Source organism: Capra hircus, chromosome 13, assembly GCF_001704415.2.
Source record: "Capra hircus breed San Clemente chromosome 13, ASM170441v1, whole genome shotgun sequence".
In the NCBI taxonomy this organism is placed as follows: domain Eukaryota; kingdom Metazoa; phylum Chordata; class Mammalia; order Artiodactyla; family Bovidae; genus Capra; species Capra hircus.
In genome coordinates this window covers 78688880-78945126 of record NC_030820.1, presented here as the reverse complement: position 1 = coordinate 78945126, position 256247 = coordinate 78688880, and the positions used below count along the sequence as shown (strand labels likewise).

At 51.5% G+C, this 256247-nt stretch overlaps 1 long non-coding RNA gene across 4 annotated transcripts; it reads left to right on the top strand.

Moving 5' to 3' along the window:
- NFATC2 lies at positions 26490-182780 on the top strand. Of its 4 annotated transcripts, none has more exons than XR_001919090.1 (11): positions 26490-26774; positions 62319-62816; positions 66969-67140; positions 108119-108321; positions 109244-109416; positions 123389-123529; positions 137131-137186; positions 137836-137962; positions 139242-139931; positions 170936-171023; positions 178423-182780. It is a non-coding gene; the product is annotated as a nuclear factor of activated T-cells 2 (long non-coding RNA). The 4 variants fall into 4 exon arrangements; XR_001919088.1 differs by lacking the exon at positions 26490-26774 and adding an exon at positions 43052-43328 and having other exon boundaries at positions 61808-62816; XR_001919089.1 differs by lacking the exon at positions 170936-171023.

Sequence of the window (256247 nt, the reverse complement as noted above, 5' to 3'; positions counted from 1 at the left end):
ACCTGACGGTTCTGCTTAAAGATGCTGCTTTCATAGCTTCAGAATTTTGTTTCACGGCCAACGGCTCCGTTAAAAACAGACATTTCTTTTTATGTTGTTGACCGGACTGTTTTGCTGGACTTAGCTTGAAAAAAAAAAAAAAAGGCAGCAAGATGGGAGCAGGGTGAGATGAATATTTATTTGATCTTGGATATTTGCATTTTTGAATAATTGGCAACTGAGAAGCCTTGCCCTCCTCGCTGCTCTTCGGGCTAATAAGGTTTAGAGACGAAATGTTCCATCACCCCAAGTACTTTAGCTGTTTTTGTTATGAAACTTTTCAGGGTGACATGAAACCCTGCGGTATTTGTGAGCTGATCTGTAAATGATGGATTTGCTCACCTCAAAATAGAACTGTAGTCGCTCCAGACTTTCCACAAGTCGGAGCACAGTAACAGAATTCATTCAGGACTTGCTAATTTCCTACTTTAAATGGGTTACATAACAGAACGGTCCCGCCTTCTCGCCTCTCAAAACTACCCATGAAGTGATGGTGAGATATATCGTTAAAAGCTAGAAATAGCTTTGCTAAACTCTGGGAAAAAGATGAGGTGTTTTTTTTTTCTTCTTCTTCTAATAGTCCCCCCTTCCCTTTTTTCATCCAAACATTGCATAATGTTAAAAAAAAAAAGTCAAATCTTTCCGTGGGATTTAATTTCATTCTCCATGTGGCTGTGGTCGGACGGGTAACTTAAGTACTTTGGGGGCTGGCAGATTTTTGGAGGGTCACACACACCCGGATCGGTTTTCATCTGAAGCTTTAGCAGAGAAAGACACCCGATCCTGGGGTTTTTCCCCTTCCCTCCCTCCCTCCCCGCACCGCCATCCCCCCCACCCCCCACCCCCCCCTTTTGTGGATGAGTTATCTACAACGTAGCATCTTTTCAGAAAGCCTGCCTTCTCGTAGGAATGCCAGAGTAAGGCCACACTCCACTTTCCTTATTGAGGTTTTGATTTTGAAATGGATTTGCCTTAAAATTTGGGGTAACTGAATCATATGTAAGGTCCCAGCCCCACAACCTACGCTCAGTGACCAGCCAGGTCTCATATCTTAGAGCTCAACCTGCAAGTTCTTTTGCTTACATTGGGAGTTTGATGTTTCCAAGAGATTTAAGAACTTTTTTTTTCCCTTTTATTGGGTCTAGATAAACCCACGAATATATATTATTTTACTTCCTTCCAGAAAGATTGCCGAATCCAAAAAACAAGGGATCAGAGTTCTGTGGAATATGCTGATATTTTCATTTATTCTTTTGCTAAATATTTACTGAGCACCTACTATGTGCCGGGTACTGTTCTTTGGGCTGGAGGCACAGGGGAGAGCAAGATGGATAATCCCTGCCCTCATAATGATTATCGTCTTCTGTGTGGGAGAGACAGGGGACATGCAGATAGAGACTCCAATGTCCTCCAAAGAAAGCAGGGTGAAGGGGAGACAGAGGGATGATCTGGTATAAGTAAGGAGAGAGGAAGTGATGGGGGTCGGAGAAGAGCCCTTCGGGGTACAATGCTGGCACAGAAGCCTGAAGGATGGGAGGAAAGGAACCGGGGGAAGTGGTGTTCAAGTAGCAGGGTGTGCAAAGGCCCTGGGGTTGAAAAGGCTGGGTGTGTTGGAGGAGCAGAAAGGAGGGTGCATGGCCAGAATGCTGGGATGAGGGCGGGGAGGCAGGTATGCCAGCCCCTCCCCCGTCCGTGGCATCCAGACTGAGTGCTATGAGACCCAAGCAAGCATGTTAAAGTTGGCTCGTGACTGTGGCAGGAGCTGAACTGTGTCCAAGGGGCCCATCATATTCTCTCTCTACTGCCCACTGACCCATCCCTGCCTGTCTCTGTCTCCACCTCTGTGTTCCAAGAGGGTTCCGGCAAGACCATTCCCACCAGAGTCAGCCCTCTCCCATGCCCAGTCTTTCTGCACGACTTTATTGGCACAAGCGACACTGTTATATAAGGGGAGAAGAAGCTGGTCCTTGGCTAAAGTTTCCTCTTGCTTTTCCAGCAGATACTACAAAGGGTCTCTGTTCAGCCCCACCTGGGGTGCTGTGGGCAGAGCTGATTGTTCTCAGGCAAGCCCTGGAAAGCCAGGCTCCCCTGATGGAGAAGGTGAGTCTGAAGGAAGAACCAATAGAAGGTACTTAACTGGGTCACATCTCTCTGAAGCTGCCGCACTTCTTGAGTGTGCCCATTTGGGCTGGATTTCGAAGAGGAAGCCCTTTGCAGTCATGAACTGCGTGCGGGAACCCAGGCTGTGTTCAAATTCCTCCTGAAGAAAGAAAGAATAACGAGAAACAGGCTGTGGAAAAGAATGTAGTTAGTGTCTTAAAGATGGGCAAATATTCATTCTCATTTGTCCTTTTATGTGAAACAGATTTTTTAAAAGGCAATTGGAGTAGCGAACAACATCCAGAGCCCTGCTGATTCGAGTGGGGCTGAGGGTGGGGGCTCCCCCTGGCCCACACAACTAATCAGACCCAAGAAAAGAGGTGAGTTGATTAGCCTGGAAGTCGCACAGGAATTCTTCAAAGACGCGGCCAGTAATTAGAGTGTAAGATGCTGCTCGCTATGCGCATAACTTAGCATGATTTTATTAGGCAGCTCATCACCACCAGAATTAAAGAAAATCAAGCCAGAAAAAAAAAAAAAAATCCGCTAGCCAGGCAGCCTGATGCAGACGTGGAGACTCTCGCTCCAAAACAGCTTCATGCTTGAGAGAGACACCAGGGGAAACGCCACCTTTCTTCTGGGCCTGATGGTGGGCGGGAGGAGAAATGAGTGCAATAGCCTTTTAGGGGATGGGCTGGAATTTGGTCGGGGGGGCGGGCAGCAAAGAGCACCATGCCCTGGACCCAGCTGGGATGAGACAAACCTGAATACCCATCCCCACACCTACTGAGTGAACCGGGGCTGAAGCCTTAAGTTCTCTGAGCTTCAGTTCCTTGCCTGCTGTTAGGAATGGGAGCCCCACCTGGGAGGCCAGCCGCGAGGCTCAGGACACAGCTGTGGTCTTCATTCCAAGTGGAGGGCGGGCTTCAGATAGGAGGTCGGGAGTCTCTTCCAAGCTCCAAGTCTTTCATAGAAATGGGTTAATGTGCATGCTGTTTTCCCAACCTTGAGGTCACCTGTGTGGATAGAGTTTTTGAAAGATTTCAGACTGGGGACAGAGGTCCTATCCCACCTTGACTCTCGCCACGCCTTCCTTGACTTCACAGGTGCTTTCCCTTTGGAAGGCCCTGGTCTGAGCGGCCCCTCTTCCCCTACCCGCTCCTTCCAAGACGCCAGTACTCGGCGTAGGATGCCCACCTGCCCGCCTTGCACGGGGCTAACCTGGGCATCCCTGCCCGGGGCTCACACCCCTGCAGGACTAGGGGTAGATGGAGCCAAAGGGGCCATCACCCAGGCTCTACAGACTCAGCAACTTGGGGTGGAGAATGAGAGTGGGTCAGTCACTGGGTTGGCAAGTCATTTAACACGTTTTGTTTTGTTTTGTTTTAGCATGAAAGCAGATTAATAGAGCAGAGGGCAAAATCTGCTTGAGTCTGAAAATATAAACCAGGAGACTTGACAGAAGTGAAGGGGGCGTGGGTGACGGGAGCCCTGCTGGGGGTGCTTCCTCCTGGGCGGGGCTCTTGGGGGTCGTGGGGGGCGGCTCGGGAGGGACTGACTTCCGGTTTCGTCCTCAGCCAGCCCGGGACCTGGCCCGTGGCGAGGGTTCCGTAAACCTTTGTGACTCTGAGTTTGCTTTTTTATGGTGGTAAAACATACCCAAAGTGTACCATTTTAAACCTTTTAAAGTGTACGGTTCAGTGGCATTAAGTCATTGAGTTGTTTTTTATTTTTATTGGGATGTAGTTGATTTACAGTGTTGTGGTCCCTGAGTTTTAAGAGTGGGCTTTGGAAGATTCAGGCACCGGACGTGCAAAAAGTGGGCCTTGCTGTGTTGTGGCGTTTTACGCTTGCAAAGTGCTTTCCCACCTGTCCCTGCTTCTGTGATTAAGAGGTGGTGGTATCCTCGTTTTGCAGATGAGAAAAGCGTCATTGAGAGAGACTAGGGTTGAAGCAGGGCCAGCGAACCACATAAGTATTCACAGCACTGTTCACAGTTGCCACAAAGGGGAAGCGCTCCAGCCGTCCGTCAGCTGATGAGCGGGTGAACAAATGTAGTGTGTCCATCGCTAGGGAATGCTGTCCACCCTTAAAAAGGAGCGAGGCTCTGACACATGGCACGACGTGGATGGACCCTGAAAACAATGCCGACTGAAATAAACCAGTCGCTATAGGCCACACAGGGCTTCCCTGGAAGCTCAGCTGGTAAAGAATCCGCCTGCAATGCAGGAGACCCTGGTTCGATTCCTGGGTCGGGAAGATCCGCTGGAGAAAGGATAGGCTACCCACTCCAGTATTCTTGGGCTTCCCTGGTGGCTCAACTGGTTAAGAATGTGCCTGCAATGCGGGAGACCCGGGTTCAATCCCTGAGTTGGGAAGATGCCCTGGAGAAGGGAAAGGCTGCCCACGGCAGTATTCTGGCCTGGAGAATTCCATGGACTTTATAGGACACAACTGAGTGACTTTCACTTTTAAAGGCCACATATTGTGTGATTCCATAGTTATAGGAAAAGTCCAGAAGAGGCGAATCTATAAAGACAGGAGGTAGACTGTTGGGAGGTGGGGGTGACTTCTAATGGGCATCTTTGGGGGGTGATGAAGATGTTCTAAAATTCGATTGTGATGATGGTTGTACATACACTGAAACACATGTAATTATACACCATATAGGGGTATTTAACTTCTATTATATTTTCTACTATATAACGTGTGTCAATTCTGCAAAAAGACAAAAGCCAAGCCCTGCCAGACTGCGTCCAGAGTGGCTGCGCCGGTTTCCCATTCCACAGCAGCAACGTGAGGGTTCTGCTTGCTCCGTACCTTCGGCAGCGCTTGCTGTTGTCCTTTCATTTTGTCGTTCTGAGAGACGAGTGGTGGTCTCTCTTCCTGCTTTTTGACTGTATGTTCCTAACGTTTGATGACATCGAACATCTCATCATCTCTTTGGTTGCCACCCACGTCTTCTTTGGTGAAACGTTCCCGTTTTCTTCTTGTTGAATTCTGAGAATCCTTCGTGCGTTCCATATGGACGTATATTGTTGATGATGTGATTTGCAAAAAAAAGTTTCCCCCACCTGTAGCTTGTCAATTCATTGTCCTGGTCATCAATAGTTCTCATCCTAGCCACTCCTGGGGGGGTGCATGGTGGTATCTCATTGTGGTTCTCGTTTGCATCAGATCATTTCTTAGCCTGTTGTGTGGGGTCTTGGTTCAACAGCAGCTCTGGTTTTGTGCAAAGTGCTTTATAAACAGAACCTTTCTGAAGAGGGAGAGACTGTCATTATCTTTTCTACCAGCAAGGTTTGAAGAGATTCAGTGACCGGCTCAAGGTCACACAGGTCCTAGTTAAGAGATGGGGAAGGATAGGAGCTCAGGTCTGTCGTCTTAAAGACAGCTGCCTGTTTGGAGCTATAATCCCCTTCAACCCTCAGCAGCCTGACTTCTGTCCAACAAGCTGCACTCTGTAATGCTTTGTCATGAGAGGCTGAGAAACGCCAGCGAAGATGACGCACGCCCAGTTTATCTGACTCCCGTCATTCCCGGGGCCCTTCTCACCTCCACCCCTGACATGGCAGCTCCCAGGAAGTTGCCACATTCTCTGGCTGCTGTCATTGTGGCTGTTCCCACCTTCTAATTATGAGCAGAGTCAGCCCTGAGATGGGGTAGAGGCCTCAAGTCATGAGTCATCTCAGGGATGTTGTCATAAGGAAGAGCTCCCCTAGGGTGAATAGGGGTACCATTCAACATTCACAAGCACCTGCTGGATGCCAGGCAGCTTCTGGGCCCTGGAGATGTGGCATTCATGGCCCCCGCTTTGAGGGAGCTTTTGTCTTATTTGGAGGAGAAACAAGCATCATTAAATCTTTGATCAGAGATCCCTTCTCAGAGAGGCCTTTCCTGACCACCATATCTGACTTGCCCTGTAGCTCCCTAACACTTGGCCATGCTCAATAGCTCAGGCATGTGACCCCATGGACTGTAGCCCACCAGGCTCCTCTGTCCATGGGATTCTCCAGGCAAGAATACTGGAGTGGGTTGCCATGCCCTCCTCCAGGGGATCTTCCCGACCCAGGGATCGAACCTGTGTCTCCTGCCTTGGCAGATGGATTCTTTACCCATTTAGCCACCTGGGAAGCCCCTCCTTACCCCTTACCCTGCTGTATTTGTCCTCAGGCACTTAAGACTATTAGAGCCTTTTTTGTTTGTTTGTTTTTCTTTTTTTTCCAGTATTGCCCACTAAAATATATGCTCTTGACTTATTTGCTATTCTGAGTACCTACAAAAAGGTCGCACACAGTGAGTGTTCAATAAATGTGGAGTGAATAAGTGAAGTAAGCAAATAAGGTAGTTGCATTTTGCAATGATGACTGTGATGAAATCCAAGCAGGTATCATTAGGGAGACTGACTGGAGTGGGGTAGGGGTGAGGGATAAGGACTGTATACAGCTGTCTCAGACTTGGTGGCCAGGGGTGGTGTTCTGGGAAAGACGAATTTTGAGCTTGAATCTGAAAGTCGAAAGGAACCAGGATTCGTAGGTATGAGAAATAAGAGTATTGGAGGCAGAGGAATAGCATGTGCAAATGCCCTGTGGCAGGAAGTTCTCAGGGTATTGAGGAAGAGAGAGAAGAGCCACGGCCCCCAGCGCTGATGAGTGGCAGGAAGTGAGCATTGTTATCTGGTAGGAAGGCATCCGTTTACCGCCCTGGGGCTGTCTCCACCAGGCCGGAGCTCCCGGCCTTCTGACCTTTCCTGGCCAGCTTAGACAATGGACCTGCTGAAATTTCCATAGATAGAAATGTCAAGGATGTGACTCTTGCCCCAGACCGCACTGCTCGCCCCAGGTATGACCGATCATTTCTTCTCCAGGTCCAGGGTGTGGCTTTTGGTAGCTGGATCAAACCATGAGGAAGCTCTTGATTCTTGAGAGAATATCCACTGGGCTCAGGAGACGCCTCTCACAAAAGAAACTTCCGTGAACCACGCGGCTTTCAAATAGGGCTGTGTGTGCTGTGTCTTCCACCTGTATTGTCTCACTGAGTCCTCACAGTAACTGTGTGGTTTAAGTGGAATTAAACTCCTCTGAGAGATAAGGAGAGCAAGATACACTTATATTCCAGACCTGGCTTATTAACTCCCTGTGAAATGTTGGGCAAATAATGTACTCTGAGCCTGAAGTTTTTCATCTGTGTGTGTAGGTGCTGTTTGTTTAATCTCTAAGTAGTGTCCGACTCTTTTGCAACCCCATGGACAATAGCCCGCCAGGCTCCTTTGTCCATAGGCTTTCCCAGACGAGTACTGGAGTGGGTTGCCATTTCCTTCTCCAAGTGATCTTCCCGACCCAGGGATCAAACCCTCATTTCCTGCACTGGTGAGTGGATTTTTTTTTTTTTTTAACCACTGAGCTACCTTGGAAACCTGAGTGTATGCATGCCTAGCCCCTAATTGATAACACTTGTTGGGAGAAATAAATGTGTTGATATATGGGAGATGGCCAGCATGGCGCATGAGCACATAAAGCCATCCTGTATCAGTTACAGCCCCATGATTGCATACAACCAAAATCAGCAGTGGCAAAGCTTAGCCAAGAACTAGGGGAGGGAGGATTTATTGTCAGACTGGAGCTTGGGCTTGGAACAGACAGAACCAGGATACGCTGGGGATACAGCTAGCAGGAGCTAATCCACCTACAGTCAGGTTACTGCAGCTTGCTTTATCACCTCTGGCTTTATTTAATCCATCAATGGACATGAGTTTGAGCAGGTTCTGGGAGTTAGTGATGGACAAGGAAGCCTGGCGTGCTGCAGTCCATGGGGTTGCAGAGTCGGACACGACTGAGTGACTGAACTGAACTGAACCTCACATCACTCCAGAGTCAAAGTCCTGGTGGGAGAATCTGATGAATCCAGTTTGGGTTGCATGGCCAGGTATTTTGACTCACAGTTCCTCCAGATGGTCTACCATGGGGAAGAGGTAAATTTTAAAAGGGATTGTTTCTGTTTCACCAAGAAGAAAAGGCAAATGGATCTTGGTGTTCAAGGAATAACCGTGTTCCTTACAGTAATGATGCTGGCTTTGCCCCTGAACTCCCTGATCAAAATGTTCCCTCTACTGGGTATCAGTTCCCACTCTGAAATGAAGGCACTAAGTTCCACACCAGGGTGACCTTCAGGATCTCTGGTAGAATTTTAGAAAAGTGAAGACACGTTCTTTTGATCAGCTTTGAAAACGTGTCCCGGAAGTCCCTCTTACATCTCATTGGCCAGTACCAAGATACACACCCCCTGCTAAACCAATCACTGTTGAGAGAGGAAAGCAGAATGACCAATCAGATTTGACCCCTGCTTTCCATTGTTCATGTGGCTCAGAAGGTTAAGAACCTGCCTGCAATGCAGGAGACACAGGTTTGATCCATGGGTAGGGAAGATCCCCTGGAGAAGGAAATGGCAGCCCACTCCAGAATTCTTGCCTGGAGAATCCCATGGACAGAGGAGCCTGGTGGGCTGCAGTCCATGGGGTCACAGTCAGACACGACTGAATGACTAACACTTTTTCACTTTCTCCGAAGCCACAGTGGGGGCAGTTGACTGACCCCAGCATGGCCTGCAATGCATTCTCTCTTGTTAGACAGACTTTTTGAACCAGTGAAGCTTGGGTGGTGGTCCTGGGGTCCTTCTCAGTCCGGAAATAGCCATAAAAGTTGTCTCCTTGCTGCTCCATGGAACAGCCCAGAGGGGCGCCATGTGTCACCTGCCAGGTAGCTTAGCCGCCCCAGATATCAAACCTAGCTAAAATGTGCCAGAGCCAGCGGCGAACCTAGAGAAGAAAGAAACACCAGATGGTAGCATCCAATAAATAAGGATTTGGGCTGAACTGAAAAACAAATCCACCTTGCCAAGCACCATGGCTGCACTGGTGTTGACTTAAGGCAGGTTTTAATTATGGTGCCAAGTAAGCTTGGCTGGGCAGGTTGGGGGCTGTCCCCAGCTCAGCTGTCAACTCCGCTTACCTTTCGGAGAGCTGACAGTTACATGGTGGCACTTTCCCACTCGTGTGTGACCTAACACAGCCACTCTTCTCAAAGGTTGGTAACTAAATTTGAGGTGCTGAAAGAAATATTGCAGTTGAAATAATGCTTTAGGGAACATTTATGCACCTTGGAGTGAATTAATGTCTCGGGGAAAAAAGGCCCTTCTCTAAGCACAAATATATACTTTTCGCATTCCTTTTTAGGCACCATGGATTTTAACAGCAGTGTAAATCAGATTTTACAGGCCACATATTTCAAGTATGGAGTTCATTAAATGTGTGAAATTTGACATTTGCTTCAGGGCGTGGCTAGGGTCCCTAGTAATGAATCACAAATTGTGTCGGGCTTTCTGATCAAGTTCAAGATGCTAAAACCCCTGTGGAATTGCACAAAGAGGCAATTTCTTTCCAAGCCTTCCCCAGCCTGATTCTCCCTCGAACCTCCCTCCATTGGATCAGGTCTTAATAGGCGATGTGGTTCTGCCATCCTTATTCAAATTGAGAATCATGAGTCCCAGGTTCTTTTAATTGATTTTGGGGTGGTGTCAAGGCATTTATTAATTCACTGACCATTTACTGGACACCTACTCTGTGCCAGGCTCCACGTTGGCTCTGGAGATGTGGAGGTAAAATAAACAATGTCTTACGTGGTGGAGTTTGCAGTTTGAAGGGGAAATGAACATAGGATAATTAACTACTTTCACCAATAATTAGGAAGCACCAACTGCAAGAAGTGTTATGAAGGAAAAGACTGGGGTGTTACAGGGCCCAGAAGAGATTCACGTCTTCCCCTAATAGGGAGACTTTTTTTTTCTGGGATTATTAGGAAAAGCCTTTCTTATAATGTTATTTATTTACTTAGTTGGTTTTGGCCGGGCTAGGTCTCTGTTGCTGTGTGCAGGCTTTCTCTGGCTGTGGCGAGCAGGGGCCGTTCTCTGCTGCATGGGTTTCTTACTGCGGGGGCTTCTCGTTGCCGAGCGCAGGCTCCAGGACACGTGGCCTCCAGGGCACAGGGGCTCCAGGGCGCGCAGCCTCGGTAGTTGATGTGCCCGTGCCTAGTTGCTCTGCAGTGTGTGGGCTCTTCCCGGACCAGGGATAGAACTGGTGTCCCCTGCATCGTAAGGTGGAAGCCCGGAAAAGGCCTACCTAAGAATCATAGTTCACCTGAGACTTAAAGGATGGGTGGATCTTAGGAGATTAAGAGTAGGGGAGGCGGAATGGAGGGAGAGGAGGTGGTGACCGGGCAGGCAGTGTGTCCTGCCCTCATTTAATCCATGACTAAATATTTGTGGACCACTTGTGCTCTGGGTTAGTCGTTATGATGGAGAGAAAGATGTGGAACTTGTATCAGCTGAGACTTAACGGTTGTAAGTGACAGAAGCCTGGGAATTTCTTGACTCACATATCAAAAAAGTAGAGTAGTATCAGCTTCAGGCATGGCTGGATCTAGGGTGAAATTGCTATCAAGTATCTGCCTCTGTCTCCCACTTTTATTTGATTGGATGTTTGCTTCTCTCTCGGGCAGAACCTCTCCTCCTGGTGGCCTTCACTGGGCCCCCTGCAACTTCTGGCCTGCGTGTTTTTAGCCCAGCAACACCAACAGAGAGAAAGAGACAGAGAAAGCCCTTCTTTCTCAGTAGTTCCGGCCAGAAACCTAGTTCACATGGCCACCCCTGAACCAACTCCTGTGTTCAGGGGAGTGTAGCTCATGCATCAGCCCAGCCTGGGTCACACAATCCCCTCCTGGATGTGGGGCTGGGGGCAGCCCCCAGACCACGTGGACTCAGAGTGGGCAATGTGTGACTCCTCTCTCTTCCCCCAAGAAAACTGAGAGTTGAGTTGCCCAGAGAAAAGAAGAGGAATGATGGAAAACCAGAACAACGGACATCCGCCACTGGAAGGTTTAACACCACAGTGAGGAAATCCGGGGTTTATCTCAGGAGGCAGTGGGGAGCCATAGAGGGTTGTTGAGCAGGGGAGTGATATTATCACCTGAGCTCTCTTGGGAAGACACCCTTGGCAGGGATGGTGGGAGAGGGGTGGGTTGGAGTGAAGGAGAAGAGATGAGATGGTGGGAGAAGAGGCTTTGGTGATGGGTCAGGAGTGCGATGGAAATCCAGGGTGTGGCAGCGACTGCCTGAGTGGGAAAGGAGCCCGGGTGGGAGGAGGCGGCCGGGTGGGATGGGGACGTGTGGGGAGTAGGCCAGGAGGCCCGGGAGCCTGAGGGGCACTTGTGCAGGGCAGGGAGTTGGGAACCACCACTTGGGGATGGTGGCATGCTTGGAAGGACGTGACCCCAGGCGAAGACAGGGCTTTGGTAGGAGAACAGAGGGGCCTGGGCTCTCCTCTGCGAGCATTTGGGGGCCACTTGTGAGTCCCGCGGGCATTTGCGTTCTGACTCCAGGGAGGGGTGGCTGTCAGAGGGAGATGCCATTTTCCACAAAACTTTCCAGATGTTTGCTTTGTTGGTTTGCTTTATTTATTTATTTTCAAAGTGGTAACAACAGAGAGAAGGAAAGAAAGGGAAAAAAAAAGAAGCAATACCGGCGTTGACATGGAAGAGCCCTTGAGGAGAGGGGCCTGGCGAACGCTGGGGAGGCTGGGCGGGGGGTGGGAACCCTGCCCCGCCAGGACCCTCTGGGGGGTCCTCCCTGACCTTCTGTCTGGGGTCGGCTTGCTTGCTGACCCTTCTCTCCAGACCCTTGCAATCTGTCAGGGAAGGAAGCCACTGGGTTTTCCAGCCACAGTGACTCAGACACCCCAGGCCTCTCGCCTCTGTCCAGAGAGCAGCCATGAGGCTTCTTCCAAAAGGTCCTCGGGGAGCCACTACCTCCCGCTGAGACGTGTCCCCCGCCCCGGAACCGGGGCCTGGTGGGAAACACGGCTGACCCAGTGGGACGCACAAGCTTGTGCGCCTCAGTGTCGCCGTGTTGTCACTAAGTTGCGTCCAACTGTGACCCCGTGGGCGCTGAGCTACCAGGGAAGCCCAAGCCTCCGTCTGCTCTGTTATAAAATGAGGGCTGTGGCTTGACTACCTCCTAGAATAACGTCCTAAGGAGGAAGCAAGAGAATGCCCAGCAAGCTCTGACCTCTAGGAGGCATTTCTAAACAGGAGGTTGGCAGTGGGTCTTTACTTCCAGGCGTGGCGTCCTTGCCAGCAGGAGAAGTCACTGTCTGAAGGAGGACAGTGGAGGCTCCATGCAAATTCCTCTCGGGCCGCGGGGCTGGTCTGTGCAAGGAGGCAGGGCTGGTGGGTACCTCTGAGCCCTTGTGGGGCGGGACGTCAGTTGAGACATGCTTGGATTCAAGTAACCTGAATTGAAACCTGGCCCAAGCTGGTAAGTTTGCCAGATAAAAGATAAGATACCCAGTTAAACTGTAATTTCAGATAAACCTTAGGTTTCTTACCTAAGGTTTTCCAAAATATTGCATAGGGCATACCTATACTAAAAAAATTATCTGAAATTCAAATTCAACCCATGACCTCTGCAAACGTGCAAACTGATCTAAGTAAAAAGGAGTTTATTATGGAAAATGCAATGCGCCGATGTTGCTGACAGCAGGTCCGGGCTTATATCCTTCTATTTCAGGAGGAAAGAGAGAGAATGTATGTGTGGGTGGGAGTCTATTCTCTAATGGTTCAACTAAAGTCCCAGAGCCGGTTCTTATTGGCCTGAGCCAATCATTCTAGATGCTGGTAAGCTGGACCCAGGTCACATGCCCATCCTCAAAGCTGGGGTGGACGCAGCCCTTCTGAACAGCATGAACTGAGAGAAAGGTTTGATCTCCAAATAGGAATCAGAGCACTATTTCCAGAAGAAGAAGGCAGGGGTGTTGGGTTTGAGGGCAAAGCCCAGGAGTGTCTAGGATGCTCCCAGCAGGCTGTGGGGTAACGCCCCTCTCACCCAAAGGACCCTGTGGCCCAGTCAGGGTTTAAGGTTGGTCAGGATTGGGACCTGGAGATGGTTGGCTATGTCCTGGGCTGTGAATTCTCAGGTCTGGGAAGAAAAGCTGGTGGCCCTTCTTGTAGCCTTCCTTCCATCATTGCTCCCATTTTGGTTTTTAATGAGTTTTGCTTTTCAAGCTGATTATAATGTGTGATTTTAGCTGCCTATCTACTGCAAACTGAATTAGCACCATGCAGAAGAGTTGCTCTGAGGGAACCTGGCCCAGGACTGATCCAGTGGACTGGCACGTCTTCGCAGAAGGAAGAGAGGAAGGAAGGAGCGAGGGAGGCGGGAAGGGAAGGCAGGGAAGGCAGGGAAGGCGGGAAGGCGGGAAGGCGGGGAAGCGAGGGAGGCGGGAAGGAAGGGAAGGTGGGAAGGCGGGGAGGCGGGGAAGGCAGGGAAGGCGGGAAGGAAGGGAAGGCGGGAAGGCGGGGAGGCGGGAAGGCGGGAAGGTGGGAAGGCGGGCTGAACATCAGTTAGCACGAAAGAAAGCAAGTGTGATTGCTCAGTCATGTCCGACTCTTGGCGACCCCATGGCCTGTAGCCTGCCAGGCTCAGGATTCTTGCCTTGGGCTCAAATTCTTGCCATGGAATTTTCCAGGCAAGAATGCTGGAGTGGGTTGCCATTCCCTTCTCCAAGGGATCTTCCTGACCCAGGGGTTGAACCCAGGTGTCCCATTGGAGACAGATTCTTTACCGTCTGAGCCACCAGGTCAATAAAGCATAGTTCATGGAGTATAAACACTCCCCCAGGAGTGATGCCATTGGCTCCTGCTCTGTGAGGCCAGGTTCTATTTGATGACCCTCTTCTTGACTCTCCAGCTGAGGCAGAGCTGCTAGACAAGAGTGGGCTGTAGAAGGCGCTTCCAAGGCAGCATCAGATGGTTCCCAAATGGGACAAATGGAGGGATCTTCTGGAGGGCGTGGATCTTCCCACATCTGCCTGCCTCTGGGAGAAGTTGCCACACACACATGGGAGCCGGGCAGTTTTGGGGTAAAAAGATTGGGACATTGAAAATGAGTGCATCTAAAGTAGTATTAAGTCTCTAGTTTGCCTCTAGAGCTGAGCTCAGTAAACTGAGTTTGTAAAAGGCCAGATAGTCGGTATCTTCAGCTTTATAGGCCGTGTGGTCTCTGTTGTAACCCAGTTGCACCACTTTACCATTTTGTCAGGGAAGAAGCCAGAGACAGTTGATATATAAACATACATGGCTATGTTTCAATAAAACTTTATTTATAAAAACAGGCAATGAGCCAGATTTTGTAAGTTTGTCAACCCCTGGGCTAGACCAAAGCAACTGTTGCAACAGTTAGTTGTCCAAGTCCGGGAGCTGGTATTTTTTTTTCAAGTCAATTTTGCTAAGTCCTAATTTACATATAGTGAAATGCACATTTTAAATATACAGCTCAGTGTCCTTTCACCTCCTGCCCCTGCCCCCTACCCCATCAAGACACAGACCACCTCTGCTGCTCTTGCTGGTGACCCCACCCCCTGTGCCACCAACCGTTTTCTGAGCGCCCTGCTATAGACCAGTCGGGGCCGCTTTCAGCGTTTCATACAGCGTCTCATTCCGTCTGCAAAAGCTGGTATTCAGAGCCCTTCCGGTCTGTTTCAGGCGTCTTTTTGGTCATTGTTGTGATTTTCAAGCGTATCTGAGTTCTCTGACACACTGCCCTTCAAAAGGCGAAAGTGGGCCCTGTCCCTTGGCCCTGGAACGTGGGCTGGACTCGCCGGGTACATCGAGGAGCAGGTGTGGTGGGGTGACAGGAGTGACTTCTGCGATCGGGTCTTTGGACTTCTGGTTCTCCGGCCTCTCTGAGGAGGCCAGCTGCCATGCCCTGAGGATGCTCAAGCGGCCTGAGAAGAGGCCCACATGGGGGAACTGAGGCCGCCCGCCGGCGCCTACGACCCGTGTGCCAGCCACGGGAAGACACTTTCTTGAGCCAGATCCCCCAGCCCCAGCCAGGCCTCCGGATGACTGCAGCCCTGGCCGGCCTGACTTCAGGGCAATCAAGGACCCTGACCCCAAACAAGCTGCTCTCAAATTTCTCACTCACTCTATATAAGAGAAGGATATTTATTGTTATTTGAAGGTGCTAAATTTTGGGGTGATTTCTTATGCCTTCCTAGATTACTAACACAGTCACCGACACTTTGCGTTGTCCATCTGTCCACATCTATTCATTCAACAAACATTGACCTTTAATAAATTTTAAACAGTGTATAAAGTTTAATGAAATTTAGAAAGATTTCTATAAAACTTGCTGAAATATTTTTGAGGGCAAACGCTCACCTTACAGAGTATGCTTCAGTCATCTAACAACGATGATTTCTTTGGATTTTTTATTGACGTATAGTTGATTGGCAGTGTTGTGTTAGATTCTGGTGTAGAGCGAAGTGGTTCAGTTATACGTTTATATGCGTGCTCTTTTCCATTATGGTTTACTACAAGATATCGACTATAGCTCCCCGTGTTCATAGCAGGACTATGTCGTCTTCAGTTCTACAGGTAGTACTTTGTATCTGCTGATCCCAAACTCCTGATTTATCCCCCCTCCCCACCTTTTCTCTGGTAGCTGTGAGTTTATTTTGTCTGTGAGTCTGTTTCTGTTCATAGGTAAGTAAGTTGATTTGTGTCATGTCTTAGATTCCACATAAAAGTGACATCATATAGTCCTTGTCTTTCTCTGACCTCTGATAGTCTCCAGGCCCGTCCATGTTGCTGCAACTGGTATTGCTCCATTCTTTTCCTGTATTCCAGCGTGCATGGACACCGCACCTTCTTTATCCACTTATCTGTCGATGGACATGTAGATTGCTCTATCAACAACGGTTTAATAGCTAGCCCTGCAGTGTGAACAGTTCTCGTTTGAGCGTATCTTTAGTACTAACTTTCGCTGCTTTCCCGTTTTGCAGATGAGGAAACTGGCTCCCTGCAAGGGTGAGCCGCTCTCCCAGGCCCCATGCTCAGTCCGCGGTGGAGCTGGATCAGAGCCCAGGCCCACCATCCTTATCACTGTGCTGAATGCGCCCCTGCCCCGCTTTGCTTGTCTCCAGGGAGACACTCACCACACACCTGGGGGTCCACCTGCTTCCACGTCTGTCGCTCTGCAAGGCTTGTGCTCTTCCAGGCCGGTTGTTGTGGTTCAGTTGCTAAGTCGTGTCCGACTGTGACCCCATGGACTGCAGCACTCCAGGGTCTCCTGTCCTTCACCATCCCCCTGAGCTTCCTCAAACTCATGTCCATCGAGTCAGTGATGCCATCCAACCATCTCATCCTCTGTCTCCTCCTCCTCCTCCTCCTCTTGCCCTCTATCTTTCCCAGCATCAGAGTCTTTTCCAGTGAGCTGACGCTTTGCATCAGGTGGTCGAAGTATTGGAGCTTCAGAGTCAGCACCAGTCCTTCCAATGAATATTCAGGACTGATTTCCTTTAGGATGGACTGGTTGGATCTCCTTGCAGTCCAAGGGACTCTCGAGAGTCCTCTCCAACACCACAGTTCCGTGCCTTTTCTGTTTGTGTGGTGCTGGACCCAAAGCAGGACCTCAGCAAGCGTGCTTTGCCCGCCTGGCTGATGAGCTGCAGCGGGGATGGATGGATGTGGCCCGTGTTGCCCTGGGAAAGCCTAGGGGTCCTGAACAGCAGTGGCAGTGCCCTTCTGCTTGGGCGTGACTCTGTCCTCCCCGTGGAGGCAGACAGCCCAGAGCCCACTCTCCTGGGCCAGATCACGGTGCGGAACACAGAGAGCCCTGGAGTAAGAACTCTGCTCCCCACACTTGGCAGCCCAGAGCCGGCCAACTGGGGTCTGGGATGAGCAGTGTTTATCCTGGAAGGCCCGACCTCTTTTGTAACATTCACTCATTGTTGCCAAGAGCCCAAAAATACCTTTATTAATGGAAAAACAGGGATGGCTCCGCAAAGAAATATTTTGACAAGCCCAGAGGAGCCAGCGGGAAGGTTCAGAGCACATCCTCAGGAAGCCGGGGCTCCTTATCTTCTCAGGAGCCCGCTGGGGGAGGGCAGCACGCTTCTCCAGCCGAGTTTCTGCGCTGGGCCCTCAGGCTCGGCTCCCTGGGCTGGATTGTGCTGAGGTGGCTCCTGCAAGACGGCCGGGTCCACCCCCGGCAGAGATGCAGCTCCCCAGGGCTCAGTGGCGTCATCCTGGGTAACTGCCCCATCCAGGCATTGCCCTTTGTGGCCCGTTCCCTCTGACTGCACCAGGGGACTGGAGCTGCTTCTAGACAGCTTTCTGGACTCCCTGGTACGGAGCAGAGCCTCCTTGGGGAGAGAGATTCGTGGAGACCCAAGGGCTCAGGTAAGAGGTGTCTTCCTACAGTTGCCCTTGCAGAGCCTGAGGCTCCCAAACGTGTGCCACGTGCCCGCTCCTCACCACAGCTCTCCAGTTGGCTAATATTACTCCCATTTTGCAGATGAGGAAACCAAGGTACAGAGAAATGAAGTAGTGTGGTCACAGAGTTGAGCAGAGGGGGAGCTGGGATTTGCAAGGAGCCCAGCTGGCTCTGAAGCCTGACTCTTAACTCCACCCATGGCGATGTTTCTGAAGTGCATATCTGATCATGTTACTCAGTAGCTCTGTACTCGGTATCTTTATTCGTTTAAAGTAAAATCCACATTGACTAGGGAGCAAGTGTAACTGTTGTACAGAAGACCCACAAACAGTAGGAGATCCAACAAGTTAGACATTTGTTTTTCCCTTACAGAAGAACCTGGGTGGGAGGGCCAGGGCTGATGTGGAGGGGCCATGATCCTCAGGGCCCTGAGCTGCTTCCATCTGGCAGCTTTGTCTTCTTTAACGCAGTCTCTTCCTCATGGCCTAAAATGGATGCGTGAGCTCCTACCATCAAGTCCCTGTTTTAGCAGCAAGAAAAGGGAAAGTGGACTGTATGTCCTGTCTCTTTAAGGGTTTGATTCTAGGCTCTTCCGCCTAGTGACCTATGGCAAGTCATTTAACCTCTTTCATCATCTTTGAAAAAAATTTGAATTTCTTTCAAAGGTTATGATGGTTGGATGAGTTAATTTATGTCAAACTTGGAAAAGGGCAAAGTATAAACATTCAATAAATGTTAGTGACTATTATTATTGATGCCATTTAGACAACACTGTTCCTGATGGTCCCCACCCCCCCCCCCCCCCGCCGACTCCCCATGACTGGGCTCTGTTGCTCTCACATGTGGTTCGTGGCTCCACAAGCCTCTCCCACTGTAGCCCTAGAACCTCACTCTGTAACGTTGTTGAGGTTTCTTGCCGCTCTGGGTGGAGAGTTTCCAGAAGACACGCACCCTCTCTCTGGTTTTCCCACTGCATCTCCAGCAGCGAGTTCAGGGCCACACGGCAGGTGTCCAGAAAACTTGTGCAGTGTGTGAAAGCATGGATATTTCCAGTGACAGTAGGTTCTCTACCATAAAGGAGACTTCCCCAGGGCCTTTGAACGTGCCGTTCCCTCTGTTCTCAAGGCCTTTCCCCAGCTAGCTGTGTAGCTGGTTCTCATACTTCAGTTCTGCTCATGTCACCTCTTCCATGAGGCCCGCCCTGACCACCTGTTTAAACCGGCCCATTTCCTCATCCTTTTCTGCCTTCTTGCTGCACTTTGTCTCCCCCCCGTCCCCCGCATGTGTCGCCGCCCAGCCCTATCATCTTTGTGTGCCCTCTCCCTTAGCTCCCCCCGGACTGTAAGCCCCGGTAGGATGGTGCTCTGCGCCTGTTTTTCTCATAGCTGTAGCCCCGTGTCCAGAATTTTGCAGGTATGTGACAATCTGGTGGAATCAATCAATAAAGCAACAAGACAGGCCGATTGATTTTTTTGTTTTTTTAATTAAAAAAATTTTTTGGTAAAAATTAAAAAAAAAAATTTTTTTTATCTGCACTGTGGGGCAGGTAGGATCTTGGTTCCCCAACCAGGTATGGAACCACGGCCCCCTGTGGTGGAAGATGTGGACCCTTTCTGGGACCGCTGGACCCCCAGGGAGGTCCCTTGCTGATTTTTTTTAAATATGAGGAGAGGGGCTTCCCTGGTGGCTCAGTGGTAAAGAATCTTGCCTTCCAGTGCAGAAGACGCAGGTTCTATCCCTGATGCAGGAGGATCCCACACGCCACGGAGCAACTAAGCCCGTGCGTCACAAGTACCGAGCCTGCGCTCTGGAGCCGGGGAGCCACAACTGCTGAGCTCAAGCACCCTGGAGCTGGGCCTCGGGAGAAGCCACGGCGATGAGAAGCCCCCGCGCGCCACAACGAGAGAAGGGCGCACGCGCGGCCACGGAGACCCAGCACGGCCAGAGATAAATAAATGAGAAAACAATTTCAAAAATGAAAGATGAAGAAAACTCTGGGTGTAGGCACCTCGGCCCCTTTATTTTTTTAAACCAAAGAAAAGCCAGAATGTTTCAGCCTGAGCACTCAGAAGAATGCAAAGCAGATAAAGCTTCCTTTTCCCCCGCCTTTCCTTTCCTTCTGCCGGCAGGGCAGCGGGAGGAAAGCAGGCCGAGCCCGTTCCCTCTCTCTCCACGTCAGCTCTCCAGCTTCTAGGAAAATCTTCCCCATGCCCACGGGCCCGGGGCATCCCGAGGGCTGCCGCCGGCCTCTGCTCCATCCCCGGTGCAGCGGCGGAGGGCGCCCCGCCGCGGGGGCAGGCTCTCCCTGGAAACTCGCCGTCAGCAGCCCGATGAGCTGGCAGGGAGCGTCCGGGGTTCTCTCCAAATGCCTCGGAAATCTCCCTGTTGGGTCACATTCCGGCTTGGGGGACCCTGGGATTACCAGGGTTCTGGGAGGCAGCCAGCGGCTGATTGGGAGGTAGCAAGATTCAGCACTTCTGAGTTGGAAAAAGCGGCGCCGGGTATTATTTTGGGAACAGTCCGTCATGAGAACCTCCAAGAGCAGATCAGGCAGGCTATGAGAAGCAAGACAATGTATTTTGAAATGAACCAGGCCGGGGAGACACCTCGCTCCTCACCACAGCCACGGAACGGGGCGTTCTTTCCGCATGAGGTGAACCTTTCCATCGCCTGGAAACGGGGAAAGCCTCTCCAGCTGCCCGGCCGCCTCCCCCGTTCCTGCTTCCCTGCCAACCCCAGCCGAGCATCCCAGCCACCCCCTCGGCCATGTGATCAAGCGAGGGTCCTCCGCAGCCGGCTGAGAAGGTGGCCAGATGCTCAAGCCGGCCTGCTAGTCATTCGACAAGCCTCGACAGGACCTTGGAGTGTGGTTCCAGAGCCAGGCTGCCACTGTCCAAGTTCACGCTCTGTCTGCTCCTTACTGTCTGAGGACCTTGGGTTTCTGCGACTCAGTTTCCTCACCTGCAAAATGGGGAGAATAGTAGTCTTCCTCCTACAGGATTGTGAGGACCAAATGAATTAGTATGTAAGGAGGCCTGGGAGGGCCTGGTGCATAGACATCATTCGGGAGACATACGATGGGATTATTTACTGAGTACCCACCAATTCCAGACATCATTCCAAACCCCAAGTAAGACGGGCATGGTCCTCTTCTACTAATCTAGTGGGGAAATGAGTCATAACCAACTAAACGAACCGATGAGACAATTTTTACATTCTGTTATTCACTCAACAAAACTTTTGGAGGTCCCACCGTATGCCAGGCATCATTCCTGGGGCTGAGAATAAAGCAAAGTCCCGCGCTTGTAGCATTTATATTTTGTTGGGAAGCAGGGGAGACCTCGGGTAGAATAGTGAATATGTCATTTATTTGTGGCAAGTGGTAAATGTCCTACTGAAAGACAACAGGCACTGTGATGGAGATTTGTTTGGAGGGGTTGGGCTCCAGGGCAGAGGAGCCAATTTTGAAGATGAGGGTCATAGAAGAATGTGTTCATAGGGTGACGTTTGAACTGAGACTGAGAGGATCAAAGAAACCAGCCTTGAGAGGTCATGGGACAAAGGGTTCCAGGTGAGGGGCAAGGAAGCACAAAAGTCACCAGGTGGGGCCAGGTAGGGCAGGACAGTGAGGCTGCAGCCGGTGAGAGAGTGGGGGAGGGAGGGAGATGAGAGAGAATGCGGGGTCAGGGAGGGTCTTGGAGGCCGCGTGTTAGTTTGCTGACATTCTCTGCCGTCTTGGTTCCTTAGGCTTAAAGGAACACGCGTGTGATGTCTCTGTGGGCCTGGAGCAGCTTCTGTGGTTGGCGTGGCTGCCTCACCTGCAGTCTTGGCTGATGGCAGGAGGCCTCTCTCCTCCACCACGCGATCCCATCCAAGCACTGCTTGAGGGTCGTCACAGCGTGGTGGCCGGCTGCCCCCTGAGGGAGCGAGCCAAGATCTCAAAGCAGAAGCCGCACTTCTCCTATAACCTAGCTCGGTGGGCACATACTGCCGTTTGGGGATGTCCTTGTGTTCCGCAGGGTGGGAGGAGGCGGGCACCACCGGGACCTTCTCGGGGACTGGCTATGATAGCCACGGCGAGGTACCTGGATTATATTCTAGGAGGGATGAGAGAGCTCTGAAATGGTATCTTTGGTGGATGCGGGTATTTGTGTAACTGCTGCGTGTGGTGGCAGGATGAGAGCAATTTTAATACCTATATGTTTATCGAATGCTTCCTGCATACCAGGCACTGTCCTTAGTGCGTCATTAGATACAACCTCTCAGGTCCTCACGTCTCCCTAAGAGGTTGATGTAGCTCCATTTTACAGGGGAGGAAGCTGTTTAGTTGCTCAGTCGTGTCTGACTCTATTGCGACTCCATGGACAGTAACCCACCAGGCTCCGCTGTCCGTGGGATTCCCCAGGCAAGAGTACTGGAGTGGGCTGCCATTTCCTTCTCCAGGGGATCTTCCCGACCCAGGGATCAGACCTGCCCCTCCTGCATTGAGGGTGGATTCTTTACTGCTGAGCCCCCAGGGAAGCCAGAGGAAGCTGAGACCTCCTCAAAGAAACAGTATCCAGGGCAAGCCCTGGAGGCCAATGGAATTACCCAAGAGAGGAGAGCAGAGACGGGAGGGAGAGGAAGTTAAGCTCAGATGGTTCGGGGGCTCTGAGCACTTCTGGAGGCAGAAGCATGGAGTTCAGAGGTGTCAGAGGTGAGAGATGAGGCTGGAAGGGATGGGAGTAAATTTGATAGACCTTTGTAGGCTGCCTATGGGATTCTGGACTTTCTGCTGAAGGTAATTTTATATATATATATATATAATCATATATATTCAGTGGAGCAACTGAGTTGCCACTTGAGAGGCAGCACCACTTGGTGGGTCAGAACCCGGTCTCTAGAACCGGGTAGCTGGGGCTCCAGCCTTATCTCAGCCACGTCCTTGCTGTGCAGCCTAGAGCAAGTTGCATAACCTCTCTGTGCTATAGTTTCCTCCCCTGCAAAATGATAATCCTAGGGTTGCTGAGAGGAGGCAGTGAGTTTCCACCTGCCCCACAGCAAGTACTCAGGCAGCGGTCATGTGATAAGAGATTTGTGAGCCTCGTCATTCTGGCTTCCGTATGTCGGGGTCTCTCCCACCTTCTGTGTTTGAGACACACGGGAACCCAGACCCGTTCTAACTGCTGTCTGCCTTCCAGCCAGGAAGGGGTTGGCGGTCAAGGTGACCGACGGGTGAGGAGGACCCAGGCTATAAACGCAGCGAGAGGACCCGTGGGTGCTCGCCTCGAAGCTGCCCAAGCCCTCTTAAATATTCCTGGTGTTGAATCAGTTGTCTGGGCAGCATCAGTAAGTGATGTCTCAGCAGAAATACCTGTGTTTCTTATTTAGGAGGCTGTCGGAGGGGAGAGATTCTAATAAAAGGCTTCCCCGGTGATTCAAGGTCTCCTCCAGCCCGTATGCCTGACAGTCTCCCTGGGCCTTTCTCCCCACGGCCACCTGGACGCCTTCTATTTGCTTTGATTCAGCTTCTCTCTTGCTTTTTCCCCATCTGCTGGCTCGTTCCCACCCCAGCTGAGAGCTTCTATTTTTGGGAGTTTTCGTGGATAATTTAGTGGGCGGAAGCTCCCCACCCACCCCCCTTGGAGCATCCCTTAAAAAAAAAAAAGGGAGAGTGCTCGAGAGAAGTGAAAAACAGTGGGTGGTTCAGTTCAAAAGGACAAAATATTTCTTGCCCTGGCACTGGGAGAGGAAAGAAATTGTCTGAGGAACCCAAGAGCAGCTAAACTAAGAAGCTGAAAGCTGCAGCCCATAAGGGCAAATTAGGTGACTCAGCTGTGACTCCCCCGGCTCCACTCCTTGTAGTATTAATGTGCTTTAAAAGGGAAAAATGCTTAACTGTGACAAAGAGTGGGCTCTATAAAACTGTGCTGAGTGCCAGTTCTGTCGAGTTCCAAAAGGCGTCCCCCCTCAGCAGCGCAGGGCACCTGCGGAGACCGGGCCCGCCTCCGAGGCCTGAGCCTGGGTGGGACGGAGTCTAAAATTATCCCCGATAATGAGTCTGGCAGAGGAGGGCCCAGCGTGCCCGTTTCCTGCCTCCCTGATGGCCTCTGAGACCTCAGCTTCCAGGGAGGCCTCTGGGAGGTAGGGGCCGTGGTGCCAAGAACACAGGCGTTCTGGCCAAACAGAGTCGGGTTCTGATCTGGACTGGCTGTGTGGACATCAGTGGGTTCCGATCTGGACTGGCTGTGTGGACATCATCAGTGCACAGAGCCTTGGTTTGCTCATCTGTAAACAGGGCTTCCAGCATCAAGCTCAGTGGGAGTGTGAAACAGGCTGGATGTTGCACAGAGGATGCGTTAGGCCCTGGATGCAGCTGTGTTTAATAAAGGGAAGTCTGGAGGTAAGGGGCTTCCCTGAGAGCTCAGTTGCTAGACAATCAGCCTGCAATGCTGGAGACCTGGGTTCGATCCCTGGGTTGGGAAGATCCCCTGGAGAAGGGAAAGGCTACCCACTCCAGTACTCTGGCCTGGAGAATTCCATGGACTGTATATAGTCCATGGGGTAGCAAAGAGTCCGACAGGACTGTGTGACTTTCACTTCACTTTCAGTGGAGGCAAAGGCCATGGACGGCAGAGTCAGTCATCCTGCCTTAAAGACCACTCAGGCCTTGAGTGTAGGAAGGCGTAAAGAAAACTTATACACACATACACATATATCCACATATATAAACAGTATATGTATACAGACATACTTATACACATTTTAAGCATTTATTATATACTTTAGTGTTCTCAGCATCACATCCTGACATCAACCCCAAGGAAGGTGCTCATAGTGTTCCCATTTTACAGACTGGCTAAGTGATCCTGTGGCAGAGCCAAGCCTCTGATTCTAGAGCCCGTACTTTATGCTGCCTCTCAGGTTGCCTAAGCGCCCACCGCCCTATAGGACTTTCTGCAGGACGGAGCTCTTCTCTTCTGCTCTGTTCAACCCAATAGCCACCAGCCACAGGTGGCTTTCTGAGTACTGGAGATGTGACTTCTGCATCAAAGAACTTTTAGCTCTCTATTTCATTGTTAATTAAATTTTAAGAGCCATATGTGGCTAGTGGCAACGCTAGCAGAGGGCACTGGGCTCACCCCTCCCAGTGTCTGCGTTCCTCTGCAGGGGACCCAGGCGCAGGTATTTACTGAGGACCCCAGCAGAGCTGGGTTGGTCTTCAGAGGCTGCAGGCGGAGGCTGTCCGCAGTGACCACGGCTTGCAGCCTTACCCCAGAGGCCTGGGCCCATGAAAGGAAGCTGAGGCGGAGGTTCATTCACAGCCAGGGTGATCCACTTGTCTCAGCATGCCCCAAACTTTCCCGGCTTAAAAACTCAAAGTCCTGCATCCCAGGAACCACCTTGACTCCAGGCAAACTGGGAAGGGTGGTCACCCTGTTGTTGCCCCCAGAGAATGGGGTGCCGGGACCTCAGAGGATGGGTCTTCCTCAGTCGGGTTCCCTGAAAAGAATCTCTTCCCTGATCTCCCTGGCTGCCCTGTGGTGTCTGCCGGGGAAAAGCAGCAGGCAAGTCATCTGCCTTCTCTGGGCCTCGGTTTCCCTTGTAGAAAGTGGGGGAGAAGGCTCCCCTACTGGGAGGCTGGCTGCAAGGAGTTCGAGGCAAGGTTGCATGGTAGGTGGGCAGATACAGCTGCTTTTTTTGGGGGGGGGGAACAGTGTTACTCAAGCTGGAGGCCACCCTGCCTGAAGCAGGCTTTGCAGTGAGCTGGGTGGGCACGGGGGTCTTTGTGGGACCCTGTGTCCAGCAGGGGTGGTCACGTCCGAGAGCCCAGTGCGGCTCCAGTGGGTCAAGGCGTGGAACACAGTGGAGCCAGCCCCTCTCAACGTGCAGTCAAGGTCTGTAAGAGAGTGTGGAGGCGCTGATGAGTCAGCAGCTTTGGTGCTCCCCGAAGTTTTATCAGTGCCCACGACAGGGTCTGAAATGGCCGTTTGCAGAGTTGGCTTCATCTGGAGGGGCCCCCAATTTCCCACCCTACGCACAGGTGGAGGAAACCCAGGCTGAGTTCAGAAAGAGCACTCTGACAGCAGCACCTCCTTCCCCCGCTCCGCCCCCCGGGGGTCCCCGGCCTGTTGATGGGGGCCACGCGTGGCATCCCACGGACCATCCTCTGGAGGCTGTGCAGAGTTCATGACATCCCTTCCCTTTATCTTCCTGTTTATTCAGAGCATGTGTAAACACACGCGTTGCCTGGTTTCGGCGTCTCTTTGGCCATTTCATTATTGCTGGAGCCTCTGAGCATCACTGGAAACCTTGGGTTTTCTAAATGAATCTAAAAATAGACCTCTTTGAAAAAAAAAAATCTTGGAGAGTTGACACAAGGCACCGTTATTTATTTCTTTTCCCTCCTCCCCTCCCCCTCTCTCTTCCCACACCTCCCTCTTCTTCCGCATCAGTCCTGAGCACAAAAATTCTGGGCAGCCGGGGGTCCCCAGGGACAGGGAAGGGCCCCCCCCGCCCAGGTCAATGTTCAGGAGCCCTGGACCCCCTGAGATGTCCGTGTGAGCCCTGGGCGACTTGCTCTGAGAGACGCCCGCTTGAAAGAAGGGGGTCGCGGGTCTGGGGGGCGCTTGGGAGCCTTGGGCAGGGTTTATGCAAAGCTGCAGCGGGTGAGGGAGGCGGTGGCCAGGGCGATCCTTGCGAACGGCCGCCTGGAGCTCGGGCAAGACCGACTTGGACACTCCCACGCCCCCACCCCCTTCCCCTCGCCGTCGCCCGCATCGCTCCGTCTCCCTGACTTTTCTCCGCGAACAATCAGGGACTTGTGCTGGCGGCCGAGGGAGCCACGGAGCTGGCTGGCCGCGGAGCGGGCGACGTCATGGATTCCTGAGTGTGGAGTTTGCAGGAAAGCCCTCAGTTTTGGAGATGGACGGGATCCAGCGGTTTCCATGGCGCTGGGTAAACAGGAGGAAACAGTGAGGGAATCCCGTTATTTTACTGCATTGAAAGCCTATAAACACGGAGCGCGGGGAAGGAAGTCGCGCTCCCTCTCGAGTAAGCCCGAGCGCCGAGCCGCGCCGACTCCGCCGCGCCGGGAGCCGGGAGCCGGGAGGCGGGAGGCGCGCAGCTCCCGGGCCGCTCGCAGGCGCCTCGGCCAGGGCAGCCCCTCGAGCATGCTTTAGAGAGGACGGCGCCCCTCTGGCTCCGGGTCTGCCCCCGCAGAGCCCTCTCAGCCCGCGCGCCGAGCCCCCGTCCCCTCCAGATGCAGAGAGAGGCTGCGCTGAGACGGGGGCACTGCGAGCCCCTCCGCGCCATGGGGTCTGTGGACCAAGGTAACTGCCCCCCGCCCCCTATTCCGGCCGCTTCCTCCTCCCGCTTCTCGGCCCTTCCCCTTCTGCTTCTCCCCGGCCAGCGCTTTCGGCTCCCGGCGGAGGTCGCGGGCAGGCCCGGGGACGCCGCTTTCCCAGGGCGCACAGGTAGCGTGGCCGGGAGGACGGGCGCCCCCGCCCTGGCCAAGGAGGGGGGTCGGGGGCGCCGACTTGGGACCACCTCGCGCGGGGGCAGCGAAGCGTCCCCAGGCGGGATTCCTTCCCCGGGCCAGCCTGTCAGCAGGATGGTCCGTTCCGTGGGACACCCGGAGGGATTCTCGCTACTAACCGCGGGCTGCTTAACCATTTCCGCGCTGGGCTTTGGAGAGCAGATGTCAGCGGTGTTATTATTATCACCATCATCATTATTTAGCTTTTTTTTTTTCCTTTAGGAGAACAGGCTTGGTACTTTACTATCTAGTAATGAAGGCTTTACTTTTTAACAGAGCCGCAGATGCTCTGGGACATTTAAGCAATTTTCTTTCCCGTTGTTTTTTTTTCCCTGATGTGCCTGGTGGATCCAGTTCTCCAGTTTCCCCTTTAAAGTGCGATGTACCATCAGTTTGCTTCGCGATCTGATTACACTCTCCTTTCCGTGTTTCTGTCTCTTTTCTCCCTCCTCTTGGAGTTCGCCCTGGAATCATACTACTTAGATCTTACTGGAGGGGCTTAACCTATACGAATATGATATGAAAATGTCCCATCTGGTTTGGGATTGTGGAGGAGTTTTGGCTGTCCACTAACCAAGCGGACTTGAAAAGTAGAAACTAGGCGATGGGATGTGTTTTTCGGAGGCCAGTCCTGAGAAGAGTGGGGGGCATGGCGGAGAGGGCAGGGCCGCAAGAGTTAAATGAAATAAATATGCGTAGGAGGAGTTAGCCTCGTGTCATAAAATCAGAGTTGAATGTAGGTTTTGTGCTCTGCGTGGCTGATTAAAGTTCTGGGGGGGAAGAAATGACAATTTCGGTAAATAAACCTGAGGGGCTATTTTTTTTTTTTTTTGAAAACGGGAGTGGGGCCAAATGCCTTAGGTTAGGTAAATGGTGTGCTTTGCCACAGCGGACCTCAATGACATATTTTTAGCTGAGTTGCACTTTTGAAAGCAAGACCCTGCCAACACTCTGGACGTTTTAACTGGTACCAGTTTATCCTGTCCTCGGCTGGTGGTCAAGCCTATGACGTAATGACCAGGATCTTTACTAATATCGCATCACCCGTAAAAGGAGTGCTTTGAGACAGGCGACAGATGTACTAAGGACGGGAATGGGCTTTGCTGCCATGCCGTGTATGCTGAAACACAGTGTTTGATGCTATGATGTGGGGGTAGGGGACAGACAAATGCAAAATTAAGTCTATCTGGAAGAAGAGTGTTGGGAAGAGACTTCTGTTTTACAGTGCGATGTCACCCGAGCCTCACCTTCTGTTGAGGCTGTCGCACCTCTGCTCCAGGTTTGTGAACTTGGTCCTCTCTCAGGTTTGGAAGTGTGTGTGTGTGTTTTGTGTGTGCACATGCATTGCCTAACCTCCTCAGCCCACGCTCGTGTGTCCAGGGGCTGTAGAACGTGCATGCTAGTGTGTGTCCACATGTGGGAGACAGGGCACCGCGTTGTTCCCGGCAAACGACTCTTGGCATGCCAAAGCAGCTGGGCACACAGGCTGCAATTCCAGGCTTCAGAAACAGTTGGCATGAGAGGCGCTTCGACTGTGCCCGCATCGGGGTCTCCTGAGGGAAACCCAAATGGCCTTTCACACTGAAACGCCACCAGGAGCAGAGGGGCAGACCTCAGGGTGCATGTAGATGGGCGGGGTCATTAAATAGCAAATAGAACTATTTGCATGGTAAGAAAATACTGACCTTGCTGTGCAGTTTTGGGCCGAGGCTCTGGGAAAAACTGAAGATCTGAAAGAGGTGTGTTCAGTTTTATCTGCAGTGGGATGATGGAAACTATTTCAGGAATAAACAAACACAGGGTGAGCTCTGCTCACTCCCAGACCCAAATTCCCTGCCTTCTGCCTGGCTTAGAATTTCTGCTTCACTGCATTGCGGCTATGTGATCTTGCTTGGGTGAGTGACTTCAACTCTCTGGGCCTCAGTCTCCACAACTGTAAAATGGAGCCAGTAATAATGTCTCCCTTAAAGAAGGTTGTGAGAGTCAATGAGGTGACATGTGTAAGGCATCTGAAATGCTGCCATGCTTATAGTCAACACTGGATAAATACCCTGTGATTCCTATTAAAATACAAAACTAACATATTGGTACAGAAACTAGATTTCGTGGCAAAAATTCTTTGAAGAGTCACAGTACCCTAAACCTCTCAAGAGACTTTGTAACTTCTTGGAGCTTCACAGTGACACAGGTTGGGCTAGGATTATGGCTTGCCAAGCCTCCATTTCCTCGTCTGTAAAAGGGAATAATGACAGTGATGACCTCACAGGGGAGTCATGAGCATCGTATGAAATCATGCGTATAAAACACTTACCTCTGTGTTTAACATGCACTGGCTGTTATTATTTTCTGACAGTTGAGAACTATGAGGACCAGCTTTGCCCAGGATCACAGAGCAGGTTTGTAGCAGGAAGCCCGGCACACGGCAAGGTCTCTGTTGCCTTCCGCAGGGGTGAGAGAGTGTTTTGAGCGCTGAGTAGGGGCGGCAGGGCTGAGGGTTTGAAGTCTCTCGTTGTCAGGCCTGGAGGAGGGAGTGAAGCACAGAGAGGGGCAGGAGTCAGTCACGCGCTACCCAGCAGGGATGTGGCAGAGGCTGGGACTCAGACCCAGGCTCTCGACCGCGTGCTCTGCTGACTCTGGAGCTTACTACTATTATCATTTGGTATCGCACCGTTTGGCAGATGAGGACACTGAGGAAGGCCAGACCCTTGTCCTGGCCTCTTTTGCCAACATTACATTGGTCCTTGCCATATCCTGGAAGAGAGAGAAGTCTGTGTGAGGGGGGTAGTGTGGAGGGGACAAGCATCCATGTTGGAGACGGGGAAACTGAGGCAGCCTCTAAGTTGTCCCAAGTGGAGGGTGAGTCAGGAAGAGTGCCTTGCTTTGCCTCCGGAGCACCGTCTTTCCACTTCCACTAGAGGACTTAAAGTCCCCAGATGGCCAGGGGGCTGTAAAGCCGGTATTGCTTTCTTCCCAAGCAGAACCCAGACCCGCTCCAAGAGCCCCCCTCCTGGCTGAGCCCCTCCCTGGCTACCCAGGCTGCGCCTCCTCCACAAAGACCTCTGGGCTTTTCCTTTTCTTCCCAGAAGTTCAGAGAGAAGCACTCATTTCCCCAGATGCTCCTGCCTTTATTAAGAACTTTTCTTAAGTCAGCTGAGGACAGGGCCAGGTCGTCCGGTTCTGTGACTCTCTCGTGGATCCCAGGTTTTTATATCCAAGTCATCAGCAGCTTAGGATGTGAGCTGAGAGGTTCAAACCTTGGCTCTGCCGCTTGCTGGCTACGTGACCTCGTGCAAGTGATTCACTCTCCTGTGCCTCAGTTTCCCTACATTTAGAAAAGTGTTAGTGATATTGTCTGGAGTGTTGGTTACTATATGTAGCAACTGAGTATCAACCAATCGGAATGGCAGGAGCAGTGTCCCAGGAGACTGCCCTGCTGGGCCAGACTTTAACCCTTCATTTGCCGAATTGTAGAGAGGGTCTAAGATAGTGAAGGACAGGGGAGGCTGGCGTGCTGCAGTTCATGAGGTTGCAAAGAGTCAGACATGACTTAAGACTGACCAACAACAATAAGGGACGGTCTCGGGCTTCCCCAGCGGCTCAGCAGTAAAGAATCCGCCTGCCAATGCAGGAGATGCGGGTTCAGTTCTGGGTCGGGAAGATCTCTTGGAGGAGGAAATAGTGACCTATTCCAGTATGCTTGCCTAGAATATCCTATGGACAGAGGAGCCTGGCCGGCTACCGTCCACGGGGTTGCAACAAGAGTCAGACACGACTTAGTGACTAAACATCAAAAACAACAATAACAGGGAGGGTCTCAAGGCCGCAGAGTCCCTTGGAGGGAATGACAACCATCATTTACCAATCTAAGGAGAGTTCCAGTCTTTCAGTAAGCAGCATGAACCTCAAGTAACTCAATTAATGAGTGCTGCTATTACTGTTGTATGCGTCATTAACTCAATACTTATACACCCCCAATCCAACCTAAACAAGGACAGTTGCCGAGTGCTTGCCACACATATTCTCATTGGCTGGCTCTCACTACACACCCGTGTGATTGAACATTTTGGCTCTTGCCTCGGAGAAGCGCGGCAGGTCACTCTTTTTTTCCCTTTGCTAGATGAGGAATCCGAGACTCTGACCGCCCAGACTTGGGGGGGCCCTCCTGTGCCCCCCAGGCTCCCCCCTGCCCTCTCCTATCCTATGTGCCTCACACTGAAGGTCGTTGTCCACGCCATGTCTGCATCCTCCTCCAGAACTGAATGCCAGGAACCAGGAACCTCAGCTGTCTTATTCACTCCGGGGGCCCTGGTGCCTGGAACATGACTGATACTCAGCAGGTTTTCAGTACTTTCTGTTCTGCGGATGGTGCGCAGTAGGGTTGCTCGACCTGTTGAGGCCACAGAATTAAGACTTAAACGCCGAAGCACCGCGCCGTCCTCTGGCTCACTCATTCCGCCTCTTTTTGACCATGACGGTGGTTTTGACTTGCGCGTTTTCCCACCAAACGCTGGTGACCTAAGCAGGCTTCCTTGTGGGTCATCCAACAGGCCCACGCTTTCATGCTGTTGTCTGGAATGAGTCAGTTCCCAACAACAACGGCAACGACGACCGTGACAGCTGCCACCGCTTCCCGAGGGCCCCTTGTCTGCCAGGCACCGTCCCAGGGCTTCTCCGTGGGCCACCTCATTGGGCCCCCAACCAGCCCCGTCTTGCACAGGGAGGGGTGCCCGCTGCGCCCGGGTCACTTCGCTGGTGGCAAAGCTCGGAAGTAATCCCCTTGCACCATGTTGCTCCCCGTTAGGCTGAACAGTTGTCGCAAGGAGGGCCTCTGTTTTCCCTACCAGACTGTATATATTGTAGGGCCGAGCAGGAACAGATATTGTCTTAGTGGATCCTCCCAAAATAACCTGACTGGTTGGGATTGAGTATGATCTTCCCATTTCGAGAAGAGGAAACCAAGACGGGCCCGGTCAAGGCGTTCGGAGGGCAGCGCCGGTGCGGAAAGCTCTGCTCTGAAGGGTTGCCCGGTCCTGCCTCCGCTGCTTCCTGCAGCAGGGTCTCCCAGCCAGTCGGTGAGCTGGGCGGGCTCGCAGTGGGGCTCTCGCCTGCCTTCCACCTGCCTCTCTGGGCCGCTGAGGAGCCTCTGGCCGCCGCACCCCTTCCCTCTCCAGCTGGGACCTGCCAGTAGGGACCCATTTCCTCAGAGCCTCTCGCTGGCCAAATCTCCGCCTTGCACTTCTTCGGCCTGAGCCGCCAGCTCCCAGGCTGCTGTGGGAGCAGGTCTGGGCTGCCCACCCACCCCTTGGCACCCCCCAGTCCTTCCCTCAGCCTTGGCTAAGCCAGTCTTTCCACCCCGGGGTCCTTGCTCCCTTTTTTTTTTTCCCACATTTTTCTTCAATGCCCAACTCAGCCTTACCTCCTCTTAGAAGCAGCCTTGACCATTTAATTCATTTTCACCATTTCAAGCATCTCCAATGTACCGGTTGCCCTTCAACAGGCTGTGGATAAAGTGAACAAGACTAAGGGTGTCTGTCCTCACAGGGCAAACCTTAGGGCAGCCACCCAGGAACGTCCAAGAGAAACGTGGAATGGTGCTAAGGGCTAGAGACCATAACAGGAGCTCAGAGCTGCGAAGGTCTCTGTTTATACCTGTGTGTGGTGCGTGGGTGTTTGAGTTTCCTGTGGCTCCATCACAAATTACCGCAAACCGGGTGGCTTGAAACAACAGAGATCTATTCTCACACAGTTTCAGAAACTGAACGTGTGAAATCAAGGTGTCAAGGCCGTGTTCTCGCCAGAGGCGCGGGGCACGACCCCTCCCTGGCTCTTTCGGCCCCCAGCGGTCCCCGCAGGTCCCCGGCGGTCCCTGGTCCCTAGCTGTGTTTGTCCACTCTCCGTCTCTGCCTTGACATGGCCTTCTTCCTGTGTGTGTGTGTTCTCTCCTCTTCTTACAAGGATGCCAGTCGTTGGATTTGAACCCTTAGCTCTAAAGACCTCATCCGGACTTAATCACATCTGCAAAGACCCTCTTGCCAAATAAGATCACAGCCCCCAGTTCTTGAGGTTAGGACTTGAGCGTATTTGGGGAGAGGATGTAATTCAACACACACTCACGGGGTAAATCACACTTGTGGGTCCCTTCCTCGTATCCACTGACTTCTGAACAGTGAGGGATCTGTCTCTACAGTATCTCAGGCGGAAGGAACAGTGAGCCCCAAGGCCCAGAGGAGAGAGCTGTGCTTGGGATAGTCAAGGAGCAGCCAGCCCCGTGTGGCTGAAACAGAAAGGGAGGGAGGGGAAGTGTGATATGAATGGAAAGGTGGGGGAAGCAGGCCAAGGCGGGACCCTGCAGGATTTTGCGAGCAGTTTGAAGTTCATTCTCCTGGTAATAGGGAGGCCCTGGGGAAGTCAGAAGTCACTGAGGGTGTGAGTTGCTGAGTCTTTTCAGAGAATCACACTGACCTTTGTGGGAAACCTCTCCCAGGTAACAGGGGATGCTTAGAATACAGGTGGGAGGCGGCTGCAGTGGCCTGGGTGGGGATGACAGGGGTTGGGGCCAGTGTGGGGAGCAGGGAGCGGGGAGGAGTTGGTGTTTCCCTGTCTGCAGAGACTTGTCCTTTTTGGTTTCCAAACTGTGCTCCCTTGAGTCCTGGGGCTGCGCAGCGGTGGTCCCTATCTTTGGCCCTCAAGGGCACTTGCCATTAATTTTGTGAATAATATGGGCCTCTTCCAGCGGGTCTCCTCTCGGCCCAGCCTGGACTCCCCTGGCATCTCCTCCTTCCCTCTGCTATCACCGGGAGTCAGAAGGCTTCTCTCGGCATTTCATCTTGGTCCAAAAACGTCCCTCAGCGCATCCACCCTGAGCTAATAACCCAGGAACACTGTGACTCAGTAATGAGTATCAGACTGCTGTGGGACGAAACCACTTCCGTGGGGGCATGTGTGACTTCGAAAGTAACATCACAGCCTGCTCCATGCCTTTGTTTCTTTAGCTGAGCAGCGGGGGTGACGGTAATCGTTACACACGGCGGAAGCTTGGAGGTTTGCAGATCAGGTCAGTGTATAGACAGTGATCAGTGCCTGTTAGCTGCCATTTCACTCTTATTTTAGTGTTTCAGAGTCAAGTTGTTCATTTTCTTCAGCCTACTAACCTACAAGGGCTTCCCTGGTGGGTCAGTGGGAAAGAATTTGCTTGCCAATGCTGGAGACTCAGGTTGGATCCTTGGATCGGGAAGATCCCCTGGAGAAGGAAATGGCAACCCACTCCAGTATTCTTGCCTGGGGAATCCTATGGGCAGAGGAGCCTGGTGGCAAAAGAACTAAAAGTTTCAATGCAGTCTACTGATTGTGTTGATAGAGGAATTTAAGAGAGAGAGAGAGGGCAAGAGCGGAGGCCATGTGGTCTTTTGGGAGGGGGCGGGTGGGAGATGCTCTGGGGTGTGGTTGTGCTGGAGGGAGGCTGGTGGCTTCGAGATCCCTGAGGTCAGCTTGCTTGTCCGCATCCCTCTCTGACTTCATAGATTATGAACTCGACACAGATGCTCGAGTCTGCAAGACTAGGCAGGAGAGAGGATGGATGTGGGAGCCCCGATCCTGGGGGTGCGGTCATCTGGGGAGACGGCCGGGTGACAGAAGGGTGACGGTGGACAAAGGGAGACGGCAGACGGTTAAGAAATAGTTCTGGGGTTGGGCAAAGACTAACCCATGCTCCATCCCCTGGCTAACCAGCGCTCTGCTGCTGCCATTAAGGCCATTAAGGCTCTGATTCAGTGGAGGGCGAAGCTCCCCTGGCAGAGGGATGGTGACACCTCCTGCTTAATTAAAGGCAAGAACCGCAGTTTAAGGGCTAGGCCAGTGTGCTGACCGCGCTCGCCTGTGAAATGTCAGTTCCATAAGGCGGAAGGGACTGTGCTGCAGAAGCAAGGGATGGAGAGGACAGACAAAGCCAGGACAAAGTAGGTGAGCAGGGACCAGGGCGAAGGAGTCGAGGGCCTGGAGACCAGGGTCTGGTGCCCACATGCCCACGGGGTGGACGGGGGCAGCGGGTGGGGCGGTGATGTCCTGACAGCAGGAGAATCACCTGGAAGCGGCGGCTTCTACTCAGCCCCAGGTGCCGGGGCCACCGGGGAGCACAGGTCCGATGTGGCCTGGTCTTCCCATTTTGGGGAGCCATTGGATACTTGAAGTTTTAAATGAAACCGCTCAATTAAAAAAGAAAAAGTTCAGATTTAAAAAAAGTTACGGGGCAGGCCAAACATAATATGCCTGCAGGATGGGTTTGGCTAAGCTACTGCAGGCCTGTGACCACCACTGCTGTGCGGTGGGGTGTCTCCTTACAGTCCACACTTCCATTTGGGTTCCGGCTTTTGGTAGATCCCTGTTTTCCTGGAGCTTTAACCCTCTCTGCCTGCCTGGTGGTAATGAGGTGGGGTCGGGGGGTGGCACCAGTTTCAACAAACTGCCTTCAGCTGCAATCTTCTGGAAATTATCTTTCTTACAGTAGAGAAGTTCTGTCCAGGCTTTAAAAGATGACGTTGATTGTAGATTGGAGTGAAAGTCAAGTTTGAAACTGTCTTGTGGTTCCCCCAAATCATGAGGAGGTCATCCCTGAAAACTGGCTTTGAGGCAAGGCAATGTGGAAGGGGACGCCAGGATACTCAGTGGTCGAAATATTTTAGAAATCGAAACTGATGCAAAGGGACTCTGTGGTTACAAATCTGCCTTCAACTGCAGGGGGTGTGGATTTGATCCCTGGTCGGGGAACTAAGCTTCCCACATGCTACAGGGCAAAATAGTAAATAAATAAGTACAAAAAAATTGATGCAAAAATCTACAATGAACCAAAAATAGAAAAAAAGATTTAAAGACAAGATCTTTATTATTCATTTTTCCTTTCACCTCAGGGTTAGGGTTAGGGTTAGGGGTTAGGGTTAGGGGTTAGGGTTAAGGTTAGGGAGGGTGGGTCCACACAGCACTGTTACTGACCCTGTCTTTATTCCAAGTGTAATGGTTTGCTTAACATAGATTTTCTTTGTACTTATTATTTTTAAAAAATGTTTTATGAAAGCATAGTGTATTTGATTATTGAGGTTTTTGGTACCCTCTTGAATTTTGCCTCACTTGCCTCACTCTGGTTCCAGTCCTGGAGGAGTCAAATGCATCCGTATGTAAATTAAAATATTGGCTTCTAGGGTGATAATCCCCGCATGTACTTAAATTGAGGGGTGGTCCTTTCTGGGATCTGGGAGAGTTCCTACTTTTCTGATTAAGCACATTGCAGGGCCTACATTTTCTAGTTGAGCTTTTCTTACGATGGGGCCGTCAGGCCAGTGGGGTTTGGGCTGAGAACAGGTGACTTAGTTATTACATGGCTGCCATCAGGGCTGGCTATGTAGTCCTCAGGGCCCAGCATAAAAGAAAATTCTCAGCCCCTGGTTCAAATATTGCTAAGAACTTTAAGATGGTGATGGCAGGGTGTTAGACCTTGTGGTCCTCTGGGTGCAGGACCCTCTGCGATGGCACAGGTGGAACCCATGAAATTGACCTTGGCTGCAGCTCAGGTTAGCACTGAAGCCTCCTGGACCCTCAGCTGGAACGGGGCCTCAGGTATGAACTAATTTACTGCCCCCATTTTACAGATAGAAGAACTGAGGCCCAGAAAGGCCAATTGGCTTGCTTAAAAGTCACAGAGTGATTCAGAGGAAGCGCTCGGATTGGATCCTGGGCCCCCATTCTGTGATCTTCCTGATGGTACCACAGGGTCACCCCAACCTTGGCCAAACAGTGATGTCTTCATGCCTGTGGGTGCCGTTGACCTCCAGGAAGTTCAGCTTGGAGGAGGAGGCAGCGACTGGATTCAAACCCATCAGTTTTGTTATAATGACCCCAGGAATCTATTTCCTATACCAGAGTATATTTTTTTACAAGTCTTTTTTTTTTTTTTTCTTTTCCTTTTCAAAAAGAAAAAAAGCATGTACAGGCAGAATTTCCCTGAAGCCACTGAGTCAGATGAAATGTTATTTACATAAAAATAATTACAGGTGTCATAACCATGCTAGAGGCTGGGCCACCGGTTGTGCAAAACACCAGATTTCCAGACATCCCTGACAAGTCCCATTAAACTGAGGCAACCAGGGACTCAGGGTTGCCTCTTGATGCCACTCCGTGTTCTGAGAGATCTCTCAGTGTGAGCTCTGTTGGGCGCTGTTCTTTCATCCAGTCCTTCAGCTCCTTCTTAGTGAGTGCCCACCGTGCCCTGGGAACTCTTCCAGGATCTGGGGCTACAGCTGGACTTGCCAGATTAAAATATAGAATGTCCGGTGAACTTTGAATTTCAGGCAAACGACGAATGCTTTTTTAGTTTCAGTGTGTCCCATACAATGTTGGGGGGACATACTTGAGCGAAAAAACGTAAGCATTCATTGTTTGTCCAAAATTCAGATTTAACTGGCTGTCCTTTGTGTACTGCACCTGACAGCCCTAGAGACAGCAGTCAATTAAACAAGCATTCTTGGTCTTGTGGGGCTTACGGTCAATTGAGAAGAGGCAGAAAAAGATGAGCAAATGTACTTATGAATAAACATGCTGCCAAGATAAGGGCTTCGAGGAACACAAAGCAGGGTCAGGGGGCGGAGGAGGCCAGGGGGTGCTGTTTTTATTGGGATGATCGTGGAAGTTTCTCTCTGAGGAGCTGACATTTGACCTGAGGAATGAACAAAGCAAGGAAGTGAATAGTAGGTGCAAAGTCCCCGGGATAGGGCCATGCTTGGTATTTTCAAGGAACAGCTGGACGATTGAGCAGCGGGTGGCAGAAGGAAGTCAGAGAAGGGACCGTGGCTGGAGATGATGCCTAAAGGGAGCTGGCGTGGGGCAGCTTATCTAGGACTTTGTAGGTCAAAGTGCTTGTGTTTAACTCCCTGATCCCTGTGGGAGCCTCCACCCTCATCTTGTTCCTTCCATGTTGGCCCTTACAGGGATCCCTTTCAAAATTTCCCTTTGGCTGCTCCATATCAGGGCCGGCGCGGAAGTAACAAGGCCAGGGAGGACAGTCATCAGGGTGAGAGATGATGTGCGCTAGGCTTGCTGGGCTCGGAGGCGGAACGGTCAAGCTGGTGAAACGCGATGGGGTTTGGGGTTTTTCGGTTTGCTGAGGGTTTGCCTGTGGGTGTGAGCAGAGAGAAATAAAGGGCTTGCTCGTTGATTTTCGGTGGGAGAACATGACGAATGGGAGGGTGATCTGGCTGGGAACTGTGGGAGAGGAGCAGTTTCAGATGATAAGAAGGTTGGTTTGGACAGGTGCGCTCCACGGCGCCTGCTGGGTGCCCAGACGCAGCTGTCGAGTGGACGGTGGGCCCGGCCCGCTGCTTAGTTGCTCTGTCCTGTCTGCCTCTGTGACCCTTTGGGCTGTGGCCCACCAGGTTCCTTTCTCCATGGGATTTCTCAGGCAAGAATACTGGAGCAGGTTGCCATTCCCTTCTCCAGGGGATCTTCCCAAACCGGGGATCAAACCTGTATCTCCTGTGTCTCTTGCATCACAGGTGGATTTTTTACCGGCTGAGCAATTGGGGAAGCTCTGGGAGAAGCAGAGACTGAGGCTAAAAATGAGCCTCATACCAGAAGCGGGGCAGGAGCGCAGGGCTACGTGCTGGCAGAGGGGAGGGCGGTCCTTCCAGGGCCGGCGTGCAGGGGCCTCAGCACTCAGAGTCACCTGGGGTGGGATGGGGTGGGATGGGGTGGGGCGGGTGGGAGGGTCGGTATACTCCGAGTGTTTGTGTTCACGTGCAATCAGATTTTGCTGCCTTTCTAAAGAGGCAGCCGGCAAGAGAAAAAGAGAGAACTCAAGGGTGGACTAGAGGGTGAGAGTGCGCTCGCCTCTGTCTGCTTCCGCTGCTTCCTGTCCTCAGCACGGCCCGCACTCCCATTGTCTCTCACCTGGATGGCTGCATGGACCTGATTGGTCTTCTTGCTGTAAACTTCATCACCTGCAGTTTCTTCTCCACCCAGAACCCAGAGCAACCACTTAAAACCCCAAGTGTGATCTTGTCACGTACCTGCCTAAATGCACTTTAGTCCTTCCTCATTGGTCTTAGGTCCAAAATTCTCCACGAAGGCCCCACCGATCCCCCAGCCTTCCGCCACACCATCTTCTGGTCCGTCCCCAAGCACCTGCCCCTCCAGTCTTTTCTCGATTCTTCAATACTTCCTGCCTCTTCCTGCCTCAGGGCCTTTGCACATACTTTCCCAGCTGGCTGTTAGTTCTTCCCCTCACTCTTCGCTGGCTACCTTCTGCTCAGCCTTCTGTTCTCAGCTCAAGTATCACCTGCCTAAGGAAGCCTTTCTTGACTTCTGTGTTGACGTTACTGTTGTGGCCTCTGTCTCATCGTCTACTTCCCTTTCATGGCCCGTGTCTCAGTTTGTAATTATACGCTAGAGTCAATGCTTTTGAGTGGAGCTGAAATCCTGGGCCAGGATCAGACGTGTGCTAGGATTTGCACTAACCTCCCATTGCACTTTTGCTGGGGAGCCTGGAGGAAAGCTCAAAGGCCAGGGCCTCCACAAGGTCAGCAGTGGGGCAGAGGGCAGGTTGACAGAGCTGCACCGTCGAGGCCTGCATCCCACCCCACACTCCTGGAGTGGCCTCTGAATGCATAAATGTCGTGCATTATGCTCCTTGCTTCTAACAGCACACATTATTTATTTTGGAATTGAAAATATGCCATCCCCCAACCCAAGCCCCAACCTTCAAAGTGGCCTTTAGAGAAGAAAACTCTCTCACTCCCCTGTGCCCTAACAGAAACTCTGTTCTGGGTCGGGACCTAGTCTGAACCCCTTCCCTTTAAGAGCTCTGATTTGGTGCAGATTCCAGATTCTAGAAACTTAAAAAATATTTCTACTGTTCAGAGGAACAACTGAGGCAATGAGAGTATTAGTTGCCATGTCCTGAACCATTCTCACAAGGCAGTTTATCAAATGGAAGGTGATTTTACGTTTACTATGTCATCTTATTATTGGCTATCTCAAGAGGATGTCAGTTGGGGGTAAGAATTTAGATTCTTGCCCAAACAATGGGGTGGCCAGATTAAGTCTTAGAGAGGAGGGTCCTTAAAGACAAATATAAGGATCTTATATACACAAGGACAATCAGATTCTTTTATCCATCCATCCATCCACTCTTCCACCCACCCACCCATTCATCCATCATCCATCCATCCACTCTTTCATCATCCACCCACCCATCCATCACCCATCCATCCATCCACTCTTCCATTTCATCCATCCATCTATCTGTCATCCAAACATCCACTCATCCACCCATTCATTTATCTATCTGCATATCCACACACCCATTGTACATAAAACTGTGAATGAATCAATCATGACCCCTGCCCGAGTGGATCTCACAGGCTAATGGAGATAAAATGCTCTGATTGGCCAAGCCTGGGTCATTTGTACACTTCTTCACCAGGGTAGTTATGGGACAACTGGGTTGATAATTTTACCAAAATTGCATCATCAAGAGTAGTTTCCCAAAGGAACACACTGGGGTGTTGTTATCAGAAGAAGTGGGGAATGACGGCAGGTAGGCAGAATCAACAGATGTCCTCTAGATTAGAGGCATTTAGTCATCATGGCTGGAGGGATGAAAAGGGACCAGTGAGGATGACTCTAGCCACTCCTGGTCTGTAGCACAAGGACGGGTTGGTTCCTTCGATTGTCCCTGGCTAAATCTCAGGGTTTGGACTCTGAGTCCTGTCACAGGGACCCAAGAGCATCCATCTCTTTCTGGATCGCTGTCTTGTTTAGTTGCTTGGTCGTGTTTGACTCTTTTACAACCCCATGGGCTGTAGCCCACCGGGCTCCTCTGTCCATGAGATTCTCCAGGCAAGAATACTAGAGTGGGCTCTATTTCCTTCTCCAGGGGATCTTCCCCACCCAGGGTTCAAACCCATGTCTCCTGCATTGGCAGGTAAATTCTTTTGCCACCTGGAAGGCCCCTCCTTCTGGATGCTTGGGCTATCAGTAGTCCTAGCCTGGGTCATCTCCCCTCCTCCACCTAAATTGATCAGCCACCCCTAGGGTACTTGCTGGATACACCTGGTGTGTGTATGTTTATGCCTAAGAAACAAACAAGAGGATTTTTTTTTTTTTTAATGTTCTGACAACCAGAAAGAGCTTCCCAAGACTGGAAATGCATGAGTCTTGGATCCAGGCCCAGGACCCTGGAATGGAGTTTGTGTCTAAACCAGTGATTCTTACCCCAGGCCACACACTGGAAGCATCTGGGGAGCTTTTACAAAATACTGATGCCTGAGTCTCAAACATTCTGATTGTAACTGGCCCCTTCTAGGACCCAGCTTCTTGAATTGTTTTTAACAGCTCTCCAGGTGAGGCTAATGTGTAAGTTGGGTTAGGAGTCACTGGTCTAAGTGCAGTTTGGAAACCCTGTTCATTGCCGTATCTCTTTACCAACAGGACGTAAACAGGATGAGGATGGCAGAGACCCGGTCCTGCCGACAGCTGCACCCCGGAGTCTGTAGTTGTGCCTGGCACCTAGCAGGTGCCCAGTAAAGGTCTGGGGAATGCATAGTGATTGACAGCTTCACACGAATCCCTTAATGGAACCAGGACGGCTCCCCTGCAAGAGGGCATCCTCTCCATCCCTCTGGCACGTGGGGAAGGATCTGAGTCAGTCCCCATTTCAGGTCAAGCTGTGGCTCTCAGGGAACCCCTGAACCTCTCCCACTTCCTTTTCTGATCCAGTAATTCTCAACCCTGGCCGCCCTTTAGAATTATCTGAGGTCATTAAAAAAAAAAAATACCTTCAATGGGTTTGGATTGGAACCTGGGAACAGGCATTTTTAAAGCGTCTCAGGTGGTGCCAATGTGCTGTAAAGGTGGAGGCCGCTGGCCGCGTCTCCTTTACCTCTGTGAGTCTGCTTTCTGACTTGAGCTAACTTGGTGCAAGACCTCTGGAAGTGTTTTATGGGGGGGGGGGCGTTGTTGGGAGTCGGTTCTTATGTGCTGTTCCCTAAGTGTACCTGTTCCCAGCTTTCACCTTGGATGCTGGCCCAAAAATGCACATCTCCGAGCCTCTACTCCAGACTTACGTACTCAAGCTCCAGCGCGGGGCCTGGGGATCTGCGTTTTGACCAAGCATCCAGGTGTACTGGGCCCCAGCTGCCCTTCCCACCTGCACTGCCCTCTGACCTGCTCTGCCACACCGAGCTTCTTCTGCCTCTCTTGGTTTTGGTTCTCGCCTCCCAAGCTCTGTTCCTCCGGGTCTGCACAGCAGTCAGGTTCCTCCGAATGCCATCTTGCCAGAGCCCCTCCGTGCCCCCTGACCGCTGAGGGGACCAAAGCCGCCCCAGCCCCCAGCCTTTCCCCTACATCTCTGGTGAGCGCTCTCGGGGCAGCCCAGGGGGACGCTCTTTGTTCTGGAGTTTATCTGGGTCCTGACTCTTCCCCCACCAGGACCTAAACGTCCCCGGGCGAGAGTGCCTGGTGCCTGCTGGTCCGTGGGGTGGCCAAGAGGCGTAGATGGAAAGGCAGGCAGGACTCGCGCCGTGCCGGCACCTGGGGTTCTTCGCCAAGTCCTGGATGTGGCTGATGGAGGTGGCAGGCGAGCCGCAGCTGCGGGCTCACAGAGGCTCCCGGCCGCAAGAGCAGGCAGTGGGTGCACCGCGCCCCCCGCCCCGGGCCCACCTTGTTGGTGTCAGCCGGTCACCCAGGGCAGAAAGACAAGCGGCTTCCTCATCCGGATCCTGGGTCCTGCAGGGGTCCGGCAGGGGCGCAGCGCTCTGGCCGGGAGGGTGGGAGCGGCGGCCGCGCCCGAGCGCCTGGCGGGTGGCTACGCGCGGCGCCGGGCGGTGCGGCCGGGACCAGGGCGGCCTGCTTCCTCCCGGCCGTCCCCGCCCTCCCGGTCCCGGGGTGTCGCCCCGCCCCGCCGGCCGGGCCGCGCTGTCCCCGCCTCCCCTCCCCCGGGCTGCAACAGGTGCCTCCGGAGCAGGAAGCGCGCGCCGCCGCCGCTCAGCTCCCCCGGGCGCGCCATCCCCGGACCCCGCGTGTGTCCCCACGAGGACAGTGACCCCGCCGCTCCGCCCGCCTCTCCGCCCCGCTTCCTGCTCCCTTCGCCCTCGCCGGCGAGGGGCCCGAGAGTCCACCGAGCCCGCCTCCGCCCCCGGCCCGCCGCCCGCCCGCCCGCCCGCCCCTCCGCGCGCCATGGACGCCCCGGAGCCGCAGCCCGACCCCGACGGCGGGGACGCCCCGGGCCACGAGCCTGGGGGCAGCCCCCAAGACGAGTTCGACTTCTCCATCCTCTTCGATTATGACTATTTGAATCCTATCGAAGGTCGGTGGAGGCTCGCCCCGGCCTGGCCCCCGAGCCTGGGCTGGGGCTGGGGCCTGGGCAGTGGCCACGGGTGGGGCCCCTTTGCCCCACGCGTCACATTTCCTGGGGGGCCTGAACTTGGGGGGGGGTGCCTCTCCCCAGGTGAGAGGGAGGGCGGGAGCCGTCGGAGAGTGCAGCCGCCTTTAGAGGGCACTAGGCTCACTCTGCCTGGTGGGGCCCCAGTTTCTAGTTACTTCTCCCCGAGGGTCCCTGGTAGTGAAGCAAAAGGGAGCGGGGGTCTCCGCTGGTCTCTTGCCCGCTGCTGGTCATCAGTGTGCGGTGGAAGCTATGAGTTTTGCTTTTGGAGGGAGGAGGTGAGGAAGCCGAAGGATGGAGTTTTTCGGCCGGGACTGGTGCAAAAAGAGGGCTGGTGAAGCGGATCCGCCCACCTCCGAGCCCCACGGTGCTCTAGCGTTGTTGGGGACTTTGCGCTGACTCTAAGGAAGAGGTTGTCTGTATCTAATGCTAGGGGGTGGTTTGCCCTCATCTTAGGCGGCTGGCCCATTTCCTCCCTGAGTTCTGCCGCTGCCGTGTGCACATCACCTCACATGCTTCAGGCTGAGCTTTATTAAGTGGGTCCCCCCCACCCCCCGCCCCGCGCCGCCCCACAGGCATCCAGACTGTGGGGACTTGGAGGGTGCCCACCTGTGGTTTCAGGAAGGTGCAGGCTTATTCCTGCCTCGGCGACCTGTCAGTCCCTACTGCAACTGCGCTCTGCGCTGGGGGCTGGGGATTTCCCCGTGCTGGGCCGTCATTTCACGTGTTTAACAGGAGCCTTGGTCAGAGGAGGCCGTCGCACACCCAGCCTCACTGTATTTTTCTGGTTAGCAGGTTGTCTTGGAAGAAAAACAGAAGAACCCAACCAGGCTTCCTGATTTTGACAGCCTAGCCCAGCCAGTGCTTGTTGAAGCCTTGGGGGCAGGCCTGTTGGTGACTTCCAGATGCACTTGGGCTTGGCTGCTTCGGGGGAGCAGGAAGGGGTTGTGCTGGCTGGTGTGTGTAGGAGGCCCTTTCCAGACTCTCCTGAGTTTGCTGTTTCCCAGAGATGCTGTGTGAGGCAAAGAAATTTCAACTTTCCCTCCGCAGCGTCTTCAGGTGAAACTCCTTAGGTGAGGGGCTTGCTTTGACTTCAGAGATGCCCTTTGATCGGATACCAAGTGAAGATGGTAGTTAGTAACTATTCTCTATTTTGGCTGGAGATGGAAATAATTAGCCAGCCAAAGAAACCAGTCTTCTTGAGTTGCAATCTGGAGGCCATCCTTTGCTTTGAAAAGATACAATTAAGAATCTGCAAACGATCCCTCTAGCATCCGTGGTCTTGCTCTTCGTTAAGATTAAAGTCATGTTTGGAGGGAGTACTTACACCCCTCCAAGATTCACAATCAACGGATTTTTTTTTTTTTTCCTGCAGCAGGGAGATTTCCGGGGAAATAGTTTCCAAGCCAAATCTGATGGGAGGTGCTTTTTATAGTTTTTCTTGGCAAAGGGGTGCTTGGTGGCCGCCAGATGGGTGTCTAAATGACCATGGTGAAGGCCCCAGAATCTATCTTTTAAAAAATAAACTGTATTTTTGGAAACAGTCTTAAATTTACAGAAACATTGTAAACAGAGTACATACAGCAAGCTCTTGTATACCCAGCACCCAGCTCCCCATAGGAGGAACATCTTTCATTAGCAGGATGCATTTGTTATAATTAGTGAGCCAATATTATGATACAGTTTATGAAGCTAAGTCCATACTTCGTTCAGATTGTCCCTTTTCTTTTTAAATGAGCTTGACAGCTTTGAGGAATACTGGCTAGGTACATTGTAGAATGTCCTCTCAGTGGGGTCTTATGTGTTTCTCATGGTTGGACAGGGCCATGGGTTTTGGGGGAGGAAGACCGCAGAGATAAAGTGACTGTTTCCATCACGTCACATCATGGATACCTACCATCAACATGAGTTACGTTACTGATGATAGCCTAGATCACCAGGCCGAGGTAGCCTTTGGCAGGTTCCTCCACCATAAAGTTACTCTGTGCCAAACGTGCAGCCCAACTTAAGGATGAGGAATTGTGCTCTGGAATCTGGAATCACGCCTTGCTGGGAAGGCACCAGGGCAGAAACGTCATGGCTCAGGAAGAGAAGGGATGTCGTGAGCCTTGAGAGGCTGAAGCGAGCTGTTCCAGATGTGGGTCGGGCTCGGGCTCACCCAGATGTTAATAGCAGGCACTTTTCTTTGCTTCCGCATGATGGAACTCCCCAAGGGTCAACACTAGCCCGTGTCTTACTAATGGGCTTTGTCTCACATGACACTATGTTGGTGATACACGTGAGGTATTCTCTTTAACTCTGGGCAACTGGCTTGGCAAAAGACCAAGGAAGGAAGAGGGTTGCTCCTGGGACAGACATGTCAGGAGCTGGCGACGGCACGTAGGGAGTTGGGGGAAGCCCGATGCTTGGTTTGTGGAACCTGAGCGTGTGGCAGCTGTGAGTAGCCCGTGTAGTACCCTCCAGCCGTAGAAGGTACGCACTTCATAGAAGGTTGTCACCTTCGTTTTGTAGAGGGGTTGATGAGGTACAGAGAGGTGAGGGAGCTTTCCCCAGAAAGCAGAGCTGGTACACGGCAGAGCTGAAACGTGAACCTGGCCGTCCTGCTCCCGAGCCTGTTTCTGATCTACTGTGTGAGTTTCTCGGCCCCTCACTTGATGAGAGACACGCACAAAGCAGTTAGGGGCCTGGCACCATGCAAGACTGGAGTTTAAAACATTACTGACAAGATGATCTTGGGCGAGTCATTTACTCTCTCTGGACCTCTGTTTGCTCAGCTGTCACATAACTGACTGATAGTCCTTACCTCATAGGACTGTCTGCCTCGAATGGCTTAACCCATTCAAATCAGTTAACACAGTGTGATTTGTCCCTCGCTTTTTATTAAACCTTTGATTTTGTTAATAGAGCTGCTCGGTTCATGTGAGTCATTATTCACTTACTCATCCATCTAGCTGTTGAGCTCCTATGGTGTTAGATCCTGGGGATGTGATAGAAAACGAGAGCCAGTCCCTGCCCTCCACCAGTTAGTGTTTTTCTTGTCTAATTGCATCAACTGATGCCTCCAGTAGGATCTACGTGGTGGTGGAAAGTAGGCGTCCTTGCCTTGTTTCTGACCCAGGCAGGAAAATCTTCAGTGTTAGCTTTAGAATTGAGGCATATGTATTTATGTTAGGGAAGTATCCATCCATTTCTATTTTCATGAGAGTTTTGATTAGGAATGGGAGTTGAGTTAGGAGAAGGGAACGACAGAGGATGAGATGGCTGGATGGCATCACTGACCTGATGGATGTGAGTTTGAGTGAACTCTGGGAGTTGGTGATGGACAGGGAGGCCTGGCGTGCTGCAATTCATGGGGTCACAAAGAGTCAGACACGACTGAGCAACTGAACTGAACTGAACAGACTTTTTAGCATCTATGGATAAATATTTTATTCTAAGATCATTTATATTAATAGATTTCCTAATATTGAAACGTTCCTGGTATTAACCCCACTTGGTCACTGTGTATTATTTTCATATGGTGGTGGGCCTGGCATCTACTGGATAATATTTTTTGAAGATTTCTTTTAGCAGTGTTCACCTGGTGGCCGGTAAAGAATCTGCCTGCAATGCAGGAGACCTGGGTTTGATCTGTGGATCCGGGAAGATCCCCTGGAGAAGGAAACGGCAACTGACTCCAATATTCTTGTCTGGAAAATCTCATGGATGGAGAAGCCTGTCAGGCTATAGTCCATGGCATTGCAAGAGTCGGACACGGCTTAGCAATTAAGCCATGGGTGATGTTTGTTATGTCCTTTTTGGTGTGCGGGCAAGTGTAAATGTCTTTCCTTCTCTATGTTCAGGAACAATGTGTGTATTATTGGGACTATCCAGTTTCTCACGCTGTGATAGGATTCTCCTGTGAAGCCGCCCGGACCGGGTGCCTTCTTATGGTCTTGTTCTGTGATAACTTTCTCGATTGTGTCTATGGGAACTGGGCTGTATCCATTCTCTATTTTGACTAGAGCCAGTTTGGTAAACTTTATCTTCCCAGGAAATCATCCACTTCACCTTTCTGAGTTTTCAGATTTATTTTCTTAGAGGCATGCAAAGTAAACTCTTATTTTCTTTTGAGCGAAAGAGCTAAATACATAGTAATAGAAAGAACACAGACAGGGCTATGGTAGTCCTGGCGAGGGCTGTGAGCCCACCTTGGAGGGGAGAGGCATGGTGGCTGTTGGTAGGCAGATCAGAAGTTTAATTTCTTTGTATGTGCCTGTGAATTCAATGCATTCTTACTTCTTCCAGCTTGTAATACACTGGGAAAGACGGATGGACTCTGGAGATCCCCAGTCACCTCCAGAGGTGCCAGATCTTCTCTGGGCCGTGCTGGGAGGGCTTGCTTCTAGTCTGCCTCAGTGAGTCTGGTGTGTCCCTCCTCTGGTGAGCGGATGCATCTGGCATTAACTTTGACCTTTCAGAAAGGAAAATGGACTCCTGACCGTTGCTTAGAGTTTGTTCTGCTGATCCTCAAACTCCTTTGGGTCACAGACCTCTGAAAGGCTGATGAAAGCCTCAGGCCCCATGTGCTGCAGGAGCACATTTGCACGTGTGCGTCCCTTCTGCACCTGAAAACCCTGGGGTGCAAGGCGCTCAGTCGTGTCCGACTCTTCGGGACCCCAGGGACTATACAGTCCGTGGGATTCTCCAGGACAGAATACTGGAGCTGGTAGCCTTTCCCTTCTCCGGGGATCTTCCCAACCCAGGGATTGAACTCAGGTCTCCCACTTTGCAGGCGGATTCTTTACCAGCTGAGCCACAAGGGAAGCCCAAGAATACTGGAGTGGGTAGCCTGTCCCTTCTCCGGCGGATCTTCCTGACCTAGGAATCGAACCCGGGTCTCCTGCATTGCAGGTGCCTCACCTTTATACCATTTTCAGGTAGAGTCACAGACCCTGCTGTAGCCCATTCTCTAATGTCACCTGCACTTCAACTCAGGGCCACCTGCTCTCCGCCCATTCACAGGGCACAATTAAAGCCTCATTCTTTCAGCAAACACTCATTGAATGCTGGTTTTGTGCCAGGCCCAGTGGGAGTACAGAGATGAATGAAATGTGGTCTTACCCTTGTCTGGCCCCCAGGCCAACGTGGGACACAGCCTGGTAAACAAATAGGGACAGGTGAGGTGCTGATATATAGTATCATGGGCTTTTTTTTTTTTTTTTTGGTGCTTACTAAAAATAGAGCTCTGCTCTAAGCCAGCAAGTTCGCTAAACACATGTGACATTCAGAGACGTTGCCGTCTGTGTCGAGTTAAGGACAAGCCTTAATAAGCCTGCTTTGTACAAATAGTGTCTCCAGGTGCAGCTGGAGAGGTGAAATGAGGGCTGAGTTGAGCGGGGGCCTTGTCAAGGGAGGAGAAAGAACTAGGGAGAAGGTTGTCTGAATCATTCTTTACTATTGAACACATGTCATCCCAGCTTCCAAATTAAAGGCTGTCTGTTCTTAAGGTGCCCTCAGCTTTTGATCAGAAGTTGTTGTTTTAGTTGCTCAATCATGTCCGACTCTTTGTGACCCCAGGGACTGTAGCCCGCCAGGCTCCTCTGTCCCTGGGATTTCCCAGGCAAGAATACTGGAGCGGATTGCCATTTCCTTCTCCAGGGGATCTTCCCGACCCAGGGATAGAATCCCTGTCTCCTGTGGTTGGCAGGCGGATTCTTTACCACTGACCTCCCAAGGAAGCCCTTGATCAGAAGTAGAGGCTCTTAAAATCTTAATGCTGTGTTATTTGAGTTGGCTCCCAAGGCTTTTTAGTCCTGTGAGAGGATGGGATTGAATACATTTGAGAAATGTAGCATTGGTGGCCAGTGGTCCTTAATCCTGGCTACAGACTAGAATCTTTCAGGCATACCCAGGACCCATGAAGCCAGAATTCTTGGGGGTCAGTTCACTCTTGCTAAGAGTCACGAGAAGTACATGGCAGGACAGGCTTCGAGCCCAGGCAGCTGGGGCCCTAAGTCCCTGTCCTCAGCACTACAGCTCAGCCTGGATCTCACTGACCCCAGCTTTCCTGGGTACCCTTAATGCCAACATGGGGTGCATTCACCCATGATGTTTTGATATCTATATAATTATCAGTGGAATGTTCATTGCTCTCCTAATGGGATTATACTCATAAAATATGCAGCAGAAACCCAGGTGGGGAAGGACAGAGTATAAACGGGAGTTCTGCTGTTTCTGTATTTCTTTCTGCAGCCCAGTGAACTGTTGGGCATGCCTTCCGGGGCACGTGTCCCCCCAGCTCCACGGCCATAGGTTTAATGAGCCAGAGCAACAGGACTGAAGTCAGGAAGTCCTGGCTTGAAATTCTGCCTTAGTTGTCTCTTACTTGCTTGACGTTGGCCAAGTTGAAGTACCTGGCATTAGCAAGCACGCAATAAATCATTGCCTTATAAATGGAAGAAAAGTTGCATAATTCCTTCTTAGTGGTTTGCCTCCAGGCAGGTGATTTTGGTCCTCTCCGCTTGCGTTTTCTCATCTGTGAAATGGGGTGGTGATGGCAGGTTCCCGCAAGGCAGTGTGATTGAGCTCGGGCACTGGGGCTGCATGACGGTCGGATGGCAGGCTGGGAGCAGGGTGGTAAGCTCTGAGAAACCGTCTGGCTCACCCAACTTCTTGAGAGCATTGGGTCCTTGGAGGGGAGAGTCTCTGCCTTGGCCTTTGAGGAATCCTAAGCCTTAAGAGAAAATGCTTTGTGGAGATGAGTCACTGGCCGCGGGGCTTCAGTCGGCATCATAGCATGATATCCAACTTACGTGCGATCCGCCTGCACGCTCAGTTGTGTCCAGCGCTCTGCGATCCCATGGACTGGAACCCACCAGGCTCCTCTGTCCATGGGATTTCTCAGGTGAGAATCCTGGAGTGAGTTGCCATGCTCTCCTCTAGGGGATTTTCCCGACTCAGGGATCGAACCCTCGCCTCCTGCATTGGCAGGTGGATTCTTCACCACTGAGCCACCGGGGCAGCCCTCTGTAGGGATCAGTTCTGATGAAAAGCTTGCCCGGGGCACGGGCCCCTGCCTCAGCCACAGAACTAGGCCTGCGGCAAAAGCTTTCTCAGTTGTCCAGACCCTCAGGCTGCAAGGTTCCCTGAGGCGGCTCCTCAGAGAAGCGGGGCCTTCTCAGGTGTCCTGCCCTGGCGCTGCGGGACCCCTGAGCCTGCCAGGAAGCGGCAGCCTTGGGAAGTGCAGCGTGGTGGATGTCTTGTGGCTTCCCCCCACGAAGGGATTTCCTCTCTCCCTCCCTCCCCAGCACACGAAACAGCCACAGGCGCCCCAGAGCTCCGGCCAGACCCGGCTTCCCTGGGCTGGTGCGAGGTTGGGTTTTACTGATTGTTCCCAAACCGAGCTCAGGGAAGAAGGCAAGACTCGCCCTGGGGCTCTTCCTGGGCTGCATCAACTTTCCTGCCTAGAGGAAAGCCCGCGGCGGGTTCCCCCAAAGCAAGAGGAAAGGCCTATGACATTTTCCGAAACTTTGTCCAAAATGTGGAAAAGTAGAGACAATGGTAGCATTAGCTGTGCGTTCCCAGCACCCAGTTTCAACGGTTACCCACTGAAGGCCAGTCTCCCCCACCCCCGTGTGTGCTCCGTGTCTCCACTTCTGCTTGCTTTAAATCACACTGCAGATGATAGAATATTTTATTGATAGATAGATTAGCATGTAGCTCTCAAATATAAGGGCTCCTGAGAAAAATCCAATACCATCACCAAACCTAAAAAGCTGTATTGCGTGCTAAGTTGACTCAGTCGTGGCCTACTCTTTGCGACCCCATGGACTGTAGCCCGCCAGGCTCCTCTGTCCATGGGGTTGTCCAGGCAAGAGTACTGGAGTGGGTTGCCATGACTTTCTCCAGGGGATCTTCCTGACCCAGGGATTGAACCCACATCTCTTAAGTCTCCTGCATTGGCAGGCGGGTTCTTTACCCGTCGTGCCACCTGGGAAGCCTCCAAAGCCATAATACTTAATTTCAAATGTCCAGTGTTTAAACTTACTGAGTGTCTCACACGTGTCTTTTCTTGGTTAATTTGTTTGAACCAAGATCCAGAGGAGATCCTAACACTGTAAATCATTGACATGGCCATCAGATCTCTCTTATTTTGTAGAAATCCCCACCAGTCTGTCTTCTTGCCTTTGTTGAAGCAGCAGGCCGTTTTTCTTGCACTGGCCTCTGTGTGACGAGCTTTGCCAGCAGTGTCCCTGTGGTGGTGTTTAGTCTTCTGTCCCTTGCATCTCTTACAAACTGGCATTTAGATCTGAAGTTCTGTGCCGTAGACTTTGAGTGCTGTTTTCTTCTGCAGAGAAATATACCCAAGGTAAGGAGGACACTACAGGAAGAGCAGAGAGATTGCTTTTCCTGAGCTGGCGTTTGGGATCGTCTGTGTGTCCTGACCTGAGATTTTGAGGGAAAAAGAGAATTTTCTCACTTGGGCCTGTTTCAGTTACTAAGATACGTTTCTAAAAGGCAGTGCTTCTACGTGAATTTTAATTGAGCCACGCCTGAGTGAGCTTTCTGAAGGTAAGAAAGTTGCCTGCAAAAGCTCAGGATTTATAAAGGTCCTTATCAAAACAAACCTGCTTGGGCATGCTGAGAAAGGCGGACTGTTAAATGAGTGCGGGGCGGGGTAGGGGAGCCCTTGACGTCTGCAGTGCTTGCGAAAGGTATTGTAAAGACCACAAAAAGGGGCTGTTTACCTGCGTGATCCTGAGAAGGTGGGCTCCGGGTGTGAAATCCACAACCCGTGACCTCATCTCTGTTGCCATGGAGAAAGGAGGAGGTCATTAATGCCCGGAGTTGGCAGGAGCCTCTGATCAACTGTACCCGCCCCCGGGGACAAGGCACTGAAGTGAAAGCTCCTGGCGATGAGTGTAAATAAAGAAGCCATCTGTCAATCAGGCATTAATGTTAAGTCTCTGCCCCTGGCCAGGGGTTCCAGGGGCCCCCCTGTCTTCAAGGGGAAGTTTGCACTTGGATTTCAAGTTGGCTGAAAGAAAGGTGGAAACCAGGTTTGCATGCTGTGTCAGGGGTTGCGGGGCTCAGTGAGGGGCACAGCTCTTTGAGGCACTGGCGTAAAGGTGAAGGGGGTCTTTGCTGAGTGAGTTGGAGGAATCAAAGCAGAGAGGGCGGCCGGGCCCCTGCCAGTGTCTCCTTGGGCAGGGCCTTGGCAGAGAGGCGGGTTAGCCACACGTACCCTGTTTCAGAGGGAGGATTATCTGAGGTCTGTTTCTGGTTGATTCTTCTGGCCAGACCTTTTCTTCTCCTTTTGGCGAGGAAGTCGCTGGAGCCCTGCTCTCTGCTGTATGCCACGTGACAAGTGGGGAGAGACTGTCTTCTCTTAGAGAAGGGCCTCTGAGGCACAAATTCCTCCTCAGACGGCTGTCTTCCTGAAAAATGGAGGCAGTGTGGCACAGTGACCGGATAAGCCGAGTCTGATGGTGGCATCTGAGGGACCATTACACAGCCATGAAAAAGAAACCATAACTGCACGCAGCGTGGTTAAATCTCAGACATAAGGCTGAGGTTTACAGCATGTCCATGTACATTTCCTATGGTTTCATTTATGTCGTGATCACAGCCGGCAAACCCAGGCCGCAGTGAGGGAAGGCAGGTGAGGGGGTCCCCCTGAAGGAGGGCTAGTGGCTGGGTGGGGCCACTAGGGAACCATCTAGCAGGACTGAAGCGTTCTGTGTCTTGAACGGTGGATGCACATTTGTAAAAAGGCACCGAGGTGTACTTCTAATATCTTACGGCATGTAGATGCTGTCTCCATTAGAACCCCAGCCCTGCCCCTGGTTTCTTTCAAAAGACTCTTTTTTTGATGTGGATCATTTCTTAAAAGCCTTTATTGAATCTGTTACAATCTTGCTTCTGTTTTATGTTTTGGTTTTTTGGCTGAGAGGCACGTGGGATCTCAGCTCCCCAACCAGGGATGGAAGCCCCACCCCTGCCCTGGGAGGCAGAGCCTTCTAGACCGCCTGAAGAGTGTCTGGCCTGATTGCCCTCGTCACTGGGGCTGAATCCCCACCCACCTCAGCTTCCCTGGCCCCCTCGGTGACACAGAGGAGTAGATGGTACCTGCCTCGAAGGTGCTTGTCAGCCACGTGGTACACAGGAGAGCTTGAGGCGCTGTGAATGAAGGGAGATGGGAAGGCCTTTGAAGTTCTTGAAAGCATGAGGGCCCCATGGAATGGTTCCACCCGGTTCTTTCCATCCCAGTTTGAAGACGAGGTGGGGTTTTGTGTCTATCAGATGCCTGGGCCCTGCCCTCCATCCGGAAGCTGAACTTGAGGCTTGCAGATTCCAGACATCTCTCCACTTCTCTCCAGAAGGAAGACACGCGGGTGCGTGTGTATTTGCAGACCGCCATGCCAGTAGCCGGTCTGTAAGACTTGGAGCTTGCACACTGTCCTGGGTCCTGGGTCTCGGGCGCCTGGCCTCATGGCAGGCTGCCTGGGAGGCAGGACCCAGCGCTCCTTTCTGTCCTGTCTGGTGCAGGGAGACAGCTATCTTAGCCGGGGCAGGGTCAGCAAAGAGCACAGCCGTCATGGTGGCTTTTTCCAGTGGTTCCACGTCGAACGAGACAGGATGGTAAACTGCCTTCTTTCCCTTGCTGGCATCTCTGGACCTGACTTAGCTGGATGGAATTTCTCACCTCTCACGCCCTGCGTCTGTGTGTGTCATCTCTGAATGAAGGGTGTGACCACCTGATTCTCCCCGTCATCATTTACACACACGATTCATTGATCGGGCATCCAATTACCGCCTGCATGTGTGTCTGCTGGGGGCTGCAGGGGCATGGGGGGCCCGCTGGAAAGTTTGCTAAGCGCTGAATGTGTTACTCAAAGTACAATCTGTAACTTTTCAAAGAAGGTCTTTCCTATAGGTGGTGCAAGCCGCCAGATGCGAAGTCCATCCAGCTTCAGCTTCCTCTTGGCGTTTCCTGCAGCCCCGAACACACAGGGGCTTATGAGAGCGGAGGGATGGAGGGGAGGGGCGGGACCCCCAGAACCCCCTCCCTCCAGCTTCTCCCCACCTTCTTGCTGCACGTGCAGCCGCCAGGTTGTGGCAGCTTCACACTGTTGCCATGGCAACAGACTGTGATGTCTCAAACCCAGGGCCCGGGCCTCTCACCACCTCAGGGTGTGAGCGGTGGGTCTGTCGCTTCAGACAGGGGTGGACCGCGGCTCCGGGGCCCAGCCGCCGGCCCAAGGGGCGTCAGGCCTGCGGGCCGGATCCTGGCTCCTCCGAGTGCCCCGGCTTGCGCGGCCCCTCCCCCGCCTGAGGACAGATGCCTCCCGGAGCTTCCTGAGCTGGCTTTCTATTTTGGTCATTCTATTCTGCTTCCTGAAAATTCCACCAGCTTGTCGTCCTCGGCGGAGAGATGTTCTCTCGCTGTTCCTTTTTTCAAAAGCGATCTGTTGGCCGGTGGGTTGGTGCTGGCGGCGGTCTCAGACTTGGCCGTGTGTCCTTGAGGGTGAGCAGCGGGAGGGCAGGAGCTGGCAGAGAGCGCCTTGTGGCCTGAGTGAGGTTTTTAAATAATCGTTGACTCAATCCTGGGGCAAACGGAGGGATTATGAGTATTCCAGAAGAAAGGAATCTGTGTCTTCCGTTGTCTAGGCAGCCTACCTCCTCATGGGACTCCGGAGCAGTTCCTGTCCTGGGGACACCTCAGTTTTCTGTGTTGGGGTGAAGGCGTCACGATCCAGGAAATATTCCCTTTTGTGAGTTATGGGGCTGGAGGAGCTGGGCTGCCTGAGACCGAATCCGGTTTTGCTACTTAGCAGCTGTGTGATCTTGGGCAAATTAATCACCCTCTCTGAGCCCCACTTTCCTCATTTAGAAAATGAGGACACTATATCTTGCTTCGAAGGGTTCTTGTAAGACAAATGCTAGTTCTCTTGCCTGGAGAATCCCAGGGACGGGGGAGCCTGGTGGGCTGCCGTCTATGGGGTTGCACAAAGTCGGACACGACTCAAGTGACTTAGCAGTGTGTGTTAAATACATACAGAGTGCTTCTTGGTATAAAGGGTAGAGCTGCATTACAGAGAATCATTTTTGTTGTTGCAGTTGCCTTTGCTGTTCAGTCACTCAGTTATGTCCGACTCTTTGCAACCCCATGGACTGTAGCACACCAGGCCTTTCTGTCCTTCACCCTCTGGAGCTTGCTCAGACTCGTGTCCATGGAACTTGGTGTGTCACCAACACTTTAGTAAGAGTTAGTCGATTAGCTCCCAGGTAGCCCAGAAGAAGGACAAAGCGTGGAGCGGAAGGAGTGTCGGAGGCATTCTTTACCTACTCTACATAGTTTCTGAAGGCTAGCAGAAAAAGAGAATTCAAAGTGCTGACCGATCCATTTTATTTTTATAAAGGTTTCTTCCCTTTTTCTTTTTTAAAAGAAGTCCCGGGGCGGGGGGGCGGTGTGTGTCACACTTTAAGTTGTAAAATAAGGGAATGAAAACAAAGTGTTAGTCACTCAGTCCTGTCTTACTCGTTGTGACCCCAGGGACTATAGCTCAGGAGGCTCCTCTGTCCACGGAATTCGCCAAGATACAGGAGTGGGTTGCAGTTCCCTTCTCCAGAGGATCTTCCTGACCCCGGGATCAAACCAGGGCTCCTGCACTGCGGGCAGATCCTTTACCATCTAAGCCACCAGGGAAGCCAGACGAAAGCAGAGAAAGGGTAGAATTTTCAACTTAAATGATAGTTCCTTCCACAATAATAATACTAATTACCCAAAGGCCTCATTTGTTGAGCGTTTATTTTGTGCTTTGGGTTTCATGTGCGTGAGATGAAGTGTCAGGTGGGTATTGTCACCACCCTCCGCCCCTATTATACACGAGGACTCAGGACCCCAGGTCACACAGCCAGGGTGCAAGGCTGTGGAACGGGGGGCCTCTAACACCGTGTACTGACCGAGACCCGGCTCCCCATGCAGACGCCCTGCTGCGGTGGGGCTGGAGTGGCTGCCCCAGCCTTCTTGTCTTCTGGTTCCAGAGAGTGGCCAGAGGTCTCCCCAGATGTTCTTGGGGCCTGGATGTGGGGTGAGCCCCTGAGAGCCTGATGGGAAAGGGAGGGCGGTGGTGATGTGGCCTCTCGGATGTCTGTTGCAGAAGCGGTTTACCTGCCAGGGCTCACAGGGAGCCGACGTCTCATTTCTGAGTCAGTTCAGGTGTGACTCATGGGCTGATGTTCCCAGCAGTGTTTGGGGCCTTGGCCGTGTGCAGGCCCCGGGGGGAGGCCCCGGAGCAGTCGGGCCTGGAGCAGGGGTTCCCAGCTGGAGGCGATTCTGCCTGGCAGGAGAAGTTTGGCAAGCCTCGGGTGCTTCTGCTTGTTCAAACTGGGCAAGGACTGGGGATGCTACAGACGTCTAGTGGGAGGAGGCCAGCATGCTGCTAAACATCCTGGAGCCTCCACAGCAAGGAATTTTCTAGCCCCAAATGTCAGTATCCTGGCCTGGAGAAGTCCATGGACTGTACAGTCCATGGGGTTGCAAAGAGTCAGACTCGACTGAGCGACTTTCACTTCACTTAAATGTCAGTAGTCCTGAGGTTGAGAATCCCTGGTCTCGGGTCTGCGGGGTTCAAGTTGCAAGACCTCAGGCAAGTTAATTCACCTGTTTGAACCCAGTTATCTTGTCTGTAAAAGGGGAGTAAACAGCGTCCATCTCACAGGTTGTGAGAATTAAGGAATGGACTACTTGTAAGGTACTTATATCAGAGCCTGCCATATTATTCTCAATAAATGTTAGCTGCTGCTGCTGTTGTTATTACTGTTATTATTATCATTGACCTTAACCTGTCTTCAGAGAGCTCACAGTCTAGTAGGGAGACAGAGAAGTAAATCTGTACTTGATAGACTTCCCTACATGACTCTATAAGTTCTGGCAACACTGCAGAGTCTGTAGTGTCTGAGCCAGCCTAGGGAAAATCAGGGAGGGCTTTCAGGAGGAGGTGGCCCAAGTGAAATCTTAATGAACAGAGTGGCTTCCTAGAAGTGAGGACAGGAGGTATGGAAGGGTGTTCTGAGCTACGGGAATAGCACGTGCAAAGGCATGGAGGCACAGAGGACCTAGAGCAACAACCTCTGAATCCCCCATCTCTGCTGCATCCTCTTTCTGAACACTGACGCATGGAGTGTGGGCCAGGTGCCTCCCACGGCATGTGGGGTGGTTTTATGCTCTCCTATGGGCACTACATAAGAGGGCCATCCTCTTGGCAAAGCTGCTTCCCTCTAATCTCCTTAGAAGGAGTGAGGCCTCCATCAGGTGTCATTGTATCTTTAACGCCTTTCTTTCCTGACGTTTTGCCATTTCCTCCTCCCACTTCCGGCTTTGAAAAAATGTAGACTTTCTGGGGTCATGGAAATGTCCTACATCTTGATTGTGGTGATGGCTACCAGAGCATGGAACATTGGGCAAAATTCATGGAACTCTACACTCAAAATCTGTACGTAGAAATGATGCCTTACTTATAAAAAATGAGCATCGAGGAGGGAAAAAAAAGTGGGCCTGAGGCTGGGAGCCTTGGGCTAGCAACGGTGTCTTGCTTGAATTTAGTAACTTTTATTTTGATTGTATTTTTACCCTCCCTTCTATTTATGGAGGTGACACTGATTTTCCATTTGTGGCAGCAGTGTAAAGTTTCCTTAAAAAAAAAAAAAGTCATATGCGAATGAATTTAAATAGAAATATTAAGTAAATAATATTCACTGGTGGTACATGAATATAGCAAAGATCATGCAAGTGGTAAGAAAAGCAAGCTCTTTGGAAACCCTTCTGAGAGAATCGGGTGCTTCTGACATGAAACAAACTTGGCCCAGGGGTGCGTGGGCATGGCGCGGGCTGCGAGGGAGCTGTCTGCAAGGGTGGCAGCTGTTTACAGAGACACAGCGAAGAACCCTAGCTACCTAAAGAAACAGCTGAACGATGAGCCTTTTGTCTGTGAGAACTACTGTCAAATGCCCAGGAGACTGGGAATTAAATAATTATAAATTACCTCCATATTCCTTGCTTGTGGGTAAACTTTCAAAATCCTGGGGAGAGAAAAGAAAAAGACACTCTACTTCTTGGATTAATTAAAACCAATGTAAATGCTTTAAATGCTTTTGCTCAGCAGAAACTGGCCTTTCTGTTTTTCATTGCTGCCCAAGAGTGTGAGTGATGTGTGTTTTTAAGTTTTCTGTGACTTTCACATCAGCCTGAGGAGTGTGTTTCTGCTAAGAGGTAGCTCGGTTTTTCTGATAAGGCTGGAATTTTTGCTAAGAGGCTTTCTGTGTTTTTCTTTTGCAGACTGTTGTCAAATGTGGATTTGACCTGGATCTCTTCCTAGATTAAAAATCTATGCTCTCTTACCCTTCAGGAAGGGGAGTGTGTGTGTGTGTGTGTGTGTGTGTGTTTGCAGGCCCAATTGCAAGTTGATGATGAATTGCAGCTTTGTAAGAATCTTAGACCCTACAGACTCTAGCTAGAAAAATGAAAAGATTTCAGAGCCAGAAGCAGCCAAGGAGACAGGCTGGGTTTAATATTGTCCTGTTCCAAATGAGGAGGCTGAAACCTATAGCGGGTGGGGGACTTTTCCAAGGTCACGTGGCTAGTTAGTGGCAGAGAAGGACTGGAACTCAATTCCCTGCTTTTTCCAAACCAGGTGTCACTACTCGAGATCATCTCACATCACCCTGCTCCCCTTGGAATGAAATAAAACATGTCTTTTGAAAACTGTATTTCTACTCTCAACATAATACAGAAATAAGAGTCTCCTTTCTGCCTCTGCCCCTCATTATTAATACTTAGTTCTTCTCCTTGGAGGAGGAGGTCCCTGTTGCCTGAGACTTTGAGAGAAGAGCCTCTGCAGCCATCGGCTTTGTGTGCGTACACACACTCCACCTCCGTTTCTATCTTACGCGTACTATCTGGTGGTCATTATATATCAATGCAAAAAGAACCTTTTCCACCCTTTTATAGCTGCATTATATCTCACTGTATGGATGACAGAATTTAACCCATCCCCAGCCAATGGACAGGTTACTTCCAGTTCGGGGGGATTAAGAACAGGGCTGGACTAATTGGACTTATGAGTGCGTCACATTGCACACAGGAGCGTACCTGCAGGAGAGATTTCTGCAAGTGCCGTCGTGTGGTTTCAAGTGTGCATGTGTTTGGAATTTTGGTACTACCAAATCACCCCCCTTGAGGTTCTGTCTGTCTGCCTTTTGGTTGGCATGTTAGCATCTTTGAGTAGCAGTTTAAATATTTCACGCTTTATTCATTTATTCAGCCGACTGACAGTATTTTTGGAGGGCCTGCTTTGTGGGCGATCCCAGGCATTAGGGGTCCAGTGGGGGCTGGGAGCTGGGGGATAGGCTGACATTATAAACAAGTACCTGGAGAATTACTGAATTAGAATTGTGAGGAGTGCAGTGGAGCAGAGCAGGGAAGTGTGCGCGGGGTCTGATCTCGTCAAGAAGGTCGGAAAGACTTTCCAGAGTGTGTGACACTTTAGCAAAACTCCAGTGAAGGAGCGGCCTTAGTTACCGAGAGAAAGAGGGCTGGATGGAGTTGGGCAAGGAGCTGCTGAGCCAAGGGAACAGCAAGTGCAAAGGTCCCGAGGCAGAAAAGAGCTTGGCACTTTTTGAGAAGAACAGCCAGCTTGGCCAGAGTCCAGAGAGAGAGGAGAGGCTGGAGAGGCAGGCAGAGGCTCCGCCTGGCCGGCTAGTTGAGGTTATCCTTACCCCGGGAGCTGTGGAAAGTCATTTCTGGGCTCCCACCTGAGGAGGGGCAGCACCCGAATCCTGTAAGATGAGCTCAGCTAAACCAGACAGCACTTCCTCCAGGGTGGCCGGCCCAGAAGGGCACAGAGGAGGAGGGGCATCCCCGTCATAGCCACCAATCCTGCTGTGACAGCGCAAAAGCCAGCCACGGGCTCCGCGGGAACAAATGGGTGGCTTTGTTCCAATAAAGCTTTATGGACACACGCAACCAGCTTCAGTCCATGGGCTGGAGTTCGCCTGCCCCTTAGCAGGATGCGATTCTCTAAACAGATAAGATCAGATGTGACATGAGCTACTAACAGGGGTTAGTGGAGAAAAGGTGGCTGGGAAACGGGGTTGGGAATGATCTTTTTGATGGGCTGGTCACAGGAGCTGCGGACTGAGCAGGCGGGTGAAGGGCAGCAGCCAGGTGGAGGTCGGGGAGAGTTTCCAGGGAGAGGGAACTCCACAGCAAGAGCTGCCTGAAGAATGGGGGACGAAGTCAGCAGGGCTGGTGCTGGGTCAGCCTGGAGAGTGGGGAGAGCGGGGTGGGGAGACAGGCTGGGGCCAGCCCCTGCTGAGGGCTGGCCTGGGGACATCTCGGGGACAGCCTTTAAGCTGGATTTCACTTAACAGTGGACATTTCAATAGACGGCTGCATGGAGAGCAGACCAGAGAGGGCGAGTGTAGAAACGGGGAGACCAGGGAGGGGCAACTGGCTCAGTGGGAGAGGGTGGCAGAAAAATTGGGCAGCCAGGATTAAAGAAAAAATCTGATCACTTGGTATCCACTGATTTACTAGTTTGGGAGCTCTGTAGTTATGGCTGTCTTTTGGGGGTGGAGTAGCTCATCTGTGGAATTTCCAGTCCTGTTCCTTCTGTATTTGGGTGACTCCTTTCCCCTCCCTGGACCTCAGTTTCCTCATCTGTAAAATGGCATGAGATGAGACACGGCTCGGGAGTCTGGGCTGGAAATGAAGCCGCTTTTTACTCGTGGGCACAAACATCTAGGATTTGAGCCCGGAGAGGGCTCCACAGCCTCCAGAGCTGGTGTGGCCACCCCCTTGCATTCCCGTCACTGTATCACAAGGGTAGGATGATCAGACAGGCCTCGGTCAGTGTTTTTCGAACTGTGGGTCACGACCCACCTATGGGCCAGGAAATCTGTTTAATGAGTTATGACCAGCATTTAAACAAAGTAACCCCAGACAGGAGGATAGATAAGAGTGCATCGGGTAAGTATTGTTTGGGGAAGCTTCTGTTTCAGTTGCCAGCGAGTATGATGGTGTGAGGCAAATCGTGAAATAGAAGGGCACCTCCTCTAAGGGACAGGAGTTTGGAAGCCCTCGGGCGGCCAGCCTTCCAGGTCTCTGGCTGAGGCTGCACGGCTGGGGCCAGCTGTGCTGCTGTGCTAAACCCTCCCGGCTTCAGTCTCTGTTCAGGGAATCTGGGATCAAGTTGCCTCAATTTCCTTCTGTGAGAGAAGGCTCTAGCTTTGGGGTTTGGCGCGATGGGGATTTAAAAAAAAAGAAAACAGGAGGCAAAACCCACCCTGTGATTGCTGTGCATTGGGAGTTGTGTTTTAGAGGCTTAAAAAGACCCCTCCTTCCCTCCTTCTCTTTCCAGAAGAACCGAGTGCGCATAAGGTGGCCAGCCCACCCTCCGGACTCTACCCCGATGATGTCCTGGACTATGGCCTCAAGCCATACAGCCCCCTGGCCAGTCTCTCTGGCGAGCCCCCCGGCCGGCTGCGAGAGCCCGATAGGGTGGGGCCCCAGAACTTTCTGAGCCCCGCCAAGCCACCGGGGGCCTCGGGCCTGAGCCCTCGGATCGAGATCACTCCATCCCACGAACTGATACAGGCAGGGGGGCCCTTCCGCGTGAGAGACATTGGCTTCCTGGGCGAGCAGCCGCCCCCGCCGGGGGTGGCGGCCAGCCCGAGGTTCACGCTGCCCGTGCCCGGCTTCGAGGGGTACCGCGAGCCGCTTTGCTTGAGCCCCGCTAGCAGCGGCTCCTCTGCCAGCTTCATTTCCGACACCTTCTCCCCCTACACCTCGCCCTGCGTCTCGCCCAACAACGGCGGGCCCGAGGACCTGTGTCCCCAGTTTCAAAACATCCCTGCTCATTATTCCCCCAGAACCTCGCCAATAATGTCACCTCGAACCGGCCTCGCTGAGGACAGCTGCCTGGGCCGCCACTCGCCCGTGCCCCGTCCGGCCTCCCGCTCCTCGTCGCCTGGTACCAAGCGGCGGCATTCGTGCGCCGGGGCCTCGGTTGCCCCGCTGCCCGGAGCCTCACCCCAGCGCTCGCGGAGCCCCTCGCCGCAGCCCCGGGACGACGGCGCCCCCGCCGGGTACCCCCCCTCGGCCGGCCCTGCCGCCCTCATGGATGCCTTGAACAGCCTCGCCGGCGACTCGCCCTGTGGGATCCCCCCCAAGATGTGGAAGACCAGCCCCGACCCGTCGCCGGTGTCCGCCGCCCCGCCCAAGGCCGGCCTGCCGCGGCACCTCTTCCCCGCCGTGGAATTCCTGGGTCCCTGCGAGCAGGAGGAGAGGCGGAACTCGGCCCCCGAGTCCATCTTGCTGGTGCCACCCACCTGGCCCAAGCAGCTGGTGCCCGCCATTCCTGTCTGCAGGTGAGTCCGGCTTTGGAAGGGATTTACTCCACGGTCTGGTTTTAAGAGGAGGTTTTCTGGTGATGAGCGTGGGACTGGGGCTGGGCTGGGCTGGGCTGATTTTCAATCCTAGATCTCGAAATTGACTGCCAGATCTCGAAATTCTCTGGGGAAAAGAATCTCTGAACGGCAGTTTTCCCGTCTGTAAAGTGGGTATAAGGGTACCTGACTTCCTGGATGGCTGTTAGGAGGGTGCAGTCCTAGGGTGCCTGTGATTGCTCCTGAGGCGCCTGGCATGTTCATTCATTCACTTTTTTAACAAGTGTTTATCAAACACCCGCTGTGTGCCAGGCACTATCAACAGGTGTTGGGGAGAAAAGGGTGAACAGAATGGGTAAGATATTCTGCCTTCCTGGAGCTGACATGCTAGTAAGCACAAAGGTAGCCTCAGCACACGAAATTTACTATCTTTTTATAAGAAGAATTGAAGTTGGTAGGCATCTGCTGTGTGTTTCGATATTGCAGTCAGTGATATAGAGGCCCTCTGGAAACGTGGGAGCCAGAATCTTCAAAGAGCTTCAAATCTTGGCAAACTGAAGTGTGCAGACTTGGGGTCTCCCAGTCTGGATCTGAGTCCTGGCTTTGCCCCTCACAGGCTGTGTGATCCTGGGCACAGGTATCGCTGCCATTCTGCTATGCCCAGATCAGGCATCACTAGTCACGCAGGGCTCTCTCTCCTTGACCACCTTTTTGATGCTGTGCCCAAGGAAGACATTGCTAATCAATCAGAATCTTCATTCTCATTGAGCACCTCTCTGGGGCTGGGTTCATTACCTGTGAGGTGAGGATAATAACAGTACTGACCTCATTTATTTTTGTTAAGGATTAGGTGAGAGAATATATATCAAAGTCAACATAGAACCTACATAAGTAGGAGCTCATGAAAGAGACAGCTGTTATTGTTATCAGGGGGATCTTATCATCGTAGAGGAAGCACTTTGTTTCTTCCTTGTTGATGAGCTGGCTGCTAGGAGACAGCTCCCAATAGCTGTTAGAGTGATGATACTGGCGATCACAGTCACCAGCATGCCAGGATGCCTGCTGTGTGCCAGGCATGCTTCTGATACGCGCTCTCTCTGGATTATGTCAGGTAATTCTCCCCCAAACCTGGTTTGTATATATATTTGTCTTCATTTCAATGATAAGGAAAACGAGGGGCACAGCATTTGGGAGCAGATACTATTTTATCAGGTGAAGAATCGAAGCCTTATCCTGTTACCATTACTCCAGTGGTTTTTAAAGTGTTATTTGCTTTTAGCAAATGCAAGTCTTTATTTTTTTTTTTTTTTCAAATAAAATGTTGAATGTCAAAATCCCCCTACTCCCCTGCACCCCAGACCGAAATGGACTGAACTGAGCTTCTGGTCTGACGTGTCCTCCAGGGCCGGTTTTGAGAACCCTAGTGCCATCGTAGGTCAGTGTCCCGTGAGAAAAGGACTTTCTGGGTTTCATAGGGTTCAATGACTGCCTCTGTGGAGGGGCTACTCCCAGCTGTGGGCAGAACGTGAGGTCATTTCAAAGGCCATCTGGCCACAGAGGTCTGAGGCTCAAGTTTCCTGGAGCCAATCAAGAACAACAGCTGGTGCAGGTTGAGAAACCGGGGCTCAGAGGGGTGAAGCGACACGCCCGTCAGTACCCAGCTATATCATGACCAAGCTGGACACCAGAATTTGAGATTCCTGACCCCTTGTTCTTTCTAATCAATTCCTGGACTGATCTCCAAAACATGACTTGTGTCATGATTGGGAGTGAGGAGGAACATTAATGTAAGACACGATAGTGAGGCATTTATCTGAGACTTTGTTGTATATGAAACCCTTTACTCTCTATTATATGGTTTGATCTGAGAGGTTCTGATGGGTTAGAGTCCTTCCGCCCCTACCAAATGCCCAATCTGTGCCAGCCCGTGAGATATTTCCAAGAGTTTTCTGTTAGATTGAGAGGATGGGTAATTCAAAGAAGTCTCATGATGGTATTTATCTCAGGGAGTGTGGGTAACTGCACAGGGGCTGAAGTTCAAGTGCAGAATGTCAGATTCGCTCCAGGGGTCTGAGTCTTAAGATTGTATCTCAGTTGTTCCAGAAGCAAAAATTTAGAAGTTGGTACTTAGGGATATTGCATTGAATCTTCTACTCACTATATTTTTTGATTAATACAGAGGTGGAGTGATTTTTCAATAAGCCTTATTTTGCTAACTTTAAATAATTTTAGATTGAGAATGTGAGACTAAGAATGTATAACACAAAGGGCACCCTGGTTGTAGGCAAAAGCTTGAAGGCATCTGGAACTGTAGCCAAGGTAGAAATGAAGGCACTTTGGACACCTTGAGATTTCAGGGTTAGAGGGACTTCAGGGGGCAGTGTCATTATAAAGAACGGCTGGAGATGTGCTTGCATGGTGAGGATGTGAGTATAAGCTGAGTTGTATGTTCAGGTGAAGCTGTAGCACTGATGGAATTTGTGAGGTTTCCCCCCTTGCCCCTTGGAATTGCTCTAATAGAGAAGGAATAGAATTGCCCTTATTGCAAATGCTTAATTAAGTCCAGTTGATAGTGTTAGCTTCTTGCAGTTCTGGACTTAGCAGGAAAGACTGTCCTGATTAGATTAATGTTTCCTCCTGCATGTGAAAAATCAGGACACAGTGACCCAGATTCACGCCTTTGCAGCTTCAAAGCTACTTTGAACACGCGAGGGTTCCATGAAATAAAACTGTTTGTTCAGTCTTTCATTTATCCTTCGATTGTCCCACCCGCTGAATATTCATGGAAGACCAGACATTGCTCTAGACTCGTTCCATGAATTAAATATTTTCTTGGACCTATTTTAAATAAATTAGTACGATAAGACATAAGGTAGAGGTGTGGAAGGCGCAAGAGACTTAAATTGGCGCTTTGACCGTGTCTTCCTCTGATCTTGGGAAAATGCTTTTAGATTCTCTGGGGCTCTGAGAGCATGCTCTAGATATAGATTGTCAAGCCTTCAGTCATCTCTTCAATAACATAATTCCAAGCTCATGTCAAGTACCTGTTGTGTGTACTGGGTAGGGTTGAGATTTTATAGTAAAATTAAACTTAATGGCTTGACCTCAAAGATCTTACAACTTTCAATATCATTAATAATATGGTCAGATTGTCTGACACTGCCAATACCATTAATACAGATTGTCAACAGGAAGTAACATTTATTTGAAATATACATTACATGAAAAATAATTATAGCTGATATTTATTGAGCATTTATTGGGCTTAAGCTTCTTCTGTGATCTCAATGTCCCTAGTTCATAGTTGAGGAAGCTAAGGCTTAGGGAGATGGAGGTATTTGCTCAAAGTCACACAGGTATTTGGAGATGGAGCTGGGACCTGAGCTTGGGTGTGTAACTCCAGCCATGCTCTTGACCTTCATTCCTCATTTAACTGTAGGGAATCTGAGTGGTTTGGCTCATCCATGCCAAAGCCGGACACCTCCCTGTGGTTAGATGTTCTACACTTGACCCGAGAAGTAATGACTATGACTGGGAAAGGCCTCTTCCTAAATATATTTTTAATTGAGATAATCAGACATAGAAATAAGAGCTGGAAAAACACTTGGAATGCCACTTAGTCCCTTTGTGGTTTAGGAGACTGAGAGTGAAGGAGTTGAAGCTGCTTACTTAAAGTCACATGGCAGGTTAGTGACCCAGTGGGGCCCCTGATTTCGGTAATAGAGTTCCTTGGGCCACACTTACTCCTTTGGGGGGGAAAAAAAACCATCCTGTAAGGGCTATCCGTTAGAGGTGGGAGGGGATATTTTTCAAAATTCCCAGAGGAAAAGAAGTTGCAGCCGTTAGAAACATGCTAGAACTAACATGTCATGAAATAAGCTTCAGAAATTGAGATGTCAGTCATACTGTCTTCACCAAGATGGAAGAGAAAACAGAGGAGGGGAAAGATCTCTACCTGGTGAAGAGCCCCGCCGGTCATGTCTCAGGAACGTGTGCCTCCCAGCCGCCGGCATCTTACCGGCCGCGGGCGGGTGGTTTTCAGGGAAGGGGCCATTTACGTTTATTGTTTATTGTACGGGGGCACCGGCCGGGGCTCACTGCGCACGTGACCGCTCTGTCTGCTCTTCCTTCCAGCATCCCAGTGACCGCCTCCCTCCCTCCCCTCGAGTGGCCGCTCTCCCACCAGTCAGGCGCCTACGAGCTGCGGATCGAGGTGCAGCCCAAGCCACACCACCGAGCGCACTACGAGACGGAGGGCAGCCGCGGGGCTGTCAAGGCCCCGACGGGCGGCCACCCTGTCGTTCAGGTATGGACTCGCGCTCCCGTCCTCCCGCGTCCTCGGGGGCCACTGGGCCGCTCGCTGCCGCGGAGCTGTTGTTTGGTGCTTATTCGACTGCGCTGCGTGCCTCCGCTTCCTATTCCTCCAAGGGGTGGGAAGTCTCAGATTGAGTGTCAGCAGCTAATAAAGCCACTCAGAAGCCAGGAAAAAAGTCTTCCTGAGCTGGATAGGGGTCGAAGTGATATTCACGCTCCCTCTTCTTCCTTCTCTTTCTGATTGAGAAACTACTGTAGTTTAGTGGAGGTGTTTGGATTGAAGGTTTCTGAAGCCATCATTTTGTGTTTACATTTTAGGTGAGAGTCTATTAAGGAAAATCAGCATATTGAAAAGTGGGAAAAAGTTAAAACTATACACAGCCCAACTACCTAGAATAATTTTTTTTTTTTTACCGTTTTGATATGTTTCCTGTTGCTTGTTTTCTATTCACAAACATGGCAATGTCTATCAGTGTACATTTATATACTTGATGTCACAGTAGCTTGTACTTTTTTTTTTTCTTTACATTATACCCAGAGTATTTCCTACTGTTTTTTCCTTAATCATTATCTTTTATGTCTGTGGCTTTTGATTTAACCTCAGATATTTATTTCAAAATAAGTAGAGAATTTTTTTTTTAAATTTCCCTCCAAAATGATCAGAGTTAAAGTGTTCTTAATTATATAGTCTGGTTAACCAGGAACTGATGACTGGTGCCTACCTGCCAACTCAATTAACCAGCCCTTTAATACATTTAAATTAATTTAACTCTTTTAAAAGAAATTTGGCTTAAAGTGAAGGCAAAGTATTTAAAAGTATTAAGTGAGGGAAAGTATAAAGTGAGGGTGAAATACTTACCAGCGTATTCTATGAAAAGAATCTGATGGTGCATCAGAACCTTTGAGAGTAGTGTTAAAAATGCAGATTCTTGGGCATCTCCTGAAGCTGTATGAAACGAGTACAGTTCAGACAGAAAACAAACAAACCAACCCTAAACCCTAAAATTTCCACAGGTAGCTTCGAGTGTGTACACCTGGTTAAGGACTTTAGTGATACTAGTTGGAACTTCTAAATCCTGGTAATTGTTTTTTCTAAATCTAACATCACGTTTTGGGTGGACTTGTTTCTGTTCATTGCTTTTCATTTACCGCATGGTACGTTTTGCTCTCTGCACGTCTAGTGATTGCTGGCTGTGTGGTGATCCTGGGGCGGTGAAGTGTGCTGGGCGTTGTAGAGACTCTCGATTTTGCTGTCTCCCTCTGCAGGTAGTTCAGTTGCTGGCTAGTCACTGTGAACTTTCACAGGTTTGATTTTACTCTTTGTTACGGGGGACCTGTGCAAAGCCCGAGGTGTTCCCCATGCCCTTCAACTTCGTAGGGTTAGCCAGTAAAGTCCTTCTTTTGTGGATCTGGTCGAGGCTTGGTTTTAAGTTGTTACTCACAGTTTCTGTTTGCTTATCTGTTTTGGCTACGCTGGGCCTTCGTTGCTGCCGGCGGGCTTTCTTCTCCAGTTGCAGAGAGCGGGGCTGCTCTCGAACTGCGGTGCTTGGGGGTTTCCTTGCTGTGGCTTCCCTTGTGGCGGAGCGTGGGTTCCCTGGCATATGGGTTGCATTAGGTGAGGCGTGAGGGCCCAGTAGTTGGGGCTCCAGGGTTCTTGAGTGGGGGCTCAGCAGCTGTGGGATGGGCTAGTTGCCCCAAGGCGTGTGGGGTCTGCCCAGACCAGGGGTCGAGCCTGTGTCCTCTTGAAAGGCAGATTCTCCACCTCTGGATAGCCAGGGAAGTCTCAGACTTGGTTTTAGACTGTGTGGGTGGGTCCAAAGTAGGCTTTACTCAAAGGCATGACCTCATTCTTAAGGCCTAGTCTTTTCGGATGCTTTTTGGGGAGGTCAGTCCTCTCTGATGGGCTAGAATTCTGATATTCCAGCTCTGCTGAACCTCCAGCTTCTCTGTTTCCCTTTTTACCCTATAGCTGCCTCTTTCTGATAAACCCTGCACATTTCCCCTGTGATTACCCAGCCCAGCCCTTGGTCACAGACTTGGGGAATCCCCTCCCCAGCCCCTTCCCCCTCTCTAATGCTTTACCCACAGATTCTAGATGCTTCCACAGCCTGGGACTCTGAACTCTGCCGCCGCCCCTTGCTCAGCAGGACCACTGTGTTCTGTTTGAACTCCACGCTCTGCATGTGGGAGGGAAAGTGTCCCCAGGCAGAGAGCTGCAGGGAACCTGTGTTCACCCGACGCGTCTCCTTTCAGTCCTGGACTACGGTCGTATGCCGCCTGCTGTCTAATGCCTGAAAGCAGTTAGCTTATTTTTTCCTGGGTTGAAATGGCACATCCATCTTTATCCTTTCATGACCTTCGATCTCAAATATATTCAGCATTGTTTTAACTTTTTATTTTATATTGGAATGTGGCCGATTAACAATGTTGTGATAGTTTCAGGTGGACAGCGAAGGGACTCAGCCACGCATATCCATGTGCCCTTTCTCCTCCAACCAACCCCCCCGCCCGCACCGAAAGCAGTTGACTTATAAACTTTTGTCATATTTTATAGTTGTTTTTGATGGTAGGGCTGGTCTCATATTATTTGCTCCATCATGTTTGAAAATTGATTTTTGGAAAAGAAAATCCTCATATCATTATCAAGTGAGGCTTATCTACTCTAGGATGAGAACCTCCTGGCCTGGAGGTGGTGGCAGGGTATGTTGGAGTCAAAGCCTTTGGTTGTAACGGAGAGAGAAACTCATTGAAAGGCAGTGAGCAAAGGGGGAGTATGAGGAGCCTACTGGAATTACATATAATCCGGTCAGGACATTCAGCTCGGGAAGAACCTGGGCTGGTGGTCACGAGTCCAAGATTTCTTTCTCTGCTCAGTCAATCCAGTCAACAGGTGGACACGTCCTGCAGGAATCTGCTGAGCACCTGCCCTTTGCCATCTGCTTAATGCTGAGGTTCAGTAAAGACTGAGAGAGAAGCTATGGTCTTCTTCTCTATGGAGCTCACGATCTGGGGGTATAAAGTTGCTGACTTAAATAATCACGCAAACAATAACGTTGCAAACTGTGGCAAGTGGCAGGAAGGAAGCGTGCACGAGGCTCTGGGCGCATAAGTCAGTGTAGACGGGGGAAGGTTTCCCTGGTAAGATTTCCTCAAAGACGAGACCAGGGCTGAGGATGCGTGGTGGGAACAGTAGGTGCAAATGCCCAGGGGCAGAAGGAAGCAAACTGTGGCAGAGGAACTAGAGGAAGCCAACGTAACTGGACTGTGAAGGGCCAGGGGGCGGGAGCGTGGGTGGCCTGGTCAACCAGTGGGGAGGATTTGGCTTTCATCCTGGCGCAAGCAAAGCAGGGGAGAAGCAAGAAGAAGAGTTGGGGGGCTGTGTCCCCGGTGTCTGTCCTCGAGGGGCTACGTGGTGCCTTTGCTCTCTGATTCTTCAGCAAGCCTGTGTGGAGCACTGCTCTGTCCCAGGAACGGTTCCAGATTCTGGGGTATGGTATGAACGAAACAGCCAGAAACCCTCACCCCCATGAACTCACAGTTTAGCAAGATGATGCAAATAATAGTTAACACTTAGCGAGCACTTATCTCATGTCACACCCTTTCCAAGTGAGGATCTGTGTTAAGTTAAATTTATTTAATCCTCACAAAAGCCCTAGGAAGTAGTTACAGTTAGGTCAAGGAGATGTCAAGGACCTTATTCAAGGTCATAGCTCTCGAATGGTGGACTTAGAATTTGGACTCTGGTGTCTGGCTTTGCCTGCTAGACAGCTTTTCTCATCTTCCACATCTCTCTGCAAACCAACTTTCCCTGCCTCCTTGTTCTCACCAGACAGAGAAGACCTGGTAGAAAGATGCCCGCACCTCCTGCCTGTCAGATTTTCTATGCTGTGTTAATTCTAGTCCCTCACCAGCTCACTGGAGTCCGAATCCTGACCTTTAGGGAGATCCTAATTGGCTCTGATTAGGAAGGGTGCTGCCCACTGTCCAGTTAGCTTGGCCAGAGAGGTCAGACCATGTGCAGTGCAAGGCTCTGCTCACCCATTCATCAAGGGCTGGGGCCATGGAAAGTTCCAGAAAAGAAAGTAGATTGTAGACGCAGTTCTGAAGATGTCCTCTACACTGTGCCTGGCATTCCCGCTTCTTTTTTTTTTGGCTGCACGTGCAACACGAAGGATTGTAAGTTCCCCGACCGGGAGTCACACCTGTGCGCCCCCCCCCCCGCCCCCCGCCCCACAGCGGGCCACTGCACCTCCAGGGAAGGCCAGCTGCCCCTCTATGTATGACTTAAAAGTTTATAGCCACATCCTCAAAAGACACAAAGTGAAGCCTTTTTTTTTTTTTTTTAATCATTTGAATAGATCGGGTTTTCTTCAAAATGAAATGTGCTAACCCCTGATTTGTTTTAGCTTAGGAAGTCATTAAAAAAAAAAAACAACCCTCTTTGAAAAATGACAAGAAGAGGGGGCTTTAAGAAGACAAGGACTCTCAACCTTTAAGGAGGTGTGAAAACCTCTGTTAAAGCCTGGAGGATTGCCCTTCCAATCCTGGAAGAGCCCTGCTTCCTATCCTGCCTAGGAGCTCCTGCCGGTTTCTCTCCTGATCTCTGCCTCTCTCTCCATCTGTGTCTATTTCTGTACTGTGCCCTGGCTCTCTCTTCTCCCTCTCAGTGACTGGCTCCCACCCTTCTCTTTATTTACCACACTATAAACCTTCACTTTTTCTGTACGCCTAGTGGTTTTATGCGCTTCTTTATATGAAATAAAATGAGTACACGACCATTTCTTTCGCTTTGTTTAAATATAAAATTGCAAATCTTAAGCATATGCCATGTTCAGCCTTTTTTTTTTTGTTTTTCTTTTGTCTTTTCTTTCTCTTGAATGTCAGTTGGTCTGGGAAGAAAGTCTGCTCCAAACTTTAAATGCTTTTCAGATCTCATGACTCATTCGCTCGGTGAATATTTTGTCGAGGACCTGCTGTGTGCCTGGCAGCGCGCCAGGCGCTGGTAAAGTACTGATGGGTGTGAGATGGATGAGGTCTGGGCCCTGGTGGCACTTGAGGGGCTGGGCAGGGCATGCCAAGCAGACCAGGATGGTTTGGTGTGACTGTCGCTGAGATGTGGGTGGGTCAGGCAGGCCAGATGAGGCCATCTGGGATTATACCTGGACTCCAAGGTAGACTGACAGCCAATTGGGAGTTCATCTGCTGGATGTGCAGTTGGGGGTGACTGCTGAGACAGAACGAGCTGTGCCAAGCAGCTGCGACTCGGGTGACCTGCGTTAGACGGGGGATCTCTCTGTGGAGCTGACTTGTCACCTGGGGCCTGGAGCAGGTGATTGAGCCAGCAAGAAGAGGAGTATTGCCCATCCTCTCTCTCTTTTGGTGTGGTGGGCGGGGGGAGTGTTCCGTGTACAGGACACTGCTCCTGAGGCAGGGAAGAACTTCTGAGGACCCGAAGGAAGGCCGGTATCACTTGACTAGCCTGGAGGATGATGGTTGGCGGGACTCATAAGCCAAGATGAGGAACTAGGGCTTTATTTCAGGGCAAGGGGAAGGGAGTGGTGAGTTTTGAGTAGGGAAGGAAGGCGATTCTGATTGAATACTTGGGGATCGCTCGGGCTTCCCTCTTAGGAGTGGGTTCCTCTAAGGGAGGAAGCAGGGAGGCGAATTTGACAGGCTGTGGCAGTGCCAGGTGGAAGGCCAAGGTGATGAGGATGGGGAGGTGGCATTGGGAGGGGAGAGAATGGGTTCCATGGTGTGAGGTTCAGGACTCAGTGCTGGCTTAGCCGTGGGTAGAGGGGAAGTATCATCTGCCACTCCGGAAGACTTGGGGTGAAAGTCATTTTCTTAGGGGAAGATTACAAGTTCATTGTGGGATGAGGGAATTAGAAAGAGCTTGCGAGGCATCCAGGCAATGATGGCAAGTCTGTGGTTGGGTGTATGAACCTGGAAGTTTCACCTGTTGTTGCTGCTGCTGCTAAGTCGCTTCAGTTGTGTCTGACTCTGTGCGACCCCATAGATGGCAGCCCACCAGGCTCCTCCATCCCTGGGCTTCTCCAGGCAAGAACACTGGAGTGGGTTGCCATTTCCTTCTCCAATGCATGAAAGTGAAAAGTGAAAGTGAAGTCGCTCAGTTGTGTCCAACTCTTCACAACCCCATGGACTGCAGCCCACCAGGCTCCTCCATTCATGGGATTTTCCAGGCAAGAGTACTGGAGTGGGGTGCCATTGCCTTCTCTGGGAAGTTTCACCTAGAAGGCTCTAAATCTCATGAAGCTAGAGCCAGTTTATGGTTCTTTCTGAGGAGTCTGGGTATTTTAGCTCTTTGACCTGACTTTGACCTGTAGGGATCAGAGAAAGGGAACCACTCAATTCACCTCGAAAGAGCCACATGCCTTTTGGTGGAACCTGGCCATCGTTTCCTCCTTCTATTTCAGGGCAGGAAGCAGTGGTCCTTGGGTGGACAAAGCTGGCATTCAAAGGCGGCTTTGTAAGGTTGGGCTTTAAGTGTTTCCCTGGCTCTCTAGCTGATAGGAGCTCATAATACCCTAGTTGAGAGCTGCCATTGTCACTTAACCCTTTCCCTGCCTGCTTCCAGACCCTTTCACCGTAATCCTACATTAGAAATTCCCCGTAGAGGACACTCGGTTAGTTTCTTCATCCATCCTTGTGTGGGGGCTTTCGATAAATGTTATTTTCGCCACTCTGTGGGACATGTTTTCAACTAAAAGAAGGATTGGAAAGCCATCCTTTTTGTTAGAAAATAATCAAAATCTGAGGCTGTTTAAGCACACTACACACCTCCAAAGACAATACTCCTGATTCTTTCCAACAGATGTTCAGACATATGGAAGCAACATGGGCAGTTCTTTTAGGAGAGATTCCTTGCAGATGCAGAAACCTGATCTCAGTTTCGTCCTGGGTAGCAGGACCCAGCTTCGCAGGGAGAAAACCAGGAGGCCGGGCCGCACCTGTCCCAGTTGCCGCCTTCCCAGCCCGGAGGAGGCCAGTCAAGTCTCGGAGCTTTCCTCCCGTAAAACAGATTACAGGACAGTGATTTTCATCCTGTTGGATTTAGGCTTTTGTCCTTGCTTTGACTCACTTTAAATTACATCTGAGACAGGGGAGAAAGAAGCCAGATGGGGTTTCCTCCTTACCAGGCGAAACTGGAGTCGTGACAGGGAGCCTCGCTTCTCTGGCAGTCGGCTGAGCCTGTTGGCTTCTGTCGACTCATAAAGCTCTGCTCGGTGAGGCTGGCTGGGGAAACGGAAGCAGGACTTGCTGAGGCTAATTTGTCTCGATCAGGGCTGCTGCGTCTGCTTGACAGAGGTTCCATCAGACCTTCTGGGGAAGGAACGGAGAGGGAAAGGACGCCCCAGCTTCAGGGGAGGGGCGTGTGCGCTGATCACCCCAGGCTCGCCTTGCTCCTCCTTGGCTCAGAATTCATCGCTACACACCTTCCAGGTGACCGCCCCGTTCCAGGCGCTGGGAATGCCGCCGTGACTGAAACAGAGGCAAATTCCTGCCCCCCAGGGCGTTGACTTTCTGGCTGCCGAGAGATAAACAATACATCTAATAAATAGGAAAATTCAATAGTGTGTTGGAAGGTGATAAGTGCTGTGGGAAAACCTGCCGGGGTGGGGGAGGGGAAGTGGGCATGGTCGGATAGGCCTTCCTGAGAAGCTAGCATCTGAGCCCGGAGACCGAGACCGGAAGGTGCAGTTTTCTGGGGATGAGCGCTCCGGGGGGCCAGGGCCACGCTGGGTGCGGCCCGGGGGCAGAGAGGAGGCCTGCGTGGGGAGGGCAGGCTGAGTCAGGACCCGGGAGGAGAAGGCGGGGCCCAGAGGATGCGCAGACTCGGCCTTGGGCTCTGCAGACTCACAGGAAGGTGGGGGCCGGGAAGAGCGGGTCTGGCGGGGTCCCTCCGCCTGCCTGCCTTCGGGGGGCTGGGAGAGGAGCAGCAGGAGGCTCGTGGTCCAGACAACACAGGCGGCGGCCAGTGGCACTGAGGGGTGGGACACCTGAGAGGTGGTTGGGTTTTCGATGTGTTCAGGCTAATCAGATTTTTTTTTTTTTTTTTTTTTGAGACACGGGTCACAGGCAGGAGTCACGGTATGGCCGCAGTCTTGGGGAAGGCTGGAGTTCCGAGGGTTGAGCAGGCCTGCCCCCGCCACTGTGATGCTCCTGTTTTCAGAGGGGAGCGACCGTCCGGGGCTGGCTTGACCCAGCCTTTTCCTTTAAAGGTGAAAGTGGGGTGGGGTGGGGATGCCAAAGCCAGCTTTAGGAGGAGCCGTCCTCACTGCCCTGCCTTTGTCTACATACCACTCTCTTGATTGTAACACTGGCCACTAATTAAAATTTTTTCTTTTTTAATAAAAGAGTACAGACCAAACCAAGTGTATCTGTGGGCCAGATGTAGCCCTCCTGGGTGACCTTGGCTGGGGCTGGAGTGCTCACGTAGGCCTTGTAAAAGCAGGGAGACAGGTGCTGGCCTTCAAGGTGAGCCGTGGGGGGTTGGGGGCGGGGAACAGAGGGTCCTGGGGGCGGGGCGGCACGGGGTTGGATGGTGCAGTGCGCTCCTGACTGCACGCCGGAAACACTGTGGGAAGCAGGAGGTGCTCACGGGACAATAGAAATGACAGTGGGTGAGCCCCAGACCTCGCCCACCCCTCGCCCCCAGTGTAAGCAGAGAACGGAGGCTTCTGGGACCTTGAGGGAATAGCTGTTCCAGAAAGCGAACAGTGTTTGCAGTGCGTCAGGCAACCAGTGGGAACAGAGAGGAAGCTTCACTTGTGCATAAACAAATCTGTGGGTCCTTGTTAAGGGCCACGCGGGGGGGTAGAACAATAGCAGCTACATGTGCTGAGCATCTTCTGGGGACTGTCCTTCGAGTGAGCTGCTTAAATCTTTGTAGCCATGCCATGGAGTGTGGGTGGTAGGATGACTCGTTTTACAGACAAGGACATTGGGACACAGAGAGGGTAGGCAACTTGGCTGATGTCACCCAGCCGGTGAGTGGTGGCTCTGATTTGGACATAGGAGGTGTTCAGGCAGAACCTGCGCTGAACCACTGGTCTGTGCTGCCTTTTGGAAGAAGAACCATCTTCTGAATCCTGGTAGACACTGGAGGTTAGGGCTGCCTGTTCTGAGCCTCGAAGCACCATGGGCTGGTTCTGCCCATAATTGTGTCTGTTTATTGAGCACTTACTATGTGACAGGCGCGTTGCATGGAGGGGCTCAGGCAGGCATGATGTCCCTGCCTGGTAAGCAAAGCTTGGGGGCGCTGAGTGCCTTCCCCAGGGAACAGACGGTCACTAGTGACTCTGACCAAGCTTCCCCTGTGTGCCACCTGCAGGAGGCACTATTAACCCCATTTACAGATGAGGAAACTGAGGCTCAAGGTCACACCACTGAACAGAGAGGGCGATACCAATGCCTACTTCCTAGGGTTTTGGCAAAGATAAATGACTCAAGATGGGAAATGTGTAGCACGGCGCCTGGCAGGCACCAGGCACTCCCGTGTGCACAGCATCCCGCTTTCCTGTGGAGGTTTGTCTTCCTCTGGACCATCCTGTGAGGATAAAGAAGGAGCCTTGTTTTCTTGCATGGACATTTGGTTTCACGCGCCTGTCACCCTGGCGCTGGGATGGACACGAACGCAATGCTGATGATAGATGACACACGTGCCTGTCATCTGCTGGCAGGTGCCCTGGGTGAGGTCAGAGGACTCACTCAGGGTTGCGTAGCTGAGACGTGGTGGGGCTGAATTTATATTAAAGTTTAGCTGTGGCTGTGCTGGGTCTCCGCTGCGGCGTGTGGGCTTTCTCCAGCTGCAGTGAGCGGGGGCTCCTGTCTAGTTGCGTAGCTGAGACGTGGCGGCGCTGAGCTTACGTTAAAGTTTCTCTGTGGCTGTGCTGGGTCTCCGCTGCGGCGTGTGGGCTTTCTCCAGCTGCAGAGAGCGGGGGCTCCTGTCTAGTTGTGGGCCGTGGGCTTCTCACTAAAGGGGCTTCTCTCGTTGCCGAGCACAGGTTCTAGGGCACGCAGGCTCAGTAGTTGTGGCACAGGCTTGGCTGCCCCGCAGCAGGTGGCATCTGACTAGACCAGGGATCGAACCTGTGTCCCTTGCACTGGCAGGTGGGTTCTTAACCACTGGGCCACCAGGGACGTCCTGGAGCTGAATTTAAAAGCGCACCTCTAGGGCTCCTTGGCCAAACTGTCTCCCCTGTTGTGTATGGTCCTCAGGCTCACTGCTTTTGGCTGATTCTGAACATTCTGACTCAGGTTTGGAAAAGTTTGTGTAGGGCTATGTGTGTGTGTGTGTGTGTACATATATGTAATATTTTAATATAAATGTATAAACACATATACTATACATATACTATATGTATATGTGTATTTATGTACATCAGGTATATGTAATGTGTGATCATATATGTCACTTTTGTTCTCTTATTTTTATCTTAGTATTATTCAGCATTTGAAAAATGTATAAAACAGGAAGCAGACAGCCCCCTTGTCACCTGGAGAGAACTAATCTCCTTGCTTTGGTGTTTTCCCCATGCTTGCACACTTAAGCTCATGGCACCTAGCTCCTGCCCTGCCCCCTTCCTTTACTGAGGCTGTGTTTATTTTCATGCTATCTGGGGATAATAGCTAACATCCAAGGTAGTTGGGAGCTGCTTTGCGTGCCTCCCGTGTGTGAGAGGATGCAATGCTGCCATGATTTCCAGGAACACGAAGGCACGGAGAGATTAAGGAAGTGGGTCAGCCTCGACCTGAGCCTAGAGGCTCCAGCTCCAAAGCCTGCACCCTTAGGAGGCGTCGATGATCCTGAGATAATTTTCCAGCTTGCTCCTAGGGGCTTCTGTTGTTACCTAGGTATTTGGGGACAAAAGAATCAGGAAATAATTCCAGTCTGTTTGAACATCAGGACAGACTTCCCCCCTGCTAGGGTGCTTGCTCTCCTGCTGCCCATCACCTTTCCCCGCACCTGGGTTCCTGCCCACCCTGACTTGTTCTCATCACGCTAGTTGGCGTGACTGAACAAGGATCAGCTGACCCCTGGGGCCTCCGGGTCCCTCACAGCGGACAGCATGTTACTTCTCTCTTAGGATCTAGAGGGGGTGGGACAGTGCTGAGTACAGCCAGCTCTGGTTTCCTGTACCACTTACTTTTGGGGAAGGAAGTGTATTCACATGATGCAGAATTCGAGACATACAGGAGATGCTCGGGACGAGACTTCCCTCCCTCCTCAGACCCTCAGGCGGGGGCGCCTCATCTCCCTGAAGCGGCAGTGTCACCAGTTTCTCGAGTCCCTCGAGAGGCGGTGTGTGTCTGTCCTTGTGGCTGGATGCACTCTTGTCCTCGCCTTCATCACTGGTGGGGTAGTTTATAAAGGCTTGGCAGGATGCCCTGCATATTTAAAATTGCCAATAAACGATCAAGGCCATTATTACTGTGGAGCTTAAAAAGGCATCACATTTTGATTTTCCCAGTAGTAAGTAAAGCTGAGTAGATCTTCTTGGCATCATTTACTTAACCAAATAGAACTTTCATTCAAACTGAGGTTGCTGTTAAGGGAATTCCATCTCCCTAATTTGACATTTATTGTAAAACTCTAACTACTGCCCTAATGAATAGTTTTGGAAGCTGCCTCAAGTAAATGTTTGTTAAGCCTTGGCTGTACCTGTCCCTAGGAGAATCCCAGGGACAGGGGAGCCTGGTGGGCTGCCATCTATGGGGTCGCACAGAGTCGGACACGGCTGAAGCGACTTAGAAGCAGCAGGTATAGTGACGTAAAAGAACCCATCAGCCTACACTGGCTGTATCCCACATCCGTGCCTGTATCCTTTCTCACTCCATCCAAAAATGATAACATTGGCAGTAAAAGCCACAGATGGTATCAGTGTGGGCAGGATGGTGTGGTTAAAAAGTAGCAGGAAAAGCCTGGAGTAGGATTGAGGGGTTTTCCTGCTTCTCTCTTATTTATTCAACAAACGTTGATGCCAAGGCTCCATGCTGGATTCTCACTCAGTTCAGTCCATTTGCCGAGACAGCACATTCAGAAGCAGAGACGTTACTTTGCCAACAAAGGTCCGTCTAGTCAAGGCTGTGGTTTTTCCAGTAGTCATGTATGAATGTGAGCGTTGGACTGTGAAGAAAGCCGAGCACCAAAGAATTGATGCTTTTGAACTGTGGTGTTGGAGAAGACTCTTGAGAGTCCCTTGGACTGCAAGGAGATCCAACCAGTCCAACCTAAAGGAAGTCAGTCCTGGGATTTCTTTGGAGGGAATGATGCTGAAGCTGAAGCTCCAGTACTTTGGCCACCTCATGCGAAGAGTTGACTCATTGGAAAAGACTCTGATGCTGGGAGGGATTGGGGGCAGGAGGAGAAGGGGAAAACAGAGGATGAGATGGCTGGATGGCATCACCAACTTGATGGACATGAGTCTGAGTAAACTCTGAGAATTGGTGATGGACAAGGAGGCCTGGCGTGCTGTGATTCATGGGGTCGCAAAGAGTCAGACATGACTGAGTCACTGAACTGAACTGAACCTGGGGGCTTGTTCAAAATGCAGAGTCCCAGGTTTCTCCACAGTCTGCCGAGTTGGAACCTCCCTTGTATAAGATCCCCTGGTGATTCATGTCCTTTCAGGAAAAGTTTGCTGGCTGGAGATGGGGATAGATTAGTGAGCAGAACAGATGAATCCCGTATTCTTACAGGGTCGGTGTTCTGATGAAGCGAGACACACAGCAAAACAATAAATCTAGTGATGAAAACAAAAAGCAATAAGAAGAGAAATAAGGCAGGATGGGGGATGGAAGATGATTGTGAGTTGGTGAGGATGCTATCTAGGGAAGAACTTTCTGAAGAGGTGAGATTTAACCAGATTTTCGAGTCAGTGAGAGAATAAGTTGTGTCACTGTCTTGAGGGAAAGTGCTGTAGGAAGGGGATGGTGAGTGCAGAGGCCCTGAGGCAGGAGCCTTCTCGGTGTCCACTTTGGACATTAGCTCAGAGGTGAGTTCTGATTAGGCTGCTGCTGAGTCGCTTCAGTCGTGTCCGACTCTGTGCGACCCCACAGACGGCAGCCTACTAGGCTCCCCCGTCCCTGGGATTCTGCAGGCAAGAACACTGGAGTGGGTTGCCATTTCCTTCTGCAATGCATGAAAGTGAAAAGCGAAAGTGAAGTCGCTCAGTCATGCCCGACTCTTCGCGACCCCATGGACTGCAGCCTACCAGGCTCCTCCGTCCATGGGATTTTCCAGGCAGGAGTACTGGAGTGGGGTGCCGTTGCCTTCTCCGTCTGATGAGGGATTAAGTATTAATAGTGAACATGTTCCCCCCGCCATGTGACCTTTGCTGTGGCATTTGAGTGCCTTTCATGTGACCACGGAATGTAGACAGAGGTCCCCCAGTCGCAGCCCAGGGAGTCTTATGTGTGTCGTTGAGTGCAGTGCGCATGCTGTGCGCTGCCCAAGGGCCTGCATATCACGAGGGCACCTGTTCATGTTCGCATATTCATCAAGACGGTGTCCTGACACGTGCCTTCCAAGGGTGCAGAAGGAGAGACGTCTTTTCCTAATTTGCACAAAAATGCCAGGCAACTTAGCCATGGCCCTGGTGATATAATTCTTAAAAAGAGGAAAAATCTGAGTGTGAGCAGCTTTAGGGGCAGTCATCAGCCTTTGCACCGGCTGCTTAGCTCACTGATATATGACCTGGTCCTTTAAGACGTCTATTTGACTTCACCTCTTGGTGGCAAGAAGGGCATTTCTGCTCGTCTGAAAGGCCTCCCTTCTCCAGGCCTTTCTTTCTCGCCGTGGGGTTTCTGCTGCTTTCTCCTTCCTGCTCTCTCACCAGCGGGCGCGGAGCCTCGTCAGCTTCCACCTCTGCCCAAGCCTGACTGTGCAGCCCCGGTCTCACACTTCTCCTCTCTGAGCAGTGGGGCCTTGGCTGTGAAACAGGGGGTGCTGCTCTGTAAGCACCCTCCCACCCCTACACTTACGTGAGGCTGTGACTCAGATCACTAGGTGTCACCTGAGTAGAAGCGCCTGCATTTAGCTCTGCTCACTTCGAGGTGGGAGTTCCAGCTTCTCACCACCTTGGCCTGTATCACTTGCATCATTTCCCCCGTCCAGAGTTGACTCATTCATGGACTTGAAGCTGACTGGTTTAGAGTTTGGGGATCCTTGAGCTGGAAGGAGACTTAGAAATCATCTAGCCGAATGACTGGTGTGTTGGCTTCATGCCATTTTACCGAGAGGTTTAGTTACTATCTCACTGAGGGCCTCAGGTACCATTTTACTGAGGGCCTCAGCTACCATTTTACTGAGGGCCTCAGTTGCTGTTTTACCAAGGGCCAGACTCTTTGCTCAGCTAATGTCTCATTCCATCTCACACCAAGTACTTGAGGAGGGTACAGTCATCATTGGTTTACATTTATCAGATGGAGGCTCAGAGAGATGATAGGAATTATAAAGTTTATTCAGTGACTAAATTGGCAGAGCCACCACTCGGAGTGTTAAAAGCAGAAGTTGGGAATGTATTTTTTATCAAGCGTGTACAACACGCCAGACACTAAGTATCACCTTGCCTTACCCATAGTTCCCCTATGAATTGGGTACTATAATGAGAAAGCTGAGCCCCCAAGAAATGTGTGGCTTGCCCAGGGTAAGCCTTATGCTGAGAGCACGTGGAACTGTTTCAGATTTCCGATCTTTCTCTCCTTCTTGTGTGCTTCTCTCAGCACCCTGCTTGCCTGTCGGCATCTGTCACAGGCCTGTGTATCTGTGCCAGGGAGGGTGACGCTGATACTTCAGTGCCCCTGGCCCCGCCACACTCACTACCTCCCCTCTGCCCATTGGGGCTCTCATCCCCCGCCTTGTCTGGGTGGCACTACGGTTTCCTAACTGGTGTCCCTCCCCCTGCGAGGGTCTGAGACGTGGCTGGGTCCGCAGCCCTCCCTGGTTCTGAATCCTGCTGTGTCGCCTCCTGCCCCCATCACACGGACTCCTTACCTTGGACTGCGGGGCCCTGTGTCCGCCGATCCCTGCCTGCCTCTCTGCTTGTCCTGATGCCTGCCACGCGCACCGTCCTGGCGGCCCTCTGCATCCTGCCTCAGGGCCTCTGCACTTGCTCTTCACGTTCCCAGATGTCCACACAGCCCTTGTCTCTGCTTCACTCAAGTCTCACTTTAACGGGCACCACAAAGAAGCTCTCCCTGATTTCTCTGTCAAAATAGCTACCCTCGTCCTCTGCCACCCCTGGTGGCTCAGAGGGTAAAGCCTCTGCCTTCAAGGCGGGAGACCTCAGTTCAGTCTCTGGGTAGAGAAGATCCCCTGGAGAGAGCAATGGCAACCCACTCCAGTAATCTTGCCTGGAGAATCCCATGGATGGAGGTGCCTGGTAGGCTACAGTCCATGGGATGGCAAAGAGTCGGACACGACTGAGTGACTTCACTTTCTTTTTTTTCCTCTGCTGTCTTCTCCCTTTCTCTTTGGGTGTTTTTTTTCGTAGCCCGAGATAGTCTCCCTTCCTTCTCTCCTTCCACCCCTCCCTCCAGCTTACCCACCCGCCCACCCTCCACCCCAGCTCCATCCTAGGCCTGGGCACCGTGCCTGTCACTCAGAGGCACCTAAAGTGCACGGGTGTCAGTTGAGGTACCGTCCTGCTGGCCCTCGGAAGCCTTGAGGAGCCCCAGTTCGCCTTGGCCCCGTGGACAGACGGGGGTGCTGGCCCAGGCAGCCCCTCGGTGGCTCTGCTGTGCTGAAGGAAGCGGAGGAAGGAAGTGACAACAATGAAGAAGGGCCAATTCGGAGCCCTGGGACGTGCCCAGGCTTCCGCCGCCCCGGTCTCTCTGCCCAGCGTGACTCTGGCTCCCCGGAGGCTAACAGAAGTGCGGACTTGGTGGAATGGGCACAAGTTAGTTTTATAATGAAGAAGAAGAAGAACCTTATTTTTCACTTTCCTTTTTTAATCGAGAAGTACGCGTGGGTGTTTCCTGGTGGTTTTTAGTCAAAGGGAGGATTGTTGTGGAGCCCAAGTTCCCCTAGGGGCTGCAGCTTTGCGTGAGTCTAACTTTAACTTTGAACGGTGCTTTCAGGGCTGTGCTAGGCTCGGGCCTCCTGGGCTTCAGCTGGGAACAAGGCAGCAGGCTTGTTTACTGTGCCTTGAGGGCCCTGTCCATGCAGGCCGCCTCCCAGCTCTCAGCCCATCATCTTCCTGTTCCGATGACCCCTCCTCAGCCCGCCCTGCAGGGGGAGGGGTCCAGGCGGCTGGAAGGAAACTCGGTGTGGATGCCCAGGGCGGGCGGTGTCGGGCTCCTGGGCTCGCGGTAGCGGCGGTTTCGGGCTCAGCCGGGTGTCTCTACCAAGGACTGGTTGTACAGAAAGGGGATCAGACAGGGAGCTGCCGGGGTGTGTCGAGAGAATCCATGTACCCTTCCCGTTGGGCCCGCACCCCCGTGTCCTGCTCCCACGCATTTTCCTGGTGTGTGTTTAATTTTTGGTGGACTTGTTTCTGTTGTCCGGGAAGCAAATCGCTCCTTGACTTTTGATCCGCAGTGGGGGATGAGGTTGGGGGCGGGTGTGTCGTCCTCTCCTCAGGCAGAGGCACAACCTTGGAAGATGTGTCGCCAGGTGCCAAGTGGACTTGGGGAGGCTGTGACTCGCTGGGGACCGGGGTGCGGGTCTTGTCCTGTGGTCAGACCTGAGTCCCCTCTCAGGGCTGGGACAGGAGTAACATTCTTCAATCGGGGAGTGGGGGGGTTTCCTTACCTCTTGGGCCCATCTGCCCACCCCCAGCTAGCTGCTGAGAACAACGTACGTCTAGGGGACGACACCCTTATGCCCGCCCCCAGAACCTTCCAGGGGTTTCTAGGTCAGGTTGGGCTGCATCCCTCATCCAGTCGGCAAATATTGACCACGTGTCAGCTCTGCAACCGAGGTGGAGAGAGAAATCGGTCAGCCTCTGCCTTCAGGGAGCGCTCGCTCTGCTGGGGGACCTGGACTTGGGAATACAGGAGGTCTGAGGGAGGCGGTTGAAGGCAGAGTTAATGGCAGGGGGAGGGACAGAGCCCGGTGCCCTGGGTTCGCAGCCTGACTCTGCCAGTTACTGGCTGGGTGACTCTGGGCAAGTGACTTAACCTCTCTGTGGCTAAGGTGGAATGGTGACGGTACTTGGAAAAAAGATGCTGGCGGTGAATCACTAAGCAGAGCGCCTGGCAGAACGAGTCCCGTGGAGGTTAGGTATTGTTATTACTGTTCTTTTTACGGAGATAAGGATAAAGCAGATATGCCTGTACTAGAGGGAGGAGGTGGTGAGGGTCTGGGTTGAGCGACTCACTCTGCTCAGAAAACCTGGGGCAGCTTCTGGGAGGAGGTGACATTTGAGCGGGGTGTTGAGAGATGTGAGGGAAGAATGTTCCAGGCTTCAGAACAGCCTAGAAAGCCTGCAGAACTGACGGCACGCTGTCTCGGAGCTCGGGGCCCGAGTCTGTCTGCGGATGGTTTCAGCAGCTCAGGATATCAAGTTGACACCAGTTAACTGGTGAGAAATTCAGAGATTTCTCTTGAAAGATTGGATCTCTGGCTGGTGTTGATAATCAGAAGATCTGGCAACATTGGGCCCATGTTCTCTGTGTTAAGAGTGCTTGGGGGTTGGGAGGCTGCCCTCCACTGAGGTCAGAGCTGGGCTCCCGGGGCCCCTAGTTGTAACCAGGCCCAGTGTGCTTGTTCAGGTCCTTCCCTGGCTCGTCTGGGTGCCTTGTTGGTGACCCTGGATGGGGATTTGTTACTGGTTGTGGGAAATGCTTGGAAAGAACTTCCCAGGTCTCACTGACTTTCACGTCTAAGCATTTTTGTTGTTGTTCGATCCCTCGGTTGTGTCCGACTCTTTGCAACTCCACGGACTGCAGGACGCTAGGCTCCCCTGTCCTTCACCATCTCCTGGAGCTTGCTCAACCCATGTCCATTGAGTCGGTGATGCCATCCAATCATCTCATCCCCTGTCGTCCCCTTCTCCTCCTGCCCTCAATCTTTCCCAGCATCAGGGTCTTCTCCAATGAGTCAGCTCCAAGCATAGGTGGCCAAATTTTTGGAGCTTCAGCATCAGTCCTTCCATGAATATTCAGGGAAAAAGGACTTTGGATTTACCCAAAGTCTTTTTAAAAAAATATATAGCTAGAAGTGAGACTTTGAATTATAAAGTTGAACTCCCCCTCAATAAAAATGACAGTGTTGTCCTTCATTTCAGTAGCGAGGGGTTGGGGGTCTGTTCTTTTGCACAGATTTTTCATGGAGATCAAGGAAGAAGGATAATTGAGATGTGAATTAAATTCTTCATCAGGTGACACACTGGGGTGTCAGCCGGGCCAGCGTGGTTGATATGAGCTCCTGCACGTGGGAGCGGGGACGAGTGTGTTTATCATGGGTTTTAAGCTCAGAAAGTAACAGAAAGAAACATAGTTGAACCCCATGGATTGAGGACAGGGAGCCAGTTTGCTTCCCTCGGCCCCTCCAAATTCCATGCTTGCTAAAAACAAGGGCTGCAGGCTTTATCTGCACTCTGCCAGTGAGCAAAGGAAATCCCAGCTCAGAACCGGATGAAGCTGAACCCCACAGGACCCATACGCCCTAGGTACTCACCCAGCCCCCAGCTTCATCTTGGGCGTTGAAGGTGGGATTTGGCTCTGCTCGCCCCTGAAATGATGGAGAAGCTGCATTTGCTTTGAGCGGTGTATGAGAGGCACACTCAAACCCCCATCAGAAAGGAGGCTTTGGGGTGGCTGGGGTTCTGGCCCCGCACACTTGCGCGGGGGCTCATTCTGCCTGCGGGGGGATCAGCTCCAAGACCCCAGTGCCTGGGCAGGAGGCTGGGGAAGCCTCTGAACTTGCTGTTGGGCCCCAGTTGTGACCCTCCCACAGGGTGCATTCGCGTCCCTGTGCAGCCTCCTGTCCCCGTGTGGCTCGCGTGCGGGCAGTGGGCACCCCCATTTGGAGTCGCCTTCAGTCCAGCGAGTGGACATCTCTTTGCTCATCGTCTCTCTCTGCGAACAGAGGACTTGGGCGTCCAGGCGGCCTCCCGGGCCTCGCTAGTCCTTGAGGAGGGAGAGTGAGTGTTTCCTTTTACAACAGACTTCATTTCCCTTTCCTTCCAGAAGCCCTTCTTGGCAAACTCTGGCTTCTCGGCCTCTCGCCTCCCTGTCTCGGGAGGTGAGAATCTCGCCCTTGCTGTGAGGGGACGGGGGGTGGGGGGCCTGGAGGGCCTCTCCGCTGGCAGCCAAGTTCCAGCCCCTCACCCCCTCACGGTCCCCAGGCTCTGAACGCAGACGAAGCGGTGTTCAGCTCTTGGCTAGGGCGGGCTGCCACCGGAACGAGCAGAGGTCTGAAAATGGTAGCAAAGGAAAGGGCTCTGGGGCCTGAAATAACAAATCTCTTCAGGGTGAAGTGGAAGGGAATCACTGGTGTGTGCTGCGTTTCCACTTGAAAGTAAAAGGACGATTTTTCAACAAAGAGGAAATGGGAGGAGCCGCCGTAGCAGCAGAGCAGCTGGCTGGGGAAGCCTCTGGACTGGCCTTTGGTTCCCAGCTGTAACCCTTCTGAGCTGGTGCCTTGGGCGGCTTCCTTCACCTCTCTGAGCTACCGTCTGGGGGCGTCACAGTGCCTGGTGCCAGGCTTGGCCTGGGTGGCAGCGTGGGCCCCACCCCTTCCTCTCTGTTCTAAGGACTCGTGAGCCGAATGAATGAATGATGACCCTGAGCTGCCTTTCAAGCCTGAAAGGCTTGAAATGGGTGATGGCACCTCAGACGTTTATGGAGCACTCACTGTGTGCCGGGTGCTGTTCCAAAGCTCTTTGCGTGTATTCTTTAATCCCCGAGGCAGTGAGCACCTTCGAGGTGGGTGTCTGTTTCTACCCTTGTACAGACGGGGCGGTGCTCTGTGGCCCCAGTGAATCTCAGACCTGAGACACAGATGGGGCCTGAGAAAGCTGACGGTCAGAGCTGCCGGGTTCCGGGCCAAGCTCTTTGCTGGGTCTTTCTGCCCATGCCGGTAGGAGAGCAGCCTGGTGCCAACGTCAGCACGGAGGAAGGGGCTGTGCGGGGGCTGAGCTGGACTCAGTGCTGCCTTCACACACTGACCTCTCAGGGGTGTTGGCTCGGCTGGGTCTTCTCGGGGTGTTGGACCAGGCAGCTCTTTCTGCAGAGCTCCCTGGGACGGAGGAGCTGGCTTGTGTCCAGAGCCATAATGGGAGGCTCTCTCCTCCTGCGAGAGAGGGGTCACCGTGTCCCTCTGGGGCGTCACCCCTGAGTGGGAAGGTGAGCGGAATGGTCTGCGAGACTGAAGCGATTTCTCTGGTACGTCATTAATTTCCCATTATTCAGGCGTGGCATGATGCCACTAAACCTCATCCCATGTCCACAACAGCCCCGTGAAAACACAGTGAAGAGGATGGCTCATGTGCACTGAGCACTTAGTGTGTGCCGACACAGTTGTAAGTTGCCCGTGTGTAACAACTCATTTCCTCCTCGTGAGTCTGTGGAATAGGCAGGCGCTGTTTCCATTTTACACACGCAGACGCGTTTGTAGAGGGTCTGAGTGGCTTGTCCCAGGTTACCAGCCAGCGAGTTCAGCAGCCAAGACTCGAGCTTGGGTCTGCCAGCTCCCAGCCCCGCCCCTGGTCTACACCGCTGGCTTCCACTGCTTTTTAATCCCTTCTTCTGGTTTCCTGGTGACAAATCCAGGGCCCAGAGGCTTTGGGTGACTTTGCAAATGCCACACGGTCCACCAGATGGCCAGGCTTGCAGGCTCAGCACCTCGGCCTCTTGGAGATGCTGGCCCCAAGCTGAGGATGCCAGCACACGATGCTCCGACTCTGTGGGCCCACGGACACGGTGGTGACCGGAGGACACGGGGCGACATGAAAGGAAGGCGCTCGGCCTTGACAGGGGCCCAGCCCCGGCGCTGGCTGGATGCAGTTAAAAGGAAAGTTCCCGATATGGAGATGCTTTATCACGCCTCTTGACAGGCCACGCTTCCTCCCTTTTGCAGCGCAAGCCTTAAACCGCTTCCAAGCCCCTGGCGTGAGGCCTCGGCCGCCTCCCCCGCCACCCCCCCGGGGCTCCGGCGGGTGGGGGAGGCCATTAGCCATGGGAGTGGGCCTGGGAGTGGGTGGGTGCCAACCCTTTGAAACCATCCAGGGGGCGGCCACAACGCCCTTATCTTGGCCTGTTGGTGTTTCTGGGCCGGAAAAGGGAAGCGCAAAGAGGAAAGCCTTTCTCCTGTGGCTTTTGTATTTGGTTCACATTAAATGAGGCGGGGTCGGGGTTTTGTTGTTTGTTTTCCCACTTTTCAGCGCGAGGATGACGGATGGCTCTTGGCAGTACCAGCGCCCGGTTCTCCGGGGGTGGCACGCCACCCGACCGGCCGCGCTCACGCGATCCCACCCCTGGCTGCAGCTGGAGTCTCCGCTGTGATTCCTGGACGAGCCCGGGGGGCTGTGCCGGGTCCGAGCAGGGGTCCTTGGGCTCCCGGGGTTAGCCCTGTGGAGCTCCGCCAGGGCCCGGCGGTGCCAGGGTGCGGAGGGCTGTGAATTCATTCACTCCGGGCCCTGGCAGCCAGCGGCCTTGTCTAGACAGGAAGATGTGTGATCGGATTGAAAGACCAGGCTCCTGCTGGGTGAGAAGGAGCCTGGAGCATTGGGGGCCAGGATCCGGCCAACGGGAGCCCAGGCTGGTGTAGCCGGATGTTTGCGGAGCTGCGTATGGAGGGCGGGCCACAGGGAGATGGGGCCAGACCTAGAGAGATCCTTAGGTCTTTCCTGGAGAGAGGGGCGGGGCCTGCGTGCATGCTCCCCATCGGTGGGACAAGAGTAAGAAGTAGATAGATGGATGTACGAGCAGGTGTGCGTTGTGCACAGATGTGTGTAGAGACCCGCGTCTACCCAGGGGACGCCCCTGCTGGTTTGTACTGGTTTATGGGAGTCTACTGTGAAGTTTTCAGGATTCTGCTATGTTTTCCTATAATCTATGCCTCTGAGGTTATTTACATCCAGTGTCTTCCTACCGTGGAAATCATCTGTAGGGTCCACCACTGAACATCCCTTCCCAAACCCGGTAACTTTCCATAAGTGAAAGTCATTCAGTCGCGTCAGACTCTGTGATTCCATGGAATTCTCCAGGTCAGAATACTGGAGTGGGTAGCCTTTCCCTTCTCCAGGGCATCTTCCTAACCCAGGGATCGAACCCAGGTCTCTCACATTGCAGGTGGATTCTTTACCAGCTGAACCACAAGGGAAGCCCCAGAATACTGGAGTGGGTAGCCTATCCCTTCTCCAGGGGATCTTCCCGACCCAGGAATTGAAGTGGGGTCTCCTGTATTGCAGGCGGATTCTTTGCCAACTGAAATCAACCACGGTGGGAACATTTACAACATGAAAATCGGCAAACCCTACAAACTGAGCTTTTTCCCATGGAGAACGGGTTGTGAAACACTTAGCCCACCCCTGGGGACCCCACAGCGGCACACACAGAATGAGGAAGATGGGCAGGCTGGCACAGGTGCACACACAGAATGAGGAGGACGGGCAGGCTGGCACATGGCTTCCAGGGAAATGGCCACTTTTGGTCATAGGAACATGCCTCAGCTTTACACCTCGGCGGGTTTTCTTTATCCACTTCCTTCTGTGCACGCAGGACCCCTCTGCTGGCACACAGGCAGGGCAGTGGTACCGCTTCTCCTTGCAGAGCTTCTCAGCTCCTTGAGCAAAAGGTTTGCTGAGCCTCTCCTGTGTCCGGCGCTGATCGAGGTAGATCTCTAGCCAGTCCCTGATGATCGCCTGGCTCCCAAGTGTGCCTGTGCTTTCCCCAGCACTGCCTCTGACGGACTTCTAGTCAGTTAGTGATCCCTGGGGCTTCCTAGGCAACGAATGCTGTGGTACTTATTCAGCATTTCAAAAAAATGCTTATAATTGTTTTCTTGGCACCTTTATTTTTCTGTGCATTTATGTGTACCTTTGATTGCTGACTGATGATCCTGACTGATTAATTAAATAAAAATTTAATTAATTTTTATTCTTTAAAAATTTTAATTATGGAAAATTTTAAACATATTAAATTAGAATGGTACAATGAACCCCCTATATACTCATCACTTGACAACCATCAACATTTTGTCAGCATTTTCTACTGAAGAGTTTTGAAGAGCGTTATTGTATATCCGAATATTTCTAGTAGCTTTAACTTGAGTTTACTAATTCTTTTTTAACATTTTAAAATTGAGATATATTTGAGGTACAACATTATATACTTTATAGGTATACAGCATAGTGATTCATAATTTTTAAAGGTTATATTCCACTTATAGTTATTATAAAATATTGGCTCTATTCTCTGTATTGTACAATATAACCTTTTGGTTTATTTATTCTTATACATACTAATTTGTATAACTATTTATGGTGTACATGTAGTATGAGCAAACTCTAGGAGGTAGTGAAGGACAGGGCAGCCTGGCGTGCTGCAGTCCATGGGGTGGCAAAGAGTTGGACACAGCTTAGGGGCTGAGCAACAGCAGGCTTCTATAAATATTTGTGTAGCTACATATTATGCAAAAAATGTAAGATGTATTTTTAAATGTTTCTACAAGTAAAAATACAAGTTACATTGTAAAAGAGAAAGATTAGGTAACTAGAGGCCCAGTGACAGCTTAGGAACGCTGCCAGAGTGTGAGTGAGCTCTGGGGACACTGTGTGGCCCCTTGTGGGTCTCCCCCACTCTGAGGCAGCAGGAGCAGAGTATCATACTAGGGTCAGGAGGATGGACCTTGGACACAGACCTGTCTGCTTGGAACCCTGGCTTCTCCCTTACTGACTGTGTGACTTTGAACAAATTGCTTAACCTCTTTGCGCCTCAGTTCCCTCATAAAATAGTAGTGTCTGCCCTACAGGGTTGCCATGAGGACTGGATGGGTTGATAGCTGTTGAACAATGCCCAGTATTTAACAAGCCCTCAGGACATCATTAGGTGGTTCTGTTGTTATGAAGATGATGATTAATTATAGCATCCCCCGTTACACAAATTTTCCCCAGCGTGGCTTTTTGTGTGTGTGTGAATAGAGTGCTCAACAAATATTTGTTGACTTGAGTTTTAAATATTTAGAAAACTGCCAGGCCTGGCACCTTTCAACCAGGAAAAGGCAATTCGGAAACCAGACAGAAAGTAAGCAGCGATTTTATTTCTAGCGCACACCATCGTCACCCCCGTGTGTGTCAGACAGACAGCCTCTCTAGACACTCATTCCGATTGTGCCTAGGAGGGCAAGCAGACTGGAGTGTCTCTGCCTGAAATGTTTCTGAGCAGTTGGATCTTCTGACTCTCTGTCTGTGGCACCTTCTTCCCGATTGACTTCAGCACTGGCTCGTAAGAGAAATCAATTTTTATGAAGCCTTGTGCACCAAAATGTCTAGTCTTTGAACCTTGAGTATTTTTTAAATTGAGGTTCACGTAAGCATGGTCATCTTATTCCCATTGAAGGGCAGTCGAGGGGACGTGAAGGTGTAGAGGAAACGGTAGGGTGGTGGGATGATGGGCCTTTCAGTTAGGCTTAGATCACATCTGCCGGAAACCCCAAATAGCTGCTTCCAACACTCAGAAGCTTATTTTCTTATGGGGACAGTCTAGAGGTGGGTCCTCCAAAATACTGCGAAGTTATCAGCCGTCCAGGCTCCTCCTCTCTTCCTGTTCCGCTCAGGGTTGCCTCACAGTCCAAAATGATTATCGGAGCTGCTGCTATTGCATCCATATCCCAAGCAGTGTAATTCCAAGAAGAAAGAAAGCAGGACAAAAGCTTCCTCTCAGGAGCCTTTGTGCAAGCCCTCTCCGCACTTTTGTTTACATCTCGTTGACTCAACACCTAGTAATGTGGCTGCACTCACCTGCAGAGGGGCTGGGAGGTGTGGGTCTCAGATGGGCTTGTTGCTGCCTGAGGTAGCAGAGATTCTGTTACTGAGGAAGGGGAAAGGGATAATGGGTGGAGAGCAAGTGGTCTCTGTCCCAACAGATGACCTTGAAGAAAGACATTATAGCACTGCCTTTATAATACAATTTAAAATTTTGAGAGATGTGAGTCCTTCCTGTATTATCTGATTTTCCATAGTCTGTGGCCTACAGAGTGCTACTGGATGTCGCTTCATTGTGTCTGACTCTTTGTGACCTATGGACTGTAGCCCGTCAGGCTCCTCTGTCTGATATTCTCCAGGCAAGAGTACTGGAGTAGGTTGCCATTTCCTGGTCCAGGGGATCTTCCCAACCAAGGGATTGAACCTGCGTCTCTTATATCTCCAGCACTGCCAGACGGGTTCTTTACCACTAGCACTATCCTAGGACGCCTAGAGAGGTAAATATTAACCTTGTAGCTGTAACAGGGCTTTGGGAGGGGTCCATGGAGGATGCTTCCTGATGAGAGGGCAGGAAAGGTCTAGGATGGATGATCCCAGGGCCGTGATTTTGTTCTCAGAGGGCATTTGACAGTGTCCAGAGACTATTCTTGGCTCATCACTACTGAGTTGGGCCAGGGAGCATCTTGTGGGTGGAGCCAGAGATGCTGCTAAACCTTCCTAATGGACAGGACAGTTCCACCCCCGTGCCCCGCCCCCCATCCCTGCACCCACACTGAGAAGTGAAAGTTGCTCAGCCACATCTGACTCTGTGACCTGGTGGACTGTAGCCTGCCAGGCTCCTCTGTCCATGGGATTCTCCAGGCCAGAATACTGGAGTGGGTACCTGTTCCCTTCTCCAGGGGGTCTACCCAACCCAGGAGTCGAACCCAGGTCTCCCACATTTCAGGCAGATTCTTTACCAGCTGAGTCACCAGGGAAGCCCAGGAATACTGGAATGGGTAGCCTATCTCTTCTCCAGAGGCTCTTCCTGACCCAGGAGTCGAACTGGGGTCTCCTGTATTGCAGGCAGATTTTTTTTTTACCAGCTGAGCTACCAGGGAAGCCCCGCAGAGAATAAGCTGGCCCCTAAACCAACCCTAGTCAATTGTGCTGAGGCTGAAAAATCCCGATTCACCAGTTTTTCGAAGCCCCGCATCTTCAGTAAGTTGTGGAACAGTGATAGTCTTGGATGTCACCGTCCATCTGGAGGTACCCGATTCTCCACCCAGGGCATGTGTGGTTGGCCAGTCTTCTGAGAACAGCGTTCAGCTTCTCAGCCCTACCCTGAGAGGCTGTCTGCTGAATGAACGAATAAGCGAGTGAATGAGCTCGGGGCTGCCTCCAGAAGGAGGTGAGTCAGGCTGGATCGGCCCACATGCTTCCATCATGTTGTGAAAGCCGGCCCCAAGTGGCTCCGCAGAAGAACGGGCTCCTTGTTCCCGGATGATGCGATCTGTTGATCTGCCAGAGGGGCCCTGCCTCTCCCCAGGTCACCGACAGAGGCCCGTCTCCGCGTCGTCTCGCCGTGCGCACGGCGCAAGGGTCATGCAGAGCCCTCCAAAAACCCACCCTTTGAAACGAAAGAAATTGGATCTTTAAAATCCCAAAATAGAGTGTGGAAAGGTGCACATCACGTCTGCCTTCTCCTTTTTTCCCTTTTGTGGCAAAAGTGACTCAGAGTTTTTGGTCTGGATCCAGAGACCTGAGTGGCCTTTGGGGTGGGGGCGGGGGGGGGTGTCGTTTGATTGGGAGTAACTCACCGTTTTAGTGCCTTGACTGGCTCAGCTGCCTGTCTTGCATTTCACTAGTTCTGGCTTTTCCCACCCCACCATCTCTGGGTTCTTTTTCAGCTTTTGGCCCAAGGGGAAGAGGAGGGGCCAGAGTTTATGCCTCGCCCAGATGGCACTGTCTTCAGTGGAACATTTATGTGAGCTGAGCTGAGTTTTCTTTGGGATGTTTCACCAAAGTGTTCAGAGGGGCTGCCCTGGGAGCTGGCTGTGGCTTCTCGTCTCAGCATCCTCGGGTGTTCACGCAGCTGTGTTGGGTACCACTGGTCAGGGTCAGATAGGTGCACAAGGGCTTCATGAGCTCCTTTCAGTCCTCCATTGCCCCTTTCAGGGGGCACTCGATTTCTCCCCTTTCCCTGCTTCTCCCAGAGCCCAGGTACCCTGCAGACATCAGACACTTTGTTCCTCAATATCAGGCCGATGCCCTGGGCCAGAGGCTCATGGAGAAATGTTTCTGAAGCTTGCTCTTGCTTGTTGTCTGCTCTTTGGGTGAACACAAAGGCCCGTGTCTCACCTTTCCTCACCATCTTCAAGAGGTTGCCAAGTCAATGCCCTTTCAACTCAGTTTCTCCCTATGTTCATCTCTAAATGCTGCTGGAAAAGAGATTGTACACTTAATTTTTCCAGCCTGAGTTTGTCTCCTCTTTGACTTCCAATGAAATTGGCCTGGTATAATATGTCTCTTTCATGGTGAGACACATTCCTGCAGACTGGCTCAAGTGGTAGTGAATTCAGGCAGACTCCAAACATGGGGATTCTCTTCTAGACATGAATAAGTCTCCTTTCTCAGGGTCACTGGAGGATGAATCACTTGGCAGTGTGTGGAGCCACATAGGAACCTAAGAATTAATCTGTTCATTTATTTACTCAGCAAATATTTATTGAACATCTGCTATATGCCAGGTACTGTTCAAGATGTGGGGACATAGCAGTGAATGAGCTTTCATTCTAGCAGACAGACAGACAGCAATGAGCCAATGCATAAGATAACACTTATCGAAGGAAACCAGCAGGAGTGATGGCGTGACCGTGAGGAGGCTCTGCTCTAGAAAGGCTGCTTGGAGAAGGCCCTGGATTCAGGCTGAGACCTAAAGACCCAGTTGCCAGCCATGGGAAGACCTGGAGGAAGAGAGTTCTAGGTTGGGGGAGTGTAAATGCTAAGGCCCTGGGGTAGGAGTGAACTCAGCGTGTTTTAGGAGCAGCATGGAGGCCCATGTGGCTGGACCAGAGTGGGGAGATGGGGTTGGTGACCTGGGCAAGGGCCAGGTGATGTAGGGTTTTATAGACCGTGATGAAGCTTTTGGATTTTCTAAATGCATCTGAGGGTTATTTCATTTTAGAGACCAAAGAAAACTTTTCAAGGTGGTTTCTTCCAAGTCCTTAGACTAGAAGGAGGAATTTCACCGTCCAAAGTCACCCAGCCATAGGTGAAGGGATGTTCATGAAAGTCGGCATCTGTTGGGTGCTTGCAGCATGTCTGTGTGTCGCTCACTGGAACCTCCCAGCAGCCCAGTGAGGCTGTGTTGGTGAGTCCCATCAGCAGATGAGGAAACTGAGGCCCTGAGATGTAAATGTTCTCTGCTGTGATGGAGTCAGGGACCCATGCCAAGATGTAACCCCAGACAGTCTGGCTTCCCCAGGGATCCTGCTCTTCATCTCAGGGTTACGCTGGTTCTGCCCCAGGAGGAGAACAGAGAGATGTGATGAGAACTTGCTTCGCTTCTTAAAGCAGCGAAAAAAAAAAAAAAAAAGCCCAAAGCTCCTTCCAAAGGTCGACTCTGGAAAGGCTTGCATGTTTCAGTCCAGCTCTTCCAGACTCATCTCCTAGGTGACGCAGTCGCTCCTTGGCCAGGAAAGAGAGTTGCTCAGGATGGAGGTGCCGGTGGGGAGCCGTGGCTGAGCGGACGTTTCTGTCGGGTGGACCAGAAGCTGGGGGCTGAGCGCACAGAGGGGTGGGTGGGGCCAGAGAAGGGAAAGTTGGTGTCTGGGTGGGCGGGGAGGGGCACAGTGACCCAGTTTCTTTGTTCAAAGACCCCTGGGGGCTCCGGGGAGAGGGCTGTGGGGTAGAGCGCTGGATCCTGAACCCGCTTGGGCTCACGTGCCTGCCTCTGATCTCGCCACCCTGTGTTCCCTGGCTTCCTCGGGGTTTCAAATGTGGACATGGTAATTGGAAACAAATTTAGCATGTGCCAGGCCATCGAGCCTCTCTCTTTAGTCAGCATGCTTGCTGTGCGGTAGATACGTCTGTTTTTAATTTCCAGTGATGCGAGAAATATAGAATGACTTGATTCTTAATTTAGAATACTGAGAGAGACTGGCTTGTTTTGTTTTCGAGCCCGTGCAAAGTGGCTCATTCTCTTTTTATGGCTCGCTGTGTGATTTCTTAAAAACGTGGCCCTGTGGAAGTGGGAGGGGCCAGATAGGGATCAGGGGATTAAGAGGTACAAACTACTACATATAAAGTAAATAAGCTCCACGGATAGAGTGTACAGCACGGGGGACAGGGCCAATATTTTATAACTATAAACAGAATATAACCTTTGAAAGCTGTGAATCACTACATCGTATACCTCAGACTTACGTAACATGGTGCATCAGTGATGCCTCAATTGAAATAAAGTGGAATAAAATAGAATGTGGCTCTGGCAGAGAGGCCTCTGGCTCCAGAGGTCTCCTGCCAGGCTGAAGACCGCCCTGGCCGGGGGCATCCCCCGCTTGGCTGAGAAAGCAGACAGAAGGCTCGTCCCCCATCACACCCTGGAGATTCTGCCACCTCTTTTTGGAGCAGGGGGAGTCCAGGTGCCAGTTGTCCAACCAGCCGAGTCTTGCCCACACTGAGCGGGACACAGTGGTCTCTGCGGGCCAGGAAGATAATTGTGGTGCCTGCATGGGCGGTGGAACCGCCCTGTGTTGTGGAGGAGGAGGGCAGGTCTGGAAGGATGACAGCCGCTCAAACTCCTCCCACGGGGCTCCCCTCCCTCCTGGGGTCGAGCGCGTGTCCAGCACCTGCGTGCTGCTCTAGGCACTGCAAAGGCCTCGGTGAGCGACCCAGGGAAGTTGCTGATGCCCTAGTGGGGAGGGGAAAAAAAATCACATAAATACATCTCAGAGTGTCTGGCGATGATGAATCTCTGTTGCAACACAGAGCCACGGGTGGGTGGGTGAACTGTGAGATGGGCGTGGACTGCCATGTTGGGGCGAGCAGTCAGGCAGAGCCTCTCTGATGGGAGGTCAGCTGGGGAGAGGCTTGAGAGAGCACGGGGATGAGCCCTGTGGACGTGGGGGATGAGCGCCCCAGGCAGAGGGAGCATTACGTGCGCAGACCTGGAGGCCGGTGTGTGCCCCCGCTGCCCGGCTTGTTGGAGGGCAGCAAGCCCCTGTGGCTGCAGCGGAGGGACCCGGGAGGGTGGGCTGGAGGTGGAGGGTCTTCTGAGCCACGTTAAAGACCTTGGCTTTGTGATCTGAACGAGATGTTTGCTCTGGGCGGGGGGTAGGGGTGGGTTGAGCAGAGGAGGGAAAGGATAGAAGGTACAGTGGGTTTTTTCCCCCCAATGTTTGTTTACTTGGCCACGTTGGGCCTTTGTTGCGTCCTGAGGGATCTTTCGTCCCGGCGCACCGACTCTCGTTCCGGCGCCCGGGCTCGGTAGTAGCAGAGTGCGGGCTTCGTTGCTTCGCAGCTTATAGGATCTTAGCTCTCCGGTCGGGGATCGAGCCCTTGTCCTCCGCTTTTCAAGGCGAAGTCTTAACCACTGGGCCACCAGGGAAGTCCCTCACGTACAGTTTTAAAGTACATTCTAGCTGCTTTGTGCAGGAGATCACGTGGGAAGGGGAAGAGACGGGCAAGATGGACGCAGAGAGATCAGGAGGGAGGTTGAGGTAGCAGGCCAGGCAGGAGACGGGCCCAGTGAAGAGTCTACTGCAACGGTCTGGGCAAAAGTTGGTGGTAGCTTGGACCCTAGCGGTGGTAACCCGACTTGCGAGTCACTGGGTTTCCAGCGTTGAGCCACCAAGACGTGCCGCTCCCTGGAGGCGGTGTGTGGTTGCTTCTCTGCTGGCGTGGGCCCCTCCCCTGGACTCGAGGGGGCCCTGCTGGCACCTCTGCCTCCCTCTTCCTTTGCTGGGGGGCTCCCCCTTGGACCCCTGCTCCTGAGGTTGCTGTGGGTGGCTGCTGAGTCTTCACTTGTCTTACGGGATGGGATGGGACGGGGCATATGCTTTTATGCCTTTATCACTTTTGTTTTCCTTCTTTGTGGCTTTTAAAAGAAATGTCAGGGTTTACAAAGGGAAACGCTGGGGGGGCTCACTTTGTCTGAATGGATTTTTGGCTTTACTCTTCTTATGTTACACCTTCTTTTGTGTTGAATGGTAACCCACGTACTGGGTTCAGGGGAGCTAAAACCATGGTGTCCGGGGACAACAGAGCTCCTTCCTGGGGGTGATTGAAGCCCAGTAGACATTGTAAAGTAAGGCTTGATTTCTTTTCTACTTTTATTTTGGATATACACTTACACACCACACATACACATAAACACACATCCCTTCTCCACTCTAGAAACACAACAGATAGATTCGTTCTCACAGCGATGTTTTATTTTGGAGATTATTCTATATCAGTATATAAAAAGCTTCCTGAGGGTGCCCTGTATGGTTGCCCGGATTGTGCACTGCACAACTCCAGGGGTTGCCACTCATACTCACTGTGGTGCTGGTCCTCAGCACACTCATTCTCTTTTTTAAATAACAGTATTATAGACCATGACGCGCCACTACTGATGTAACTTGTGCTCTTTTGGTGGACCTTTAGGTTGCTTCCAATATTTTGCTGGTTTAAAGAGCGCTGCATCAAATAACCTCGTCATTAGTTTTTTGTTGCACATCCACGGATAACCCACTCACTAGGAGCGGAATTACTGCAGCCAAGGGAGTGTAGCAATTTGTAATTTTGACAGACAACTGCAAAATTGTCTGCCACAGATTCGGGCACACCTTGTTTCTGCGGACTCTGCTCTTGGGTTCATGTATTTCCACCAGGTCAACTTTTACCTGGGTGACGCCCTTGTTCCATCTTTTGCATCAGTTGGACATAGAGCAGATGAAGGAAATATCTTTCCTGCCATACACGTGGGTTCAAATCTCTGCACTGCAGCTTGCTCAGTTGGGCATCTCTGAGCCTCCGTTTCTTCTTTAGTAAAGGGGCAGTTAGTTGTTCATGGAACTTCAGGAGGATGGAAAGGGACCAGACAGGCAGCAACTAATTGGGCACCTAATTATATCCTGCAATTATGAGAAACACAACAAAGAAAACTATTACTGGGGACCTCCACCTCATCCAGGGAGCAAGGAAAGACTTTCTTGGGAAATAATATTTGAGCCACACTGCAGTATGACTAGGAATTAACTTGGGGAGAGCATATTTCTGAAAGGTCAGACGCAGGGAGCCCGTGGTGAGGGCTGGGGGCGTGATGTTGGGTGGTGCAGCCAGTGGGAGCTGGGAGTTTAGAAAAAGTCTGTCCTCAGGACAGAAGATGATGCGTGAGGACCAGGGGCGATGCAGGGAAACTCCTTAGGAGAGAAGCAGTGGTGTTTTGGATGGAAGTGATGGATGGGGAAATGGTGATGGATTTGAGTGCCCTTCAGGAAATTACACTGATAGGACTTCGAGATGGAGCCACTGTGGAGGTGAGGCACAGGGAGGATTAGGGAGGAGGGATGAGTTAGGAATTTTAATGATGTTTTTGATATGTGTTCATTAGGTGGCTATGTAATGCTTGTTGGGACCACTGAGACCAGAGTACACTCATGGACTAGTTTTCCTGGTGTGTGTGTGTGTGTGTCTGTGTCTGTGTGTCTGTGTCTGTGTCTGTGTGTGTGTGTGTGTCTGTGTGTGTGTGTCTGTGTGTGTGTGTGTGTGATGGGAGTGCGGTTGGGGTAGCAGCTATGTTCTGCAATCTTTTGCATCTAAAAATAAAGGCAGAATTTGGGATCCATGTGCATTTGTAACAGACCTTCGCCCCACGTGCTGTGTGGCAGTTGGGAATCACAGTGAAATGTCCCCATGGGCTTTTTCCTTCTTTCACAATGTAATCTTTGAGGATGATACCAGTTTCCTAATATTCCAAATTCGACAAAAAAAAAAAAAATGCTACTTAACATTGTTAAAATTTGATTTTAGTAAAATTCAAAACAGTTTCCTTGGCCAGTTGCCATTTTGAAAATCAATCCCACATTTTAGATTTGATGGCAGCCTCATGCATCTGAGAGTATTTAAAAACTATGAACAGAGTTGATAGAAGAATGGTTTTCAGGGAAGTGTCATTTCTGAGTTCTCATTGCAACATTATATACGAGGGAATGCTTGAGCAACCTAAATGCCCAACTGCGGGGGGCCTTGAAGCTGTGGTCCAAACATACGAGGACCTCAGGGGGTGCAGGGTAGGGCAGAATTTAAGGTAGCACTCACTCTCAGGTACCCAGTTTGCATTTGCATAGCCCTGAGAGCCAGTGCCTCCTTAAATCGTGTGCCTGGGCACCTCACTAGTCTTGCGCCAATCTAAGCCCAGGGAGATTCTATACAGTCATTTGAGATTGTCCCATTAAACAGCATTTAGTGACAGAGGGCAGTGGCCACACCATATCTAAAATAGAATCCCAGCTGTGCTTCCGTAAGTGCATGGAAGAGTGTAGAAAGATGTATAGCAGGATGTGTGTTTATTTTGCAGGAGTACTTTCTCTGTGTTATTCTATTACTAAGTCATGTTTCCTTCACTGTCTCACGGAGCTTGCTCAGACTCATGTCCATCAAGTCGGCGATGCCATCCAACCATCTCATCCTCTGTCATCCCCTTCTCCTCTCGCCTTCAATCTTTCTCAACATCAGGGTATTTTCCAGTGAGTCAGTTCTTCGCATCAGGTGGCCAAAGTATTGGAGCTTCAGCTTCAGCATCAGTCCTCCTAATGAATATTCAGGACTGATTTCCTTTAGGATGGACTGGTTGGATCTCCTTGCAGCCCAGGCAACTCTCAAGCTCTTCTATAATTCATATATTTTTATATTGTCCATTTTTTCTTCAGTTTATGGTTGAGCCCTTACCACTTTCATGACAAGACAAAGGGAAAGCAGATATCACCGTGTACCAACGCCCTTTGTTCTGTGCATCAGGAATGTTAAGTTGCCCCTAAGAGTGGGCAGAGCTTGAATTTGGGGGTGAGGGTGGGTCTTATGAGCTCTCTCTGGGAAACTGAGGGTCTCTGAGATGCAGACACCATTCCTTGTATTCCTTGTTCCTTTGGCTGAGTAGGTGGGATGGACCCGCCTATCTTAATAGACACAGTCTGAGATCTGGGAGCATCTGGAGGCAGCTGACAGAGGAGGCAGGTCTGGCCACATTCCTATGGTTCCACCAATGGCTTTGGAGCTGTAGGGTCATGAGCAAGAGGCTTAATCCCGCTAAGCCTCAGCCCTCTCACCCCAAAAGGGATGGCCCTGCCTTTCCCTCTGGACGCTGCTGTGTGGGTGCAGTCAGCTCTGACACCTGCCTGCCTGTGCAGCAGACCCTTGTGGTCAGAAGCACCCACTTATTCCTGGAATCTTGTCGACTGCCTGGGAAATTACAAGGCACGGAACACATTCGCTCTCACCTCGGCTGCAGCAAGTGGAGCCTCTTCTGCTTTGGAAGCTCGCTGACTTTGAGCTTCTAGGTTGCCACGGGCGGGCAGGCGGGTGTCTGCTATGGCTGGGAGGCACCCTGCTTGCCAAGTGCCCCTGAGATGACCTTATCTTTGGAGAAGCCTGGAGAGAGGCCTCAAGACCCTGGTCTTCCTCTAATGGGGGACCACAGGGTGTTTGGGACCTCAGGGGTAAGTCATGCCTTCCCAAGACATCAAGCTCTGTTTGCAAGACCCAATCACTCAGTTTTTGGAGAAGCGAGTAAATCCCTATATGCTCTTATCAAACCTCCAGAGAACTGGCAAGGCTCCCCCAGAATACACATGCTCTGGGTACTTCTGCCACCTTCTGGGGAGGGGGAGGGTGCAGAGGGGAGGGGAAGCTGTCTTTCCAGCTTAGGTGGTCTGGTCCTCCAAGCCTTCCACATCAGGGGCTTTTCAGCTGCCCACAGAGACGAGGGGGCGAGTGCCTGGGCTTCACCGCACAGGATTGTTGCGGGCTGTGTTTCTCGTGTTGAGTCTCATTCATTCTTCGCTCCTCCACTCAGTCCTGTCGTATCGCCTCCGTGTTTTGAGTTGCATCATCCTCTGACGACAGGAAGTCTTGTTTCGTGGGCACCTCCTGTGTGCTGGGCTTCGGGGCCCTACAGAGGTCATCTTATTTAGCCTTCAAAGAGCCCTGGGAAGTGGGAGGTGATGTCCCTGTTTCACAGGAGCAAACGGACGCTCAGCGAGGTGGGGTCACTGCTCTGAGGTCACACAGCTGCTCGTAAGAAGCAGGGCCTGGATGGAGAGTTGTGTGTATCTGACCAAATGTGAAATCCCTGCTCCCACCCTCTCTAAGAGGGGGAGCTCACGTGGGTGAGGTGGGTTCCGTCTGCGCACGTGGCGTCAGCTAGTCCAGCTTAAGCAGGGGCTGCTCCGAGACCCAGAGAGTTCTGCTGAAAGCAGCAGGTTCCTCTCTCAAGAAGCAGCGTTATTTGTTTTGGTTGCTGTTGCCTGTTTCTCTGCTTCCCTCGCTCTACCCGCCTCCCCCCACTTCTTGTTCAGCAGGAAGAACACTCTGGATCTTACCACTTAGCACTGGCTCGTGTCTCCTTTGAGAACCCAGTCTGCTCTTTCTGACCCCTAGCTGTAGATGATAAAGCAGCTGTGAACCCACCAGAGGGCAAGGACACGGACAGCACACCGTGGAAATGGACTTAGAGCCTGGAGGTCCAGAGCACCCTGCCCTGCCCTGCACTAATGGTGTCCACTGAGGCGCGCTGCCAGGACCTCGCCAGCCTCGGCGTCCTCACGTATAGAATGGGCCCATCCCGCCTAGCATTGTTGCCTCACGTGTGAAACGTGGAGTCTGGTCCTCGGCCTTGAGGGCAGCGCATGCTTAGTCACCGCAGTGCTGTGGATGGTGGCCATTGACTCTCAGTGATCACGCTGAACAAAACAGGCACACTCCCTCTACCGAGCGCTTCCTGTTCAAGTGGGAAGGAGAGATGCTGAGCAAATTAACAACTAACAAGACAGTGTCAGGTGGTAACGAAGGGACTGTTCCAGTGGTGTGTGAGTGAGCCTTTAAGATCCACTTTCCTAGGAAAAAGAGCCCCAGCTTTTAACATTTGCTGATCTCCGCAGTGTGGATGTCCTCACCGTGGTTGGTTTCAGGCTATCAAGGTGATATCTGGCTCTTCAAAATTCCTGGAAGTTTAACCAACTGACTCTTGCTAGTCTGAAAGAGCTGGCTCCAGCGCTGGGCATATGTAAATAGTGGTGGTTTGGGAGAGACCTGAAGATCTGAGAGCTGGAAGTACCAGTGGAAGAAGAGTATGCGAGCAGAGATGATGGCTATGCAGAGGCCCTGGGTTTGGAGAGAGCTTGGTGTGCGCAGGGAACAGAAGCTGGGCTGGTGTCGGCAGGAGCGTAATGGGGGACAGATAGGAAGACAGAGGCTGGGCTGACGGCAGCCTCACAGATAGACCATGGCATCAAGTTTGAATTTTATTCTCCGGCCACAGGAAGTCTTTGGAGGGTTGTAAGCGGGGGACTATGTGGCTCCTATTTGCATTTTTTTAGGGCTCAGTGGGCGGTTCTGTTACACACCAGCAGGAAGTCAGCGAGAGAGCATCAGCAGAGGCGAGAGGCAGTGGTGAGCTGATGAGCATGCCACTGGGGAGGGGATCCAGAGGTGGCTGGACTCAGGCAGAGCCGGGGGTGGGGGGTGGGGGCTGTGACAGATTCCGTTTCCCGCCGTTCTCTGGCTGTTCACCCTGAATGCACGCAGCCTGCGATTTCTGCTCTTAGGTCACGGGGAGGTGGATGGAGCCTCAGACCACTAGGGTCACTATCTATGCCACCTAGTTTCCTCCTTGATTCTGACCGATTCTGTAATTACCACCTCCTGAGAAATCCAGAACAGCAGGTGAGGAGAGATGTTTATCTTGGGTCCAAGTGCAAGGCAAGATCAACAAAAGCAAAATCTCCTCTGGACGCTGCCCTTCCTTCTGTGATTTTTTCTCCATCAGGACCTTGCTCTGCAGTTTGCGTGGGGGAGAGGGGGTGGAAAGATAAGACTGACTGCATTTCCATCTTTGCCCAAGGGTGCTTCTCGGATGTGTATCTGACATGTATGTAAATGTTGTGGGTGTCAGCTTGTCAGGTTATGAAGAAGGTTGCCGTCTGGCCCTGCTCCACCCTGAGCTTGCCTCTTGGTCTAGGGCTTAGAGGGGCACGAGAGATGCCATCTTTCTGGACTGGCATCGTCTGGTGGAACTTTCTCGAGGATGAAAACGTCCTGTTATCTTGCCGTCCATCGTGGTAGCCGCCAGCCACTTGTGGCTCCTGGGTGCTTTTCATGTGTGGCTTATGTGACTGAGAAACTGACTTCTCAGCTCAATTTTTATATCATCTGCTGTCTTGAACAGCAAAATTCTAGACCATGTGTGATCATCTATTGTCCTGGAGCCTTGGGTTTATAGTTGACTAGACAGCCTGCTGAACCCTTGTAGAACTCTGCGGAAGGGTGGGATCTCAAGTGAGTTGTCACTTGTCTAACCCCGCTTCCTCCCAGTTGCAGAGAAAGGAGCAGAGTCACAGAAAGAGTACGGGATTTTCCCAGCACCTCTCAGCTGTGGAGTGGCCAGATAGGAACCCAGCTTCTAACTGTTAGCTCAGCATCCTTTTCTCTTTTCTGATGTATAATTTTCAAAAACCAGTGTTAAATTTCACAGGTTTCCAGGCAGCTCTTCTGCCTGTAACTTTGTGGATCAAGTTAAAGTCCTCTTTGACCTTGACCTCAACCTTGATTTTCTCCTCCATCCCTGGAAGTGATCATGGTATGGTCAGTTTGGAGCACATCCGTCCACACCTTTTGTTCTTGTATTTACATGAGTATAAATGAATGGATCAAAAGCATGGAGCATTAAAAATAATAAGTTGTATCCTGCTGTCCATAAAAAAAATTTTTTTTTACAAGTTGCTTTTCTCTTTCAATAGTATGTCTTCGATCTTCCTGGGCAAGGTCATAGATTTCTACCATACTGTTTTTTTAAACTGTTGCAGTCTTTCATAGCCAGGACATGTTATATTACTCATAAGCCTAATTGATGAAACTAGGTTCATCTACTCTGTTCGTGTTAGTAACCATTTTTATGCTTACCCCGTATGCAGATGTCATCTAGGGTACATCCTGAGAAGTGGATTTATTCGGTCGTAGGGAATATGTATTTTTAATTTTAATAGCTGCTACTATTAAATAGTAGAAATAGTTAAACCATTTACGTTCTTATCAGCTTCAGGAAAGTGCGTTCTCACGGCCTCCAGAATACCTGATATTATCAAATATCTACATGGGTGCTTCTCTAGTGCGTGAAACATGATATCCCATAGTTGTTTAATTTGCATTTTCCTGTTTACAAGGCAAGTTGAACGTCTTTTCTGTGCTCATGGTCATTCGTTTTCCTGTGAATCGCCTGTTCAAACCTGTTGTCTGTTTCGCTGTTGGATTGTTTTTATTAACTTATTTTAGCAAATCGTCTTAGAATGCCTGCCATGTGCCAAGCATTATTCCAGGTGCCAGGGATTCTGTGGCAAGTTAAAGCAATGGACATCCCTGCCTGCAGGGAGGGGATAGTTTCGTTGTAGGAGAAAGACCCAAGCAGAAGGAACTGAGAAAATATAGGGAGTTTATGGGATGGGAAGAAGGGGAAGGAGTTAGGGAGAGCCAGTGGGGGTAGGACTCGGTTTTGAGCAGGATGGCCAGGAATCTTGTCCTTATTCATTCGTAGTCATTCTTTTTTTTAAAATATTCATTTATTTGTGTATGGCTCCGTTGGGTCTCCGTTGCTTCTCACGGGTTTCTTTGATTGTGGCGGGCGGGGGCTGCCCTCTAGCTGTGGTGCTGGGGCTCCTCCCCCGTGGGGCTCCTCCCCGTGAGGCTCCTCCCCCATGGGGCTCCTCCCCGTGGGGCTCCTCCCCGTGGGGCTCCTCCCCGTGGGACTCTTCCCCATGGGGCTCCTCCCCGTGGGGCTCCTCCCCATGGGGCTCCTCCCCCATAGGGCTCCTCACTGTTGGGACTCCTCCCTGTGGGACTCCTCCCCGTGGGGCTCCTCCCCGTGGGGCTCCTCCCCGTGGGACTCCTCCCCGTGGGGCTCCTCCCCCTTGGGGCTCCTCCCCATTGGGGCTCCTCACTGTTGGGGCTCCTCCCCCATGGGGCTCCTCCCCGTGGGGCTCCTCACTGTTGGGACTCCTCCCCTGTGGTGCTCCTCACTGTTGGGGCTCCTCCCTGTGGGACTCCTCCCCGTGGGGCTCCTTCCCCGTGGGGCTCCTCCCCGTGGGGCTCCTCCCCATGGGGCTCCTCACTGTTGGGACTCCTCCCTGTGGGACTCCTCCCCGTGGGGCTCCTCCCTGTGGGGCTCCTCCCCGTGGGGGCTCCTCACTGGCAGCCTCTCTTGCTGCAGAGCCCGTGGGCTCAGTTGCTCCACGGCACACAGGATTGTCCAGGACCAGGGACTGAACTGGTTTCCCCTGCATTGCAAGGCAGACTCTTACCTGCTGGGCCGCCAGTGAACCCTCTACAGAGGGGACCTCTGGTGAGAAGGTCACCAGAGGTGAAGTGCCCCACCCCCCTTCTCCCCCAGCAATAAGAACACTGAGCATCTGTGGTAGGGGTTCGGGATAAAACAAGGAACATAAACCTGGTCCCTGTGTTTTGGAACTTAGAACCTTTTTTATTTGTTTGTTTGGTGCTAAGCTTTCCTGGAGGGGCGTTCTCTAGCGTCCCAAGGTGGCTAGGAAACTCATGGATGGCTATGACTGTGCCCTTGGCGTGTTTGTAAGACTTAACCTCTATACGAGCTATTGGTGTCTTGCAAGTGTCCAGCACCCACTTCTTAAAACAGTTTGCAGTTTAATCTTCTACATTCCTCTGTGGAACCACTGCTGCCCCTGGGCTGAATTAATCTAGGCGGAATATCTGTTGCCAGAATGGCAACCCACTCCAGTATTCTTGCCTGGAGAATCCCATGGATTGAGGAGCCTGGTGGGCTGCAGTCCACGGGGTCACAGTCGGACGACTGAGTGACTTGACTTTAAGAGTTAATACAGTGTTTGACGATTTCATTTATTTACTTGTTTTAGGTTTTCTTCTTTCTTCTCCTGTCCCCCACTCCGCACTAGATTCTAAGTTCCAAAACACAGGGACCAGGTCTCTATTCCTTGTTTTATCCCCAACAACTACCATAGATGTTCCGTGTTCTTACTACTGGGAAAAAAGGAGGGTGGGGGGTTTGCCTCCGGTGACCTTCTCACCAGAGAAGTCCCCTCTGTAGGCATACTTTACGTATTCTATGTATTAATCCTTTGCCTATTACACGTTACACATATTTTCTTCCAGTCTTTAATTCTCTTTTAACCTCGATGACAGTACTTTTGCCTTGCTCTTTTTTAAAATTATGAAATTTGACTTGTTAATTGAAATGTAGTCATATAAAAATTGAAAGTTCCTTCTTCTGATCTTTCCAGGCAACCACTGTCAAGAGCTCTGGTTTATCTTTTCCGATTATTTTCTGTTCTCACTACCATCTCTGTGACTCCAGTCACCAGTGAAGCATAGTTTCTGGCTGTTTCTCCATAAATGCAGCTCTGATCTATCAGATTCTTTCTCAAGCTGCTTAATACTCATTTTTAGAGAGGATCCCTGTAATTTATCCAGGCATTCCCTTCTGACTGGCATCCGGGTGGTTTCCAGTTCTCCGTCACTCTACTCGGCACGGTCCTGTGTCCTTTCGGCCACTCAGGCGCTTCTCTGGTCTGTTTTGTTTGCTGGGACACCAGCCACCATTGTTGTTCAGTTGCTAAGTCGTGTCTGACTCTTTGGACCTCATGGACTGTAGCCCACCAGGCTCCTCTGTCCAGGGGATTCTCCAGGAAGAGTACTAGAGTGGCTTGCCATTTCCTTCTCTGGGGGATCGTCCCAGCCCAGGGATCGAACCTGCATCTCCTGCACTGGCCGGCTGACTCTCTACCCCTGGGAAGCCCAATGCCCCGTGTGTTAATGGTGTTGTAACAATTTATTTTGTTTTCTCACCCTCAGCTCCACGGCTACATGGAAAACAAGCCCCTGGGGCTTCAGATCTTCATTGGGACAGCCGACGAGAGGATCCTTAAGCCCCATGCCTTCTACCAGGTACATCGAATCACAGGGAAAACCGTCACCACCACCAGCTACGAGAAGATCGTGGGCAACACCAAAGTCTTGGAGATTCCGCTGGAGCCGAAAAACAACATGAGGGCAACGTAAGGCCGGGGGCCACGGTGGCGGGTCCTCACAGGGAGGGGCTGGGCTGCGCGGCAGAGGTGTGGCGGGTCCTCACAGGGAGGGGGTGGGCCGCGCAGCAGAGGTGCGGGCTTGACTCCGTGGAATCGATGGGAGCAGCTTGATGGGGTCCCCAGTCTGTGATGGACCCACAGAGATTGCTGTTTTAAAAGTTTCCACCTGAAAAGTTCTAGACCCTGGTATTTTTCAGGTGTGTTGCGAGGAAGGCTGCTCACGCACCTTTAGATGATGATGTTTGGAATGAGGCTAAACTTTTTATGAAAATTATTTATTTGACTTAAAATCATTAAGTAATAATGCAGGTAGGTCTAACCTCACAGGGCTAATATGCATGTGCCCAAATGTGGGGAACACTGCACCCATGTGGAGTGTAAACAACTTTATTCGAGACTAATCTCAAACTTGAGAACTGCAAGCAGCATAGAAAGAACTCCTGGTACGCCGTCTGCTCAGGTGTCCCAATTGTTAACCTTTTCCACGTTTGCTTTATGACTCTTTCTCCCCATCCCTCTGTTTTTTCCGGAACCGGCTCAGAGTTAGTTGCAAACATTATGCCTTTTTTACATCAAGGTACATGTATCAGATTCAAGGTGTTTGCTGTCGATACACTATTCTTACTATTGCATAGTCCATAACCAATTTTCCCCAGTTGCGTGTTTGAGTTTTTTCAGATACTTTTGAGAGTGGAACAGCTGGCATGCAGAATCTCCCTAGAGAAGTAACTTCCCCCGGGGAGTTTCCCTAATCGCTTTGTGTCTTACCCCCCATTGTGGTCTTAATTCCTGGCTGAACAATTTATCTGTATATTGCAGTCGCCCACTGTGGGTGACCTCCAGCTCCCTGAGATGGTCGGTGGTCAGTGGGTTCTCTCCTCTCCGGCAGCATCGACTGCGCGGGGATCCTGAAGCTGAGGAACGCGGACATTGAGCTGCGGAAAGGTGAGACGGACATCGGGAGGAAGAACACGCGCGTGAGGCTGGTGTTCCGGGTGCACATTCCCGAGGCCAGCGGAAGGATCGTCTCCTTGCAGACGGCGTCCAACCCCATCGAGTGCTGTAAGTTGGGTTCTGGGCAGGGTGGGTGTGTGGCAAGTGCAGTGAACACAACCTTCCACCCCGGGCTTTGTCGCCTGGGCAGGGTGCCCTGCAAGATTGTGCAGGGCCCACAGGGATGAACGGCGGCCCAAGTTGACCAAAGAGCCCAGAGACGGAGCACGTTTCAGGGTTTCTCTCTGCTTTACTTGTGGAGGGTTTCACGCGAAAAATAATATGGCTGAGAAGTAGCCCACAGCTTGGTTGAGAAGATCTGAAGTGTATACATGTTGGGCTGGTCTCAAAAAGGGCAGATGCAGTTGGAGCGGGCTGGCTGCACTGAGGGTCCTCCGTTGCTCGTCCTCTTCTCTCCTTTCAGTAGAACGATGATGACATCGCAGTGGCTCTCACTTACAGAATGGTGACTTCACCAGTCACTAGGCTGAGTGGTCAGTGTGCAGAATTCATGTCATCACGCCCTTTTAGAGAAGAAGGATGGAGATGAGGGGCTGGGTGACTTGCCCCAGCAGAGTGGGCTTTGAGCAGGAGCTTTGGTATACAGGAGCCAGGCATCGCCATCACCCTCAGTCCATCTGTGTGTTTCTTGAGAATCTGCTCACTGTCTCGTGCTGTGCTGAGGACCTGCAGATGAGTGTGATATTTTCTCTATCATTCATGAGGCTGTGGTCTGGTAGAGATAAAGATACCCAAACAAAGACGCAGAAGCTTTTCAAAATCCTGTATGGGGACGGGTGCCAAGATCTGCCCTTAGACAAGGCTCTGAGCAGAGGCCTGGCCCAGCTCCCCCAGGCTTCAAAAAAGGAAACTGTTCTGAGCTCATTCTTAGGTACTTTGGGCAAGTTTGTTGTTGGATTTTGTAGTTAGACCTGACAAAACTTATTGACAGCTCAGCTTTTGAGAGTTTAGAAGTCATTTTAAAAAGCATAAAGAGGGAAAGAAGTAAACAGTTATAGAAACAAAAGCAGTTTATATAACTTTTGAAGTCTTGTTCTTCTGAGAATTTGTTTCTTTATGTTAGAGTAATGTTCCATATTCAGTTATGTTTCAGGGTTTTCTCCCTTTTTTTTACTGAACCTTTTACCGTAATTAGGTGTCACAAAATCAGCTACCTACAGAGACCAGGGAGGTGTTGGACATGAGTGTGGTGGGTTGTGGGGTCAACAGTAGGTGTGGTGGAGACTGGGGGCCAGGATGGCGCATCCCCCGCCTCAGTTGGCAGCTGTTACTCAAACCCAGCCGGCGTTTTCCTGTGGGAGTGTCGACTCAGTGTGGCCAAATCTTCTGATTTTTTTTTAAAGATAAACCAATAATCTCATGATTTCTATTTTATTACTGGAGTATAATTGTTTTACAGTGTGTTAATTTCTGATGAACAACAAAGGGAATCAGCGGTAGGTATACACATGCCCCTCCTCTTGAACCTCCCTCCCAGCCCCTGCTTCCTCCCACACCTCTAGGTCATCACGGAGCACGCGGCTGAGGTCCCTGTGTTACACGGCATCTTCCCACGAGCCATCTTTGTCACAGACAGTACTGCATATACACCAATTCTACGCTCCCAATTCGTCCCTGATTTTTTAAAAGCAGCAACAAATTCAACACACTCCGCGGGTCAGCTGAGGACTACACATGTCTTAGACTCATCAGAAGTAGTCTTAATCGGACACCCAGGAGCAAAGGGAAAGGATGAATATTTTATGCGGAACGCGTTGAGGAAGATTGGCCTTCAGCCAGCAAGGGGACCGGGTGGGCCCGATTTGAGAGAGAAGCTGGGACTTGGTCTCGATCGGTCCTTGGAAGAGGAGGAAGGAGGCCTATGGTCTTTCCCCAGGCCAGTGAGTCAGGGTGGGGGTCAGGCTGGATCTGGTGGTGAGTCTGTGCTCTAATGTTAGAGAAGACAGACCCAAAGGCAGACAACCAGGGAAAACAAGTGTTTGAAAAACATCATCTCAGAAGCCCTGGAATTCCCCTCCTCTCCCCAGCAGAGCCCGCCCCGGGCCCCCAAGCACTGGCCACGGTGGCTGCCCCGCCCTGCTCTTGGTTTTGAACGTCTCAAGATGTTTGGGGAAGGAAACTCAGGCTCTTCCTCAGTGATTAGGGGATTTTGAGAAGATAAGGTCTCCCCTTTCTGGCAGATGACTCAGTGTTCAGGATGGGGCTGTGGTTTGCAGCAAGATGGGGAGCCGGAGGGACCAGTGACAGGAGCCCCATCCCTCTCCATCTTTGGGTCCTTCCAGTCCCTTTATCTCCCATCAGCCTGAGATTTTTAAGGATCGTCAGTGACTGCACACACCTCCCCAGGGTGTTAAAAAGTAGTTTGAGCTTTGAACAGAGCATTCTTTTTTTCTCATAAAAATGCATTTGACTGATTCAACTACTGTGCTTTGACAGATAAGGAAACCGAGACGTTCTTGGTAAGGTGATGCATTCGTTTCTGCTTGGTCTCCAGCTTTCTAGTTCTGTGAAATACCTGCTTTGGGTTTCTGTAACACGCGCCCTTCTGGCAAGACCAAGCAGAGCTACTGGTGGGCCGCTGTCCCCTCTCCCAGAGGGAAGACAGAATCCTCTGCCGTTTCTGTCTCCTCCTCTGCTCTGTTCTCCTGGATCGGCCCCTGGCAGTTTCACCAGCGTTTATGGGCTAATTGGCTCCCCGTGCATTTGGTTCTTAGGGACAGAATTTGTCCGGCTCTCTTCAGTCGTGTCCGCCTCTTGCCGACCCCATGACTGTAGCCCACCAGGCTCCTCTGTCCATGGGATTGTCCAGGCAAGATTACTGGAGTGGGTTGCCGTACCCTCCCCCAGGGGATCTTCCTGATCCAGGGACCCAACCCACACCTCTCACGTCTCCCGCTCTGGCAGGCAAGTTCTTCGCCACTGGCACCGCCTGCAAAGCCCTTATCGACCCAGTATGTGTACTATAAATATTTGTTCACTAATTGATTTCATGTACACCCTTCGGGGGAGGTGAGCTGGTAAGAAAAACACTTGGTGGGCTGCTGCTGCTGCTTCGCAGGCTTAACTTACTGACTTTGGAGGAATCTTTACTATAGGACGTCTCAAGGATCAAGGGTGATTTCTCAGAATCTAGTGGAAAAGTCTTGAGCAGGACCCTGGAGGCCACTCTTTGGAAAGCGGAGTTACTTGCTGGAAAGGCAGATTCTTCCATCTCTTTTCTGGCTGGCACGGCTGAGGCCACGTCTCACCTGTGCCCGACAGATGCCCGTGGTGTTTCCTAGTCTCATTTCTACCTGCTCTTCGGTGCTGCCAAGGAGCCCTTTTGGGTTTCCTCCCCTCTTCGCAGCAGAGAGACTGTTTTGAACCTTCTCGGGTCTCCCAAGCTCTGGAGGCCACCCCCACCCTCACCAGGCAGATAACCCTCCTCCCACTCGCGGGAGAACGTGGAAGAGGTCAGAAGGGAACGCCCTGCCTTGCCCAACAGTAAGCCTGCACACGGGCGCAGCTGTGGGCAGCCTTCCCGCATCGGGCCCCTTGGCGTGGGACAGTTCTCCTTCCCCTCGGGTTGCTCCGAGCTCTCAGCTTCAGCTGCAAGCTCCCTGTGACAGAGGAACCCGTGCCGTCCCTCTTGTGCGAGTTCCCAGGACGGGCGAAGCCAGGTACCACCGCCGGGGAGCCTTCCATCAGCAGACATCGATTCTCAGAGATCCGGAATCAGCCTGGAACCTGCGTGTCGGCAGGGGGGTCCCTTCTTGGAGGCTTTGGGGAGACTTTCTAGGCCCCTCTCCTGGCTTCTGGTGGGGCCAGTGGTCATGCTCCTTCCTCGGCTTATAGGCGCGTCACTGCAGTCTCTGCCACCGTCTTCACAGGACCCCCTCTGGGTGCGCCCTTCTGACCCCTGTGAGGTCACTGTCACTGGGTGTCACCCCCACTCCAGGATGACTTCGCCTGCATCCTCGATTACGTCATCGAAGGCTCTGTTTCAAATGAGGGCGCGTTCTGACTTCCGGGTGGACGGGAAGCCCTGATGGCGGCCCGGTTCAACCCGCTGCACCTGCTCAGTGGAATTTCTTGGCTTCCCTCTCCTCTCTGCTCCGCAGTTCCCAGATCCACTGGGATCTTCCTCTGGCTCCTGGGCTTCTGCCTGCACTGTCCCCTCCATTCAGAACACTAGTTCTCGGTCTTATCTGCGTGTTGGAATCACCTGGGAACTTGTAAGAAAAAATATGATGCCCACATCTGAATCAGAAACTCTGATTCAGTTGGTCTGCAGGGAGGTCTGGGCCTGGAGACTTTCAGAGGGGCCCGATGATTCTGACTCCCTCCACCTCGCACCCCCATGAAGTTAGACACCCACTGCCGTGGCCCTCCCCCATCCTTCCATTACTCAGTTAACCCCTGTTTATCCAAAGCCCCTGTTTAGACAGGCCCCCATAAGGGGGAATCTTGCCCACACCCCACAGAGTTCAGGGTCCCCCTCTCTATTTGCTGACACCTAATTTACCTGTCCGTCTCTCAGTTAGGATTAGGGACCAGGGGGGTGTCAGTCAGGGCCTGGCACACTGCAGCTGACTCTAGAATGTTTGTTGAAAAATTGAAAGCATGATGACAAGCATCCCCAGGCTGCCTGGCGGGATGGAAAGGCAGCGAGGCGCCCCGCGTCCCGTGCGAGCCTCCCCGGTTTCCTCCCTGCCTGGCCGAGGGGCCTCTCCGGTCCCTGCAGTGACCCCACCGGGCCATGCCCGCCTAGTGCGGAGTGCAGGTTCCCTTTGTTCATCCTGCAGAAGTCGGGGGTGTGGGTACGAGGTGTGGACTAGAAAATGGCTTTTCTCATACGCTGTTTCCAGTGTCTCTTTTGTGGCACAAAGATATCTCTCCGAGGTGTAATTCAGATGCACAAGATGGCACAGAGGCGGTGGGTTCTGACAGATGTGCACAGCCGTGTGACCGCCACTCAAGCAAGATCAAGGGCGTTTCCCTCCACCCCTGCAGGTTTCCTCCTCCCCCACAGCCATCGCCCCCTCCCCAGCCCCCACGCAGGTAACCACGGTTGCGGTTTCTGTCACCTCAGTGAGCTTTCCTTCTCCCAGAACTTCGTGTCACGGACTCGGGCTCTTCTGTGTGGTTGGTTTTACTTAGCAGGATGTTTCTTGAGATCCAGTGTTGTTATTGCGTGACTTGGTGGTTCTCTCGCTCTCTTTTTAAATTGCTGAACAGTATTCAACTGTATGAATATAACAATTGTTTATTTACCACTGATAGACATTTGGGTTCTTTCCGGGGTTTGAGGATCATGAATAAGGCAGCTATGAACACTCTCCTTCAAGGCCCTTGTGGACAAACGCTTTCTTTTCTCTCGGGTGAATACCCAGAAATGGAATTGCTGGGTCACGGGGGAAAGTGTGTGTTTTCCGAATCACTTTACACTCCGTCCCGGGGTGTCTGGGAATTCCACTTGCTCTACGTGCTCACCACCACTTGGCTCTGCCAGTCTTTCGAATTACAGTCTTGCCAGTGAGTGTAAGACGGGGTCTCACTGTGCATAACCCATCATTTGCATCTCCCTGAAGGCGAATGTCACTGACCCCTATCTGTGTGCTTATTGGTTATCATATGTCTTCTTCGCTAAAGTGTTAGTTCAAAGATTTTGTTCATTTTTCTATGGGGTCACTCATATTTTTACTTTTTAAATCTTTGACTGTGCCACAATGCGTGACTTGCGGGATCTTAGTACCCTGCCCAGGGATTAGACCCACGCCCCCTGCATTGGAAATGGAGTCTTAACCACTGGACAAGAGAAGTCCCTTGTATTTTTATTGTTAATATACAGCAGTCATTTATGCATTGTCAGATTTGTGCATTAAGAATATTTTCCCCCAGTCTGTAGCTTGCGTATTTATTTTCTCAATTGTGCCGTAATGAGAGGATCAGTATTTTATTTTTGTGAAGTCTAATTTATTCTCTTCTTTAGGGATTATTATTCTTTACATTCCCCTAGGAAATCTCCGCCCATTTGATGATAGCAGATACACTCTCTTCTGGTTTCTTCTAAAAGTTTTTTGATTCTGGCTTTTATTAGTAGATTTAGGGATACAAACCGTCTCTGATCTATTTTTGTGTGCAGTGTGAAGTAAGGTCCAGTCCCATCGTTTTCCATATGGAAATGCAGTTATTTCATATGCCATTTTCTGAAAGTGAGAGCGTAGAAAACCTGCCTGTTCTTCCCTCGCCACTTCTCCCTTACCCCTCCACTTCACTCCTGAAGTCTGATGTGGGAGGTGGGTGGTCGCACGGCAGCGCTTTGTGGAAATCCTTAGAATGAGGGAGACCAGACGGGCAAACTGGTCGCGCTTTGCTTCATAAATCAGAGATGCTGTCTTGTCCGTCTGCCCCTGCCAGAAGCCAGAATGACCCACGTGATTCTTATGGGCCCCTTAATGTTATTCTTGCAATTAAAAACTTATTTTGTTGTTTCTGTTATTCAGTCGCTAAGTCATATCTGACTCTGTGACCCCATTCACTGCAGCATGCCAGGCTGCCCTGCCCTCCACCATCTCCTGGAGTTAGCTCAAATTTATGTCCTTTGAGTTGGTGATGCTATTTAAGCATCTCTTCCTCTGCTGCCCCCTTCTCCTTTGGGAGTATATCTGTAGTGCTAGAACTAGGGATCCAGCAATGAGCAAAACAAAGTTCCGGGTGTCCCGCAGGTCACATTCTAGTGGGGAAAATCCGCAGTCAACAAGCTGGCAGAGACTTCAAACAGAACTGAATGTCATAATGGACTTCGCTGGTGGCTCAGCGGTAAAGAATCTGTCCGCTAATGCGGGAGATGTGGGTTTGGTCCCTGGGGTCACAGATTCAGACTTGACTCAGTGACTGAGTGCGCTCACTTGTTTATCTGTGGCCGCACAGTGCAGCATGTGGGATCTCAGTTCCCCGACCAGGAGTCGAACCTGCAGCCCTGCAGTGGGAGCGTGGAGTCTTGACCACGGGACCGCCGGGGAGAAGTGGTTTAGCGCTTTGCCTAGCACAGAGCAGATGCTGATAGATACTTGAAGACCAAAGGAAGAACGGAGATGAGGGAGACAGGGAAGAGGTGAGGGATAGGCAACCAATATTAGTCACCCTGTGCGTCGAGCACTGTCTCCGTTGCTCCTGAATCCTTGTGAGAACTCTAGGAACTCGGCATCCATTCCCATTTTACAGATGGGAAGACTAAAGCACAGAGAGGTCAAGCTAATTGCTTGTGCTCACACTGCTAGTAAGGGGCCAAGCCGACTGTGACATCCATGTCCTGCTGAATCCCAGGACACCGAGGCTAAGCTCCATCAGGAATGACGGATTGATTGATTAATCATCTCACAGAAACTGGAGACCAGCTCAGCGACCCTCGGGGGGCTGTGGGCGCTCTCCCATTGTGCCACACTGCATCGTCTCCCTCGAGATTGTGTAGCAGCAGATCTGGGAGGACGTCGGGGCATGGAGCAGAGGGCAGGTAGGCCAGGCCTCCTCCCTGAGGTGGCTTTTAAGCAATGACCAAGGAGCCACGTTTCAGAAACATCAGAAACCAGCATGATGGGAAGAAGCAGCAGGGTGCTGGTTAGGACTGTGGACCTGGGTTCACATCCTGCCTCTGCCACTTACTCACTGTTTAGTCCCAGGGAAGTTACTTAGCGCTCTGCGCCTCAGTCTTCTCATCTGTAAAGTGGGGCTGGTAAGAATGGTAATATCTGTATCAGTAGAATAACCCCAGTATCTCTCTTGTGGTATGGCTCGTCCTGCCCCTACGGCAGCCGTCTCCAACGCTCTGCAAAGCACGTGTTACCTGCCTCTCTCTGCCCCCGTGTCACTGCCAAGAGCGCACAGCCCAGGCAGCAGCAAGTATAGGGGCTCAGCAAACACTCTCTGTTTTAGGGGAGCTGGCAGCAAGTCGCAACCCTGCTGCTCAGCAGAGCTCAGATGGTTATCTGCTGTGGGTTGGCTGGGTGGTGATTACCGGAAAGCTAGGTTTGGGGGAGCCCAGGATTGGGGTGGCTTCTCTGTTAATTGATAGGGTTACCTGACCCTGGGATTGTGGCCTTTTACCGAGCTCATTTTGCAGGGGTGGGGCAGGTGAAACTCCCCTTTATTGAAGAGTTGCTGTGTGCCCCCAGCTGCCGTGTATGTTAACTCATTCCCATTCTCATCATAGCCTCAGAACACTTTTTTTTTTTTTTTGGCCTGATTCAAGGTCATAAAGATTTTCTCCTATGCTTCTAGTTTTTAAAAAAGTTTTATCATTAAAAAAAAAATCTGGCCACACCATGCAGCATATCGGCTCCTGGTTCCTTGACCAGGGATCAGACCCACACCCCTGCGTTGGAAGCAGGGAGCCTTAACCACTGGGCTGGGTCACCAGGGAAGTCCCCCAGCCTCGGTAGACTCATCTTACAGACTGAGCTTGTATCTAGCGAGCTGAGGTTCAGAAGGGCTAACTGATTTGCTCATCACATGGCTGGCAAGGGAGGAGCTAGGGGTTAAAGCCCTTGTCCAGTTCTTTGCCGGGGCTGCCTGGGTCCCCCAGTGCCAGGGAGCTCACTAGTCATGTGGGGATTCATGGAGCCCCCCGGAAGGGTCTTGGTTTCTGGAGACCTGTGGGAGTATTCTTTGGGGCTCCTTGTGAGGACAGTGGAGCGGGTCCCCCCACCATGGACCCAGTGGCCGGGGTTTGTGTTCCATTTTCTGTATGAGGAAGCTGAGACCCCCCTGAGGTCCAGAGCTGGAAGGCGGTCTTCAGTGCCATGGACCCCACCCCTGTACTGTGGGTGCTCACAGGCCCCTCGCAGAGGTGAACCCCCCACTCAGAATTGGGCTCCCCTGTCCCCGTCTCCCACTTCCCAGGGAAGAGCCAGCAGCACCAGGGTGGGGGTTTGAGGGGCCGTCTGCCAGGCCTGCTCCCCGCCCCTCCTGGCTGAGGCTGGAGCACCGCGTTCCGGGCCAGGCCAGGCTCATGGCCAAGGCCAGGGGCCCGAAGTACAGGCGAGAAGGGCTCTGTGGCTGGGGGATGGTCAGTGCTGGAGCCCGGGTGAGACTGACGTGGCGGGCGGGGGGCCTCCCGGTTCAGGCTGCCTGGCCGCTTTCCCACTGAGTCTTCCCCATTTTACTGAAAAGGAGTCCCTCTGGGTGGGGGAATCCCACAGTCTGGGGTCAAGTTCTGCCAGCCTGCCTTCTGTAGCTGTGAGCTCCCAGGCATGGAGCTCCTCCCCCGGGAGGCTCAACGCCCTCAGCTCCATAATGGGAATCCTTCCTGCTCTGTGGTCTCATGAAGTTCAGCCATAAAAATAAACAGAACTGGCGTGCACGGAGCTCTGACGAGGCACCACACACTTCCCGTGTGCCAGCTCAGTTAATCTGCAAACAGCCCTCTGAGGTCAGCACTGTGTGATGCGTTCCCATTTTGTAGATGAGAAAACAGAGGCACGGAGAGAAATGACTCTCCCAAGGTTCCCCAAGCTAATCTTAGCGATATCAGCGAGCTGGGCTTCAGACTCAGGTAGTCACCTGTCGGCAACCTTCCTTTGACCCGTGACCATGAATTGCCTCATTATGTGTGTGCTTTATAATGTAAAGAAAAATGTATATGAGAAGTCTCTGGGATCCAAGGCCCTCTCTACGGCCGCTGTAACCATTTGCAGTTGTTAACAGAACCCACCTACCCTGCGTACCTGATCTCCCTGGCCAGCCTCTCCTCTCCCTGCGGTTCTCCGGCATTCTTGGCCAGGCAGCCCCGTGACAGAGAATGGCAGACAGATAGACAGCAGTGTCCCCTGTCCAGGCTGACCTGGAGGACCAGCCTGGGGTGAATTTCTTTCACTTAGTCTTTTCTGCCGCGGCTCGACTCCCCATCAGCCACTGTTCCTAGTGAAAGTAAACACCCAGACGGGCTAAACCAACAGCGCCCTGTTGATTCAGAGCTCGTAAAACCCAGGAGCCCCAAGCCCCTTTATGACGTGCCAGAATCCAGGGGCAGGAGGAAAGCCTGGGGAAATCTCCCGGCTTCGAGGGCCACCGCGATGCTTCAGCAGGAGCAGAGGGGCTGGCCTCTGCCCACAGGTGAGACGCGGGCCGTGGGCTTAGCTTTAAGCTGATGACCCGCGGCGGCTTGCTTAGGCCACTCTAGGGCTTGGTGGCTTGGAGGGCTGGCCCTGCTAATGGTTGAAGGGCCCAGTGGGACTTGGTGGGGGCCGTCGGGGGTGGTGCTGCAGGCCTGGGAGGCCCATTGGGCTTGCGGAGAGCCCTGCCTCCGTGACGGTGTCACCCCAATGAGTAGCCTTCAGAGAGGGAGAAGGAAGTGGACCCCGGGAGCGCACTTTTGGTTGCTATTTGCCTTTCAATTCCTCTTTCAGAGGCTAACTGGATTTGTTTGCTTTGCCTCTGGGCTCTCTGAGGGTGCAGGGCCTCTCCTGGAGGAGGTCCCCTGGTCCTCAGGTGGCCTTTTAAGTGTGGGGCTTGGTTCTCAAGCAGAGTGTGTGCAACAAGTCACCTGGAAAGATTGTAAAAATGCAAATGTCCAGCCTCCTCCAAGAGCCGCTGGGGCCCAGGGTTAGGGGTGTGGCCTGGGTGGCTGCATTTTTATTAAGCACCTCCCCCAACCAGGTAACCTGGGAACCCCACTTTGAAAAATGCTGGGACTCAGAGCCAAGACACCTGGGTTAGGGGTCGGGATCCAGCAAGAACCGCGTGGACATAGTTTGCAGGTATCGGTTGACACAGGGCAGCCGCTCGAGGAACCGCGGCGCATCGTGTTGTTTGCTTTACCGGCCAGGATTTATTAAATCAAATATGCTTTCTGTGAATTCTCCCATTTAACCCTCAAACAGCCTGTGGGATGGGTCTGCTGATGGCCCCGTTTTTCCGATTTGGCAAAGTGAGGTTTCGAGCCGGGAAGCCCCCTAAAGGGTCACCTGGTGAGGACTTGAGCTGAGACCAGGGACGGTCCCACGCAGCAGCCTCACCCGGGCAGGGGCTGCCCCTCCATGGAGCCGAGTTCTGAGCATGTCTGTCTGTCTGTAGAATGGTAGTACTAGGGCTGGAATGTCATGTTTGTTTCAACCCCCCAGGTGATGCTCATGTGTAGCCAGGGTTAAGCAGTACTCCTTCCCCTCGACAGCTCATAAGAGTCAGCTGTGTTCCTCGTTAAGCTGCAGAGTCTTAACAAGGTTCAGTAGGTCTGGGGTGGGGCCCAAGGTTCTACGTCTCTAATATCACCCGCCACCCCCCACCCCGTCCCTGGGATGCAGCCCACACTTTGAGTTGCAAGACCACAGTTTAGATAAAAGCTTACAGGAAGCGAGACTGGACTCTTGTCTTTACATTTTCATTAGAAAAGATGGTTTTCGTTCGGGTAAGGAGAAGCAGAGGTTTCCTTGGTGGCTCAGACGGTAAAGAATCTGCCCGCAACGCGGGAGACCTGAGTTCGACCCCTGGGTCGGGAAGATCCCCGTGGAGAAGGGAACGGCTCCCACTCCAGTATTCTGGCCGGGAGAATCCCATGGACAGAGGAGCCTGGTGGGCTGCAGTCCACGGGGTTGCGAAGAGTCTGACATGACTGAGGACTAAGCATCAAGGAGAAGGGGTGGGAAATGAAGATTTGGTCACGGGAGGATCAGCTGGTTGCCTGAACCTGTGAGGCTTTGGAGGGAGAAGCAGTGAGGCTGCTTCAGGAAATAGCCGAGCTGTGTTCGCAGCAGTGCTGGGTGATTCACAGAGCAGCTGGCCGGGCCAGCCTCCCGCCCAGCGCTGAGAGCTCGTGGCCACGTCCAGTCCCCGGCCTGGCTGGACTCGAGCCCTTGGCCAGCTCGCCCAGGAGTGGTGACTCAGGCGTCCCACCTGCAGAATGGGCGGCATGGGTCTTGTGGCCTTCCCACCCCTCCGTCCCTGGGACCAAAAGCCCCTCCTCGCCCCCGAAACACGTCCAAGGCAGATCCGAAAAGCCGGGACCTGCTCTTCTAGGCGGTGTGACTGCTGTTTTCACTGCTAATAAATCTCCATTGATGGCAGCTCAATTAGGAAGTCACACAAAACTCCTCTATTGAAAGAAAGGATTAATAACCCAGCCCATGTGGGAGAAATTAGCAGCTCCTGCCAAGAGGCCTTTTTAATACGTGCCCATAACTGGGAGCCCCTTAGAACCATGCTGGCTGGCTGGGCCTGGGATGGGGAGATACTGGCCGGGAGGTCATGGAGAGTCGCTGGGCTGTGTTTTCGACGTACAGTGTCTGGGAGTGTCTTGTCCACAGCAGACTCCTTAAAGGTTGCCACGTGCACGGTTGCCTCTGAAGGCATGGGTTTCAACATGGCTCCAGGGCAGAAGGGACAGGGTGCTGGACCTGGAGGCCCAGGCCGGCCGGGAGGGCAGGGTTAGGCCCGCGCCTCGGGCCTTACGCGGCTGTGTCCCTGGCTCCTGGAGGGGGCGGTCTGCCGGCCCCTGGCACAGAGAGGGCTGGCCCTCTGCCCAGTCCTCGGGCTCTGGGAGGGATGCCAGGAGCTCAGGCTGACTCACCCGGGGGGCGGGCCGGCCTCCGCGGCCCACGCTGCCAAGGCGAAGCCCAAGGGATGGTCCCTCGTGTCGGCCGGACCCATTTCCCACCCTGCCCAGGGCAGGCATCTGGAGAGGGTCTTCACTCTTTCCTGCAGCCCGTCCTCCAGAACTGGCTGGACGGAGGGGCTAAAGGAGGGGGCTCTGGAGCTGGACGGGCCAGCTCTTAAGGGCTCAGGTCAAATCTCAGCATCACCATAGCTGACTTCTAGGGTTCCGTTTTCTCCCTGAAGGCATATAATTTCATTATACTTCTTTTCTTAGAAGGTTACGGTGAGCATTCAAGTATATCATTGTAGTTAAACAGTCAGCCTGTCCCATGCCTCACTGCGGATACAGATGAGGATATCGAGATATTGAGATAAACATGTATCAAGATATACTGAGATACATCTGCATCCATACGTGTCTGCATCCATCCATCCCTATATCCTTCTCAAGCACTCCCTGCGAAGCCCTGGGCCCTGAGCCCAGCCCTGGGCCCACAGCATGCATTAAGCGATGCTCCTCTCTTCTGGGCTTACATTCTTGCGGGGAAGAGATGAAATGCAGAGGGACCCAGAACGCTACAGGTAGCGTTTCTGAAGGTGGAAAGCTCTCTGGGGATGAACTGAGCAGGATGGAGCAGGATAAAGAGGAGAGGTGGGGGGCACCACCAGACAGATGGACAGGTGGTCCTGCTGTGCTAGCTGTGAGGGGCAGGGTGCGAGGGTGGGGCAAGGAAGCCTCTCTGAGGGGGTGACATCTGTGTAGAGACCTGGAAGAAGTGAGGAAGGCAGCCGCGCAGGCAAGCGGGGAGGAGCCTTCCAGAGAGGAGGGCTTGAAAGTGCAAGCATTCAAAGATGGCAGTGTGCTGTGTATTTCAGAGATGGTGAGAACATTCTAGAAGTGTGACTGAAGGGGAGTGAGCGAGAGGGAGTGCTAGAAAATGTCGTCAGAGATGTGATGGGAGCGAATTATGTTCAGACTGGCGAATGAGTTCAGAGGCCAAGGCGTCTACACTCTCAGGAATTAGGTCCTCAAGTGTGCGTGCGTGAGCCCTTTGTGGGAGCCTCTCTGAGCCTCTCTGAGCCCATCACGTGCAGGAGAAGAGCATGCACTCTAGCAAAGGAAACCTCTTACAAAAAGGTTGATATGCGTATCCTTTTATTAAAAGAAAAAAATCAAATTCTTATTCTCGTCTCCTTCCTAAAAGGAGAACAGGCGTCGGTCTCGAGTCGTGAAAATGAAACTTGTTGTTAGGAGAAAATTAGCCCCAAAGACTTCAGGCATGTTGACAAGAACATAACATTTGCAGTCACTGGTTGCCAGGGCTGAGGGTTCCGCGTTTGCAGTGACAAGTGACAGAGGTGGGCAGAGTGCATTGTGCCCCATGAAATCTCGGGATGGTTCCGAGTGGGTGTCTTCCGTCATCATAGCGACGTCTTTTTCTCTCGCCCGCAGCCCAGCGGTCCGCCCACGAGCTGCCCATGGTGGAAAGGCAAGACATCGACAGCTGCCTGGTGTACGGCGGCCAGCAGATGATTCTCACGGGACAGAACTTCACGGCCGAGTCCAAAGTCGTGTTCACCGAGAAGACCACAGGTCAGAGCGCCTTCCGAGCGCCGTACGAAAGTGACCGTCTTTTTCTTCTTAATTTGGGGGGTTAGATCCCACTGTGTAGCATTTTCCTTACTCGGAGAAATTTCCTTGTCTCCAGGGACCTTGATACCGACATGGCCCACTGTTGCATGAATGTCCTGTGGTGTATTTTAACTCATCCTGGCTTGTTTGGTTGGATGAGAAGGCTTTTCCCACCCCCAACTCTTCTTTTTAAATTATTTTTTACACATAAGGAGACACCTTTTTTCTTTCAGATTTTAGACTGTTATCAAACAGGGAATAGTAAGAGCACAATGATTAATCGTACTTGCTTGATATCATAAGTCCAGGCCCTGGATATCCTGGGTTCACATCCTGCCTTTGCTACTTGATTGCTCTGTGATCTTAGACCAATTCCCTGATTTTTCTGTGCCTCTGTTTCTTTATGAATAGAATGGTTATAACAAGAGTTATTACCCCATAGGGTTGTCACGTGGGTTAAACGAGTTAATACGTGTCAGGTAATTATGACAACACCAGGTATATTGTAAGTCAATAAACATTGGCAGCTTATATTTTTATTGTAACTAATACTGCGGTTTGTCTGGTTATACTTGTAGGACTAATTAATTAGTCTTCTTACACATGAAACTCCACGTGTATCTTTTTTGTTTATGTTGGGTTTATTCCCATGTGGGATTTTGGGTAGTCATTTTGAGAGCTTTAAATACGTATTGCTTTGTAGAATTCAAATTACCTTCCAGAAACTTACAAATTGGAAACTTCCACCAATACTGGGCCAGTAGTGGTTTCAACCCGTCCCGGAAATGCCCTGTTTTCTAATTTAAAAGATTGTGCTGAAATCATACTTGACTTTTGCACGCCTTTGCTATGGGAGGCTTAGCGGCATCGCCTCCTTCCTTAATACGGGCTGTCTGTGACGTGTTCACCACCGCTGCTGCTGCTGCTGAGTCGCTTCAGTCCTGTCCAGCTCTGTGCAACCCCATAGACAGCAGCCCGCCAGGCTCCGCCATCCCTGGGGTTCTCCAGGCAAGAACACTGGAGTGGGTGAGGACGTGTTAAAAAGACCATGGTCTGAAGTAGGAAAAATATCAGGTTATATAATTTGCTTAGTTATGAGTGCTAGGCTGAGCTTTTTTTTTTTTTTTTTTCTTTCTTTCCTATGGACATGATTTCAGGTCAGATCAAAGGCAAGCTGATGTCTGTCTGTTGGCTGCCCTGAGGATGGCCCACAGGCAGGCTGTCCACTGTGGGGGTTTTGCATGAGGGCGCCTCCTCTGGGCACCACCGTTCACGCGGGGTCGTCGTGGGTCTGAGCGTCACTGAAAGGGGGGCTGCTTCCCACGTTCACACAGAACCTGCTCTTGGGATGGGCTGGCCTTATGTCCAGGGTGTGAGAACGGCTTCCTCACATCTTGGAAGCACGGCAGAAGGCAGATGATTTGAAAGAGGCTTGCCGACGCCGTTGCAATAGAAAACTGATGTGAAATAGGGCACGCAGTTAGGCCCTGCGGGTGTGAGGGGCTGTGATGGTGTCGTGAGGAGGAGCGTGGACGTGTAGGTGGGTGTGCTGGTCTGTCCTGTGGTGGCTAATCCTTTATTTAACCGTCCTCCTTTACTGGGCGTGAGGCTGCTTCCAACTTTGTGCTGTTCTAAGTGACTCCGTGACGTGCCTCCCGTTTGTGCCTTTGATCAGCTAGGTGAGGGCTCACATGCTCCAGCCGGATGGCTTGTGTTCAAAGCCCAGTCCTCCTCCTTCCTAGCTGGGGGACCTTGGGCAAGCTACTTAGCCTCTCTGGGCAGCGGTTTCCTTCTCGGTATAACGAGGATGGTGACAGTCATACCTTAGAGGATGGTCATGAGATGAAGAGTTCGTAAATGCTCGGTTCACTTGTCTCTCAGAGTCTGCAATGGATTGGTGCCAGGATCCTGAAAGATACCAGACTTGGAGAGTGTACAAGTCCTTTGTGTACATAGGTAGAACCTATGTACATCCTCTCATGTACTTTAAATCTCTCTAGATTATTGAGAAGACTGAATACTAGGAAAATGCTATGATAATCGTTGCCAGTGAGTGGCATGTTCAAGTTTTGCTTTTTGGAACTTTCTTAAACTTTTTTTTGTTTTGAATATTTTTGTCTGTGGTTGGTTGAATCCATGGATGTGGATCCTGCGGATACAGAGAGCCAACTGTTTATAGTAAGTGCTCAGTATGTATTAGCTCATGAGTAATTAGCTCATTACTGTTATTTCCTAAGGTTGAGGCTGACATGTGGTGTCTTGGGTTTAAAGGCATTGCACATCTTGACACATTTTGGAGAAGGCTTTATTTTTCAGGCAGTGAAACAGTGTACAGTATTCTCAATGGCAAGAAGTTACTGGGCTCTCACGGACAGAGAGCAGACCTGTGTGGCTGGAGTAGAGGCTGGTTATCACCAGGAAGTGTTTTGATGAGCAGAGCTCAGAGAGATCTCCTGATGCCAGGTAGAGACACAGCCTTGACTTCGTCTGTACGTGAGTAAGGTATGAGGACCGTGGTGGGTTCTCAAGCAGGAAAGTGCATGAAATGTAAGCAGCCAAGTTAGCAATAGCCCTCTCAGCTGGGATGGGTCTCTAGGACCAGGAAATCGTCCCGCTGGTCTTGTGCTGACTTCCACAAGAAGTGTGTGGCTTCAAGGCACCTTATTGGCAGAGCGGAAAATACTGAGAATACATAGACGTCTTGTTCTCCATGTCCAGGTGAGCAGTCTCCTTGGGGGGCTGCTGGAAGTATGGAGGGATGGCTTGCAGACTAGGTGCTACCAAGTTTCTTGTGGAGCTAGGAGCCAGACAGCTTTCAACTGTCCTGGGGGCGCATGTGCTTGTGAGGCTACTCAAGGGCCTCAGATAGGAATTTGCTGGATGGAAGGATGGAAGGCAGGCAGACATTTACTCTGCAGCTTTCCTTCTCTTGGTTTCAGAAGAAACTTGTTTACCGCTTGAAGGGAGAAAAACCCAGAGTCTCTTTCAACTTTGAAAAGCTGCATGTTAATAAGAGGAATGATGAAGCTTCCTCTCTGTGGGTGTGCCTTGTCTCATCTAACAGACAGGCAGGTGGCTAAGCCTGGAGAAGTTGGGGAACTCGCCTGCAGATAATATCCAGCATCATCTTGTTATTCAGCTTCCCTGGACTTCCGTTTTCAGTCAATGAGTTAATAGTTTTCCCTTCCAGAGTTAAACGCATCAGCAAGCAGTGGGCTTCAGGAGTGTTCCTTGTCATTTTTACGGTCTCTCCAGCATTTTCCTTGTTCAGGCCATAGGTCACTTATTGGACACATACTGCCCCAGGCATAGGCCTCGTGGGCACACTTTGGGAGGCTTGTCAGCTGCAGTGGTTACCAGCGTAGCTGTGAGGTCAGACGGCCTGAGTTCGAATCTGTGACCTGCATTTGGTGGCTTTGCCATCCTGGGTAAGTCATTTCACCTCTCTCAGCGTTTCCTCTTTTGTAAAATACAGATGATTTACTTTACTTGAGAGATGGGAAAGTTAAATGACAGGATTCAGATTACGCCCTTTGCATGGAGCTTGGCATTTTAGGCTCTAATATTAGCATCTTGCATAGATGCTTGTTAAATATTAGTGGCTGTTATTATATTTAGACTGTGGAAGGACAAGGCTGAGTATGATTTTATCTCATGGAACCAGGAGACACTGAAAAACAAGGACGCGTAATAATAAACTAGGTGCAGGCCTTATTCTGAGCCCTTGGTAGGTGTTAACATTAACAATCTAATTCCTCGTGACAGCTCTAGGAGATAGCTACTATTCTTCCCCCCTACTCCACCTTTTTGCTGAGAAACTGAGCACAGAGAGGTTAGATAACTGAGTAAAGATCACACAGCTGGTGAATGGCGGTGCTGGGTTGGTCCCTAGGAAGCCTGATCGTTAGCTATTCTACTCTGAAAAAGGTCAGAACCAGGTGAGTCTGCTTGAAGGTCCTTTAGCGCCGCTGACTTGAACCGTTTTGTGGTGAGACAGCCTCTTGAAGTCTGCAGTGGGTCACTGAGGGCAGGAGGGTCCTTTACGACTGTCCCATGTCTGATTGAAAAGACTCCGGGGTGGATGCGGTCCCTGGACCGATGCCAGCAGACAGGCTGGGGTGTGCGAGGTGGCCCCGGGCCCTGAGGAGTGGAGGGCTTCCCTGGCGGGATGTCTGGCCCCCAGAGGCTCTGACAGGTGGAGGGGGGATGCCCTTGTATTCACAGGGAGCTGGTCCTGCTCTTTTGACCCCAAGCACTTGCCGCCCAGCCCGGGACCGCCTTCTGCAGGGGGAATCCCTGTTGCTCAACTTCTTTTTTCCAAAACGGCTCCCCGTTCCCATCTCCATGGACAGTTTGGCCGGCCGGGCCGCTGCGGGGTGGGGCGGAGTGGAACAGTTGAAGTTTTCCAAGGAAGGGGAACCCCAGCTGGTTCTCACATTAAGGAAAGGTGACAGCCTCCTGGGCTAATCTTAGCCCCCACGTTGGGTCATCGGCACCACCAGCTCCAGCGTGCTTTTTATAGCTGTCGACTGAAATGGAATTGGCAGTTTCCACTCCAGCAGGATGACAAATTGGAGGATGGTGGAAAAACAGTAGGAGAAGGGGAGCGTGGTGTTTCTTAAGTTAGAAAAGCTCGGTGTTTTGGAAAGTGGCATCTTATTTATAGCAGCAGTAATAATAATGATTATTATATTGTTTTTATTACTATTTTTAATGATTTGCAGGACTTCTAGGGGCCCGCGCGAGCTGGCCCTGGCCCATCTCTCCGATTTCGGCCCTTTGGACTTTCACCCTTGCTCCTGGGGCCTTAGCTATCTTGTCTTCACTCTGTCCTCAGACACCCCGCTCTCCTTTCCATCAGAGGAGCTTTGCTTTTGCTGTTTCCTGATGGGTTGCATCCTCCCATTTCTACAAAGCTCAACTCAGAGGTGACGTCCTTAAGGTGCCTCTCCTTGACCATCTGCTCCGAAGGTGCTCGACCTCCTTGCCCTGCCTTTTCTGAAGTTCTTAGCTCTATGAGAATCACCTTTTTTTTAAAACCATTTATTAATTAATATTTTGGCTGCACCAGGTCGTATGAGATCTTTAACCTTTGATGTGGCATCTGAGATCCTTATTTACAGCATGTGGGATCTAGTTCCCCGACCAGGGATTGAACTCTTCATTGGGAGTGCAGGGTCTTAGCCCCCCGACCACCAGGGAAGTCCTATCTACTAAAGAGATCTTGTCTTTTTTTATTTTTTTGCTCATTTATTATCTAGTCTCACATATAGAGTTTCTTGAGGGCTGGAACGTGGTGTTTGCTGCTGTGTCTGCAGCATCTGGAACAACCTTGGCACTTAGTAGGTGCTTGTGGTGGTGGTTTAGTTGCTAAGCAGGTATTTAGGCATATTGCTGAGTGGATGTATTTAATCGTCACACCAGCCTGGAGAGGCAGACACGATTACTCCCATCTTAAAGATGAGGTCACTGAGGCTCACAGAGGTCAAGCCATGGGCCCCCAGGTCAGCTCCCAGCTGGTGACAGAGCCAGAATCCTGGGGAACACTTATCATCAACCCTAGAGAGATCTCTCACAAGAGGACAAAGAGGAACCCCACAGAATGATCCAGAGCTTTCCTATCGACCACTTTCAGTAATTGCTGAAAAGCCTTTCTATATTCTCTGAAATTTAAGAAATGTGTAACCTCTGCAGGCAAAGTTCACCCTGGGAAGTCCAGGCTGTTCCTGACTTCAGCTGGTAACCCTGGCCCCCGGCCACCCAGGCCTCAGGCGGAGTCGGGGGTCCCAGCAAAACATTGCAAAACAGGAAAAAATCTAAGGACACAAAAATAAAAGTGATGTGGCGGCGGAAACGGGGTTGCCATGGCTCCGAGCGACTCGCCGGGCCTGGGTGGGATCCAATGTTTTGGAAGGTTCCTCCACATGACACAGGGTTTTGGAATTTTTCAGCTGGTAAATCTTTCTTAATTCAGGCCCCCCCTCCCCCTGGCCCCAGCCAAGTAGCTCCCTGGCCCTCTGTGTCCCGCGGGGGCGTTGGTTGGAAATGTGCCTGTGTCGGATTACTCAGCTTTGAAACTTAAATTGTTTGAAGAGAACTTGTGTTTTGTTTTGCTGGATGGTTTCTTGGACCAGTCTGATGGCAGAGGCTCCTATCACCTGTTGAGAGGGCAAATTGATTTTTTAGAAAGAAGGCGTGGGTGGTGGAATTGGAATTCCCTCTTTCCCACTGAGTCATCACATCCTAATGTGAGTCATTTTATGACTTGGAGGTTCCCAAAGGTTGTATTTTGAGCTTTGTTTAATAAATATAAATGCATATGCTTAAAATAAAAATTTTTTGCTAAATTAAGTACTTTTCCATGGATTCGTCCCCTGGAAACATTGGAACTCACTTAGAGAAGACACCTCCTCTTCCCACCTGTTTTTCCCCATGGGTTTGGCTTCACCCCATCTGGTATCTTCTGAAACAATTGACTTGGTCTGGGATTCTCTCTGCCTTGGACTTGCCTCTGGGAAAGGTCAGCCTTTAAGCTGGGCTCGACCATGACTAAGGCTCTGTAGACCTTTGCCCTTGGTGACTCATGTCCACGGTGTCACAGGTCCCTTGGGCTGGAGCCCACCACTTAAACACAGCTGGCTGGGGCTTGAGCGTTCCCCCAGTGACAGAAGTCAGATTGCAGCTCAGGAGCCCACCCCCACCCCCGGAGAGAGAGAAAATGGTCTTTTCAGAGGGCTGTTTGTCCAAACTCCAGTCCTCTTGTGTGCAAGAACAGACTTTGAAGGATCTTGCTATTTCAGTATCTTAAAAAGAGGACATGAGTTTTCTGATTAACATGGGCCCTGGTGTTTTCACCATCAGAAATTGTTCTTGGTGCCAACAGACTTTCTGTAATTTGCAATCAGCATGCTGGAATTTCCACCCCCATCGAGAAAATCATACCTTTTATTAACAAACTGTCTGACACCTTCTTGCGTTATTTTTTTTTTTCCCTACAGTTTTGGTTGCATACTTTTTAAACAGAGTGGTACGTGTTTAAGGGTAAGCAGGCTGAATTTTGGATCATCCGGCAGATTTAGCTTGAAGCCTGGACAGACCTCGTCTTTTGTGCTTTGGGGCTTGGTTTCCCCATCTGTAAAAGGGGGTTTGGTGGTATTAGGGCCGTAAAAGGAGATCTAAAAGTGCTGGGCCATGGTAGATGCCCAGAAGATGTCAGCTGACTGTCCACGTGTCCCCTGGGAGCTCGGTTTACTTACCTGAGTGAGTAAGGCCCAGGTTGGTTTCTTGTCTGGGAGAAGGGTCCTTCCTGGCACAGGTGAGCCTTTCCCCTCCTCTTGGCTCCCAGCCATCAGACCCTGCTGTCATGCCCCACGCGATGGAGGGAAACTGAGGAATGCCCCACCCCCTACCCCCATCTTACAGCTGGGAAGCCCGCTCACCACGGGAGCTGGGCAGAGTTTCTTGAGTTGACAGCACACGTCAGAGGAAGGCTGGGCCCCACACCCCCGCTTCCTGGTTCTCTGAGTGACTGTGGCGGCTGGTGGAGGACACGTAGGGATGACAGCCCCTCGCTGAGAAGAGGTGCCCCTGGGCTGGGATGAAAGCTGAGCTGAAATCTGACCTCTATGCAGACAGCGTGCTGATGCTCTTCTGGCCTCGCTCCTCCACACACTCAGCCCCCAGGATTTCCGTGGCTGCTCCCTAGATATTATTAAAAACCTAGTGTGCGCAGGTTCTGTGCCAGCCCCTGGGGGCGTATGACCAAGGAGGTCCCTGCCCTCAGGGCATGGCTAGTTTCAGACTTGCCTACAAGCAGGTCACTCTGAGATGGGATGAGTGCTGTGAGGACAGGGGAACCAGTCCTAGGAGCAAGACCAAAGGGTCTGGAGATTAAGAGGAAAGTACAGGATGCTAACTTGAATCCAGATTTCCTAGTGTGTGTCCCCCACAGCGGCACAGAGCTTGGGACACACGGTAGTTTAAAAAGTGTTCCTTGTTTTCTGAGATTCGCGTCTAACTCGACGGTCCGTATTTTTGTTTCTTACATCTGGCAACCGTGGACTGTGTAGGCAGGGAGGGCTTCCCTTAGGAGGTGCCTCTGCACGGAGCCCTAAAGGCAGGAAAGAGGGAGCCACATGGGTGGTTGGAAGAGTGTCCAGGCAAGAGGACCTGCCCCGAGCCAGGGCCCCAGCGTGGGGCTGAGCCTGGGGTGTTTGGGGAACTGAAAGCAGACCCAGGCGGCTGGTGCAGGGTGAAGGCGAGTACGACGCCAGTCAAGCCTGGAGAGGTCGCGGACGGGGTGGGGCGGGGGGTGGGTGCTGGCGGGGGCGGTCAGGTCAGGCTGGGCCATGTGGACGTGGCGAGAAGTTTGCGTTTCCTTCCAGAAGCGAGTAGCTGTTGGAGGCTTTTAAGCAGGGAGATGTCATGATCGAATTTACATTTTTAAGATTGCTTTGGCAATCTGCAGGGAGAATGAGCTCGGGGTGGAGGCGGGGGGCGGTGGGGTGACTGGGCAGGCGCTCCAGTTGTGCAGATGGGGACACAGGGGGCGGGGTAAGCCTGCCGAGGAAGTGGGGAGGTGGAAGGAAAGAGGGGAGGTGTGGGAATCAGGCTCTTCCTCCCCAGCTCTCAGGAGACCCATCGAGGGCAGTGGCACCATTTCTGTCGTTAGTCCACTCCGTCGTGGCTGGCTCTGCGAGCCCGTGGACTGTAGCCCTCCCAGGTTCCTCTCTCCATGGGATTTCTCAGCAAGAATACTGGAGTGTGTTGCCATTTCCTTCTCCAGGGGATCTTCCCGACCCAGGGATCGAACTTGCGTCTCCTGCGTTGGCGGGCAGATCTTTACCACTGAGCCACCTGAGAAGCCCAGAGGTACCATTCTGGGTGGATGAAATCCTAAGGGGCCATTCCTGACCCCCCCACCCCGCATCTGCCCGGCTCATTAAGCCCATGCATCCAGGGAGCGTGAGTTTTTCTGCTAGTTAAGCAATCGTAAAGAGCAGACCCAAATGACTTCAGCCATCTTCCTGGAGAAGGGAGCTAATTTTAAACAGCAGAGCCAGGCCTGGGAAGCGTCACACGCGGGCTCCTAACCCAAACTGACACTTTGATTTCCTCCCGGTTCGCCTGAAGCCCAGTGGCACGCTCATGGGCCCCAGTGAGGACGGGCTTGCTTCCCTTCTTCTGAGCGCGTGCTCCTTTCTGCGGGGGGTGGTGATGTGAGCCCACCGCTGACACGAGGCTGACTGCGGAGACTCCAGCTCAGACCCGATGCCGCCCTGCTTGCTGCTTCCGGGTGCGCTCCTCCATCAGGAGGTTCAAGAGCTGCCTGCAAGAGCTCCACAGGACCATCCACCCACTGGCCACGCGCCCCCGTGTTCTCCTGGTGGTGGAGCCGCCAAGTTAGAGCAAAGGCTGGGATATTTCTTGAGCCGTGTTCTTCCCACCCCATTGTTTCTCTTACAGAGTCTTGCTGAGGCTTCTGTAGACCCAACCTCTTTGCCCGAAGGAGCTGGCTCTTTTAGCTTCTGAGTAAAGATTTGGAAGAGCCTATTTTGTGCTGGCTGCCAGCCCCTGTTAATTTAGGACAGGGGAAGTTTGCCCGAACATCTGCTCGAGAGACCGAAGTCCTTTATTTCATCTCAGCCCAGAGCAGTAGAAGCAGCCTGGGTCTTCTCGAGCCTCTTCTGTTCTGGGCAGGTTTTCTGAGTCCCGGACCTAGGGTAGCAACCCGGAGGTGGATTACCTAAAATTATCTAGAACTCGGGCTGAGTGGCTCTCGTTGAGTTGGATTCCTTGTCTGTACCTGTAATAACAGGCTCCTCCCTTCAGTCAGTTCCCTCAAAGGACTCTTCACAGACAGGCGGTGATTTTGCTTCGTGGGGTCTTTTTGCAAAGCAGCCAGTAGCCGGCCATTTCCTGAGCTCTGGTGATGGGCTGAGCGCCGGGGAATCCTGAGGTCAGTTTGTGCATTTAGTCCACCTGTGTTTGCTGAGCATCTATTAAGTGCCAGACACGTCGTCCCGGGAAAAAGCAGAGAACAAGTCGGCGGTGTGGCCTCGCTCTCTGGGAGCGTGTCCCCACCCTCCATTCAGGCAGCCAGGCCAAATGTCTAAAACTGCCTTTGGGGCCTTAAAAAAAATGGAAATAATGGTGAAAAGACCCATATTTGAAAGGAAAGAAAACTCAGGCACCATGCCACCTGTTGGAATTATTTTTTCAAGAGCAAAATCTTCGTTTTTAGATGAAATTTCATCTTGAAACGGCAGCAGCTAGTTAAAAAGCCACTAAGCCATTCTGTAGGCCAGTTGGCTTTAAAAAAAAAAAAAAAAAAAGAGCTGTGGTAAACTGCACCCTGGGCTTCCTGGGTGGCTCAGACCATAAGGAATCTGCCTGCAGTGTGGGAGAAACCTGGTTTCATCCCTGGGTCAGAAAGATCGCCTGGAGAAGGGAATGGCAACCTGCTCCATTATTCTTGCCTAGACATTTCCATGGGCAGAGGAGCCTAGCAAGCTACAGTCCACGGGGTCCCAAAGAGCCAGACATGACTGAGTGACTAACACACAAACTACACGCAACATAATACTGATCGTTCTAACCATCTGTAGGCCTATCATTTAGTAGTATTAAAATGCAGTCACAACGCTGTATAACAGCACTGTTTTCAGGACATTTCCCGTTTCTGAAACAGGAGATCTGTGCCTGTTAAATAATAACTCTCTCCTCCCCCAGCCCCTGGCAACTTGCAGTCCCTTTTCTGTCTCTATGAATTGGCCTATTCAGTGTGCCTCATATGAGTGGGATCAAACCATCTTTGTCCTTCTGTGTCTGGTGTATTTCATAATGTTTTTAAGGTCTATGCTTATCACACATATCAAAATTTGCTCCCCTTTTAAGGCTAAATAATATTGCAGTGTATGTATCAGCTCAGTTCAGTCACTCAGTGTGTCTGACTCATTGCCACCCCACGGACTGCAACACGCCAGGCCTCCCTGTTCATCACCAACTCCTGGAGCTTGCGCAAACTCATGTCCACTGATGCGGTGATGCCATCCAACCATCTTATCCTCCATCGCCCCCTTCTCCTCCCTTCAGTCTTTCCTAGCATCAGGGTCTTTTGCAGTGAGTCAATTCTTTGCATCAGGTGGCCAAAGTATTGGAGCTTCAGCTTCAGCATCAGTCTTTCCAATGAATATTCAGGACTGATTTCGTTCAGGATGGACTGGTTGGATCTCCTGGTCATCCCAGGGACTCTCACGAGTCTTCTCCAATACCACAGTTCAAAAGCATCAGCTCTTCGGCTCTCAGCTTTCTTTATGGTCCAAGTCTCACATCCGTACTGTATGTATAGACTGCATTTTGCTTTTCCCTTTATCCACTGATGGTCACTTGGGTTGTTTCCATCCCACGGACCTCTGTTTTCCTTGAAGAAGCACTTTTCTGCTTCAGCCACCACTTAGATTATAACTGTTACATACTGCAGTGATGTAATAAAACTCTGATCATGTCAACAAATGACTGAGTCCTGGGGCATAAAATGAAGTCATGGCCCTTGAGGGTATCCTGTAGGGCAGGTGATGGTGAGGGTACCCAGAGGCGATAAACTTGGTCCAAAACAGGGGACTTCAGCTGAGTCTTGAAGGCCAAGCCACCAGCAATGCCCGCCTACCTCCATTAACTTGGCGGAGAAGCTGCATGGTCTTGGGAATCTGCAGCCACGTGATGGAAGAGCTCAGTTCAGCCAGTGAGAGGCTGAGGAGGAGAGCGATGCACCAGACATCAACATCGTTCCTTTCTTGGATTAATCTGTTACTTGACCTTCTGACACAGCTCACACTGCAGCTAGTGAGGATGTGGTTTTTGATGAGGACCTGTGCTTAGCTCAGACTGCCTTCTGAGAGGCGGACACATGTCTCTTCGATGACCTGTGACCTGTCTTTGATTTTTAAAAGTGAGGATTTTCTCAGAAGAGCTCTGTCCGGGGCTTCGCACACTGACGTACCCTGTCTTGATGACTTGACTTCAGATTCCTTGACCTCTATCCATCTGTCCTCTCTTGCTTCCTTTTGAGCAGCGGCTGATGTCAGCTCCTGGTTTTTCCCCGCCCCTGTCAGCAGCCTTTGGCGCTGCTGACACTTTGGTACATTCAGACATGAAATGTTTGCTAGGCACTACCGTGTGTTGGGTGTTGGCGAGACAGTGGCAACTCTTTACTTGGTCCCTTCTGCAGGGATCTCTTCCCTTTGGGCATAAACCTGTGTCTCCCCTCGTCATTTCAGGAACTGCAAGGCCAGAACGTGCAGGCTGACTTGTTGGAGATGGCTCTAACCGGCTTAGTACTTGTTCTTCCTGCAGGTCATCTCGATTGCATCAGCTTTGGTGGCAATCACAACTTTTTATTATTTATTATGTTGGGAAATACGTCCTCTACAAGTTGAAATAATGCCTGGAAACTCAGTTTCTTTGGGTGAACCTGCTGGTCCAGGACAACATGTTTCAAATCTGACCTATCACAGAAGCTGCTAATCACCACGCTTACAAAGGTGGGGGAGTGTCCTTTGGCCAAACGTCGGGACACAGTACATACCCAGCCCACCTTGGAGACTTAATGCTACACCTGAGCAGATGAAAGGCTCTGAGCAGTCCTGCAGTAAAGAAATCCACTTGCCTGACTCTGCCTTTGCCAAATGCTTACTAGCTGGTAGAGCTTGCTTTCCTTTCTCATAAACCCATTTAATATTCTTCAGAGCCAGTGCTCCGCAAAACACCCGGAAACACTTGTGGAAACGATTTGTTTCAGCCCCAAACTGCCCACTGGCCAATGTAGGTGGTCAGCAAAAGAAATCTATTATTTGCAAATGCAGAGTTTTGTTTGGCCCAGCTTGTTGGCCCCAAACTGGGGAGCCAGTGCCCTGCCCCAGGGAAGGAGGGTTCACCACTGAAACCTCTCTCCGCCTATTGTGATGGGTCACGTGAGAGCCAGGCTCTCCGTTGACTGAAAGGTGGAGGATGGGCGCCTGTGTTCCCTCCCTCTCCAAGGCCTCGCGAGCCAGGACATTGTGTAAACCTCCGAGGACAGAATATGTGAGCCACCTGTGTTCTCAGACGATGGAGAAGTCATGTCTGGGACAGCCGTGGGTCTGTAATGGGGCCCCTGCGACAGTCTTGGCATATGCAGAGCATTTTGGAAATAGCCTTTGGTTGAACAAAGCATATTATAAAGTAAAGCATATGACAATCCTTGTATCTTAAAGAAAGACGTAGATATTTAACTATAGAGAAAAAGATAATGGTTTTGGGATGATGGACAATTTCTATTTTTTCCCTGATTTTGTAGCGCTGCCCAGTTTTCTGTTGTCCATATTTCTTTGCAAAAAGAAATATGTGTTTATAGAAATAAAAATACGTATATGTACATACGTGCATACCTAATACACACATGTAGGTGTACTTTACTGAGGTGATTGAACCTAGGAGCCAAGAGTATAAGTTGGTGAGTTTTTGTCTTAAATCTCCTGCTGCTAAGAATTCCTTCAAAGTCTGTCATTTCTAAATTTTTCCAGATGGGCAACAAATTTGGGAGATGGAGGCCACGGTGGATAAAGACAAGAGCCAGCCTGTAAGCACCCAGACGCGCTGACCGGATGCCCTGTCCTGTCCACCCCCAACCCTGTGTTCTCTTTCCCTCTTTTTTGTCCTTTCTTCATCAACGTGCCAGTGCTTTGGACCAAACAGGCATTTAGTGGGTATTGAGTTGATGAGTGAATTATACGTTTCCTGAGCATCAGACCCTCTGATTTGTAACAGTGACATCTTAATATACTTTGATAGAATAAGTAGTAAGTCATCTTTGCTGCAGCTGAAAAGTCAAGTTCCCTTTAATTAGAATTTTGCCTGTAAGCCTGCAGGACATGTCATGAGTCTTTTTATTTTTATTGAAGTATAGTTGGTTCACAATATGCTGTTGGTTTTGGGTGCACAGCAAAGTGACTCGGTTATGTGCATGTATACGTATGTATCCATATTCTCTTTTTAAAAAATTCTTTTCCATTAGAGATTATCACAAGAGATTGCATGCAGTTCCCTGTGCTAGAGAGCAAATCCTATTTGTCTGTTTTATATAGAGTACTGTGCATCTGTCAATCCCACACTCCCAGTGTGTCCCTCCCCACCACGAGTCCTTCTAGATGGGCTGGCTCACTGTGCTTAGGACCCTGGATAGGAATTTACTTGCGGTTGCAGTTAAATCACTGACAACTTTCTTTCAGAACATGCTTTTTGTTGAGATTCCTGAGTATCGGAACAAGCACATTCGGACTTCGGTGAAGGTGAACTTTTACGTCATCAATGGGAAAAGAAAACGAAGCCAGCCTCAGCACTTTACCTACCACCCAGGTAAGGAGTTCTCTCTGGAGGCCCCTTGGGCGTGAAGAGGCGGCACTGTGTGCAGGTGAGGACGCCTGTCATCTGCTGGGCGGCTTTGGGCAAGTGACTCACCCTCTCTGAGCCTCAGCTTCCTCCTCTGTCAGATGGCACCTTCCTTATGAGAGCTGTAGAAATCAAACGCATGTGAAGTGCTTGGGACCGTCTACATCAGTGATAGTAGCTATCGTCATTAATATTTTCCCTTGCAAGGGCAGAGTAAGCACGGGGCACATGTAGGCTTGTTTACTGGAAGATGGCAAGGTTGATGACTCGTCTCTCTGTCGTAGATTTGATCACAGTAGAGGCAGAAAGTGAATATGCCCTAAAATCCAGCTCCTTAGGGACCCCACAGTAGGTGGACACTTGGTAGATAAACAGTTACTGAGCGGGTCACCAGGCCAGCAGGCCTCATTCCCACCAAGCACTGCAGTCCCAAGACAGGCAGCGAGGGCCGTGTTTCATTCATTCCCTTGTCAAGAAAATATCTGAGTGCCCGCGCAGTGCCAGGTACTGTTTAGGGTGAGCTTCCCCAGTGCCTCAGGCAGGAAAGAATCTGCCTGCGATCCAGAAGATCCAGCTTCGATCCCTGGGTGGGGAAGACCCCCTGGAGAAGGAAATGGCAACCCACTGCAGTATGCTTGCCTGGGAAATCCCATGGACAGAGGAGCCTGGCGGGCAGTAGTCCATGGGGTTGCCAAAGAGTCGAACACAACTTAACAACTCTTCAGGGTGCTGGGGTCCCAGCACTGAGCAAAAAAGACCAAGAAGAAGAGTCCTCTCTTGGAGGAGCTGACAGTCTAGTGGGGGGGGGGCGGAGGGGGGCGGTGTTGAGATAATAACTGAGCGCATGGAGTGCACAGACATTTCAGACGATGCTGAGTGTGGTAAGGACGGCAGGCAGGGAAGGGATGGGAGCTGCCAGGGCAGAGGGAGGAGGCGGAGGCATAATTTTACATCAAGCTCTTGTCAGAGCTCTCCCCCTGGGGGAAAAGACAGCACATGGTCCAGGGCTGACGGCAACCCACCAGCCACTTTCCGCTATCAGAAAGAGCTACAGTTCAGGGCCATCACCCAAGGTAAAACTTCGAACCTAAGACAGTTGCACTGGGGGAGCTCTTGCCCGAGCCCAGATCTTTGATCCCGGCCGTCTGGCCTCCCGAGGCTGTGCTCCTACCGCCATCTGACCATCCTCTGTGCTCCCCGGCGGCGCTAAGAGAGGTCCGCCCCGTGTGCTCTTCTCTTCTCGCAGTCCCAGCCATCAAGACGGAGCCCACTGATGAGTACGACCCTGCCTTGATCTGCAGCCCCGCCCACGGGGGCCTGGGGAGCCAGCCGTACTACGCGCAGCACCCGATGGTGGCCGAGCCCCCCTCCTGCCTCGTGGCCACTATGGCTCCCTGCCAGCAGTTCCGCTCGGGGCTCTCATCCCCCGACGCGCGCTACCAGCAGCAGAACCCGGCGGCCGTCCTCTACCAGCGGGGCAAGAGCCTGAGCCCCGGGCTGCTGGGCTACCAGCAGCCCGCCCTCATGGCCGGCCCGCTGGCGCTGGCGGACGCCCACCGCTCCGTGCTGGTGCACGCCGGCTCGCAGGGCCAGGGCGCGGCGCTGCTGCACTCCAGCCCGGCCAACCAGCAGGCCTCGCCCGTCATCCACTACTCGCCCACCAATCAGCCGCTGCGCTGTGGGAGCCACCAGGAGTTCCAGCACATCGTGTACTGCGAGAACTTCGCGCCTGGCCCCGCCAGGCCCGGCCCGCCCCCTGTCAGTCAGGGTCAGAGGCTGAGCCCTGGCTCCTACCCCACCGTCATCCAGCAGCAGAACGCCCCCAGCCAAAGAGCCGCCAAAAACGGACCCCCGGTCAGTGACCAAAAGGAAGTGTTACCCGCGGGCGTGACTATCAAACAGGAGCAGAACTTGGACCAGACCTACTTGGATGACGGTAAGAGGCTTGTCTTCCTCATTGTGCGTGAGTTCGATGCCCTGTAGCCAACCCCCCCACCCCGACCCCAGCAAGCTGACTGTATGGCCTGGATAGCCTCCTTTACCTGTTTGGGGCCTGGGTGTCCCCCTCTTTAAAGGAAGGGAATTGAATAAGATGACCTTTAAGGCCTCAGCCAAGTCTCTGCATGAATCATTGCCCAACAGGAGTTTGGGGTGGGCGCTACGGGTTTTAGTTGCTCCTCCTAAAACCACGGCAACAGAGAGAGCAAGTGGGGGCAGCTCTGGCCCTAGGAGTGTGCCCTGGGTCACAAATGGGGGCCGTTTAACTGCTTCCACTCTCTTTCCATCCGCCAAATTTAGACTGAGGATAGGGCAACAGAAAAGAAGGAAAGCTAACCTTTTATTCCTGGAGAGGAAGAAAAAACCTCCCACTGTATAGTCTTCTGTTGTGTATTTAGGGGAGGGGGTGGGGCAGAGGGAAGGGGAGATCTTGAAGGGTGGCTGCCTCGGAAGGGTGCATGAATGGGGGCTCGCGGGCAGGCTGCAGGCGGTCTCTACCACGTGCCCGTGGAACAGAGCCGCACATTGATGCAGGGAAACAGTGAGCTTCCGCTGTGGTGAGCCCAGCTGATGGGCTGGTTGGGCCAAAGGACAGATGCAGAGCCAGCCTTGTGTGTCTGTAGGTGCCCGAGTGGGTGGCAGGGCCCAGCCGGGGGCAGGCTTCTTGGGAGTGGCAGTGTTGGTGGTGTGGGTCTATGATCGCAGCGAGGGAGGGTGAGCTGTGCAGGCAGGACTCACCTGGGACCAGCCAGATGCTACTGCAGGGGCAGAGAGGGTAGGGCGGGCAGAGCGGCCTTCCCCTGGGGAAGGAAGGAAACGGGTGGCTTGGATTTCTGAATGAGAAGGAAGGCCTGTCCCACTGGCTGGCATCTGCAGCTCCAGCCTCGTCCTTGACTGGCAACAGCATCTGAGACGCCCTGAAATGTCAATTATTCAGGAAAATTTACTCTCGGAAATGCAACCAAGATATAGGAGGTAAGAGGCAAAAAGCTTCGAAATAGCCACAATAGTTATCATGAAGACCAGGTGCTAGGCGTCAGACACAGTGAGTGCAGGGCGCTCACTCAGAGACTGTTGACTTTTACTTTATGCAAAGTTTTGACAATCCGCCATTTTTTGTAGTTTCCACATCCCCTCTCTAGTAAAACTGTCTTTCAAAAACTTGCCCCCAAGTGTATCCAGCAAAGGTCCTGAGAACCTCTTAGTTTAGAGTCAGACGGCCCCAAGTGCCTTACAAAGGTGACCTTGGAGTACTGTTGAGTTAATCATTGATCTGACTGGTCCTGAACATTCAAACTCAGATTGAGTTAGGAGCACTGTGCTCTGTTTTAAAGAGAGAGACCCTGGGACCATCCAGTCGCAAAACAATGTATACCCGAAATGGCGAAGATCAAGCGTCTGCTTAGCTGAAAGCGGGTAGCAAACTGCGCTGGTGCAGAGTGCCTTCCTGACTGAGAGATGGATAAAGTGGGCTGTAACCCGACCGCTCTCCACGTGTCTGCTCGGGGCTAGATCAGGCAGAGGCGCTCCATAAATAAGTGATGCCGGAGCAGGGGCTGGAACTGTCCTCCCCTGACTCTGTCCCACATCGCTTTGGTCTCTGGAGTAGGAAATGTACCGGCCCCTCCCGCCCTGTCTGTCATCCCACCACACAGACCAACGGGGGCATCTTGGAAAGAGAACGGGCTCAGTCGCTGGTTCTCTGTAATGCATTAGGACCCACGGTCATGAGTAAGCTCTGAGCACCTCTTGTTGCCCAGACAGAGCTTGTGTTACGGAGGAAGCAGCTGAGCGTGGAGACCCTTTGGGGCCTCCTGAGTGTCTGAACACAGGCAGGTTCAAGGTCAGAGTGAGGATGGCCTCCCAGAGGGTCAGTAACACGAGTCAGCTCTAGGGCTGTCTTGGAAAACCCGATACAGTGAACCTGCTTCTCTGGGTGGAGCCTTTTCTTAAGTACACTCTTCGTAAGCCCAGGCTTCCCTGCTGGCTCAGTGGTAAAGAATCCGCCTGCCAATTCAGGAGACACAGGTTCAGTCCCTGGTCCTGGAAGATGCCCTGGAGAAGGAAATGGCAACCCTCTCCAGTACTCTTGCCTGGGAAATCCCATGGACAGAGGAGCCTGGCAGGGTACAGTCCATGGGGTCGCAAAAGAGTCGGACACGACCGAGCAAGTCCAATAAGGACAAACCGTAAGCTCCGTTCCCTGGAGGTTTAGGAGGCATTCTCTGAAACGAGGGTTCCGTGGCTGGAAAAGGGGAGAAACACTTGATAAAACCAAGTTTCTGTAGCACCTGTTCACTGCAGGACTTCTCAGAGCCTTTACTGACCTCGTGGACACTCTCGGCTTCCAAAACAAGGGAAATTGTTCCACCACCTGTACACCCCCAGGGGTGCTGCTCACATTGAGTATACTCCGTGTGAACAGAGCCCTTCCAGCTGTACAGCCTGGCCGGCCTGGGACCCCTTTCCCCTGACGTTCAGGAAGAGTAACGCCGAGGCATCTCAGAGTTCAGAACCGGCCCTGCCCCATCCCGTGGGCCGTGTTCAGGCTTCATGGTCCTGGGGCCAGAGCGGAGCACAGGGCAGGGGATGACCTCCACCCGTGTGGCCCCCAGATGCAGCGCCTTGGCCACTGGTGAGATGCTCTGCGCCTGACTGGTACTGTCCCCAAGCCTCTGCCCAGCCCCGGTCCCTTCAACGGGAAGGCGCCCGTGTGGCCTGTTGTGTGTTCGGGGCTAACCCCAGCCTGCCTCACCGCTGTAGCCGCCAGGAAGAGGGCTACAGCATCGTCTGCCACCTGCTGGCTTTGAGGTCCCTCTCGCAGACGCCAGTGTACTCACAGAACGTTCTCAGGCTCCGCCGTTGACTTCATAAAGGTGGGGTTCAGGCCGGTCAGCTCTCTGGTGCTTCTTCCTGACCAGTAAACTGGAAATCCCGGGGTCATCTCTCTAGTCTGTCTGGGAGGCCTGCTAGGTCCTTTTTCCATCCCTTTGATCAATTCCCCAGTGGAGATCCCCCCAGAAAATACACTCTGGCTACCTGAACTCCAGCAGAAGATGCTCCTGGGGCAGGGATGGGGGGCTATTTCTCAGATGCCATTCCTCTGCCTTGGGACTTTGGCAGACTTGACTTTCTTTGGTCATTTTGTGAGAGATGGGCTGACTTGCTTTGAGGGTCAAAGAAAGGTTCCGCAGCTGGAAAGGGAAGGGGTCACCACGGAGGACTTGGGTCTAAATGCAGACGCGTCACCCTTGCAGTGGCCACGCCGCCCTGCTGTGATCCCGGGAAGCCCCGGCCCTTGGCGCGCTCTCCGCGACCCTTGGCTCACGACCCGGCGTGTCTGGTCTGCGTCCCACCGGCTCCCACCGCTCTCCTTCCCAAGCTGCATTCCTGCACGCAGACGCTGTCTGTCTTGGCCCCCGTTTTTTTCCCTGGGAACTCCAAAATGCAGCTTCTGCTTTCTCCACTCCAAGGACTCGAGACGTTTTCCAAAAGTCTCTTTCTGAGCTAGCAAAATAAGTGATATTCCAGGGCCAACGTATCCTCACTCCTCTCCTGTGTGCCTGCCAGGACCCAGGCTTTCTTTCACAGTTCTTCTGAAATGCATGCTTTGCACACACGTCCACTGTTTTTTTTTTTTTCTCCTCTGTCCCACTTGTCCCCTTCTGTAACTGGCTTCTTGCTCTAAAGCCCCGGGCTGTACCTGGGAAATAACCTTCAGCTCAAAACAGTAGCCTGATTCTGGGAGCCCTGAGCAAATCCTTCCCTCCCTCCTTTCCTGCCCCCACCCATCCGGCTCCTCTCCTGACTTCCTCTCCCCTCTCCTCCACCCTGACTTAACTGGTCACCTTCTCTGTACCCTGGTGGCTCAGATGGTCAAGAGTCTGCCTGAAGTGCAGGAGACCCAGGTTCAATCCCTGGGTCAGGAAGATCCCCTGGAGAAGGAAATGGCAACCCGCTCCAGTATCCTTGCCTGGAAAATCCTGTGGATGGAGGAGGCTGGCACGCTTGCAATCCATGGGGTCGCAAGAGTCGGACCCGACTGAGCGACTTCACTTTCTTTCTTCTTCCGTACCAGGCTGTGAGCTCAGAGGTGTGGGCTACTCTTGGTGGGTTTTCATCAAGAGGGCACCATGAATTGATTTCCCTTTTGAAGATGTCACTGGCTGCCTTTGGACAGTGGACAGTAGGGAGGCAAGAGATGGAAAACAAGGGGCTTGCTTCCTTTTAGACGCACCCTGATAGAAAGGCACTGAGCCCCGTGGCCCACGTTGTGGGGAGCACGCAGGGGCGGGGCTGGCACGCTTTACAAAACGCTGCCTCGCGCGTCCTCTCCTCTGTGCTGGTTTAAGCTCCTCCCTCCTAAGGCTGTGGTGAGAGCGTATTGAGTTAAGGCGCATCATATGTTAGGAACAGGGCTTGGCCCAAAGTACTCCCCGATAAATGTTAGCCACTCTTTTTGTTTGTGAATTTAATTGACTTCTTGGAGGACAGGGTTCAACATTTTTACCACACATCTGCGTAAGAGAATAAAAATCGGCTATTCTGATCTTCGGTGATGAGCCTATGTGCCCTTAAGCCCTGTCTCTTCCACATGGGCTGGAGTAGGGGGGACAGAGCCCCAGGGCTCGGGCCCACGGTTCCCTTTCCAAGCTTCTCTCGGGGGCCGCAGGACATCTTCCCACACAAGGGGCCGATCCCCGGGCCCAGGGCCAGCTGGGAAGCCCTGCTCTGCGTGCCCGGTGGAGCGTGAACGTCAGGCCCATGTTTTGCTTGCTGTGCCCTTGGCAGAGGATCCCAGCCTTTTACCCAGAGGCTCAATGTACCAGAGCGTGAGAACCAGGTCAGGGCAGAGTGGACAGACAGACAGGCACACCCTCCAGCGTGTAGGAAGCGGGGAAGCACACGCGCCTGGCCCGGCTTGTCCGGCAGGTTGGGGGGCTTTTCGCTGGGGCTGCTCAGGGCCCACGGCACGGCTGTCACAAAGCAGCTCCTGTTTGGAGAGGCGGGCGAAGCCCACAACAGCCTGCCTGCCGCTGACGACGGCCGTGCATCCAGCCGCCGCACCGGCCCGGGCAGGCTGGGCTTCCAGGCAGCCTCCCTGGGGGCGGCGGTGCTGACGGAGGCTGACAGGCAGGGATCCTCTGCTCTGATGAGAACTGAGCAAAGTGGTTGCCTGGCTGATGGCACCATGGAGAGTGTGATCTGGGGGTTGTAGCATGGGGCTGGGAGGGCGCCAGAAAGCACCAAGGCCAGGTTGAACTCACACGCCTTTGGTGGACACCAACAGAGTCCAGGCTTCTGCTGAAGGCTTTGGTCAGCCGTCTTTTTTAAAGTTCATTAAAAGATATCTGTGTTTTTATAAAGGCAGTGTGTCCGCATGCTTGAAAAAAGCAATACAAAGAGATACCCGGTGGCATCGTCCTCCCATTTCTGCCCTGCTCCTTGACGCCAGGTTTCTCAAGCCTTCTAGAGTGGCGTTTCTTGGTTTTGTTTTGTTTGTTTGTTTTAATCACTAAGGCCACCCTTTCCACTTAGGCCCCTTTTAAAATAATTTTTTTCCTAATCACCGCCCCCATGAACTGTCAATCCCGATACCTGTTTTGGTACCAGGCCCTTTGCGGGGCCACAGACCATGGTGATGTGTGAGATCGTCCTCGCCGTTGGGGGTGTATCATCCCGATCGGGAATGCATGCTGTGGTTTCTGTCTGTAATTGTGAGCACACACAGATACATCTTCTTCTTTTCCCCCTTAGTTCTACCAAAAGGAGCAAAACATGCCACAGGCCCCCGAGGCATGTGCGTATCTCGCCATTGCAAGCAGCACTTACGCACCTGTCAGGCAGGGAATGGGCGGGCATGTCAGGGGCCCGCACTCAGGAATGAGATGTCTGCTCTGGGGGTCCAGCTTTGACTCGGGGCCTGCTGGCTATAGAGTTTCTGGAATTGTCTTCCCTGGCTTCCAGGCTGGCCTCAGGCTGATGGCGGTGGCCCCCAGCTCTGAGGGTGACTGCAGGCCTGGAAACGGGAGCATCTTGTAAGGAGAGCACTAGATCTGTGTGTGTGCGCGTGCGGTGCTCAGCGGTTCATATTCTTTTCTGCCACCATCATCATCGATTCTGGGCCACAGCTGTGGTCTCCATGTTTGGGTCCCCTCAGTTTATAAGTTAAAGCGTATCCCCCAGTGTGATGGCTTTAGGCCGTGGGCCCTTTGGGAAGTGCTTAGGTCCTGAGGACAGAGCCCCATGACTGGGGTCGCTGCCCTTAGAGAAGAGACCTCTAGTTCCCTTCTGCCCTGTGAGGCGGGGATGAGAAAGCAGTCGTCTTGGAGGAAGTAGGCTGTATCTGCCGGCACTTTGATCTTGGACTTCTCAACCTCTGGAACTGTGAGAAACAAATATTTGTGTTTATCAGCCCCCATGTGACTGTTCTGTTATAGCCACCCGACCTGATGAAGACTGACGAAGTAGGAGGGCAGAGCTGGCTCTGGAGAAAAGCTCCGAGGCTGACTCAGCCTGGGTCCTTGTCACCCTGCTGGGCTACTTCCAGTTAATTCAGCAGAGGGAATTCAGGGTCTTACTGGAAAGGGCCGAAGTCCAGGAAACTGCTTGCCTAGAGAGAAGCCCTTCCAATGAATATTCAACCCTGAAGCTCCAATACTTTGGCCACCTGATATGAAGAGCCAACTCATTAGAAAAGACCCCGTTTGTGGGAAGGATTGAGGGCAGGAGGCGAAGAAGGTAGCAGAGGATGAGACAGTTGGATGGCATCACCGACTCAGTGGCATGAGTTTGAACAAACTCCAGGAGACAGTGACAGACAGGGACACCTGGCTGCAGTCTGTGGGGTCGCAGAGAGTCGGACGCAGAGAGTCGGACACGACTTAGGGACTGAACAACGTGTGAGAACTCCTGGTCGACGATCACTGAGCCAGTGGCGCGTCTGCCTCCCTCTCCCCCAGGAGAGGCTTCTGTCCCAGGGGCACCTTTCTTTTGCCCCTCCTGGTGTTCCCTCACCTGAGAACCGCTAGCTTCGAGCTGTGGCACTTAGCTGTCCTTTCATCCCAAATCACGCGTACTTTGCCTTGCTGGCTTATGAAAATTTAAGAGGCCACCTTCCAGCTGACTCCAGACACAGAAGTGCTCAGCCATCTTTTTGAGATTCTGCAAAGCAGATGTTTTCAGAGGAATGTGCTCTTGCATTTTGAGGTCAGATGCTACCAAACCACAAGAAAGTCCATTCTCAGACTTGCTGTCCACTCAGCCTGCATTCCAGAGCAGCCTCTGACCCACAAAGAGCAGACAGGGCCCCAGAAAGAGGACCAGGGATATTATTTGGTGTCATCCGAGGGCCCCCCAGTCAGCCACCAAAACCCCCAGTTTAAACGGTACTACGTCCCGTTTCCACCTTCAGTATGAGGCTATGGTCTGGTGGTAACAGGTGAACATCCTGGAAAAGGAATAAGGTGATCAGTTAAGCAAGATATATAAGGAGGTGAGCATCCAGACCTTTTTTTCCAAGGCTCTTCTAGACTTTCATTCTTACTAGCACAGCTTCCAGAAATTGCTAGGGCTCACTTCCTACCTTGGTGTAAGTGCCAGGCAGGCTGGAGACGTGGCTTGTTTCAGGATCGTGAGCAACTGGGTGTATCGTAATGTCATTCCGTGCAGGACCGTACTTGTGATGGATCTTGCCTCATCCCAGGTAATCACCTAAGATCGTGCAGAACGGGTGTCTTAAAAAACACAGAACTCCCCAGTATCAGCTTGAGCTGTAATTCATTTCTCTATGGCAAAGTTAGAACTTGAAAGGCGATTTAGTTATTTGAGGCTATGAACTATATTGGAGGGGGACAGTCAATCAAATCTTATTTTAATACGAAATTTCTACTTTGTACTCCCTACCTTCTCCGATATCAGTAGATCTATTTCAGATAAATAGTAAGGTTTATTTTCATAGAAGAAAAAAAAAAAAACACCTTTCTTTAATGGAATAGCCCTGGTTTTGTTCCATTCCGCAGAGTTGAGCTTCGGGTGCGTTTTGCCTTTTCTTATCCCCGAGCTTGGTTCTGAACTCTCTTTCCTTGCTGTGGACCGACTCTATTTTAGCACCATTTTCTTTTACTTTTCATTCCGTTCCAAAAAACAAAAAGAGAAAGGCTTTGTTCTTGGGAAATGATGAAACCATTTCTCTGGCTTTTCTCCACCGCATTCCTGACACCTCTTTAATTTGTTACGGGCCCTGGGATCTGGTTAGCTGAGACCGTGGCTGTAAGCGCAAGGCTGGAGCCTGGTTTGCTCATCCACGATGTCAAGTGTCTCTCTCTCGAGGGGAAGTCAAGGCACCCTGAGGGTGGAGTGTGAAGAGGGAGTCTGGGCAGGTCCTCAGATCCAGCCCTGCCCCTTCCTGGCGTTAGGATGACATCGGCGGCATCCCTTTCAGCGGCCATGAAATCAGATCTCCAGCCAGGCAAGCGAAACAGTGTGCGCCACGGTCATTTTACAGTGAGCACCAAGAACCCCGATCCGGTTTTATGACGAGATTGCCTGTTGCAGGCGGTTTGGACTTAAGTCCCAGGCATGCTGCAAACCAACAAATGGGTTTCATCTGAAGCCCGTTAGTTCCACCATCCCGGGAAAGTTGAAAGGCCGCTCCCTGGTTGTTAAGTTTCCAAACACCCTGGGCAGAGTGGAGGTTCTGTTGCATAAGCCGACTACGTGGGGAACGCCTTTGAAATGTTCCGCAGCCGGTTCTTATAGATTTCTGGAAGGGGATGGCGTCTTTTGAATGCTCAGCTTTATTGGAGGCCTAAAAAAGAATTGACCCAGCGTTGATGAATGCACCCTTTCCACGCCTCACAGCTGGACTGAGTTGTGGTCTGCAGGGCTTGGCACGGGGGCGCCCCACTGGTGCTCCGTGGCCGGACTGAGCCTGCACATATTTTGTTTGGCCCACGCAATGTTTAAAAAAAAATATTTGGATTAGATGCCAACATTTAAAAACTAGGAGGTTGCATATAAAAAGACAGATTTCCGGCTTTCCTTGGAAAATCCAAAGATCTGGCCGCCCTAGGCCCCACACTCTGCATGGCGGCTACCTGGAGTCAGAGTCAAGGCTGGTGCTAAGTGAAGACCCCCTCCTCTAGACAAAACACACACTTGTGCATAGCTGCCCCCACGCCCTCCTGTCTCCTGACCATGGGTGGAGTGTCCCTCGCTCTTTACCAGTACGTCGGTACCGTCGTCCCTCTTACACTTGGCCGACCCCGCCCAGCCAGGGATTCCATCAGACCTGTTTGGCGTTTGCCCTTGTTATCAGTTGTCGGGAAGTGCCACTCACATCTGTGGCTGCCTAGCCCAGCACCTGGTGCACAGCGGGGACTTTGGAGGTGTCAGCTCCCTCTTGCTTCCCTCTCCCTCCTTGTGGCTGCTGGTAAGATTTAAACACACCTTTTTGGATGGAAATGCTATAAATATATATATAAATATAGAGTAGAACAATGTACCTACTTACCCACCCCTCGGCTTCACCTGTGGTCAACTCGTGGCCAATCTGGTTTGTTCTACACCTACACCTTCAACCACCTCCGTTTCACAATAATAATTTGAAGCAAATTCTCTACATCAAAAATCCTGGATACTAAAATCATACCATTTCATGTGTAAAGCTTCAGTATGTGTATCTAAAAGAAAAGGGTTGTGCAAACATAATATACCACTAATGTGCATGAAACTTAATGAAAAGTCCTTAAAATCAGGAAAGAGCTGGTGTATAAAGTTCCAGTCATCTCACCCATATCATAAAGGTTTTCTCCTTGTTTTATTATTCTATAGTTTGGATCAGGATTCAGACCAGGCCCACGCAGTGCCCATGGATGCCTTTAGTGTCTAAGACTGTTGTCATTCAGAGGTTCCCCCTGTAGAGTAAATGGCAGGACCTGTTTTTTTCATTCTATCATCATCATCATCATTATTTAGCAATTTATTTGTTGAAAAAGACCAGATCGTTCATCCTATACAATTTCTCACAGTCCGGCTTTCACCAGTTATGTCCCCATGGCGAGGGTTAGCCTGTTCCTCTGTCCTCCGTATTTCCTGTAAATTGGCAGTCAGTTCTGGCGCTTTCATGGGTTCGGGTTTAGTAGTTTGGGGCAAGACTGCTCCGCGGGGGGAGCATCTCTCCGTCAGGAAGCACGTGGTATCAGGTGCCGCCGTCTTGGTCGTGTCACCAGCTGCTGACGTCTGTGCTGAGCTGCATTAATTCAGTGGTACAGTGATTGCAAGGTGGTGATTGTTGTTCAGTCACTCAGTCGTGTCTGACTCTTTGCGACCCCATGGACTGCAGCACGCCAGGCTTCCCTGTCCTTCACTATCTCTCGGAGTTTGCTCAAACTCATGTCCATTGAGTCAGTGATGCCATCCAGCCATCTCATCCTCTGTCTCCCCCTTCTCCTCCTGTCTTCGATCTTTCCCATCATCAGCATCTTTTCCAATGAGTCAGCTCTTCATCTCAGGTGACCAAAGTATTGGAGCTTCAGCTTTAGCATCAGTCCTTTCAATGAATTTTCAAGACTGATTTCCTTTAGGATGGACTGGTTGGATCTCCTTGCAGTCTAAAGGACTCTCAAGAGTCTTCTCCAGCACCACAGTTTGAAAAGCATCGATTTGGTTCTCAGCCTAATTTATGGTCCAAGTCTCACATCCGTAAAGTGGTTATATTCTGTTCTAATTCTGTCTTCCCTTCCTCTCTGTTAGCTGGAAAAGTTCTATAAAGAGAAACTTTCCTTCATCAACAATGGTAGAATTCATATAGGAAGAGCAGGATGAATGCTGGATTCTTTCCCTCTATTTACCAGTTTTTAAAATAATGGTTTGGTTCATTAACATCCTGTAGTGGTGATCAGTTAAGGACTTTTTTTAAAAAAGTACCATTATGAACTCATAGATTGAAACATAATTGATGTTTTAAGATTTTAATGGGCTTTTTTCTTGTTTCTTTTGTCCTTATCATTTGATGGATCTAAATAATGACTTCCTCTCCTTTCTCCCCCTGGCTTATGAAGCAATGTGCTCAGATATTCTGAGGCATCAGGAAAGAAAGATTTCTGTATGTAAACTGAGAGTTGTATTCCCTGTATGTGTGAAGGGGAAAATCATAAAATAGCTCTTGAGTGCCAGCTGGCTGAGATATTCCTTGCAGTATTGTGTGGTTTAAATAGTTAGTTTGCAGGGCAGGGGAAAGTTATGTATTGATGAGAATGTAGAGGGCTTCTGTAAGTGAAACCCAAAGTAACAATAGCTTAAACTAGATGGATGATTTCTTTCTCATGTAATAGCACAGATGTAAGCAATCCAGGGCTGGTATTATGGTCCCATGGTGCCAAGACTAGGCTCTTTCTTTTCACTCTGCCATTTTTAGGAGGGTACGCTTATCTGCACTGTCTTAAGATGGCTCCTGGATGCAGGAGAAGGTCCAGGAAAGGGGGGAAGAAAGGCATGTCCTGTCCCTTTAAGGTCATGACCTGGAAATTGAATTTAATCCCTGTATCTGATGCCTCATTGGCCAGAGCCTTGTCATATGACCACAGTGAGCTGCAAAGGAGGCTGGGAAATGTAGTTTTTATATTTCCCCAACCATGTGCAGAGTGTGGTGCTGGTGGCTCAGAGGGTAAAGCGTGTGCCTGCAATGCAGGAGACCCGGGTTTGATCCCTGGGTGGGGAAGATCCCCTGGAGAAGGGAATGGCAACAACAAGAATACTCCAGTATTCTCGCCTGGAGAGTCCCATGGACGGAGGAGCCCGGTGGGCTGCGGTCCACAGGGTTGCAAAGAGTTGGACACGACTGAGAACCTTCACAACCATGTGCAGAGCTGCTAGTGGAAGACGGGGAGAATGGATTTTGGGAAAAAAGATACAAAAGGAGGTTGGGTGTTTTGTTTTGTTTAATATTCTTAGGAGTTACCTTCCTCTATTCCACAAACATTTATTGAATGCCTCCTGTATGCCAAGTGCAGTTTTTAGCTCCTGGGGACACAGCAATGCATAATAAAGGTCCCTGCTTTCAAGAAGCTTACCTCCCGGTTAGGGAACCCAAACAAATAGCTAAATAAAGATGCAGTTGTCTCTCTGTATCTACAGGGACTTGGTCCCAGGAACCCCCTGCAGATACCAAAATCCACAGCTCCTCAAGTCTCATATATAAAATGCTGTAGTATTTGCGTGTAACCTATACATTTCCTCACGGATGCTTTAAATCACCTCTAGACTAATTGTAATACCTGATACAAGGTAAATGCTAGGTAAACAGTTGCCTAGCTTTTAGAACTATCTGAACTTTTTCCCCCAAATATTTCAGTCCATGGTTGGTTGACTCTCTGGCTGTGGAACCATGGATGGGGAGGGCTGACTGTGTATAACAATGTCAGGCAGTTATAGTCTATGAAGAGCATCTACAGCAGCAGAGGGAAGAGGCCTTACGTCCAGTTATTGCTAATTCTGCTCAAATTCAGACTCAATCCAGGAACCCCAAAACATTTGTTACCTTGCTTGCTGTTGACACTGGGGGCCTGCTCATTTGTCCTGGGGCTTGTCCTGTGCCCTGCAGGACATGTAGCAGCAGCCCTGGGCTCCAGTCACCAGATGCCAGTAGCACCCCAGCGCACCCCCCCACCACACACACACACCCCAGCTGTGACAACCAGCAGTGACTCTGGTAACTGCCAGATATATTCTGGGGGGAGAACTGCCCCCAGTTAAGAACCACCAGTCGGAAGGGTCCAGTGCTTGATTCTGCTTGAAACAGTAGCCTCATAATGTTGAGTGTTGACTCTAAAGCTCTGTTTCGTAGACTGGAGAGTTCTGGGCTCCTGCGGGGTGTGGCAAGCCCCTGGGACCTCCTTCCTGGCTGCGTTCAGTGTTTTCCCTGGTGAGTGCCCAGGACAGTGGCTTCAGGATCAGAAGATGTTGATAAGTAGCGGTTACCAGAGGAAGCTTGACTCGGAGCCCCACGTGGCCTCTTCCTTGCTTGTGGCCTTGGGCGAGGCATGTGTGAAAAGCAATTTTATAGACTGTTGTGTGCCCCACAGATACGGGGGAAGGCCTCCTCTAGCATGTGGCTGGCAGGCTGCTGCCTCAGGAAACTGCCGGGGGGTGTCTCCCTGGGGCATCTGTTTTCTTGGTTTACCTTTAATCAACTGCTGCCCGTCCATTCGTTCTTCTCTGAATGGACATTCACTGCGCACCCACTGTCTGCTGGGCTTTGTGCCAGGAGCTGGGCTAAAATAGTGGCTGCAGCAGACAAAGGACCTACTGGGACTAAGTCTCTCAGGGAGACGTTAATCAGAAGCCGGATGTGAGAGCTGGACCGTAAAGAAGGCCGAGCGCCAAAGAATTGATGCTTTTGAACTGTGGTGTTGGAGAAGACTCTCGAGAGTCCCTTGGACTGAAAGGAAATCCAACCAGTCCATCCTAAAGGAGATCAGTCCTGGGTGTCCATTGGAAGGACTGATGCTGAAGCTGAAACTCCAGTACTTTGGCCACCTGATGCGGAGAGCTAACTCATGTGAAAAGACCCTGATGCTGGGAGGGATTGGGGGCAGGAGGAGAAGGGGAAGACAGAGGACGAGATGGCTGGATGGCATCACCGACTCGACGGACGTGAGTTTGAGCAAGCTCCAGGAGATAGTGAAGGACAGGGGAGCCTGGCGTGCTGCAGTCCATGGGGTCTCAAAGAGTCGGACACGACTGAGTGACTGAACGGCAACCAATACGAGTTTCAGACGGGCTCAGTGCTCTGAGTAAAACTCAGAAGTGAAGGTAGAGGACAGTGTGTCTTCAGGTGGAGCCGTCAGGGACAGCCTCCTTGAGGAGAGACCGTGAGCTGAGACCTGATGGAGGAAGTAGGGGCAGGGAATTCCAGACAGAGGGAACAGCCTGTCTGAGTGTTGGTTTGTGTGGAGGAGAGAAGAGGGGCCTGGGATAGTTGAGATTCACGACCAGGAGATGAGATTTTAAGGACAGGCCAGATCTCAGACTGCCTCCGAGGCCATAGCAAGAGGTTCAGATTTGATTCCTGGAGGGAAGGGAAGCTGCTGGCAGGTGGAAGGTTGCAGTCTGGTTGTGTGTTTGACAGGCTGGCAAGTATAGGAAATAATTATAACGTAACAACAAGCCCTTCCAGTTAATAAGCACCTTTGGAAGGCAGAGACTAATTATCTCCGAAATCAGGGCTGTGAGACCAGGCTGAGGAGCGAGGTCGTGATGGGTCTCAGGTCTCAAAGCTCGAGGCTCAGGGGATGAGCTGTTGGAAGCGTGCATGTAAGAGTGATCTAGATTCAATTCATAAACAAAACAGACCCTTGATCTTGGGCCTTTCACTCCGTGTATCTGATGAGACATCAGCAAAGTAGCTTTCCCTCCAGACCCGGGGATCTGACTGCCTCCTGGACGCTGTGTGTGGACACCCGGCAGGAACCCCAGCCTTGGCCAGTGCTCAAGTGAGCTCATTACCTGACCCTACTCTGCTCCTGGCCCCTCTCCCCTATCTGTCGTAAGGCATTTGAGATGTTGCCATAGGCAAGTGACTTAATGTCTGTGACCTCAGTTTCCCCATCTGTAAAATGGGAGTAATAGCAGTACTTCAGGTATAAATGAAGTGATTTATGAAAAGTGTATGTAGGAGGGTCAGCCACGTGGCTGGCACTTGTCAGCTTCAGCATCTTGCCCTGTCCAGGGTCGTGCCGACCCTCCTTTACTAGCTTATCAGCACTTCTGGTTGAGGCCATCTGTGCAGGCCTCACAGTGAGCCTCGTTGTCAGGGATGCTAGCCCAGGCCCTCTGGACACCCTGCTGCATGTAGGGTGCGAGGGGTCCACTGCAGTCCTGTTCGTGCCAGCAGAGGATTGGAAGTTGCTTCCAATCAGTGTCTGATAATGAGAGTCAGCCACACGAGGGGGTACTGAGCGGCTGGAAACAAAGAGTAGAAGAGGGATCTTTTCCTGTTTGTTTTTATGGTTTGGATTTTTTTTTTTTTCCATATGCATGTCTTTGCTTTAAAAAAATTAAGGGAAAAAAGATAAAAGGAAGGGACACATTTCAGGTCCTAGCAATGACCCTAAAAGCTACTAAATAATATTTTAAATGGGGATGTAGAAACAGAACGCTTTCAGTCATGCCTGCAGATGCACCTCCCGCTGTTCGGAGCTGTTTCTGTCCTCATCCACCCCTCTTGGCTTTGAGTGGAGAACACATCTCTGTGCTGAGGTTTTCTTGCTTCTGAACCCGTGCCCAAGCCATCACCTCTGCCTAGAATGTCCTCCCCTCTCCCTGATGCTTTTTGAAACCTGACCAGCATTTCAAGACTCTGACAAGCTCCCTGCAGCCATAGGGTTTTTCTGTTCGTGTGAGTCCTGGAGACACACCTGGTTCCCTGCAGTTGCTGTTTATTACATATACCTTTCAGGTATTTCTCCGTATTTTTTCTCTCTCGCTCAGTTCAAGGCTCCGGGTGGTGAGGACCAATGTCTCTAACTTGTCTACCCCAGCTTCCCTGGGGCTGATGTTGCACACAGTAGGTAAGCCTCTCACGGCGTTTTCTAAAGTCCACTTTGTGCAGGCCAGCCCAGCTCCCTGCACGTAAGATGCTCGCCACATATTTGTGGAACTGAATGAATATCCCAGAATGAAATGGAGATTATATACTGCCTGGGTCTTAAATGACTTACAACTATTCATCATAAAACCACAATGGTTCTGCTTCTTTTTAATAATAATAGAAGCTAATACTTAGATATCACTTATTATATTCCAGGCACTCTTCTAAGACATCATTTTATTAATTCATTTAATCTTCACAACAGCCTCATGAGGCATGGACTATAATTATTCCTGTTTTATAAATGAAGAAACTAGTCCAGAGAGGTTAAGTAGCTGGCCCAAGATCACACAGCCAGCGAGTAACTGAAAAACAGTGAATAAAGAATACAGACATTCTTTATCTAGTTTTTTTGGGAGCAAGATGCCATACATTTCTTTGGGAGTTCAGGAGTACAAACAAAGCCCAGAGCAACTGCTAGCAAGGTGTGACATATAAAATCTGGGGAGATGACCTGTGCCCCGAGTCCTAGAATCAGGTCTTATCACTACAGCTTTAGGGCTGTGAGCTTTGCCAAAGGCCATTAAAAAAGTTTGAGAGATGTAGCGGGAAGAACCGCAGAATTGAAGTGGTAGATGTTTAATCAAATGTCTGTAAGCCTAAGATGTCAGTCAGTCACCTTCCCAGGTGGCACTAGTGGCAAAGAAGCCCCCCTGCCCATGCAGGAGACGTGAAACACGGGTTCGATTCCTGGGTCAGGAAGATTCCCCGGAGGAGGGCATGGCAACCCACTCCAGTATTCTTGCCTGGAGAATCCCCAAGGACAGAGGAGCCTGGCAGGCTACTGTCCATGGGCTCACAAAGAGTCAGACACGACTGAAGTGACTTAGCACACACCCACCTTCACCTTTACAGCAGTATTTATATTTACTGTGAGCAGTGGGGGCATCTTACTCGCTTGGCATCATAAGGCCAGCTTGGAGTTTGGGGCCCTTGAGTGTCCTGCTGGCCCGTGGTGGGGATGCCGTGTGGGGTCCCGTCCCTGTGGGGACGACACGGCGGACTCCGGCAGGCCCCCCAGCCCCTCCTCGATGCCACGCTCTCCGGGCCCCTGACTGCCCCGTGGACTTGACAGAGGCCGAGTCCAGAGAGTGGGCCGGGGCAGGCCTTCAAAAATGTGCTGGCTTCGGGGCCTGCGAGGAAATCCACTGCTCGCCTCCAGCCGGCAGCGCTGCCCAGCGCTGGGCCATCCGGGGCTGTTGTGACAGCAGAGCTGAGCGCCATGGAAACGATTGTGCAACCGCAGGAGCGGGCCGCCCGCAGGGCCGGGCAGCTGCTCTCCGCAGGGCCGGGCAGCTGCTCTCCGCCGGGTCGGTGGCGCGGCTTTGACCTGCCCCCCACCATCCGCGTGGGAGTCTGCAGAGCTCAGCCAGGGCGCCCTTTTTGCAGAGACACCCACAGGCTCGCTCCCCCTTCTCATGCCAAGAGGTGGCCCTGCTGCCTCTGGTACCCCGATTCCGACTGCCGCCTTCCAGCGCCCCATCCTCCTGGAGGCGCGTGCCCTGGGGACGCCCTGTGGTGGGCATCCGAGCTGGCCCAGGCCTTCCCTCTTTGAGCAGCGCCGTGTTTGCACCCAGGCCTGTCCGGGCCCTCCCTCCCCGCTGGGGCTTCAGGCATTTCTGGGGGCGGAAGACAGAAACCAGCCCTGTGTTTTCCAGGCTGCCAGGCTTCTGAGAAATTCACGCCTCAGCCCAGAAACCCCTTCTCCCACTCAGCCCCGGCCCCTTTCAGAGAAGAGGATACCCGCCCCTCTGCCCGCCAGTTTCCTGTTCTCCTCTGAGGAGGGGGAAGGGTCTGGGGAAGGACTTCAGCCCTATCCCTGGTGCCACCCTTTTGGGCCCTGGCCCGTCCCCCACCCCAGCCCCTAGCTGTCTGATGTCAGAGTGCAGGCCATGGAGGGGCACCAGGCCGTGGGCTCTTGGTGCCTGACCATGGCTGGGACCCCCCTGGGAAGTTTCCTAAATCCAGACTCTAAATCGCAGCCCTGATGGACTGAGGTACTGGCTGCCTTGAGGGATCTGCTGGACTTTCAGGGGCCCGTCTGTTTGGCTGATGGTAGGGAGGCAGGAAGGAAAGGTGCTCAAATAGGGGTGACTGGTAGGACAAGGGCCCCCACCTGTGGGTGCCCCGAAATCCCATGGGGGCTCATTCAGGCTGATGGATCTCTCAGGGAGAAGGAGGATGGGATGTTTCCACGTAGACACTGGCACCTCCAATTTCTGCACTGCAAGCTTTGGCATTCTGGCCTCAATTCTTGAAACACAGTCAGTTCTCCAGCTTTTGCTGAGCGCCTCCTGCCACTTTGCAGAGAACACATCAGAGGGCACCGACTTGGTGACTTGCGTTGTGGTTTGCAACGCGGCCACACGTAGTGTGTGTGCCTGTGCACACGTCCAAAATCAGGCCTGCAGAGAACAGCCCCAGGTCTGCAGTGGACCGCGGGAGAACCAGGCTGACCCAGCCAGGGCCTCCCAGACCTCAATGGTTAACTCTGGTCATCTCAGGTCTGAACAAAAAGCTTCTGTCTTTGCCATTAAACCAACGTTTACTGGCGAGGCGGGAAGGCAGGGCAGAGCGGTCCCAAGCCTGTACCCTGGACCCCCGCCTACATTTAAGTCCTGGCTCGGCCAGCTGCGGGCCGTCACTCCGAGCAAGGCCCCTCCGCTGAGTTCTTCGTTTACTGAGCTGCAAAATGGGAAGAATAATAACAGTACCACCTACTCAGGGAGCCTTGTGAATGCTGGCTGGTTAATGCATGTAGCTTCCTTAGGCCGGGACCCGGCACCGAGCAAGCGCTCAGAAGGTGCCAGCTTACAGGAAGACTTCTCGACAGCAGAGTCCGCCAGGTCGGGTGCCGGGTGATTGGGGGGCGGTCCCTGCCCGATGGGGAAGGCATGGTAAATAGGACAGAAACGCGTTTCTGATGGTGAGACGCGCTTTGAAGGAGAGACACAGACACTGTGGGAGGAGACTTCGGACAGGGTCTGGGAGGGCCTCTCAGAGGAGGTGACCTTCTCCTGTGCCTTGTGTGCCAGAGCCCCCCCTGCCCCACCGCCTGCTCCCCCACGGGCACGCTGCCGCTGTTCCCTGGGCTGGTTCTTGGGTCGGAGGCACAAGGCGGTCTCGTCCTGTCTTCCTTCTGGGTTCCCCGTCCCCCCTTCTCCTCTGCGCGTCTCCCACCTCCTCTCTTCTCCCATCCTTCTCTCTCCCTCTCTCCCTTCTTTCCTTTAAATGCCAGACGGCCTTCATTAAATACACGTGAGATATAAAAAATAATACAAATGAATACTGTGTACCTACCCCAAGTGTAAAGAAAAAGAGCATAATCATTGTCTTTGTACTCTTCTGCCTTCTAAAACATTTTGTATTTGCAAATCTTTCAGTTCTGTTTCTCTACAGGAGGAGTCTTTAAAAAAAAACTTCTGATTTTCATTCTCACAGTGAACCTCTTTTTTTGGCTATTTTTTTTTTATTAAAAACTTTTAAAATTGTAGTATCGTTCATTTACAATGTTGTGTTAGCTGCAGGTAGACAACAAAGTGATTTAATTGCACACAGATATTCTATTTTATATATGTGTGTGTGTATACTCAGTCGCATCTAACTCTTTGCAACCTGTGGACTGGGGCCCACCAGGCGCCTCTGTCCATGGGATTCCCCAGGCAGGAACCCTGGGGCGGGTTGCCGTTTCCTACTCCAGGGGATCTTCCCGACCCAGGAACGGAATCCGAGTCTCCTGCACTAGCAGGTGGATCCTCTACCACTCACTGTTCCACCTGGGAAACCCATCTTATATATATAGTATGCTAAAATCTTCACTGTCAGACTCAGTGCTCAGGTTCTCGGCTGCCTCATAAATGCCCTTTCCCCATGGTTTGTCTCGACTGTTGAAATGGGTTTTTCTGTTTCTCTGGCCTGTCCGGGCACCCTTCATCTTCTCCCCTAGCTCTCCTTGCTTTGGAGAAACAGGTGGCCTGCACGTAGCCTGGGTTTTGTCGGCTGCAGCTCCTCGGTGCCGTCGATCACTGTTGCTCCGTCCTCAGCATTTCCTGTAAGTCAGGAGGGAAGCGAGCGCTGGATCAGGTTGGGTTTGACGCTTCGGGTGAGGCTCCCTCCTAAGTTGTGGTGTGTTCCTCCATCAGAGGTGCTTGGGTCTGCTGTCTCTCTTCCTCAGCGGTCATATCATGATGCTCCAAGCCTGGATTGAGCACAGAGGTTTTTTTTTTTTCACTATTTTTTTGGGAAAAATTTTGAATTGGAGGATAATTACTTTACAATACTGTGTCAGCTTCCGCCAGACAACAGTGTGAATCAGCCGTAAGTATACACGTGCCCCATCCCTCTTGAACGCCCGCCCACGCGCCTCGTCCTAGGTGGTCACACGTCACCAGGTCGAGCTCCTGGAGCACAGAATTTTGAGTGTATTTTTTCTTCCCTACCACCTTAGACTTATTGCTATCCTCACTCAATTTTGTGTTTGTCTCTTTGCTTTAAAAAAAAAAATTATTTCACCACCTGTTTGACTCTCTGAGCAGGATGTTGAGCGGCACGGGTCTTGAATGCTTAGGAACTTTACATGAATGCGGTCACGCTGTAACTAGTTTTCTCAGCTTGCTTTTTCCCTCAGCATGACGTTCCTTGGCATTCATAGGTTGTCGTTTTTGTAGCTGCGCTTCTTTTCTCTGCCGTGTCGTAGTCCACCGTAGAGCTCATCAGTCCACTCTATGGATTGTGGACATTTGGTCGTTTCTGGTGTTTTTTTACCCCTATGCTGGTAGAACAGTGGTTTCCAGAATGTCCGTTCTCTGCACACAGAAGAGTTTCTGTTGGGTTGTACTTACAAGTGGAATTGCTTGGTCACTGGGCGTCCCCTTCTGCTGCGTTAGTCAACAACACCAAAGTGTCTTTGGAAGCGGTTGTACCAGTTTATACTCCCGTCAGCCTTGGAGAAGTCATTCATTCCCTGGCTCCGCATCCTCCCACCGTTTGATACTGTACGATTACTCGAGTGTTTGCACAACTTGTGTGGGCGAGATGCTGTCTCTCCACGAACAGCAGTTTGTAACAGTTAACATTTATCTTTGAAAAGGTTTGCGCCTTCTGAGCATCGTCTGGGACGGTGCTACTGAAAATGTGTCACTGGACCCACAGCACCTGTGTGACTTGGGAGCGTGTCAGAAGTGCAAATTCTTGGGCCCCGCCCATCCCAGACCTGCTGAATCAGAAACACGAGGGTTGGGCCCAGCAGTCAGCGCTTTTACCAGCCTGCCAGTGATTGTGAAGCTCCTCGAGCCGGAAGAACCGGTCTAGGAAGTCTCTTTCTCCCTGGATGACAGAGAGTGACGCTTCTAAATTGTCTTCCACTTACATCACGGTCTTACCTTTCACACTTAAGTTTGTAATCCACCCGAATTCGACTGTCGTGTCCAAAACAAAGTAAGGTTCTCATTTCCTTGCTTTCCATGTGGATGAGGGGTGGTCCCAGCTCATCCGTGGAGAAGTCCATCCTTTCCTTACGGGCCTGTAACCCGTCAGTGTTGTAAACAGTGTTTTCAAGTGAGTGCAGGCGCCTTCCTGGTCTCTCAGCTTTGCTCCATAGAGTTTGTCCCCAGTGACAGTTCTTAATCACAGCCACCTTGTAGATATTCTTGATTTTGGGTAGGTTTAGTCACCAGCTGGTCATTCCCTAGTAAGTGTCTTTTGGCTTTTCTGCAGATACGTTAAGAGGGTCAGCTTGTCAGGCTTGACAGAATGGCATTGAATCCTGATGTGAACTTGAGATCATCGAATCCTTTGTTCAACTTGGGGAAAATGGACACTGTACAGGACTGTGTGTTTATGGGCTCCTTCTCAAACCTGCTCAAGGGTATCTGCTAGGAGAGAAGTAAAGTGCGCGCCCACTCTCGCAGGGGCTTGCTATCCTTCTGGCCCCTGGCCCTGCCACATGGGCCGCACTGCACCGCACAAATTCATCACTGTGGTCCCCACACCCACCTCCTCCCCTAGAAGCTCAGTGGCCGCAAGGGACACGTTCCCAGGGTTGGGATGATGGAGGGCTGTAGCTGGAAAGCTGACCCTCGTATCTCTAAGTGTCTCCAGTTTCCTGAGGCTAGGCTGCTATTAGAAACCTGCCTCCTGCTAAGGTCTTTTCGTGGGCAATTTGTAGCCACATCCCAGCTGGCATGTGAAATGCACTCAGAACAGAGACGCTCACAAATGGAGAAACAGTTTCTCCTCCTTGAAGCTGGACAGAGTGGAAAACAAAGATCCCACAGTTGCGTCTTAAGCCTGTTCACGGCGTCATTTATCACGCCAACTGTGTATCGAGCTTGGTACGAGGTGCTCTGGGGGCCATGGTCCGTGTGGGACTCTGGAGCTGGGACTCCACCGGTCAGATAAGGAGGCAACAGCTCAGAGCCCCTGGATTTTCCCCTAGGACAGCAAAACATGATTTCTTTCTCTTGGCATCCGCTCTGCAGAGACGGGTACAGCACCCCACGTTTGACCACGATGGAGTCAACGCTGGGTCACCAGCACTCAGAAGCCACAGTTGGTCCATTCGTTTGTTCCCTCTCTCACTTGGCCATTCATCCAGCTGCTTATTGTCCACTGCTGGGGATTCTGCAGGGACCACACTGCTCTCCTTGAGCTCGTGGTCTCATGGTAACCCCAGCTAGAACAAGCACTATGTCCAAAGGTGAGGTAGGGCCGAGGGGCATGGAGAGTGGCGGGGGCGCTGCTGTTCCAGAAGGCGAGCGTCCCAGAGGGGACACGAGCAGAGATCCTGCTGAGGGACGCCTGCCGATCTCTACGGGCAGAGCATCCCTGGAGTGGTAGCAGCAAGTGCAGGGGCCCTGGGGCCGGAGTGGGCCTGGCGCACCTGGAGCGTAGAAGGCGGGCTGGGAGGGGCGCCGAGGACAGTGAGGAAGAGAAGTGCGTCAGCTTCGCTGTTAAAGGGACGGCCTTTGCCGAGGTCAAGTGGGACCCGTGGGCCACAGCAGGGGGTTGGTGCTGGCTGGTGAGAGTTCATCCAAATGGGATTCTTACGGAAGGCCAGCGGGTGTCCAGCTGTGGAGAGTTGCGGCCGGGCAGCCCCTCACCTCTGTCACCTTCTGGGATCGCCCGGATCTCCCCGTCAGACGGGCCCCTGCCTGGGAGGCTAAGATGGAGAGAGGATGCCTCCTGTGCCACCAGAGCCAGAGCGACGCCGCGGGCGGGCACAGGCTCTCTCAGGTCTGGACACACAGGCTGCTGGTGGGTTTGTAGGGAGCGGGCTTCAGCTTCCCTCTTCTGCTGGAGATTATTGCCAACAGAAGCCAGCGGGGACGGCTCTAGTCACACCTGGGAAGCTGCCGTCTCGCTCTGTTTCGGCTGCGTGGGTTCTTCAGTGGCGTGTGGGCGTCTCCTGTGGAGTGTGGGCTCTAGAGCACGTGGGCTCAGTAGTTGCGATACGATGGCTTAGCGGCCCCACAGCACGTGGGATCTTAGCTCCTCAACCAGAGGTCGAACTTGCGTCCTCTGCCTTGGAAGGCAGATTCTTAACCACTGAACCACCAGGCAAGTCCTGCATGTCTCGCTGAGCCCCAGGCCTTGGCTGTGCGTTAAGTCTTAGGGATATCCAGCACCGTCTCACCTTTTAGGTTTGTGCCCCAGGCTTGGCCTTGTGGCCCCAAAGGGGCCAAGCACTCTTTGCTTATTAAATCTCATCCCCTAGATTAACTACAGTTAATGCTATGTTAGTGCACTCTCAGTTTTCCTTGAATACTCGATGGGTGACTTCTACTGTATAACCCTGATCAAAGTTGGGGTCTCCCAAGGACCAGTCTCTGCTCCGAGGTGCATTCAAAGAAGCAAGTTCTGACTGCCACATGATAATCACGAAAGAATTCCCATCTCCGGTAGCTTGAGGCACACTGGCGTAGGTTTAAATTCTGACTCTGTGACTTAGCATCTGTATAAGTTGTATATGACCCTTAATCTCTCTGTGCCTCAGTTTCATCACCTGTGAAATGGGAACAGTTAATACCTAATCTGTAGGACTACCAGAGCAGACTGAGGGCATCTCCCCGGTCTATTTAATTATAATTAAATAATTATACGTGGAGTGTGATAGAAAGTGTGATATAAAATTTAAAAATAATGGTAATTACTATTTTTCTGCATAAAATTATTACTCTACTCCCCTGTGTTGAAAGGCAAATCCTTAACCACTGGACCACCACAGAAGTCCTGCCATCTCTCGCTTCTGAAGGCTTCATCTGCAGCTAACAGAACAGCTGACCTTCACCCTTCCGATTAACTGGGGTTTCAGACCAGCCTCTGGAGGCCATCAAAAACCAGGATTAACCGGGCAAATTCTGGTTAAATCTAAAACAGTCAGGAGTTTGTCTCTCATTCATTGACTCAGCTGTCTCTCCAAGAACATTTACTGAGCACCTGCTGTGTGCCAGGCTCTGTCCTTGGTGCTGGGGTTACGGCAGTGAGTGAGAGACGAGGTCCCTGCTTTCATGGGGTGATGACAACCCAGCGAGGGGCTGATGCTACCATGTCCTGAGCTTCAAGATACAGGGTCCTTCTGCCTGAGCCATGCTGGCCCTCCCCGCCAGTCAGGAGCCGTCACCGTGGTAACCATGTGCGAGGGAAAGGCAGGCTTCGCTCTGGCCCAGCTAGTGCTAGGCTTCTGTGAGCACTGGCACACGTCCCCGGAGGCTGGCTCAGCTCAGGGCACCTTCCCCCCCAGTGCTTGGCACCTTCTTGGCTGCCAGCCACCGACCTGCCCTCCACCCAGTTAGCACCTCGGCTTCTTACTCGAAACCGGAGCCTCAGAAGCGCCGTGTTTACTCATCCTGAGAGCTGAGGACAGTTTGGGACGAGGTGGAGCACTTTTTTCGTAGGCCCCGCGGTCTTGCTGGTGAGACGCTGGGGCTGCTGAGGGACTTGGCTTCCGGGGCCTCTGGCTTGCAGAAAGTTGGTGACTCAGAGGCCGCTGTGCGTGCTGCTGGCCCAGTGCAGCCGGCGCACTGTGGAGGGTGGCCTGGGTGGGGGCAGGAGGGCCCTCTCGGCAGGATGTGAAAATGCATTTCTGGGGGCCCGGCTGACCTCAGACCCACCCACGCTGCAAACTCAGAAGCAGCTTCCAAGGTGAAAGTGCTTTGGTGAGAGAAGGTGGCCTGGTCACCCATCAATTCAATCTGTTAACCAAATGTTTTGTGTGAGGTAGACTAGTACACACTAACCATGTTAATTGGAATGGAGGCCAACATGGGGTTTTCTGTTACCTTGCATTGTTCCGACTGTCTTTCTAAGAGACGCTCATTTCACAGTTGAAAAACTGAGGTCCACGAAGTGAAGCAATTGGCTCCCGTTTCATCGGTGAATGTGTGTCGGGGGGTGCTTGCAACACGCTGGATGCTGTCTACAGCACCTGTGTCAACTCATTGATTCCCTCTAAAACTGGTAAAACTCCCTCTCAGATTAAGAACCAGCATCGCCCACTTTCTGCAGGGCAGGTGCAGAGTGGGTCAAGGCTTGCCTCAAGTCCGTGGCCGGGCGAGCCAGCCGGACTTGGACCCCGGCAGCCTGGCTCCCCGCTGGTGCTTCCCTGTGGCTCTGCCCTGGGTGTAGGTCCCTCCCCACGGCACTCAGCCCCTGCACCCGGCAGCCGTGGCCACCACCCTGAACACGTACGACCCCGCCAGACACAGAAAGGCCACACCGGAGAGGTCAGGGTGGGAGGGGAAGGGGGCTGTTGGCCGGAGGAACCGGGCCTCAGTCAAGGCTGGCTGTGTTCAGAGAGGCCGGGTGCTCAGCAGGGAGAGGCGGCTTCGCTGGGGTGTGTGTGGCGCTGGGGAGCACGCCGGGGCCCCACAGCGCCTGCTTCTTGCTCACACCCGTGAGCTCACTTGCCCCGACCGTGACCCTGGGTGCCAAGCTGGCAGACGCCTGCCCGGGGTGGGGCGCATGCAGAGATATCAGAGAGTGGTCTTGGGCAGAGCAGCTGTCATAGCAGAATTCCAGAGACTGGAGAGGCCCACCTCCAAACACCATCGCACTGGGGGTCCGGGCTTCCACATGGCACGCTGTGGGACACAGTTGGGTCCCTAGCACAAACTGTGCTGTCCGAGCAAGGTGAAGGTTTGATTGAGGGGCCTGAGTCAGGAGTTGGGGTTCTGTTCACGTGTCCTGGGAGAGTTAAGGTATCTGAGGGACACCTGGGGTGATGTCACACACACAGTCCTCGCTGCGCACTCCAAGGGCTCTGTGAGGTGCGAGCTGTCCATGCCAGGCCCGGACCTGTGACTCTCACAGGGAAAAGTTTAGGGTCTGGTACCTGCTTGGTCCAGGCAGCCAGTGGCTTCTTGGCCTGCACAGGGTGGCTGGGGAGCCCGGGCCCCAGATGTACCTCGTGGTCGCCCAGCTCCTTGGCCCCGCCCATCCTCCTCCTCCCCAGGCAGGCCGCGAGCAGGCTGTCCAAGGGGCTCCACGGTGCGGGCTCGCCAGGTGCATGCAGAGACAGCATTCGCTGGACAGACATTGAGGTCTGTCAGTTCTTACACCAAACTGGGCTGAGGACCTCGAGAGGGAGACAGATGTTGCTGAAAATTTTCGGGGGCCAATTTCAGGACCAAATGCCTAAGCCTGATGGAGCATGAAGTGTCCAGGATGCCTCCTTGTGGGCAGTGGGCTTAGATCAGGCTCTAGAAACACATGGATAAATGTAAGGGTGTCCTTCTTGTTGGGGGGAGTAGGGGGTGGGCTGTGTGGTCAGCGGGTCATGACACATGGCAGGACAGAACAATCTGCAAGGTGAACTGATGGAAGGATAAGGTGGAGATGAGACTAGGTGATTCAGCAAATAGCCAGTGAATCCTTTCAAAGCAGCAGGAGCTGTGCTGGTTTTTGAAGGAAAGGTGGCGCGAGGCAGGCCTGCGGGTTTGGACTTTTTCTCAGAGGCCTCAAAGGACTTCCGCGCACTTGTGTGACACGAGGAACGGGGCTCAGGATGGAGCGGTGTCTTCTTGCCCCGCGCTCCCCTGCTCACCCACCTGGCTTGTCTGACCCGCCTCAGTCCCCTCTCCCGCACAGGCAAGGCTAAGGAGACACAGACATCCTCACAGAAATGCTTGGTTAATGCCTCTAACCTCCAAAGACAAAGCTGGCTTCCCAAACAATTAGGTATTTATTTTATCATCTCATTTGTGGTTGCAGGCTGAGCTGTGGGTTTGGATCACTCTCTCCCGAATCTCAACTGGACGGAGTGACAAGTGCTTCTCTTTCGTTTTGTTTTAAAGGCAACGGCCCACTGTGCAGTGCTTGCTTTGTGGCTGATGCCGCTCAGCAGAGCTCTGGGGCCAAGGCCAGGATGAAGTGGCAGGGGACGAGGAGGCAAGCGTGGTTTGTTCAGAATGCTTTCCTGCCTGTGGTTGCTACCTTAGAGGCCGTGCGGTTGCTTGATAGGAGAGGTGCCTCTTTAGCTACGTGTAATCGGAAGAAATTCTGCTGAATTGGAGGAAAGGACGGGGCAGAAGAGCTCAGCTCAGCTCAGGTCTCAGTTGATACAGCTGGTTGGTGCCTTCCTGGTAGGGCAGGGTAGCTTAGAGAGAGGCTGAGTTTGTCTAGCTTAGAGAAAGTTTCTCCCTAGATGGTAAGTTGATGTGTAATCATGGAAAAAGCGGGGGATGGAGAAAACAGTATCACATTCTGTACTGGTTGGGAGGGACCCTGGAGTTTCCATTATAAAATCGCTAAACTGAACATTCCCAAGACCAGTCTGCCTCGAGAGCCCCATGGACAGAGGAGCCTGGCAGGCCACAGTCCGTGGGGTCGCAGACTCGGACACGACTCAACGACTTCACCACCACCACGACCAGTCCGGGCTTCCCTGGCGGCTCAGTGAGAGGGAATCTGCCCACCAATGCGGGAGACCCGGCTTCAATCCCTGGGTTGGAAAGAGCCCTGGAGAAGGAAGTAGTAGCCCACTCCAGTATTCTTGCCTGGGAAATTCCCTGGACAGAGGAGCCTGGAGGGCTACAGTCCCTGGGGTCACAAAGAGTTGGAAACGACTTAAGTGACTCAGCCCCCACCAAGAGCAGCCTGCCTCCTCTGACGCAGACTTCCCACTGAACGCCATCCCCTTCAGATGTGTGCTGTGGTCTCAGGAGGCTGGAAGCTTGTTGTAGAACTTGCCAGGTGACAGACTGAGTTTGTGTCTTATCTGCTAACACCCTGCGCTTTCGTCTTGATTATCTGTGATAATCAATGAACCATTCCTAATCCGTATCCTAAATCCACGAGACTAGTAGGACAATTCACTGATTTATGCTGAGGACTGGAAAAGTGCCCATCATCACTCTGTTGGCCCTCAGCGGTAGCCTCATAGAAGACTGCAAAAGAGGGGCAGCGATTCCGGGACCAGCGGCCTCTTTCCCTGCCTTTGGGTGGTTTCCTGGTGTCGCTGAGGGAGCGCGTCGAAACTCTAAACGCTGCCTTCTCTCTCCGTGTCCACATTACTAACAGCTGACCAATGGCGTGGACTTCATCTTTAGCCACATAGGGAAACAGAGCTGTGTTCTTGGTTCCTGGGGAGCACGGAACGGGCTGACCTGCCTCCCTCCACAGCTTCTTCTCGTCCTTCCGTCTTTCTTCTTTACGGTCTGTACGGCTGAGCTCATGAGCATCTGCCTGTGACTAAGGCAGCTGCGTCTCCCAGCAGGGTCTCCAAGGAGGTGTCCTGATCCCCGCTGTGTGGGAAACGGAGGCTCAGGCTGAGGTTGTCAGACTTCACATCACGTTGCCTGAGCGCTTTCATGTCAAGTCCTGCTGCTGCAAAACTGCATTTTCACCCGTCCCCAGGGCAGCTCGATGATCTCACGCGTGTGAGGAGTCCTGATCTGGGACTAGCACTCGCGGAGCCAGGACAGCTCCTGGATGGCCCGCTCCATCCTTCTCTGCCTCAGGAACGTGGCCGGAGAAGTGGTCATCAGAGCCCCCGCCCCCAGAGATAACTAAGGAGGAAGGAAGGGGCGTGGGCAACCCCCTGCAGAGTGGGAGGGCTGTGGTCAAGGTCTTGGCTGAACTGAGACAGGCCCTGCCTCTGGCTCCTAGTGCCTGCCTTCCACCAAGCAGCAGACGATCAAAGGTGAAAATTCATAACTGAACAGGAAGTTGCACCTCAAAAGTCTGCAACCAAACCGATCAGTGTGATGTTTTATGAACTCTCTGAACTCTTGACAGGGGGACGGGTGTGGAGCTGGGGCAGCCCTGGGCTCCTGGGGGACCTGCTGCTGCTGCAGGGGTTTCACCTTGATTCAAAAGTGCGGCTCCAACGGTGTGACCTTGGACATGTACACGGTGCCTGCCCGCACTCAGTGCAACTTGAACGGTTGCCATTGTTCAGTTGCTCAGTTGCGTCCAGCTCTTGTGACCCCATGGACTATAGCTCACCAGGCCCCTCCGTCCACGGGATTTCGCAGGCAGGGATACTGAAGTGGGTTGTCATTTCCTTCCCCAGGAATCTTCCCGATCCAGGGATCAAACCCGTGTCTCCTGCATTGGCAGGTGGATGCTTTACTGCTGGGCCACCAGGGAAGCCCGCTTGAATTGGTGGATAAAGTGCAAACATCTTGGCCATGTTAGCACCTTGGAGCCATTTTTTTCCAGGAGCAACCACCAAGGCCATATGTTGTGCCTTAAGTGCCAAGAGACCAGCTGGGTTGAGGGGAGGACCAGGAACCCTGAATAGAAGCACAGAGACGGGGGAGGGCCAGTCCTGGGGCCAGACAAGAGGTGGGGGAGGCTTAGTTTCTGGGCAGACTTTGAGGGCAGACCCAGGAGCATCTCTATCTGGAGAGGATGTGGGCTGTGACCAAGATTGACCTGAACGACCGGAAGGAGGGCGGGCACGTTTCCTACCATGGAAGGAGAGGAGCAGGGTGCTGGGGGCGATGGCGGTGACGATCAGGGGACGGGTTTTGACTGTGAAGTTTTGAATGCCTCGAGGGCAGTTTGATATCTAAGTCTGAAGTTCAGGGGTGAGGTCTGGGCTGAAAACAGTCCTTTGGTCATTTTAAGGCCCTGAGTGGTGAACGGTCAGACAGCCGTCTGCCTTGGATTTGGAACCAGCCAGTGTGTAGTAGTAGAGACAGGAGAGAGGGTGAGGGAGCCGCCTGTGGGCTTTTCCGCTTCAGGAGAGGACCTGAAATGCATGGTCCCAACTGTGTTCCCGGCCACTACGGAGGAGGAGCAGGGGGGTGAGCAGCAGCCTGTGCCTAACCCAGCCAGTCCCAATCAGATCAGCCCTGACCGGAGCCCAGCACACGGGACTGCCTGGAACTGCAGACGCGACCTCACTGTTGCGTGTCCTCTGCCTTGCGGATGAGCATGCAGGGCGCTCGTGCCTTTTTGAGAGACTCTCCTGGTTTACCTAAGGATGTAAATAAGGCTGCATCTAGGGAAAGGCGAGGTCATTCCCTGCAAGAAACTAATCCCAGAAAATACTTCTGAATCAAGCACTCAAAACGCACTCTGGTCTTCTAATTTGGCCACTTTAAAGAGGGATTGAGAAAACCGGTACTTTGAAAGCTGTCGGCATGTTACAGCTACAGAGCGGGGCTATTTAAAATGGAAGTGAGAATGGGATATAACTGAAAGCCTGTGAAATACAAAGCTCCCATCTCCTTGCTGAGCACCTTCAGTTGGGCAGGGACTATAAAAATAGTAACTTGTCAACCAGAGAAAAACAGGAAGAAAGTGTACAGGGGTAAGAATTTGCATGCCCACTGAGGTTGTCTCTCTCTTGCGGAGGAAGCAGGGGTCAAATGTAGCGTAGACAGAAAAGCCTGCAGGAGGCTGGTTACATTTTGAGTAGCTGCGTCATCAGATTCTGATTTTCTGATCTGCCAGTGTTATCTCTTTAGCTGGCCATGATTTGAAATTGCACGGCATACTGGCAATACAGTCATTTTGTCTCACTTTACAGAAAAAAAAAAAAAAAAAAAAAAACTACTGTTACCTTTGCTGATGAACTTTGATTTCAGAGATTCCTGTTTCTTTGTACCAAGTCCCTCATCTCAGTGATATTACCCTGGTTTGGGGTGAATTCTGGCTCAGATGTTAAGACCATACAGAATTGGGGGCTTAAACTATGGCCAGAGGGTTGAATTCTATTCTGGGTTCTGAGAGGCCCTGGGTCAACAGCTACTCATTAAATGGATAATATTAGCATGAGTTGGAAGTGTAATAGAGGTGATTTTTTTTTTCTTCTCAAAAATGGTTTTGCAAATCTTTTTCAGAGCTGATAGACACACACCTTAGCTGGATACAAAACATATTATGAAACAGAATGACTGTGATCTTTGATCCGAGAAATCAAAGTTAAAGGTAATTGATATCTTCTGCCTTTTCTTTTGTTTTCCAGCTGTGTGTTTCCTTACCTTGATTTTTTTTTTTAATTAAAGGAAAACTCTACCACCTGAAGGCCCTCTCATTTTCCAACATTTCCTACTCTTGAGGGCTAGACCCCACCACCCCCAGGGAACATACCTGAGATTCTCGGAGGCTGGAGCCAGTGGCTGGGTGGGGCGTAGGGGGTGGCTACGAGGTAAGGGGTGCCTGCATGCTCTCCCAGGGGACCCAGCACCCTCTTCCAGGGAGGAGGCAGCAGAGCTGGGTCCCAGCCTCTGGAAGCTCTGCTCCCGCCCTGAGTCAGCTCCCTGGCGGTTTTGTACCCCGTGTGTGGTGTTTGCAGTGAGGGAACGTGTTCTCCATCAGTCATGGGGCGTTCTGCACTGGGGAACGAGAGGGGGGCAGTCAGATCAGAAACCTCTGGAGGTGCCCAGTACTTGGGTCGTCTCCAGTCCCGTCGTCAACTCAAAGCTCCACCTCCCCCAAGGGGCCTTCTTCAGTGCTTTGGAAGGGGTTAACCCACCACTCGACTTCTGAATGGGAAACCAGGCTCTGGACCTAGGCTAGAGCTGTGTGTGGTTTTCCCACTGAGCTCAGGAGATCCCCCCTCCACCGCCAACCCTGGAATCTGGGCCTGTGCAGAGCCCAGGTGACTGCACCGGAGCAGGAGGCTCTGGGGGTAGAGCCCACCTGGGGCGGGGCCTTTACCTCGCCCTTTACCTTCCTGCGCCTCAGCTGCCACTGCTGTTATTCACTCGCCTGCAGGTGGTTAGAATCAGGGAGGGCGCACCGTACCCAGCACATGGTGAGGGCTCGCCAGAGGCCAGCCAGTGCCAGTATTTCTGGCTTATGTGCCTCTTGATGTTCTACTGGGCTGTGACTTTTTAAAGACATTGACAGGAGACGCATTTCAGCCACAGGCATTAGTTTCTGCAGAAATCCCCTGGTCATTGATGTGTTAATCGTCCATTTGTCAGTGAAAGCGGGTTCCCTCCATCACAGGCCAGACCCAGAGGCCTCAGCAGCATCACACGTCCCACGCTGAAAACCCAATAAAAATAACTATCCAGTGTCACCTCCATCAGCACACACGGTGGAGCTGACATCCCAAACCCTGTTTCCCAGAGAAGGACGGCCGCCAAGACGTACCAAAACTTCCCAGCAGCAGCGTGAACCTTAGCAGGGGGAGGGTTTCCCAGCACATTCCCCACCAGTGACTCTCAAACACCATCGACAGTGCAAAGGCACCATTAACATCAGTGGCCCTTGACTGGACACCCAGCGGGAACTAAGAGTCCCACCCGCGAAGTCTGCATCCGGGGGCCAGGATGACAAAAATGCAGCTAAGGATCAGTGCTCAGACTCAGCCAGCTGTCAAAGAGCCTCCTGAACGTGCTTCTTCCCTCCCTGATCTTAGAACTTGGCAATGCTTGTGACCTCGCAGGGGCCCGGGAACGCTGGCAGGCTGCCTCTGCTCTGCATGGCCTCAGAGGGGACTTACCATCACGTAACTCTTCAGACCCCACCCACAGCTTTGGGCTACAGGCCTCATCAAGGGGCTTTTTGTCCTTTCCACTGAGCCTCTGAAGCCTGGGCCTTCTAGAAAGCTCTTCCCCAGCTCTCAGTGCCTCCAGAGCCCATGGGGATGGCTGGGAGGGGAGAAAGGCTGTGGAGGCACTTAGCAAGTGAAAAGCTTTGTGAAACCCCAGTCACAGGGGAAGCAATGTCCCCCGCTGGCAACGGCCCCCTTTCCGCCCGCTCGTGGGGCAGTCGGGCCTGGTGCTCAGGACACAGCAGGCCAGCTCTGGAGCTCATGCCTGGCCTTCAGAGTGGCTTTCCCTGAGCGCAGCTGGGGCAAGAGGGGGACACACCCGGAGAGTGCAGCACAGGCCTTCTGGTTCGGCTGCCCTGGGGTCCAGCCACCTCGCTGGCGCTGCTCGGGCCCCGGAGGGAAAAGAGCAGCCAGCGCAGGAGCAGGCCCGCAGGGGGCTGGCCGCCCCGTCAGCGCACCCTGCTCCGGGAGCGAAACTCGCAGACTCGAGCCTCGAGCGCGCGGCCTCCCTGCTCCGGGAGCCACTCTCTGGCTGCCCTGGGCTCTCGAGGGCCCGCACACGGTCTGACCAGACTTGGGAAAACATGCCTGAGGTTTGGGAGAGAAACAGGATGAGGCCAGTCCCCTCCTTCCCGGTGCTTCTTTCTCAGGGGATTAAGTTCCAAAGTCAGCAGTTAAAGGGAAGAAAGCCTAGAATAGTCAAAATTCCCTGGAAAGTTTTAAGTGGCACCTCTGGTCTATCTGTGTGGGTTTGTGTGTGCAACCCTGAGTGGCCATTCTCTGGCAAGCTGAAGCTGGAGAACCTCCGAGCTCAGTTCGGAGAAGGAAGTCGGCATGCAGGTGTCCCGGCCCGCAAGTGAACCGGAAAATTCCTGAGGCAGAGTGGGGTGCTAGCAGAAATTAGTTTCAAGAAATTGAACACTAATTAACCCAGAGTTGTTTGATGAACAATCCTAGTAAAAGGCATTGATTCCCCGGACTGGTACCCCTGAAAAGTAGGGAAAGAAAACACACTCTGCTTTCCTTTTCTTCTTTACCGTTGGTGTGTTTGTTTACTAAAGCTGGGGGACTCTCTCTCAGGTCAAATGTGGCCCCCAGCCTGTTTCGTTAAACAAAGTTTTATTGGCACACAGCCATGCCCATTTGCTCACATATTATGTGGCTGCTTTCATTTTTTTTTTTTTTTTAAGCAGAGCTGAGATACTGAGTAAGGGGCTATAATAAAGCTGAAAATATTTCTATCTGGCCCTTTATAGAAAAAGTTTTTTAACCCCTGCTATATTCTTTTTATGTCTGTAGCTATTAGGATTATTATTGATTTGTAGTATCTCTTTATATATAAATGACCTTTGTCATGTAACCTGGAAACATTACATATTTCTTTTATGGTGTTTTAAAGAAAAATGTATAATTTTTATATACTTCCATCTGTCTGTCTTTTCTTTCTGGTTTCAGCCCTGGGTGTCCCGTTTAGAAGTCACCCTGAGGTTGTAGCTGTGTGCGACATCCGTGTTTTCATCACGGCCCCTCTCTATAAGGGTAACAAAAGGTCAGCGGTGTCTGTGGCAGACTGAACGCTGCTGGCCTCAATTCTGTTCCAAGAAAGTGATTCTCAGTGACCACCTTAACCACTCAGCACACACGCCTCTGCTCATTCACCTAGCAGAGGTTGCCCTGGTCTTTCCTGACTCATACAAATGATGCTAAGGGTTCCAGGGCCCCAGAAGAAAGGTGATGGCCAGCAAGCTTCACAGCAGTCTCTTTACCCATAAGGTGAAGCCATATAATGAATGTACAGGTTAATAAAATGGGCTGTGGGTTCAAATCCTGATCCCTCCCCCTTCATCTGCTATGCCAGGTGACTGCCTGTCTTTCTCCGTCTACAAAATGAGGATGACTGTATTGCTAGGTGTGGTCTGAGAAGTAACTGAGGGCTTGGTACAGTGCCTGGCACACAGCTCTGAAAAAAAGTGAACAGCTTCTATTCTTTAACAGAGAAGAAGCTCCAGGCAAGCAACCTACCAACAACCCATCTGTCATCTGGATAAGAGAAAAACCAGGTGGCCCGGGCTGGTGGTGTAGGGTCCTCATGGTGGGCTAAGATGCGTGCTGCTGTGCACGGTTCAGCGAGCAGACAGGTGACTCGGATAAGGTGGCCCAGGAGGGGCAGAGAGCCTGGAGGACTCAGTGTTTGCTTCCGGAGGGAGTCAGGACCCCAGGGAAGGAACGTAAGGTGGCTTCCAGGCAAAGGTAATACTCAGGAAGAGGGGCAGGAGGGAAGTCAGGATATGGACAGGGAGAGGAGCCATTTGGAGAACTGCTCGTAGCCGGATTTGGGAGGAGGTGGCATGCGGTGGGTGCCCAGGACGCTCACATGCTGATGGGAGTGACCTGGAAGACTGGGCTTCCACACTCAGACCTCAGAGTCCGACCTGGAGCCAAATCCCGGTGTGGACAGAGTGTCCTGAGGCTACTGAGCCTCTCGCTAAGCTCTGCTTTCTCATTAATATGTTACTGAGTGCTCCCCATGTACCAAGGCATCTTCACGAGCCCGGGGTGCTGTGAGGGAACAAGAAAACTGAAGAACTAGGATCGGGAACTGCCGGGAACTGGTACATGGAGGAGACTGAGCTCCATGGGTGGGGGGTCGGGGGTCTCTGCTGCTTGTCCCCAGGGCCGGGGCCAAGCAGAGCCTTAGTGAAGTGAGGGAGAAAAGCAGAAGAGGCGAGGAGACCGGCAACTGGGCAGAGGCAGGAGGCACACACCCGGCCTGGAGAGCACGCAGAGCGCAAGCCCGTGGTTGGCTGCGGGGGTGCGGGAGGGCGACAGGAGGCAGGTCACAGTGGGGACTAGACCAGGGGAAACAGGGGCCCAGGGCAGGGCTCTGGGGTAAAGGGGACCTTTAGCACGTGGTAGGGGCTTCCCTGGGGGCTCAGTGGTAAAGAATCCGCCTGTAATGCAGCAGACGTGGGTTCAATCCCTGGGTCTGGAAGATCCCCTGGAGAAGGGAATGGCAAACCACCCCAGTATTCTTGCCTGGGAAATCCCATGGAGGGAGGAGCCTGATGGGCTGCAGTCCCTGGGGTCACAAAGAGTCAGGCATGACTTGGCGACTAAACAGCGACAGCAAAGCATGCAGGGGGCTGGACTGAGGAAGGGAGGCTGAGATGGGACAGAGAAGAGGCGGCAGGGCCGCGGAGGGACACATGATGTCAGCTGCCTGCTGACATCAGGAGATCCATCCAGAGTCAGCGCAGGGCAGCGGCGCCTCTCCCCTCCCACCCCAGGGCTCGAGGTCGCAGAGGTGGGGCCTCTCAAGTCGGGGTGAGGTGGTCCTGTTGAGACCCCCCTTTCGAGGAACGTGGAGCCCACACTTTATCCAGAGCCCCTGAGGCCACAGCCGTGGGCACCACCCACCTCCGCTTCTGCGCGAGAAGTTCTCGGCCACGGCAGGGGCGGAGCCCTGAGGTTTCCGAAAGGTTCCTCTCCCCAGAGGGCCGGCCGGGGGCGCGCGGGGCCCGGGGCCCAGAGCCCGCGGGCTGAGAGCCGGGGTGGGCCCTGTCCACCGGGCCGGGGGCTTGGCCGCCCCGCAGACCCGAGGAGGGAAACGACCCTTCTGGTGAGCGCGGCGCTGCCAGCGGTTCTGCCCAGCTGTTATTTTTAGAAAACTTGAGGCGGTGGAGAGTTTCCATTGAGGATTGACTCCTCTTGGCTTCCTAGGTTGAGAAAACAGGAAGCCCTTCAGAATCCGGGCTTTGAAAAGCTTTCGCGTGAAGCCGCACCGAGCCCCACCTCCGCCCCTGGCACCGCGCGTTCGCTCCTGCCCCGCGGCCCCCGCCCAGGACCCCCAGCCCCTCACGCTTCCCAGAGGCCGGGGAGGGGGTTAGGGGGGCTTCTTCAGCCCGCTCCCGGGAGTCAGCTGGCAGCTGGTACACAGTCAGTGCCCGGTTAGAGCTGGTTAGCTGAACCCACGGAGTCATCCTCCGAGTTCCTATCAGTGGGTCCGTTCCTGCACTCGAGAACCAGTTGTACACGGTCACTTTCTCATAGGACATCTGCACATACCACCCTGCACGCCAGCATCTGCTGTACGCTGAGGACTGGGGTAATTTTGTGTTATCTCATTTAAGCGCCTCAACAACTGTAGACAAAAGGGCATGTCTTTATACAACGCGCAGAGGGGGAAGCGGAGGCACAGAGCAGCTCCATCACCACGGCCAGGCTCACCCAGTGGGGGGGGCAGGGGGAGTGGCGGGCGTGGGTGTCCAGCCCCAGCCACCTGGCTCTGGACCCTGAACCCTCGACCTCTCCCTGAACCTGCTCTCAGCGCACATCTGAAGAACAGGGAGGGTGCCGATTCTTTTCTGCCATGAAGCAGAGCCCACTGACGCGGAGCACTGGGTTTCCTGTCCAGCACGGAGCATGGGGCAGTCACTGCCCGTCACAGCTACAGCTGCACAGTGCTGGGCACCTGGCATCACGTGCGGCTCCTGCGTGCACCTCAGAACCCAGCATCCTCACCATCTTGAAGTGTCCACACAATAAGGAGTCTCACTCTGCAGACTCTGCAGAAAACAGGCACGGAGAGGTGAGGTCACACAGCCCGTTTAGTGCGGAGCTGAGAGTTAAACCCCGCCATCCAGCAACAGAGCAGAGTGTATTTGCGCTCTCCTTATGCTGGGCATTGCAGACTCATCCTGGCAGGGGTTTTCCAGGGAAAAGCACCCTGAACCTAGGAGGTCCCGGCATGACCACGGAGGGACTCTGGACCCTTCTGAACACTTAGCCCTCGCTGCTCATCTCCCATCTCTACAGTTTCAGGATAAGACTGAGATAAGAAAACGAAGGAGGAGGAGCCTGTGGGAAGAAATTTAGTGCTCGACTGGGAAGGGGGAGGTCCATCTCCCTTTGATGGTATCCGGGGGGTCTGCCCCTGGGGCCAGTCCACACCATCAGCTGCAATAACCAAGGTGTGCACACACACTTTAAGGCGGTGCACAACCCTGCCTGGTGTCCAGGCTGCCTGTGATGGCAACTTTCCCCAAGAACACTGAAGGAAGGCTTTTTGTAATCGCCACTATTCTAGACCTTCCTGTCCTGGTTCTAGGAGCCGGTGCCTCAGAGGAGCGGTGAGAAGGGGAGAGGAGGGCTAGTTCCTTGACGCTAGTGGGTGGCGTCGCCTTCTTGGTTCCCTGCTGATTCCCCACAGTCTCCTGGGGCAGGGGGTAATGGAACTTTCCAGGGTCCCTGGAGGATGCTGCTACTTGAGAAGGCTCATAGTGTGACCTGGGAGGAGGGGTGAGGGGTGGAATGCCTGCTCGTGCTGGGAGAGATGGAGGCTTCCTTTGCACTGAGGCCTAGTCTTTGTGGTGGCTCCACCCTCTCTCCTTTTAAAGGCCCCTCTTGAGAGCTGTAGGTTTTGTGGGTCAAGTTGTTTTGGTCACAGAGTGGGTGTTTTCTGGATGTCCTAGTAACAGACAGAGTTTGGTATAAGTAGAGCACCTCAGTGCATTCAATAAAAAGAAGTGTGTGTTCCGTAAATCATGCCCGTGGCCCAGCTCCTATTTCTGCCACCACAATTTTTAAAAGTTACCATTTGGGCAATTTTCACTAACAAACCCATACCACAAAATAGCATCATTTCAGGGGGTGGGGGGTGTCGCAATGTGGGAAGGCATTTCTTATGTTAAAAGTTGTCGAATGTATTATCGCAAAGCACAAAAACCTGTTTTAAAAAACAGCCCGCTTGAATTAGGTTCTAGAAAGCTGACCACATTTGTGTTTTTCCTGCCATCTCACTTGCCCCTTCTCTTTCTTTTGTAGTTAATGAAATTATCAGGAAGGAGTTTTCAGGACCTCCTGCCCGAAATCAAACGTAGAAGTCATTAGCATGAACGACACCGTCCACATCGCTGACCCCGGAGCCTCCCAGGCCTCCTCGCCTTCCGCCCTAGCATCAACCCTGCCCCGGGGCTGCGGGCAGGGCCAAGTACCCGCTGAAAGCTAACCTTCATTCCTCAGCTCTCCTCCTCTCTCTCTCTGCATCCCGGGTCTTGCTCTGAATCCCAAAGACCATCTCCGTTGACTTTGACGGTGTCCCATCCAAGCCTTAAGTGCCTGCTGACCCCAGATACATTCCGATCAAGACCACCCGCTGGAACAGAAGATGGGGGCGTGGCAACTGAACCCCAGCCCTCGCCTTCACTTTCTCGGGTCACCGATACGACTCTTGTACCTTTTGAAGGAAAGGAGGTTCTCCAACAGAGCAACCAAAGGAACGTGACCTAGCTGACAGGCTGGAGAGAAACAGAGAAGCCGGCCCATACTCGCCTAGTGGTCGCATGGGCCTCACTGTGGATGGGCCACAGCTCAAGCTTGGTTTTTAGATTTTCTGCTTTGGAAGCAAAAAGAAACAAACCCGATCTGGCTCATACAAGTTCACCTGTTAAAACTTCTTGGCCTTAAGTTATGGCGTGTCTGCTTCCCCCCCACCTTCTCTGCTTTCAAAAAGCTGGCTGGAGGGGGCGCCTTCTCGGCCAGCTGCCTTTCCCCCCTGCACGGGACTGCTGGGCGTCACCCCAGCTGCAGGGTGAGCACCGTCCACTGCGGCCGGACAAGCTTCACAACTCTCTACTCTTCCCACTTACTTTTCTCCAACAGCCCAAGTGCTTTTCCATAATGTAGTTAAGAAGAATCTTAAGCATGTGCATTGAATTTTGGGAAGGAATGGCAGAAGGGCTGAAGCAATCCCCTCCCACCGCCCCAAAAAACCACCATGCAGGTATCTTTGTTAAGTGTGGTCGCTGGCAGGTCCAAGTGTTTCAGTGGGTGGGTTCCTCCAGGAAGAAGGCTCAGGATTTGGCTCCAAAGTTCGCTGGTTACCTTTGCCTGGACCCATTGAAACCCGCCCCCTCCCCCAAAGACCCATCTACATTAGCTGCTTCATCCAACACAAAAGTGACCTAAATAGAAGCAAACCCAGCCCCTGCACGGCCCTCAATTTGGATGCACTCGGCTCTGACCACTCAGAAGGGGTGCGCAGTTTATCCGCCCCCCAACCCCCGCCCTGTTTATCTCTGGGAGTGCACCCGCCACTGTCTGTCTCCCCAGGGCAATTTTTGCAAACAAAACCCTCTAAGTTCTTGGCAGGTGAGTTTTTAATCACACAGATGTTTGTTTACACTAATTGCAGTGACCCCAGGGCAAGCCAGGGATTCTTTTTTAGATGTTCATTGCTTCTCCCCAGTCTGCCTGGAGTATGAGTACTCCTAGCAGTCTTCGGAAGGCTTTGCTCAGACCTTCTCCCTTAGAGCTGATAATCACTCTGAGACGAGTGGCAGTTAAGGGCTCCCCGTGGGTTTTCTAAGTTCTGGCTTGGTTGTCAAGTCTCCCCAGAGAGAGAGCACCTTTCGACAGCTGGACCAGAACTCGGGGCCTGGTGACCCGGGCCTGCTGTGTGCGGGGCTCCAGAGAAAAGAACAGAGTGCCTTTGCAGTCACCTGTCTGCACCCTTTCCGTCAGGACCTAGCATTTCTTTTCCCCCAAGGAGGGGGACTTTTCCACCCACCCCAAGCAGAGTTTAGCAAAATTCTTTTCGACAGACAGAGTGTCAGTAAGAAGCTGACCAACATTGCAGGATGCAAGCTTTCTGGGATGCAAAATTCTTCCTCATTGATCAAGAGTTCCTTATCTAAGCAGCTTTACCCAAAGAACTCTCCAGCAGTGCTGACTTCACGGGGAAGGGGTGAACAATCTATTCTCACTTGACCTGGCTGGGAGCCTTTTTTTTTTTTTTTTTTTTTGCACATGAGGGAATTTGGCCTTTCCTCGGTTATCTGAATGTTTTACCCAAGTGCCTTCCTGCTATTGTAGCAAAGTCGCTCAGCTGCCTTGTGCATGGGGTGGAAAAGGACTAATGCGCTTTCCATCACTATTCTAACCACGTTAGTGCAAAGGGCCTCCTAGTAGCTCAGATTTCTGTACGTATAGATGTATGTGCTTCTGTCTGTAAGACACTCACAAACTCTTTTTTTCTAAGACATCCTAGTTGGGTATTATAGGAAGCACTTTCATAAACAGCTATACCAAATAACAAAGGAAAGAGAAACAAAAGCATTAGATTCGGGACATAAACAGGCAAGAGAACGTAATAGGATGTGACAGCAATCAAGAGAGTTTTGTCAGTGACAGAGGCCGGGGGAAGTTTGGCCAAGTAAACTGTTCATGAGATATTTTCAGTATGGGAAGAGGCATTAGGGCCTCAAAGAGAGAGAAAAAGGATGTCTAAACTGTCAAGATGGGTGTGTTGCACGTGTGTTAGAAGGATCTGTTAGGTGGAGGTTTGCACTTGGTACATCCAAGGTTGTGTAAATAGATAACCCTTCCAACAGCGATCTGCCCTGTTGCTGAATGTAGTATATTTCCAAAGTTTCGAGTCTTCCTGTATTGTACAAAAAAACTGCTGCTTGATAATATATAATGGCAACCCCAAATTAATGAGTATGGTATTAAATTTTATTTTCTTATCTGTATTTTTATGCTTTGTATCTGTCCTCAAAATATCACATCCTTGTTGGAATAGAAAATATTTATAAGTGGTTAAAAATCTTTTTCAAATGTCTCTTTTTACATATCTGTTGAGGATTTTTTTTTTTTCCTTGAGAGAGAGGATGTATTCTTGAAGATGTGTTACTCATTCCAGGAGAGCAAAACAAGCCCAGCTCAGAGCCCATCTCCTGTCTCCTGGAAGAAGCCACGTCCAGAGGCAGGGGAGGGATGGCTGCGTGGGAGGCAGCGGCACCTGTGTGCTGCCTGCGGACGCTGCCAGCTTCGGCTCTGAGCCGCCTTCTTGTCGCTGAGAACTGGGAAGTGTCTCGGGCCCCAGTAAGTGACCCAGTAGGTGGTTCTGAGGTGACAGAACCGCCTGTGTTGTAATGGGGAGTCTAAAAAGGCTCACGTCCACGAACAGAAGCACAGGCTGCGGCTTACCGAGCCGACGCAATCCTGGCAGACAGACACGCCGCCCGAGGGACGCCCAGAGTTCTCCAGCAGAGACACCACCCCGACCAATCGAGGCGACTCCTTCTAAGAACGGACATGCACGGACGCGGCCTTTCTTGTTTACATCCAGTGGTCAAGCCATCCCTCTCAGGAAGCCAGCCTTGGCCAGCGTGGGAGCTGTCCTGTGCAGACAGATCGGAAGCCCATGTGTTCTCATTTGTCACTCTGGACTAAAGGGAGGCTTGAGTTTGTTTATTTTCATGTCAAATGTCAAACCCTTTCCAAGTGCTTTTTATTTTGTTCAGAATTGAAAGAATGTCAGGGTCTGGTTAACAACTGTTTGCTTTACATTTACAAGAGGCATGGGGTTGTGACATTTTTGACAAGCTGGGGTAAACCTTCCTGAACTCAGTCTTGGAGGCCAGCCCCTTAGGGGGTACCCAACACATCTTGGGTCTTGGGCGTTAAATCTCATGGAGCCAAACCAGCCAATGCAAGTGGTTTTCCTGCATTCCAACTGATTGCCTAAGAAAAAGAAGCATCACATGAAACTGGTCCCAAACATCAGTTTCTCTCAGTTTTCATGAGTGTCTTGAGTTATAGCCAACACCACTGTCTTAACTGTTTGCGTACAAACTCTCCTGGTGGCTGGTGAGCTAGCTGTGCTCCCTAAGCCAGCTCCCCTCTCAAAAATACAAGCTGGGGAGTTGAGTGCTGGAAGAAAGGATTTAAACCCTGCCTGTAAGTGGCTGCTGGCCAATTAGAATAAACTCCGCCTACCTAGTTGGGCTTCAGATGCAAATGACGAGATCAGCAGGTGCTCTCAGCACGCTGACTGACCTGAACTGATAGAGGCTGCGGCTGGGACAAGCTGAGCACCTTGACACACGTCTTGTCAAAGAGCCTCACTCCCTCCTGTTGCCTCTAGCGCCCTCAGAGGGAGATGATGTTGAGAACGTCCTTGTTAACTCTCCAACAAATAAAAAGTCTCTCCTGGGGTGGTGCTGGAAGGTTTAAAAAAGATTTTGAAAATCTTGACTGTTAACAGGAGTTTGAATACATCACATTCCCATGCAAAACGTTTTTAATCTCCAGTTTAATGTAGTTTATTTTTGCTATATGTAAAGTATTTTTATACGGCTTGTATCATGATAGTTTAGCAATAAAACTGTTGAAAGCAATGGCTCCTTGGGTGTATCTCTTCTTCTCTAGAGATGCTGCTTAAATACCCCTTTCCATTTTGAGTTCATCTAACAGCAGGGACTATTTTTTGTGTGTGCATGAACCATGCATGGCTCTTCTGCTCGTCTCAGCCCTATGAGATCGGCACTTGCCCATTTTACTTCTAACCTCTGATATTTATTATCACTTAAATATTTATTAGGCTTTGTCAGGTCCTAGTAGCCGCATGCAGGATTTTCACTGCACCAGGCGAGATCTTCTGTTGCGGGTTGTGGGCTCAGCAGTTGCAGTGCATGGCACGAGGGATCTTAGTTCCCTGACCAGGAACTGAACCCAAGTCCCCTGCATTGCAGGGCACTTTCTTAACCACTAGTGGTAGTTGGTTTAGTCACTAAGTCGTGTCCAACTCTTACAACCCCATGGACTGGGCATCTACCAGCCTCCTCTGTCCATGAGATTTTCCAGACAAGAATACTGGAGTGGGTAGCCTTTCCCTTCTCCAGGGGATCTTCCTGATCCAGGAATCGAACCAGGGTCTCCTGCACTGCAGGCAGCTTCTTTACCGAAGAGGGGAATCCTTATCACTTTATATTTACAGATTTGCTATAAAGGATACAACTCTGGAGTGGATGAAGAGATGGAAGAGAGGCATAGGGCAAGATTGGAGAAGGGGCTCAAAGCCTCTCTGCTCTCTCTGGGCTCATCCTCCTCCCCGCCCAGCACTCAATTCACCAATTCAGAAGCTCTCCAAGCCCAGTCCTTTGGAGATTTTTACCGCGGTTTCATTATGTATGTGTGACTGATTAAATCACAGACCATTGGTGAATCTGGGGCTGAAAATTCCAACCCTCCAATCATGCCTCTTTCAGCAGCCAGCCCCTTTCTGGCAGCTCTCTAGGGACCCCCAACCACCAATCATCTCATTAGCATACAAAAGACACTCCTAACACTGGAGAGGGCTTCCCAGGTGGCTCAGTGGTAAAGAATCCGCTTGCACTGCAGGAGCCCCAGGTTTGATCCCTGGGTCGGGAAGATCCCCTGGAGAAGGAAATGACAACCCACTCCAGTATTCTTGCCTGGGAAATCCCATGGACAGAGGAGCCTGCTGGGCTACAGTCCATGGGGTCATAAGTATCAGACATGACCTGGAGACTAAACCACCACCTCCAATGCTCGGAGATGCCGATGGTTTTAGGAGGCTGTGTGGAAGGGACCCTGACCTCTGACATCAGAAGCCCAAGGTGACAGAGCCGTGAGCTCACTCCGGGTCTGTCCTACCCGCCCCCCCGGGCCCTGCCCCGCTCCCCCACCGCAGCTCTGCTGTGTCTCTAGACCCCTCTAGAAGCAGCGTCCACCTTGGGCCAGCTCACAGGAGGTCCCACAGCTCTTACGGTAAACTGGGCTGCGCTGGACACCTGGAAGGCAAAACAGTCTCCTGCTTGAACAAAATCCCCAAGTTCCCCTATCTTTTATCATCAAACCCACAAGCAGAATTAGATATTATAAAAACTAGAATTTTCTGGCTGGCTTCCTCTTTATAACAGTTTTTTCTCCTTCTAGCTAAAGCATCTATGAAGTTTGGGAAAAGGTTGCTATTGAAAGTCTTAAAGTAATACAGTTCAAAGGTCATCCCACTCTTCAGTGCATCCCTTAAACCCCAGGGAAGCAGGGTCCCTGCCTCAGGCCCTGTGCTTCAGGGACCACTGCACCCCACCATACCCTGCATTTGGGATACCTTCTTGGGGACTTCCCAAGCCCCCGCCAGTGCCTGGAACCAGCTGTTCCACATGGGTAGGACATCCTGAGCATTCACAAGGTCCTGCATGAGTGCTGGCTTGAAATGCCCCTGGTCCCCACTCTGGTGGGGCCATCTCATCCATTTCCTTTGGGGCACAAGGTTAGCCAGATGTCACAAAGAGCTCCAGGACCCATACCTATAGGGCCCAGCCAGTTTCCAGAAGAGCTTCCTGGTGAGCAGATTGCTCCTAATGGCCAGCACAGGATTTTCGTTTTTGTGGGATCATATGGGATTGGGCCGACAGAACAGGGCTGAAATATTGGTTTGCGTATGCATGTGCTCAGCTGCTTCAGCTGTGTTTGACTCTTTGCAACCCCATGGACCATAGCCTGCCAGGCTCCTCTGTCCATGGGATTTTCCCAGGGAGAATACTGGCGTGAGCTGCCACGCCTTCCTCCAGGGGATCTTCCCCACCCAAGGAACAAACCCTCGTCTCCTGCATTGCAGGCAGGTTCTTTACCGCTGAGCCACCGGAGAAACCCATGAAATGTTGATTTGAGTATGACTCAAATCACTTATAAATACAAGAGTCCCACAAGAAATATTTTCCAGGAACAACCCCCCTACACACTCACCCTAGCAGCAACTCTGCCCCCTCACGACTTTTGCTGTGCCTGTATATTCCTGGCTCGAATTCACTCACTTTCTGAAGACCTCACGCCCCCTTTCCTGAATGGGACCCAGAATCATCTGAAGCAGAAAACAAAATAAAAACCTATATAGATAAAACTATGTGACCATTTAAAAAATTAGTCTGTTCTACATTTATGTGAGCTACGCTTGGTAAACAAAGTCAGCCTGTGCCTCAGTTTCCCCAGATGTAAAATGAAGATAAGAATAGTCCCCATTTCACAGACAGAGCTTAATACATGTTAACTATTAATACATCTACTAGTTAAAAGGTTGGGAAACTAATAGTCAAAGCTGGGCTTCAATTCCCCAATATCTGGCAGGAAGCATTCAGAGCTTTGACGATAGGTCTTAAATTTTTCTAACTGGATAGCTAGTTAACCAACTAGTTAACTAGTTAAAGCCACAATCTTGAACTTATCCAACTTTCAAATCCTGAAACAAAAGGGAAACACGCTGGGGCATGCGGCCTCCCCTCCTCGGGGAGACTCTGCACCTTCTGCTGATGTTCCTCGCTCCCTGCAGCAGAGGGATGCATACATCTGCACTGAGGAGGAGACGTGCAACACCGGCTTATAACACACAGGAGATTAACAAGGAACAGGGCTTCCAGGAGAAAGCACAACGCTGACTCCTACACAACCTTTCCAGGTTCACAGAAGGGAAGGAAACAGATTTCCTGGCAAGAGCAGGTTGACTATGAAATAACCCTGTGATGGAGGCACAGACCACAGGCATCATTAAGAAATGAAAGCAGAGTAGTTTCTCTTGTTGGGGAACCCTGGGGGCTGCGATGAACTGGACCAAGCTTCTTCCAAAGAGGGCTTCCCACTCTAAACTATCTCTGCTTCCACTCTCCCAGGAAAATTCAGAAGTCCAGCTTGGTAAATGGCTTCAGTTCAGTTGCTCAGTCGTGTCCGACTCTTTGCAACCCCATGAACCGCAGTATGCCAGGCCTCCTTGTCCATCACCAACTCCCAGAGTCCACTCAAACCCATGTCCATCGAGTCCATGATGCCATCCAACCATCTCATCCTCTGTCGTCCCCTTTTCCTCCTGCCCTCAATCTTTCCCAGCATCAGGGTCTTTTCCAATGAGTCAGCTCTTCGCATGAGATGGCCAAAGTATTGGAGTTTCAGCTTCAACATCAGTCCTTCCAATGAACACCCAGGATTGATCTCTCCTTTAGGATGGACTGGTTGGATCTCCTTGCAGTCGAAGGGACTCTCAAGAGTCTTCTCTGACACCACAGTTCAAAAGCATCAATTTTTCGGTGCTCAGCTTTCATTATAGTCCAACTCTCACATCCATACATGACCACTGGAAAAACCATAGCTTTGACTAGACGGACCTTTGTTGGCAAAGTAATGTCTCTGCTTTTGAATATGCTGTCTAGGCAAATGGCTTAATACAGATTATCACCAAAGAGATGGAAACCCTTGCTTCACTGCAGGATTTTGGAGAATTCTTGGTTTATTAGAGATTTTAAACTCAAATTCTGCACTGGGACTTCCCTGGTGGTCCAGTGGCTAAGAATCTGCCTGCCAGGAGAGGGTGGGACGAATTGAGAGAGCAGGGTTGAAATGCACATATTACCATATGTAAAACAGATGGCTGGTGGGAAGCTGCTCTACCACGCAGGAACTCAACCTGGTGCTCCCCCGGCAACCTAGAGGAGCAGAATGGGGTGGGAGGTAGGTTCAGGAGGGAGGGAACCCTCGTATAACTCTGACTGACTCAAGTTAATATATGGCAGAGACCAGCCCAACATTGTAAAGTAATTATCCTCCAATTAAAAATAAATGGGCTTCCCTGGCAGCTCAGACAGGAAAGAATCTGCCTGCAGTGCAGGAGACTCAGGTTTGATCCCTAGGTCAGGAAGATCCTTGAAGAAGGGAATGAAAAACCACTCCAGTATTCTTGCCTGGAGAACTCCATGCACAGAGGAGCCTGGCGGGCTACAGTCCATGGGGTCACAAAGAGTCAGACACAAGTAAGCAACTAACACACACATACCCACACTCACACATTTTTAAAAACAATCTACCTGCTAGTGCAGAGGGCACAGGTTCAACCCCTGGTCTGGAAGACTCCACATGCCTTGGGACAACTGAACTGGCACGCCACAGCTACGGAAGCCTGCATGCCTTAGAGCCCATGCTCCGCAGCAAGAGAAGCCACTGCAACGGGAAGCCCATGGGCCGGACTCAGACAGCAGCCCCCACTCACCGCTGCACGAGAAAGCCCGCGTGCAGCAACCTGGCACCAGCACAGCCAAAAAATAGAATTCTGCATTGAACTCCAGATACAAAGTACGGTGATACTCGGATCTTAGCTTTTTTTAAAGTGTGGGTCAGAGGGAGGAGGTGAGGGTTTTCTGTGAGCTGCTGATGAAACACCAGATTACAAGGCTGCTGGTTTTCACTGGTTCTCAAAAAGTCAGGGCTGCCATGGAGATCTGATCACGAGCTCTCTGCAATTAATGCCTTCAGGACGGTTCTTGAGGAAAAGCATTCGTAGGACCATCTTGGCAGCGGATTTCACATACACCCTCACATACCTGCTCCAGATTCACGCCCCTGCCTGTGTGACTTCTTCACTCTGATAATCAGGAGGCATCTCTAGCTCAACACACCCCCAAACTTCCTAATTTCCAATCTCCTCTCTCCACGGCTTAGCCCCAACCCTCTAGCACACCCTGTTTTATGACACCACCATCGAAGCAGCTGGGAGTAGCCCTGGATCTCTCACTCCCTGGGCCTCCACACATCAGCACGTTCTGGTGGCTCCATCTCTAGAATCCCAGCTCTGCCTCAGGCCCCTGGGCCACCTTTGCCTTTGGCTCCTGGCTGCCCGGGTTCATGCCTGCCCTCCCTATCTGCACAGTGGCTTCCCTTTGCATTTGTTTTTTTCCCCAAATTTATGAAGGCATGATCGACAATGTGTGTGTAGTTAAGACACACGACATGGTATCTCGATATGGTAAAAACTGTGAAACTGGAGGAGATTAAGATAGCAGAGTAGAAGGAGGCGCAGGCAATCTTCTCCTGACCGAGCACCAAAATCGCAACGAGCTGTTGAACAACCATCGACAGGGACACTGGAACCCACCAAAGAAAGATACCTCATGTCCAAGGACAAAGCGGAAGCCAGGAGGGGAACAATTATAACAAAATCAAATCCTATACCTGCTGGGTGGGCAACTCACAGACTGGAGAACAGTAATACCAGAGAAGTTCTGGCACTGCTGTGAGGATTCCAGCCCCACATCAGGCTCCCCAGCCTGGGGACCAGCCAGGAAACCGGGAATCCCCAGGGAATCTGACTGGGGGCCTGCGGGATTTGATTGCAGAGGCTCCATGGGACTAGAGGAAACAGGCTCTTAGAGGGCACAAACAGGGTCTTGTGCACATGAGGCCCCAGGGGAGAGGAGCAGCGACCCCACAGGAGACTGAGCCAGACCTACCTGGGAGTGTCTGAGGGTCTCCTGCAGAAGGGTGGGCCGGCAGTGGCCCGCCACAGTGTGTGGGGGGGGGACTGGCAGGGGCACTGTGGGAGATGCGTCTCAGCACATGCCCTCTTGGAGGTACCGATAGCCCTACCATAGAAGCCGATAGACTCCAGGACTGGGTTGCCTCAGGCCAAACAGGGAGGGAGCACAGCCTCCACCATCAGCAGGACCAAATTCAAGTTTTACTGAGCATGGCCTGCCCACCACAGCAAGACCCAGCTTTCCCCACAGCCAATCCCTACCATCAGGAAGCTTGCACAAGCCTCTTATCCTCATCCACCAAAGATCAGACAGAAGGAATAAGAACTACAATCCCATCAGCCTCCAGAACTAACACCAATGAAAAGAAATAGGATTATGTCCCAGATGAAGGAACAAGAGAAATGCCCACAAAAATAACTAAATGAAGTGGAGATAGGCAACCTCCCAGAAAAAGAATTCAGAATAACGATGGTGAAAATGACCCAGGATCTCAGGGAAAAGAATGGAGGCAACATCAGAAAAAGAGTTCAGAATAATGATCGTGAGGATGACCCAGGATCTTGGGGAAAAGGATGGAGACCACGTCAGAAAGAGTTCAGAATAATGATCGTGAAAATAAATCAGGATCTCAGAGAAAGAACGAAGGCAAAGATTGAGAAGATGCAAGAAACGTTTACCAAGGACCTAGAAGAACTAAAGAAAAAACAGACAGAGGTGAATAATACATAAGAAGAATAGGGAAGTCACCCGGAGGACAGAGCATAATGAATCTGGTAAAGTTGCAGCTTCCAAAGTTAATACACAGAAGCTGCACTCAATGTGCCAGCAAATTTGGAAAACTCAGCAGTGGCCACAGGACTGGAATTCCTGGAATCTTTGGGATTCCAATCCCAAAGAGAGGCAATGCCAAAGAATGCTCAAACTACTGCACAATTGCACTCATCTCACACGCTAGTAAAGTAATGCTCAAAATTCTCCAAGCCAGGCTTCAGCAATACGTGAACCATGAACTTCCAGATGTTCAAGCTGGTTTTAGAAAAGGCAGAGGAACCAGAGGTCAAATTGCCAACATCCGCTGGATCATCAAAAAAGCAAGAGAGTTCCAGAAAAACATCTATTTCTGCTTTATTAACTGCCAAAGCCTCTGACTGTGTGGACCACAATAAACTGGAAAATTCAGAAAGAGATAGGAATACCAGACCACTTGACCTGCCTCTTGAGAAACCTGTATGCAGGTCAGGAAGCAACAGTTAGAACTGGACATGGAACAACAGACTGGTGCCAAATAGGAAAAGGAGTACGTCAAGGCTGTATATTGTCACCCTGCTTATTTAACTTATATGCAGAGTACATCATGAGAAACGCTGGACTGGAAGAAGCACAAGCTGGAATCAAGATTGCCGGGAGAAATATCAATCACCTCAGATATGCAGATGACACCACCCTTATGGCAGAAAATGACAAAGAACTAAAGAGCCTCTTGATGAAAGTGAAAGAGGAGTGTGAAACAGTTGGCTTAAAGCTCAACATTCAGAAAACTATAAGATCATGGCATCTGGTCCCATCACTTCATGGGAAATAGATGGGGAAACAGTGGAAACAATGGCTGACTTTATTTTTCTGGGCTCCAAAATCACTGCAGATGGTGATTGTAGCCATGAAATTAAAAGACACTTACTCCTTGGAAGGAAAGTTATGATCAACCTGGAAAGCATATTAAAAAGGAGAGACATCAGTTTGCCAACAAAGGTCTGTCTAGTCAAGGCTATGGTTTACGCAGCAGTCATGTATGGATGTGAGGGTTGGACTGTGAAGAAAGCTGAGCACTGAAGAATTGATGCTTTTGAACTGTGGTGTTGGAAAAGACTCTTGAGAGTCCCTTGGACTGCAAGGAGATCCAACCAGTCCATCCTAAAGGAGATCAATCCTGGGTGTTCACTGGAAGGACTGATGTTGAAGCTGAAACTCCAATACTTTGGCCACCTGATGTGAAGAGTTGACTCATTGGAAAAGACCCTGATGCTGGGAAAGATTGAGGGCAGGAGGAGAAGGGGACGACAGGGGATGAGGTGGTTGGATGGCATCATGGACTCAATGGACATGGGTTTGGGTGGACTCTGGGAGTTGGTGATGGACAGGGAGGCCTGGCGTGCTGTGGTTCACAGGGTCGCAAAGAGTCAGACACGACTGAGCAACTGAACTGAACACGGAAGTTTAATGCATTTCTATACGCTAACAGTGAAAGATCAGAAAGAGAAATTCAAGATGCAATTCCATTTACCATTGCATCAAAAACAATAAAATACCTAGGAATAGACCTACCTATGGAGACAAAAGACCTGTACTCCAAAAACTATAAGATGCTGATGAAAGAAACTGAAGAAGACAAACAGATGGAAAGATATACCGTGTTCGTAGATTGAAAAAAATCAATACTGTCAAAATGGCTATGCTACCCAAGTAATCCACAGATTCAGTGCAATCCCTATCAAATTACCAATAGCATTTTTCACAGAATTAGAACCAAAAAAATCTCAAAATTTGTATGAAGACATAAAAGACCCCAAATAGCCAAAGGAATCTTGAAAAAGAAAAAAAAAAAAAAGGAGCTGGAAGAATCAGGCCCCCAGACTACACTACAAATCCATAGTCATCAAAACAGTATGGTGATGGCACAAAAATAGAAATATAGACCAATGGAATAGGATAGAAAGCCCAGAAATAAGCCCGTGAACCTAGTCAGTTAACCTATGACAAAGGAGACAAAGCTACACAGTGTTCGAAAGATGGTCTCTTTAACAAACGCTGCTGGGAAAACTAGACAGCCACGAGTGAAAAAAATGAAATTAGATCATTCCTTAACTCCCTACACAAAAGCAAGCTCAAATTGGGTTAACGACCTAAATGTTAGACTGGACACTGTAAAACTCTTAGAGGAAAACATAGGCAGAGTACTCTCTGACATAAATCACAGCAACATCATTTTTAACTCATCTCCCAGAATAATGGAAATAAAAGCAAAAACTAACAAATGGGACCTACTTACAAGCTTTTGCACAGCAAAGGAAACCATAAATGAAAACGTAACCTACAGATTGGGAGAGAATATCTGCAAATGTGATGTGACTGATAAGGGATTAGTCTCCACGGTATACAAACAGTTTATGACACTTAATAGCATCAAAACAAACATCCCACTCAAAGAAATGGGCAGAAGAGCAGACAGACGTACCTCTAAATAGGACATACAGACGGCGAACGGGCACACAGGGAGACGCCCCAAGTCACTGATCACAGAAACGCGACTCACGACTGCAAGGAGATCACCTCACACCAGTCAGAGTGGCCATCGTCGGAACATCCACAAACAGTACATCCTGGAGAGGGCGTCAAGATAAGGGAACCCTCCTGTATGTGGGTGGGACTGTCAACTGGTACAACCACTATGCAGAACAGTATGGAGGCTCCGTTCAGTTCAGTCACTCAGTCGTGTCCGACTCTGCAACCCCATGAATCGCAGCACGCCAGGACTCCATGTCCATCACCAGCTCCCAGAGTTCACTCAGACTCACGTCCATCGAGTCAGTGATGCCATCCAGCCATCTCATCCTCGGTCGTCCCCTTCTCCTCCTGCCCCCAATCCCTCCCAGCATCAGAGTCTTTTCCAATAAGTCAATTCTTCACATGAGGTGGCAAAGCACTGGAGTTTTAGCTTTAGCATCATTCCTTCCAAAGAAATCCCAGGGCTGATCTCCTTCAGAATGGACTGGTTGGATCTCCTTGCAGTCCAAGGGACTCTCAAGCGTCTTCTCCAACACCACAGTTCAAAAGCATCAATTCTTCGGCGCTCAGCCTTCTTCACAGTCCAACTCTCACATCCATACATGACCACAAGAAAAACCATAGCCTTGACTAGACGGACCTTAGTCGGCAAAGTAATGTCTCTGCTTTTGAATATGCTATCTAGGTTGGTCATAACTTTTCTTCCAAGGAGTAAGCGTCTTTTAATTTCATGGCTGCAGTCATCATCTGTAGTGATTTTGGAGCCCCAAAAAATAAAGTCTGACACTATTTCCACTCTTTCTCCATCTAGTTCCCATGAAGTGATGGGACTGGATGCCATGATGTTCGTTTTCTGAATGTTGAGCTTTAAGCCAACTTTTTCACTCTCCTCTTTCACCTTCATCAAGAGACTTTTTAGTTCCTCTTCACTTTCTGCCATAAGGGTGGTGTCATCTGCATATCTGAGGTTATTGATAACAAAAACCTATTGTAGAGCACATGGACTCTGTTTGATGTTATGGGCCAGCCTGAACGGGAGGGGATTTGGAGAAGAATGGATGCATGTGTATGCATGGCTGAGTCCCTTCACTGTTCACCCGAAACCATCATAACATTGTTAATTGGCTATGCCTCAATACAAGATGCTTTTGGTGTTAAAAATAAAAATAAAATTAAAAAAAGCTATGAAACTGGAGGACATTGTGCTGATGAAATAAGACAAACTCAGAGACACAAACACTGCACGGTTTTACTTACATATGGAATCTAGGAAAGAAAATAAAGTCAAAATCTTAGAAACAGAAAAAGTGGTTTCCGGGGGTGAGGGAAATAGTGAGGCGTTGGTAAAAGGGTACAAAACTTCAGCTGTAAGATAAATAAGTTCGGAGGATCTAATGTAAAACACAGTGACTGGAGTTGATACTGAGTGCATGTACGCTCAGGCCTGTCTGCCTCTGCAACCCCACGGACTGTAGCCCGCCAGGCTCCTCTGTCCATGGAATTTTTCAGGCAAGAATAGGGGAGCAGGCTGCCACTTCCTACTACAGGGTATCTTCCCAACCCAGGGATCAAACCCAAGTCTCCTTCGTCTCCTGCATCGGCAGGCATATTCTTTACCACTAAGTCACCTGGGAAGCCCCAAGAGCATATCGCCATTGTATCACTGAAATAACAGTACAGCTTTCAAAACAAGCAGTAGTCAGGACTTCCTGAGTGGCCCAGTGGTAAAGAATCTGCCTCTTAATGCAGGGGACATGGGTTTGACCCCTGGGCCGGGAAGATCCCACATGCCTCAGAGAAACTAAGTCCGAGAATTGCAGCTGCTGACGCCTGAGCGCCTAGAGCTGTGCTCTGTAACGAGAGAAGGCGGACACTGTGCCTGCAGAGTAGTCCCTGCTTGTTGCAGCAAGAGAAAACCGCATGCGGCCAGAATGGACCCAGAGTGCAGCCAAAAATAAAGAAAAGTAATGGATAAATAAGTAACAGGAATGGATGTGATTTAATGTGGGATCCTTTCAGTTTTTATCATCTCATCATGATGTACACTTTAAGTATTTTACAGTTTCACTTGTCACACCTCGGTAAAGCTGAAGACGACATCAGCGTTCTGTGGGAGAATGACCGTAGAAGGCTCCTCCACTGCCGTCTCGCTGGTATCACTTTTTAAATTTCAGAGTAACAGGCAGCTCAGTCACTGAGGTCTGAGAGGCTTAGCAGCCACCAGACACAGGACCAAGACCTTCCCTTCCCATTTAGAATGATCTGGAATTCTGTCAAGAGTTGGGACAACCTTCCCTGCTCACCACCTCACCAGACTCGCCTCAGTCAGCCGGTCTTGAGTTCCTCACCCTGTCCCAACCCATCTCACCTCTGTCTCGGCTTTGCCAAGAGCCGAAACACTCTGACCCCGAGGTTCATGGACTTGCTCGCCCTCATCTCTCGGGGTCCTCAAACATCTCACCCTCAAAAGCCTTCCCTGACCTCACAGAATATGGGGTCTACCCCTCCCTGACCGCTCCCCCAACACACCCAGCACAACAGATGCACAATGGGACTGGAGTTGACACTGAGTGCGTGTTTGCTGTGTCGTCTGACTCTCTGCAACCCCGTGGACTGTTCCAACTATTGGCTTGTTTACCGTCTGCCTCCCACACCTGTAAATTCCATGAGCGCCAGGACAGTCTGTTCTGGCTCAGTGCCACGTGCCCAGACCCTGCCCTCAGGAGGCCCTCCGGAAGTGTGTGCAGAATGAACAAACACGTCCACGTTTCACACACGCAAGTGACACTAGGAACAATGGGTTCATCCGGAATGCATGGAAAATTCATCATTTCCTAATATTTAACACATTTAAAAAAGCCAAACATCTGACTCAAGAGAGACCTTTCTCCTGTCCCGCATGTCTCACTTGATTCACTTCTAATTACACATCCGTGGATGATTCCAGGCTGGCTCCTAGAGTGAGCCAGCTCCCTTTGCTGCAGACGGCAGTAAAAACCATCTTCCTTGGAACCCACGCCCGCCAGGCTCTTATCTGCCTTCTGGCACCCTGCCCGTCACCCGTGGCCCTGCCGCTGGTAAAAAAAAAAAAGCTGGCTGCTTGGCTCCACGGCTCCCTGGGGACGGGGAAGAGCGGGGCGGCCGGCCAGCTGCCGTTTACACGCCGAACGCGACGCGCGGCCGCCCCGGGGAGTCTGTCTGACAAGGTGAAGCTGGCGGGCGAGGCGCTCCTGCCCCGCCAGTCGTCCTGTTGACGCGCTTGGCCGCCGCTCGCCTCCACGGGTCCCGCGCAGACACAGCTGCGGCCGCCGCTCCCAGACCACGCGCTGCAGCCGCTCTCCAGACGGCGCGGGGCGGCCCAGGGCCCTGCCGACCTCTGCACCGCGGGCGCCTCGGCTGCTGCGAAGGCCCCGGCGCCCGGGGCGGGTCTGCGCCCCTCCGAGCGCCGCGCAGCCCGGCACCCTCAGCCTCACCCTCGGCGCGGACGTCCGTCCTCAGCCCTCCCGACGTCAGGCCCTCGAGCCGCCCCGCGTCTCGCGCTCCTGCGCCCACCCCGGCTGCCGAGGCCCGGCCGCGGCTTCTCTGCTCCCCACGCCTCATGGCCCACCGTCCACAAAACCCCACACGGGCAGCCCTTCCCGCCCGACTGCCTGGTGTTTCTGCCCCGAAACCCACCCGCCTCCCAAAGCCCCGCTTCCCTCACAGACGTCCATGGTACATGATCCCAAACGCAGTGGCTTAAAGTGACTCAAATTCGCTACCTTACGGCTCTGGAGGTCAGCAGTCCAAAATGGTGTCACTGAGCGCAACTCGAGGTGCCCGCGGGGCCGTGTCCCTGCTGCGGCCTCCTGGGCCGTCTGAGAGCCGCCGCCCGGCCGCCCTCCCTGGGGCTGCGTCCCCGGCCTCCCTTTTCTAAGGACGCTTGTGGCTACATTGGGCTCACCTGGACAACCCACGTTAGTCATCCCACCCCCAGATTAGCGATCACACCTGCAAGCCCCCCCCTGCCGTGCAGGGTAACGTGCACGAGCGCCATGGCGTCAGTGGACCTCTGTGGGGAGCCGTGGTCCTGCCCTCGATGCCCCTCAGAGGGGCTGCCTGTCTCCCAGCACCCTTATATCACTGGGCTCCAGGGTAGGGGGCTTCTTTACTTTTTTTTTTTTTTTGCCACTCCGAGACTGTTCTCCACCCAGCCACTGTCCTCATTTCTCAGCAACTGTAGGTCCTGAGTCTGGGCTCTTTATTCTGATGCACCCCGTCTTAATTTTCAGCAATTTCATCTCCCTCAAACGGTGCTCTCGCCTTCCTGACCTCTCAGTTTCTCCAGTTCTTCTGGCCCTGTGACACTGTCCTCCTCCATGGGCCTTCTACCCTAGAGCCGTGGTTCTGAAACCTGCGTGCTCGTCAGAAAGCTGGGGGTCGGGGCTGAGGAGAACATAGATTGCTGGCTCCACCCCCAGAGATTCTGACCCAGCCCGTCTCAGGTGGGGCCCGACCAGGCCCAGGTGATGCCCAGTCCCGGAACCATGGCCCTTAGCCCTTGGAATGCTGATTACTGTAGCCCAGCCTCCCACCGACGCTGTCTCAGGCACCCCCCTTTTCACCCTGTCCTCTCTAGCTCCGACTCCAGTAACCCCACATCCCACCTGCCACCCACGCTCCTTTGCCTTTCGACCTTTTTTCTCACTTTTGCCTTTCCCTTGACGTGCTCCCTCCTCCCCCTCCCCAGCTTAAACCCCACAGACCAGCATTGCCCACCCGCCCAAGCTGGTTAAATCCGACGCTCCGTTTCCGCCATGCGCACAAACGTGGCCACAGGAAAACAAGGCGCTGCAGACCTGACCGTCACTGCCTGGACGCCAGAGTCCTCTTCTCCTGTCCTCCTCTCTAGGCTCTTCCACATGCCCTCTCTCTCCCTGAACTCCCAGCGCCTCCTCCAACCACCCTCCCTCTCTCCTCCCAGCCTTTCTTCCTCTCTGGGGAGGAACGCGGAAGCAGCCGGAAGGAGCTACCATGAACTCTTACCGCCACAGCTGCCCCACCAGCATCAGGGCGCCTGTGATCGCCTGGCTTTGCCTCGTGATACTTCAAAAACCACCCTGTTCCTTTCTTGGACGCCCCCCACCTCCATTCCCTCCCACCTTCTCACGACATCACCCAGCCTCCTTCTCTACTAGACAGTTCTGATCAGAATACAAGCACGCAGCTGCTTCTCCTATCTCAAACATAATTGTGAATCCTACAGTTCCCCCTTGAGCGATTGCCTTATTTCTGTTTTCCTTTACAGCGAAACTCTTTGAAATACTGTATGTGTCCACCTTCTCCCATGCCTCTCCCCTCCCATTCTCTCTTGAATTCACTCCCATCAGCTTCCATGCCCGGTGATGCTACCCTGCCACAGTCATCAGTGGCCCCAGATCATTATTAAATCAGCGGTCAATAGTCCACGGTCATTTTGCTGGAACGGTCAGCAGCAACAGTGGGTTAAGCCTTCCTACTATCCTGACACGCTTCCTTCACTGGCCCTAGGCCCCCGAGTCACTTCTTTTCCACTGGCCTCTCCTCACCATCTATCGCTTCTTCCCAAAACTGGGACACCCTCAGGCTCAGCTCTTGGACCTCTTTTCCACCTGCCCTGGCTTCCTTGGTGACCACATCCAATCACTTAAATACTATCTACGTGCCCAGGAGGCCCATGTTTATATCACCTGCCTGGATCTTACCCCTGAATTCCAGACTCAATTTTCCACCAGCCTATTTGACAAACTCCATTCGGAACTCAAGACGGCATCTGGCCTCGGACAGTGAGGAACCGAGGCCCTCAGTCCACAGCCCAGGGAGAACCGAGTCCTGCCAACAGCCGCTGATTTTGCCCGGAAGGGGATCCCAGCCCGTCAGGCCTTCAGCAGCCTCTCTGCTGCCTCCTTGATCTCAGCCCCATGAGTAACCCTGAGCAGAGGCCCCAGTTAAGCTGCTCCTGGCTTCCCAACTCAGAGAGATTGTGAGATAATTAATGTGTTCTTTGCAGCTGCTAAGTTTCGAGGTGATCTGTTACACAGCTAGAAGCAATTAACTATCAAAGAGAGGTCAAGTAACCAGCCCGAGGTCATACACCTTGTTGGGAGGGAGTCAGGATCCAAGCCCAGTCTATCCCCTACCTCAGTGGTCCCCAACCTTTTCAGTCAACTGATTAGAAAAGACTCTGAGGCTGGGATAGATTGAGGACAGGAGAAGGGGATGACAGACGATGAGATGGTTGGATGGCATCACTGACTCAATGGATATGAGTCTGAGCAAACTCCAGGAGTCAGTGAAGGACAGAGAAGCCTGGCGTGCTGCAGTCTATGGGGTTGCAAAAGAGTTGGATGTGACTTAGCAACTGAACAACAACCTTTTCGGCACCAATTTCATGGAAGACCATTTTTTCCACAGAAAAATGGGATTTGGAGGGATGGTTTCAGGATGATTCATGCGCATTATATTTATTGTTCACTTTATTTCTAACCTAATGCCGCTGCTGATCTGACAGGAGGTACGGTCCTCGGCCCGGAGGCTGGGGACACCCACCCTAGATCTTGTGTTTTTAAATTTCAAAACAGGGACTTCCCTGGTGGTCCAGGGGTTGGGAATTTGCCTTCCAATGCAGAGGGTGTGGGTTCAATCCATGGTCAGGGAGCTCAGATCCCACATGCCTTGTGGCCCCTAAAAACCAACACAGAAAACAGAAGCAGTATTGTAATAAATTCAGTAAAGACTTTAAAAAGGGCCCACATCCAAAAAAAAAGCTTTCCAAAAATAAACTTCAAAGCATACCACATCTCAGAACATTCCCCATCTTGAGTTACAATGGACATTTCCGCCAGCACCTCTGCCAAGCGGAAGGCCACCTGTGAGCGCCGTCCCAACAGGTGGACGGGTCTGAACATCAGCCTCCTTACTGGTCTCCGTGCTTCTCCTACCCACTCACTCAGCTGCCAGACATTGGTTCTGAGGCACCAAATGGACCACATCACTCATGGATTTAAAGCCCCATAACAACCCATCCAGGGGGTCTTCAGGCTGCCGTCCATCCTGCCCAGAGCTGGTGCCTATATGTTCACTGCACACCCCTCCTGCTCGCGACCTCCTTGCGCAGGGTCCTTCCTCCCAGGCGGCCGCCCACCCCTACATGGGGATTCTGGGGGAGCCTCCTCCCGCCCACTCAGCACCTGGTCAACCGCTCCCCCTTAATCTCATGCCCCCCCTCTCCTGGGTCCCGAGCATCAGCATTTAAACTAGCTGGGTGTCCCCTGTCTACATAAACCAGAAATAAAGACGGAGAAAGTCGTCACCCCCAACGCCCCCTTCCAGCCCCTGACCTGGCTCTCTCCGCACACCCCAGCCGAGGAAAGAGCTGTTCACGCGTCTTGTCCCCGCATCCTCTCTTCCTGCTCACCCTCCGTTGCCACCCTTGGCAGCCTCTGCCCCCAGCACGCTGCCGAAACCAAGGCCACTGGGGCCCTCCTCCAGCGGAACCAAACGGATCCTTCTGGAGCCTTCCCTTCCTGGGCTTCTCTGCAGCATCCACACTCTTGACTGCTCTCCACCACGTGAACATGCTCCTTCACTCTTGGTTTTCTGGACATCCGTGCACCTGTCTCCCTGCTTCTGCCCATTGGCTCCTCATCCTCCGCAGCCCAAACGGAGGCCCCCAGGCATCAGCCCCCAGGCCCTCTTGTCGTCTCCTCCACGGGGACCCCGTTGCTTTGACTCCCATCCTGGGATGAACAAAGGCTGTGTCCATTAGCTCCAGTTCAGACTCTTCTTCTTCACCCACTGACACCCCAAGTAGACAGACCTGGGGCCTGTCACTCCTCCACAGCCCTGAAAACGCCGTCCTCCTCCTGTAAACCCCTCTCTGAAGACGACATCACTATCAGCTCCACTGTCAGACCCGGAACCCCAGCCTTCAGCCTGCATGCCTCCCCCCTCCCCAGTCCCATACGGTGAATGGAGTGCCCCCCTGGCACCCCCATCTCCACACCCCACTGCCTTGGTTTTGATCTAGTGCCTATTAAGTGACCCCTCCCTGACTGTCCTTTCTCCCCCACGAGAAGGTCAGCTTCCTGAGGGCAGGGCCCCATCCGTCCAGCAGCTGTGCCTGCAGCTCTGAGAAGGACCAGGCGCGTGGCAGGCACTCCAGTGTATGAGGGATAAACAGACAGTGCACAGTCAGTTTTCTCTGGGATCTGTGGCTGCAACCCGCCTGCTGAGATGCTCTTCCACTGCAACCAGCACGGCCTGAGAGGGCTAGAGGGTGTTCAGAGGGACACAGACTTCCTCTTGCACTTGACTCAACCAGAACCCCAGGTCAGAACTAAGTTGCTCCTCTGGTGTCCAGCCTGTAGCAAAGGAGAGGGAACCCACGGCAGCAGGAAGCATGCAGGGCCAAGAAATCAGGCATCCGGAGTGAGGCCAGCTGAACAGCGGTCCCCAGAGAGGTCCACATCCTGATTCCTGGGACCTGGGACTATGTCACCTTACAAGGCAAAGGGGACTTTGCGACTGTGATGATGTTAAGAATCTGGGGGTCGGGAGATTATTCTGGATGATCTAGGTAGACCCACTGCTGTCACAGAGTCCTTTATAGGAGGGAGGCGGGAAGGTCAGAGAAGGGGCTGCGATGGCAGAAGCAGAAGTCAGAGTGACGAGAGCCGAGGAGCACAGGAAGCTTCTAGAGACTGGGAAAGGCAGGCAGATTCTCCCAGATTCTGCTCCGGAGCCTCCAAAAGGAACAGCCCGGCTGACATCTTTCCTGTAGGGCTCCTGACCTCCAGAAATGATTCTGCTCCGGAGCCTCCAAAAGGAACAGCCCGGCTGACATCTTTCCTTTAGGACCCCTCCTCCAGAAATGATTCTGCTCCGGAGCCTCCAAAAGGAACAGCCCGGCTGACATCTTTCCTTTAGGACCCCTCCTCCAGAAATGATTCTGCTCCGGAAACTCCAAAAGGAACAGCCCGGCTGACATCTTTCCTTTAGGACTCCTGACCTCCAGAAATGTAAGATAGTTAGTTTGTGCTGTAAGCCATTAAGTTTGTGGTGACTTGTTGTGGCAACAATGGGAAACTTGTAAGAAATAGTAGCTCCTCTTTCCTAACAACCTGCCAGGTGGGCACCAGCCACTCCAGTGGACTGAAAACTCAGGCTAAAATCCAGGCCCTCAGTGTGATGGTGTTAGGAGGTGCCTTTGGGAGTAATTAGGTCTTGAGGGTGGAGTGCTCATGAAGGGGATTAGTGCCCATACAAAAGAGGCCCCAGAGAGCGCTCCTTCCACCCCATGAGGACACAGGGAGACGTGGGCAGTCTGCAGGCCACAAGAGGGCCCTCACCAGGACCTGCCCATGTTGGCATCCTGCTCTCAGACTCCCAGCCTCTGGAACTGTGAGAAATCAATTCCTATTGTTCACAAGCACCCCCCGCCACTGTGGCACTTGGTTATAACAGCTCAAACAGATGGAGACAGTCATTCCCAGGATTCTGCCAAGAAGGCTGTCTTACCTACATTTTACTCATCAGGAATCAGAGGCCCCGAGAGGTGGCATGACTTTCCCAGGGCCGTGCGACTGCCTGCAGCAGAGCCCAGCTGCACAGCCCCGGCTCTTTGACTCCGAAGCCCGCGTTCTCCCCTCTGAGCCACACTGCTTCTCCAGCGCCCCTTCACCTCTTTGGGCTTCGATTTTCCTGTTTGTCTCATGAATCAATTTAATTAGATCAGCCCGTCCAACCAAACACAAACTTCATGAGCTGTTAGCAGATGTTCCACGGGGAAGAGACTGGGGGGAGCCGGTTTATGGTATGATATCTTTGGAAGTGCTGAATTGGAGTTAGAAAGCTTTTCTTGCTTTTCGCTGCAGGCCTTCTCAGAACCTCTCAGAGACGAAGAGTACCACGGCTGTTTAAAAGGTGGGCAGTGCCCACAGCATTTCCTACCTGGCTGACCCACGGGGCCATGTGGAGCAGAACATGGCTCAGGACTAACTCTGAGGACACCTCACTATGGAATGCTGATGATCTGGACAGTCTTTTCATTTACAAAGGGCCTGGGTTCTATGAGCTTTCAACCTCCCCCTGCCCCCACCCACAGCAGCGGTTTCAACTGATGCTCATACTGCTAAGTTCTGCTCCGAGGAGGGAAACTCAGGTCGAGTCTGCCACTGAGCCCCCAGGGAAGCCTGGCTGTAGCCTGCCTCCTGGGATGCCTCCTTCCCCTTCTGAGTTTCCTGTCGCTGCACAGACAAATTGCCACAATCGTATGCCTTCAAACAGCGGAGTGTTATCGCCTTACAGTTTGGGAGGTCAGAAGCCTCTGGGCCACAGTCAAGGTGCTGGCAGGGCTGCGTTCCTTCTGGAAGCTCAAGGATGTTCCCTGCCTTTTCCAGCTTCTGGGGGCCACCCACACTCCTTGGCTCATGCCCCTTCCTCCGGCTTCAGCACCAGGAGTGTCAGGCCTGCCTTCCTCGCCGCCACCCTCACCCATGTTTACGGGTTCTTGTGGCTCCACTGGACCCACCCGGGTCCCCCAGGCCAGTCTCCTGATCATGAGGTCAGCTGACTAGCAAGCTTAATTCCAGCTGCAGCCTTAATTCCAGCTGCAGCCTTAATGTCCTGCTCGAGGTGGCATCCATTCGGGTTCCAGATGGACGTCTTCAGGGACCGTTTCTGTGCTTTCCTCGCCTCCTCTGCTCAGCTCTGAACTCGGCGCAGTAACAGTGCTCAGAGCTGTGCCTGTGACGCTCTCACAACGGCCCTCGGAGCGGCGGGCGCCTGTCACCCCTCCTGATAGGAAAGCGAGGCTCAGAGGTGTGAAGTCGCCTGCTGAGGCCGCCCAGCGGGAAAGCAGCCCAGCTGGGGCTTGTGGCCACGTCCACGCGTGCGCCTCAGGAGCCCAGGCTCTTGGCCACCATGGGGGGCACCTGTCGCCTGCCACGGGCCAGCTCCTCCCCCAGTGAGCGCCGCCACCGGCTTCCCTCAGGAGAGCGGACATAGCCCTAAGCTCCACGCATCACTCCACAGGCCCGTGTCAGGTTTCTCCTCCCTGGGCCTCCCCCAGCTGGTGTGCAGAAGCATCCAAAATGCAAAGACCCCACGCGGGCCTCACTGGGTGAGTCTGTATAAATGGTGGCCACCCTTGGGGGGCAGGGGGTGGTGAGTCTCCTGACGGTTAATATAAAGCCACAGACGGGGTTACTTCCCTGGTGGCTCAGCGGCAAAGAATTCACCGGCCAATGCAGGAGACAGGGGTTCAGTCCCTGATCAGGGAAGATCCCACATGCAGGGGAGCAACCAAGCCGTGTGCCGCAGCTACCTATCCACAGCTACGGAGCCCACGAGCCCCAGAGCCCGCTCTGCGAACAAGAGCAGCCACCGCGATGAGAGGCCTGAGCGCTGCAGCTCAAGTAGCCCCGCCCGCCACAGCGAGGGGAAAGCCCACGTGCAGCGATGAAGACCCAGCACAGCCGAGAACAAACAAACAAACAAAATAAAATATTAAATGACTGGCTTGGAAAAACTGAACCATCGGTAAGAATTTTTCTCAAAAGCTGCACGCAACATTGGAAATCCAGCAACCAGGGATGTGAACATGCCTGGTTCTGGTGAACCAGAATCTGGTGAGTGCCTGGGCCAGGTGCTTCTACTCGGGTCTGCTCACGGGATCCATCCAGAAGCGCCTGGAGACTTTGCTCAGCAGCTCCATCCTCACTGCGCATCCAGGGAAACCGAGGCCGGAGAGCTGGGTGAGAGTGCCTACTCACTCACACATGTGTTCAGCGGCATCTACTGATGCTGAGGGTGTGCTCTGGACAGAGCAGGGGAGAGCTCACATTCTAGCAGGAGATGGACTGTAAACCGTAGACACAGAAGGGATGGAGGTAAGTGACAAGAGCCACAGAAGAGGGAAGCAGTTGGTCAGGCCAGGAGGCTGGATAGGCAGGTGGGTGGGAGCTGGCAGGGTGGCTGGCAGCATGATGGTGAGTCAGGGCGTGTCTGGCACCCTGCAAAGCCCGGATCACAGTCACCCCGTGGGCCAGGTGCGAGGCTCCAGGAGGGCCCCCACTGATGACCACACAGCGTGAAGTGGCAGAGTTAGGACCTGAGCCGGGTCTGTGTGCCCCATGCACGTACCTGCCCCCAGAGGGGACCACGAGGCCACACCACGAGGGGGTGCTGCCAATGGGGTTACATCAAAACACAGCCGGGGGCTGTCCTGGTTCCCCCGGCAACAGAGGAAGAGGATGGGGTGCCCCTAAGATGGGTGGGGAAGATCCGCTCAAGGAGGTTTGTTTGGAGGGCCTAAAAACCCGAACCTGGCCGCGAACGCTAGTGCGGAAACGCACGTCTTCTCCCTGTGAATATTACGAGTCTTAGAAATCCAGCTTCCTTCCCAGGCCAGGCTGGAGGGGGGTGAACTCCTGCCAGCTGGAACCCCAGCGTGCTCCCTAAGTGGGTACAGCTGTCGGCTTCTGTGTTTCGGAACCGTTCATCTGTTACCGTGACATTAAATACTTTTATTCCTAATGAACATTTCCCCCTCAAACGTCCGAAGGTGAAAAGAGACATCCTCTGGGCCCAGCCAAGGCCAAGTCTGTGCAGAAATTTCCCTGATGCAGATACTGGGGCGCATTCTCTTAATAAGAGGAGGAGCGTTTCCCGAGGCAGAGACGCTCGGTGGAGCCTTACTGCCCCCTAGAGGGACAGGCGGGAGGCGATGCTGGCCCTGGGGCCCGGGGCTCCCCCTGGGCCTCCTGTAAGGGCCCTCTCCCCCGCCTCTCTGCCCCTCCTCTGTGTCTCACTCCCGGACCACCTTTCGCCTGCCCTCCGTCCATCTGCTGCGTCAACACGATGTAGGAGGAGCCCCCGGCTCCGCTAGCCGGTCCCGAGCTCCCAAGGACTCAGCTCGCTCTGCCCAAAACACTGGCCAACATCCCCCAGGACAGCCCCCAACCCTAAAGAAAATAGGGTTTCTATCCCAGCCTCCAGCCTGATTCAAATAAGCCCATTCTTAAGAGGTAAGATAAGGAAGGAGTGGGGAGCTCTAAGGGGCTTCCCAGGTGGCTCTGGTGGTAAAGAATCCGCAGGCCGACACAGGAGACATAAGAGACTCGAGTTCGATCCCTGGGCTGGGAAGATCCCCTGGAGAAGGAAACGGCAACCCACTCCAGTATCCTTGCCTGGAGAATCCCACGGACGGAGGAGCCTGACGGGCTACAGTCCACGGGGTGGCAGAGTCGGACAGGACTGACGCGACTGAGCAGGCGTGCACGGAGCTCTAAGATGTTTCAGGATGTTGCATGATGACTGCTTTTAGGGTCTTTTTTTTTTTTAGATAAATATTCCTCAAATTATTAACAAAAATTTTTGGTGCATGGCTCTGCTTGTGTGTAAGAACGCTAACATTTAAGTATTCCTCAGGATTAGCTGTGGCTTATGAAGCAAGTTCTCAGAGAAGGCAATGGCACCCCACTCCAGTGTTCTTGCCTGGAGAGTCCCGGGGACGGAGGAGCCTGGTGGGCTGCCGTCTATGGGGCTCCACAGAGTTGGACACGACTGAAGTGGCTTAGCAGCAGCAGCAGCAGCATGAAGCAAGCTCTAGGAGTCCTGTGGTTGTGAAAGAACCTCACAGGTTCGCTCCCCGAGCCCTCGGGGTGGTTCCCGGAGACCATGTTGTTGCTGCCAGCACTTTACCTACGAGGAAACTGAGGCACAGGGGGTGCAGCAACTGGCCAAGATCACACTCGGCCAGGCAGTGAGGGCAGCTTCCAACCTGGTCCGGCTCCACATCTGGGGTCCAGCCCAGGTGTCACACCTCCCGTGAAGCCTTCCCTGACCTCCCTGGTTGGAGCTGGTCTGCCCATCCCGCCCTAGCCAGCCCCCAGCCCTGCTGGTCGCGCCCCTCCCTGCTTTCCTCTGCAGCTCCCCCTGCAACCTTCGGGAATGCCTGTTTCTCCTGGGTCTGCCTCCCCCACTGCAGAGTCAGCTCTGTGAAGGCAGCTAATGGACATGTTTGCATTGCTTCCGTCTCCCCAGGGCCCAGCACTGTGCCTGGACCATGGCAGGCATTCCCTCGATATTTCTGGAAGGAAGGGAGGGAGGGAGGAAGAAAGGAAGGGAGGGAGGCGCAGTTTCCATTCTCAGGAAGCTCCCGCTTAAGGGGGGGAAATAGGTCTTACTGACCGTTGCAGGTTAAATGGGGCCTCGTGGTGGTGCTGGAGGTAAAGGACCCGCCTGCCCAATGCAGGAGATGTAAGAGACGCGGGTTCGATCCCTGGGTCAGGAAGATCTCCTGGAGGAGGAGATGGCAACCCACTCCAGTATTTTTACCATGGAAAAATCCCATGGACAGAGGAGCCTGGCGGGCTACAGGCCATGAAGTCTCAAAGAGTCAGACATGACTGAGCATGCGTGCACACAACTGACCTTGGTCAGCCTCAGCTTTCTGCTGCTGGCCAGCCCCTGTAGCCAACTTCCTCCCCTCTCCTATCACCGCCGACCTTGAACCCCACTCACGTCCTGCTCACCACCTCTGACACCCCTTTGCCACCTCACCGGCTCAGAGCTTCTCCCGCGGGGCTGAGCAGGCTTTGCCTCGGGCTCTGTGTTCCCAGGGGGACCTCTGATTCTGCCACCAGATAGCCCCACCCAAGTGGGTCCGGGGCTTTGACCTTCCACTCTGACCTCCCAGCTCCTGAGAAGTACTGACAACGCCGCTCAGACCGCAAACTCCAGGAGTGCCTGCCTGACAGGATGCTGCTGGACGGACAGCTCCGTGAGAACGGCGTGGTCTGTAACGACTCTAATATCGGCCGGCATTGCATGAGGATGACCACGACGAGGACAAGCGTCCCTGTCGCCCCCGGCTGGCCCCAGGTCAGTGCGCTTTCCGGGCAGCTGATGGGGGACGGCACCCCAGCTTTGACTGAGGCCGGTGCCCCCCGCCCCTCGCAGTCCCTGGCCTCCGTCCGCCGCGACCCTTCTCATGCTCGGTTTCTGCGGTGCTGGCGGATGTTTTGAAAATGATGCGCGCATACTTCTGAGGTCAACTTCTAATCAAAAACGACTTCTAGACGGTGCCCTGGTTTAAAAAGAGAGAAAGAAGAAATTGAGTGAGTCATCATCCAAACCATTTGAATGAAACAAAGACACAACAAACTCTGCTTTCCTCTTGCGCCAGAACAGATTACCTCAGCCCTGCAGGGCCCAGCTGGAGGGAATTAAGGGCGATCTCCGGCTCCCCAGATAGGAGGGCGGCGCAGACCCGCCGTGACTCACGGCGAGAACCACAGGGACGCAGTCGCTTCGGGCAGAGTCTGGAGCCCTCGCCGGGCCTGCGGCTGGGTCGGCAGCTCCAGAGGGGGCTCTGGGGGCCGGGCGCTGATGAGCGGGGGACACAGGAGGCCAAGCGGTTGCAGACCCTCTGGGGGGGGCGTGAAGAGACCCCGACATTGCAGGGACTGCCACCCCCCAGTACCTTCCAGGGAGCTGGAGGACGCTGCCAGACCTAGGCAGGGGGCCACAGATGTCCCCAGCACCCCCGCTGAGGGTGCGAGTCGCGGTGCCAGCAAGTCCTCTTTAGGCTCTCCCAGGGCCCGCCTTCCAACACCCTTGCCCTGTGGCAGAGGGACAAACAGCCATTTCCTGGAGTCGTGGGCTTCCTTCTGGCAAACTGCGTCTGCCAAGGTTCTGAACTTGGAAGACTTTGCCAGACAGACTTTTCCTGGGAGTGGGAGGGAGGCTTGACTGGACACAAGAGAGGGGACAGGCTGAGCTGGCTGCGAGAGGGGGGCTCCGGGCCGCCCCCGCCCCCGCCCCCGGCCCACGAGTGTTACTCCAAAAGGTGCAGCTTCCCTTCAGGGTCGTCAGGATGAGGCAACACGTTGAGAGGATTAATTTGGGGGAGAAATTGAACTTGTTTCTAAAACGATAGCAATAATACATAATAAAACATTTTGTTTCAACAATAAAAATGAAGTATTAGCTGCAAACATGAAGACAAATGTAATATCTCAGCATATAAATATCCGGGGGGGGGTGCCAAAAAGTAAAGTGTAACACCAGAAGTCTTTTTCCACCAGAGACCTCTCTCCTGCCCCCTCCCCAGGGGGGTCAATTCTTGGCTCAGGTTTTCTAGTTTTTCTGATGGTGAAATTTTGAAATTGAAGTTGCTCAGTCGTGTCCGACTCTTTGTGACCCCAGGGACTGTAGCCCAGCAGGCTCCTTCATCCATGGAATTTTCCAGGCAAGAGTACTGGAGTGGATTGCCATTTCCTTCTCCAGAGGATCTTCCCTACCCAGGGATCGAACCCGGGTCTCCCGCATTGCAAGCAGATGTTTTTACCATCTGAGCCACGAGGGTTTTCCTTTAATAATATGTCTACTTCTACTTCTGAATTATTCATCCTTGCTGTGCTTAGTCGGAGAAGGCAACGGCACCCCACTCCAGCACTCCATGACTTTCGCTTTTCACTTTCATGCATTGGAGAAGGACATGGCAACCCACTCCAGTGTTCTTGCCTGGAGAATCCCTGGGATGGGGGAACCTGGTGGGCTGCCGTCTATGGGGTCGCACAGAGTCAGACACGACTGAAGCGACTTAGCAGCAGCAGCAGTGCTTAATCACTCAGTCATATCTGACTCTTCAAGACCCCATGGACTGCAGCCTGCCAGGCTCCTCTGTCCATGGGGATTCTCCAGGCAACAAGGCTGAAGTGGGTTGCCATTCCCTTCTCCAGGGGATCTTCCTAATCCAGGGATTGAATCCAGGTCTCCCGCATTGCAGACGGATTCTTTTAGATGGTATTGAACAATTCCTTCCACTGAAAGATAAAGAAATTAGGGCAGTTATTCTGACTTCACTCTGTTGTTACCTCTTACCTCCTAAGCATGTTAGTTATGTTAGTGTTACTTCGCAGACCCTCAGATCAGTATGTCTGAATTCAAATCCCACCTCCGCCATTTTTGCTGGATGACTTTGGACAAGTTACTTAACCTCTCTGTGTTCCAGGTTCCTCATTGGTAAAAATGAGGATACTGATAATCTCTGTTTCACAAAGTTTTCCTGCAGATAAAAAGTGTTAATTTATGCTAAGTGCTTGGAATAGTGCCTGCTATATACTGTCTCACTGTGTTACTATTATTTCTCATTATTCTGTTCTAGAATTTAGAACTAAATCTCCTTTGAACTGTCAATTGTTATTCAGTTGCTAAGCAGTGTCTGACTCTTTGCAGCCCCACGGACTACAGCACACCAGGCTTCCCTGTCCTTCACTATCCCCTGGAGTTTCCTCAAACTCATGTCCATGGAGTCTATGATGCTATCTAACCATCTCATCCTCTGCTGCCCGCTTCTCCTCCCGCCTTCAATCTTTCCCAGCATCAAGGTCTTTTCCAGTGAGTCAGCTCTTTGCATCAGGTGGCCAAAGTATTGGAGTTTCAGCCTCAGCATCAGTCCTTCCAATGAACACCCAGGATTGATCTCCTTTAGGATGGACTGGTTGGATCTCCTTGCTGTTCAAGGGACTCTCAAGAGTCTTCTCCAGCACCGCAATTCAAAAGCATCAATTCTTTGGCGCTCAGCGTTCCTTATGGTCCGACACTCATATCCGTAGACGACTACTGGAAAGACCCAAGCTGGGAAGAATGTAGAGCTGCCGAGAGGCTGACTCTGCACACCGTGAACTAATAAGCAGCACTCAGACGTCACCAAGTGAACAGCACTAAGTGCGAAGGGATCCGCGAAGAGCCAAGTGCGGTTCCGAGTCACTGGAAGTTCACGGCTCAAGAGAGACTTCCAAGCGTCAGGTCTAACCCCCAGTCTTCTGGTTTCTTTCTAGCATTCTTTTTGACTCTTCTGTATAATTGTCAGCTGACATTTTTAAATAGTATATATGCCCTCCTCTTTCTTAGATTTTTTTTCAGGAGGTTGATATAAATCCTTGGATAACTTTTTCAAATAGAGTACACGGATGGTGAATTTTTGAATTCTTGAATGCCTAAGAATATCTTTATTTGGTTTGGCTACATAAAGAATCCTAGATTGAGATTTTTTTTTCATGTAATATTCTTTTTTTTTAATTTATTTGTTTTAATTGGATGCTAATTACTTTACACTATTGTGATGTTTTTTTACCATACATTGACATGAATCAGCCACGGGTATACACGTGTCTCCCTGTCCCGAACCCCCTCTTCCACCCCTCTCCTCATCCCATCCCTCTGGGACGTCCCAGTGTACTGGTTTTGAATGCCTTGTTTCATGTGTCGAACTTGGACTGGTTCTATTTCACATGTGGTAATACACACGTTTTGAGAATCTTTTACCCTCAGAACATGGAATTCATAGCCCCATCATCTTCTGGCATCCAGCTAGATGACAAATCCGGTGTTAATCTGGTTCTCAATCTTTGGTAACTTATCACTTTAAAAATTATGATTTCTAAAAGCCTGTAGAATAGCCTTTTTATTGTTAATGTTTTAAAATTTCCCTGGAAATTTTGTCTGTAGGTATGCATCGTAAATGGAACCAGGTGAAACATGTAACCTAAGGACTCAAGTCTTTCCTGGAGTGCCCAGAAATGTTCTTTTCATTTCTTTTATTATTTCCTCCCCTCCTCTCCCTCTCGTATTTTGAAAATCCCATTTTACAGCAGCTGAAACTCCTGCATTTATCCTCCTTGTCTCAAATTTTCTCGTACATTTTCCAGCTTTGTCTCTTTACATTCAGGGAGATTTTGTCAATTACGTACTCCAGATTGCTAACTTCGTCATTGGCTATGTCTTATTTCTCAGTCCACTCATGGAAAATTTTAAATGTAATCCTATTTCTCATTTTCAAACATGATTCGTACTTCTCTGATTACTCCATTTTCATAACAACAACTCTCATGGATGCAACCGTCTCTTGAATCCTCCTAAGATTCAGAGTAGAATGAAAATACTTCCTCTTCACCGCTTTGAATACTCTGCTTATTTCAAAGTAATCGGTTTATCCATTTTGAACCTTCCCTTTTGTGATGTTCGTCTTCTCCAAGGGTCCTGAGATCCCCTGAAAGTTGTTTTGAATTTACAAATAAAGGATCAAGATAAAGACTGTCAGAAATATTGGTTTCTCTTCCTTCCCTAGAGGGGCCTTTCCTGGGACAGTGGGGTCAGCCACGAACTGTGTACATGTGGGCAGAGCATGCCCACCAGTGAGCCTCCCTATGATATACAAGGGCAGAGAGCAGACAGGCAGGCCAGGGAGACCCAAACTGCCAGAGCAAAGAGGTCTAAGCAAACAAAGGGTTTGCTTTTCTCTGCTAGAAGGAGGTCTGCTGTAGGCGGTTCACAGATGGCAGGGGCTCAGGGTCATGACTGAGACCCAGGCTCCCCCTGGATACCCGCTTGTCCTAATGGACAGATGCCGCTGCACTTGCAGAAACTCCTGAGCTTCCAGTAGGAAGAAGACCAGAGAAACAAGAAGGGAGAGAATTTCTATCAGAAAGCTGAGCTCTTCCGGAAATCCCCAGCAGATTTCTGCTCAAATTCATGGTCCCAAGGGGAGACTGGGAGATTGACGTTTTTAGCCAAGTACTTTGTGATCGTGACCAAAGGAGGGTTCCTCTTAGGAAGGAGGAAGGAGATGAGATACTGAGGAAGCTATTAACCATGTGTGTGATGGATGTTTTCATATCTTCCCCCAGAAGAGGCTGTTTGTTTCTACCTCCAGCCCCATGTCTGGGATAGAGGTCTCCATTTTCTCTTCTCTCTTAGCCTTGTGGCAGAATTGGCATTTGCCTTCCTTTTTGGAATACTTTGGCCACGCATGCGAAGAGTTGACTCATTGGAAAAGACTCTGATGCTGGGAGGGATTGGCAGGAGGAGAAGGGGACGACAGAGGATGAGATGGCTGGATGGCATCACCGACTCAATGGACATGAGTTTGTGTGAACTCCGGGAGTTGGTGATGGACAGGGAGGCCTGGCGTGCTGCAATTCATGGGGTCGCAAAGAGTTGGACATGACTGAGCGACTGAACTGAACTTAAACTTGACTTGGTGCTAGGACTCCCACTTTTACTGGGCACATGACCACATGACCCAACCCTCCTTGCAGCTAGGGGCGCCCATGTGGCCAAGTTCCAGCCAATGGGCTGGTGGTGGAAATGAAGGCTCCCACCTCTGGGTGTAGCCACGGAAGAACGAGGGTGTGTGCTTTCCCCTCCCCTCCACCCTGCTGACCAGGTTCCTCACCCTATCACAGCACGCCCGGGGACCCTTTGGGCATCTCCCCAGTCATGGCTGCTTACAGAGGAGCTGGAGGGAGTTCTGACATCCAGCCCACGAGTGAGGGGATCCCGGGTCCCCTGCATGTTCCTCCTTTCTGTTTCTTTACCTGCAGTGATACAATGATACTTCTCGGTGCTGCCACTACCTGGGTTTTGCTCAGGGGCAGACCCCCTTCCCTCACTGTATCCCAGCCTCTCTGTCATCTCTGACATAGGAGGTAGGTGGTTAGAACGCACTGTGTTAGAGGTCACCATGCTTCCTGCTGGCCCAGGTACCCAGATGTTCTCATTGACCCCAGGTGAAGCACGGCTTACTTCATACTCAATGTCATAAACCCTCATCTTTAAAAGGGCCCACCTTGTCCAGAAATAAGTCCATACATGTATAGTCAATTTAACTATGACAAAGAAGGCAAGAATATACAATGGAGAAAAGACAGTCTCCTCAATAAGTGGTGCTGAAAAACTGGACAACTTACATGAAAAAGAATGAAATTAGAATAGTCTCTAACACCCGTACAACTGAGCGACTGAACTGAACTGAACTAACACCTATACAAAAGCAAACGCAAAGTGGGCTAAAGACCTAGGTGTAAGACTGGCTACTATAGAATTCCTAGAGGAAAACATGGGCAGAACACTCTTTGACATAAGGTGCAGCAATATCCTTTCAGGTCCGTCTCTCAGAGTAATGGATACAAAAACAAAACTAAACAAATGGGACCTAATTAAACTTCAAAGAGAAATCGTAAACAAAATGAAAAGAGAGTCTACAGAATGGGAGAAAATATTTGCAAACAACGCATTAATTTTCAAAATATACAAACACCTCATATAGCTGAGTATCAAAAACCAAACTACCCACTCAAAAAATGGGCAGAAGACCTAAAGAGATATTTCTGCAAAGAAGACATACAGATGGCCTACAGGCACATGAAAAAAGTGCTTAACATCATAATTATTAAAGAAATGCAAATCAAAACAACAAGGATGTGTCACCTCACTCCAGTCAGAATGGCCATCATTAAAAAGTCTACAGGTAACAAATACTAGAGAGGGTGTGGAGAAAAAGAAACTCTCCCATATCAAAGGTGGGAATGTAATTTGCTGCAGCCGTTATGGAGAACAGTGTGGAGATTCCTTAAAAAAATAAAAGTAGAGTTACCACGTGATCCTGCAATCCCTCTCCTGGGCATATTCTGGAAAAGACAAAAACTATAATTTGAAAAGATACGTGCATCCCAGTGTTCACTGCAGCACTACTTACAGTAGCCAAGACGTGGAAGCAACCTGGGTGTCCATCAGCAGATGAATGGATGAAGAAGATGCACACACAGTGGAGTATACACACACAGCGGAGTAGACACACACAGTGGAGTACACACACAGTGGAGTACACATACAGTGGAGTATACACACAATGGAGTATACACACACAATGGAGTATACACACAATGGAGTATACACACACAGCGGAGTATACACACACAGTGGAGTGTACACACAGTGGAGCATACACACACAGCAGAGTATACACACACAGCGGAGTAGACACACAGCAGAGTATACACACACAGTGGAGTATACACACAGTGGAGTACACACACAGTGGAGTACACACACAGTGGAGTACACACACAGTGGAGTGTACACACAGTGGAGCATACACACACAGCAGAGTATACACACACAGCGGAGTAGACACACAGCAGAGTATACACACACAGTGGAGTATACACACACAGTGGAGTGTACACACAGTGGAGCATACACACACAGCAGAGTATACACACACAGCGGAGTAGACACACAGCAGAGTATACACACACAGTGGAGTATACACACAGTGGAGTACACACACAGTGGAGTACACACACAGTGGAGTGTACACACAGTGGAGCATACACACACAGCAGAGTATACGCACACAGTGGAGTAGACACACACAGTGGAGTGTACACACACAGCGGAGTATACACACAGCAGAGTAGACACACACAGCGGAGTATACACACAGTGGAGTATACACACACAATGGAGTATACACACACAGCGGAGTAGACACACAGCAGAGTATACACACACAGTGGAGTATACACACAGTGGAGTACACACACAGTGGAGTACACACACAGTGGAGTACACACACAGTGGAGTACACACACAGTGGAGTGTACACACAGTGGAGCATACACACACAGCAGAGTATACACACACAGCGGAGTAGACACACACAATGGAGTACACACACAGTGGAGTACACACACAGTGGAGTGTACACACAGTGGAGCATACACACACAGCAGAGTATACACACACAGCGGAGTAGACACACAGCAGAGTATACACACACAGTGGAGTATACACACACAGTGGAGTGTACACACAGTGGAGCATACACACACAGCAGAGTATACACACACAGCGGAGTAGACACACAGCAGAGTATACACACACAGTGGAGTATACACACAGTGGAGTACACACACAGTGGAGTACACACACAGTGGAGTACACACACAGTGGAGTGTACACACAGTGGAGCATACACACACAGCAGAGTATACACACACAGCGGAGTAGACACACAGCAGAGTATACACACACAGTGGAGTATACACACAGTGGAGTACACACACAGTGGAGTACACACACAGTGGAGTACACACACAGTGGAGTGTACACACAGTGGAGCATACACACACAGCAGAGTATACACACACAGCGGAGTAGACACACAGCAGAGTATACACACACAGTGGAGTATACACACACAGTGGAGTGTACACACAGTGGAGCATACACACACAGCAGAGTATACACACACAGCGGAGTAGACACACAGCAGAGTATACACACACAGTGGAGTATACACACAGTGGAGTACACACACAGTGGAGTACACACACAGTGGAGTACACACACAGTGGAGTGTACACACAGTGGAGCATACACACACAGCAGAGTATACGCACACAGTGGAGTAGACACACACAGTGGAGTGTACACACACAGCGGAGTATACACACAGCAGAGTAGACACACACAGCGGAGTATACACACAGCAGAGTATACACACACAGTGGAGTACACACACAGTGGAGTATACACACACAATGGAGTATACACACACAGCGGAGTAGACACACAGCAGAGTATACACACACAGTGGAGTATACACACAGTGGAGTACACACACAGTGGAGTACACACACAGTGGAGTACACACACAGTGGAGTGTACACACAGCGGAGCGTACACACACAGCAGAGTATACACACACAGCGGAGTAGACACACACAATGGAGTACACACACAGTGGAGTACACACACAGTGGAGTACACACACAGTGGAGTACACACACAGTGGAGTACACACACAGTGGAGCATACACACACAGCAGAGTATACACACACAGCGGAGTAGACACACAGCAGAGTATACACACACAGTGGAGTATACACACAGTGGAGTACACACACAGTGGAGTACACACACAGTGGAGTACACACACAGTGGAGTACACACACAGTGGAGTACACACACAGTGGAGTACACACACAGTGGAGTGTACACACAGTGGAGCATACACACACAGCAGAGTATACGCACACAGTGGAGTAGACACACACAGTGGAGTGTACACACACAGCGGAGTATACACACAGCAGAGTATACACACACAGTGGAGTACACACACAGTGGAGTATACACACACAATGGAGTATACACACACAGCGGAGTAGACACACAGCAGAGTATACACACACAGTGGAGTATACACACAGTGGAGTACACACACAGTGGAGTACACACACAGTGGAGTACACACACAGTGGAGTGTACACACAGTGGAGCATACACACACAGCAGAGTATACACACACAGCGGAGTAGACACACACAATGGAGTACACACACAGTGGAGTACACACACAGTGGAGTGTACACACAGTGGAGCATACACACACAGCAGAGTATACACACACAGCGGAGTAGACACACACAATGGAGTACACACACAGTGGAGTACACACACAGTGGAGTACACACACAGTGGAGTACACACACAGTGGAGTACACACACAGTGGAGTGTACACACAGTGGAGCATACACACACAGCAGAGTATACACACACAGCGGAGTAGACACACAGCAGAGTATACACACACAGTGGAGTATACACACAATGGAGTACACACACAGTGGAGTACACACACAGTGGAGTACACACACAGTGGAGTACACACACAGTGGAGTGTACACACAGTGGAGCATACACACACAGCAGAGTATACACACACAGCGGAGTAGACACACAGCAGAGTATACACACACAGTGGAGTATACACACAGTGGAGTACACACACAGTGGAGTACACACACAGTGGAGTACACACACAGTGGAGTACACACACAGTGGAGTGTACACACAGTGGAGCATACACACACAGCAGAGTATACGCACACAGTGGAGTAGACACACACAGTGGAACAGACACACACAGTGGAATATTACTCAGCTACAAGAAAGTAATGAAATAATGCCATTTACAGCAACATGGATGAAGCTCTTTGACAAAAACTGCAACATGGATCATACTAAGTGAAGTAAGCCAGAAAGAGAAAGACATATGATATGATATCACTTATATGTGGAATCTAAAAAGATGGTACAAATGAACCTATTTTTACAAAACAGAAAGACTCATGGACATAGAAAACAAACTTATAATGCAAGGCAAGGACCTAGCCCAGTCTTGGAATAGATAGCCCCCACTAGATTATTGAGCTTTTAATTATTGTAGTTATGAATTCATCCTCTCTAACCAAACTGATGTTTTTCTTGTCCTCTCGATCCAGGTTAGATTTCCAAGTCGAAGGCACAGGTTGTATAGTGGTCCCACCAGCAGTATCCAACGCGTGGATGTGTTCTATGTCACCCCACACAATTCTTTTAAAACTTGAGATAGTTGCCAAAGGAATTGCTTAGGATACAGGTCCAGATGCTGGACTGGAGACTGCAAACAACAGCATCTTAAAGAAGAGGTTGTTTCTTCTGTCTCTCTGCAAACAGTCCAAGGACAAGCAGGTGGATATGGAGGCTGCCTGGAGCCAGGGGACCGAGGCTCCCTCCTGCATGTTGCTCTGTCTCCATTCCAGAGTGTCACCCTCCAGAAGGTCCACCGTGGCTCACCATCACGTCACCTGGGCCTGCATTCAGCCTGAAGCAAGCGGGCAGGGGAGGGCTTGTTCTGTTTTTGAGGGCAAGGCTTGGCAGCTTCCCACATCACTTCAGCTCAGAGCCAGCCCACTGGTCTGAGCTTGGTCATTTGGCCAAACTGCTGAAGGTCTAGTTTATTCAGGACAGTCACGAGCCCAGCTAAAATCCAGAAATGCCATTATTGAAGAAGGAGAAAATCAATCTGGGGGGCAAACAACTGTCTCTGACACACTGACATTTAAAAATGAGGACATTTTAGATTGGGGCACCTTGTATAAGTGTAACTAAAGTGCATGGGGCACTTCTGTGTGGCCTCCTGACATTGTGGGCTGGCATTCAAACTCACTGCTAGGGATGGCAAAGCTAAGTTCCCTCCTCTACCCTGTCTGGGTGCTGGATGGCCATGCCGGAGAAAGCTTCAGAATGGCGCGAGGAGTAAATGTCACAGCCCCACTCCCTAGAGGGTGGCATCATCCCACGTCTGCAGTGGACAGCGTTCTTGCTCTCAATTCCTTCCCTCCTGACCCCTGAGGGCTCTCCAGGCGCGAGGCTTCCTTCCAGAGTGTGCTCGCTCCCGTGTGGTCCTGGCAGAGGGAGCACCACAGAAGGGCCTTGAGGGTGCTGTCGGCGTCAGCCCTGGCCCGGACACCTGCCGCCGAGCTCCCCAGCCCTGCCAGGCCCAGAAGCCGAGGAGCCTTCTGGGGAAGCTGAGCTGGCGCTGGCGAGGCTGACCCTCCAGAGGGTGCTGGGCCACCCCCGGGCCACAGCTTCTGGCTGCTGTGAGGCTGCAGCGTCTGCCTTCCGCCTCCCCGAGGGTCGTAAATATTGCTCCCGGAGATTAGCTGGGCCCTGCGCTCCCGACGGCAGCCTCTCCAAGGGGTGCTGGGAAGGACTGAGTCACGGCTCCCAGCTCTTTCTAAACTGGACTTAAAATGAAAAAATAAGTAAAAGAGGGAAAGGGCCTGATTGTTTTTAAGAGCAGAAGAATGAGCTTTCTTTGTGCTCACACGTCTCCAGAAGGACCCCAGGGAATGAGCTCAGAGCAGCCGCCACCCTGCCTCCCCCTCAACTTCACCTTCAAGGTGAAGCCAGGAGCCAAAGAAAATATTGTGATTAAGTCTAAGTTACTGCTGATGCCTGCCCAGCTGCTTGATTAAGTGAGTTGAGTGCAAACAAATCTCCCAGCTCCTTCCTCTCTGCAAACGTGGGTGGGGGGAGGTCAGGCCTGGGCTCAGAGCCAACCCTTTGCCAGCCAAGCACTGCTCACTGCCCCTGACCACTTCGTCTCTTGTTTCTTTCTCCACAATACACAGGACTCGCTGCCCAACCTGCGGGGCCCAGCGCAAGGTGAAAACGCAGGGCCCGTGTTCAGGAAGCAGGAAAAGAAACGCAGCTACAGGTATGGAAGGTACTAAAGTATAAAGCTTTTTCCTTTCCTCTGTGGCCTCTCTCTTGACTTGTTAGAGTGTTTTATATTTGCTATTTAACGTTCTAAGTATAGGGAAGCATTTTAATTTGAATGATTGTATTAAATTATATTAAATTCATACGATATTAACTTCACAGATGGCATGTATTTTTGCCACCCATTTGAACATGGCACAATCCCAATTCTAAATACAGAGAGAAGAGCATTTACCCCATAAGCAGAATCACCAAAGCTACACAACTTCTATCTCCTGGCCCGTATAATGAGCACATGTATTCTACCCAGACCAGAACAGCGAAAATCATAAAAAACAAACTCAGCTCTTTTAGAGCTGACCCTTGAACAACAGGGGTTTGAACTGCACGAGTACACTTATTGTTGCTCAGTTGCTAAGTTGTGTCTGACTCTGTGATTCCATGGACTACAGCACACCAGGTTCCCCTGTCCTTCACTGTCTCCCGGACTTTGCTCAAACTCATGTCCATTGAGTAGGTGATGCCATCGAACCATCTCATCCTCTGTCATCCCCTTCTCCTCCTGCCTTCAATCTTTCCCAGCATTGGGGTATTTTCCAATGAGTCAGTCCTTTGTATCAGGTGGCCAAAATATTGGAGCTTTGGTTTCAGCATCAGTCCTTCCAATGAATATCCAGAGTTGATTTCCTTTAGGATGGACTGGTTGGATCTCCTTGCAGTCCAAGGGACTCTCCAGAGTCTTCTCCAACACTACAGTCTGAAAGCATCAATTCTTTGGCACTCAGCTTTCTTTATGGTCCAACTCTCACATCCATACATGACTACTGCAAAAACCACAGCTTTGACTAGGTGGACCTTTCTTCAGTTAGAAAAAACAAACAAAAACAACACTCTCCTCAGCTGGTTGAATCTGCTGAAGCAGAAGCAAGGCTAGAACAGCTGACTGCAGGACTTGGGTTTGGGAACTCACCGTGGGTCCTAGAACCAGTGAGCCCTGGATCCTGGGCGCGTGTCCCTCAGTCCCTGCTTGGCGCCTCTACTCACACTCCCTGCCTCCCGCTCGCTGGCGAGTGAGGAAGCACTTCCCTCAGTCCCTGCTTGGCATGTCTGCACACACTCCCTGCCTCCTGCTCGCTGGCGAGTGAGGAAGCTCTGACAGGAGAAGGAGCTGTAGGCTTCGCCCCACCTTCCCCTTCCCTCCAAGTCACCATTTTCAAGGCAAACGGCTGACTAATCCGGGGAAGTAACTCACATAAGAAGGGGTTCCGTGGTCGTTCGGGTTGCTTTCTGTCTGTGTCTTCTTACCGCATTCAGAGCAAACTCTGGTCCTGGCAGAAAGCCCGTCTCTGGGGGCTGACAGCGTTCCCAGTACGGTTCAGTTATGAAGGTAACACGTGCACCTTGGACTCGCTTTGAATCTCACTGAGCTGCCCCCTGGGGTGGGTACCCAGGGATTCCGACGTCACCAGGAACAGTGAACACGTACGGACAGAGGAGCCTATAAACCATGGGGTCACAAAGAGCTGGCCCCGACTTGGCGGCTAAACAACAAGGAACAAGCATTCCGTTGACTGACGCGCCACCTCTGGCTGCTCCATACCCTTGCTGATGGACATTCTGGTGCTCCTAATTAGGGACTTCTTTGACCCCATGGACCATGCCAGGCTCCTCTGTCCATGGGATTCTCCAGGCAAGCATACTGGAGTGGGTACTCATTCCCTTCTCCAGAGAATCTTCCTGACCCAGAGATCGAACCTGAGTCTCCTGCATTGCAGGCAGATTCTTTACCATCTGAGCTACCAGAAAGTGGATAGTTATCTCCTCGCAGTAAGGACCATTAACATTGGTCCTATAACTTTCTGGATGTTGCTAGGGGCCTGTGACACAAGATAACTTATTGAAACCCTTTGATGAATTCTCCAGAGGCTTCCTGGCCCACTAGACCATAGCGCAAGCCCCTGCTAGGCCAGCAGGCCCAGAACCGGCCTTTTCTCCTGCTCTCCCTCACTCTGCGCCAGGTTCCCAGCCTCTTCCTGAGAACAAAGCCTTTCTGCTTTTCCACCTGGCATCGCCTGCTCCTGGGATCCCAGTCCCCGCTCCGAGTGACTGCCTCTTCAGCCTTCAGGTCCCAGATCCATGCTCACCTGCTCTGACCACAGAGGGCCTCCCCGGTGTCCTTCATCCAAGATCAGACCCTTAACTCCCACCAGGGCCACGCTTGGTGCCGGCGGGACCAGCTTGAGTCACTGAACCCGTCCCAGTGTGGGTTAGACGTTCACCGCTGGCTGAGGCCGTGTGGGCAGCTACTGCCCGGGGGCCGCACCTGCCCCGCTGGCTTTGTTAGTAAAGAGTTACTGAACACAGACCGGCTTCTTCGTGTGTCGTCTGCATTGCTTTCCCACTACACTAGAGTTATCTGTGACCCGGGATGACCTGCGAAGTATCTACTTAAGTATTTACTATCTGGTCCTTTACTGAATATGTATGCTGATCCCTGAGTTCAATTAACTAGAGCTTTCTGCCGGACCCAGGGTGGGGTGGGCTTCTCTGGAGTCTCAGGGCTGCATTAGAAAGGCATGGGTGCCTGTGAGCTCAGTAACCTCTGACTCTCTGCAACCCCATGGACTTTGCGACCCCCATAGACTGTAGCCCGCCAGGCTCCTCTGTCTACGGAATTTTCTAGGCAAGAATAGTGGAGTGGGTTGCCATTTCCTCCTCCAGGGGATCTTCTCAACCCAGGGATCAAATCCTTGTCTCTTGTGTCTCCCACACTGGCAGGCGGATTCTTCACCGCGGGCGCCACCCGGGAAGCCCGCATCAGAAAGGGATCAACACCTAAGGCGGGCGGAGCTGCCAAGAAGAAAGGAGAAGCGGGGGTGAACGCTGAGCGATCAACCCACAGTTCCCGTAAAGGCAGGCGTCCACAGAAAGCGCGTTCCCCTTTCCGGCGGTGCTGTGATTTGCTCAGTGAATCTTACGAGAAGCGTAATCTAGACGGCGTCTGCATTTTCATCCTCGCAAATACCGCTGCTGTGGGCTCCTGTCCGCACGCGTCACCTGAGCCCCGCCTCCTGCTTCTCACCCGGATGGGTGGTCGCAGGAGTGGGCCTGAACCTCTGCACCAGCCTCTGTCATCTTCCAGGGTGGGTGGGAGGTGGAAGGCTGGCCCCTTGCTGCAGGGCTGCGGGAAGGATGTCTGTGTGGACTGGCTGGCGCCGCTGGAGGGGCCTCGTGGGAGTCCGCGCAGCCTCACGGCGCGCCTGGAAGCGTGGCTCTCTTGCTGCCGTTCACCCCACTGAAATGGAAGTCCAGAGGCGCACACTCAAGGCCGCACAGCCTGTCAGTGCCCCGGCAGGGAATCCAATTCAAGGTGTCCTGCACTGTGACATGCTCATACGGACGGACTGGCTAAGGGCATTGCACTGTAAGGCTCTGCGATGGCTTGAAAGAGTTAAAAGCAACCCCAACGTAGACCCCCTCTGACACCTGCTGGATGCCTCGGTGAAGTCTTCTGCCCGAAACCAGGCGTTTTTGTCCCGCCCTCGGAGAGAAAACTGCACGTGTGTCTGTGCCGGGAGGAGCAACACAGCGGCACAAGCTGCTAAGGTCCTCAAGGGGGCTGGCAATGTCCACTCGGGGCAGCGGGGGGAGCCATCGGGAGTGTGTCCAAAGGCCCTGGGATGGCAGAGGGACAGCCAGGCCCGAAGAAGGACAGTGCCCGTTCCCTGGACGGTCCGGGACTGTGATAACCTTATTCTAACACCTCCTGGTGGGGAGACCTTTCAACAACAGGCCCTGGCAAAACCACTTTCACCAGCACTCAGCTGCCCGCTTCTATAAACCCACCTAAAGGTTCTGTGCTGGGGACGCGGCACCACCCACACTGGCGCTTCCTAAGTCCAAGTCATCCCAGCCTGCCCGTGGGGTCTGGGCCACATCCGAGTGCCAGCTCCGTGCTTAGTTTATATACATGGATAAATATATATTATATATGTTATCTGAGTGTACATGTGTGCGCTCCGTTGCTCAGTCGTGTCTGACGCTTTGCGACCCCGTGGACTGTAGCCCGCCAGGCTCCTCTGTCCGTGGGATTCTCCAGGCGAGACTGCTGGAGTGGGGTGCCACGCCCTCCTCCAGGGGATCCTCCCGACCCAGGGATCACACCCGCGTCTGTTGTGCCTCCTACACTGGCAGGCTGACTCTTTCCCACTGAGCCACCTGGGCAGCCCAGTGACCCATCATAGCTATGCGATAGAGCTCCATAAGACTTCCCAGAGCACGGGATTCAGAGAGCTTCGGAGAGGATGAGCACACCCGTGCACCGGGAGGGGGGTGGGGGGTGGCCCCAAGTCCACAGGACAGGCTCCCAGCGCTTGGTGCCCTTCTAGACACCGATGTGTGTCTTCATCTGGCTGTTCATTTGGATCCTTTAAAACACCCTTTATGACAGCGCCCACAACCTTTTCGGCACCAGGGACCAGCTTTCAGGAAAGACAGTTTTTCCACAGACCGGGGAGGACAGGGGATGGTTTGGGGATGATTCAAATGCATTACATTTATTGTGCAGTTTATTTCCATTATGATTACATCAGGTCCACCTCAGATCAGCAGGAATTAGATCCCCGAGGCTGGGGACTCCTGCTTTATATAAACTGATGATAGAAAGCAAACTGCTTTCCAGGGTTCTGAAGAGGGAGTTGTGGGAACTCCCCATTTATTTCCAGTCAATCAGAAGCACAGGCTAGAAACCTGGGTCACAGGCTAGTAACCTGGATTCGGATTCGTGTTGAAGTGGAGGAAGGCACAGTCTGGTGGGACTAACCCTTAACCTGAGGGGTCTGTGCTGAGAATCGAATTGAACTGTAGGACACCCCGCCGTTGTTGCAGAGGGACTTGATGTGTGGAAGACAGGCAGCTTGCATCAGCAACGTTAGGTAGCGCGTGAAGGGAACCAGGCACCGGGCTTTTTCCTGCTCAGTCTGGCTTTCGGGGCCTCCCTGTCAATCTTAGCTGCCTTGTTTTTCCAGTACAAGTTAAGATAGAAAGAAGACACCACACCCACCCCATGGCCCTCTGGTTTCTACTTCTCCTTGGCCTTATCTCCATAAACCAAACCAATTTATTCTCATGTATGCGACCCGGGGCACTAAGCACAGCCGAGAGGAGTTAGCCCACGTCTGAGGTCAGGGGCAGCGGCCGAGAGTGCCAGGCTGCGATGGCGCAGGAATGGCCGAGAGGAGCTACCCAAGTCCGAGGTCAGGGGTGGCGACCGGGAGGAGCTACCCCACATCTGAGGTCGGGGCAGCCGGGAGAAGCCACCTCTTGCCCTAGGCCAGGGGCGGTGGCCCTGAGGAGCCACCCCGCACCCGAGGCCAGGGGTGGCGCCCGAGGCCAGGGGTGGCGGCCGGGAGGAGCAACCCGAGGAGCAGTGGCTACGTGGGCACAGGAGGGCCTAGAGGAGCCATCCCACGTTGAAGGTCGGGAAGGGCAGCGGTAAGGAGATACCCCTCGTCCAAGGTAAGGAGCAGCAGCTGTGCTTTGCTGGAGCAGCCGTGAAGAGATACCCCACACCCAAGGTAAGAGAAATCCAAGTAAGATGGTAGGTGTTGCAAGAGGGCATCAGAGGGCAGACACACTGAGGCCATACTCACAGAAAACTAGTCAATCTAATCACACTAGGACCACAGGCTTGTCTAACTCAATGAAAACAAGCCATGCCTGCGGGGCAACACAAGACGGGCGGGTCATGGTGGAGAGGTCTGACAGAATGCGGTCCACTGGAGAAGGGAATGGCAAACCACTTCAGTATTCTTGAGAACCCCATGAACAGTATGAAAAGGCAAAATGATAGGATACTGAAAGAGGAACTCCCCAGGTCAGTAGGTGCCCAATATGCTACTGGAAATCAGTGGAGAAATAACTCCAGAAAGAATGAAGGGATGGAGCCAGAGCAAAAACAATACCCAGCTGTGGATGTGACTGGTGATAGAAGCAAGATCCGATGCTGTAAAGAGCAATATTGCATAGGAACCTGGAATGTCAGGTCCATGAATCAAGGCAAATTGGAAGTGGTCAAACAAGAGATGGCAAGAGTGAACATTGACATTTTAGGAATCAGCAAACTAAAATGGACTGGAATGGGTGAATTTAACTCAGATGACCATTATATCTACTACTGTGGGCAGGAATCCCTCAGAGGAAATGGAGTAGCCAGCATGGTCAACAAAAGAGTCCGAAATGCAGTACTTGGATGCAGTCTCAAAAACGACAGAATGATCTCTGTTCATCTCCAAAGCAAACCATTCAATATCACAGTAATCCAAGTCTATGCCCCAACCAGTAACGCTGAAGAAGCTGAAGTTGAACGGCTCTATGAAGACCTACAAGATGTTTTAGAACTAACACCCCAAAAGGATGTCCTTTTCATTATAGGGGACTGGAATGCAAAAGTAGGAAGTCAAGAAACACCTGGAGTAACAAGTAAATTTGGCCTTGGTATGTGGAATGAAGCAGGGCAAAGACTAATAGAGATTTGCCAAGAAAATGCACTGGTCATAGCAAACACCCTCTTCCAACAACACAAGAGAAGACTCTACACATGGACATCACCAGATGGTCAACACCGAAATCAGACTGATTATATTCTCTGCAGCCAAAGATGGAGAAGCTCTATACAGTCAACAAAAACAAGACCAGGAGCTGACTGTGGCTCAGATCATGAACTCCTTATTACCAAATTCAGACTTAAATTGAAGAAAGTAGGGAAAACCGCTAGACCATTCAGGTATGACCTAAATCAAATCCCTTATGATTATACAGTGGAAGTGAGAAATAGATTTAAGGGCCTAGATCTGATAGATAGAGTGCCTGATGAACTATGGAATGAGGTTTGTGACATTGTACAGGAGGCAGGGATCAAGACCATCCCCATGGAAAAGAAATACAAAAAAGCAAAATGGCTGTCTGGGGAGGCCTTACAAATAGCTGTGAAAAGAAGAGAAGCAAAATGCAAAGGAGAAAAGGAAAGATATAAGCCTCTGAATGCAGAGTTCCAAAGAATAGCAAGAAGAGATGAGAAAGCCTTCTTCAGCGATCAATGCAAAGAAATAGAGGAAAAGAACAGAATGGGAAAGACTAGAGATCTCTTCAAGAAAATTAGAGATACCAAGGGAACATTTCATGCAAAGATGGGCTTGATAAAGGACAGAAATGATATGGACCTAACAGAAGCAGAAGATATTAAGTAGAGGTGGCAAGAATACACAGATGAACTGTACAAAAAGGACTGTCATGACTCAGATAATTGCGATGGTGTGATCACTCATCTAGAGCCAGACATCCTGGAATGTGAAGTCAAGTGGGCCATAGAAAGCATCACTACGAACAAAGCTAGTGGAGGTGATGGAATTCCAGTAGAGCTATTTCAAATCCTGAAAGATGATGCTGTGAAAGTGCTGCACTCAATATGCCAGCAAATTTGGAAAACTCAGCAGTGGCCACAGGACTGGAAAAGGTCAGTTTTCATTCCAATCCCAAAGAAAGGCAATGCCAAAGAATGCTCAAACTACCGCACAATTGTACTCATCTCACATGCTAGTAAAGTAATGCTCAAAATTCTCCAGGCCAGGATTCAGCAATACATGAACCGTGAACTTCCAGATATTCAAGTTGGTTTTAGAAAAGGCAGAGGAACCAGAGATCAAATTGCCAACATCCGCTGGATCATGGAAAAAGCAAGAGAATTCCAGAAAAACATCTATTTCTGCTTCATTGACTATGCCAAAGCCTTTGACTGTGTGGATCACAATAAACTGTGGAAAATTCAGAAAGAGATGGGAATACCAGACCACCTGACCTGCCTCTTGAGAAATCTGTATGCAGGTCAGGAAGCAACAGTTAGAACTGGACATGGAACAACAGACTGGTTGCATGTCGCAACCATAGGAAAAGGAGTACGTCAAGGCTGTATATTGTCACCCTGCTTATTTAACTTATATGCAGAGTACATCGTGAGAAACGCTGGGCTGGAAGAAAGACAAGCTGGAATCAAGCCTGCCGGGAGAAATATCAATAACCTCAGATATGCAGGTGACACCACCCTTATGGCAGAAAGTGAAGAGGAACTAAAAAGCCTCTTGATGAAAGTGAAAGCGGAGAGTGAAAAAGTTGGCTTAAAGCTCAACATTCATAAAACGAAGATCATGGCATCTGGTCCCATCACTTCATGGGAAATAGATGGGGAAACAGTGGAAACAGTGTCAGACTTTATTTTTGGGGGCTCCAGAATCACTGCAGATGGTGAGTGCAGCCATGAAATTCAGTTCAGTTCAGTTCAGTTCAGTTCAGTTCATTTCAGTCGCTCAGTCGTGTCCGACTCTTTGCGACCCCGTGAATCACAGCACGCCAGGCCTCCCTGTCCATCACCATCTCCCGGAGTTCACTCAGATTCACGTCCATCGAGTCAGTGATGCCATCCAGCCATCTCATCCTCTGTCGTCCCTTTCTCCTCCTGCCCCCAATCCCTCCCAGCATCAGAGTCTTTTCCAATGAGTCAACTCTTCGCATGAGGTGGCCAAAGTACTGGAGTTTCAGCTTCAGCATCATTCTTTCCAAAGAAATCCCAGGGTTGATCTCCTTCAGAATGGACTGGTTGGATCTCCTTGCAGTCCAAGGGACTCTCAAGAGTCTTCTCCAACACCATAGTTCAAAAGCATCAATTCTTCGGTGCTCAGCCTTCTTCACAGTCCAACTCTCACATCCATACATGACCACAGGAAAAACCATAGCCTTGACTAGACGGACCTTAGTCGGCAAAGTAATGTCTCTGCTTTTGAATATGCTATCTAGGTTGGTCATAACTTTCCTTCCAAGGAGTAAGCGTCTTTTAATTTCATGGCTGCAGTCACCATCTGCAGTGATTTTGGAGCCCCCCAAAATAAAGTCTGACACTGTTTCCACTGTTTCCCCATCTATTTCCCATGAAGTGATGGGACCAGAGGCCATGATCTTCGTTTTATGAATGTTGAGCTTTAAGCCAACTTTTTCACTCTCCTCTTTCACTTTCATCAAGAGGCTTTTTAGTTCCTCTTCACTTTCTGCCATAAGGGTGGTGTCATCTGCATATCTGAGGTTATTGATATTTCTCCCGGCAAGCTTGATTCCAGCTTGTCTTTCTTCCAGCCCAGGGTTTCTCATGATGTACTCTGCATATAAGTTAAATAAGCAGGGTGACAATATACAGCCTTGAGGTACTCCTTTTCCTATTTGGAACCAGTCTGTTGTTCCATGTCCAGTTCTAACTGTTGCTTCCTGACCTGCATACAGATTTCTCAAGAGGCAGGTTAGGTGGTCTGGTATTCCCATCTCTCTCAGAATTTTCCACAGCTTATTGTGATCCACACAGTCAAAGGCTTTGGCATAGTCAATAAAGCAGAAATAGATGTTTTTCTGGAACTCTCTAGCCATGAAATTAAAAGACGCTTACTCCTTGGAAGGAAAGTTATGACCAACCTTGACAGCATATTCAAAAGCAGAGACATTACTTTGCCGACTAAGGTCTGTCTAGTCAAGGCTATGGTTTTTCCTGTGGTCATGTATGGATGTGAGAGTTGGACTATAATGAAAGCCGAGCGCCAAAGAATTGATGCTTTTGAACTGTGGTGTCGGAGAAGACTCTTGAGAGTCCCTTGGACTGCAAGGAGATCCAACCAGTCCATTCTGAAGGAGATCAACCCTGGGATTTCTTTGGAAGGAATGATGCTAAAGCTAAAACTCCAGTACTTTGGCCACCTCATGCGAAGAGTTGACTCATTGGAAAAGACTCTGATGCTGGGAGGGATTGGGGGCAGGAGGAGAAGGGGACGACAGAGGATGAGATGGCTGGATGGCATCACTGACTCGATGGACGTGAATCTGAGTGAACTCCGGGAGATGGTGATGGACAGGGAGGCCTGGCATGCTGCGATTCATGAGGTCGCAAAGAGTCGGACATGACTGAGTGACTGAACTGAACTGATAGGTCCATGGGGGCTTCCCTGGCACCTCAGCAGTAAAGAATCCACCTGCCAATGCAGGTTGACTCAGGTTCAATCCCTGGGTCGGGAAGATCCCCTGGAGGAGGAAATGGCAACCCACTCCAGTATTCTTGCCTGGGAAATCTTATGGACAGAGGTCAGCTATAGTCCATGCTGTTGCAAAAGAATCAGACAGGACTGAGCGACTGTCGTTGTTCAGTTGCTGTCATGTCTAATTTTTTCCGACCCCATGGACTGCAGCTCACCACACTCCCCTGTTCTTCACTGTCTCCCAGAGTTTGCTCAAACTCATGTCCATTGAGTTGATGATGTCATTCAATCATCTCATCCTCTGCTGCCCTCTTCTCCATTTGCCCAGTCTTTTCCAGCATCAGGGTCTTTTCAAATGAGTCAGCTATTTGTATCAGGTGGCTAAAGTATTGGAGCTTCAGCTTCAGCATCAGTCCTTCCAAAGAATATTCAGGACTGATTTCCTTTAGGATTGACTGGTTTGATCTCCTTGCAGTCCAAGTGACTGTCAAGAGTCTTCTCCAGCACCACAGTTTGAAAGCATAAATTCTTTGGCGCTCAGCTTTCTTTCTGGTCCAACTCTCACATCCATACATGACTACTGGAAAAACCATAGCTTTCACTAGATGGACTTTTGTCAGCAAAGTGATGTCTCTGCTTTTTAATACCCTAACTTTGTTACCACTTCCCTTCCAAGGAGCCAGCATCTTTTAATTTCATGGCAGCAGTCACCATCCGCAGTTATTTTGGAGCCCAAGAAAATAAAATCTGTCACTGCTTCCAATTTTTCCCCTTCTACTTGCCATGAAGTGATGGAACCGGATGCCATGATCTTAGTTTTTTGAATGGTGAGTTTTAAGCCAGCTTTTTCACTCCCCGCTTTCATCCTCATCAAAAGGGCTCTTTAGTTCCTCTTCACTTTCCGCCATTAGACTTACTGACTAGACAAAAACAACCCGGATCCATGTACAGTCACCCCACCCCTAGGGCCAGATGAGACTCTTGAGACTCCCAGTGTTTATCAGCCCAGTGTCCTCCCAGGAAGCTGAGCTCTCCCCAGCAAGACTGGCTCACTGCATTTTGGCAGAAGCGGCTGACATCAGCCAAGCAGACAGGCTTCCCAGGACTCAAATGCCCTGGGGCTCCCAGAGGCTGGAAGCTCTGCCATCGGCAACTCATCGTGTGACTCATTCATTTCCAAGGTCGAGCATCATTCTGAAGGTCGACTGCTGCCCGAGGCTCTGGAAGCCACACCCTTAAATAGTCAAGCTTGCAGGTTGCCTTGTTGCCCACCCCTCCTCGCCTCCATTCCGCAAGCCTTTATCTGAGTTGCCCCAGAGGATACTGGACACTTGCATAAATCGTCTGGGGATGTTAAACCCCAGAGATGCCAAGCCTGCTCCCTTTCCCAGCCAGGGATGCCCTTGGGGCCGAGGGTTAGTCACGGGCATCTGGAGTGACACCGTCCAGCGCTGGCGCTGGGTGTCCTGTCGGGAGGCTCCCTCCTGGCTGTACCTCGTGTGGTGTGAGTCAGACAGACACGAGTGCAGAAACACCCTGAGCGCATCTGAAGCTCCGTCCCCACCCCTGGGCTCTGGATAAGGCCCTAAACCTGAGTGTGAGCCCAAGCTCGGGACCCTGAGTTTGGAGAGGCGACAGGCCAGTCATAACACCGCTGGGTCCCCAGCAGGCAGGAGCCTCCCAGGAGGGCAGCGTCTCAGCAGCAGTCATGTACTGGCCCCATTCCCAGGGCAGCCTGGACGGGGGTGCTGGACAAAGTGTGAGCCCCTTCGGGCCACTTGCGTTGGCATCATGCTGGGATCTTGTTAAAAATGTGAGATTCTAAGTTCTAACGCAGACCCAGTGAATGAGAATCTCAGCGTCACACATTTTTAATAAGCCGCCCTGGGGAGGCTTCCGTACAGCACTATGGCCCGGCCATCAGTCTAAGATGCGGGCTTCCCAGGTGGCGCTAGTGGTAAAGAATCCGCCTGCCAATGATGTAAGTTCAATTCAACCCAGTCCCTGAGTTGGGAAGATCCCCTGGAGAAGGAAATGGCAACCCACTGCAGTATTCTTGCCTTGGGAAGCTCATGGACAGAGAAGCCTGGCGGGCTACAGTCCATGGGGCTGCAAACAGGACTCAGCGCCTGAGCACTGAGTCGAAGATGCAGAAGGGAGTGCAGTCAGCAGACACTGGCTAAGTGCCTTGGGTAACTGTCCCAGGGGCGAGCTGCAGGCCAGGCACTGCCCTGACCCCTGGGGATTCATAAAAGAAAACGACGCCTAAAGAGCAAAACAAAGAGGCCAAAGAGGAAATGAAATAAAAACAGAGAAAACCCCTGTCCCTGGGCAAATTTCAGTTTAAGGCATGTGTGCGTCTTGGTATTGGGGAAACAGATCACAAGAAGCAAAGAGTAAGGTTATTGCAGAGGGTATTAAGTGCTAGGAGGGAAATGAGACCTCATGGTGGGTGCAGTGAGAGGCAGGGGGTCATTTCAGACAGGGAGGAGGAAGGCCTTTCTCAGGGGCAGTGGAGGGAGACTGGGCTCAAGAAGGGTCCAGGGAGAAGGTTCCAAGTGCGATAGCAAGGGTCAGACGTGCTGGACACATGACCTACCTCACCGCACTGGACGCACACAGCTTCCCTGAAAAAAGTGTTGGTTGCTCAGTTGTGTCCAACTCTTTGTGACCCTATGGACTGTAGCCTGCCAGGCTCCTCTGTCCCTGGAATTCTCCAGGCAATACTGCGGTGGGTAGCCATTCTCATCTCCAGGGGATCTTCCCAACCCAGGAATCAAACCCAGGTCTCCCACGCTGTGGGCGATTCTTTACCAGCTGAGCCTCCAGGTTCCCTGCACAGGGTTTACTAGGGGCCCACCCTCCACCCTTTTTCGGAAGCTGCCTTCTAGTACCTCCATCTCAATCAGTGGCAAATCCCTTTATCCAGTTTCTAGGAGCCTCCTGTGGCTGCTAAAACAAGGTACCACACCTGAGGTGTCTAGAAAAATAATATTGATTACCTCCCAGTTCCGGAGGTTGGAAGTCTGACATCAAGGCGTCTGCAGGGTTGATTCCTTCTGGGGGCCCTGAGGCTAATCCAGCATGTCCTGTCCCCCTAACTCCCAGGGCTGCCTGGCCATCTCTGGTGCTCCCTGGATCACTAGACGCATCACGCTTGTCTCCGCCCCATGCTCCCTGGATCACTAGGCATGTCGGGCTAGTCTCTGCCCCCATCCATCTTCCCCTGCCTGTCTTGTCTGTGCGTCTTCCCATCCTCTCCTTTCCTCACAGAGACTCTGAGATTGGGTTTAGGGTTCACCCTATTTCAGGATAATCTCATCACGAGATCCATAATTACATCTGCAAAGACTCTTTTTTCCAAATAAGGTCACTTTCACTGGTTCCAGGGAGTTAGGACACAAGCATGTTTCTTGGGAGGCCCCTGTTGAACCCACTACACAAGTTTCTGAGGTCAGACCATGGTGACCTCCCCATGGGGACTCTTCCTTATAACCCACCTCCGATCCGTCAGCCAATCCTGCTGGTCCCAGCTTCAAAATGTACCCAAATGTCCCCTTCACTCCCTGCTCCCTGCCACCCCTCCCGCCTGGGCCCTCACGGCCGCCTCCTCGGGGCTCCTGGGCCCCCCAGTCTGCACTCAGTGTAACAGCAGGAGGGCTCTGTGAAGCCCCCGACAATCAAGGCCCTTTTGGCTCAAAACCTTGCAGTAGCTTCTCATCTAAGCAGGAGCAGGGGCAAGGGTCCCGATGACGTTCCAGGAGGCCCAGGTCTCCCCCATCACTCTCTTCCCTCCGCCCCCTCCTCCAGCCCCCATTGCTGCTCCCCAGCACAGGCTCTGCTGCCACTCAGGGCCTTTCTTTCTGCTGCTCCGCTCTTTCTGGAGACATTTTTCAGACATTTCGGTCTCTGCCTCAACTCTTTGTTTTATTGCTGTGGTTCAGTCACTAAATCATGTCCGACCCTTTTTGACCCCATGAACTGCAGCACGCCAGGCTCCCACGTCCTTCACTATCTCCTGGAGTTTATTTAAACTCATGTCCATTGAGTCTGTGATGCCGTCTCATCCTCTGTCGCCTCTTCTCCTCCTGCCCTCAATCTTTTCCAGCATCAGGGTCTTTCCCAATGAGCCAACTCTTCGTACCAGGTGTCCAAAGTATCAGAGTTTCAGCTTCAGCATCAGTCCTTCCAATGAATATCCAGGGTTGACTTCCTTTAGGACTGACCACTTTGATCTCCTTGCTGTCCAAGGGACTCTCAAGAGTCTTCTCCAACACCACAGTTTGAAAGCATCAGTTCTTTGGCGCTCAGCATTCTTTATGGTCCAACTCTCATATCTGTACATGACTACTGGAAAAACTATAGCTTTGATTCTACGGACCTTTGTCGGCAGAGTAATGGCTCTGCTTTTTAATATGCTGCCTAGGTTTGAAATAGCTTTCCTTTCATGGAACAAGCACCTTTTAAATAGTCCCAGCTCAGTGAGACCAAATCCAGCCAGGAGTCTGAAGAGCGGAAGGCCGGGTCAAACCTCCAACGATGCTAAGTGGAGCACCGCTGTGAACGCTCGTGAGCACAGAAGAGGGTCCGGGTGGCCAGCGTTCCCACTGTCCTCCTGCACACGGTTCAGAGTGGCATCTTCTTCTTGCCTCTTGGTTTAGTCTGAAATGGCATCTGCATAACCCCATTCGATTTCTGTTTCTTGTTTTTCAACCTTCTACTTAATGTTGGTTGCGCTCGGTCTCAGTGGCAGCAGGCAGGCTCTTTGCTGTGTCCTTTGGGACCATTCTTTGTGGCGCACAGGCTTAGTTGCTCCACAGCACGTGGGATCGTAGTTCCTCAACCAGGGATCGAACCTGTGGCCCTTGCATTGCAAGGGCGGATTCCTAACCAGTGGACCACCAGGGAAGTCCCCCTTGTTTTTCAACTTTAAAATCAACCATTTGCTTTCTTCTGAGCTGCAGGACAGGACGTAAATGTTATAAACCTCAGCCTGGCGATCCCAATGTATACGTAAGTATTCTTCTGACTTGATCCCACTCGGCACACTTGTTTGAGGTCTAGGCACCAGGCACCAGACAGCACACTTTATGAGGATTCTCTCCCTCAGCTCTCAGGATGCCCCAGAGGTCGTTCAAATCCTGCACGTGTGCAGACAAGCCAGAGAGGTCGAGGCCTGTTTAAAGTCACAAAGTTGCCACGTGGCAGAGCTGGGATTTGAGCCCAAGCTTTTGACATCACAGCACATGCTCTTAACTACTGAGCTACATCTTCCGTTTCCTTTAAGACAGAATATCTCGGCCTCAATGCAATCGATACTCTGGGCCAGATGATGCTTTGTCCTGGGGGCCTGTGCTCTATGCTGTAGGGTGTTCGGCAGCACCCTGGCCTCTACCCTTTAGATATTAGGGACACCCCCATGACAACTGAAAGCATCTTCAGATATCACCTAACTTGCCGCAGCGGCAAAACCGCCCTGGTTGAGACCCTCTGCCTTAGCCCAAGTTCTTCTCTCTGGTCTTTGAGTCCCAGTGATTCCTGATGAACTCCACTGCCTACCCCACTCCCCACCATGCCCATTCCACTGGGCTCCCACTCTAAGACCCCAGTTCCTCCTCTAAGCTTCCCCATAACCCTAGAGCCAACCTCTAGGATTTCTAGAAAGAGCTGGTGAGGGATTAAGAAAAAGAAAAAGAAGGTAAACCAGATGGCAGAAAAGCTGATTCTCGGTAACGCCACCTTGAGGGAGACGAAGAAACCCAAAGCAGAGCCTTGAAATGCTTTTCTATTGGGGAAGGTTGGGGGCAGAGGCAAGCAGATGGTGAAAGAGGGGAGCAGATTCTCAGCTACAGAGATCACGGCTGCTTCCGGGGTGGAACATGAAGACACACGCCTGAGAACATAAGGAGACTGCTCCTTTAGTTTTGCTGAGCCAGATGTACTAGAAACAATAAACCACTTCCATCCCCAAATCTGGAGGGAGGCAGACTGTCCCGGGTAATGAAGACTCAGGTCAGTGAGTGATGGGAGAAACACCAGGCGACCCCCTGGTCCAAGCACTGTTTTGGGGGGATCAGAATCCCAGTTCTTTTGGGATGACCTAGTCACACTGCATCTCTGATGGTACAGAGACTGTTGAACGTCAGTCAATGTCCAAAGACTACATTTCTTAGCATCCCTTGCAGCTGGATATGGCCATATGACCATGACTTGACCAAGGAGACATAAAAAGAGCGTGGGTGGGGTTCTTGCCATGAAGCTTCTATAAAAGGGAAGGCGTGGGGGCCCTTTGGTTCCTCAGTTTCTTCTGGCTGTTTTCCTAGAAGGTAGATGTGAAGGCTGGAGCTGAAGCAGCCACTCTGAATCATAAGATGACCTTGAGGATGGAGGCCACATGCTGAAGATGGCAGAACAGAAAGACAGTCATTCGATCTCTGATATTTTTATGAAAGAATAATAAACTTTGATCTTATTTAAGGCACAACGTATTGAGGGTTGGGGTGGGGTGAGGGGTTCTATTTAGTGAAACCTAAGATTGCCGGGAGAAATATCAATAACCTCAGATATGCAGATGACACCACCCTTATGGCAGAAAGCGAAGAGGAACTAAAAAGCCTCTTGATGAAAGTGAAAGTGGAGAGTGAAAAAGTTGGCTTAAAGCTCAACATTCAGAAAACGAACATCATGGCATCTGGTCCCATCACTTCATGGGAAATAGATGGGGAAACAGTGCAAACAGCATCAGACTTTGTTTTTTGGGGGGGCTCCAAAATCACTGCAGATGGTGACTGCAGCCATGAAATTTTTAAGATGCTTACTCCTTGGAAGAAAAGTTATGATCAACCTAGACAGCATATTCAAAAGCAGAGACATTACTTTGCTGACTAAGGTCCGTCTAGTCAAGGCTATGGTTTTTCCTGTGGTCATGTATGGATGTGAGAGTTGGACTGTGAAGAAGGCTGAGTGCCGAAGAATTGATGCTTTTGAACTGTGGTGTTGGAGAAGACTCTTGAGAGTCCCTTGGACTGCAAGGAGATCCAACCAGTCCATTCTGAAGGAGATCAACCCTGGGATTTCTTTGGAAGGAATGATGCTAAAGCTAAAACTCCAATACTTTGGCCACCTCATGTGAAGAGTCGACTCATTGGAAAAGACTCTGATGCTGGGAGGGATTGGGGGCAGGAGGAGAAGGGGACGACAGAGGATGAGATGGTTGGATGGCATCACCGACTCGATGGACGTGAGTCTGAGTGAACTCCGGGAGATGGTGATGGACAGGGAGGCCTGGCGTGCTGCAGTTCATGGGGTCGCAAAGAGTCGGACACGACTGAGCGACTGAACTGACCTGAATCCTAACATATAATTGGCTATAGATGGAAATCTGAAGTTGGATTCATTCTCTGAACTTTTTAAACAAATGCAACCTTACACATTTGGGATTGTTTAGATTTTATAAAACTTAACGTTCTTTGTTTTAATGGCACATCTTGGGACAAGAAGCAAGAAAGGGAACCTGCCTGGTATTGCTGTGTAGACAATACTAATTACAGTGACTGTAAGCAACAAACAAAAGTGGTTTCTTGGCTGAGGGTGGGGATGGGGTGGAGATCGGAGGAGGGCAGAAGGTGGGTATGACCTGGAAATGTATTCCATGGGTGGGGATAAAGTTCATGTTTATGTGATTAGCAGAATTAGATGCAGATCAGCAGGCATAGCTGGAGTTTGTAAACAGCCTTTTGACTATTCGCACATTTTTTCTGGTTCAATCAAAATGAAACATCATTAAGAACAGTTCATTGCCAATTGTCATCTCTGCCAGGGCCTTGGGAGGCAACCTCTGGTCACGTCAGGCTGGATGTAATTGTCTTTGAAGTTTGTATATGCAAAGTGCTTTGAGAGTTGCAGGCTAACAGAACTCTGGCAGGGGAAGAGATTTTGAGAGAGTCCATTTACCAATATGGGTTTAGCCTTAACTACAAAAACATCAAGCAGTCATAAAATGCAGCCTTTGCTGAATGAACCTGAAAATAGGTTCAAGTGGGGTGAGCTCTCAGCCATCCAGAGAGAATGAAGTCATCTTAAGATGAAATGGCTGGGAACCAGATTGTCCCAGGCCTGTGGGTAATGGAATTAGGCCAGCCAGTTTTAAATCCCTGTTCTATCATCTGTCAGCCATTGTCACCCTGACCAAGTCACATCACCTCTCTGTGCCTCAGTGTGCTCATCTATAAAATGGGAACAAGATTAGATGCTAACACATATGGATAGAGTGCTTAGAACAACCTAGTTCATAGGAGATGTGCGGTAGAGATGAACTAAGGCCACCACTACTACTATTATTTAGCCACAATTTTTCGTTTTTTAAAAAAAGATTTTTTTTATGTGGATAATTCTTAAAGTCTTTACTGACTTTGTTACAATATTGCTTCTACTTTATGGTTTTGGTTTCTTGACCCTGATACAGACAGGTTCTTAGCTCCTCGACCAGCGGTTGAACCTGCAACCCTCTGTATTGGAAGAAGAAGTCAAAACCCCCGGATTACCAGGGAAGTCTCTATTCCACAGTTCCTATTCCAAGTTAGTCCTCCCAAAAAGAGTCTTTTTTTTAATTGCATGATGTTTAGTATGCACACTTTCATTATATTTTTTCCATTAACAACTGAACAGGGAGAAAGTTCAGAGAGTCATTTCTACCTCCTGTTCTAATTTTAAAGCAGACAACACTGGAAGAAGTTTAAAAACATCAAATAGAAATGGATTTAAAATTTTAAAAACAACTCAGCAAAATAGTTGCCAGCATGTCCAAATCTCTCATTAAAAGGAAAAAAAAGAGGTTAGGTTTCACCCTGAGTATGCTTCATGATTAACTTGGTTTCATGAGTTTGTTTCCAAATGAAGGTGAGTTTTACACGCAGAAAGGGAATCCATGGAACTTTTGCTCTACAGATGGGCCAGGAGGTCATTCCAGGGAATAGGTCAATGGGTGGGGTGTGATGTCCAGTCGATAGCAGGAAGCAGTTGGCACTGGATTGCTGGGCCCACCTGGACACAGCCTTCCTGAAGCCTTCTGTGTTTCATGGGAGTGGCCCACACGCTGACACCTGCTCACCAAAAAAGAAAGCTGGTTGACAGCACTAACCCAACGTTTGGTTAAGTCAGGAGGGACTGGGGACTTCGGCCTTTGGGTTTTAAGCTCAATCAGATGGTACAGATGGCATCCGTTGTTTGGGTGTTACCTTTTGTAACAGCATCCTGATTTGCTTTTGTGGGGACACCTCCCCTCTGTTATCAACCTAGGTTGTATGGGTGGAGTCAGTCCTATTCCAGACCAGGGGGCAGGCACGTGACCTAGGCCTGGCCAATCAAAACACCACCTCTCCATGGCTACATTGGTTCAGGAACAGGCCCATGAGCCCGGATGGGCCAGTCACCCTTGTCTTCAGGATTTTTGCTGGAAGGATTGGGAAAGATATGCTTTCTTTCAGCTGTTTCTAAACTTGTTTACTGTGACTCCAGAGTCACTGGCGGGGATGGGGGGGGGGGCGGTCTGAGCTAGTGTTTGGGAAGTACTTGCCTGAGAACAGAGCCAAGGTAGAGGAACAGAGATCAGGGAGAGAAACTTCTGGAAACACTGCGTCCTGAATCCTGCCATGCCCTGACTTCTCCGTTACGTGAGCAGCTGTTTTCTTTTCTTGGCTTAAGTCCATTTCCCCCGATTTCCTCTGACTTTGACCAAAAGGCTCCTGACTCGCCTAGGTAGAGCACTGAGGCCTTCGAGCGCAGTTTCCCCTGGGGGCCTGGCCACAGATGGCGGTGGGAGGGAGGCCGGAAGCCAGGTGGGGACCGTGTAAGCCACTAAGGCACCAGGACATGAAAAAATGGTCGCCATTCGTCACGGTGCCCCGCGAGGGCCATTGGTAGACACAGAGCTCTGTTCGTGCCCTCCCCAGGGGTGACGCGGACCACTCTGTCAAGCCCACTTCCTCTAAGTCACCATCCTTCTCATACCAGCTGGAGGGTCTATTGCGTTGGCACTTGTAGCCAACGACAGTTGCCAAAGATGAAGGGCAGACTTCAAGCTAAGGAGTGAGAGCAAACAATATTTCTGTCGACACATGGCAAGGGGGAAGGGTGAATGGAGGAAGGAAGGAATGTTATATATGTTTATTGAGCATTTACTGTGGGCCAGGCACGTTCCAGGCCTTTTATATATATCCTCTTATTTGATCCCCACAATTCTACAAAGTGGCTCCTACGACAATCCCTGTCTTACAGATGAAGAAACTGAGGCACAGAGAGATGACCTTGCCCAAGGGAGCACAGGTAACCACCAGCAGAGTCTTAATCACTGCGGAATCAGGGAGAACTCACTGAGCCCTATTCTGCACCGAGCACGGTGCCAGGCACAAGGGCAACGATTGTGCGTGAAAACACACATGGGCCCTGTTCTCAAGCAGTTTCCATCACCTGAGATTATCTTAGGAAAGACACTAATTTGTATTGCTGGTGTTGTTTAGTCACTAAGTCGTGTCCGACTCTTAGCAACCCCAGGGACTATAGCCCACCAGGCTCCTCTGTCCATGGGATTCTCCAGGCAGGAATGCTGGAATACTATTTCCTCCTCCAGCGGATCTTCCCAACCCAGGGATGGAACCCATGTGTCTTGCGTGTCCTGCATTGGCAGGCAGATTCTTTACCGCTGAGCCAGCCTGGAAGCCCTACTAACTTGTACCCCGGTATCTTATCTGCCTTCTCCACCAGAATGTTCAGTCAATGTGGGGAAGAAGCTCACGGATCTCATTCACAGTCTTGTCTCCAGGGCTGAACAGGACCTGGCATATAGCAGGCACTGAATGTTTGTTCAGCAAACAAGGAGCTCTAGAGCAGAGGTTCTCAACTTCATTACTGCTGACATTTGGGGCTGGATCACTCCCTGAGGAGAGGACTGTTCTGTGCATCGTAGAGTGTTTAGCAGCATCTCTGGCCTCCATCTATTAGGTAACAGTGGCATCCCCTCTGAACTCCAACCCAATGGTCTGACAACCAAAAATGTCTCTATGCTTAGTCACTCAGTCGTGTCTGAGTCTTTGTAACCCCTTGGACAGTAGCCCACCAGGGCCCTCTGTCTGTGGGATTCTCTAGGCAAGAATACTGGAGTGGGTTGCCATGCCCTCCTCCAGGGGATCTTCCCAACCCAGGGATCGAACCCAGGTCTCCTGCATTGCAGGCATATTCTTTACCATCTGAGCCACCAGGGAAGCCCCCAAAATGTCTTGATACTGCCAGATGTTCTTGGGGAGGAAAAATCCTTATCTGGAGGGTTAGAATAACTGCACGAATGACAGGCATAATCACCTGAGGTTCAGGAACCAAGAGCCTCGGAGGGGCTGACATAACACATATCTGACACACAGGGTGGCTGGTACCTACGTCAAGCTCCTGAACCATCTGTTATGTGAGCGACCACGAGGGGGCCTGAAAGCTGAGAAATGACTTGAGCCCACAAGTATGTTGCAATTCTGTTAGCCCTCAAAACCCTGAAATCTATACATCTGTAGTGGCGAGACGGAACGTTCAGACCCTGAGTGATGTCAAGAGGCAAGCGGGCCCAAACTTAACCATTCCAAGAGGCGTCCTATTTCAGAGGCTCTGCTGGTTTGAGGAGTGGCTGTTTCTCAGGAGGGTGCCCTTTGCAGATGACAGCAAAAACGTAATGTCACTTGCCTTGGCCACAACTGGCAAAAGTGAGTTTTCATCAAGAGGGTTCTTATTTCCTTTGAGAGGCATGTTTCTTCCAGCAATAGAACTGGAGGAAAAAAAAAATTCCCAAAGTGAATGTTTGGTGCCCTCTACGTCACTTCAAACTGCTCCCTCTCCAAGGTTTTAACAGAATATAAAATAAGATACACAAAGATGTCATGTAAAGCACAGGGAACAAAGCCAATATCCTATAAGAACTTAAAATGGCATATAATCTATAAAAATATCAAATCACTCTGTTGTACACCTGAAACTAATGTAACACTATAAATCAACTATACTTCAGAAAATCACATACATAGTATATAAATCCTGTTGCGCTGCCATTTAGTCGCTAAGTTGTGTCCAGCTCTCTGTGACCCCGTATACTGCAGCCTGCCAGGCTCCTCTGTCCATGAGATTTCCCAGGCAAGAATACTGGAGTGAGTTGCCATTTCCTTCTCCAGGGGACCTTCCCAATCCAAGAGATCAAACCCATGTCTCCTGCTTGACAGGCAGATTCTTTACCACTGCACCACCTAGGAAGCCCATATAAATCAAATATTACATATAAATTATGCGTGTGTTTTATTCTTTCTTGTATTTCCCCCCCTCCCTCCCAGGTGCCTGTAGCTATTATCTCATTTAATTTTTGCAACAGCCCTCCTAGGTAGGAAGTTACTAATCTTACTTTACTGATGACCAAGACTGAGGTAGGCAGAGGTTAAGTGACCTGCCCAAGGTCACGGCTGTAATATTTTCTATCACCAAAAACAACACCCTCATCCACCAGGTCACTCTGATCACAATGGTGTCTTCTGACCTTCCGATTTCCCTCCACTTGCACATCCAATCCAGGGGCAGGTCCCATGGGCTCTGCTTCCAATAGACGCCCCAGGTCTGGCTGTGTCTCCTCTGGCCGGCCGGCCAGCCTGGTCCAGGCCATCCCTGACCTGCAGGCCTGCATCAACCTCCCCCTCTGCTCCTGCTCCTTGTCTCTGCGGCCCCGTCCAGGCCCAGGGAGGATGCAACCATATGATATCACTTACATGAGGAATTAAAAATATGGCACAAATGAATTTACCTATGAAACAGACTCACAGACACAGAAAAGACACTTACAGTTGCCAAAGGGCAGGGGAGGGATGTGGTGGGAGCCTGGGATTAGCAGATGCAAACCATCATCTATAGGATGGATAAACACCCAGGTCCTACTGTAGAGCACGGGGAACCGTATCCAATATGCTGTGATAAACCATGATGGAAAAGAATATGAAAAAGAATAAGTATGTATATAACTGCATCATTTTGCTGTACAACAGAAATTAACACATTATAAATCAATACACTTCAATAAAACAGATTTTTAAGCATAGTTGATGTTCACTGAACCCGTACTATGTGCCAGACACTATTAATACTCTATGTACATAATCTCACTTAATCTGCTAAACAACCTGATGAGGTGGGCAATGTTGCTGCTACTTTCATTTCAGAAGTAAGAAAACTGAGGATCAAAGAGATAGAGTCACTTGTCTAAGTTGAAAGAGGTAAGGATTCAAATCCAGGCTACCTGGGTCCATAGCCCACCTAACACATCAGGTTATTTTAAGGGTTAAATGAGATTATGTGCATAATTTTAGCTCAGTGACCAACATAAGGCAAACACCCAAAAAACATTGTTGTACAAGTTTAACTTCAGCTAAATATAACAGAAGCCCAAATACAGTCTTTAAAAGGTGAGTTTCCTTCTTCTGAGTACAGGTCTGGCACAGCAAGGCTGGCACACAGCCATTAACATCCCAGGCTCCTGCCTTAACCATCTCAGCACAAGCTTCCATGTTCAATGCTGAGCCATAGTCCAAAGTGGCTGCCAGAGCTCCAGCCATTTTGTTGGAGTTCCAGGCAGGAAGAAGAAGACAAAGAGAAGTGGGACCAAAAGGGATCACCTTCCAGTGAGTGAGCAAACTTTTAAGAGCCTTTTTAAAAGCCCATCTGTTGACTTCAGCTTATATCTCACTGGCTACCTTGATGATAAAGCAGGGCTGGAATGTGGGTCCAATGCCATACTAAATAAAACTGGGGTTTTCTTGTTAGTGAAGAAGGGAAAAATGGATACTGAATAGGCAGACTAACAGTTGGCCTTGTATACTTTACATTGTTAGTACAAATAAACAAGGGAAAGCTTGTTTATTTATACAAACACTATTAATCAGAAGCCCCACATATAAGAGCACAGTGCTCACACTGAAGTGGGGAGGGGTGGGTGCCCCTGGTTCCTCCCATGCCCCTCACTGTGACCTTGAATTAACCTGAGAGGGCCCCAGGAGGATCACACCACACAATATGAAAACTCTCTCTTAACCTCAGGTTGTTTCACCTCCCTGTAACCTCCATCTCCTCACCTGAAATTTGGGACTGATAAAGGCACACCCCCATAAGACTGGGATGAGGACTTAATGTGATCGAACAACATACATCACAGCCCAGCAAGCTGCACTCAGTCCACATAAGGCTGCTGTTCTAACCAGACAGAGCACAGCACAGCCCAGCATCTGGGCCTGGGACTTTTCAAAAAGTGCTCTCTTGGCTTTTTTTTTTTTTTATAAAACCAGTGTGTTGAATCCCACGTGGTTGGCAGGAGGCCACGGGCAAACTGGGGGCAGCACAGAACACTGCCGAGTGCCAGGGCGTACCCCACCACAGTATTTTTCCACGGACTCTGCCCGCCTGGCCCAAGCTGCCAGCGGGAGCCAAGGTCCCCGCAGAACGGCGCGTCCCGGGTAGACCGCGCGGTGCTGCCCGTGGTGACTCACGCCTGTCTGTGGGCAGCCATCACCAAAGCTGGCACGCCCCGCTGCCAAGTGGGCCTCGGCTGGGCCTGCTCCCCCCGGGCTGGAGCCCCTCCAAGCTTCTTTGCTGAGCCTCAGAACCTCAGGCCCATCCCAGATTCCACCCCGATGGGTCATTTATGGCCTGTGCTCAACCCAGGGCCTGAAACATGCACACTTAACCTCCCATGACATGGGTTCAGCAGACCCCCATGGAGACAGCACCACAGGGGCAGCGAGCCATCAGGGAGACAGACAGAGATTCCCTCTTCCTCCCTCCCCACCCAGATTCCAGCTGGATAGTCAGACCATGGGCTTGAGGACCTGGGTTTGATTCCTGGCTCTCACAGCTTGATTGGGCGGCCTTAACGAAGTAATATAACTTCTGTGGGCCTCAGTTTCTTCATCTGGCAAATGGGGACAGTCCCATTTGGTGAGGATTGGTGGAGGCCTTAACGAAGTAATATAACTTCTGTGGGCCTCAGTTTCTTCACCTGGCAAATGGGGACAGTTCCATTTGGTGAGGATTGGTGGAGGCAATGCATGGGAAGGGCCTTGCCTGGCTCTGAGACAGATCCAGTCACAGGCCACTGTGGCCATCACCTTATCACAGAGCTTTCCACGCCTCACCTTTGGGCTCCGTATCATCTCTCTGGCCTCATCTCCCTCGCATCACATGGTCCAAGCACATCACCCTCCTTGCTGATCCTTCTGCACACTTGAGCTCTGCCTCAGGGCCTTTGCACCTGCTGACCCCTCTGCCTGGAAGACTCTTCCACACAGTGAAATCCTTCGTCTCCTTTCAGTCCCTAATCGGTTGTCAACTTCACAGTCTCACCTTCCCTGCCTACATTTTTTAAAAGTGCCATTCCTCCCACCTCAGCAGTCCTCTTGCCCGCTTTATTTTTCTCCATAGCACTTAACCTTGATTTGGCATTCTTTTGAGCATCATCTGTCTCTGCCCATGTATTAGTTACCTATTGCTGCATAACAAATTACTCCAAAACTTAATGGCTTTGGGACTTCCCTGGTGGTCGAATGGTTAAGACTCTGTGCTTCAAATGCAGGGGGGCACAGGTTTGATACCTGGTTGGGGAATCAGGGATCCATAGGCCCTGTGATGCAGTCAAATATAAAATAAAAATTAAAAACTTAATGGCTTAGAACAACAAACACGGATTATCTTAGAGTTTCTTGTGGATCAGGAGCATGGGAGCAGCTTAGCTGGGTGGTTCTGGCTCACAGTCTCTCCAAGGTCATAGCCAAGATGTCACTGGGGCCATGGTTTGATGCGAAGGCTTGACTGGGGCCGGAGGGTCTGTTTCCAAGATGGCCGCCCCACACGGCTGAGGGTGGGAGGCCTCAGGTCCTCACTTTGCGGAGCCTGCCACGCCGACGTGCTTCAGCATCCTCACAACACGGCCGCTGGGTTCCCTCGGAATGAGAAAGTCAGGCGAGAGCATGATGGAAGATACCACGTCTTGACAACGTCCCCTCACAGGCCACCGCCATTGCTCTTTTCTGCGTGCGTGCGTGCGTGCGTGCGTGCGTGCGTGCGTGTGACGTAAGTCAGCCCCGTCCTCTGTGGGAGGGGACTGCCCAAGGGTGTGAACACGGGGAGGTGAGGATCACGGGGCCCCTTGGAGGCTGGCTACCGCAGCCTGGAAGCATGTAAATAGCAGGAGATCGTATCTGCTTTGGTCACTGCTGTGTTTTCATTTTCCAGAACAATGCTTGGCACGTAAGACGAGCTTAATCCATTGTTTGGATGATTGAATGAATGGATGAGCAGGACCAGGTGGAACTGAGCCAAAACAGAGTGTACAGGCTCCTCTGCGGAGAGGAGGGGCTTGGCCTCTCCACCAAGCCTTTCCTCTGGGCAGCCTGTGAAGGACTCCAAGCACGCTCCGCAATTTCAGAATCGGGGGAAATACGAGAAAAAGCAAAGCAACAGCTTTTGAACACGAAGCCACTTCCTCACAGTACGCCCAGTGTTCCAGTATGCTGGATAAACAGGAGGCTGTGTTGTAAAGGTGCTGGGTTAGATACTAGAAGGTCGGGCATCCAGTCTTGGCTAAGACACTTAATTGACAAACTACTGAAGTTTAGTTTGTTATTTTTAAACGGGAGCAGCTACATCTATTCTGCCTAGGACCCAGGGACATAGTAGGTTTATTCATTCATGCTGGTCACTTAATTATCACCCTGGACTTCATGGATTCACAGTTCAGCGAGAGACTCAGAGGGGTTGGTGCAAATCTGACCATAGCACCGCACAGTCTGACACACTGTCGTGTGCTCTTGATGAATTCAGAATCTACTAAATCTTGTATATAACACCTATCTGCAGTGGGTACTTTTAACCCCCATTTTACAAGGGAGGCAGTGCAGTTTCAGAGAAGTTAAGTAACTTGCTCTAGGTCACACAGCTCCTAACTCTAAAAAACAGAAACTAGGCTTTCTGACCTCCGAGCCTTTCCCATGATACTGGCGCTCTCTCATAAACATCGTAAACGTCTACATTTATTAAACGGACAGTTGGGAAGGACATTTCTAATAAAAGCCCAGGTCAACTCAGTCACCGCCACGAACTTTTCGATGTCAATTGTGGTGGGTTTGGATTGTGTCAACGCAGCGAGGTTGGAATTCCCAGAATTCCTTCCTCTGCATCGTTTGTGATTAGCATGGGCCGCAGGAGACATTTGAGGCAAGATGGGAAGACAGAAGCGGAGAAGCAGAGCCACAGGTTTAACGGCTGGAGGGCGGCTGCTGGGGGCGCTGTTGTGGCCGCCTCCACAGGCGCTTTTCTGCGGGCTCACCTGGCTGGCCCAGGGCAGCAGGAAGCCCCTGCCTCCAGCGCCTGCTCCATCTTCTTTTAGCTTCTCCAGATCCTGGGCAGGTGCCGGTCTGCGCTGAACCTTTTCCTGAAGGTCGCTTGGGTGGGGTTTCGAGTCTGTCCTTCTGGCTTCTGGCTCGTCCCCTCGGGCTTCCAACTCTCATCCATCCTTCCTTTGTGGCAGCTACCCTGCCGACACCCAGCCTCACATTCAAAGAAACAGGTCACAGATGCTGCTGAATCAGCTCTCACGTTTGTATGAGGTCAAACTCCCAGGGGCAATCTCTCCCATTGGCTTTTTTTCTCTGATCAAACCCTTAAACTATAGTGTTGAGCTTCCAGATTTTCAAGCTGGTTTTAGAAAAGGCAGAGGAACCAGAGGTCAAATTGCCAACAGCCGCTGGATCATTGAAAAAAGCAAGAGAGTTCCAGAAAAACATCTATTTCTGCTTTATTGACTATGCCAAAGCCTTTGACTGTGTGGATCACAATAAACTGTGGAAAATTCTGAAAGAGATGGGAATACCTGACCACCTGACCTGCCTCTTGAGAAACCTATATGCAGGTCAGGAAGCAACAGTTAGAACTAGACATGGAACAACAGACTGGGTGCCAAATAGGAAAAGGAGTACGTCAAAGCTGTATATTGTCACCCTGCTTATTTAATTTATATGCAGAGTACATCATGAGAAACGCTGGGCTGGAAGAAGCACAAGCTGGAATCAAGATTGCCGGGAGAAATATCAATAACCTCAGATATGCAGATGACACCACCCTTATGGCAGAAAGTGAAGAGGAACTAAAAAGCCTCTTGATGAAAGTGAAAGAGGAGAGTGGAAAAGTTGGCTTAAAGCTCAACATTCAGAAAACGAAGATCATGGCATCTGGTTCCATCACTTCATGGTAAATAGATGGGGAAACAATGGAAACAGTGTCAGACTTTATTTTGGGGGGCTCCAAAATCACTGCAGATGGTGATTGCAGCCATGAAATTAAAAGACGCTTACTCCTTGGAAGGAAAGTTTTGACCAACCTTGACAGCATATTCAAAAGCAGAGACATTACTTTGCCAACAAAGGTTCATCTAGTCAAGGCTATGGTTTTTCCAGCAGTCATGTATGGATGTGAGAGTTGGACTGTAAAGAAAGCTGAGCGCTGAAGAATTGATGCTTTTGAACTGTGGTGTTGGAGAAGACTTTAGAGAGTCCCTTGGACTGCAAGGAGATCCAACCAGTCCATCCTAAAGGAGATCAGTCCTGGGTGTTCATTGGAAGGACTGATGCTGAAGCTGAAACTCCAATACTTTGGCCACCTGATGCGAAGAGCTGACTCACTGGAAAAGACCCTGATGCTGGGAAAGATTGAGGACAGGAGGAGAAGGTGACGACAGAGGATGAGATGGTTGGATGGCATCACCGACTCAATGGACATGGGTTTGGATGGACTCCGGGAGTTGGTGATGGACAGGGAGACCTGGCGTGCTGCAGTTCATGGGGTCGCAAAGGGTTGGACACGACTGAGCGACTGAGCTGAACTGAACTGAGTGCTAAGTTGCTTCATTCGTGTCCAACTCTGTGATCCTATGGACCACAGTCTGCCAGGCTTCTCTGTCCATGGGATACTCCAGGCAAGAATACTGTAGAGGGTTGCCATTTCCTTTTCTAGGGAATCTTCCCAACCCAGGGACTGAACCTTAATCTCTTAAGTCTCCTGCATTGGCAGGTGGGTTCTTTATGACTAGCACCACCTGGGAAGCCCTTATACCAAAATTGGAGGCTAATTCTCATTTCTGTACTTTAAAATATAAAAATCAAAGCCTATCTTTGCAACTCCACTGTTTGCAAATACCTATATCCAAAATCTATGAGCGTGTAAATAATACCTACATATGTTACACATCATGGTTAAAAGCTCTGCTTAAAGTTTTAAAGAAAGACACTCAAGACAATGGGCAGGTCTGTGCGGAGAGGAGGAGGGGACTGGGATGTGAGGAATTCCCTCGCCTGTGACCCAGACTCCTCTCCCTACTCTCTAGGTGGTTTTCCCGGGGGCCCTGGACTCGGCTGTGGCTTTGAGGGCAGGAGGATCTCTGAGTTGGCTGTTGGAGCACGCAGATCGGACTGTCTAGTGGAAAATCCTGATGCCAGCTTAAGCCTGGATGGTAAGCACGTGGCTAGACTGAAGGGAAGTGGCTGCTGTTCCCGTGATGTGTCTTGCTCGACAATGCCAGCGGGCACTATTTGATATCCGTAAACTTTTCCAGGCTCTCAGAGCAGAAGATGAGCAACTCCATTTTTACAACCGCAAATAGTACATTCCTAAGCTTGTGCGTGTGTGTACACACATAGGCATGAAAGGGACTGAACTGAGTATAAATCACAGACGCGGAAGCTTCCCACCTCTCACCTCGTCCGTGATTCGCCTTCCATCAGTGTCAAGGAGAAAGAAGATAATCATGAGTGAAGAACTCTCATTGGTTGGAACAGAGCTAAAATATTTATTATATAATCTTTGAAAACGCTCTTTATTTTGTATTGAAGTATAGACAATTAACAAACGAAATTGTGATAGCTTCAGGTAAACAGCAAAGGGACCCAGCCATACATATATGTGTACTCCTCCCCCAAATACTCCTCCCATCCAGACTGCCACGTAACATGGAGCAGAGCTCCCTGTCCTCACTGGTTATCCATTTTAAATACAGCAGTATTTATACAGTACACGTCCATCCCAAACTCCCCAACTATCCCTGCCCCCTCCACCACCACCACCCCGGCAACCACAGGTTCCTTCTCTAAGTCCGTGAGTCTCTGCTGCCTAAGTTCATTTGTTGCATCATTTCTTTTTAGAGTCCACATGTAAGGGATGTCTTTTAATACGAGTTTGCTGACCTCTGATTTATTCTATAATCTTTGTGAGCAATGAGGTACCCAAATACCTCCCTATTGCTTTCGTGTTTGCAGTAAATAAACTGAGCTTCATTAGCAGGAACTCTAACAGCTCCTGTGAACCTCTGACTTCCTCACCACTCACATCGTCTAAGAACTCAGGGATTTACTGGGTCCGAAGGGAGCCAACCCTTCTTGTGAAGGGAACTGGGGAGAGGGAGCCACGCACTCCATGCACTGATTCTTTCTGCCACTAGGGGCACTGTTGAACACGGGCTGTGCACACTCATCCTGGCTCTCCTAGTGATCAGACATGATCGAAGACACAATTCTAGGATTCCTGGATCCAGAAGAGATTCCAGCTGGTTCATTTGCCCTGTCGGAAGCAGCCCTCCACAAAGCTCACCCGGGCTCTCAGACTGTGGCTCCCAGGCTCCTCTCCCTGCAGACGATTTCCCAACTGGGTTTCTTGGCCTACTCAGGCACCTGCCAGGCACGCGGGTAAGTGCACAAACTGTGTGATCTTATTAGGGCCATCCCAAACCACTCGTAAGGTGGTACTCTTAGCTCCAGTTTTCAAATGTGGAAACAGACTCAGAGAGGCTGTCTGACTCGCTCAGGCTCACACAGCAGAGAAGGAGCAAGGCTGAGATTGAAACCTAAGTGGTCAGACTCCAGAGATTTCCCTCTTCACACTTCTCTCTGAAACATCACCTCCTCTGTGGGCAGAGGCACAGAACTGCTCCTCTGGGGAACAGTTCTCCCAGGTTCTTCACGCTATCCCCGCCCCCTTCCCTTGGCAGTTTCCCCAACCCGAGGCGAGCACAGCTGTATCTGCCCTGGTGCCCAGCTCATCCATAGCTCCATGACCTCATCTCCGATTGTGTTTTAGGCGTTCAGCGTTCATTCACACCTTTGTCCTCTCTTTATGGAGCATTTGCTCTGCCAGGCTTTGTTCTTGGCATGAGGATACCCTAGTGAACAAGACAAGCAAAAATCCCTGCCCTCACAGAGCTGATGTTGCAGAGGGGGAGGCAGACTGTCAGCAAATCACCCACCACGTGACATCACCAGGTAACTTCAGAGGCTGTGAGGGGAAAAGCAGAGGAAGACGGACGGGAGGAAACTGGGGATGGCACTGTAGATGGAGTGATCAGGGAGGGCTTCCTTGTGGTGGTGACAACGGGGGAGGGGCCAGAGACCAGCATTTCAGGCAGAGGGCACCGGCAGTGCAGACACCCTGAGGTCCAGTGCTGGAAGGAGCCCAGGGACCTGGGAAACAGCAGGGGCGATATTAGGGCTGAGGCGCCCAGAAGGCGGGGGTGCTGGGCAGGGCCCACAGGACGCAGGACCTTGTGGGAATTAGGATTCTCTTCTCCGTTCAGATGCAACGAGAGCTCTTTGTCTGGCGGGGCGGGGCGGGGGGGTCGCGGGGAAGGGGGTCTCGCTATGCTCCCCACACCTGGCCCGTGGGAAGAACACGGGTCCCTTTAATTCAGGATGCGCCTCTGTCCCCAGGGCAGGCCCTACCCTCACCCCTCGGAGCAACCACAGCGTGAGACAGCAGACTCGGAGCAGGGACGCGGTGCTGGAGACAGTGACTCACGGTCAGTCCTGGCAGGGCCCCTCCCACTGCCCTATCTGCTTTCTGTGCCTCTGGAAGGCCCACACCCCCCGGGGACCCAGGCCTGCCCCATCAGAGCATCTTTCCCTCCCCCGCAGGCGAAAAGTCAGGGAAAACCGAGCCCACCACCCTTCACCTGGGACTGGGCTTCCCCAGGGCGTGAATGTTCCAGACCCAGAGCCTGAGGCCCGAACCCCCGCACCCCAACTCCCCCCAGGTGGCTTCCATGGCAGCGCTCTCGCAGCCCGCCTGGTGGGCCACCCCCAGAGCTCCGTGTCCTTCAGGCTCAGAAAATGTTTATTTTTGCATCTGCCAGTTCACAAGGCAATTATTGGTAACCGAATCCAGAGCCCAGGAACTCTGACTTCATCGGGACACCGGATCCTGGGAAGGGTGACACTTCTGGGTCCTGGGCTGACCACAGACACCACGAGGGGAACTCTGCCCCGTGGACTCCGGTGACATCACGGTGGCTGGGGTCCGAGATGTGACGTGAGGGCAACCCCGAGGGGCCAGACCCGGTGTGTCTGTGGGAGCTTCCCCTCCGTCTGCCCACCAAAACCCCAGGCACTGCTATTTCTGGCCTTGAGAGAAGATGGATTCGGTGGTTGTGGGAAGGAATTAACTGTTAACGGTCTTGCTGTAAACAAAGATCAATTTCCAATTCTATGGATTTTTGAGTGGAGGGGGTTTAAGGTAAAACATTCATACATTTATAAAATACTTCTAACAGGATTTGGTGGGGCCATCCCTAGCACCCTAGAAAAGCGTGTAACCAAGGAAACGCCGGAAAAATTTCCACACCCCTCTGAGCAAACAGTTTCAACTCTTCTCTTTAAACACACACACACACAGAGCCAGTTCCTCTGAAATGCTTTCAGCTAAAAGTCTGAACATTTCAAGTTTATTTCCTGGGCCCTTCCATTTCCTAAAATAAAAAAAAATGAATTGGCAAGGATTTCCATGTCTGAACTGGCTAGAGAGAGGATGAGAGGGACTGAAACGGCTGAGAAGTGAAGGTGGCGTTGTACAGTAGGGCAGAGCCAGGGACACGTCCTGAGCCCCGAGTTCGAATCCTGCCTCTGCTCCTTTCTACTAGGGCCATTTGGGGGGCAGTTTCCATCTTATTTCCTTAAGGGAAACGGAGATAGTGATGCTTAGCTTTTCACATGTGTTTCAGGGAGGACTGAGTAATGCCCCATGTGTAGGCAGATTCTGTAAATACAGTGATTGTGAGGATCACACATCAGCTCATGCGAAAACAAAAAACAAAAAACAAAAAAACAGCTTTCATCTGCTCCCACTTCCCCTAACCCCTGGCTCAGAGCATGCTGTCCCCTTATCCAGACCCCGGAGACTTCGGGCCTGAGAGGTGGTGTAGGCGGAGGCGGCTCAGTACTCCTGAGCCTCAGGTCCAAGTTCACGTTTCTTACTGGGGTGTGTCCTACAGCTAAAGCCTTGCCTCTCTGCGCCTCGGTTTCCTCCCCAGCCCAGCTGTAAGGACCTAACATGATATTTCTTACTAAAGTGTGAAATCAGCCCTCAGGGGGCTGAGAAAGCCAGTAATGGAATTTGTCCCCGGAAGTCCTCGGAGGGGCTCCAGAGTGGCCCCCACAACCGGCTCTGACCCTGTGGCAGCCGGCTGGGCTGAGAGATGGCAGCCCTAATAAAAACAGGGGAGCGGGGCTCAGGTCTCTCTGCATATGGAACTGCGGGGAAGCTGACCTTTAGAAGATGCTTCCCATCCGTGACAGCCCATTTGCACATCCTGAATGAGTGGTTTCTAGCCCCTGCCCCTCCCGCGCCCCTCCCGCTCGGCACCGCGGGCCTTTGGTTGGAGTTCACCATCCTTGGCTGGGAGGCTGGCCCGGGCACGGCAGGATGTTTAACTGCATCCCTGGCCTCCAGCCACTAGATGGCAGTAGCACCTCCTGAATCATTATCCATCAATCCCACAGTTGCCTTTACCTTTATAAAACATATGCTCCTGTAAATGATACACTGTATTGCTTTTCAGGCTTCGAAGTTCATATGAATAAACAGTATACATAAGTAACAATAAGAGACTATGCCTTTCTCATTCTAAAATGATGGGTTGAGATCTGTCTCAATTAATAAACATAGCTGTGGTTCCGTTTCACTGCAAATTCGGCACAAGGCATTTCCCTGCCCTCCCGTTGATGGACACTACATTTCCCTATTACGTGTGTGTACACACAGTCCTGAGGTGAATATCTTCAGCACGGCTCCTGAGGTATGGACTAGGGCTGGAAAAAGACTTTCTAGATCCTGGTGAGATGGAAATGGCTAACTCCTCCAGCACTCTTGCCTGGGAAATCCCATGCCCAGAGGAGTCTGGTTGGCTGCAGTCCATGGGATTGCAAAGAGTTGGACACGACTGAGTGACTAACACTTACTTACTTAGGAGTGAGGTCAGCTGCATGCATCTCATTAAACCTCACCCCTGTTTATGACTGCCTCTCTCCCTCTGCCTAAAAAGGACTTTGGGGATCACCCACCACGGTCCCACTCCCCCTTTCTGGATGGTGCACTGAGCCACAGGTGGTGGGTCCATGACCCTATTCTCACCCCCACACTCCCACGTTCCTAGAAACCCCACTGCCTCTCGTGTCTCCTACATTCCCCAGGCCCCGAAGGTCAGGACCGGCATCCCGGTGTCCCCAGGTCGCAAGCACCAGACGCTCACAGGCCCACCCTTGACGTCAGCTGAATGAACCCCACGTTCTCCTCCAGCTGCCCGGGCAAGGGCTGTTATCCACCCCGCCACAAAGGGGAAGAATCAGAAGCTCAAAGAGGTTAACCCAAAGTCATGCAGGCCCAGAGCGGCAGGAACCCAAACCCAACTCAAAGCCCACATTCCTCATGTCATTGCTCCAACAGGCGGAAATTCAAAGTCGTTTCTTCCAGTCTTGGAAGGAGCTTCAACGTGTCCTTTGAAGGAGGGCCAGGGGCTCGGAACTAAGCTAAACCTAAGCTCTGAGGCTAGATGTGGAGAATTCTCCGAGGGGAGATGAGCGGTTTCCTGCTCCTCACCTTCCCCACCCTCACCTGGCCCCTGGTCCCAGGATGCCCCCACCCAGGGAACCTCATTTGTCTGTAGTGGAGGTGGCCTTGCTTCTCCAAAAATTAGAAAACCAGTGGATGCTGTGTTAGCTCTCCTCGAAGCCAGCATCTGCGTCGACACAGTTCACCTACTTGGTGCCCTTTACCGTGTGGGGAGACAGGCTGGGGGGGCCAACTGGTCTGGGTCGTTTACTCATAGAAGACCCCTATTTAGACTTCTGACAGTATCGGTATTTTAGACAAGTAATCATCGACCTTTATATGGAAAACATTACCTGAACACCAAAAACTTGAAATCTACCACAATCCTTATAGCCTTTTTAGCTTAAATTCTTTTTTTTTTTTTTCAATTTTAGGGGCTTCCCTTGTGGCTCATTGGTAAAGAATCTGCCTGCGGATGCAGGAGAAACCGGTTCGATATCTGGTCTGGGAAGATCCCACACACTGCGGGGCAGCTATGCCCATGGAACTAAGCCCGTGTGCCACAGCTATTGATCCTGTGCTCTGGCCCTCAGGAGCCACGGATTCCGAAGCCCTTGAGCCCTAGAAGCCTTGCTCCGCAACAGGAGACGCCACTGCAATGAGAAGCCTGCACTGCAGAGGGGAGGAGCCCCTATTCACTGCAGCCAGAGGAAAACCCGTGTGGCAGCGAAGACCCAGCACGGCCAAAATAAATCAGCAAAATTATTTAAAATTTTTTGAAAATGGGTTTTGCCTTCCTCAGCTTCTGAGAGGCCCTGGTTAGGTGTCAAAATCAAGATGCTTCCAGAGCTAAATAAAAGCCAGTTTATGCAAGACCCAAGCCCATCACAAGTCAATTGGGTGCAGACAAGCCTTTGTGACAAACGTCTTCTAGTCAGTTCCATCCCCACCCACCTCCAAAAGTCTCAAAGGAGTAAACACAACATCAAAACCGCACGAAACAGAGGCTCTGTGACTTCTTTGGGTCCCAGTCCTTCTGCCCGTCTCCTGGCAGCTCGGGGCCTCTCTCCAGGGAGATGTGCAGAAATGCACACAGCTTTCCACGTCTGTGAAATGGAGTCTAGATTTCCAAACTCCATCCACAGACCACTTAAGTCCCCCAGAAGCCTCAGACAAGGTTTTTGGAAAAAGCAAATTGAAAATAATAGATATGTAATTCATGGCCCACATGATTGTCCCCCAGCAGTAATAGCGGAGTGTATTCTATAGACCCCAGACTCACCGGCTGGAGGCACAGCCTCTGTGTGAGATGGATGTGGGTCCAATCCATGTCTCTCTAAGCAAATGATACCACCATTCAAATGGAAACACAAAAGGCCCAGCCTCTCAGAGCTGCCAAGAGGATCCAGTCAGTGTCCATAAGGTGCATGGGGTATACCCTGAGTGCCCCATAGATGTTGTGCATGGGGTATACCCTGAGTGCCCCATAGATGTTGTGCATGGAGGTATACCCCGAGTGCCCCATAGATGTTGTGCATGGGGTATACCCTGAGTGCCCCATAGATGTTGTGCATGGGGTATACCCTGAGTGCCCCATAGATGTTGTGCATGGGTATACCCTGAGTGCCCCATAGATGTTGTGCATGGAGGTATACCCCGAGTGCCCCATAGATGTTGTGCATGGGGTATACCCTGAGTGCCCCATAGATGTTGTGCATGGGGTATACCCTGAGTGCCCCATAGATGTTGTGCATGGGGTATACCCTGAGTGCCCCATAGATGTTGTGCATGGAGGTATACCCCGAGTGCCCCATAGATGTTGTGCATGGGGTATACCCTGAGTGCCCCATAGATGTTGTGCATGGGGTATACCCTGAGTGCCCCATAGATGTTGTGCATGGGGTATACCCTGAGTGCCCCACAAATGTTAGCTCTCACCAGCACCATGGGTGCCTCCCCTTCCGGCGTCCCTGAGCCTAGCTGTCAAGCCCAGAGCTGGCCTCCCGCTCTGCCCCCTGGAGGACGCTGGGCTAAGCTCCATGCTGCCACGAGAGGGCGCACGTGCCCTTCCTAACACACAACCCAGTCGGCCCCCCGCTTCCGAGGAGCAGGCAGACCCTGGACTCCCATCACTGGAGCAGGCCCAGAACCTTCCTACCAACAAGAGCCCGGGGTGGGGGAGCCCGGGGTGGGGTGGCGGGGGGGTGGGGTAGGAGCCCCACTGCCGCTCGTTTCCCCGGGACTTTGGACAAGCCTCTGATTTACAGCTGAGTACCTCGGCTTGAGATCTCTTGAGTCAAGGACTAGCCCTGTCTTCCTTCCCGCCCCGAGCGTCTTCATTTGCTGCA